General features: G+C 45.1%; 1 protein-coding gene across 1 annotated transcript; it reads left to right on the top strand.

Annotated features, from left to right (window-relative positions):
- The first annotated feature begins 70,465 nt into the window (after positions 1–70,465).
- Positions 70,466–251,235, top strand: DDRGK1 (DDRGK domain containing 1). The gene is made up of 9 exons (XM_069632243.1): positions 70,466–70,630; positions 110,161–110,313; positions 156,005–156,111; positions 169,924–170,025; positions 189,902–190,024; positions 192,060–192,098; positions 220,465–220,521; positions 245,579–245,627; positions 250,212–251,235. Exons 1-9 carry the CDS (start codon positions 70,543–70,545, stop codon positions 250,382–250,384), a joined length of 891 nt encoding a protein of 296 aa, XP_069488344.1. The 5' UTR covers positions 70,466–70,542; the 3' UTR covers positions 250,385–251,235.
- Positions 251,236–288,358: the final 37,123 nt, after the last annotated feature.

Genomic DNA, 288,358 nt, shown 5'->3' with positions numbered 1-288,358 from the left:
GTTGGCATTAGCTCACACCGATTGCACGTGCACCAGGTGGAGAGGCCGTCCATGCGACATGGTCCAGGCTCTTCATCCGTTGACTGGTCCTCCCAACTGCCGTCCGAATCCCCATCGTTTTCGCGTGCTTGCCTTTCCAGTAGTTCCTCCTCGGTGTACTCGGGCTCGTACATATACGGCATTATTGTAGCCATTGTGTGGTAAAGAAAGTAAAATAATTTACAGAGATGGTACAGGTGTTCACAAGGCCTAGAAGTGGCGAAGGTAGCTGACCAGAGCACAGAAACGAGTCACAGAATACTCAAAGTAACACAGAGAGAGTAATGGAATCGAAAATCTGCTGCTGTGTGTTGTGAAACGGTGTGTTTATACTTATAGAGGAAAGAGGCGTCCTGCCATTTCCATGGCGACACTTCATTAGCTGAGGCGCAGCGATTGTTGACACGAAACGTGCTTTGGCGTTGGGAAATGGGCAGTACGCGTCTGCTGATGTCAGGCTCAGGGGCGGGGGATTTGATTTAGTGCCGCAAAAGCAGGTGAGCCAGGGCGATGGGGGGAAATGATAGGATTATCAGAAAATGGCGGCTGATTTCGAGTGCGTTAATGGACGAAAAGTCGGGTAAGGTCCATAGGAAAGTTTTCTACGATCTACCGATTTATGCTTAAAAACACATGGCCGAACCATAGGAACAATAAAAAAAAAGTCCCGGAACTTTCCTTTAAGAGGTCGTAAATCTTGTATAAAACTCCATGACCCCCCATTCGCTTTGCGTACAGGGTACACCGCAGTGTTACATGGAAACTCTAATGGTACCAGGATGCCTCTCTCAATGAGGGCATTGATTGTTTCATACATGGCCTTACATGCTTCATTGGTCAAGGGGTATTGTTTCACTCGTGGCAGTATCACTCCAGGTTTTAATTTAATCTTCACTCCCCCTATGCTTTTTATGCACCCTACATTACATGGATTCGTGGTCCATAAACTGTTGGGTACTTTTGGCAAATTTTCCTCCCAGAATGGCGGCATCGCTTTTAAAGCCCTTGCCATTTTCTGTACAACCTCTCTGTACGTAATCTGTAACCAGAACCTCACACTCATTTCCAACATCATCTCTGTCACCACTCTTTCTTCCGAGAACAACTCCTCGTCTGTTACTGTGGTCAGCCGGCATCCTTCTGCCACTGTCTCTGGTCTGAACAGGTACTCACCTGGCATCCTCCATACTTTCCCTGCTATTCCTGGCATCCATGCAAGTGCAACGTCTCTCCCGTACTGGAACATCTCTGGGTCTGGTTGCACCTAGTGTAGAACATACTAGGCCCTTGTCTGTGAACAAAATGGTCATGTTTAGTCTGCTCATTATGTCACGCCCCAATATGTTTACAGGTGCTTGTAAGTAGTAGAGCAAGGGTAAGGATAGGTTGTGATCTCCTATAGATAAGGAGATGTTATCAGTAAAAGGAACTACTTCTTGAGCCCCAGAGAATCCTTGAGTGTTCATGGCATCGCCTGACAATGCAAATGTTCCTTCCCGAATACATGACCTGGTCGCCCCAGTTTCAACAAGAAAGGAAAATGTTTTGTCACCTATCACCACCTTTATGTGAGGTTCCTCCGCAGGATTAGGTGTGACCGACAGGATGGGACACAGTAAGTACGTCTGTGGGCTGTTCTATTGGGGAAACATAGACAATCCGTTCCCCGTGAAGGGGTTGTTCCCAACCATGGTGACCCCTCCCAACCTTCTGACTGGTACCGTTGCCTCTGTGTCCATGGGTTCTGGAGAGTGGCGGTCCTGTATTTGCGCTACCCATTGTGCTGCTTGCAAATATTGGGGTAGTGGTGCTGTCATTTTTGGCGCTGTTGTTTGGGGTGCCTGAGGTTAGGTCTGTACTGGATGTGGTACTTGTTGTTGGATGTTCTGCACTTGTCCTTGTTGCTGTACGTCTTGGGCATAATAATTGTCCTGTCCTCCTTGGTAGCCCTGCTGCCCCTGATCTCCCCACCCTTGATGCACCCCCCTATTTCTGCATGCTCTGGAAATATGTCCTAGCTTCCCACAGGTCCAGCACTGGGGTGGTTCCCTCAGCTGCCCTGGGAACCCTCCTGTAAAGTCTCCTGGTCCCTGTGGCATCTGTTGGTTGTATCCCTGGAATCCTGCTGGTTGTTGATGGGACTGGGGGCCAAAGCATGCCCTGGTTGGAATCCTCCCCTCCCTTGGTAAACCTGTCGGTACCCACCCTTCCACATGTATCCTCCTCCCTTGGGCGGTGCATATTGTTGCATGGGGTGGTACGGTAGCTGTGGTTGGTATTGTGGCTGTGGTGTCTGTGTTTCTGTCTGTTGTTTGGGGCTTGTTATTACTGCCCCTTTCAGGGCATATTTTGACAGTTTCTTTTGAGCTAACTTTGCCTCATCTGCTATTCTTTCTTCTGCCTTTTGTTTAGCTTTCTCCTGCCATAGCCTGCAATGATGCACTATGGTGAGTTGTATTTCTGGCCATCCCTTTGCTTCCATCTGCACCAATTTTTTTCATACTTTTCTGTACAGGTTCTGGTAACCACTGCACCGAGATGTGATAAAAGATTGTTATCGCCTTGTCCCACGTTTCTCGGGTTTTAAGGCGCCAAAGCTCTTGAATCTCCTGAATGTAATTAACAGGATCTTCATCGTCATGCATCTTGCGTGACCTAATAGCCCCTATGTCTGACATGTCAGGATACTGTGTCCATAATGCTTGCCATACTGCGGCTCTACAGTTTGCAAATGGTGACCCGTCATGGCCAGTGTTTTGGATGGTCACCCCTGGGAACCACGCCCTCTTCCAAATGTCGTCAGCTGCGTCACCCACTATGGAGACCAGCAGTCCCTTGACATCTCCCACTGCTAGCCTGTGCCCTGCTGTCAACTTCTCCATCTCGTATATCCATTTCCCAGCTCCCGCACTTAATGAGGGCAGTCTGCATTTAACATTTTCTTTGTATGTGTGCTTCCATGGTACTTACTGAGGTTGTGCCCCGCCCTTCTCCAATAGGGGCATCTCTGAATATGCTTCCCTCACTTCTGGCATTCTTCTGTATTGTCTTATTTGAATAGGTCCCTGTTCGTGCTCCATGTCTGCACATATGTCTGTGGGTTCTAGCCTAGGTATTTGTTTTGTTTCATCATGTGATCTAGACAGTCGCCCTCTGGAGAGGGCCACCGCTGTCTCCTCCCTCCTGCGCCCTGGGAGATCCGTTAGTCTGTTGATTTACGTGTTTTGTGGGGTGCTCTTGTCTGTAGTGTGCTGCATTTGTTTGTCTGAGCCCAGTCCTCCTCTCCTTTGTCCCTGGGACCTGTGCTCCCATGATGTCCCTTCTCCTGTCCTCGTGAGATAGAGTTTGCTGTGCCCCTCTCTCGTCATCACTGTGGTTGTCGCCATCGTCAGACCCTTCGTCTATGCTGCTACGGAACCTTTCTGAAAAATTCAATTTTCACGTGGTTGGGCTGGAGTTATGCTCTACATTAAGGTCGATGTTTGTCAAATTACATTTGTTCTACCCTTCTCGTACCCCCAGGTGTGTGGAGCCGCTGTCATGATGCCTATCCCCGGGCATCCGGATCGAGTCCATCAGCCCAGGGAGCAGGCATCCAGATACTCATTAAAACCCCAACAGCCCCGGCTGGGGACTGTTTGGATTCAGTCCTGGCGCCTTAGGCGCCAGGCTCATCATAGAAATCAGTCCTGGCGCCATAGGCGCCAGGCTCATAGACTTTACTTACCTTATGCAGATCATGCTGCAAATGAGTCCAAGCCAACGTGAGGCCTGGATGGGACTACTTTATTACAGGGACTATTTTTCACTCGTTTGTGGTTCTGGGGAACTTCTTACCTGGGACTACTTTGCAGGCTATTTAAACCACACCCGAACAGCAGCCCATGCTTTGCGTTATTCTGCATCCAGCAGCGTGACGCTCACCGTGTCTGCCAGTCAGCATCCAGTCTTCTGCCACGCCTGCCTCGAATCCGGAGCTCCTAGACAAAAGGCAAAGAAAGGAGAAAAGGTTAGATCACAGACATTATTTGATTCCTTACCTGATTCCGGACCCAGCACATCTCCGAGCCTGGAAAGGACATTATTTCAGCACGCGTGGCTTCGCCAGCTGCAGCGCCGCGTTATACTCATCAGTCCACCGCATCTTTCGACTCGGCGATGCCTCCATCATTTTCTTCGTCGAAACCCAGCACCTGGGGGGAAAACAAAAAGAATAACAAGGTGAGCCGAGAAAACCAACAAGGACAATCTCTTTGCCACCATAGGCTTACCTGCTTTACCACCGGAGGTATTATTCTTTAATTCGCCGCATCTTCCTATGCCGCACCTATAAAGGGAGAGAAAACAGCAAGTTAAACTCATGAAACTTTTACCGGACAGTGCTTGGTAATACAGACTCTTACCTGAACGCCATCAGCTGCCTCCAGGCAATATTCTTTTGGACCCAGCTGCAACCTAACGAGGGAATGGAACAAGAGTGAACATTGGACATATTGAACTCTTTGAACTTTATAGACACTGGAGTCAATATTCCTCCGGAACTCCTCCAGTACCTTCAACCCAGTGAAGTAACTGGTATCTACGCGCCCCTGCATGCCATGCAGGATGGAGAGCTCATCATTTAAAAACATAAGGTGATGTTACCAAAAGGGAATATCGGAGGTGATTAGTGGGGAGAACCACAACTGTTGGGGGGCCATCACTAAAGTCCACAGGTGGCTAAATCCCTTTCTCCACTTGCAGGAGAATACTTCTACGAGTCCAGCAGACAAGATTAGGCGGGCCAGTCCAGACTGTCATCTCTTCACTACGCATCATGTTGGTGGAGACCACAGCTGTCCGGGTCCGATCGACGCCCCTGTGGGAACCAGGTGAGTGTAACAGAACGCAAAGCATATCTACAAATCCCCACCCGGGCGTAATGGAGACCTCAGAAACCGACCAACTATCCCAATTGTTAGGAGAACTTAGGGCAGAAGTGCACTCCGCGCGCCAAGAAATTAATGCCCTCAGGAGAGAACTGATTGTGTCAAAGGAGCGCACTGGTGATCTTGCCAGACAACTGCTGCAAAACCAAGCCGGGCAAACACTACTACCTGGACTTGGGGGGAATTCAACCCCCGTTTTATCGAGAAGCCCTGTGCAAGTGGTTCTACCAGGGAGCATTCCTTTAGCTCCACCCGAACGCTTTGCTGGGGACCCGAAAAGGTTCGCTGTGTTCATGAACCAATGCCGCTTGCACGTTTTATGCAGACCATCAGCTTTTCCAAACGACCAAGCCAAAGTAGCCTTTGTACTGTCATACCTTAGTGGCAGCGCAGCGGATTGGTCAATTCCATTAGTCAACCAGGATGACCCTCTTCTTTGGGATTTTCAGGGTTTTCAATTGAGCATGGAAAGATTATTCGCCAGACATTCACAGGGACAGGCCCTGGATAACGAACTTCTATCCCTATGACAAGGAAACCAGGACCTGCTAATTTATATCGCAACCTTCAATAGGTTGGTGGTGGAAACCAGATGGCCAGAGGTAAAGCGAATTACATTATTTCATTGTGGACTTCGGGGTGAACTCAAAGATGTTTTGGCCCAAGTTGTGAACCCACCTCAGGATTGCGCAGAATATATAGACTTAGTGGTCCAGCTAGACCACCGACTTCAGAATAGAAAAGCTGATCGAGCTAAGTTCGAGAATCGGGTATTGGTTAAACCCAATGTTACTCCCAAAGGAACATATGCATCAGAACCAATGCAGATCGGGGGGGTTAAGGGACCCTTAACTCAAAAAGAAAGAGAAAGGAGACGACAGATGCAGTTGTGTCTGTACTGTGGGGTCTCAGGACATTTTCTACGGGATTGCCCTATAAAACCATCCAAGAAAGTAGTCGGAGTTGCTGATAGAAATCAAACAGAGCCTGATTCGGGAAACGACCACGCCCGACAAGCGTAGAGGTCCACTTGCCGAGCTTAAAGAAGGACACTCAGACCTCGCACCTAATCATACCAATGGTCCTTATTGATCCAAGGTAGCCATCACGCATGCACGGAGTTAGGGCATACATTGATAGCGGGGCCGTAGGAAACTATGTGGACCACAAATTGGCTTCTAGGGTGAATCTACCTCTCTGCAAAAAGACCACTTTGGATGTTATCACCACAGTCGATGGAATTGAAATTGCCTCTGGGCCTGTAACTCATTCCACTACAGAGATGACACTGTTGGCTCAAGATGGGCATCGAGAGACTATTATGTTTGACTTAATCAAAGCCCCACAGTTCCAAATAATACTGTGGATACCTTGGTTGGAAACACATAATCCTTGTATTGATTGGCGAGAGAAGAGAGTAACCTTCCCGGAGTGTGCACACACCTGTTACCCGGAAAAAACCTTGAACAAAAGCCTGGCCACAGTCGCTAATCCAGTCATGCAGTTACCTCAGGAATATCAAGAATTTCAGGATGTTTTCCAAAAAGAACAGGCAAACACCTTACCACCTCGTAGATCATACGATTGTCAAATCGACCTCATACCCGGGCACAACCTCGATGCAGTAGAATCTACGCCCTTACGGAACCCGAAAACCGTCACCTACGACAATATTTGGACCAATACCTTGCTAATGGCTTCATTCGTCCATCTAAGTCCCCTGCATCTTCAGCTTTATTTTTCGTGCCCAAAAAAGGAAGGTGACCTCAGAACGTGCATAGACTACCGCGCATTAAACCAGATCACGGTGAAGAACCGATATCCATTGCCTCTGATCCCCGAACTACTATCCCAAGTAAAGGATGCTTGCATCTACACTAAATCAGATCTCCGAGGGGTATATCATCTGCTACGTGTAAAGAAGGGCGACGAATGGAAGACTGCTTTTCGCACCAAGTACGATTATTCGAATATCAGGTGATGCCCTTCGGGTTGTGCAATGCACCAGCAGCCTTCCAGTATTTTATGAATGATGTCCTTCGTGAACTCATTGACGTCTGTGTTGTCATATACATAGACGATATTCTAGTGTACTCCGCCTCAGAATCAGACCATGTTAAGCACGTTCGTGCAGTCCTTGAGAAACTACGCCAGTACAAGTTATATGCAAAATTGGAAAAATGTGTTTTTCATGCTACAGAAGTTGAATTCCTTGGATTTATCCTGACTCCAAAAGGAGTCCGAATGGACTCTCGAAAGGTGGACACAATTCTCAAGTGGCCATCGCCCAGTTCAGTTAAAAGGGTGCAAAGCATGCTTGGATTTGCTAATTTCTACTGCAGATTTATTCCTGACTTCTCATATGTTGTACACCCCATCACAGCACTTTTGCAAAAAAACAAACGCTTCTTGTGGACCGAAGAGGCTGAAAAAGCCTTCCAAGAACTGAAATTGAAATTCGCGTCGGCACCTGTCTTAAAGCATCCACGCCCTGAGCTCCCATACATAGTTGAAACCGATGCATCCAGTTTAGCCATGGGGGCTGTCCTGTCCCAGAAGGATACAGAAACCGGTCAACTTCATCCAGTAGCATTTTGGTCCAGAAAATTCTCGGCCCCCGAATTAAACTATGCGGTTACCGATAAAGAGTTGTTAGCCATCAAATCCGCCTTCAAGGCTTGGCGCCATTGTCTTCTCGGTGCCAGGCATACCATTACTGTAATCACCGATCACAGGAACTTGCAGTATTTAAAAACAGCCAAGGCCCAATCATCGCGTGAACTTCGATGGGCCTTATTCCTTGCCGAATTCAATTTCGTGATCACTTACCGACCAGGTTGTAAGAATGGTAAGGCAGACGCTTTATCCCGAATCGTGATGAGAGAAGCATATTCGAACCCGGAACCGGTGCCTATAATTCCTGAACAAAGAATTCTTGGGATAACTACTCTACAGACCTTAGAAGATATTCATTTAAAAATCCAACACCTTTTCGATTCAGCAGCCCTGCAGGACTAGGTTAAAAACGGCCAAGATTATTCAGTTGTCAATGACCTACCTTACTATAAAGGGCGTCTATTTCTACCACACAAGGAACTACAAGAACAAGTCATCTCCAATTACCATGAAGCTCTGATGGAAGGGCACCCAGGTATTGCAAAAACTGAATTCTGGTGGCCCACCTGGCGAAAAGTTGTAAAGTCATTTGTACTGTCTTGTGGCATCTGCGCCCAGAACAAAAGCCAAAAGAAGAAACCAGCTGGTCTTTTACAACCTTTAGATATTCCACCCACACCATGGCACACTTTGTCTTTAGACTTTATTACAGATCTACCGCCATGTAATGGATTCAACTCCATTCTAGTTATTGTGGATCTTTTTTCCAAGATGGCCCACTTTATTCCTTTAAAAGGATTACCTTCTGCTTCAATTTTGGCCAAGGAATTTCTCGAAAATATTGTTCGAATACATGGATTTCCTTCCGTATTGATCTCTGACCAAGGTAGTCAGTTCATTTCACAATTTTGGCAGAAGTGTTGTCAATTGGCACAAATCGACGTAAGGTTATCAACCAGTCACCATCCCCAAACCGGTGGTTAGACGGAGAGAACCAACCAGAGTCTTGAACAATACCTACGTTGTATGCTCCACCAAACCGAAGGTAATTGGAAGGACATTTTATGGATTTCTGAATACGCATACAATAACTCTGTACGTTCAGGAACCGGACAAAGCCCTTTTTATACCATATATGGACATCATCCTCGAACCTCAGAACTCGATTCGCCCCAGCATTTAGAAATGCCGCCAGTAACTGATCTGCATTCTACTATTACACAAGCCTTTAAAGAGGCAACAAAACATTTGAAACAAGCAAAAGAGAAATACAAGAAAAATGCTGATCAACATAGAAGTGAGACCCCACCATATCGAATCGGAGACCAAGTTTGGCTGGCTACAAGACATATTCCTCTGAAAGGAACTCAGACTTTTAATCCTAGATATTTGGGACCTTACACCATTAAGGCCATTATCAACCCGGTGGCCGTCAAATTAGAATTACCCTCTAATATGCGGATTCATCCTGTCTTTCATGTTTCACTTTTAAAACCAGTTCAACCCGGGACAAGATTAAAGGCATGGTTTAGTAAACATTTTTATTGTCCCTACGGGTCGGCCATGTTTTTTTAAGCCTAAGTGGCTCATTTTAGAAAACTTTCCTATGGACCTTACCTGAGTTTTCGTCCATTAAACGCACGTGAAAACAGGCACCAGGGAGCCGCCATTTTGTGATAATCCTATCACTTGCCGCATCGCCCTGGCTGACCTGCTTCTGCGGCACTAAATCAATTCCCCCGCCCCTGAGCCTGTCATCAGCAGACTCGTAACGCCCATTTCCCAATGCCAAAGCACGTCTTGTGTCAACATTCGCTGCACTTCAGCTAATGACGTGTCGCCATGGAAATGGCAGGACGCCTCTTTCCTCAATAAGTATAAACCGACCATTTCACAACACACAGCAGCAGATTTTAGATTCCATTCCTCTCTCTATGTTACTTAGAGTATTTTGTGACTCGTTTCTGTGCTCTGGTCAGCTACCTTCGCCGCTTGTAGCCCGTGTGAACACCTGTACCATCTCGGTAAATTATTTTACTTTGTTTACCACACAATGGCTACAATAATGCCCTACATGTACGAGCCCAAGTATACCGAGGAGGAACTACTGGAAAGGGAAGCACGCGAAAACGATGGGGATTCGGACGGCAGTTGGCAGGACGAATCAACAGATGAAGAGCCTGGGCCTAGTCGCATGGACGGCGTCTCCACCTGGTGCACATGCAATTGGTGCGAGCTAATGCCAACCGAGGAGGAGAACTGCTGCTGCCGAGAAAACTCGGGATGCCTGGCCTACATTTCGGAAGGCGAGCCACGACCGCAATGCATCACCGAGCTGCCAGACTTCAGGGCAGCCTGCCTCACACGGGCCGTGTTGAGAATAATGATGGTGCTTATGCACGAACTTCGCACAACTGTTCGTCCTCGTAATCCGAGTAACGAGTAAGTATACTCTGCTTGTCATGCCACTCCTATTTCATGTTCTTCTACTATATCCAAAATTACATCTACATATCATTGTAACGCATGTACGTTGTTCAATAGTATGCATTGTCTAGATAACATTTGTCCGTGCAGAATGCCATTAGTTACAAGAATTGTCATTCACAACAAACGTTTATTAAACTTATCTTGGTCATTTAAAAACAGTTTGTTTCATTCCTTTTCACAGGTGGTACAGGCTGGTGGCCTATCGTTCCTTTATATGGTGGCTCCACGGGAGGCTTGGACACCGCGTTCGAAGAGTGATATCCGCCTGTGCCGTTCATGCCATATGAGAAACGTTCCCGAGTGACAGCGGTCAGTACAGGGGATTTTCTCTCGCTGTGCTGCAACCTGACCTGTATAATCTTTAAAGTCTTGTATTTTTGTGTCATGAAAATAAGATACAAAATAAAACACCACATATATTTTAACAACGGTTGTTTCGATTTTTTTAAATTAATCAAGTGTGTCTCCATTCAAGGATGGACGTCAGACATCTGTGCTCCGAATGGGTGAAGGTCTGGTCGCTGTGAAGCAGGGTGGTCACTATCTAAGCTAACATAAAATATTCTCGATAATGCATGCACTAAATAACACTTGTTCAAAGTCTTTCAGTAGGTTATGTCTCTATAAAAGTCACACATATATCTATACTAACAATTAACATTGGATTATACAGGCCTTAGGTTAAGGGTCTTGACCACTGTAATACACCGGTTGAAGTGTGGGTCTGTGCTCACAAGAATTTCTGGTATGTGGCATTTGTTATTGATAAGCAACAATATACTGCAGTAGGGGTCTAATGTTAATTTGGGATCTGCTAGGTGGGCATCATGTCGTGGTCAGTGGTCTGGCACTTGAAGAGAATACCTTGCAGGTACACAGGGTCACAATGGCAGTAAGTTTCCACTAGCGAGTGTGTGTGGGCAAGGACACGTTTATGGAGGTGAACGAGCGATGTGCTTAGTTCAGGCTGGTTCACATGCAGGACAGTGATCTCAGAGGAAGAGTCATGTTCAGTGGTCCCATCTACGCAATTGTCAACCAAAGTTATCACATCAGGGCAAGGGGTGAACCCACTACTGGAGGCACTTGGTCCGAGTTTCTACTGAGAAGTAAAGCATAAGAGGGGCCATCGAGAGGGGCCTGATGGCCCCTCGTTCCCACACACTTATCTGCACGCCCACCGGCCCATCCATCCACCCCCCCTATCAAAGGCAGTTCACACCCGTGGATGAGCGCTGGCATGTGGGGCTGTCTGGGGCGCGAACGGCCGAGTTGCCAAACAACATGTACACTTCAAAAGGTATCTTGCGCCCAGGGGCCATCGTTCACATGGTCTCCTCAGACCCTGTGTCTCCAGGCAGGCCTCCCCCAAGGCAGGCCGCCCCCCTGCAATCCACATAAGTGTGTCTCCATTCAGCAGTCTTCCTGTGCCTTATCTGCACGCCCCAGGCCCATCCAGCCCACCCCCCTCTATCAAAGGCGGTTCGCGCCAGTGGATGCGCGCTGTCAGGGGCGCGAAAGGCCAAGGTGCCAAACAACATGTACACTTCAAAAGGTATCTTACGCCCAGGGGCCATTGGTCACATGGCCTCCTCAGACCCTGTGTCTCCAGCCAGGCCTCCCCTTGAAGCAGGCCTGCCCCCTAATACCACGACATACATACGTCATTCATTAACAAACACACCTCTGTTTCTAATACTTTATAAACCACTTGATATGTCTCATGAGAACATCTTTGTGCTTTGCAAGCCAACTCCTGAACGTGCTACCTGGCAACCACTGAGATCTACGCTAATCTACTCGTCGTCGTGCTATCCGTGAACTTCTGTGACCACTTAGAGCAAACCCATCAGTGTGCTACCTGTGGCCACCCACCTATTCTCCTGCAACATACGGCTCTGCTTGCTGAATCCAACTGTTTGTTGGTCAAGGTAAGGCCATGTATCCTAGTCATATTTTGCAGATTTTTAAATTTCTATATATTTGCGAGTAGAGTACACAATAGTGCTATGTTCATTGGTCTCATTGCTATTGACTTGAGTTTCCATTGCTATGCTATCAATAGATTTATTTATTTTCATCTTTGTCTATTGTAATCGAATTGCATCCTTCGGGGGTCCAGTCTATAATGTAAGCATGTTTCCTTCTCGTGCAAGACAGAACATCCAAGGGACGAGTCACATGTTCAGATTTTAGTCGCATTATTTATACATTTCTGCAATTTATGCAAATACTTAGCCGCACATAATGAACTGGTATAGTTCCTGCGACCAAACAAACCTTGCATTGATCATTGTGTGATTCATTTACTTTTGTATCAAATCTTTATTCATGAAGATTCTATAATAATGTTGATATTTACTTTTCAGATTTATCAACGATGCCTGCCTGTTCGATTAGCGGTTGCCCTTCGAAGACCCATGCGAAATCTGAAGGCACTACAATGCATGTATTCCCAAAAACTGTTGATCGAATAAGAGAATGGGTCAGACATTGCGGATATCCACTGGATGAGCTGGAAAGTAGAGTCCAACAAGTCTTACAGGACAAGAGGGGTGATCGATACCGCATCTGCAGCCGGCACTTTTCCTTGGACATGTACACAACATCTTGGGTAACAAAGAAGAATAAACGGCGAACGACACGGAAATTGAACGAAAACGCTATTCCCACTCTATTCGTCCACATTCCGCCACTGGTGAGTCAAGTGTCCGGATTTAGCTTTAGGCCTTGAGGTAGTGTGTAGGTAGCCGAATGGATTAATTGATATTGTAGGTGTTCTATCCCTTGTAATAATTTCGATATTGATATGAGTGTATAGTTTTTTGAATAATGAAATTTATCATATATTCTTTTTTGATTTCATAACCCACAAACGCAATGTATATATATATGGGAACAGGGAACTGTGCTGTATTGAGCATTTTTCCAAGTATTCTGTTGCCTTACATGGCTATTTTTAATATTGGCATTGTATTATCAATCATTAATTTACCTTTACAACTTCTTGACTATCCCTTGAATCTGAAGCAAGAACATTCTACATCCTTGACGTGGTCGCAGTTATCAACCACTTCTAGCGCGTATCAGGTAATCTTACTAGGCTAATCCGCTACATACTTGTTTTATGCATGTCAAGTAATAGTTTTATTCTATCGTGTAATTATTTTACCGAATGTTTGGTTAGTGCTTTCCAATTGATATACACCTTAGTTATCGTCCACTGGTGTTTGTTTTCAGTTATAATTAGTGTTATCCGTACTAATGCAAGTACTGTCTTTCAGGGAGATGCTGAAGCGTCCGCCACATCTACAACATTTCTAGATGTTCTTCACCAGCAGGAGGTATGGATACTGACAGCTCCATCGAGCGTCATCATCAGAGCTGGAATTATTGTTGTTTGATTGTTCTACGCAATGTTTCATTCGTGGTTAGCCGTTGATATGTACCTGTGCTGTCGACCCCAGGTGTGTGTTATGTTTTCACTATTGTAATCCTCACTAATGCAAGTACTATGTTTCAGGCAGTTGATGGAGCGTCAACCACTGCACTTGATGCAGAGCCTGACATTCAAGTAATTCCAGGGGAAGTGGAAGCGGGACCATGCGTATACGAATCGGCACAACAGCTTTCGGAAGTGCGCACTACATTTGCAACATCCATAGATATTCTTCAGCAGCACGAGGTATGGATACTGACAGCTCCATCATGCGTGATCATATTACGTGATTCCATTTGCTATACTTTCTTCCCTATTAACGCAAGCGCTGTGTTTCAGGGAGACGACAAAGCTTCCACTACAATCACAACATCCAATTTAGATGATGCAGATGTAAATAAATCGGAGAAATAAGTCGATGAAATGTGATCATATTTAGATTTTCCTTCATTCTTTTAGACAATGCATCATTTGTGGTTATCTCTTTATATGTACCTGTGCGTTCGACCCCAAGTGTGTGTTATGTTTCCAATATTGAAAACCATACTAATGCAAGTACTGTGTTTCAGGGAGACGACGGAGCTTCCACTACAATCACAACATCCCATTTTGATGATGCAGATGTAAAGGAATCGGAGAAATAAGTCGATGAAATCTGCCTACTTATATTTTCCTTGATTGTTTTAGACAATGCATCATTTGTGGTTATCTCTTTATATGTACCTGTGCCGTCGACCCCAAGTGTGTGTTATGTTTCCAATATTGAAAACCATACTAATGCAAGTACTGTGTTTCAGGGAGATGCGGATGCCTCCTCTCCAATACAACCATTCATGGCAGTCCATGCAGAGCCAGAGGTATGGATACTGACAGCTCCATCGAAATAGATCATCACTGGTCGAATACTTGTCATTTGATTGTTGCACACAATGTTTAAATCGTGTTTGGCTATTGAGATGTACCTGTGTGTTCGTCCTCACGTGTGTTTTATGCTAACAATATTTTGATACATAGTAATGAAAGTACTATGTTTCAGGGAGACGATGGAGCCTCATTCCATGCTGTCTATGCGGATAAAGAAAATATAGTCGTCGCAGCACAAGAGGAAGGGAGGACATGCGGAAACGAATCGGAGCTACAGCGTGCAGATGTTGAAGGTCGAGTCAAAAAAGTTGCAAAGAAAAAAAAACAAAAAAAGGTTAGTTACAAACAGTTCATAATTTTAAAAAAATATTTGTGCTGGGGACTATTTTATGTTTTTTTCCAGTCAATTGGACTACACTTTATCTTGTGCTTAAACTGAACATCCTTTTCCAATCTCTCCTCCAGTTACCCGTGGGTGTCAGAACTATACATACACAGACAGTGAAGCGAATGAGAGATGTTGCTTGCCAGACCATGTACACTATGGAGGAACTATTAATTGAGGCGAGGCGTGTTCAGGCTCGAGATGCTCATGTCCAATAGCCAGAACATGAATTAACTGTGTTTGGAGAATACAGCAAAGTTGCATTGGACCATTGCTACAGTGCGACCACACCACTACAAGAAGATGTTATTGAATGTATTGAAGATAGCTCTAAAGTAGTTGCAGATCAATTCACACAATCTACACCCGCCAAACATTTTCCACCCAAAAACCTGTCGACATTGTTGTGTTCTCCCATCAATGTTGAAGTAATAGATGTCGAAATGACAGAGAATGAACCAGCCGCAGCATCCATAGACGCATCAGAACTTGATATCAGCGACATGACTTTCCAATGTGTTGAAATCTCCACAACATCACAGGCCGAAACAACGTTGACGCAGGATGACAGTCTAATGAAAGAGAGCAAATACATTTTATTCGACAGTTGTTTGATGGAAATTATGAGTATGCTGAAATGTGTGCATTCCATTAGAGGGAAACGTATGTGGGAAGCCATTGATTAATGTGACTCGTCAAATAAAAGGCAGTAACGTCAAAATAAATGCCGCCTGTAGATTAAATCATAGGTTCTCATGGTCTGCACAACCGATGCTGGGGAAACTGCCAGCAGGCAATCTACTGTGCGCAGCTGCATCACTTTTTAGTGGCTCCCGTTTTAGAAAGTTAGAGGCTTTCTTTCAGTTTGTGGGACTCCATTTCATTTCTAAAGCGCTGTACTACATATACCAACGTGATTATCTGTTTCCGGCCATTAGTGATGCTTGGAAAATTGAACAATTCTCTCTAGCAAGTACATTCGAAGGCAAACGATTCAGGCTAGCCGGCAATGGACAGTGCGACAGCCCTGGATTTTCTGCCAAGTACTGCACCTACCACTTTCAGGACATGGATAGTAAGAAAATTGTGAGTTCGGTGGTCGTGCAGGTAACACAATGTACATCGTCAGTGGCCATAGAGAAACTAGGATTTATAAAATCAGTGGAATATCTACAATCAAGGGGAATGCACATCGACCTCATAGCCACGGACAGACACGTTTTAATTGCCAAGACAATGAGAGAGCAGTTCCCACATATTAATCATCAATTTGACATATGGCATCTTGCTAAATCTCGGCTGCAGGAAAAAAAAAGGTTTTGAAAGTATTTTGCAGTGGTCCCATTCTATCACCAGCCATCTTTGGTGGAGCTCAAAAACTTGTGAAGGGTCAGTGGAAATACTACTTGAAAAATGGCGGTCACTGATGCACCACTGTACCAACGTTCACTGTTGGACCGCAAATCAACATTTCCACCAATGTGAGCATGGCCCTTTGTCCCCAGAGGAGGCACGGAAGAAGAAGTGGTTGATTCCATCTTCACCGTCACAAAAAAGCCATTGAGAAGATTGTTTTCGACAAAACTCTATCAAGAGATTTGAGAGGACTGATAGAATTCTGTCACACAGGAGATTTGGAGGTGTTCCACAATATGTGCCTAAAGTACAGGCCAAAGCGCTTGCATTTTAGCTTTCGGGGCATGAAACATCGCACTCTACTAGCGGTCTTGGCCCATAACAGCAATGTCGGACGTGAACAATCTAGGACTAGCGGTAAAGTAAGGATGCCTCGCTACACTAAGGTGTTTTCAAAACGAAGTAAGCAATGGGTGATCAAACCAGTCTATGATGAAATGCAGTTCGACTTTGTGAAAGGCCTTATTGTTGCTATGTTAGAGAAGCACAGATATAGAATTTTGGACGTTTCTGTGCAGAGCAGTGATCCATTGCCACCGAACATTGCGACTGTGCCATGCCCACCCGAAGCACAGCTGGTTGTGAAGTACAAATTCCGGTTTAAATAATTGCAATATGATTGTCTTTTTGTAAATAAATGTTATTGTACAGTACCTGTAACCCTAACCCATACCTTCACCATCCTGGGTGGCGAACAAGCTGAGTGTCATCTTTGAATTCTCTCTACTCACCTCATATATGTGTATGTATATATTTTTCTCATGTCTCATCTCATGTAAACGTAAATGTTACGCACTGTTGCGCACTGTTAACGGAGGGGAGGCTTGCGTATTGCAAATAATAAAACAAACAAATAAACAATAAATCTCACTTTTAACTCAACTCCTATGGTACTTTATACTTTCCCTGACCTTCCGCCAAAAATTCAATGTATCAATTTGGGCTGCAAAGCTCGCAGACAACGGGGACAAAATTGGGGCACTTAGAACGCGCCAAGTGGGCCGTGGCATTTGGGAGAGAAGCCAGTTTGCATTTGCACATTGAGGCGCACTACATAGAGGGATTCTAAACTTCAAGTTCTCACAGATGCCTTTACTACGTGATGTTGCAAATAAAGAATGCGAAGGATTAGCGGCTTTGATTTTCAGCTCGCGCCCAGATGAGGCCCACAAGTCGCATTGGAAGTATAAGGGTCTATTGTTTTTTGACCTTGAGACAGGGACCATGCCGAAAGAACTACATTTGAAGGGGGTGCGCAATAACGTTAGAGACGATAAGGCAGAAAATTCAGAAACTAGACCGAGTTTCATTTTAGTTCAGTATACGAAAAATCGTTGTCAAGAGCACTGTCCGTTTTACAGACTGCAATACGAAGAGACACAATGGAAATTTCAAATATAATGTGAGTAAATCTTTACACGCTTTTATACCGGAATGAAGATTTAATGAATGGATGCATGAATAAATGAATGAATGAAGAGCTAGGAAAAGCAAGGAAAACGTGTTCGTAGTGGGCACATGGGCATGCAGGTCCACTGGCCTCACCGATCTCGGTCCTTGGCCCAGCCACTTTTCCCTGCACTGCCTACCTGCACTACGGGACTGTCTCTGTATCCTTCAGCCCCTTCTCCCGGCATTTACCTTGCACTTGCCACCAGCTGGCCCTATTATTTAATTTGTATTCAACTAACCATGTACAGCACTTTTACCCCTCTACCCCCTTCCCCATGCGCGATCAGAAAGACACCTGGCCTAGTAGGATCGTTGTCTGTCTGCCCTTGTTCCCCACCTGCCTCGTCGCGCCTTGAAACACTTGAGTATAGGCGCGTTACAAATGCCATATCATATATCATATCATTCCTCACGCATGTAGACTAACTGTCGTTTATCATTGTGTGTTGGCCTCGATTTATTTCGTTACTTTTCGCATTGATTTTAGAGCCGAACATACTCCATTGAACTATCCTTGCAAGCAAATATTTTCTGATCGGCTGTAATAAATAAAATTAGTAATATTAATGAAGATCGGCTGGCGAGACTAATTATAATTTTTTTGTTTTCATAACAGGTATTTGCTCCCCTTCTGCTACTGCCATCGGTTTGAGACACCAGCAGACGGTTTCTTCGTGAGACACCTGCAGCTTCGTGTGAACAACTGGAGCACACTGACAATCTTATGGGACGATCGCCAAGGGCCCACATGCCCTTACGCTGTACTAGTGGCTAGAAGCAACATATCAACCTTTACGATGGACTAGTGCCTAGTTGATGGAACAGCCTTGCGGTTCACCGTGCTTCCAAAGTGCTTCTTTTAACGAAAAGCAACACCCTGTGTACCATTGCGGATACAGATAAAAGAAAATAAATGGCTTTCGGAGTTCATATGGCAATTGCTGAATATTCTCTAAACATTTAATGTCAAATAAATGTACTTTACCAAATGTACCGTGTTGCTGTTTGATTTTAAAGTACAGTTTCATATTTCGAATTGTGGCGCGCTGTGTTGTGAGATGGTCTGTGTTGGTTTCCGGGTTCTGTGTGAAGTCGCGTAGAAGACGACTGGGCGCGTTTGCCTACGCAGCACAGTAACGTCACGGAGAGAGGCGGGGAATATGAATGTTTGGATAATGTCAGGCTCAGGGGCGGGGGTATTGATTTAGTGCCGCAGAAGCAGGTCAGCCAGGGCGATGAGGCAGTGATAGGATTATCACAAAATGGCGGCTCCCTGGTGCCTGTTTTCACGTGCGTTTAATGGACGAAAACTCGGGTAAGGTCCATAGGAAAGTTTTCTAAAATCTAGCCACTTAGGCTTAAAAAAACATGGCCGACCCGTAGGGACAATAACATTTTTTACTAGACCATGCCTTTAACCAAACCACCTGACCCCATCCTAATAGATGGAGAACCTGAATTCGAGGTAAAAAACATCCTGGACTCTAAAATGGTTAAATCAAGACTTTTTTATTTAATCGACTGGAAGGGTTACGGACCACAAGAAAGGCCATGGGAACCTAGTGACCACGTTCATGCTCCTCGATTGGTGAAAAAATTCCATCGGGACTTCCCAGACAAGCCAGGGCCAAGGGGAAGAACAACTTTAGGAGGGGCCTTGGGGGGGAGTGCTGTCATGATGCCTATCCCCGGGCATGCGGATCGAGTCCATCAGCCCCGGGAGCAGGCATCCAGATACTCATTAAAACCCCAACAGCCCCGGCTGAGGGCTGTTTGGATTCAGTCCCGGCGCCCTACGCGCCAGGCTCATCATAGAAATCAGTCTTGGCGCCATAGGCGCCAGGCTCATAGACTTTACTTACCTTATGCAGACCATGCTGCAAATGAGTCCGAGCCAACGTGAGGCCTGGATGGGACTATTTTATTACAGGGACTATTTTTCACTCGGGTGTGGTTCTGGGGAACTTCTTACCTGGGACTACTTTGCAGGCTATTTAAACCACGCCCGAACACCAGCCCATGCTTTGCGTTATTCTGCATCCAGCAGCGTGACGCTCACCGTGTCTGCAAGTCAGCATCCAGTCTTCTGCCATGCCCGCCTCGAATCCGGAGCTCCTAGACAAAAGGCAAAGAAAGAAGAAGAGGTTAGATCACAGACATTATTTGATTCCTTACCTGATTCCAGACCCAGCACATCTCCGAGCCTGGAAAGGACATTATTTCAGCATGCGTCGCTTCGCCAGCTGCAGCACCGCGTTATACTCACTCGCATCTTTCGACTCGGCGCTGCCTCCATCATTTTCTTCGTCGAAACCCAGCACCTGGGGGGAAAACAAAAGGAATAACAAGGTGAGCCAAGAAAACCAACAAGGGCAATCTCTTTGCCACCATAGGCTTACCTGCTTTACCACCGGAAGTATTATTCTTTAATTCGCTGCATCTTCCTATGCCGCACCTATTAAGGGAGAGAAAACAGCAAGTTAAACGCATGCAACTTTTACCGGACAGTGTTTGGTAATACAGACTCTTACCTGAACGCCATCAGCTGCCTCCAGGCAATATTCTTTTGGACCCAGCTGCAACCTAACAAGGGAATGGAACAAGAGTGAACATCGGACATATTGAACTCTTTGAACTTTATAGACACTGGAGTCAATATTCCTCCGGAACTCCTCCAGTACCTTCAACCCAGTGAAGTAACTGGTATCTACGCGCCCCTGCATGCCATGCAGGATGGAGAGCTCATCATTTAAAAACATAAGGTGAGGTTACCAAAAGGGAATATCGGAGGTGATTAGTGGGGAGAACCACAACTGTTGGGGGGCCATCACTAAAGTCCACGGGTGGCTAAATCCCTTTCTCCACTTGCAGGAGAATACTTCTACGAGTCCAGCAGACAAGATTAGGCGGGCCAGTCCAGACTGTCATCTCTTCACTATGCATCACGTTGGTGGAGACCACAGCTGTCTGGGTCCAATCGACGCCCCTGTGGGAACCAGGTGAGCGTAACAGCCACTTCCCGCCAAACCTTCCCTATGTATATCTATGCAGTCTGGTTCTCTTCGCTTTTCCTGATCCTGTCTTTTCCTGTCCAACTCGAGTGCAATCTGTTCACTTATATTGCTCGTGCATCCTCCTCCTCCTGTGCCCTTTACCTTGCCAGCCTCTCCAACTGTAACTTCCTCAACCTTATCTCCTTATACTTTCGTGTTTCCTGCACTAATATTTTCCTCTTCCATTCTGCCATCTCTGCCTCTTTCTCATCCTTCCCATTCTTCTCCCACTCTTCCCTCTCCTTTTTATTCCGCTCCCTTTCTATCTTCTCCTTTCGATCCTCTTCATTATCTCCAACTCCCTCTCCCTTCTCCGCTCTTCCTGTTCCAATTATTTTTCCCTTCTCCGTTCCCTGTCCTCACGTTATAGCCTCTCTTCCTTGTCCCTTTGTTGCTGCTCCTCCCCCTCGACCTATGCTGTCCAGTCACACCTTCCCTGTTCCAATTCCAAACCCTCTATTGCTTTTGTTGCCCCTTAAACTACTCATGTTGTCTTCCCCTTTAATTTCAGGAGTATCTGTGTGGCTATCCATTCCTCCGCCCCTATTCCCTTGAATTCTGTTTTCATAATGCTGCAGCCCCTCCTCATTTTGGTCGGTGCTGCTGGTGGCTTGCCCTGTACCTCACTGTTGTTCGTCTTTGGTATATGGTGGTGGTTTATACGTTGGGTTCCTATACCCCTCTGCTGCCCTTAGTTCCCTCAATGGATATATTCCCTGTTGATCATCTGCGTCATCGGATATTACACTAGGCGGGGCTGGAGGAGAACCCTCCGCTCCTGCCTCCTGCTGGTTCATCTTTCATACCCCATGGGTTACTGCTTTTTCCCTCAGTGTCCTTTGACCACTGTATACTATATTTGACAGTTTTATTCTTGTATGGTGGCAGGGTTTTGCACAGATGTTGTATTGGCGTTACTCCCCCCACCATCCCGCTATACATCGGATACATCATTAATTTTGTACCTATGCTCTAATCGAGGCTTCAATACTCTGCTGCCAATGGAGAAATGTTACAATGCAATGGTTATCACCTCCTATTGCTATGAGCCCCAGTGGCTCTGCACCATACACAGCATGCTCCGCGTACAGCCCCTCCTTCACCAGCACTGCCATTCTCCGGCACACAACCTCAATCCTGCGCATGCGCCATCTGAGCACCACCACTCGTTCACCTCTCTACCAATCCTAAGTCCACAATGCTAGCTCCTCACCGTTACAACACTTCGTCCTATGCACCGACCAATGGGTGACGTCATCAAGCTAAAGTTCGAACAGGTAGGTAGACAAGTTGTGCACACATAGAACAATGACCCATTGCTTCAATCCCACACAAGACCCCACAAAAGAACCACAAAAACCCCACAGCTGTCTTCCCGCCTCTCCAGGGTAGAGTATACTTTTATTTCTTGTGACTAACTGCTCCCGCTGCATCGCCTAACGTGTGAAACGTCTCTCTCCAGGAGACTTACCAGCTAGCTCACCTTCTGCAATCTAGGATAGTTCCAGCTAACCCTTACAGGGATACCTTCATCTATGTTCCGAACCAAAACGCCCAATTCATAGGAATACTTTATTTACATACTTCTATAATCCAAGCCTGTGAAGTCTATAGTCCCAGTTTACCACCGGAACCTTTTACCTCGAAGACCAAAGGTTCCCTAGACATAGAAAAGGGACTTCTACCTCCGCTCCGGTCCCTACTTAACACACACTTTCTACCAATACTCTTTATTTAAATACTTCACAATACTATATATTACAATCAACACCTCCCTCCTCCAGCACATATAATGCCCACTCTCACCCCTTTCGTAGCTGATTGTCTGGAGCAATACTTACGTTCCATGTTCCTGGTCACTGCTCGGCTGCTGGCTTCCCGTCAACCGCTTGCCTCACCCTTGTGGTCAGCCTTTGTACCTTGAACCCTACGTTGATCGCGGGCAGGATCATTTCCAAAACAGCTCCTGACGACCTTTCTCCAGTTGCGCTTTTCTGGTTTTTCTCGTAATACCTGTGTGGGTCTCACAGCCATTAAGGTCTGGCGGTGAAGGAGGCAGCTTCTTGCCGAGCTGGTTCTATGAACCATCACCTCTGCTACCAACTTGTTAGGATGGTCTCCTAGGCAAGCAGGGTGGGTTGTTAGGAGTCCGCGGATGTCGAACTCATGGAAAGCCTAACTCCTTCCCAATCCCGAAAGGACCGCAAGTCCAGACAAGGAGCAAGTTCAACTGAGGTTTATTATAGTTAACAAACCAACAGGGATCAAATGCATGTAGGCAAATCCAGGCACAGCTCGAAGAACTCTGGCTCGCAGGCCAGATTTGATGGAATCAGGGGTCGTACTGTAGGCCCCTCTCCAGAAACCTATTTCCACTACGGGTTGGCTATTGAGTGGTTGTTCCCCTATAGTAGCCCCTATAGAGGTTAGTGGATAGGATGTTAGTATGTCAGGTGCCAGACCTGGACCATCCCCGAAAACTGTTACTTACTAATTGTTACAGTATGTCGACCTAATGATTGGTCGGTGGCCACAGCTACCCACCCTAGGGCCATAAATTGTAATTGGCTGAGCTGTGAGCCCTCAGGCCTGGGCCAAAATGAATTCCCAGCTCGGACTGTACCTGTTCACGGTGCTATGTGCAACTACGTGTCTGTGTTATAACCGTGTGTAGACCATTATTGCTGTGAGAGTGTGCCTTTCCCAGCGCATAACTGTAGCTCGAGTGTAACAACTTTTTTGCGACCACTGTCTGGTCCGTGAGATGGTTTCTTCTTCCCAGCTGCCAATTCTTGGCCCACTATCAACTTGGCTGGGTCACGTGTCGAGAGACCATGTTTGTGAGCTCTGGAGCTCTGAATTATTCTGCATTTAAGAATTATGCTTCCCTGCTGCCGGTGTTACTTCGGTTCAGGGTAAAGAATGTCACTTTGCCACATTGCAACCTTGGCAGTGGCCTCGTTCCCCACACGGTAGTTCTGCTTGTACAGCACTTAGCGTGGCTTTCTGAGATGGTTGTGGCCTACTATGATTTCCTAAGCCATGGTCTGGTTTATCCTGTGCGCCTTCTTTATAGCATCCGTAGGTTAGTGCGTTATGGCTTTGTCAGGTCCCTTGAGTGCTCCTGCCATTCCATAGGGTTATTTGCAGATAAGCATCTGCAAGCATGTACACGTGATCTTCTTGCTACTGGCGGTTTCTGCGTTGCTGCAATAAGCTAATGGCAAAATAATAAACGTGCAGACAGTATGTGCATGTCAATGTCTTCTATCTCATAGAAGTGTACACATGTGTTCTTCGTGTATTTGGGTGTGTGGGTGTCCCGAATGTGCAGACGGCATGTGTGCTTTGTGTCTGGCGCAGCTATGTTGTGTGGTCTCTAACGACTTCAGGCATGGCTTCTCAGCACTTTAGTCAATTCTGTCCATATAGTTGTCTCTGGTTCCGTCTTGTGCATCTTTATCCACTTTGGGTAATGTTCGCACTGCTCTGGAGTTGTAGGATCTACTGAGAGAGTATTTCTCGTGGTACTTGTCTATCGTGGGTGCAGTGAGGATTGGTGCAAGCTTGTACGATCGGCTGCCATATTGTCTTTGATTCTTCTTTCGGTTGGGATGTCAAAGCCCCCCATTCTTGCTGATCCAAAGTCCCCAGAGCCAGGAGGCTGAGGAGGCTGAGACAGATTCAGAGGCACGCTCATTGCCTCCAGAGAGTCAACACAGGGGCACACAGACCTCTTGACCTGGGGCACGACGCACAGACAGCAATCAAGATGGGCAAATACCAAAAAGCGCATAAATCCGCAGATATAGCCACACTGCTACAACCACATGACGACAAAGGGAAGAAAGCAGAAGGGGGTCACCCCCAGACTCAGTCACCCAAAGACCACCAGGCCAATGGGCCACAAAAGATGACATCCAATCACTTCCAGTCGACATAAAATCAGAATTTCGAAACTGCGTGTCAGATATTGTCTAAAGGGTGGACAGTCTAGACAACCAGATTGGGGAGCTGGAACACAGGGTCAGTGAGACAGAATTTCATGCCCTAGATCAAACAACGTAAATAAGAGAGTTGCGCAGGAAAGTCTAGATTTTGGAAGAAAAAAATGAATATTACGCTCAAGCAGGAAGATATTGAAAACAGGGCTCGAAGGAACAACGTGAGAATCAGAGGGATTCCCGCCTTGATGGCGGATCAAACTTTACAGGAATATGTGAGCAACCTGTTCCATTCCCTCACTGTGATAAAGCAATGCTGCTATTAGACCGAACCCACAGGATACGCAGTTGTAGAGGCGCTCCCACAGAATACCCCCCGGATGGAATTACCTGCATCAACTTCTTCTCCACTAAACAAGATCTCATTGCCACCTACCGGTCTGAGCTGACCTTTCAAGGAGCACTGATACAGATCTACCAAGATCTGGCAGTTGCGACAGTGCAGAGGCACAGAGCCCTTACAACCTTCCTTCAGGATCGGAAAATCAGATATCGCTGGCTCTTTCCCGCAACCCTCCAATTCACATACGAGGATCTGACGCGGACTATTGGTGAGTTGGAAGAAGCGAGAGTATCCTAACAGGGGGGCCATCGACCACGGATGTGGACCTTACAGCACCATCGCCTGCAGGGGGAAAAGAGGGAGACCCTAAGCAGAGACATGCTTGGGTGAGGGTAGCGAGGGGTCGGAACCCAGGAAGCTCTCAGCAACAGACATGATCTATACCTCCAGTCTTCCCAATCTGTTTTCAGAAGTGAAACTTCAAATGCGGCTCCCTAAAACAGGACTACGAAGGATCCCGGGCTCCACGTGGTGTACGGTAGCCTAGAAGAGTGCAGCCTCTATGCCCAGTTTTGTTTTTGTTTGGGTTTCGCAGTTCAGTTATGATGTTTGTTTGAGAAAAGTTAAAAAGCTGGTTGCGGATACTCAATAGATGGATAATGGAACCTGATGGCATTGGCACATCACTCGGACTCTCTCCCCCCACCCTGAATAACTTGACAGATCTACAGGAAGCCCCCCCCCACACCAGAAGCTGTGGTTTGTATCCCTCAACATACAAGGCCTGAATTCTCCTAATAAACAGAGTTCTGCGCTGTGATGCTTAAATGACTTGGGGAACTCTCTAGCATTTCGTCAAGAAACTCACCTGATTGAGGCAGACTTCCCACGGCTCCGTTGAAGAGCCTTTCCAAAGCTAATGGCTCTAAAAAAGAAAAGGGGGCACAGCAATCCTTTTGGCGAGCAGAGTCCCATTTACAGAACTGGAAGTACTACACGGTCCCGAGGGGCGATACATGGGCACCAAAGGTAAGCTGTTTGGCCTTTAATATACCCTGCACTCAGTACATGCACCCAATGAAAGACAAGAGGGCTTCTTAGCAGACAGAGTCTAACCTACTACAGTTCCTTGAAGGGCAAGTGGTCATAGGGGGAGACTTCAATGGAGTACCAGACCCCCATGCTGATAAATTCCACCAAACAGCTGTGAGAGACTTTAAAATTGCCCTGAACCTGCTTCACCTCTTGGAATCCCTGGGTATGGTTGACTCAGGGAGGGTTTTATACCCGGAGACAAAAGACTTTTCCTTTTTCTCACATGTGCACCGCTCCTTTTCTCGCACTGACTTGCTGTTAGTTAGTCCCCAGCTCATGCCATTATGCCATACACTGAGGAGGTGTCTATTGGAACTAAGGTGATCTCGGACCCCTCACCAGTGATCCTCACAGCCCAAATCCACGAGCCTGACCCCCCCGCCCCGAGGCCCAGATGGAATCTCTATGACCCAATGCTGAATGACTTGACACTCAGGGAGTATCTAACTAAAGCCTTTCAAAACTACTTCAAGGAAAACCCCATTGGACTCACATCGATAGCCACTAGATAGGAGGCGATGAATGCGGTCATCAGGGGCGAACTGATGGCCCACGCAGCGGCCTATAAAAACACCAAGTCAAGACCAAAGAGTGTTTGGAAAGTGAAGTGGCCGCGGCTGAACAGAAACACAAGAAAGGGTGGTTACCTAAGGCTTGCCGAGCTTAACATATTGCCCAGAATAAACTGGAGGCCCATTACGCAGAACAAAAACAAGGATATTACACTAAGGGCAATGAAGCAAAGAGAGTATGGTAGGGGATTAATTAACCCAATCCGCACCATTACGAGGTCCACTCGCGGGACTCGCTAAGGACGCCTGGTTTTACCAGACGTTCTTAGCGGGTGCCGCGAGTGGACCAGGATGCTAACAACAAGCCCGTCATTAACGGGCCTGTTGTTAGCATCCTCCCTATACCCATTGAGCCCTATGGGGGCTCAAATGGGAATGGGGATGTACCGGGTCTGGGTTCCTGGAAAGGGAATTACCGAGCCCTCCAAGCTTGGAATGGCCCGGTAATTCCTCATTCCAGGAACCCGGACTCGGTACCCGGTACCCGGTATGGGGTTAGCCATGCCGCTGAAAGCGGCATGGCTACCTCCATATTCGAAATGAGGCCCTATGTCTTCCACCCTAGGCTCGCTGGCCCAACAGGAACGTTATATCGCAGGAGCCTTCCTTCCTAGCCTACTGGAAACGTACAGGGAAGCCTTGGAATCATCTATAAACATAGAGAAGGTTGAGTCAGTGATGAAATTCTTAAAACCTAGAGCCCCTGGCCCCAATGTATTCTCCCCAAAGTTCTATAAACTATTTAGGTCACTCCTCACGGGTAATCTCACTGAGCTCTTTAACTCCTTCGGGGAGACAGGCACTACAACCCCATCTATGCAGGAATCCACAACCATTTTATCATTAAAACCTGGTATAGACCTGAGTGAATGCCAGTCATACAGACCGATCTCCTTGCTTAATATTGATGCGAACATTTATGCTAAAATTCTGGCAAAAAGGCTAGCAAATGTTCTCCCTGAGATTATTGATGCGGATCAGACAGGCTTTGTTTTGGGAAGGAGCACCAGAGACATTATACTGAGGGCTCTCAATTTAGTGGAAGTAGCAAAGTCAGAACACTGCAATCTAGCTTTACTAAAATTGGACACAATTAAGGCCTTTGACAGAGTAGATTGGGCATTTACGTGACTAGCCCTTGAAGCGTTTAATTTTGGCCCTCTATTTTGTAAACTGCTTTTAGTAAACTGTAGTTCGCCAAGAACTGTCCTTAGGGTGAACAAGAAATTCTCGGCCCCCATATCCCTTTCATGCAGAACTCGACAGGGGTGTTAATTTTCGCCCTCATCATAGAACCCCTTGCTAAACGAATTCCGCATGAACATCTCTATCTGTAAGTGATTTCAATCCGGCATTTCACCTAAGTCAATGCCTAGCGTGTAATGCACAACTGAAATCCTTATTTATTTATTTGTGTCTAAAAGTTATTTTATTCTGAACGATGTACCACTTATATCACGCCCCTATCTTGGAACACCCCCCCGGTCACACTGAACCAGGAATCAGGCTGGTTTGCAAAGTTAAAATATTTATTTATATACTCACAATATAATCACACGATGTTGAATGGGTATACAATAATACACCAATGGGGTGATGTCACGCTAAGCAATCTCTTTAATCACAAGGAGTAATAATGAGCAAAAACAATGCTGCACAGAATAATACTTTTGTGGGTGTGTTCAAATCAAATAGCAATGTGGTTACTATTTCCCTCTGCACACCCTTCAACCCCCCAAAATGCAATGTAGAGAGATAGGAGGAGAGAGAACAGGTTTCAGGAATGCAGAATTCAAATGCAATGTCGATCCCAATTTCCCCCAGCAAACACAAGAGAGAAACAGAATTGATAACTGTCAAAATGGTTTTAAAGCTTTGAATGGAATGGGTAAAACACTAAATATGGCTTAAATCACTGAAATAGTTTAAATTCTAACGGGTGCCGCTTTATATGATTGCAGACAAACACTAGCAATGATTTGACACTAATAAGCAATGTGCAAACTTAAATTTGAGGTCGGGTGCAATCAAAAGCTATTTTACACGTGTAATATTTTACCAAATCAGAAAATTCACGGCAAACTTTTCCACGCGCCGTAATCGCGATCGCAAGAGAACTATAAAGATTTGAGATGCAGTTTGGTTCTATGGAAAGCTGTGGATGTTAGTTACAAGCAGACATTTAAATTTAGTTTCTAGCATAGAATTTGAAGAAGTTACGGACGTTTTCGTGGAGGTCATTTTTCTGAGATAGGTGCAACAATGAGAAAACAGGGATGCGCTTTTAAAATACAAACAGGATTTCTTTACCCTAGGGGTGACTATTAAGAAGTAAATACCACACGGGAGCACAGCCACTAGACCAGGGCGCCTCTGGATCAGGTTTTTGCCTGCCGAGGAGCTTGCCTTCTTCAAAGGAAATATATCAGCGCAAGGATATGTTTAACAATACTAGGAGAGGAGAAAGATAGTATGGATGAGATAAAGAGTTCAGGCAATTCAAAAGTATTTCTACCAATGCAGTTCTGAGGACAAGATAGGATGGATTTGGATAGGGATTGCTATGGACAGTACATAGGCGAGTGAGAGTCCTATACTATGGATACTCACTATACAGGTTTGAACAGACCCATCAGGAATTCTGGTCTGTCAAGATCAGGGATTCTGCTCAGAAATTCTGCTGGGCACACCGGACTGGACTGCAAGGCGCTCTGGTCTGCACGGTACAGCACAACTGGACTGGGTCTGCAATGGCTCTCTGGTCACAGCACAGCACGGCACAACTGGATGGGATCTTTTGGTTCTGGTAAGGATTCTTTTAGCAGGAAAGCAGTTGCAGCACAGCCTGGCTGTTCCTTTTGTTCCCCTTAGATGTCTGGGGTGAGTTCTGGTTTCTGGAATGTTATGGCCTAGCTGAGAATGGTTCAGCTTTAGAAGGGGCGTTTCTGCTTGCCAAGTTTCTGGAGTCTGGAGCAAGGAAGGTGTCTGGTGCTCTCGCAGGGTGCTCCGCCAGCAATCGGTTGGTGGGTGAATCTGCGTTTCTTTCTAAGCCCTCAGCTGTCCCTTTTTATGCATTTGGTAAAGGGGTGTGTATGCTGGATTTTCCTATGCGTGCCCCCTAGGCTGGCTATAGGCTAGAGTCTCCCCTCTCCCTTGATTGGAGGAGAAAACAGGATGTCACCATGATGATGTGGTTTTAGGAGTCAGAGAATCCTCCCCTTGCCTTTTGAACCTAAAATCTACTTGTAGTACTATACATATTCACATGTGGGCAATCTTTATAGCAATAACATATCTAGATCACATATTTTGTGGAGCAAATGCTCCTCCAAGCCCCGTCATTGTAGGATCTTGTGTCGGCTTTTGACAGAATTCTGCCCTTTTTGGCCGGAACACAATATATAGTTTATCCAAAAATGTGTACAACTGTGCGCATTGCATATGGGAATAAGCGTGTGAAGTTTCATGCTTTTGACATAATTACATTTGCTGCAAAACCCTAATTTCTACAGTTACTTCCCAGAACATAGCACAGAGTTCTGGTTCCTCTTAAAATGTGCAGCCAAAAATTAGGTTCAGAGGTCCGGGGGTTTACATATTTTTTACAATTGTACACAGTAAATTATCAGTCTTTTTAGAAATGTGCTTTTTGTCCATTGTGAATCAACAAAAGGTTGTCTGTCCCCGCCTCCTTCTCCTTCTTGCAGCTCAGAAGCAATCTCCGCCCCCTTCCTCCTGGCAGAGGCGATTTACGATCCTTCCTGATTAGCATCTCCTTGCCTTGGAGGAAGTCCATTGTGCTCTTCCTATTGCAGCCACAGTTTTCCTTCCCTCTTACTCATCACAAGGGTGTGAGTTCCTGGTCTAGAGAACAGAAGGGAGGTGCCTGGCCCTGTGGGGGAAGTTGTTTGTGGTTTGGCTTGTAGTCAGGCTTAAATTTAAATGTCATTTTGTTGCAATTTTCTTTGTTTAAATAAACTTGTAATTTTAAAACAAGCAGCTAGAACACTGATTCCAGACTCTAAACCATGAAGTTTTAATAGTTACAACCTGGGCTACTCTTGATAACAGGTCACTTAGATTTTAGACATTAGATTTCAATGGTACAAGTTTACAGTTTTAATGCAGGCTTTTGAAACAGTCATTCAGGCAGCCGCTGGTACTGCGCCCAGATTTTGACAGATCCCACAGGCAGGCAATCTGGCTGTGGATGTTTTCATGACAAATTCAGCTTTTCAGGATACTGCAATTTCACAAGTATTTCTTGAATTCAGTAAAATGTGACACTCAGCAAGAAGATCGGATGTTTGTGGGTGTTTTGGATCAGCATTTTGTATTTGCAGCAACCAAGAAAAGATTTAAATGCAAGATTTCGGATTTCTTTCAGCAAGCACTGCTTTTTATGAAGTCTCCATTTTTACTTGTCGGGCATCCCAGTGACATGTTTCAGGAGGGCGGGCCCCGTTCCACCACTGACAACATACATTGTAGATTTGGCAGCCATCTTTTTGTGATTTGTAGAGCGCGATTTCCATAGGTTTTAGCACGCATAGGGGTTTTGCGGCCATTTTGATGATTCTGGCACCACCAAGACACAGGGATGCCGCAGGGCAGAAGTGGGTTAATACATCCAACAAAGTCCCCCCTCACGACTTGACTTTTGACCGCCCGTCAAGTGGAAGTCGGGAGATTGGGATCTTCAGTTTTTCTTTTTGGTCCAAGTGGGAAAGATTTGTCTGTTTCTCCCATCAGTGGTGGATCGACAGGTTCTCCTCGCCGGTTCCGGATGAGAGTACGGAGCGATACCCCAGGCCCCTTGGGTCTTTCCTTCCGGTCCCTGAGTGGTCCTCCTTGGTGCTTAGTGTCCATGGTTTCAGTCCTATGATGACAAAACAGAGCATATTTGTGCACATTTCCCCACCACTATTCATGTAGTGGGGCAGACGCATACATTTGACATATAAATGACAATCTTTCCTGCTTATAATTATTACTGATTATAACAGATGGAATGGTTTTTACAGTCGGAAATTTCTAGGGAGCTGGAATGTCCCCCTCTGGGTTTCCAGATGAATCCTCTATTGGCTGCAGAGTATGCCTAGGATGGCAACACTTCAGCTGGTTGATGTGGACCCACTTATCTTCCCCTTCTGCCAAACTGCCTTTGGGGAAACGGATTTTGTAGGCGACTGGTGAGATTCTGTCTACAATTTCAAAAGGACCCTGCCAGCTAGGAAGAAATGTGCGCTGTTTGGCCTGGTTCCTTTGGAAATGATACAAGTAGACCTGGTCTCCTACTTGGTATTCTTTTCTAGTTGTCTTAAGGTCATAGTGGGTCTTCATACTGTCTGCAGATCTTTCTAGATTCCGCTGAGCATAGGCAAAAGCATGTTGAAGGTGTTTTCTCAGATTCTCAACATACTCATGAGTTGTGGACACATTTATCAATGTCTGCTCTTTGGTTCTGTAGAGCAGATGCTGGGGAAGCACCATCCTTCGTCCAGTCATCAGCTCAAACAGTGACATTTTAGTTGCAGAAGAAGGGGTAGATCTGATGGCCATCAGGACAAGAGGTAATCGAATGTCCCAACTTGGCCCAGAATCTGCCACAAACTTGTTTAATATGCTCACAATTGTCTGCTTGTATCTCTCAACTCCACCACTAGAGGCTTGCCGGCAGGCAATGTGTAGTTTCCTTTTGACCCCAAGTATCTCCCACATCTTTGTCATCACTTCGCTAGTGAAGTGATTACCTCGGTCTGACTCGATCCTTTGGGGTAGTTCAAAACGCAAGAAGATGTGGTTGATCATCAGGGCAGCTGCTGTTTCTGCCATGCAATTTGGGGTCGGGAGACATTCCACCCATTTAGTGAACAAGCATGTCACGGTCAGCATGTACTTGTTCCCCCTAGAGGAGCGTATCACGGGCCCGATAAAATCAACTTGTAAATCTGACAAAGGCAGTGTCATCCCTGTCTTTTGGAGGGGAGCACAGTGTGTGAGTGATGTTGGCTGAAATTGTGCACGCATAAGACACCCCTTCAAGTATTAGTTGAGGTCATGCCCCATGTGTGGCAGTATGCAACCTCTCCCAAGATTTCTAGTGTTGTATGAAACCCCTGATGACCGGCTGTGGCCGCATCATGGGTGTGACTTAGCATCTTAGGCTTCGGAATGAGGTAGGGAACACCCACTGGTCATGGCCAGCTATGGATCTCCTCACCAACAAACCGTCTTGAATTAGGAACATTTTTGGACATTTCATCAACACTCTGAGGTCCTCTTTCCCTATGTAATCGGTATTCGTCAGGGGAAGGTTCTCAGGGTCCTCAATGTGTTGATAAAACTTACCAATTATTGGATCCCCTTTTTGAGTCGTAATCAAATCAGCATCTGGAGTCTCCTTACCCCGTTGTACAGTTGAGAGTTCATTGTGAGCATTTGTCTGGGACCTAGTGACAACAGTGCCCTGGATTTCCCCCAACAGGGACTCGATCTCAAGTAGATCCCCTTGGATGGCTCTGGTTTTGGCCAGCTGATCAGCTAGTTTGTCTGGTCCCTCTACTTTAGAATGAGCCTTGATCTTTTTCCAGTAGATTGTCATCCCATTCGAGGTGACCAGATCATCAATATTTTGGATTAATTTCCCATGTTTCAATGGTTTGTTATTAGCACATACCAGTTAACCAGGTGCTCCACGAACCCGTTCCGTACATAATCCAAATCAGTGATTATGACCAGTTCACAGAGTTGGTGTTGGACAGCAGTGAGGTTGGCTTGATGCACAGCCATCAACTCTGCCACTTGACTACTTCAGGGACCAATTTTGTACTCAGCAGAAGGTTCTGGGGCATCAGTCACCCATGCATTCCCTATGCCGGACACAAGTTCTTTTCCCCCTTTGTTGTGAACATGGTAGGAGCATCCATCCACATAGACAGTGGGCATTCCCTCACACTGGTCTTCTTCATAGACTTTGTGTGGGGAATTAAGGTATGCCTCCATGTTGTCCTTGATTTTAAGACTTTCGTCCTCAAGACACTTTTCTCTGGCACAATCATGCAAGTCAGCCAGACCTTGCGCGAGGGGACTCTTCTTGTTTTGGCCATGTCTGACCTCCACAGGAAAGCCTTGCATTGACAGAATCCAGGAAGTAATTTGGGAATTACTCACACTTCCGACCCGGATTCTGTTACTTTGGAGATATTGCAAAGGCTGGCATGGAGTCTCCAATATGATGTGTTCACCCTGGATAAACGGACGGTAATTCTTCAATGCCCACACCACACCGTTGCCAGGTGTGCCTTCTCACAATCGTTGAATTTCTCCTCCACAGAGGATAAAGTCTTACTCGCATAGGAGATTACTTTATCGACCTTGTCATGCTTTTGATATAATACTGCAGTCAAGCATGTATTTGAGAACACTGTCTACACGAAGAACTCCATGTTTTTGACAGGGTAAGCTAGGCAAGGCGCTTATGAGAGGCTTATTTTGAGTTGTCTTACTGCCTCTGTTTGTTCTGGACCCCACTCCCACTTGACCCCCCCCTTCAAAAGATGGATCAGGGGTCTTGTGATCTCTGCGTAATCCTCAATGAACTTTCTGCTGTAATTAGTTAGTCCAAGGAGACTCCTTAGTTCCCGCAGAGTTGTGGGGTCTTTTCATTTCTGGAGTGCTTCCACTTTCTTTTCCTGGGGGCAGAGACCCTGAGGAGTAATCTCATGCCCCAAGAAATTGACGCGGGTTCTACACCACTGTGCCTTCTGAAAGGAGAGTTTTGCTCCGGCAGCCCTCAACTGTATCAGAACATAACAGATCTCTGCTATGGGTTCCTCCACAGTTGAGCTTTTGACTAAAACATCATCTACATAGGCCAGGTTACCCCTTTCAACCAGGTCGGGCATTGCCATGTGTAGAAAAATATGAAATTCATTTCCGGAGTTGATGTATCTGAACGGAGTCCGGTTCCATGTGTACTGCTGCCTCCGAAGCTGAAAGTCAGCTTGTATTGGTCCTCCCTACTGACAGGTACAGTCCAGTAACCATTGGTCAGCTCTATTGCAATGAATACCTGCGACCCCTGGATCTGGGCCAGCCCTTGGTCAATGAAGGGAAGAGGCCATCGGGAAGTATGGACCCGTTTGTTGAGCTCCCTAAGGTCGGCACAGAGTCTCCACTGGCCGTTTGGCTTCAAAATCCCCAGCACCAGATTATTGAAGGTGCTGTGGACTGGACGAATTATCCCACGGGACTCAAGGTTCTTAATTATTTGAGTAAGGGACTCCATTGATGCGAGAGGCAAGCGATATTGCTTCACAAACACTGGAGTCATGCCAGGGTCCATGGGAATTGTTGTTGTGTGGATGTCGGTGCAACCACAGTCATATGAGTCCACCGCAAAGAGATCTTGAAAATCTAAGAAAACTTTTTTCAATTTTTGCTTTTGCTCCAGAGTCTCACAGGCATCAGCTAGGTTGACTCTCTCTTCAACCATCTGCCTGAAGCCTGGAAAGACTTCTGGTTTGGCTATCTCAGCGGCCTCCTCCAGCTGGGTGGAGAAGTGCCTGGTCAAAGTGCTGATTTGGACTGATGGCTTCAGGTGGGGAAGGCAGTCCTCGTGGACTTGAAAGAACACCTCATCCCTCCTGAAGTCACAGGTCACATCCTCCTTATCATAAGGGCAGGAAGAGTACACCAGGAAATTCCCCCCATGCCGGGAGAAGATCTTGTCTGGTATTGCGTCATCGTCGCTATCACTGTCAAAACAGTCCTTGGGCATTAGTCCTAAAAGTTCGTTACCTAAGTCTATGGAAAAATGTCAGTCATCAACCACCATTCCAATAATGGTGCCTTCGCCCAGATTGATACTCTTTAGGTGGCTGTTATCCACCTCTATTGGAATGGTGTTGTGTTCTATGTTGACTAATGGTGTGGGGTTTACCCCCAACCCTTGCTGTTGCAAATGAGCATTAAGATGAACATAGGCGTCAGGACTTTTCAGTTTCTGTCCTCTTTCAATTTTTACTTTCAGTGAGAATTGTCAGGTCCGTTCTGGATGGTGACTTCCTCTCCAAGCTGAATTTCAACTGCATATGGAAGCACCTGAGCTGACCGAAATGCTTTCTCTGGTTCATGGGATTACCCGCTAATCGGGACCAAGCTTTGAAGTTCATTAGGTCCAAACTAATGGCAAAGCGATTGAGAATGTCACTGCCTAAGTAAAATGCAGAAGGGACATCTCGCAAGACCCAACAATTATGGACTGTGCTCTTTTTGCCTATGGAAATTGTGGGCATACACCAGGCAAGAGATCTTTGGAATTGGGTGTTTCCAGGTCCATTTCCCATTTGTCTAACAGTTTAGAGGTGGGAATGGCTGGGTCTTTTGGGAGTTTGCGGAACATGGCCACGCTGATGAAGCTCTTACGGTTGTTCACACATACACGGGCGAGAACAGAGGGCTTCCCCTCATTTAACTGAATAGGGATGAACAACTGCTCTCCAATTTTCTGAATATCAGCCAAGCTTTGAGCTGATTTCTCATCTTTCTGGACTATAGGAGTGGGATTTTCTGATTGTGAATTTGTAAAGAATTTCAGTTTGTGTCATTCCAGTGTGGAATGCCACCTTAGACTGGAAGGAAGGTTGATTTTCAGAATTAGAAGACTCACCATCACCAGTTTGTTGTCCTACTGCAATTACTGTCACGTCTGGGATTTGATTATTCTGGAAGTGAAATTCTATTTGGTCAGATTTTTGTTCAACCATGTGTCATGTGCCGTTTAAACTAACATGGTTGACACTATGTTTCAATTTTATTGGTCGGTTAGCCTGAGTCCAGAGGACCTTGTTTACACAATCTATGAGGGGTGACAATCTACGCAGGATATCATTCCCTAGTAAACAAGGGGTGCCCTCTGGAGTCACAACTATGACCGGGTGCTTCACCTTGTGGCAACCAATTTTAATGTACAAATCCGCAGTCCCCTCGACGGGAATTTCCTTCCTGTAGAAGTTCTGAAGTTCTCCAGAATAAGGGGTGAGAGGAATTTAGTATTTCTCCCCCCTTCCCGAATTCAGTTGATCAAAGGCCCTTTTGACAGAAGGGTAGCTTGGGATCCAGTGTCCACCAGTGCCAAAATTGTACATTGCCTCTGTATTTGGACCGGGGCATAGAATCTTCCCTCCTTCTCCTCAAGATGGCAAAGATAATGTACATTTTTGGACAACTGGTGGGTTAGTTTCTTGGTTTTGGATACTGACAGAAAGGTGATTTGGGCAGGAATCTGTTTGGGGTCTTGGGAATCTGGAAGAAAAAGGTGACAGCTAGATATCGGGGAAGTTTTGGTTTCCCCTGGTTCGGATTCTGGGCTGCCCCCCCTCCTTTTTGGAGGCAGTCGCCAGGATGGGTTTGAACCAGGGGATTTTCGTGCTGGTGATTGTGGGGTTTGATGTTGGGCAGTGCTAACTCAGTCCCCACATCTACACAGTCTGGATTTGGATCCTTTGGGACCCATTTTTCTTTGGGAGGAGTTCCCCCATCCCTGAAGGAGAAGATCCTTTTCCCAGAATCCTCTGTGGATCCCTCTCCTTCAAACTGGAAGACTTGTACCTCCTCCACAAAATGGTTCTTTTTGGGCTCTTTATTTCTCCTACCCCCCCTCTGCTCCTTGGGTGGCAGACTTTCGGGGGCAGGAGATTTTGGTTCCGTTCCTGGGTTTGCAGTGGGGAAGGAAGCTTCCTCCGAGGCTTTACACCCCCCTTGCTCTTGTGCCTCCTCCCTGTGAACCGGTGGGTTGTTGGGGTTCTTTGCCCATCATTGCTCTGGAGCACTAGATCCTAGGTTTGAGGCATTCTGCGCCGCCATGCTCATTTGAGGGATCTGTTGAGCCCTCAGCATGTGACCCAGATCCTGTGCCATGTTCTGGACCTGGCGCTCTAGTTGGGACACCCGCTCTGGCTGGTACGGGGTCCTCATGTCTTCCCTGGGCTGATCCCAAGAAGGGTAGCTATCCATTCTCCCAAAGTACCCTGGGTTAGGACAGTTTGGGTACCCCTCCACCCTAGGCCTCCCCTCTCCCGGATTGGGCTGTCTGGGCTCAGGAAAGTGGAGAAAGAAGGATTGATTGTTTTGGGGGTTAAAATTTGGCGGGTACCTAAGAAGGACATTTTGTACAGTATTTGGGGGATTACTGCCCTCCTGGGGGAAGTGAGGAGGGAAGTTTCCTGGGTTTATCTGCTGTCTGGTTGGATCCCTCCCCCCCTTGGGCTGTAGGAGGCCATACATAACCCAGGATGGGTGTATTGCCATTGTAGCGTGGGCTGATGTAGTCAGGGGAGTTAGGGGTCCCATTTGTGGGGTTGCCTCTCTGGCTCCTTGTTTGTGATTGGCCCGAGGGCCTTCTGGGTTTGGGGTTGCTTTGATTCTGTGTGGGCCGGTTTTTAGGCCCACCCATCTGTAAATCTAAAATGGGGGCAACCTTCACCTCGTCACTTTAGCAGCAGCAGGTGTGTTGGTTGTTTTGAGGCTTTTCTCACTATTTCTATTTTCCACTGGCTTTTGCACCTCATAAATGCGCGTGGCTTGTTCAATGACACAGTCTAGTGATCTTTTCTCATGAAAGTCCCTCACTAGCTGGGTCATAATATACTTAAGGAGAGCATGAAAGAAAGTGTTTACAAATTCTTTGCTGTCAGTGTGCACCCTTCTAGTGGTCTGTGCAAAGGCACATTTTAACTCTTGAACAAATTCTTGTGGGGCCTGGTCTTCCCCACATTGTAAGTTATAGGCTGCCGTGCGAGCCTCTTGAGGATTGCTGTGAACGGAAAAGTGTTTCAGGATGGCCGCCCTACAGGTGGACCATCTGGAATGATTCTGATCCTCCAGCCCCGCAAAGAAGCTGGAGTACTCGGGAGAAAATGTCCACTTTACATATTGAACACAGCTTTGGCTGTCCTTCAAATGGAAAGTTTCCATCATTTGTTCAAATAGCTCAAGGTGCTCCCAAACCGAATATTTTGCATTCACGTGATAGGGCGTGATGACGCTCCTAATGGCTGTTTTGTTTTATTTGTTTCAGGGGATCCTTGAGCAAGGACCTCTTGACCTTATTGGCTTTCTTAGTTTGGGTCCCCCTGGTCCACTCAACCTCTGACTCAGAGGCATTGCTACCAGAGCTGCCTGTCTGGTCTTCTTGTCTCTCCCAGATTCTGCAAGCTTGGGAATGGCTGGCAGAATGTGGGGGCCTCGTTTCTCGTGTCCTATGGTGCTCAGAAGAGTCTTCTGACTCTTCCTTGCTCCCAGGATTGGCTGAGTTCCCCCTCCCACCCCCACTGTCCTAGCTGGGAAGAGGTTTTCAGGATGCCCATAGTGGGCCTACTCTCATGGAGTTACCCACCAAATTTTATCATCTGATCTCTGGGTAAGTTATACTTTGGAGGATCCATTTCTCTGATCCTCTCATCATTGGAGTCTCCCTTAACAGAGAAGATGGCTCTAGCACTTGGGAACCCATACATAGATGCCCCCCATCCATTCCTGGGAGGCACTGATCTATGAGCCCCATATTTCACATTGGGTTGAAGTCTGACATCCTCGTGGCCCTTGGCTCATGTGAGCCAGTGGACATTGTGTTGGCAGAGTCCATGGAACTGAAGAGATGAAAGTCTCTGGTACTAGGGTTCCTGAGGTTATGCTCAGGTGTTTCCCTCTCCCAGCAGACCTCATCTCTCTCAGCCCCTGCTCCCTGTTGCCCTGCAAGAACCTGGCCCTTTTGTTCTTCTATCAAGGCCTTACTAGTCTCTATTAGTTGTTCCTGCATAGCTACCTGTCTGTCATTTTTTCTCACAGAGAGCCTCATTGTCTCTCTGTGCTTCCTGTGAAATTTTGGAGTATTGGGCCAATTTTTGCTGCAGGAGGGTTACCTCCTGAGTCCTGTCCTTACTGGCCTGGTCCTTCTTTGCTTGCGCCTCTTCCACCCTCCTGGTGTGCTCTAACAGTTTTTCATAGTCTTTTTGGAGCTCACCCAGTCCCTGGTGGGCCAAGTGATTCTCTTCTATCTTGGTTTTTAAATAACTGACCTCCTGGCCTAAGGTGTCCCTTTCCTTAGTTAGAGTACCCCTCTGTGCAGCCAGGTCGTCCCTTTGTTTTTTGAGTGCACCAGCTTTCTGGCGCTCTTCATCAAATTCTGACTGGGTGTCAAGGTCTTTGATGATTAATTTATTATTTTCTTCTTTTACTTGGTCTAGGCGGTTTTGCAGGGTGACTACCTGCTCTGCGCAGGCTCTATTAAAATGTAATCGCTGTTCCAGCTTTTGTTGTCTCTGTAGTAGAACTTTCTTGCCACTCTTTTTGCAGCGCCAGTACTTTGGTATCCTGCTCTAGCTTCTCCTGCTGCAGGATATCCAGATCTCCTTTTACTTTTATTAGGAACTGTCTGGTTTCATTTCATGATTCTTGGCTCTTTTGTAGCCTTTGCTCTGCAGAGTCCAAATCAGTTTGGGTTTTTTCTAATGATTGTAGTTGCCTACTTGCCAGATCTAGGTTTTCAGCATATTTTTCCTGTATTGCGCCAATGTGGAGGTACAGATATGCCGCTATTTTGGCACTTTTACTTTGCTCTTCTTTTACCTTAGGGGCCATGTACAGTTCACTAAGTGCCCTGTGTAATGGACCCTGATCCTGCCATGTATGTAATCCGGTGGCAGTGGCTTGTTCTTTGATTTCCTGCAACCAAACATTCTGATCCTGCTCTGTCCATTCACCCCTAACAAATAGTTTGTGCAGTATGTTTTCTTTTGCCATATTAATTTCTACTAGGGTTGCCCTTCCGGGAATATTAATTTTTCTTTCTGATTTACAGGAGTTATTTTATTTTTGCAAAACAGACCAAATTCCTTAGAGTGTTTCTATTGAAGGGTGCTTTTCACAGTGTAGCACAGTGTGGTAGCTCAACAAGGTTTATGTACCCCGTCAGTTAGCACGCTGTATTAGACTGTCACAAGTGGTATGTCTAATTCAGAAATCTCGTGATGAGCCCCCAATCTGTAAGTGATTTCAATCCGGCACTTCACCTAAGTCAATGCCTAGCGTGTAATGTACAACTGAAATCCTTATTTATTTATTTGTGTCTAAAAGTTATTTTATTCTGAACGATGTACCACTTATATCACGCCCCTCTCTTGGAACCCCCACCCCCCCCGGTCACACTGAACCAGGAATCAGGCTGGTTTGAAAAGTTAAAATATGTATTTATATATTCACAATACAATCACACTATGTTGAATGGGTATACAATAATCATCAATGGGGTGATGTCACACTAAGCAATCTCTTTAATCACAAGGAGTAATAATGAGCAAAAACAATGCTGCACAGAATAATACTTTTGTGGGTGTGTTCAAATCAAATAGCAATGTGGTTACTATTTACCCCTGCACACCCCTGAACCCCCCCAATATACAATGTAGAGAGATAGGAGGAGAGAGAACAGGTTTCAGGAATGCAGAATTCAAATACAATGTCAATCCCAATTTCCCCCAGAAAACACAAGAGAGAAACAGAATTGATTGGCAAACTGTCAAAATGGTTTTAAAGCTTTGAATGGAATGGGTAAAACACTAAATATGGCTTAAATCACTGAAATTGTTTAAATTCTAATGGGAGCCGCTTTATATGGTTGCAGACAAACACTAGCAATGATTTGACATTAATAAGCAATGTGCAAACTTAAATTTGAGGTCGGGTGCAATCAGAAGTTATTTTACACGTGTAATATTTTGTCAAAACGAAAATTTGAGGCAAACTTTTCCACACGCGGTAATCGCGATCGCGGGAGACCTATGAGGATTTGAGATGTGCTTTTGGTTCTTTGGAAAGCTGTGGATGTTAGTTACAAGAAGACGTTTAAATATTGTTTCTAGCATAAACTTTGAGGAAGTTATGGACGTTTTCACAGAGGTCATTTTTCTGAGATAGGTGCGACAATGAGAAAACAGGGATGCGCTTTTAAAAAGACAAACAGGATTTCTTTACACTAGGGGTGACTATGAAGAACAAATACCACACAGGAGCACAGCCACTAGACCAGGGCGCCTCTGGATCAGGTTTTTGCCTGCCGAGGAGCTTGCCTTCTTCAGATGAAATATATCAGCGCAAGGATATGTTTAACAATACTAGGACAGAAGGAAGATAGTAGGGATGAGATAAAGAGTTCAGGCAATTCAAAAGTATTTCTAACAATGCAGTTCTGAAGACAAGATAGGATGGGTTTGGATAGGGATTGCTATGGACAGTACATAGGCGAGTGAGAGTCCTATACTATGGATACTCACTATATAGGTTTGAACAGAACCGTCAGGAATTCTGGTCTGTCAAGATCAGGGATTCTGCTCAGAAATTCTTCTGGGCACACCAGACTGGACTGCAAGGCGCTCTGGTCTGCACGGTACAGCACGACTGGACTGGGTCTGCAATGGCTCTCTGGTCACAGCACAGCACGGCACAACTGGATGAGATATTTTGGTTCTGGTAAGGATTCTTCTAGCAGGAAAGCAGTTACAACACAGCCTGGCTGTTCCTTTTGTTCCCCTTAGATGTCTGTGGTGAATTCTGGTTTGTGGAATTTTAAGGCCTAGCTGAGAATGGTTCAGCTTTAGAAGGGGCCTTTCTGCTTGCCAAGTTTCTGGACTCCGGAGCAAGGAAGGTGTCTGGTCCTCTCGCAGGGTGCTCCGCCAGCAATCAGTTGGTGGGTGAATCTGTGTGTCTTTCTGAGTCCTCAGCTATCTCTTTTTATGCATTTAGTAAAGGGGTGTGTATGCTGGATTTTCCTAAGCACGCCCCCTAGGCTGGCTATAGGCTACAGTCTCCCCTTACCTTTGATTGGAGGAGAAAACAGGTTGTCACCATGATGATGTGGTTTTATGAGTCAGAGAATCCTCCCCTTGTCTTTTGAACCTAAAATCTACTTTTAGTACTATACATATTTAAATGTGGGCAATCTTTATAACAATAACATATCCAGATCACATATTTTGTGGAGCAAATGCTCCTCCAAGCCCCAAGACAGAATTCTGCCCTTTTTGGCCGGAACACAATGGGCCTCATTACAAATCGCCTGGTATGGAAACAACGGTGGCGGTAAACCCGCTGCCACCGTTGTTTCCATGCCGGGCGATCACAACTCCTGCAGGCGGGAGGTGATGTTCCCGCCAGGTCTGACCTGGCGGGTTTAACACCGCGCGCCTGCAGGCGGACGAGGAAACACCAGCAGCATTACGAGATGCTGCAGGTGTTTCCATGTTCCACATTCCCATCGAGTCCTATAGGACTCGATGGGAATGGGGATTAACACCATTCCGCCTCCGTGATTCCCGGAAAACCGGGGTTGTAATGCCCCGGTAATTCCGGGAATCACGGAGGCTGAATGGTAATACGAGTCCGGCGGTAATCAGGCAGTTTTACCGCTGCGGTTACCGCCAGACTCGTAATGAGGCCCAATATCTAGTTTAACCAAAAATGTGTACAACTGTGCGCATTGCATATGGGCATATGCGTGTGAAGTTTCATGCTTTTGAAATAATTACATTTGCTGAAAAACCCTAATTTCTACAGTTACTTTCCAGAAAATAGCACAGAGTTCTAGCTCCTCTTAAAATGTGCAGCCAATAATTAGGTTCAGAAGTCCAGGCTTTACATATTTTTTACAATTGTACACAGTAAATTATCAGTCTTTTTAGAAATGTGCTTTTTGTCCATTGTGAATCAACAAAAGGTTGCCTGTCGCCCCTCCTTCTCCTTCTTGCACCTCAGAAGCAATCTCCTCCCCCTTCCTTCTGGCAGAGGCCATTTACGATCCTTCCTGATTAGCATCTCCTTGCCTTAGAGGAAGTCCATTGTGCTCTTCCTATAGCAGCCCCAGTTCTCCTCCCCTGTTAATCATCATAAGGGTGTGTGTTCCTGGTCTAGAGAACAGAAGGGAGGTGCCTGGCCCTGTGAGGGAAGTTGTTTGTGGTTTGGATTGGAGTCAGGCTTAAATTTAAAAGTAATTTTTTTTGCAATTTTCTTTGTTTAAAGAAACTTGTAATTTTAAAATAAGCAGCTAGAACACTGATTCCAGACTCTAAACCATGAAGTTTAAATAGTTACAACCTAGGTTACTCTTGATAAAAGGTCACTTAGATTTTAGACTTTAGATTTCAATGGTACAAGTTTACAGTTTTAATGCAAGCTTTTGAAACAGTCATTCAGACGGCCGCTGGTACTGCACCCAGATTTTGACAGATCCCTCAGGCAGGCACTCTGGCTGTGGATGTTTTCATGACAAATTCAGCTTTTCAGGATACTGCAATTTCACAAGGATTTCTTGAATTCAGTGAAATGTGACTGTTAGGCAGAAACCTGTGCAGTTCCCTTAGGGACCACTGCAAAAAGTTTAAGTCTACAGGAGTTAGCAGTAAACCCAATTGGTAGCAGTCTGCACCACCCAGATTTACCTGGTAGCTGTGGCTGAGCAGTCAGACTTCTCTCAAGAAGAGTTAGGCAGTATATAGAGTATACACAATAGGGCTAAAAATACAGTAGCACAAGCAACCACTGACCAGACCTTTGGTATAAAAGTATATAATTATTTATTTAAAAACACACTTGTAAAAATACACTGGCACTAAAATGTCAAGCAAGTTCAAACACAGTCACTAGAAGTATATACACCTCCCTAGTTAATTATTTGACAAGTCTAGGTTAAGACACCACTTATTTAGCAAAACAGAGGTGAGCGCGTAACCATAGATGGCACTCAATAATTAGTTTTAAAAATGGAGAGAAAAGGCAGAATTGGAAAATCACACAGTACCAACACTTTTAAGAAACCACAGCAAGTCAATAAAGGCAGGGTCTATTGTAGAGCAAAAAGTTCATAGGCCAGGCTCACTCTTGGAGAGAGCAGAGGGAATGTGCCCAAGATCACACAGTGGAAATGCACTCAAAGTCTTTGCAGAAAAGTCAAAAGAGGTTGGATCAAGTTAGAAAGGTAATGTTAACAGGTCTGAGGTCACCCCAGGGTAGAGAGTCAAGGATTTACGGTACACCTTGGACAGTCTGTTGCAAGGGAGACCAGGCGGGACACAGTACCTGAAACGGTGAGAAAGTTCCAGAGGGGGCAGTTGTTCCTGGCAGCGGTTGCAAGTCGGTGCTTCGTCCAGGGGAAGAGATGATCTCGACGTGGAGGAAAGCTGGAGGTCGTTGCACTGCCAGGGAAGAAACCAGCCGCGGAGTTTCTCGGTTAAAAGGTACTACCCTTTTATTCGCGGTCGTGGTGAGGCGTGGCTATCCGGCCGCCGGGGTGCTTGGCACGGGCGATTCGACCATGAGACGATCCAGGAAGGCGAAAAAGGCGAACTGGTTGGTTCCACCAGCTCAAAGGGAAGAAGACTCTCCTGGAAGAAGATCTCCTCTGTCGTCGGCAAAGTGGTGAGTTTCTTACAGCAGGGCTCCACCGGTGGTGTCGTTGTTGCAGATGGCTCAGCTTCTCCCCTCTTCAGATTCTTTAGGTCCTGTGGCGACTTCTGAAGTTCCAGTCCCCAAAGCCCTGCTTTTATGCAGCAAAACCCCCATTCATCAGCTTAGCTGTCACTCAAACATGCTAAGTGGTGAGCCGGGCGTCTCACCACTGGGCCAATCACACAAGAGTGCAACTTGAGTTGCCAAGGCAACTCAGTCCAGGGTGCCTAATCCCCCTCCCACTGGGCCAATCACACAAGAGTGCAACTTGAGTTGCCAAGGCAACTCAGTCCAGGGTGCCTAATCCCCCTCCCACAATCCTGTTGACCCCAGACAGAGTGGCACCTTTTGGAGGACTTCTGTGGAGAAGCCCGCCAAAAAGTGGAACAAAGGGCTCGACTTGGGTTAGAGTTTCAGAGGCGAACACAAATGTCATTTTAAAACCGAGTCCTGGCAAAAAGACCCAACCGGGGAATAAATATTAAATAAATAACCCAGCGGTATCTTTAACATTGCACCAAAAAGTGGTGCGTTTAAAATGAATGGGAAAATCCCATAGGAAATATTCCGGTGGAATATTCTGCGTGGTATCCACTGCCACCAGCCAGAAACTCGACAAGGGGGGACTGGACAGTGCCCCCTTGGAAAACAGACCCAAGGGCAATCGAATTACCCCTACCAGTACTTCCACAATATGATGGTTTGTACTGGTTCTGTTCACAATGTGAGACTAGTAAAGCCAATGGTGACTTTACATACCCTGGGAGACAGTAGTCAGTCCCAGGGTATGGAGTCTATGTTTGGGGGCCACTATGACACCCCTGTGTTACTGCACTGAGGGTGCTGTGTAACACACATACCAAAAGCACATGAAGCCCTATGGAGTAAAAGACCCCATAGCCCATAAAACACATTGCATAGTCAAAGGACATTCTCAAATCATGTCTAAGAGTGGGAGAAAAAGTCTCACTCTTAGCAGGAGAAAAGAATAAACCCCAAAAAATCCAGCAAAGCTGCTGGGGGACTCACTAGGTTTGGGAAATTAGCCTTTACAGAGAATTCTCCCTAACAGTGACACTCAGCAAGAAGATCGGATGTTTGTGGGTGTTTTGGACCGGCATTTTGTATTTTCAGCAACCAAGAAAAGATTTAAATGCAAGATTTCGGATTTCTTTCAGCAAGCACTGCTTTTCATGCAGTCTCCATTTTTACTTGTCGGGCAGCCCAGTGACATGTTTCAGGAGTACGGGCTCCGTTCCACCACTGACAACATGCACAGTAGATTTGGCAGCCATCTTTTTGTGCTTTGTAGAGCGCGATTGCCATAGGTTTTGGCGCGCATAGGGGTTTTTGGCCATTTTGATGATTCTGGCACAACCAAGACACAGGGATGCTGCAGGGCAGAGCAAAGGTGGGCTAATACATCCCACATATAACAGGGATGGCAGTAAAGGGCGACCACTATAAAATATCTCTCTGTGCTCTCGCTTACCAACTGCCATTCCTCTCTACCGAATGCCTTAACGGAATTGGAATGCTTTGGGAAAGCGGCATGCTTCGACATTAACTATGCTAAATCAGGGGACCTGGGGGTTGGACTAACTCCAGAAGAGATACATTCTCTTCAAAAAGCCTGTCCATTTGAGTGAAGCACCAAATCAATTAAATACCTAGCGGTCCACGTAGTAGCAAACCCAAAAGATCGTTATGCAGCTAATTTCCCCTGTCTCTTCAGTGACCTGGAATCCGATCTGAAGAAATGGACTCAAGAGAGCTCACTCATGGGCAGAATCATGGCATGTAAATTGAATCTGCTTCCCACTTGTACCTTTGTTCGGCATTACCAGTGGAAATCCCCCGGAAATCACTCATCCAATTACAAAGACAGATCTCTCGATTTATTTGGAAGTGAGGGAAGCCGTGCTTAGCAAATACAGTGAAGATGGGTGATGCCAAATGGTGAGGGATGGGAGTCCCTAACCTCCGTAACTATTAGTTCGCAGCACAATTGGCAAACATGCTGGCTTGGTGCACTCCCGCAAACCCCCCAAAATGGGTGACCATCGAACAATCTAGGCTCTCTCCCCCTCTCAGCTCTCTGCCACATATTACACAGTCAGCGAGTAGAGGCTGGACGAACATCCTCTCTTTCACCAAAGCCACTTTGAAAACTTGGCACTGGGCATTAAAAAGAAAAGGGACCCCCAAGGGAAGAGGCCCTCTCTCCCCAGTCTTTTACAATCCAGACTTTACCCCAGGTCTAAGTTTGGCAAGTTTTAGGAATTGGATCCGGGAAAGGTTGCACACGGTCTCCCAACTCTTTGAGGATGGCTCAGCTTTCACCTTTGAAAAATGAAAAGAAAGCTTCTTCCTGTTAGAATCAGACAGATTTGCTTACACACAAATCCGTCACTGAATTACCCATCCGCTTATCAAGCAAGGGGCCACACTTGGACTTAATGCCCTAGAACGTACAGTGCAGGTGGGCCCTCAAGGAGGAGACATCTCAAGGTTTTATGAGCTTCTGCAAGAGGATATGCTGTCCTTCCGTCCTAATTGCATGGCCCTCTGGGAAGCCGATCTGGGTCACCCCATAGAAGACAAAATATGGTTGGATATTTGGTCAGGTTTGGCGTCACCATCTTCTAGGGGCCAGTCACCCAACCATTGTTTACACCAACCACTGTAATCTCCAGGATCTGGCGTCCCTAAAATGTGCCAACAGTAGACAAGTAAGATGGCATTTGTTTTTCTCAGCCTATGATTTTACGGTGCAATACAGACCCGGTAGATCACATGGAAAAGTCGATGCTCTCTCCCGTTCCCCGGGTGGGGTTACTCTTCCCCTGTATCCTGAAACGCTTCTAGACAAGAAACATGTAATATGTCTATGTACACCTCCCGCTGACCTACTTAGTACCCTTCGGCAATGGGTGTCCTTGCATCCTGAGTCGGACTCAGAATGGGACTTGGTGCTATGGGGAGGACTACCATATTACCAGAACAAACTGTTCATGCCCACGCCAGATACACGGAGTCAGGCCCTGGAGTGGTCTCACGATGCTCACATCAATGGTCATCCTGGACAAAAACGCACATATGGTCTACCGCAGTGGTGGTGTTGGTGGCCTACGATGCAGGCAGATGCCAAAACTTATGTTAACACCTGTTCAGTATGTGCGCAGTGTAAAAACCGAAAAGGGCGTCCACTCGGACTACTCCACCCGCTACCCATACCACCTCGACCATGGCTTACCCGATCTATGGATTTCGTTACAGATTTACCTTGGGTAAAGGGTTACAACACTATCTGGGTGGTGGTCGACTCATTTACAAAAATGGCCTGGTTTATCCCTTGTTCCGGCATACCCACAGCACCAAAGCTAGCTGGCTTGTTCTTTCGGGAGATCTTTTGTTTTTTTGGATTACCTACGATTCTCATAACTGACAGGAGGTCTCAGTTTACATCTAAATTCTGGAAAGCACTCACCAGGTTGATGGGCATAGATGCCAGGTATTTCTCCTCCTATCACCCAGAAACAGATGGGCAAACGGAGCGGGTGAATCAAGTAATGGAACAATACCTACGATGCCTGTCCCTCCAAAACCAGAAATCATGGTATCAGTTTTTGCATCTGGCAGAATTTGTGTATAAAAACGCACCTCATTCTTCTATTGGTTGTTCACCCTGTGGGCAGAACCCACGTACCTTGCCTGTTCCTGACCTTTCTTCGTCCCACATCCCCGCCACATCCGCTTGTGTTGGAGATATGAACACCATCCATAGCCAAACACTAACACATCTCCAGGAGGCACAGAAAACCATGCAGATCGCCGCTGACAAGAAGCGTTCTCTTGCCCCACCATATGTGACGGGGGACCGAGTCTGGTTGTCCACTCGCCATTTGCGATTGCGGGGCTCTCGTAAATTGCTACCTCGTTTTGTTGGTCCATTTAAGATCACCAGAGTGGTTAATCCGGTGGCTTTACAATTGGCCCTCCCTTCGGCTTGGCACTTACACCCAGTTTTCCATGCCTCATTACTTAAGCCCTGTCCCGCCTCCACTAGGTTGGTGTTGCCACCCTCTCAGGTGGTAGACACGGCTCCTCTGAATATGAGGTTAGTGCCATCCTGGGTACCCGATTCACTCGGGCCGCTTATACTACCTAGTCGACTGGTTAGACTATGGTCCTGAGGAGAGGTCATGGGAACTTGCTGCAGATGTCCATGCCCCCGTCTTGTGGCTCGTTTCCATCATGCCAATCCTTCTAGCCCACGAGGGCCCTTGGGGGGGGTTCTGTCACGCATGCACCATCAGGCCTGTCAACCGTCCCAACTAGATTCACACACACAAGAGACACAAGGCCCATACACACTACTAACACTCTTGTTACGCCAGCCCCATCACGTTTGGTCACTACTCCAAGATTACACCAATGGTCTGTCCTCAGGAGTAAATATCCTGTTAACTTACAAAAACGGCATTTGCTGTATAATAAGTGGCGCTTGCCTTGGCATTTGGTCAGACGTGGTGGCCATACCATCTCAGCAAGAAAATACTGCCTGAGGACACGAGTGGCCCAGCCACTGTCACTTGTCAACGGGGCATCACAGTTCGTTCGCTGTTCTTCACCACCGTGATTAGAGGTTGTGCTTGTTTCCGGGTCATGTGACACCCGATGCAGAACGTGGTATGATGCTTACAGCCAATCAAGTAACACGGCTCCCAAAACGTGACAAAAACATTTAACTTTACGTGTCCTGACGTCGTAGCGGGACTCTTAAATCAGCTGAGCGTTCCGGATTCAGTGCTTCTCAGCTTTTTACAGCGTTTGGCGTCTTGACTTTCTCGTATCCTGTTTTGTATCTTTCAACCTCGGACTCCGTTTCATGGACTGTTCTTGCTTCTACCTTACCGGCAACGCATTGGATTGTGCTTTTCTCCTGCTGACCTCAGATTTTGTTTTGCGGACCGCTCTGGGTTTACCTTCTTGGTCTCAGGCGCTGACCTCGGATTGTTTTACGGACTGCTCTGGTTTTCCCTTTTTGGTTTTGGCGCTAGTGTTTCCTGAACGCTCCAACCCTTGGATTCAAGCACATCAAGTATCCGCCTTCCTGTTTCAAGTCCAGGTGCCGCCAGCTGGGTCCTCCTACTAGCCCTTTGACATCCACCTGACAGTTACTTAGGACCCTCCTGAGGGAACAGGCTTTACTCCTGATTTCACACCAGACCCCCCATATGCATTCAGGCTTACTGTATCCAAGATCCTGGTAGGATCTTGGATACAGATCCTACCAGGCCTGTATTTCACATTAGGAATCCACTGTACTTAACATAACCTGCATTCTCTTTCAGCAGCCATTTGGAGGTCCTGGTGTTCCCGTTCCTACCATCTGTGGCCGTAATCCTTGAAAAGCAAGTATACATTGTATCTTGCTGTTCGTTGCTTAGGGACAGAGGTATTCATACTCCTCGCAAGCTTCAAGTCTCCTCGAAGCAATATGAAGGAATATGCAGAAGAGAAAAAGAGAGGCTGGTGACATCAGAAGAAATGAGTGTGATGCACTGAGAAGAGTGGCTGATGAAGAGAATGTATGGACCTTATAGAATCTGATGAAGAAATAACTAATCGAGTAAGCTTTCATATGCGGAATGAAAATTGCACGTGTGAAGAGCACTGCAAGCCGTTTTATAACAGTACAGATGCAGCAACGCAAGTAGACTAATGATCTTAAAGGCTCGCTATAGGTAGTGAATGGACTGCAGGCGGTGCCACCATTATATAGAATCTGGACATCGGTGTCACATATTTAGTAAGCTCAGACCCACTGAGAAAGAAGGATCAGAGGTCTGTGTCACAGCAAGAAAGCAGCTGAAGATCGAGGAAAGGCCTGGAATAGCTGTCTGGCCTGGTGTCAAAGGATGGAGCGGCCAAGAACCGGTTATCTATCCTTAAAGAACAGTGAACTTGAGAACCTCAAGCAGCCGTTGTTAAGGTGCAACAAAAAACACCATGAGTGCCAAGTTTATTAATTCAAGACAATTAAATGCTGCAAAACAGGCTGAAATACTGAGTCAAGGATTGAATTGAATTGATTGTTTATTTGTATAGTGCCTATACGCAATGTGTTTCAAAGCGCTTCAAGGAGGGAGGGAAGATGGGAGAATACAGTTAGATTCTTACAAGTCCTTGAAACAATTCAGAATGTGAAAAATAACTTAACCAGCCTGACGACATTTCAGATAGTGCAAGGAACAATAAAGGAGAGGGGGTGAGGAGGAAAAATTAGACAAAACAAGCGGTTACATTACTATGCCTGACGACAATTGATGTGGTGCCAGAAAATTTAAAAGAGAACGGGGAGGAGGGAAGTGGGCGTATGGAGTGAGGGAGAAGGAGAGGAACAACACAAGCAACTAACATATTAGGTCTGAGGACGATTTGGAATAGTGCTGGCGGGGGAAGTGTGAGGAGAAGACAAGATGGTAGGGGGCGAGACAAACAAGCTGCTAGCACAAAGTCACAAGAAAAATGACAGACTAAGTGCAAATGAACAGTAACAGGAAGGGGAGGAGGAAGGGGCAGGTGGATTGGAAAAACTGGTGACTACAATTACTATGCCTGACGGCAGTTGAGGTACTACCGGAATTTAACAAGAGGAGGGGAGGGGATGAGGAATAAGAGGAGAGGGATGAAAAGAAGGATAAAGGGGAGGCACACAATCCATAACGAGGGGCAGGAGAGTAGGGGCAGCGTGGCTGCGTACCGTGGGAGACAGGGTCTTTGTTGTGGGCTTTAGTTAGTGAGAGTCGGGTTGCGCCTCCCGGTTGTGCAGATTGGGCTACCAGGCCCCAGCCAACCAATGAGGAGAGGGAGTACAGGCCAGGAAGGAGCCTTTCCACATCACAGAAAGAAACGGCCATCTTGGAAGGACCGAGATGCAGTGGAATCCAATTTGAACACAAAGGCTGAAAGGCGTACAGCCTTTGTTTGTGTGAGAGACATAAAAAGGAATGCTTTTAGGGAATCAGCAGCCCGCCATTAGTGCAAAATCAAAGGATGGAAATAGGATTTGGGCATGCAGACCTGAACTATGATATGAGTGTGCCTATACTCCCTTTTATTCTCAGGAGCGAGGATACTTTGCAAGGACAAGTTCAAAGACTATCTGAATGGCAGATGGCATGAGCGATGAGAGATGTTGGGCTAATTGGGTGGGGAGACACAGTCAAGTCCACCCACTGACACTTGGGGTACCAGCTTATGTGCTGCTAGTGAGCTGAAAGTTCCAGAAGGGTACAAGCGTGCCAAACAATTGTAGATGGCCATATATTGAAGGGCCTTATAGTTTGAGAGCAAATGATATACTATTTACTTCATAATTGATGAAGATGATTTGCACTAGGGGTGGGCATACATTGTCCACCTGACTGTAGAGACCCAATCAAAACCCGTCCCTATATAGAAAGTATACTTAGATGTTCCCCTTATAATTGTACACAGTAAATTATCAGTCTTTTTAGAAATGTGCTTTTTGTCCATTGTGAATCAACAAAAGGTTGCCTGTCGCCCCTCCTTCTCCTTCTTGCACCTCAGAAGCAATCTCCTCCCCCTTCCTTCTGGCAGAGGCCATTTACGATCCTTCCTGATTAGCATCTCCTTGCCTTAGAGGAAGTCCATTGTGCTCTTCCTATAGCAGCCCCAGTTCTCCTCCCCTGTTAATCATCATAAGGGTGTGTGTTCCTGGTCTAGAGAACAGAAGGGAGGTGCCTGGCCCTGTGAGGGAAGTTGTTTGTGGTTTGGATTGGAGTCAGGCTTAAATTTAAAAGTCATTTTTTTTGCAATTTTCTTTGTTTAAAGAAACTTGTAATTTTAAAATAAGCAGCTAGAACACTGATTCCAGACTCTAAACCATGAAGTTTAAATAGTTACAACCTAGATTACTCTTGATAAAAGGTCACTTAGATTTTAGACTTTAGATTTCAATGGTACAAGTTTACAGTTTTAATGCAAGCTTTTGAAACAGTCATTCAGACGGCCGCTGGTACTGCACCCAGATTTTGACAGATCCCACAGGCAGGCACTCTGGCTGTGGATGTTTTCATGACAAATTCAGCTTTTCAGGATACTGCAATTTCACAAGGATTTCTTGAATTCAGTGAAATGTGACTGTTAGGCAGAAACCTGTGCAGTTCCCTTAGGGACCACTGCAAAAAGTTTAAGTCTACAGGAGTTAGCAGTAAACCCAATTGGTAGCAGTCTGCACCACCCAGATTTACCTGGTAGCTGTGGCTGAGCAGTCAGACTTCTCTCAAGAAGAGTTAGGCAGTATATAGAGTATACACAATAGGGCTAAAAATACAGTAGCACAAGCAACCACTGACCAGACCTTTGGTATAAAAGTATATAATTATTTATTTAAAAACACACTTGTAAAAATACACTGGCACTAAAATGTCAAGCAAGTTCAAACACAGTCACTAGAAGTATATACACCTCCCTAGTTAATTATTTGACAAGTCTAGGTTAAGACACCACTTATTTAGCAAAACAGAGGTGAGCGCGTAACCATAGATGGCACTCAATAATTAGTTTTAAAAATGGAGAGAAAAGGCAGAATTGGAAAATCACACAGTACCAACACTTTTAAGAAACCACAGCAAGTCAATAAAGGCAGGGTCTATTGTAGAGCAAAAAGTTCATAGGCCAGGCTCATTCTTGGAGAGAGCAGAGGGAATGTGCCCAAGATCACACAGTGGAAATGCACTCAAAGTCTTTGCAGAAAAGTCAAAAGAGGTTGGATCAAGTTAGAAAGGTAATGTTAACAGGTCTGAGGTCACCCCAGGGTAGAGAGTCAAGGATTTACGGTACACCTTGGACAGTCTGTTGCAAGGGAGACCAGGCGGGACACAGTACCTGAAACGGTGAGAAAGTTCCAGAGGGGGCAGTTGTTCCTGGCAGCGGTTGCAAGTCGGTGCTTCGTCCAGGGGAAGAGATGATCTCGACGTGGAGGAAAGCTGGAGGTCGTTGCACTGCCAGGGAAGAAACCAGCCGCGGAGTTTCTCGGTTAAAAGGTACTACCCTTTTATTCGCGGTCGTGGTGAGGCGTGGCTATCCGGCCGCCGGGGTGCTTGGCACGGGCGATTCGACCATGAGACGATCCAGGAAGGCGAAAAAGGCGAACTGGTTGGTTCCACCAGCTCAAAGGGAAGAAGACTCTCCTGGAAGAAGATCTCCTCTGTCGTCGGCAAAGTGGTGAGTTTCTTACAGCAGGGCTCCACCGGTGGTGTCGTTGTTGCAGATGGCTCAGCTTCTCCCCTCTTCAGATTCTTTAGGTCCTGTGGCGACTTCTGAAGTTCCAGTCCCCAAAGCCCTGCTTTTATGCAGCAAAACCCCCATTCATCAGCTTAGCTGTCACTCAAACATGCTAAGTGGTGAGCCGGGCGTCTCACCACTGGGCCAATCACACAAGAGTGCAACTTGAGTTGCCAAGGCAACTCAGTCCAGGGTGCCTAATCCCCCTCCCACACATCCTGTTGACCCCAGACAGAGTGGCACCATTTGGAGGACTTCTGTGGAGAAGCCCGCCAAAAAGTGGAACAAAGGGCTCGACTTGGGTTAGAGTTTCAGAGGCGAACACAAATGTCATTTTAAAACCGAGTCCTGGCAAAAAGACCCAACCGGGGAATAAATATTAAATAAATAACCCAGCGGTATCTTTAACATTGCACCAAAAAGTGGTGCGTTTAAAATGAATGGGAAAATCCCATAGGAAATATTCCGGTGGAATATTCTGCGTGGTATCCACTGCCACCAGCCAGAAACTCGACAAGGGGGGACTGGACAGTGCCCCCTTGGAAAACAGACCCAAGGGCAATCGAATTACCCCTACCAGTACTTCCACAATATGATGGTTTGTACTGGTTCTGTTCACAATGTGAGACTAGTAAAGCCAATGGTGACTTTACATGCCCTGGGAGACAGTAGTCAGTCCCAGGGTATGGAGTCTATGTTTGGGGGCCACTATGACACCCCTGTGTTACTGCACTGAGGGTGCTGTGTAACACACATACCAAAAGCACATGAAGCCCTATGGAGTAAAAGACCCCATAGCCCATAAAACACATTGCATAGTCAAAGGACATTCTCAAATCATGTCTAAGAGTGGGAGAAAAAGTCTCACTCTTAGCAGGAGAAAAGAATAAACCCCAAAAAATCCAGCAAAGCTGCTGGGGGACTCACTAGGTTTGGGAAATTAGCCTTTACAAAGAATTCTCCCTAACAGTGACACTCAGCAAGAAGATCGGATGTTTGTGGGTGTTTTGGACCGGCATTTTGTATTTTCAGCAACCAAGAAAAGATTTAAATGCAAGATTTCGGATTTCTTTCAGCAAGCACTGCTTTTCATGCAGTCTCCATTTTTACTTGTCGGGCAGCCCAGTGACATGTTTCAGGAGTACGGGCTCCGTTCCACCACTGACAACATGCACAGTAGATTTGGCAGCCATCTTTTTGTGCTTTGTAGAGCGCGATTGCCATAGGTTTTGGCGCGCATAGGGGTTTTTGGCCATTTTGATGATTCTGGCACAACCAAGACACAGGGATGCTGCAGGGCAGAGCAAAGGTGGGCTAATACATCCCACATATAACAGGGATGGCAGTAAAGGGCGACCACTATAAAATATCTCTCTGTGCTCTCGCTTACCAACTGCCATTCCTCTCTACCGAATGCCTTAACGGAATTGGAATGCTTTGGGAAAGCGGCATGCTTCGACATTAACTATGCTAAATCAGGGGCCTGGGGGTTGGACTAACTCCAGAAGAGATACATTCTCTTCAAAAAGCCTGTCCATTTGAGTGAAGCACCAAATCAATTAAATACCTAGCGGTCCACGTAGTAGCAAACCCAAAAGATCGTTATGCAGCTAATTTCCCCTGTCTCTTCAGTGACCTGGAATCCGATCTGAAGAGATGGACTCAAGAGAGCTCACTCATGGGCAGAATCATGGCATGTAAAATGAATCTGCTTCCCACTTGTACCTTTGTTCGGCATTACCAGTGGAAATCCCCCGGAAATCACTCATCCAATTACAAAGACAGATCTCTCGATTTATTTGGAAGTGAGGGAAGCCGTGCTTAGCAAATACAGTGAAGATGGGTGATGCCAAATGGTGAGGGATGGGAGTCCCTAATCTCCGTAACTATTAGTTCGCAGCACAATTGGCAAACATGCTGGCTTGGTGCACTCCCGCAAACCCCCCAAAATGGGTGACCATCGAACAATCTAGGCTCTCTCCCCCTCTCAGCTCTCTGCCACATATTACACAGTCAGCGAGTAGAGGCTGGACGAACATCCTCTCTTTCACCAAAGCCACTTTGAAAACTTGGCACTGGGCATTAAAAAGAAAAGGGACCCCCAAGGGAAGAGGCCCTCTCTCCCCAGTCTTTTACAATCCAGACTTTACCCCAGGTCTAAGTTTGACAAATTTTAGGAATTGGATCCGGGAAAGGTTGCACACGGTCTCCCAACTCTTTGAGGATGGCTCAGCTTTCACCTTTGAAAAATGAAAAGAAAGCTTCTTCCTGTTAGAATCAGACAGATTTGCTTACACACAAATCCGTCACTGAATTACCCATCCGCTTATCAAGCAAGGGGCCACACTTGGACTTAATGCCCTAGAACGTACAGTGCAGGTGGGCCCTCAAGGAGGAGACATCTCAAGGTTTTATGAGCTTCTGCAAGAGGATATGCTGTCCTTCCGTCCTAATTGCATGGCCCTCTGGGAAGCCGATCTGGGTCACCCCATAGAAGACAAAATATGGTTGGATATTTGGTCAGGTTTGGCGTCACCATCTTCTAGGGGCCAGTCACCCAACCATTGTTTACACCAACCACTGTAATCTCCAGGATCTGGCGTCCCTAAAATGTGCCAACAGTAGACAAGTAAGATGGCATTTGTTTTTCTCAGCCTATGATTTTACGGTGCAATACAGACCCGGTAGATCACATGGAAAAGTCGATGCTCTCTCCCGTTCCCCGGGTGGGGTTACTCTTCCCCTGTATCCTGAAACGCTTCTAGACAAGAAACATGTAATATGTCTATGTACACCTCCCGCTGACCTACTTAGTACCCTTCGGCAATGGGTGTCCTTGCATCCTGAGTCGGACTCAGAATGGGACTTGGTGCTATGGGGAGGACTACCATATTACCAGAACAAACTGTTCATGCCCACGCCAGATACACGGAGTCAGGCCCTGGAGTGGTCTCACGATGCTCACATCAATGGTCATCCTGGACAAAAACGCACATATGGTCTACCGCAGTGGTGGTGTTGGTGGCCTACGATGCAGGCAGATGCCAAAACTTATGTTAACACCTGTTCAGTATGTGCGCAGTGTAAAAACCGAAAAGGGCGTCCACTCGGACTACTCCACCCGCTACCCATACCACCTCGACCATGGCTTACCCGATCTATGGATTTCGTTACAGATTTACCTTGGGTAAAGGGTTACAACACTATCTGGGTGGTGGTCGACTCATTTACAAAAATGGCCTGGTTTATCCCTTGTTCCGGCATACCCACAGCACCAAAGCTAGCTGGCTTGTTCTTTCGGGAGATCTTTTGTTTTTTTGGATTACCTACGATTCTCATAACTGACAGGAGGTCTCAGTTTACATCTAAATTCTGGAAAGCACTCACCAGGTTGATGGGCATAGATGCCAGGTATTTCTCCTCCTATCACCCAGAAACAGATGGGCAAACGGAGCGGGTGAATCAAGTAATGGAACAATACCTACGATGCCTGTCCCTCCAAAACCAGAAATCCTGGTATCAGTTGTTGCATCTGGCAGAATTTGTGTATAAAAACGCACCTCATTCTTCTATTGGTTGTTCACCCTTTTTTGCATTGTATGGGCAGAACCCACGTACCTTGCCTGTTCCTGACCTTTCTTCGTCCCACATCCCCGCCACATCCGCTTGTGTTGGAGATATGAACACCATCCATAGCCAAACACTAACACATCTCCAGGAGGCACAGAAAACCATGCAGATCGCCGCTGACAAGAAGCGTTCTCTTGCCCCACCATATGTGACGGGGGACCGAGTCTGGTTGTCCACTCGCCATTTGCGATTGCGGGGCTCTCGTAAATTGCTACCTCGTTTTGTTGGTCCATTTAAGATCACCAGAGTGGTTAATCCGGTGGCTTTACAATTGGCCCTCCCTTCGGCTTGGCACTTACACCCAGTTTTCCATGCCTCATTACTTAAGCCCTGTCCCGCCTCCACTAGGTTGGTGTTGCCACCCTCTCAGGTGGTAGACACGGCTCCTCTGAATATGAGGTTAGTGCCATCCTGGGTACCCGATTCACTCGGGCCGCTTATACTACCTAGTCGACTGGTTAGACTATGGTCCTGAGGAGAGGTCATGGGAACTTGCTGCAGATGTCCATGCCCCCGTCTTGTGGCTCGTTTCCATCATGCCAATCCTTCTAGCCCACGAGGGCCCTTGGGGGGGGTTCTGTCACGCATGCACCATCAGGCCTGTCAACCGTCCCAACTAGATTCACACACACAAGAGACACAAGGCCCATACACACTACTAACACTCTTGTTATGCCAGCCCCATCACGTTTGGTCACTACTCCAAGATTACACCAATGGTCTGTCCTCAGGAGTAAATATCCTGTTAACTTACAAAAACGGCATTTGCTGTATAATAAGTGGCGCTTGCCTTGGCATTTGGTCAGACGTGGTGGCCATACCATCTCAGCAAGAAAATACTGCCTGAGGACACGAGTGGCCCAGCCACTGTCACTTGTCAACGGGGCATCACAGTTCGTTCGCTGTTCTTCACCACCGTGATTAGAGGTTGTGCTTGTTTCCGGGTCATTTGACACCCGATGCAGAACGTGGTATGATGCTTACAGCCAATCAAGTAACACGGCTCCCAAAACGTGACAAAAACATTTAACTTTACGTGTCCTGACGTCGTAGCGGGACTCTTAAATCAGCTGAGCGTTCCGGATTCAGTGCTTCTCAGCTGTTTACAGCATTTGGCGTCTTGACTTTCTCGTATCCTGTTTTGTATCTTTCAACCTCGGACTCCGTTTCATGGACTGTTCTTGCTTCTACCTTACCGGCAACGCATTGGATTGTGCTTTTCTCCTGCTGACCTCGGATTTTGTTTTGCGGACCGCTCTGGGTTTACCTTCTTGGTCTCAGGCGCTGACCTCGGATTGTTTTACGGACTGCTCTGGTTTTCCCTTTTTGGTTTTGGCGCTAGTGTTTCCTGAACGCTCCAACCCTTGGATTCAAGCACATCAAGTATCCGCCTTCCTGTTTCAAGTCCAGGTGCCGCCAGCTGGGTCCTCCTACTAGCCCTTTGACATCCACCTGCCACTTACTTAGGACCCTCCTGAGGGAACAGGCTTTACTCCTGATTTCACACCAGACCCCCCATATGCATTCAGGCTTACTGTATCCAAGATCCTGGTAGGATCTTGGATACAGATCCTACCAGGCCTGTATTTCACATTAGGAATCCACTGTACTTAACATAACCTGCATTCTCTTTCAGCAGCCATTTGGAGGTCCTGGTGTTCCCGTTCCTACCATCTGTGGCCGTAATCCTTGAAAAGCAAGTATACATTGTATCTTGCTGTTCGTTGCTTAGGGACAGAGGTATTCATACTCCTCGCAAGCTTCAAGTCTCCTCGAAGCAATATGAAGGAATATGCAGAAGAGAAAAAGAGAGGCTGGTGACATCAGAAGAAATGAGTGTGATGCACTGAGAAGAGTGGCTGATGAAGAGAATGTATGGACCTAATAGAATCTGATGAAGAAATAACTAATCGAGTAAGCTTTCATATGCGGAATGAAAATTGCACGTGTGAAGAGCACTGCAAGCCGTTTTATAACAGTACAGATGCAGCAACGCAAGTAGACTAATGATCTTAAAGGCTCGCTATAGGTAGTGAATGGACTGCAGGCGGTGCCACCATTATATAGAATCTGGACATCGGTGTCACATATTTAGTAAGCTCAGACCCACTGAGAAAGAAGGATCAGAGGTCTGTGTCACAGCAAGAAAGCAGCTGAAGATCGAGGAAAGGCCTGGAATAGCTGTCTGGCCTGGTGTCAAAGGATGGAGCGGCCAAGAACCGGTTATCTATCCTTAAAGAACAGTGAACTTGAGAACCTCAAGCAGCCGTTGTTAAGGTGCAACAAAAAACACCATGAGTGCCAAGTTTATTAATTCAAGACAATTAAATGCTGCAAAACAGGCTGAAATACTGAGTCAAGGATTGAATTGAATTGATTGTTTATTTGTATAGTGCCTATACGCAATGTGTTTCAAAGCGCTTCAAGGAGGGAGGGAAGATGGGAGAATACAGTTAGATTCTTACAAGTCCTTGAAACAATTCAGAATGTGAAAAATAACTTAACCAGCCTGACGACATTTCAGATAGTGCAAGGAACAATAAAGGAGAGGGGGTGAGGAGGAAAAATTAGACAAAACAAGCGGTTACATTACTATGCCTGACGACAATTGATGTGGTGCCAGAAAATTTAAAAGAGAACGGGGAGGAGGGAAGTGGGCGTATGGAGTGAGGGAGAAGGAGAGGAACAACACAAGCAACTAACATATTAGGTCTGAGGACGATTTGGAATAGTGCTGGCGGGGGAAGTGTGAGGAGAAGACAAGATGGTAGGGGGCGAGACAAACAAGCTGCTAGCACAGGGTCACAAGAAAAATGACAGACTAAGTGCAAATGAACAGTAACAGGAAGGGGAGGAGGAAGGGGCAGGTGGATTGGAAAAACTGGTGACTACAATTACTATGCCTGACGGCAGTTGAGGTACTACCGGAATTTAACAAGAGGAGGGGAGGGGATGAGGAATAAGAGGAGAGGGATGAAAAGAAGTATAAAGGGGAGGCACACAATCCATAACGAGGGGCAGGAGAGTAGGGGCAGCGTGGCTGCGTACCGTGGGAGACAGGGTCTTTGTTGTGGGCTTTAGTTAGTGAGAGTCGGGTTGCGCCTCCCGGTTGTGCAGATTGGGCTACCAGGCCCCAGCCAACCAATGAGGAGAGGGAGTACAGGCCAGGAAGGAGCCTTTCCACATCACAGAAAGAAACGGCCATCTTGGAAGGACCGAGATGCAGTGGAATCCAATTTGAACACAAAGGCTGAAAGGCGTACAGCCTTTGTTTGTGTGAGAGACATAAAAAGGAATGCTTTTAGGGAATCAGCAGCCCGCCATTAGTGCAAAATCAAAGGATGGAAATAGGATTTGGGCATGCAGACCTGAACTATGATATGAGTGTGCCTATACTCCCTTTTATTCTCAGGAGCGAGGATACTTTGCAAGGACAAGTTCAAAGACTATCTGAATGGCAGATGGCATGAGCGATGAGAGATGTTGGGCTAATTGGGTGGGGAGACACAGTCAAGTCCACCCACTGACACTTGGGGTACCAGCTTATGTGCTGCTAGTGAGCTGAAAGTTCCAGAAGGGTACAAGCGTGCCAAACAATTGTAGATGGCCATATATTGAAGGGCCTTATAGTTTGAGAGCAAATGATATACTATTTACTTCATAATTGATGAAGATGATTTGCACTAGGGGTGGGCATACATTGTCCACCTGACTGTAGAGACCCAATCAAAACCCGTCCCTATATAGAAAGTATACTTAGATGTTCCCCTTTAGCCAACCACAACCCCACATAGGTTTTTCTTAGTTCGCCATGTAGTATGACATCACGTATGACAATTTTTTGCTATAAAAGTATACTTTTTTTATGAAATGCGTTGAGAGATAATGCTGTGCGACGTCCATTGATACTCCCTGTTTTAAACAATTGACAATAAAACAGTTGGGAGAGACGTTTTGCAAACTTCCTCAGTTGGTCTTATTTGGTGTAAGAGTTATTCTGCATCCCATCCTAAGTATGACGTGGTACTGATTTAAGGACCCCACGGGTACAGAAGGGGCAAGCGAAGCAAGCCCTACTGGTCCACCCACAAGTGAGAGACAGCCACAACGCGAGAGGTGAATGCCGGCGAAATACAGGTAAATACAGAGACTTCGAAATGGAGTTGAACCACACTGCTCAGCAAAGGGAGGTATGTGGTGGCGTGGCCTCGCTGTCAGGTTCTGTTACCCTGGTTGAAGGTGAGCTGTGGGAATGTGTGTTTCTTATATGTTTTGGTTTGGGCCTTAACTTTTTTGTTCAGTGTGGAGAGCTTCCCAGGCTAGGATGGAGGTTCTCTGCAAGCTCCCCGATTGGTTTGGAGTAAGAGAAAGGCAGATTTCTGGACATTCTAAACTGCCTTTCATTGTCAGCAGCCCAGTAGGAAGGACCTTTGTCAAGGGCTTCAGTGTAAAAGTATTAAGGGCTGGGCCTTCTGGGTAACTTTGGACTTTAGGAGGTGTAGGAGTTTTTTCAGGAATACCGGGAAACGGAACCAGAGACTGCCAAGTGAAGAAATAAGCTAAGTGAAAAACATGTATTACTTAAAACTTGGACAGAAGCAGAATTTCAGATCTGATTTATCTGTTAAAGTGTTTCTTATACATAGTTTGGAATGCCAGAAGTTGAGTACTGAACGAAACTCTTGGTTTAACTGTCAGAGATTTGTTTTATTCTGTAAAAAGAAACTGTGTGAGTGGCCGTTCGTCAGAAAGGTGATTTCCTGTGTTGCTAGGCAACAATGAACCATCGACTGGGCTCGAGGCCACGATCTGAAGAGAAACTTCCCTTCGGTCGAGTTCTCCGACATGAGTCTTAGAGGGCTTTATTTATTAAAAAGTGCTTGCCCGTTTGGCACAGTGTGTTTGTCCGCTTTAGCAATCTTCCTTAGGCTGCGCAAATGCCAAGGGTTACAGGAGAGGTACAGGTGGGTGCTGCGTTACGTCATCAGCGAGAAGGTTTGGAGGAACGAGACAGTTAGACTCGTCTCTTGGAGTCAGGTTCTTTCCAGGGTTAATCGCGGTTCGCTGGGTGCGCACTTCAGGAGTCTGGGACTAATTTGTGCACGTGAACTAATCCAGTGTTACTGATCACTTCGCGCATGCGCGGTTTGCCAAGTTCTCCCCATTCCGCCCAAACTTTGTTCAAGCCGACGCAGAACACAACAAAGCCTCTCTAATTACTCTGTGCGCATGCGCATTACGAAGTGGAGCAAGACAGAGCAAGTGCAAGGCCATTCATTTATTTCCTCTAAGCAATTTAATCTCTAACTCAATGCATATGCGCTACCAAACTACTAAAATAGTGCAGAACTACTGATTAGTCTTTCTACACCGCAATCCAGGAAAGGTAACTGATTCTTTTGGAAAAAGTTGACAAGCTCAACTTACTAGTGGAAAACTGAGTGTTGTCATAGCTCTCAACTCACACGCTTTTGGCGGGTGTCACCCGCCTTGTAAACAGCTGACTCAACCGCCAAGCCGCCTGCACGCCCACTTGTTTCAATGGGCCTCTCACCCGCCAAAAATAAAATCGGGTGTTTTCACCCGCCTTTGCGACATAAATGGTTGAGAGCTATGGTGTTGTAGAACTCTTTGAAACCTGGAGGACAGTAAAGCAGATTCAAGAAGTGTTCACTCACAACTAGTTGTAAATATTTCTGCTCAGTCCAGGAGAGTCTCAGCTTGTGGCACTGACGTTTACTGATTTTCAACCCTCAAATAAAAACTCCTCTAAGCCCTTCTAGAGGAGAGCTAGGTATGATTTCTTATACTTATAGTTATGGATTTGGCAAAGTCTTTTTAACAACACAAGGTTAGTAATCCAGGATGTTATGTCCTTTTATCTCCGTAGGTTACAAGGTGTCAGAATTCAAGACCTGGTGTTTGTTATTTTGTCCCATTTCCCCTTTTCCCTTGGAGATACACCCAGTTTAGCCGTCTTCACCCAGTTCAGAGGGTTGCATTTCTGGGTGACTATGGGGGGTTCAGCAGCTTCCGCGGACAAGGCGCGGAAGCAAGAACTGAGAGTAGGACGCTGAGCAGAGCCATAGCTCTCAACTCACACGCTTTTGGCGGGTGTCACCCGCCTTGTAAAGGGCTGACTCACCCGCCAAGCCTCCTGCACGCCCATTCATTTCAATGGGCGTCTCACCCGCCAAAAACAAAATCGGGTGATTTCACCCGCTTTTGCAACACAAATGGTTGAGAGCTATGGCAGAGCAGATGTCCTCCGCTGCAGCTCCCACACAAGGGGCCTCTATTATAAATATGTTTATACCTGCACAGCAGCAGTGACTTTACGCTCCTTACCCTAAAGATACTCAAGCACTTGGGCTATAGCTCCCAACCTTTTCTGTCACCAACATACATGCCAACCCTCCCGATTCAGGTGGGAGACTCCCGATTTTTAGTTGGAAAATATTGCTGTTTTTCACAGTCTCCTGCCTAAAATAACTGTAGCCCTGTTGTGGCCTAAATAGATGACAGGACGCTGTAGGGTTTCTAACAGTCTTTATTGACTGACAACAGGGAGAAAGGCTCTAAGGTGGCCTGGTGATTCTGGGCGCTTACTTACAGTTCATTGCGATCAAGTCCTGTGCTTTCCCAGTTGATTCACTGTGGAAAGGTTGTGCTCACCGGTGGCACGCTGTAAACTTCTAGGGCCCCCATGAAGCCTCCTGTGGCTGTGGTGTTGCGCCCTAGAAGCTGTGGTGTGAGTTCTGTGGCTCACTGCTTCTTATCCTGTAATCAGGAGCAGCGCTCCTCTGTGACCGCTTCAGCTGGCCGGGCGCCAACTCTGAAGCGGGAACGTTTTCCCGCGGAGCGTGGGCTTGCGAGATCCCGTCCCGCAAGATCTCGCGAGAACACGCTCCCGCGATCATGTGATGTCCCCACACACCTCCTTTGCTGGGAAAAAGGATAGGTGGTCACTCCATGATGAAGTCCGCATATTTCCTGGGTTTCCTTCTCTCTCTCTGGGGCCTGTCAGGATCGGGGTATGGAGCAGGATCGATGAAGTGTCTTTGGGAGGGTGCTGGTGATTCAGGTTCTCTTTGTCCAGCTCTTTGCTGTGATTCCCTGGGTGTTGTTGGGGGAATGGGGCTTGCGAAGTCGTTGTGATGGTGCGGCTCTATGGTATCTCTACTTGGGAGGTGATGGTTCTCGTATGACTCTTGGCAGACTTGATCTCCTCCAGTGTCTCCTTGCGAGTGTACAGTGTCTTCTTTCCTGCAGTACATGGCTACCCTTTCTAGATTCCATCTCCTGCCATCGCTGGTGCAGATGTGGTTTGTCCCTCTCTCCATGACTTCTATGGGACTGCTGTATCTGGAACCAGTAGAGGTGTCCTTGTGGGGAAGTTGTATCTTCACCAGATCCCCTTTGTTGACTTGTGTGTGTCGAGCAGCTCGGCGCAAATCCCCCTGTGCTTTCATTGCTTCTTTGTTGCGCTGCATGCGGCACGTTATGTCATCCATGTCAACGTCTTCGTCAGCCCTCACTTGCTGGAGCCATGGTGGTACCAGTGAGGATGCTGCCCTTCTCCCCCTCAGCAGATGGAAAGGTGAAACACCTGTGACCGTGTTGGGGGTGAGACGGTGGGCCGCTACGGCTTCTTTGACTGTCTTGTATGGGTCTAGGCCCAAGGCGTGAGCCAGTTGTAGCGCCCCCTTGATGAAGCAGTTTGCCCGCTCGACTAGGCCATTTGCCTGTGGGTGGTAAAGACTTGCTTTTCGCTGTTTGATGTTGTTGAGCCTGAGATGAGAAATTTTTCCATTTCTCTGGAGACCAGCTGGACTCCGTTGTCCGTGACGAGTTCTTCGGACAGGCCCTCCCGCTGGAATATGGCGGTGAGTGTTTCAATGACTGTTCCTGTGGTGATGTCTGGGGTGAAGTCAGCTTCCACCCATTTGGAAAAATAGTCGACCACGACTATCCCGTACCTGTGCTCTGGGGGCATGTTGTCCAGCGGCCCTATGAAATCCAGCCCCAGTTTTCGCCACACCCCTTTGGGGACTTGGTGGGCAGCATGGGGGCTTGCCTCACGGCTCGGCGCTTGTCGCTGTTTGAGCATTCATGGCACCTATCGACCATCTGCCGTACGTCCTGGTCCATGCCTGGCCACCAGTATGCGTCGCATATCCTTCGTCTGGTCATGTTGCACCCTAAATGGCCCGAGTGTGCTCTGCACAGTATGACTTTGCGGATTCCGCTGGGTGGGATGATTTGATCACCTCTGAGAATGAGACCGTTCATGGCGGTGATTTCCTCGTTCACCTTCCAGTAGGGATGAAGGCCTTCGGGGATCGCTCTCTCGTTGGGCCATCCATTTCGAACCCAGGTGCTTACGTGCCTTAGGGCGTAGTCCTGCTCGAACTCTTCCTGCCAGTGGCGCTCGCTAATTTCCATGTACTCGACGTTCCTCAAGTCGCCGATGGAAGCAACGACACATTCGTCTTCCAGGAATGTGGTGCCGGGGGCGCTTTGGTTCAGGAGCCTGGACATGCAGTCCGCTTGTGCGTTTTTCCAGCCCGCAATGTGTTGTATCTCATAGGTATACTCTTGGAGCTTTGCAGTGATCCTGGCCAGTCTCGGGGTGGCCGTCTTGGTGCCGCCCGGGCTCAACATGTGAATTAGGGGTTTGTGATCGGTGATCAACTTGAATCTTGTCCCCCATACGTATGATCTGAAATAGTCGACGGCCCAGGCGCATACCAACATCTCTTTCTCTACCGTAGAGTAATTCTTCTCGGATGAGGATAGTGCCTTGGATGCAAACGCCACAATGTTCTCAGTGTCGGCCTTCTTCTGGGTCAAGGTGGCCCCTAGGCCGTATGCGCTGGCGTCAGTGGTGATGTAGGTGTCCCATTCAGGGTTGTATGGTTTAAGACACGGCGCGTGTAGAATCCTTTTCTTGATTTCGCCGAAAGCCTCATCCTGTTATGGGCCCCAAGAGTACGCTGCCCCCTTCTTCATGAGCTCCCTCATGGGAGACGTGGTCTGAGAGAACCTGGGGACGAATTTGGCATAGTACTCGGCTAGGCCCAAGAATGAGCGTAGTTCCTCTTTGGACATCGGCGCCGGTGCTTCTGTAATGGCCTCCATGAGGTTCTTCTTGGGGCTTACCCCATCACTCGAGATGCAGTACCCAAGATATTCTACCTTGTTCACCCCGAAGACACACTTTTCATGGCGTAGGTGAATGCCTTCCTCCTGAAGTCTGCTCAGGACTGACTTGAGTGCCTTGTCATGGGTCTCGTTGTCTTTGGCGTACACCAGGATGTCATCTTGGAAGAATGAGACATTGGTGAGGCCTTTAAGCAGGGAGTTCATCATCCTCTGGAATGCGGATGCTGCGGACGATAACCCGAAAGGCATGCGGGTGTATTGGAAGGTGCCAAAAGGAGTGATGAACGCCGTCAGGGGGCGGGAGGACTTGTGTAGAGGAATCTGGTGATAGGCATCACGCATGTCCAGCTTCGAGAAAATTGCTGCCTCCTTCATCATGAGGACAATCTCATTGATGCTGGGGAGTGGGAAGCTATCTGTGATCACCTCCAAGTTCAGGCTTCTCAGGTCGATGCAGATCCTGAGGTCGTTGCTGGACTTTTTCTTTACTAATACTACCGGACTCAGCCACTCTGAGGATTCTACGGTTTCAATGGTTACTTCTTCGACCATCTTCCTCAGGTGGGCGTCCAAAGCTGGTCTTGCGGTGGCAGGTACTGCCCTTACTTTGTGCTTGACTGGGGTGGCGTTGGGTTTCAGCCGAATCTTGTGGACAAAGTTTTTCACTTTTCCCGGTTTCTCGGAAAACAGGTTTGGAAAGATCTCCTTTTAGTTTTGCGCTGCTCCTGATGAGATAATGAGCACCTGTTCCGGAGTGCTGGGATCTAGTTTCATGCTGAGTTTGTGTTGGTCATCCCACCCCAGCACGGCTGGACCTTTGGGTGAAAAATACACTTTGGTGGTGGTAGACCTCCCTTTAAAATCGATCCGGCCTTGATGTAGCCCAACAGGTCGACCGTTGCCCCTTCAAACACGGTCGGTTTTTGCCTGGTTGATCTAATCTCCACTTTTTCTTGTCCCATCATCTCCTTGTACGTGTTGATGGGCAGAATGGTGAGGTTGGATCCCGAATCAGCCATGACGCGCGTTTCCATTCCGTCCACTTTAATGGTGCAGTGGGGCTTTTCTCTTCTGGCATGGGGGGCATTGACCATGACAACCATGGGTCTGTCCTGTAGTTCATCATCATCAGTTGAGGTGCAGTCACCGTCAACACGGGAAACAGTTTTCTCCCGCCACATGCATGCCGGAGCCACGTGGCCAATGCGTCCGCACTTGGAGCACTCCTTATTCCTGGCGGGGCGGTCGCGGTCGTTCGCCATGTGCTTGGAGCTGGCGCATCTGTAACATTTCGGTGCCTCCTTTTTCCTGGGACTTTTGTCTTTGGGGCTGTCGCGGGAATGCTTGTCTCTGCGACCTCTCCATTGTATCGCCGCCATTTCGGGCACAGGCAGGTGACTTCCCGCCTCCTTGCGTCTGCTGGAGGTTTCTTCCTCCGCCCTGGCAATCTGGATGGCTTTATCGAGGGTGACCTCCTTTTCTTGGATGAGTTTGTCCTGTACTTTCCTAGAGTTGGTGTGGACAACGAGCATGTCGCAGATAACCTGTTCTGCATTTTCTCCAAAGGCGCAAAGAGAAGCGAGTTCCCTCATCCTGGTGATGTAGTCATCCACGGGCTCGCTCCCTTCCTGCTTGCGAGTGTAGAATCTCAGCCTGTGCAGTACAATGTTCTCCTTATTGGTGAATCTCTTCATGATGCGACGAGTCGCTTCTTTGTAAACATCGTCGTCTTCGACATCATCGTCCGCCGCAGGTATTTCTTTAAGGCCGGCAAAGATGCGCTGACCTTCAACCCCTAACGCATTTAATAGCATCGCCCTCTTCCTGATGGGGGCATATCGCGTGCCGCCCACTGCTTCCAAGTAGGTGGAAAAAAGGGGTTCCCATTGCATCCAAGGAATTGCCGGTGTCCCTGGCAAGGGGAGAAACGCAGGGGGTGGTGTGGCGCCTTGCATGGTGGGTCCGTGGGACTTCTGGTATCCTCGTCGCCAGTTATGTTGTGGCCTAAATTGATGACAGGACGCTGTAGGGTTTCTAACAGTCTTTATTGACTGACAACAGGGAGAAAGGCTCTAAGGTGGCCTGGTGATTCTGGGCGTTTACTTACAGTTCATTGCGATCAAGTCCTGTGCTTTCCCAGTTGATTCACTGTGGAAAGGTTGTGCTCACTGGTGGCACGCTGTAAACTTCTAGGGCCCCCATGAAGCCTCCTGTGGCTGTGGTGTTGCGCCCTAGAAGCTGTGGTGTGAGTTCTGTGGCTCACTGCTTCTTATCCTGTAATCAGGAGCAGCGCTCCTCTGTGACCGCTTCAGCTGGCCGGGCGCCAACTCTGAAGCAGGAACGTTTTCCCGCGGAGTGTGGGCTCGCGATATCCCGTCCCGCGAGATCTCGCGAGAACACGCTCCCGCGATCATGTGATGTCCCCACAAGCCCCAATGCATTAAAATGAGGAAATATGCATCTTCCGATTTCCCTCTTTAAATCTCCCTCCCAGTGCATCTGAATGTTGGCATGTATGCACCAAGGTGGGTGAAAACACCCGATTTTCTTTTTGGCGGTGAGAGCCCATAGAAGTGAATGGGTGTATGAGGGACCTGGTGGATGATTCAGCTGCTTGCAAGGCTGGTGACACCCGCCAAAAGCGGGTGAGTTGAGAGCTATGACTTGGGCACCTCAGCCCCCGTGTTACCTGCTTAAGATATTGTTCCACAGAGATGGTTTCATGCCTGGCTAGGCATATGTATAATTTGGGCACTGTTAATCTGCAGCATTAAAGCATTTCTAACCGTTAACTGCACAGTGTCTTATTGAGAGGCCACAACAGTTAGTTAAAAGATTAATGGATTCTTGATATGGTGGTTGGAAACCTCAAAAGTACTGGGACGAGGAAGTGTGAAGTTAATATAATATCCCTTATCTGCTAAATTACCATTCCTATGTAAAGCTAAGGTTTTTCTTCATTTTAATGTTATCTTACATTGCAATCATTAAAGTGCTATTATACTTTCTTATTGCAAAAGTCTAATCTTATATTTGTTAACTCTTCCATAACAGTCATTAAAACTATTTGAAGTGAAATAATTAAGTAAATACTGTTAATGCCCATCACTCATATTTGTGGTCGCCTTTATTGTACGGATATGGTTTTAACTCAGTAGTCCTTCTTTTGTATTTACTGTCCTATTGCGTGCTTTACTGTGGGATTAACTCAGCAAGTCCTATTTCTATCTATTTGGTCAGCCCGGTTGTGGTAGTACAGCGGGTGTGACAGCCGTGACGTTTAATAACAGTTATGGACCCAGTGCTGTATGTCCTTGCGGCACTGATCCTAGCAGCGCTGCTCTTCTTCGTTACCCGATTTCGTGGCCAGGGTCATTCAGGTGAGAGACCTACTATACTATGTTTTTGTCTCTGTATGCACCAGCGCACGTATACCCTCCGCGAAGCGTTACGATAGGCTTCGTCACCAGTCATTCTCGTCCCGCCCCGTGTTAGACACGTCAACTTAGTGCAGTGAAATAAAAAGAGGGCTAGCGAAAAATGAAAAATTCAAAGAGGCGGCCATATTGGAACGGTGAATCAGTCTGATTTCAAAGTCACAAACTGGTGAATCCCGGTGTGTTCTTTGAGTACTGTAAGAATGTAATAATCCATGATCCATACTAATGTATAGACACAAATTAGAAACACGCTTCCATGTTGGTGAAGGGAAGTTACTTGCGTGCTGCGCGAGCGTGTTATGTTGTTGGGCGAACCTCATTGTTATTGAGTGGCGTCTCATTGTTATTGATGCGCAAACCTGGGGCCACAATCTCATAGTGCTAAACGGTCAAAGTGGTTTAAGTAAACATATATTTTTTTACCAAGCTCGCTGGTTGAATTTATTATGCAAGTGAAATAAATTCAAGCTTAGAATAGCTTTAATACTTTTAAAGGTTTGCATTAAGTTAATGGACGACCTAAAAAGTAATTTGTTCAACGGCTTCTAAAAGGCCTAAAAGAATAAGACATTTGGCCGTAGGATTTTTATTTGTATACATTTCCATACGTGCCAACTGTTACGTCGTACGTTTTGTAACTCAATGAAGGCTGCATGGTATCCGAAATTGATAGGTTCTTTAATGTAATAGAAAGTCAACCACAGATAAGTAAATCACCAGTTCAAGTTGTAAGTAATGAGGGAGGAAGAGAGAAAGACATCCACTGGTATGACCATCCAGAGAGTTCGCCCCAACTGACAATATGAGAATGCTCCCTTAGACCTAAGCATAAACATTCTAACCTAGCGTTCCATAATGATAGGCACTCACCTGGATGCCACTGAATGACTTCAGTCAAACATAACACATCTTCCCCCTCACAATATTACAATAAAATCAACACATAGCAGTGTATGTAAAATCACTATACTACACACTGGATAAAGCCATCTAACCTCACCACAATTTCCAAATACTCACCAAAAAGATATACTAAACCACTCAAAACCATCACAACCGTGGCAGGCCAATACCACACATACAACATCACCGGGAACCAGCCCCCCAACAAAATCCAACCCAAAACAACCACCATCACAGCACTGTATTCCAACCTTTAAAATGGAATTTACCTAAGACAATTCACCACTGAATATTATTCTAGGCACATGTCCAAAATAATTCATGCACATTTAACCCTTAGAATGGGAAAATATCCCAGATGATGGTGCTACGGTAGCAACACCAAAATGTATGCAAACTCAATAACCCTAGGCCACTATTTAACATTGGTGCCACAATGGTAATATCAACTTTATGCAACACCAAACCATTGAGCAATAGAAATAACCCCGAGAAACCATCCCAGAAATTGATGCAAATATTGCATACCAGCATTCATACTACCAATCCAAAGGTTGCAATCCTTATATCCAAGCAATGCCATGTACTCCACTCAATACACCTTGAACCCCAAACACATACTTACAGACTGCACACGTTACAACTAATTCAGCATGAACATGGTAATAAAATCAGAACATAAACGCCCACACAAGAGTCCATTGTTCAAACTTGCAGGATTGTTCACGGTGAAACTGTGGAAGTAAGTGTAAGGTTAGGTATAATGGCAATATATCTTATACAATAATACCTTAGATCATCAAACATAGCCAACCTCGCAAAACATTCATGCATGCGCTCACAAACACCAACCAAAAATAAATGCCATAAACTCAGGCATTATAAACTTGGAGCAACCTTGCTCCAACCTAACCACTGTGCCTAAACACGACCAGCATCAAGAAGACACTTCCATTGAAACTCCTCTTATAATTTATCCAATGAAAAAAAAAAAACTTCTCAAACATTGGTTCCAACATCACAGCTGCGCAGTAACCAGGCCAGCTAAATAAGGACCACCTCAGCCGAAGCTCCTATTACCATTATGCAATTAGGACAAACTCCTCCTTTTTTTTTCCCCGTTTTGCCAAAGAGGAAAAAAATGAACACATAGCAATTGCCTCACCAAGTTCCAACGCACACAAAACCTGAATACGAATCGTGCATAAGTATCAAATAAAAGGAATACATAAACACGCCTCACCATATCACACATAAAACACGCAGAGTATTGTTGTAAAGTGACTTCCAGGCTTCTTGGGATTACTTATATGTTTATTTCAAGTACTTAAGTCACAGTTACATTAAGTTATATACATAAGTGGACAGGACATAACACTGGCTCCCATCACCAAGGCTGGGGAGCTCTAACTGGCTGGGTGTGGAATCCTTGGGTAAACATTCCGACATTCACAAGGCAACACTCCACATGACATCACCAGCTTTCACATACAGAGACAAGCACATCACAACACATCTCCTTCCTTTACTGATAAACATTACAAACACACTCAGGAACGATATAACACATCTCCTTCCTTTACTGATTCACACTGCACCCACACAGATACATCAAATAGACACAACATATCTCCCTTCTTCTCAAACGTCAACACACACGGACAAACACACCACAGCATATTCCCCTCCTCTCCACATCCATCACCAGCATGGGGAATATCAATTCTGAGGGACACTCTCCCTACTTCTGTAGGCCACTAACCCTACACACCCACCTACACCTTCAAGCATCTGGGGTGATATCTCCAATCGCACTGGTGGATACGCTACCTCAATATACTCTAGCAGATTTGCTACACGCTACCTCAAAATACTCTTGCGGAGGCGCTACCTCCAATCAAACTGGTGGTGGCGCTACCTCCAATTACTCAGGCGGAGGCGCTACCTTCAAGTATTCTGGCAGAAGCGCTACCTCCAAATACTCTGGCAAAGCTCAAAAGGGCACATACCCGTTGTTGAATGTGGCGCCAACCTCCGGGCCCAGATCCTATTCTGTATCATGGCCAACTTATCCAATCCGCACTCCTCTCCCATACGAATACTCTCCATCACACACCTATTTATCCTTTCAACCACTCCATTGGACTCGGGATGGTACAGTGAGGTTCTTTTGTGATCAACTCCAAATTTCCTTAAATAGCTAGTGAAATTGCCCCCTATAAACTGGGGACCATTGTCCGTCAATAAACTCTCCGGTAGACCTTTACACTGGTGGTGGCGCTACCAAGAGGGGAATATGCTTTGATTGGTGAATGGAAACATCACTGCAGAGCTTTCTTCTTCACCCCTCAGTACTTCACACTTGCAATGCAACCTCTGACAGGCGACCTCTTCACCCAGCACGCCATACCCCAGGAACACCTTCCTATCACAAAGAGTTGCTGCTGGTTATGACATCAGCTGTCTTCTCTTGCCCGCAGCTCCTTAGTTCCTCCCTCTCTCATGGGAGTCATCTTCACTACGAGCTTTGTTTAATCTACAGGTTTCTTAAACTAATGGGGCGAGATTCCTTCTTCAGTTTAAGGGCCCAGGTGTAATTTTAAGCTTCCTTTTAACAACACTTCTGGTTTTACTTTAACAGGCTTGACTTCTTCACACAGATTTCTTCATCTTAAAGGCCTAGCTCCCTTCTTGAGCTTCCCTTCAAGGCCCTGCTCCTCTCTTCAGCCCCAGGACCCAGCTCTCCCTTCACCTTATGGACAGCTTATCCTTCAGTATGGTGCTTCCTTCCTCCCTTTTTGTGCCCTGGGTGATGGGTCTTACTTGTGTTTTGGGGCAGTGTTGTCCTTTTCCAACTTCTTCCTGCACCCCCAGCAGCAGGCTTCTTCCACTTTCTTCAGTTACTTGCTCGCATGTTCTTCTTTTTAAGACCAACTCGTCGCCAATGTTGTAAAGTGACTTCCAGGCTTCTTGGGATTACTTATATGTTTATTACAAGTACTTAAGTCACAGTTACATTAAGTTATATACATAAGTGGACAGGACATAACACTGGCTCCCATCACCCAGGCTGGAGAGCTCTAACTGGCTGGGTGTGGAATCCTTGGGTAAACATTCCGACGTTCACAAGGCAACACTCCACATGACATCACCAGCTTTCACATACAGAGACAAGCACATCACAACACATCTCCTTCCTTTACTGATAAACATTACAAACACACTCAGGCATGATATAACAAGTATTTGTGGTCAAGCTGTGTAAAAAAAAAAAATATGGTTAAGAACATGACTATTGCACAAAACTCTCTGACTGACTTTCCCATAGCCCACGATACATCTCATAAACCAAAACGTAAGACATTGCCAGAATACCAGTAACATTTTCTAAGAATAAATCACTGCTATAACAATAATCCCCTGGAGGGCTCTCTGAAGTAACCAAAATAAAGATCTAACCAAGTTAAATCAGAGCCGTTACAGTTCTGTCCCTTATCAGGACATATCTGAACATTCTCAAACATGCTGTCGTCTTTCCTGGTAGGCAGTTCCTGAAAATTCCCAAAAATGTTATCAAACCAGTCCAAATTGGTCAGACCGTCGTCCAGCCGCCTCCTTGCTGGCTCTTCTGCCTTAATAGGATTAATTATAGGCACACAACAGTCATTTGCAGTACTTACAATCTTCTCAAAGTTCTCGGTTGTTACCTGCCGCACATTTGCGCACTGTACCGCTGTAATGTTTGGCTAATTCATTCGAAATGTGTCTGAAAACGCCTCCGCTCCTTCCACTCGAGATGTAAACACCAGCATGGACATCATTGTTGGTTGTAAACAATTCATTTTTACAGTAGCGCCGCAACTCTCCAACGCCACTGCTCTTTCCTACTTCCTCATGCGTAACTGGCACGTTTGCTCTTCTCTTACTTTCATTCTCAATGAAACACGCGCAACCTGCCATGGAAACAGACCGCGGAACCTCACTCGAATTCATGAGAGGCAGTGAAGATTCGTTGGCACAACCGTTGCTCTCCATGGTGTAAGACACTGCCCCTCCTAGCAGTGACGTCACCATAAGTTTCGATGCTCCCAACAGCTGCAGAGTTCACCTCTGATCCGACCGACAATCAGCACGAACAGCATATGACACAGACTGTGTCACCCATTTTTGTTGGACAATGCCCCAAAGTCCGCTCACTGCTTTGGTGCTCCCCCACACACCAGATGGGACACGGAACACCAGTAACTCCCCTTGAACCAATTCCGTGTGCTGTAATCCCTCTCCAGCAGCATAGCTCATCATACCACCAGTTCTTGGGCAGTGAGGAGCTCCGTTCACCCTCTACAGAGCGGGCTCAACAATTGGGGGCATGTCACAGACCCAGTGGATGTCTTTCTGCGGTACCGGCTGCTTTACTTGACCGCACGTAGCGTCACACAGCACCTCTTCATTCCGTTGTTCATAGTGCTGCATCTCCCTTGCCGTGCCCGACGAACGCTCTCCTCCTGAAGCTTCACGACATTTTCCATTCTCCTTGAACACAGATTCGTGGTACGACACAGCCCTTGAGGTGAGTCACAGTCAACATCCTCAGTTAATCCCATCATCGTCGCCAATGTTACGTGGTATGTTTTGTAACTCAATGAAGGCTGCATGGTATCCGAAATTGATAGGTTCTTTAATGTAATAGAAAGTCAACCACAGATAAGTAAATCACCAGTTCAAGTTGTAAGTAATGAGGGAGGAAGAGAGAAAGACATCCACCTGTCTGACCATACAGAGAGTTCGCCCCAACTGACAATATTAGAATGCTCCCTTAGACCTAAGCATAAACATTCTAACCTAGCGTTCCATAATGATACGCACTCACCTGGATGTCACTGAATGACTTCAGTCAAAGCACCAACGTTTTGCAGCACCTGAGAGGGAGATTATCTCCGAGAACGCAGGTAAATCGATTTTCCCCATTCTATTGTATTGGGGTTATCGTAGCGCTCAACCTTTAGTGTCGCCAGGGCGGCAGAAAACACCCAATTTCGGGTTTGGCAGTGGTGGGCCCATGGAGGTGTGTAGACATGCAGGCGCTTTGGCGAGTGATTCAGCTGATTTGCAAGGTAGTTGACACCCTCAAAAGCGTGCGAATTGAGAGGTATAGGTTAGAATGGAGACAGCAAAAAATGGCAAGGTTTATGTAATAAGTCGTCTCCGGCCAAAATGAGAGGGTTAGAATGTATGCATTTCCATGGCTCTCAACCATTTGTGTTGCAAAGGCGGATGAAAACACCCAATTTTGTTTTTGGCGGGTGAGAGCCCATTGAAATGAATGGGCTGCAGGAGGCTTGCCGGGTGAGTCAACTCTTTTCCAAGGCGGGTGACACCCGCCGAAAGCTTGTGAGTGGAGAGCTATGTATTTCATCCATTACCTCCACACCACACCCCTCACTTTGTTGTCCCAGTCCATTACTCTTTGAAGGAGTCCGCCTTCACCCTAAACCCCTATAGCTACACATTTCTTTTCTTCTTTTCTTGCCAGGGTACCAATATGATGCCTCATCTGCACGCCTCCTGTTTTTACAGCTGCATTGCAGCTTCATTTCCTATAGTGTGTGGGTGGGGTCCTGCCGGGCAGTGTCTCCATGTCCTGAACGTTCCCGGGGCTCATATTGTCAGTGGAGCGGATCCTTTCAGCGGCCCTGGGTGAGGAATGGCCAGACTAGCCCAAGCAGGGCACGTGGGAAATCACAGCTGGGTGAGCGCCCCCTCTCTTATCCACTTTGGAAATCCTCATCAGGGTAGGGATAGTGAGATTTTTATCAAACCCTTTTTGAGTTTAATATGATGGGATCTTTTGAAAAACCTTCTTGTCTGCATCACATTTCTGACCCCTCCATAGATTGTGTCAGAAGTGGGATCGGAATCAATTGATACAAATTGGGGAACCCTTAAGTTTGAGAAAGTAAGCAAAAGAGCCTCCACTCCTACGATAGCTACCACAGTCTCTAGGCACCTATAGTAGCAGAGGGGATCTAATTAAACCCAGAGATAGGGTCTTAATTGCTACCGACTTAATCCTCTCCCCCGGATCCCTAAAGGTACCTATATATACCCCCAAAGGTACCTATATTAGACTTGCCTCTAAGTCAGAACCTATTGTAAAACCCAATATTGAGGCAGAGGAAGAGAGCTTTCCTGACTTGGCTTTCATACAACAGAAATGACCCATTATAAGCTGAATCTTTTTATCCGGTAATAACCAAAGAAGGAATGGCCCAGTCCATTTCTTTTTTCATCTTAAAAGTGGATTACTGTATAGAGGGGATATAAACCCATCTGGTACACGCCAAACACAAATAGTAAGACCCAAAAGCCTCAAAAATATTGTGTTAGAAATGGCATATTCCCATCTAATAGGGTCTTTTAGGAACAGCAAAAAACCAAGCCCAAGTTCTGAATACATTTTACTGGCCAGGAATTTAGGCTGATATAAAGAATGTTGTCAGCATGTGTGCCATATGTCTGAAAACCAGTACTCAAATATCTCCTCTAGTTCCATTACAACCCCTACCTATTACTGACATTCCCCTTTCTTAGGATAGGAATGGATATACTTGGCCCAATGGAAATTTCAATACTAGGTAATAAATATATGCTAGTCATTTTGGACTATGCAACTCGTTTCCCTGAAGCATTTCCATTAAGGAACCATAGCTCACAACAAATGATAAAACTGTTACTTTCCTTCTTTTCTAAGATAGGGTTCCCAAAAGAAATTTTGACGGATAACAATCTACATTAATGAGTACACTTAAGGCTGAAGTTAAGAAGATTTATTTATTTAAATTATTATAGAGTGCTGCATGCCTGAAGGCATCAGAGCGCATGAAAAACAAGACTAAAGACAGACAACAAGTAGGAGCATCAGGAGATTCTTCAGTTTAAGACCCTACGCACCTCCATTTACCATTGCCAGATGGATGGATTAGTGAAAAGGTACAACCAAACATTATAACACATCTTAAAGAAGTTAGTAGAAGTGGATGGGAAAATTGGGACATTATGATACCGTTGGTCCTGTTTGCCATTAAAAAAACTCGTCCGTCATCAACTGGAGTTTCTCCCTTTGAATTATTATATGTGAGAGAACTCTGAGATGCATTAGATAAGCTTTGCGAGACTTGGAAAGAAATGAAAGGGGCCCCTAGGGGTCCCTCGTGATATGGAAACAAGGCAATAACCATACACGAAAAGATGCGCCAGACACGAGGTTCAAATTCCCAATGCTAGGGTTTATTGCAAGCAAAAATAGTCCCAATTGGCCAATTCTGGTCTCATGCCCCGCGACGTGAGTTTCCTAGACCTCGAGGGATGCAAGAGAGCAAATTACGTACATCGGTTACATATATACAAAATGCATATCATACAAATCAGCTATGTCATGTTTAACGCCCTCCTTTATTAAGTTTCTTTGAACTCGGGATGACGATGGACATTTCTGACGGGTATGACAATTATGACACTTTCGATGTCTATTCTAGTAACAATGTGCAATTTAGAAAGTGCGGAGGCATCTTTTAATTGTTGAACAGAACACAGTGGTTCTGTTCTTGGAAGCAAGCTGCACACGGGGGAAGAGCCACATTCCATGCTTTGCTATCTATGAGGTACTATTCGTGTCCTGGGAGCCTGGGTTTTGCGAAGGGGGGCCGTAGGAAGAGCATAATTCAAGCCTTTAGCTGTTTTATTCTAACATATTCTACCATCGTACGAGACTGGCTGGCAGCTGTGAAGTGATTAAATGCCCTGCAGCTCTCCCTCAAGGCTACAGAGAGGGAGCATGGGCATTCCTTTCTGGGTTACTCATGAGGAGTTTTCAACAAACTCCTCAGTCCCGCGACCTTGCCCTTTCATATTCAGACAACAATGTTAACAGTTGAGCAGAGTAAGCAGAATCCGCAAGAATTGCAAGCTGCAAAGCAGTTTTAGACAGAAAGCAATGAGCAATGGTTAACAAGCAAAATGGCGATTCTGCTACGTTTAAAATGGCCGCTTGTTGGTCAAGCATGACAGTCTATATTTCTATAATTCGGTGCATAAGACGGGTGGCCTACGGCCATCAAGTTACGTCTGTCATTCAAATGAAGGGTATTCACTTTTCCAGATTGACAAACCCTCCTTTTGGCCGTATGCCAAACGTCTTATTCATTCATTGTATCCTCCTCCGATGAGGATAAGTCTGGGGTATCTATGTCTGAACCTTTCATGCTATTATGAGCATCATCTTCATCATTAATGTCTATAGCCATGAATTGTTTTACTGTTTTTGTTTCATCAGTGTCTCTGTTATTTTGGCCATGCGTTTGTTTTCCTCTCGACACCATGTGCATACATCCCTTACTACATCCATCAGTTATTTTGGTGCAAACTATTGGTAAGCATTGTATGCAACAGCAACATGTTATGAATATCACAAGTACCACCATTAGTATCGAAATTAACTTCCATCCCCAAGACCGCAATAATCCCCAAAACTAGGATCCTATCCCCCAATCCCCTTCTTCAGTAGAGAGTGTGGAATTTAGGACATGTAATTTCCGGATTGCTTTAAATATTGTAGGGGAGTAATCATCTATATACACACAGCATGCAGTTTTTATGAGTTTGCAAACTCCCCCACAATCAACTAATATTATATCGAGAGCCATCCTGTTTTGGAGTGCCATTAGTCTTATTCCTTTTTCTTCTAACGTCATATTCAATAAAATATCCGTTGTTGAATCTATTGTATTGTTTAATATTCTAGACAGTTTTCTTATATTGTAGGAATTTTCTATTTGGGACAAGAATGGTATAAATGATTTGGCTATATCTAGTGCTATCATTCCATCCTCGCTACTCCTTTGAGTTCTACCTTTTGTTCGTCTGGCTACTTCTGCTGTCTCCAAGAGGAACACTCCTGGAAACAGTAGACCTAGGTAGCATGTACCTCCCCAGTTCCTAGGTAACCATGGATATGCTTTTTTCCCACATATAAAGTAAACAGGGTCCCCTATGTACACGGGTTCTATTTCGTGCTTTAAAACCACTGTGTTCAGGCAGTTGCTAAACGTTCCTACTTCATAGGAACCCTTTTTCTGTAAACATAGGGGAGCAGTTTCGGGGCAGTGATCCACTGTATAGGCAGGGGGCACAGCATCTTTATTCCATTCATCCCTCATTCGAAATGTCATTACTGATGTTTCTTCTGCTGGCGGGTTGGTGTATTCTGCCTATGTAATCTATCTAGTCTTGTTGTCTTTCGTGTATTCTTCCTCATGGGATCTGGTGAAAACATGCGAGCTTTGTGGAATATGGAACAACCCACAGGTCTCATGATCACTTCCTCAAATTCATTCATATTGGTCTCATCTAGCTGACCCGTATTACTCTTGTTCCATTTTCCAAAGAACATTGCACTCAATGATACTTCACATGAATAAACCAATGGTAATGGTTGTACATACCAGCCTATCCCTTTCCCACTGTGCTGTGGTAAATGGGCGCAAACCCAGCAATCTTTTTTCTTTAAAACCGCATGGGTCATGTTCATGATGAGCAACAATGTATTGTTGCCGTATCGTTCTCTATGTCTTTCTTCCATTGGGGGCAAAGTACCAGTGATTACATGAACCGGGCTTTCAGTAGCTGCTTTTGGCAAAAATGTTTCTAATGGGTGCACGGACTCCAGGAACCATAGTGTAATAGCTGTTATTGTTGGTACTACCATACTTAAGAAACACAGGACCAATGTCCAAATCAGTACCTTATTCCTTTTACCATGCTTTTTCCCTAAATTTACAGTCTCTAAATCTATCATCTTTTCTGCAGGGGTGCAGGAGGAGGCTGAAACCGGTCTTGATTTGTTCTTCATCGTCCTTCTTCTTGCTGGCAAAGTTTGTCACAAATGTCTCTCGTTCTTGATGCCAGAAAAGTTCAACGAAAAATGTCACAGTTCAATTCTGCCAGCCCTTTAACAGCCTAGATCACCTATCCACTCCGAGCAAGATTAGTTGTTCTTCCTCCCACTGCTCAGACTATTTCTGAACAGTTTTTTTATTGATAGATTACTATGTGCATCCAGCTTGTCCCGCTCTGGCTTAGGACACATGCACTCTATCAGTCTTAGTACTTATGTGCGTCCAGCTTGTCCTGCTCTGGCTCCTGACACATGTACTTTTTATAAGCGCACTGAGGAGCCGTGAGTCTTGAATTGTCCGACTTGCACAACTCTCACACTTCTTTCCTCTACGCCCCTGGCTCCTATTCCGTCCGTGAGTGGAACCAAAGGCAAAAGAAAAGCACCAAAGATCTGTGGATCACTTTGCCTGTCGAGGCCGCAAATTATACTGTTTCACTCATGGTATTGTATGATCCGTGAATAGTGCCGTTGCACTTCCAGTATCAGGCTCAGTGTCAGCCTGTGGCACAATGATGGGTAGCGATGAGCGCCGTGGCAATGATGTAGTTTCTTTCTTTGGCTTTGGTGCATTTGCAGAAACTGGTGGGCGCCAAAGGGGTACACGCGTTGTTTCTGCTCGTGTTTGCAATGCAGGGTTTGTGTCGCTCGGCAGTGATGTTGTTTCTGCTGAGCAACGTTGGGGCACTTTTCGCCCTCTCCCCTTACTGGCAGCCCCTCAGGCTCTGTTTCGAGTTTCACTTCTCGCTTGGGCTTTGTTTCAACTTTCACTTCTCGCTCAGGCTGATGCTGTGTTACGCTCACCTGATTCCCACGGGGATCTGGACTGGCCCGCTGTTGCTTTCACCAGAGCCGAGATGACAGACTGGACAGACCCACTTAGCTTCGTTTGTTGGACTCGTACGAATATCTTTCTGCAATGGAGAAAGGGAATTAACCTCCTGTAATCTGAGCGTTAACCCGCCTTCCCACTCCCCTTGTCTGCCCACAGAACACTCCTGAAGTTCCCTCTTAATCTCACCTGAAGATTTGGAAAGATGAGCTCTCCATCCTGCGTCGAGCGCAGGGGCGCGTAGACGACCAGTTACTTCACTGGCGTGGAGGAATTGGTGAGTTCCAGTATTGACTCTAAGTCCAATTGTTTGTAAGAGTTCAAAAGTCTGATCTTCACTCTGCCAGATTCCTTGCAGGTTGCGGATTTAAACCACCAGAAGAGTTCCAAGTGGCAATTGGTAAGATCCTGGTAAGTCTATTGTGGTTCTCCCCTTTGGGGCCGGGGTACAGCGATGATGCAGAATTAACTGCGCCGACCCGAAATGAGGTGAGTACCCCCTGTGGTAAATCAGGTAAGTCTTTGGGGTTAGGTTGTATTGTCCTTGTTTTTTCCCCTTAGGGGCCGGGCTGCGGCAGTGATGCGGAATTGACTACGCCGACTCGAGATGAGGTGAGCACCCCCCTGTGGTAATCAGGTAAGTCTTTGGGGTTAGGTTGTATTGTCCTTGTTTTTTCCCCTTAGGGGCCGGGGTGCGGCGGTGATGCGGAATTGACTACGCCGACCCGAGATGAGGTGAGTACCCCCCTGTGGTAATCAGGTCAGTCTTTGGGGGTGATTTGTATTGTCCTTGTTTCCCCTTAGCGGCCGGGATGTGGCAGTGATGCAGAATTGACTACGCCGACCCGAGATGAGGTGAGTACCCCCCTGTGGTAAATCAGGTAAGTCTTTGGGGGTGGTTTGTATTGCCCTTGCTCACCTATCTGTTCTTGTCTCCCCCAGGTGTTGAAGAATGGCCTGGAGATGCTGGATTCGTGATGGAGTAAAGGAATGCAGCCCCGGTTGGTGAGTTCAGCGCGGCTCTGCGAGGTGCGTGGCAATGCACCTGAGAAGGCTTCTCTTTTCCAGATCGACGATGTGCTGGATCAAGGATTCAGGTAAGGGTTTTGTTCTGACCTCTTCTCCTTCTCCTTTTCTTGTTCCAGGTTTTCCAGGGCTGAAGCGGGCGTGGCTGAAGACTGGAGCTGCTGAAGACACGGTGAGCGTTACGCTGCAGCAAGCAGAATAGCGCGAAGCACGTGTGGCTGTCCGGGTGTGGCTTAAATAGCCTTGGAAGAAGTCCCAGGTAAGTATTCTTCCACAGCCCCACCGAGGAGGAAAGGAGACCCTGAGGTAAAGTAGTCCCTTTAAGCCTCATTTGGCTTGTGGCTTCGTGCAGCATGGTCTGCATCAGGTAGGTATGCAGCATGGTCTGCAACAGGTAAGATTTCTGTAATGAGCCTGGCGCTCATAGCGCCAGGACTGACTTTATTCTTATGAGCCTGACGCCGTAGGCGTCAGGTCTGTAGCCAAAGAGCCTCTAACTGGGGTTTTTGGGCATGCTTCAAGTGGCATGATGCCTGCTTCCGGGGTTGCTGGGCCTGGTCTGGCTTTCCGGGGGCAGGCATCGTGACAGCACTCCCCCTCAAGGCCCTTCCTAAAGCTGTTCTCCCTCTCGGCCTTGGTTTGTCTGGAAATTCTTGGTGGAACCTTTTCACTAATTGAGCTGCATGCACATGGTCACTAGGCTCCCAAGATCTTTCAGGAGGACCATAACCTTTCCAATCAATGAGATAGAAGAGTTTTGATCTCACCCTTTTAGAGTCCAAAATATTTTTGACTTCGAATTCGGGTTCCCCGTCTATGAGGATAGGTTCAGGTGGGGTGGTTAATCTAGTTCCTGGTTGCACAGGCTTCAAAAGAGAGACGTGAAAAACAGGATGAACACGCATATGACCAGGCAGGTCCAACTTGACGGCCACTGGGTTAATAATAGCCTTAATAGAATAAGGTCCCAAGTACCTGGGGTTAAAAGTCTGTGTTCCCTTGAGTGGTAAGTACTTGGTGGCTAACCATACTTGGTCCCCTACTTGGTATTGCGGTGCTTCACTCCTGTGTTGATCAGCATCCTTCTTGTATTTATCCTTAGCCTTTTGTAAATGTGCAGTCGCCTCTTTAAAGGCTTGTGTGATAACAGCGTGGAGATGGTCCACCGCAGGCATCTCTAAATGCTGGGGAGAATCTAAGTCTGAGGTTCGAGGATGGTGACCATATATGGTAAAAAAAGGGCTTTGTTTAGTTCCTGAGTGTACAGAATTATTGTATGCATACTCGGCGATCCAAAGAATGTCTTTCCAATCCTCCTCAGATTGATGTAGCATATAACGTAGGTATTGCTCAAGAGTCTGGTTGTTTCTCTCAGTTTGACTGTTGGTCTGGGGATGGTGGCTGGTTGAAAGCCTAACATCAATTTGTGCCAGCTGGCAGCACTTCCTCCAAAAATGTGAAATAAATTGACTTCCCCGGTCTGAAATTAACACGGAAGGAAAGCCATGTAGACGGACAACATTTTCAAGGAACTCCTTGGCCAGGATTGAAGCTGAAGGTATTCCTTTTAATGGAATGAAATGGGCCATTTTAGAAAAAAGATCTACAATAACTAGAATGGTGTTATAACCTTTGCACGGGGGTAAATCCATGATAAAGTCTAATGACAAGGTATGCCAAGGAGTAGGTGGTATGCCTAACGGTTGTAATAATCCAGCAGGTTTTTTCTTTTCCCCTTTATTTTGAGCGCAAATGCCACAAGACATGACAAACAACTTGACATCTTTTCGCCAGGTGGGCCACCAAAACTGTTTCTTGATTTTGGCTTCAGTTTAGCAATGCCAGGATGTCCTTCCATCAAGGTGTCGTGGTAATGAGAAATGACAAGTTTCATTAGTTCCTCTAGTGGCAAAAATAGCCGGCCTTGGTAATAAGGTAGATTGTCGGTGACAGAATACTCTGGGCCTATCCTTGCCCAGCCATGTAAGGCATTGGAATCAAAGAGTTGAAGGACCTTTTCTTGAATGTCCTCCAGAGAGTGTATGGATGTCAGACCAAGGATCCTTTGTTCAGGAATTATGGGTACAGGTTCTAAAGCTCTTTCTGTTTCTCCCATTCCTATTCGGGACAGGGCGTCAGCTTTTCCGTTTTTACAACCTGGTCGATAGGTTATTACAAAATCAAACTCGCCGAAGAACAATGCCCAACGGAGTTGGCGTGAAGACTGGGCCTTGGCTACCTTTAGGTATTGTAAGTTGCGGTGATCAGTGATGACCGTAATGGTATGCCTGGCGCCCAGCAGATAGTGCCGCCAAGCCTTGAAGGCGGACTTGATGGCCAACAGTTCCTTGTCGGTTATAGCATAATTTAATTCGGGAGTCGAAAACTTTCTTGACCAAAACGCCACTGGGTGCAGCTGGTTAGTTTCGGGATCCTTTTGGGAGAGCACTGCTCCCATAGCTGAACTGGATGCATCTGTTTCCACTATGTAGGGAAGCTCTGGGCGCGGGTGTCGCAATACAGGAGCGGATGTGAATTTCTTTTTTAACTCTTGGAAGGCGTTCTCGGCTTCTTCTGTCCATGTAAAGCGTTTATTCTTTCGCAATAGTGTTGTAATGGGATGTACAATGTGTGAGAAGTCCGGGATAAACCTGCGGTAGAAATTGGCAAAGCCGAGCAAGCTTTGAACTCCTTTGACTGAGCTTGGCGAAGGCCAATTAAGAATTGCGTCCACCTTCCGTGTATCCATCCGGATTCCTTTCGGGGTCAGAATAAATCCAAGAAACTCTACTTCCGTAGTGTGAAAGATGCACTTTTCCAGTTTAGCGTATAACTTATACTGGCGTAACTTTTCTAGGACTGCTCGGACGTGCTTTACATGATCGGATTATGATAGGGAGTATACTAAGATATCGTCGATGTAAACGACTACACAAACATCGATGAGCTCTCGGAAGACATCGTTCATGAAGAACTGGAAGGCTGCTGGTGCGTTACACAGTCCGAAAGGCATCACCTGGTACTCAAATAATCCGTACTTTGTGCGAAAAGCAGTCTTCCATTCGTCACCCTCTTTGACGCGTACCAGATGATATGTCCCCCGAAGGTCTAGTTTTGTGTATATACAAGAGTTCTTTACCTGGTCTAGTAGTTCAGGGATCGAAGGCAATGGGTACCGATTCTTGATAGTTATCTGATTCAGCGCGCGGTAGTCAATGCATGTTCTAAGGTTGCCTTCCTTTTTTGGCACGAAGAACAAAGCAGAAGATGCAGGGGACTTGGACGGGCGGATGAAGCCATTAGCAAGATACTGGTCTAGGTACTGGCGCAAGTGGAGATTTTCAGGTTCCGTGAGGGCATAGATTCTGCTGCAAGGTGGTTGTGCTCCTGGTATGAGATCTATTTGACAATCATACGATCTGTGCGGTGGTAAGGTGTTTGCCTGCTCCTTTTGAAAGACATCCTGAAAGTCTTGGTATTCAGCAGGTAATTGTATGGCAGCTTGGATTATTGGGGCCAGTACTGAATTTAGAGTTCTCTTTGGGTAACAGGTGTTAGCACATTCTGGGAAGGTTAGTCTCTTCTCTCGCCAATCAATACAGGGATTGTGTTTTTCCAACCAAGGGATTCCCAGTATCAGTTGAAACTGTGGAGCCTTGATTAAATCAAACACAATAACCTCTCGGTGTCCATCCTGACCCAGCAAAGTCATCTCTGCAGTGGAATGAGTTACGGGCCCAGAGGCAATTTCAGTTCCATCAACAGTGGTGACGACATCGGTAGTGGTCTTTCGGGTGAGAGGTAGATTCATCCTGGAAGCCAATCCGTAGTCCAAATAGTTTCCTATGGCTCCACTATCTACGTACGCCTTTACCGCGTGCATGCGTGATGGCTGCTCTGGATCTAAAAGGACCATGGGTATGGTGAAATGCGAGGTCAGAGTGTCCTTCTTTAAGCTTGGCAAGCTGACCTCTACGCTTGCCGGGCGTGATCGTTTCCCGAGTCAGGTTTCAATTGGTTTTCGTCTGCTGCTCCTATACTTTTCTTGGGCGGTTTTACAGGGCAGTTCCGAAGGAAATTACCAGTAGCTGCGCAATATAGACATAATTGCTGTTGCCGTCTTCTTTCCCTTTCCTTCTGGGTTAAGGGTCCTCTAACCCCCCCATTTGCATGGGTTCTGTGGCATCTACCCCCTTCGAGGGTACGTAGGTTTTAACCAAGACCTTGTTTTCAAACTTGGTTCGATCAGCCTTTCTGGTTTGAAGTCTGTGATCTAACTGGACCACAAAATCTATATATTCAGCACAGTCTAAAGGCAGGTTCATGACTTGGGCTAAAACATCCTTGAGTTCTCCCCGAAGCCCTCGATGGAATAATGTAATTCGCTTGGCTTCAGGCCATTCGGTTTCCACAACTAATCTATTGAAGGTTGCAATGTAAGATAAAAGATCCTGATTACCTTGCCGTAAGGATAAAAGTTTGTTATCCAAAGCCTGTCCATGGGAATGTCGGGCGAACAGTCTTTCCATGCTAGTTCGAAAACCTTGGAAATCTCGAAGAATCGGGTCATCCTGATTTACCTGACCAGTCCCCTGCACAGCCGCTGAGATATGACAGTACAAAAGCTACCTTGGCTTGATCGTTTGGGAAAGCTCCAGGTCTACATAAAAAGTGTAAGCGACATTAATTCATGAATATAGCAAACCTTTTAGGGTCTCCGGCAAAGCGTTCAGGCAGAGCCAAGAAAACGGCTCCAGGAAGGTTTATCTGCACCGGGTTACTCGGTGGCACCGGAGCTGGGCTGGCCCCGAGTCCAGGTAGAGGTGTTTGTCCAGCCTGGCTTTGTAATAGCTGTCTGGCCAAATCATCAGTTCGTTCGTTTGATACTATCAATTCCCTCCTGAGGGCATTGGTTTCCTGGCGGGCGGAATGCACTTCGGCCCTTAGTTCCCGTAATAATTGGGCCAACTGATCGGTTTCCGAGGTCTCCATGACGCCCAGGTGGGTATTTGTGGGTAGGCTTCGCGTTCTGTTACACTCACCTGATTCCCACGGGGGCGTCGATCTGGACTGGCCCGCTGTTGCTTCCACCAGAGTAACACGTAGAGCCGAGATGACAGTCTGGAAAGACCCACTTAGCTTCGTTTGTTGGACTCGTATGAATATCTTTCTGCAATGGAGAAAGGGAATTAACCTCCCGTAATCTGAGCGTTAACCCGCCTTCCCACTCCCCTTGTCTGCCCACAGAACACTCCTGAAGTTCCCTCTTAATCTCACCTGAAGATTTGGAAAGATGAGCTCTCCATCCTGCTTCGAGCGCAGGGGCGCGTAGACGACCAGTTACTTCACTGGCGTGGAGGAATTGGTAAGTTCCAGTATTGACTCTAAGTCCAATTGTTCGTAAGAGTTCAAAAGTCTGATCTTCACTCTGCCAGATTTCTTGCAGGTTGCAGATTTAAACCACCAGAAGAGTTCCAAGTGGTAATTGGTAAGATCCTGGTAAGTCTATTGTGGTTCTCCCCTTTGGGGCCGGGGTACAGCGATGATGCAGAATTAACTGCGCCGACCCGAAATGAGGTGAGTACCCCTCTGTGGTAAATCAGGTAAGTCCTGAAGAAATACTCCTTCAACATTACTTTTGCCGTTGACATGGCAGTACAGTCTTTTAAAGGATATGCCTCCACCCACTTGCTGAATGCACAAATCACCACTAACACATATTTGTAGTTCTGGCACCTTTCCATTTCTATGAAATCAAAATGGATCACCCCAAATGGCATAGAGGATGGGCCAAAACTACCTACTGGAGTCATGGTTCCTTTCCCTACATTGTGTTGCAGGCACGTAATACAATTCTGCACTAGCCTTTCTGCATTCTTTTTTATGTGCTAATTTTTCCATACTGTGGATAAATGCTGTACCATCTTCTTCGCGCAAATGTGGGTAGGGCTATGCGCCATTGTAACCATTGCGGTTACGTAACAATTTGGCAACATCCAGTTCTTGGTCTCTTTGTCCACCCAACATCCCTCCAAATCTAACTCAGCAGAGCCCTCAGCCCACCCCTGAATCTCTTCGGTCGTGGCCTCAGCCTGCATTTCTTTGACTGTGGCAACTCCATTCTCCATCATACAAGATACTTCCTCAGTCTGTACTGTCATCATTTTATTTCCCAAATCTGTGGCTGTTTGCTTCGCAATCCTGTCTGCAAATGCGTTTCCCTCTCCCACTTTACATGTTACTTTTTTATGCGCCTCGCATTTCACTATAGCTAGGCGCTTTGGAAACGCGAGTGCAGACAACAATCGCACAATCAAAGGGCCATGCTGAATCCTGGCCCCATGTGATGTCAAGACACCCCTCTCAGCCCAAAGTCGGCCAAAGTTATGAACCACGCCAAAGGCGTACTAGCTGTCAGTATAAATATTCACGTTCAAATTCTCAGAGAGTTCACAAGCTCGGGTCAGAGCTATTATTTCTGCGGCTTGTGCCGAATTGTAGGGGATTCTTCTGCTTTCTACAACATTCTCTAGGGTAGTTATTGCATATGCGGCCGTTGATGTGCCATCAGGTAATTTAAAACAAGAGCCGTCACAAAATAACTCTCCATCTGGCTCTTTCTGTGGGATGTCGCTCAAGTCAATTCTTCCCTTTGTTTCTTCTTCAGTGACCATTAAACAATCATGGGGTGGTGATTCGTTGTCACCAATTTCTGCTATGGGCAGTGGCATTAATTCTGCAGGATTCAATGCGCTACACCTCATAATCTGGATGTGGGGTGCAAACACGATGAGCTCATATCTTGTTAGTCTAGCTGAGGTGAGGTGTTGCGTCTGTGTCCTATTTAATAGAACGTCTATAGCATGTGGCACCATCAGAATTAAAGTGTGCCCCAATACCATTCCTTCCGTTTGTCTCACTGATGCAGCAGCCGCTGCGACGGATCGCAAACATCGTGGTAGTGCGCGCGCTACAGGGTCCAGCGCGGAAGAATAATAGCCGCACAGCCTATTTCTTCCACCTTGTTCCTGTGTCAAAACCGCCAATGCACATCCTTCACTCTCACTCACAAATATTCTAAAGATCTTTTTATAGTTAGGAGTGCCTAAAACTGGCGCAGCACACAATGCAGCTTTCAATTGCTCAAACGCTTTCTGACATTCCTCATCCCACTGTAAAGGCATCACTGCATCCTTTTTAGTTAACTTTATCATCGGCTTCACAATCAATGCAAAATTACTGATCCACTGCCGACAATAAGAGGCCATGCCTATTACAGCTCTCACTCCTTTTTGAGTCTTTGGAATAGGCATACTAGAAATACTTTCTATGCATTCTGGTGTTAATCTTCTCCCTTCTTTCGAAAGTAGGTAACCCAAATAAAACACCTCCTTCTGATTATACTGGAATTTCTTCAAACTTGCCTTGTGACCATTGGTCGCTAAGTGTGTCAATAGTAATATAGTACTTTCTTTGCAGATCTCTTTCGTGTCAGCAGCTATTAACAAGTCATCTATGTACTGCAAGAGTACGCAACCTTCGCGTAATTCTAGCATGTCTAGCTGTTCTTTTAGCGCTCTGCTGTAAATGCTCGGGCTTTCTGTGTATCTTGTGGAATGCGTGTGAATGTGAATGATCGACCTAGAGTGACCGCAAACAGATATCTAGTGCTTTTATCCACTGGAATGCTAAAGAACGCGTTCTTCAGATCAACTACACTAAAATATTCTGCAGTGGCCGGCATCATTGTTAGTATGGTTGTGACATCTGGGACCAAAGGGAATTGTGGGTCTACCACTTTGTTTAATGCGCGCAGATCAATTATGAAACGATAGGGTACTTCATTGCCTCCTTTCTTGTAAACTGGAAGAATCGGGCTGTTACACGTGCTACCTGCAATTTCTTCAACCACCCCCAATCTCACCAGGTCAGTAACGATACTTTTTAATCCCTTCTCACCTTCAACAGAAATTTTATACTGGGGAATTCATGGTAGTGTAACACCTTCTTTCAAAGTTATTTTTGCTGGCTTTATTTTCAAGCATCCTACATCGTTATCATGCATTGCCCACAGGCAGGTTGGTACTCTACTTAGCTCTTCTGGTAACGCTTTTGACATAAATTCCGTCACCGGTGCATCGTGAGGCCACATCGTGAGGAACACCCCATCTGCCGTACAATGTATGACTGCCCCCAATTTTCTCAACAAATTTAATCCTAGCAAGTTCTCTCCACAATTTTCTGTCAAAAGAAATGGACACTGCTCCGTAAATGGTCCTATTGTAATTGGGACAGCTTCGGACATGGGGTTAATTACTGGTGTACCTGCGAACCCTACAGAAACATTATTTTGCCCTGACAGTGGGATCTCCGGAACCAAGTGGTGGTCTATCGAACACTTCTGTGCCCCTGTATCTACAAGGAAACGGTGCTCCTTATTCCCGACTCTCATTTCTACGTAGGGTCCTCTCTGATTCACGGGAATAGACACTGGTTCCGACCCCTGCCGTGGCTGTTAAATCGCGAAAATAACAATCATCCGATGTGTAGTCACCCCTGCTGCTATAATACGTGTTTGTCTGTGTATCAAAAATATTCCCATTTCCCCCTTGGTGTCCTCCACTCTGATCATTTCTCTGTTGGCCCTGCCCGCCCTGATTTTGGTTCGGAACACTTTGGTTCAATGCCTGGTTCTGTTGCGCTTGGTTTTGAGTACCTCCATTGGTATATCCCTGCTGCTGCTGCTGCATGCTATTTCTGCTTGGGCCGTTTGACCCCTGATGTCCTCTATGAGGCCTTCTCTGACCAAACCCACCTCTATTCTGTAGGTGCGGGCATTGCGCTCGCCAGTGTCCTTCCTCCTTACAGTACGCACATTGATTTACACCCCGTGCATATTATTCATATTTCCTCTGCCTTGTACATTTCCTCAACCTCTATTGTATCCAAGGACCTGCTGCAGTAACACTCCTACTATCGTTCGCATCGCTTCTTTTCTCATCTCCAATGGGGACCCATTACATATCTCACTTACTTTCTTCACTGACGTTCTTTTGTTCGACACCCATCGCATTGTTTCCCCCACCCATACCTGCAATCTTTGTTTATCACCTATTTGTCCCGGTACCGGCAAATGCTTTGTACCACCTGAAAAAACTCTCGGGCACGATTTTTGCATATACAACCTCGACGCCTCCTTCCTACCTTTCTTAATACACTCACTACTATATTCAGATGTAGCAAACATTTCAGCATATCTGTCTTCCATTTCATTTTTCAGTTCAATGAGTTTGTGCACATGTTTTCTTACATCCTCATCTCTTTGCTCACTGCGTGCTAACTTATTCAAATCTAACAATCGCTGTGGCGGTAAATTCCCAAGTATCTTTTTCCATTCTCCCACCAGAATTTCCCCCATGCATTCCAACACTACCTGTCTCTCGTCGCTTCTTCGATATCCATACAATGAGGCCAATGCTGCCGTCCCATCGTTTCCTTCTATGTACATTTTTGCCTCTTGCCGTAATTCAATCTTTCTTTCTTTGCTGATCGCGCTTCGAGTTACCCATCCAAATCCTGTTCCTTCAGCCCCGCCTCTCGCCTCCCCGGTCTCAATTTCAACTTCGGGAGGAGCGGATGGTGCTGAATTTGTCTCTGGAGCGGGAGGTGCGGATGGCACAAGTGACACAGGTGGAATCTGTGAAGGGCCTTCCTGGGTGCTGGGAAATTGTGTGTCTGCGGTCTGCGCTTGTGGGAGGGCTCGATCTGTGGTTGGGGCTTGGGTTAATGCTTGCGTGAGGGGAAGTGCTTGGGCTACGGGAGGGGGTACGAGAGCTACTGGTTGGGCCTGCGCAGTCACTACTGGCGTGTTTGGTTTCGATTCTGGTTTTGGGCCTCGACCTGTATTAGTTAACAAATGTTCCATTAATTCGTCTGCTATGTGTAGTTCCCGCTGCGGGTATCCTCCTCTATATTCCATTGCTCACGTCTCCCTTCCCGTCTTAGACTTGCCGTCCACTCCTCCTCCTCCTTTTCTGCTACCTCAAGCTTCGTTTTGTGCCTACGCGCATGCTTCTCTCTACTCCTAAGTCGGAGCATTGCTTCCCTCTTCCAATCTTTGACAGTCTCAAAAGCTGCGGGTCGTGCTTTTTTCCTAATCAACATCCTTTCTAGGTTATCTATCCTCGCAATCTCAAAGCTACCATTAATCGGCCACTGATGGTCGGGTTGCTTTCTAGTTTGCCTATGCCAAATTTCACAAAATATTATCGCACCCACACCATATTTTGCATACATGTCATAAGCCGGCGTTCCCCCAGGCGGTGCACTTTGGCCATATTCCAAGGACTGTCTACCGCAGCTGAAAAGCCCCGCTAAAGTGGACAGTACTCCAGGCATGTTTCTTTAACCTTCCTCTTTGGTTAGCTAACCTTTACCTGGACGTTTGAATTTGCAAAATCAACACTCTACCAAAAATCAGGTTTTTATTTGAATCGGGGAATGACTCACCTGATAAAACAAGTCGCCTGTCCTAACGCAACCTCTCCCAAAGTCGTGTCTGCGCTTCTCTGGCTTCTGCCTCGTCTCAGGACCCTCGCCTCCTTTGCCCTCTGGCCCGGTACGTCGATCAGGGATCAGATGTGTGCAGATCTGCGGAAGGAATCTCTCCTCACTTCTACAAGGCGCCCCGTACACCTCTTGATCCCGGCTCGATCGTCCCGTCCTTGCCGTTCTTCCGCCTTTACTCCGTTACAACGTATACGATGGGGCAAGTGGGGGAGGGTCCCTGTTCGGGCGCCATCTTGAAAGGGGCCTTTCGGGGTCCCTCGTGATATGGAAACAAGGCAATAACCATACACGAAAAGATGCGCCAGACACGAGGTTCAAATTCCCAATGCTAGGGTTTATTGCAAGCAAAAATAGTCCCAATTGGTCAATTCTGGTCTCACGCCCCGCAACGTGAGTTTCCTAGACCTCGAGGGACGCAAGAGAGCGAATTACGTACATCAGTTACATATATACAAAATGCATATCATACAAATCAGCTATGTCATGTTTAACACCCTCCTTTATTAGGTTTCTTTGAACTCGGGATGACGATGGATATTTCCGACGGGTATGACAATTATGACATTTTCGATGTCTATTCTAGTAACAATGTGCAATTTAGAAAGTGCGGAGGCATCTTTTAGTTGTTGAACAGAACACGGTGGTTCTGTTCTTGGAAGCAAGTTGCACACGGGGGAAGAGCCACATTCCATGCTTTGCTATCTATGAGGTACTATTCGTGTCCTGGGAGCCGACACGCTCTTAAGGGTTTTGTGAAGGGGGGCCGTTGGAAGAGCATAATTCAAGCCTTTAGCTGTTTTATTCTAACATATTCTACCATCGTACGAGACTGGCTGGCAGCTGTGAAGTGATTAAATGCCCTGCAGCTCTCCCTCAAGGCTACAGAGAGGGAGCGTGGGCATTCCTTTCTGGGTTACTCATGAGGAGTTTTCAACGAACTCCTCAGTCCCGCGACCTTGCCCTTTCATATTCAGACAACAATGTTAACAGTTGAGCAGAGTAAGCAGAATCCGCAAGAATTGCAAGCTGCAAAGCAGTTTTAGACAGAAAGCAATGAGCAATGGTTAACAAGCAAAATGGCGATTCTTGCTACGTTTAAAATGGCCGCTTGTTGGTCAAGCATGACAGTCTATATTTCTATAATTCGGTGCATAAGACGGTTGGCCTACGGCCATCAAGTTACGTCTGTCATTCAAATGAAGGGTATTCACTTTTCCAGATTGACAGAAAGAGAAAGAGCTACTATACCATTATCCCAAACTGCCCAGAGACTAAAAGAACATATGACGGCAGTTTGAAATATAGTACAAGCTAAAATGGCTCAAGCACAAGAACATCAAAAGGAAGGTTTCAACAAGAGGCAGTAATGAGGTCCTTTTCTGTAGGCCAGAAAGTGTTGGTTGTACTTCCATCCTCTGAAAACAAAATGCTTTCATGGTGACATGGACCCTATGAAAATTTAGACAAAATGGGACCTTATAACTATAAAGTTTCTCAACCGGACTGGAAAATAAAAACTCATATAAATCATATTAATTAACTTAAAGAATAGAAGAGAAGACCCTATGGAAAAACATCAGTCATATTACCGAGTTTGTTGTGTGAAGACAGCGAAACTAGCCAGATGATTTCTTTGATTTAACACAGAATCATAAACAAGAATTGATAGGTGATCAATCAGAAACCTTACAGGATTCCTGAGAGTAGGAAACAAATTATTCAAGACGAAATAGGGGCCATGATAAAAGCAAATATTATTGAACTATCCCATAGTCCTTCATCGTCCCCTATTTTATTAGTGGCTAAACCCGATAACTCTTGGAGGTTTTGCATTGACTTTAGTAAAGTCAATGAAGTATCAGTTTGAAAGCTACCCAATGACTAGGATAGATGACTTGATTGACAGATTGAGCAATGTAGTATATACCGTTCTACCCTTGACCTCCTAAAAGTTTATTGGCAGGTACCAGTGAATCCTGTAGACACGCCAAAGACCTCCTTTTCTACTCCACTAGTGCTTTTCCAATTCAAGGTTTTGCCTTTCGGGTTGCGCAGGGCCCCTACCACCTTTCTACGACTAATGGACAAGGTACTTAGACCATACTCTTCATTCTCTGGTGCCTACATTGATGACATTATCATCCATAGCAAGACCTGGCCCGAACATATGTCTCATTTATATGAGGTCACTAGGGCTTTACGGAAAGCAGGATTAACAGCAAACCCTAAAAAATGTCATCTAGCTAGATCTGCAGTAAAGTATTTGGGGTTCTTTGTAGGAAATGGACTGGTTCAGCCTCAAACTGAAACGGTTCGAACTGTGAAGGAAACTCAAGCTCTCAGAACTAAAAATGAATTACAAGTCTTCTTGGGTTTAGTTGGTTGCACATTTTTCTTCCATTACTGCCATGCTTACCGATGAGCTTAAAAACGCATAGCCTCAAAAACTGAGATGGTGTCCGGAAGACCAAAAATGTTTGACCAGTTAAAAGGTATTCAATGTAATTAACCCGTCTTGAAGGTGGCATACTACAATAGACCATTTATATTGCAAACAGACACATCACATGCTGGTCTTGGGACTGTATTATCACACAATCATGACGGTATAGAACTCCCTATTCTTTACATTAGCCGAAAGTTATTTCCCAGAGAAAAGAATTATGCTACTCTGGAATTGGAAGCCCTCGCCATCAAGTGGGCTATAACATACTTGAAGCATTATCTGACGGATCGAAAGTTTACACTTGTTACTGTTCATGCTCCCCTTAAATGGCTGTGCCTAAGAAAAGATACTATTGCTGGAGTCATGCGCTGGTTTTTGTGTTGAATATGGTAAAGGAAAAGAACAAGGTAAGTTTCATTTCCTTTCTCTATTCCCATTGGAGGCTGTAGAAACCAGTGACGTTGGGAGACGGGTATGTGATGAATCGGAGATGATTCATCCAGAAAACCTGGCCTGGGACCCCTCTCATGGGGCCAGTGGAAGGCAGATTTCTGATGCTGTCCCTGGGGGTGGTGTTCTGCGGGAGTATCACATGGTGGGGTGAGGGGAGCAGGTCAGGACGAAGGGGAAAAAACCTTTAATTACTTTCCTCAAGAACCATCAAATCTAATGGCTTATTGTACGATTGAAACTGTGGGAAATTTGACTTGAACACTGGGGACATCCAAGTCCCATAATGCTAATGGGACAGTGAAGAGAGATGCAGAGGCCCTAGTTTGTAAGTTGCAGGTTAATGGGGTTAATGATCTACACCTGAGGGAAACTGGGAGGCATAAAAGGCCCCCTTAGGTGCAGGCTGAAGAAGAGAAGAGTAGCAGTGGAAGGTGGAGTGGAGGCAGTAGCTCCACATCGCAGTTGAAGGACAGTAGAGATGTCGGTACCGCAGTGGTTTGCAGTACGGATTTCGGTTCTAGAGACCTGAGGTGCAGAGATCATGTAGCGGGAAGCATTAATTGTACAAGCGGTCCATCTGAAGATCGTAGTTGTGGAGGTTGTGCAGCTGGAAGCGTTACTTTTATAGGCTTCCCCTTTGAAGATCATAGTTTCAGAGTTAGCACTGTGGGCAGCCTGAAGCTAAGAAGCCTTCTGCCCCAACAAGGCAGACACTGGTGGCAGGCGAGCACCAAAAAGCATTTGGAGCATGGACCGCCCCTACATTTCTCAACAAAGGCCCAGGAAAACCGAGCCCGGCTGTTGTCCATGCCCGCCAGAGCCAAAGAATCCAGGAACCTGAAGCCACGAGGCGACCAGATGCGCACAGCAAACCCAGTGAGTTCAATTGTTTGTTGTGACCCCGGAGCTTGTAGAAGTAGTAGTAGTTTTGCTAGCCCTTGCAGGGGTGTACACCAGGAAAAGGGACCTTGTAGTATACGCCTGACAGGCGAGTGGACCAGGCAGAAGTCTTTTTTCTTTTCTTTTTTTTTAAAGACATTTATTTACAAGTTAACAAAATACAGAATAATACACAGTTATGCTACCAAATGGTCAGAATAATATCATATGGATCAAATAACCAATACAACTATTTACATTGAAGGATACAACTACTACATCATCTCACAACTGATTCTGCACCACTTCCCTAATCAACCCACCCAAACACCCACCCCTTTTAGATACACTTCCTATTAATACACAATTTAGTACACTGAAAGAAATGTTCCCCAGATTTTTTCAAACAATCCTTTTTTTCCCTCTCTCTTGTATAGTACCTTCTCCACTTCTGCTAATGCATGCATGTCCGTTGTCCAAGCCTCGATTTTCAGGTTCAAAGCAGATTTCCAATTGCTTAAAATGACTTTCTTTCCAATCATAGCTCCTCTGAACAACCACTTTTTCTGACATTGAGTAAGATCATCCAAAGTTTCATCGCTCCCCAACACCACTATTTTAAAGTCTAGAACAGGCATCCCCTCAATCACCTTTTCTCAAACTACACCTATCTCTCTCCAAAACACTCTTACCTTCCTGCAATCCCACAACATGTGTTCCAGGGTATCTGATTCATGTGTACATGTCCAACAATCTGAATTCTCCAACATACCTCACTTCCACATTCTTTCGGATGTCCAATAAACCCGATTTAGGATCTTAATCTGTTGTGATCTCTCTGTAAGTCCTAAAGAGCATAGCCGGACATTCACACACATTTGCTTACATAACTCCTCTGAGATATCCAAACCAATTCTTCTACTCCATACTTCTCTTAATGAGTCGTTACTCTTGTATTCAGATACAATCAAGTTGTAAACACGGCTGGCTAGACCACCTTCCCCTCCAGTTGCCTTCCTTGTAAACAAGTCTCCTTTTCTCCAAATCAACATCACCATTCTCACTTCTGAGTTTTCTGTAGTCAGATACTTTGAAATTGTCAATGTTCTAGCTCGTCTGCAGTTCTCTCGCTGTCATCCAGAGCCCACACTTAAATAGACCAGCTATCCATTGAACACCACCTAGCAACCAATCAGCCCACAATACCACTCTGTCCTCTATTTAAATAGATGGATTCACCCAGACTGACGCTCCAGGATCTTTAAACGCATCCATTCCCAACAAGTCACACATTTTCTTCCACATGCTTCTCAAACAAGCAATCAGTGGGTCTTTCCCACAACTTTGTCCCGGCGTCAGAGGACCATTGTACTGGTTTCTGCCAGCACCCAATCATCACTTGAATCCTCCAAAAAGGGAACAAAGAAATTAGAAATATATGCCAAATGGTAGGCCCTGAAATTAGGTACATCTAATCCACCTTTTACCAGGGGCAATTGCAACTTCCATAACTTTAACCTTGGGAGTTTCTTATCTCATAAGAATTCTTGAAGTAGTCCATTCAATTCTTTCCAATACAAGGAAGTTATTGTCAAAGAAATCATACTCAGGACATAGTTAACCTTCGGGGCAGAAACCATCTTCAAGGCATTCACCTTGCCCCAGAGTGACAGCTTCAACAGACTCCATCTTTCTAGATCATCCCTTAATTTACAACAAACTATTTTCAAGTTTTCATGTACCATTTCTGAGATTTTGGGTGGCAGCCAAATCCTTAAATATAACAACCTGCCTGTACACCACCTGAATCCTAATTCCGTTACAATTTTTTTATCACAAAAATGCACCAGCGGCAGTACCTCAGACTTTGTCCAATTTATTTTGTAACCGGAACACAAATGAAACTCTTGACAAGATGTCCACGAGTGCCGGGATTGAATGTTACAAGTCCCTGGGGACTAAAAGCATATCATCAGCAAATAACCACAATTTTTGCTGTAATACCCAGCATGTCAAACCCATTAGCCTATTCTCGTCCATGATGGCAGCCGCTAATGGTTCAATGGCAATAACAAATAATAATAGCGACAAAGGGCATCCTTGCCTAGTTACTCTTTTAAGCTTGAAACTGTCTGATCGTATTCCATTGGTGTTTACCTCGGCTGTTGGTTCATTATAAAGTAATCTAATCTATGACACAAATTTTCCTCAAGCACAGAGAAGAGAAAATCCCAATTAACTCTGTCAAAAGCCTTCTCGGCGTCGAGGGATAGAACAGCAACGTCTTCCTGCTTTTCATTTGCCTTGGAAATCGTATGTAATAGCTTCCTGATGTTTGCTCAAGGATTTCCTCCCTTTCACAAAACCAGATTGGTTTCTGTGAATTAATGATGGAAGTAGATTTTCCAATCTTAATGCCAAAAGTTTTGCCAGGATCTTGTTGTCTGTATTGATAGACTTATTGGCCTATACATTGTGGGAAGGGTATTATCCTTTCCTTTTTTTGGGAAGACAGTAATCATTGCATGTCTCATAGTATCTGGCAACATACCATTCGCCAATGATGCCGTATACATGTCCTTCAACAGGTGTAGGGCAGAATTCGGTAACAACCTATAAAATTCCACAGGTAATCCATCAGGGCCAGGGGATTTCCCTGTATTCAGTTTACTAAATCCCCTTTTAATTTCATCAACCGTTATGTCATCTTCTAATAGTTGTGAATCACCCCCAGTGATCATTGTAAGATTTGACTTTTCCAGAAATTCATTCTCTTTGTCCGTCTCACCTAACTCATTTTGGTACAAATCCCCATAAAAATCCCGAAAGATGTTGTTAATTTCTTTCGGGTGATATGTCATTTTATCACTCTTGTCTTGAATAGATGTTATGGACCGTTCAGCCTCCCTCTTCTGCAATCTATAAGCCAACCACCTGTCGCACTTTTCTCCTTTCTCAAAGTATGCACATTTTAGATAAAAAAAGCACGTTCATCTAACAGCTTTTTAAAATCTTTCTTCATTCGCCAAAGCTCAGATATTGAGTCTACACTTGTTGGATTAGCCATTACTCTTTTTGATAATTCATTTATTTTCTCCACCAGTTCAGCTTCTTTATTATTGTATTGCTTTCTTTGTCCACTAATTACACTAATTAGATGTCCACAAGTCTCTCAACCTCATCATCGTTTTGTAGAATAGAGGTATTCATCCTCCAGAAATACTGTTTATGTAGCGCAAAATTTCAAGCGCAAGTGCATAAGTACATGAGCATGATCAGCTAAAAGAATGTTTCCTATTTCACATGTTGTATAATTCTCTGTCATTTTCCCAGCTGTTAAAAACATATCAAGCCTTGAATAAACTGTGCGCCAGAAAAGAAACTGTATTCCCTATTAGAAGGGTGTTCCAGCCTCCAAATAATCTTTTAAGTTATGTTCAAAAAGTAGATTGTTCAATATCATTATGTCTACTAGTCGCCGGATTACTTCCGTCCATATTTTTGTCAAGCACAATATTGAAATCACCTTCTAGGATAATATCATTAGATCCTAAATCTTGTATTGTCAGTGCCACATTCCTGAAAAAGGACCCGTCATCCACCAATGGTGCATAAATATTAGAAAGACCCGGAATATCCACTAACAGTGCAATTATTTGTCCCTCTTTGTCCGAAATGTCTTTTAGTACCTCAATTGGAGTGTTCTTCCTAATCAGGATTGCTACCACTGTAGACTGTGAATTGAAAGATGAACCATAAACTTTCTCCACCCAACTATTCCTCAGTTTCTCAATATCTCCTTTCTCGAGGTCCGTTTCCTATATGTTCATTCTCTTATTTACATTATTCTATCCGTTGACATTCCAAGTTACCACACGTAAGTCTTCAACCATCTTTTCCACACCATTCACCTCCAATCGTACAACAGAAAATAAATCAATCAACGGTACTAAATTCAGTAATATAGTCAAACACACAATAAGGTACCCAAACCCACCACCTCTGAAACAGAAGCAGTTCACTAACCACAGTCTAATGTAATAAGTTAAATAAAAAATTCCAAAATTCCAAACTTTCTAGTGTCCCGGCCACCCCTCCTAAATAAACTCAAACTCTCTATATGTATAATTTAATTTCAGAAAACCCCATCCCCAACTGACTACCCACATATAAATCATCCGTCCAAGCCCAACATTTCGTAGTATTTATATTAAAACAAAGGCCTGCAAATTGTAATATCCCCCTCCTCCTTCATAAAACTTGTTAAGGTCACCCACAGCCTCTCACCAACAATATCAATTCCATATTGCTTCAATATGTGGTAAATTTAGGGTTCCCCAACTAGGTCCACTCTGCCATGTATGTAATAATAGTAGATGTCCCAAATGCAGCAGAACGTATTCTCCTCTTCAAACACAAAAGGTATTAACCCTTTCCGAATTCAACCTGCACAAGCCCCTAGCTATCCAACCCATCCCCTGGCTTAAATAATGAAGGGATACATTTAACTCTCTTATAAACTCCATCCCTGAATGAAAATAAATAATGAGAGATCCCTTCACAGTTCATTGAGTAATTCCTGCATACTCTGTATATGTTTTAGGATCAAGGCAAGAATAAAGTATAATATCCTCTATCTTCCTTATAGTCATTGTCGGATACCTGTAACAATAACCTACTATAGCTTGACTCTATATACTATCAGTAGGTTTACACCTATTTCATTTCTAGTAAAATTTCAAGATCTATACGAATGCTATGCTCATAATGAATGCATATGTCTGTTATAGGTCCCGCCTCTCATATTCATCTACAACCTACTGCAAATATTAATAGAGCGATCAACCAATATATTGTATACCATCTAAATGCCCATAAAAAATATTCTCATGTGATTAGCCTAACATGAGGTAAGGTTACAAAAAAGGCCAGTAAATACTAAAACCATTACCTATAGAAAAGCAAAAAATAAATATCCAGGTTACAAATTCCTAGGTATAATAAACTATTTCAAACCGTGTTATGCAAAAAATGACTAATGAGCTACATCGGAATACAGTCATATCAAATTGTTCTGTTAACATGTACCTGATACTGTGCATCATATTAATTTCTAACATGCCGAAGCCCATAAATCTGAATGAAAAACATAGACTGGAACGCACCCATATAGCATGCTATGAACAGTAAAGGGGGATAGGAGCAAATTAAGTATAAGAAACTGGAAGACATTACAGTACAGCATAGAAATAATGTGAAAATCGATCTGGATGTTTAGAGTTTATAGCGGCATTCATTTCATGCCAGTCTTAAGTGATATTTGCATCTGACGTGATGATAGGGGCATCATTGGCAATCTTGGAAAAAATAACTGTTAATGAAACAATCATCCTCCGCCATAGTAAATTAGTCAGTATCACAAATCCAACTCCGGCCATCAAAGTTCCGCCCCTGCCTCAGACCTCAGATTGCAGTCTCCATCTGACCAGCCTGCCAGCTGCATCTCCCTCACATCCCTGTGTACCACCATCAGACCAGCAGAGCAGGAATACACAGAGCGACCGACACAATCCAATCACCCACATCCCTTTCCCCGTGCAGACATACATTTCGAAGCAGAAATTGGGAGCGTAATCGGTGTAATCGGGAGCCGCGGCCACACCAAGTGACCGGAAAGTAAAAGCCTGAGCCAGATAGCTACAAAAATAAATAAAAGGAAGTCTCTACCTTTTAATATCCGGCCATCTGCAGCATTGGGACTCGAACAGGCTGTGGGTTACGTTCTTCAACACCCTCTGCTAGCTCTGTCCGATTTCGTTTCAGGGACCTATTCCTCCATATCCTGCTTCATCTACGCAGCCATTCATACTTACAGATCTCATGAACGTGCATACGATCTTCCTGAGTCAGCTAACCTACGCTCAGGGCACGTTGCAGGTCTATTTTTCTAAACTCTGTTTCCTTCTGAAGATAGAATCATGATCGCAGTAAGTGATCTTTTAAAAATAGATCGTTTAACTGTACAATGTATCGGCGCCATTTTCCATCAAATGAAAATTAATTATTTCTGAGTTATGGACAAAAAACACAGATGCAGGGAGTGAGTCAAGATAAGTTAATCATGCCTTTCAGTTACCCTTGTTTTGTAAGGGCTCCAGCCAGCTTATAGCTTCTTTTGGATCCATGGTGTTTTTCTCACCTCCAGGAAGAGCCAGAGTCAGCAGATTTGCTCTATTGAGAAACACTTTCACCCCCACTAGTCTGGCCAAATCCTTGGCTTCTTTAAAGGACTTTCTGATTGCCAGTGTTTCCTTACGGTAATCAGGGTAAATAAAAATCTGTTTCCCCTTGTAAAAAGCATTCCCTTATTTTCTTGCATTTCTCAGGATTTTCTCTTTGATCCTTGTATTCATAAATGAGATGAGAATTTGTCTAGCCTTTGGACCGGTCTTCCTGCCAACTCTGTATGCATTGTCAATGTCACCTTGACCACTATGTTCAATAACTGAAGCACTTTCTCAGCATATCCAAAATCATAAGTAACACGTTTTCCTTTATCCCTACCAGCCTCAGGTTCTTGTTCCTGATCTTTAAATCCAATTCTAAGCTACTCTCTCTCCCTTTCTGAAAGTCATCTTTCAAGTTGTTGTAAGCCCTGAAGCTTCCTGCAATCTCTGTAGAAATCGATGATGAACCACTTTCCAGAGCTGAAACCCGGCTATCCAATTGAGAGACCTTCAGGGGAATATCTTGCATAGAGTATTTAACACCCCCCACATCCTGTACCACTTTTCCCAGATTTTGAGCCATTTTCAGTAGTAAGGAATAAATATCTTGTGTATTTGGCACCTCACTCATCTCTGAAGCTGGTTTAGGTTTCTTAGGGATAGGGTTCTCTGCAGTATCAATACTTTTTTTTTTTAGTTCATAATCTGATATAATCAAGAAAAGGAGCTATAGGATTATGCTGCTGCCTCTGCAGACGTCATTGAAATACTGTTGTGTGGTTAAAAGTGTTAACGAAGAAGAGGCAAGGCCTCAAAAGCACATTGTGATCATTTGTGGAATCATCGGGACAAATCAATATTCCTGATTCAAGTACTTTGCGAACTGTTGCAGGGTTATCCTGATGGAAGTATTTTTGTTGATACTGATAACCTGTGGTAGTACATTTATTTATTTTCTGAGAAGCAGTTATGTGGAACTCTCTACCACCAGTGGAGAATTTTGAACTGTTGGTCAAGTCTAATTGAGAGACTTATTGGAACTTTGTTGCAAGACGGGATTTCCTTATTATTTTGAACTGTCAAAATCCTCATTGAATCTGGGGAAGGGAGACTCACCCAGGTTACAAGGAGAAACAATTACTTGATCTGAATACAGCTATTGATTTTGTTGCATCTGATTTGCCATATGTTACCTTATTGAGTTTTTTGTATGTACAAGTGTGAGGGACAGACTGCTTTTGTTACAATGTTTCCTTTAGTTTATTTTAGGCAGGGAAATCCTCATCAGGGTAAATATTGTGAGGCGTTTATCAAACCCTTTATGAGTTTAAAATATTTTATCTTTTGAAAAACCTTCACAAAGTTGTCCGCTCACAGGCCATCGTAATGGGATAAAGGCGCTATATAAATAACTACTACTACTACTGGGTAGTACTACGCTGTGAGTTTTGCCATCCCCAGCATAGTCTACAATTTATCCATGTGTAGATGCTTTGAGGGGAGCCTCTGTGTTCCTCCATAACCAGAGGATTACCAATTTCGCTGCCAGAAGTAATCAGTATTTTCTGCTCAGAGGCTGAACTTGTCTGAGACCTGGGGCAAAAAAGACCCAGGATACAACCCACTGGATCATCTGGTGCATCAACCTTAAGAATATCCTTTATTTTAGAGCTCACCTCCAGCCATTAATGTTCGATCAATGGGCGGCCCCAGAACGCATTCTATAGTATTTCCTCCCGCTTACAACCACTCGAGCAAAATTTGGAGTTACTGGGGTAGCTGCGATGCAGGCGAGCAAGGGTATGTAATACCTTGTTAAGATGTTAGCCTGAGTTTCGACTAGGGGGGGGGGCTAGTGCTGTTGTTGTTAATCTATAAATGGTTTCCCACTCTTCCCCAGTTAGTGGTTGACCAACTCTCGTTCCCAGCCCTCACAGTAGGATCTACAGGCAGGCCTGGGAAATGTATTAATACATTTATAAAGACAAGAGATAAGTGCCTTGGAATCTGCCGCTGACTGGAATACCAGTTCAAAGTCAGTCAACAGTCTGGTCGCTCCCGCCACATTCAATGGATGTAAAGCCCATCGTCTGGCCTGTAGGTACTTAAACGTGTTCTCCTCCCCCAAACACAGGGCGGAATTGCAGTCCTCAAAACTATGGATCTTCACATTACAGAAGAGGTCTCCAATTTTCCCTACATCCTTTTCCATTCACTGGGTGAATCCCCTGTCTATTTGCCCCAGTGTGAGCTCCTCATTATGAATAAGGGGGGTTAACGCAGATGGAAAAGTGGTGGGCCCTTCCACCCTGCTTACGCTGTCCCATGCCTCTAGGGATCACCGTGTGACCGGGTTGACATACAAACTCTGCGCTCTCGCCTGTCGATGGACCGAGGGTTGAGTCTATATGACGTCCCGCCACAGCCAGCTCCACGCTAACACAGACCTTGTTGAATCCGGTTGGACCCAATCGATGATGGGCCTGATTTGCAAGGTCCTTATAGTAGTCCCATAGTCTGGGGAACGCCAGAACCCCTTTATCCTTGCCGGCGTATGGGAGATCCCCCCCTTCCGTCAGAACTGTACTAGAGTCCCATGCCTGCAGGGTCTGCTTGGAATGAGGCATGGGGAGAGTCTGAAAGAAATACAGCATTCTAGGTAGGTTAATTTTTATGACTGCTATTTTGGCAAACCAAGACAACCGAAGATCAGCCCATCGTAAGGTCACCCCATTGTTCTAGGTCCCTCTTAATATCTCTAATTAATGCTGGATAATTCACCCCAAAGAGTTCCCCTAATTTGGCAACAGTATGTGAAGGATTGCTCCAGAGCGGACATCAGCAATGCTGGAATATTGAGCCCCAATATCTCTGATTTAGATGCTTTGCCTTTAAACCCTGAAACCAGGCCATATCTGCGTATTTCCTTTGCTAACAATTGTAGGCAGGTCATAGGGTCTGTAACCGAAAGGATAACCTCGCCCGCACAAAGGTTGATATGCTGGACACCACCAAATGTGATAACCACTATTCCATCATTCGCCTGGATCCTGGCTGCAAAGTGCTTCACTGCCATCGTGAAATAGCAGTGACAAGGTACATCCCTGCTACTATCCCCTGCCAACTTTTATAGGTTCTGAAAGTGCCCCATTGTCAAGCAAGTGGGTGGTTGGCGCCACATAGTTGGACATAATCATGTAACGCATCAGAGGATCAAGGTTACGTTTACAGAGTACCTCCCTTAAAAAGCCCCACTCGACCTAGTCAAGGCTTTTTCGGCACCCATTGACAATAGAAGAGTGTGTAGCATTCCGACCAGACTTGTAGACGAGGTGGAACCCTTCAAATGTTATCTACTGTGCCCCTGCCCCACACAAATCCTCATTGATCCCGGTTAATCAGACTAGGGAGAAGCTTCTCCAACCCGGTAGCCAACATTTTGGTGAAGTTTGGCATCTAAATTCAACAGAGCAATCGGTCTATATGAGGAGCAAAGAGTGGGGTTGTTCCCTAACTTAGGTATCTGTGTCACCTGGACTCCCCACATGGACTGAGGTAGTACTCCCACCCCATCTCTTATGGAGTTAAACACATCGCTGAGGTGCTGTGCCAGGACCTGAATCAATGATAGGTAGAATTTGGGCATTAGGCTGTCTGGGCATGGGGCTTTGTTGGGCTCGAGCATTCTGCTAGCTCAGAGGACTTCTTGTGGGTCTATGGGAGCCTCTACAAGCTCCCTGTCATATTGAGACAGTCGGTTCAGCTCTACCCCGTTTAAATAAGCAACCTGGTCTTCTCATGCGGGAGAGCTTGACGGGATTAGTTGAACGCCTGAAACATTTCCCTTTTCTTGTCCTCCTCCCCAATTCTATGCCTCCCTCATCCCTCACTGAATGAATGAACAGCTTGTTTGTTGTCTGAGGTGGTGAGCTAACAACTTGCCTCCCAGCAATACCGGCTCTGTCCTCTGAACACTCAGTAGTTTCAACTGCTGATTAGCCGCACCGAGTCGCTTAAAATAGTGGTGGGTCAGGTCTGTGGCATATTAACTAAATGGGGAGGGGATTTTGAGCACTAATAGGTCTGTACATTTTGTCATCCTTTGCCGTGTTGGCCATAAGTTATATGGTTGCCCAGACTATTCAGACCTTCACTAAAGGGGAGTTTGTCATGTAATGGAAATGGAATCTGGTACTTAAAGATTTTAGCGCCTGGAAAGGAGAAGATGGAATTTAAGATTTCCTTAAAGTCTTAAATTTGTATTTCTTCTGGGTCCCTTGGAGGTTGGGCAACGTTACTTTTTCAATATGAAGTGATTGCTAAATGAAAGAAAACGATTGTATTCTCTATATAGCATGTAAGGCATTGAAGAAGCAGTGTTGCGGAGCAATTTGCTATGCAATTCTGTAGGTCTGCTATTTGAATTGGCACTTGTGTAGCAAAGATAGCTATTTAAGTTACCCTGTTCAATGAAAGCACATCTCACCTGCATTCCTCTCTCTCTCTGCCCTCTTTTCTCTGTTCACTGCAGGTTCAAAGGGGCTAATGGAGATGGTGCAACAGTAATTATCCCCTGCGTGGGAGTGATACGCACATTACATTTTTTATGATTCAAATAATTGCTAACCAGAAATAATTGAGATAACACTGTTATTAAGCTAACTGTTTCCTGCCAAAGACCAGTATGTTATTTTTTTTTAAAGCTTTCAATTTCTTTTCTAAAAATGTAATGGGTTACATAGTGCATAGTTACATTATTGCTACTGTAAAACACTGCATTGTCTCCATGCTTGACAGTGAAATGTATCCTCATCTCTGTCAACTAGATTTCATTTTGTTGGGGAAGATGCATCATATTGACGAGTGGACCCCTTTGAAAATGTACATGACCATGCAACCAAATGCTTTGATGGTAAACCTAGTCCTGTGGCCTGCTGGTTACATACATCTTGCAACTGGTGCTCAACCCATGAGCTGATCCCATACTACTTGACATTCTATCTTACCATGTTGGTTTATACCCGCTACCCTGAAAGTGAGATTGCTGCAAACTACAATATTCTGCCTAGTGTGCCCAGTTCTCTGCCTGCTATGCCATCCACACTGCTTAGTTTTTTACATAATGAATACACAAAGCTAACTTGATATTTACTTAAAGTAGCGATCAATAGTTTCATCCAGTCTGTACAACTAGAGACCCACTGCAAAACTGTACATTGTAGTTGGCCTCCAGAGCTCACTTTGCTCTGTGATTATGAATGCATCCTATATTTGCACCTGCAGTAGAGAGAGCTGGCCAAACTGTAAGAGCCTTTTTTTATCATACCTATTTTTTTGTGTCCGTTCATGCAGCTAACCTTTTTACAGACACGCATATAGGGCTCGCAAAGTATTTTCACCCACTCGCATAGTCGAGTAGATTTTAAGAAGGGTCAGTACCATTTGTAGGGTATGTGGAAACATTTATTTAAATCTCACTTTGTTTGCAGTAAATGTCAAATACAGGTTTCACTGTGCATGGCTGGCCTCTGGGTGGCAGCAGTGTGCCAAACTAAAGTGGCTTTGTGGTGACATGCACGATTTTGCAGAAAGAAAATGTCTCACTTCAGCGGTATACAAAACTGCTGTATTGTTGCTCATTTTATATCTTGGGTACAAGTATCTTCTGGTGGCATTAAAAACATTAGTACAACATTACTAATCAAATGGGTTTGTTTGCTAATCAAGAAAAATGTAATTAGCAAACTCTGCTAATCAATTTGTGAAAACTAATTTATGTCTTGAGCGTGAGATAAAGATAGATTAGTATAGATTATATGTGTTCTATTATTTTCGATAGAACCATTTTATTGCGTGTCCTGTTTTTGTCATATGTTTTTATAAACCTGAAAGTTAGTCAGTAGAGTGTTAATGTTCAGTTAAGGGAGTGGAGAAGAAATGTGGCCTGACCAAATCCCTATTGGGAGGGCAATGGCTGACTATTAGCCAAATATCTTTAGAAAGTGATTGGATGGCTCCAGCTGCTACAAACAACATTAGCATCTGCTCTTGGCACCTCCATTTACCTACAATGGTGGAGAAGATGCACAATTTTTACAATTTCCTGGGCATTATCTGCCTAGTTTGGTACTGTTATAATACTCAACTAAATGTTTAACAGTCACCCTTTTCTGTATATTCTAGATATTCAAGAACATCAGCAAAATGTGGCACCAGCTGTGGCAAGGCCTCGACCCCAACTTGAGGAACGGGGCGAAGGGATGCCCAGGCGGCGGAGAAACCTGAACAGAGTGATGGCGCAGCGACGCGCACAGCAGGTAGAGGAAGATGTCGAAGGTAAAAGCGTTTTACATATTTAGTCTAAAATAATCTAATGACTCTGATTACTTCACTGATCTAAAATGTTTTGCATCTTTTGGTGCAAATATTCATCAAGTCTCTGGACACATTTTTCTTTTTTTATGATTGTGTTTTACTGCATGAAAAAAATGGGGCGAAACCCTCTTTTTTTGTGAGGGGGCCTGACTGTAGACGGTTGAAGAGGAATATCAGAGGAGAGTTAGAGTCAAAGCCTACCCTAGTCATTGACGTCAGGGGAGGTCACCAATGTGGTGGCAGTGGAGCTAGATAAATGCAGCTCAAAAAGGATCACCGGGAGCCAGAAATTGTTATTATAAAATGTTACTGCAAAAAACCTGCTTTTTATAGTACATGTTTATGGAGTAAGTTTCTCCTTGAAGTGTGGATTTGGAAGAGATGACTTGATACATGTCCAAATCTACATACTAGGACCTGCTATTGTGGCAATAAGACCCGAGGCAGCGGGCCAATACCGCCCCAGGTAATGCCTGGGGCCGTAGTTATAGGATCGAGCGTAGCGAGGGCCTTAACGAAGTCCCGGGCATTACCTGAACAAGTGTTCCCAGTGCGTCCGCTCCCGAAAAAGGATTAAAAAAAAAGGTAAGTGGGGTTGGGAGGGCGTGAGAAGGAAAAAAAAAAGTACCTGTGTCCCCGTCGGAGGACGAGGGAAGCCCACAGCCGTGTGGAGGCGCAGAGCGGGGATGGCCCCGTTCCGAGTCTCCACATGGCTGGAGGCTTCCCTCGTTCCCCGTTGGGGACGCAGGAACAAGAAGGTAAGTTGGGGGGGGGGCGGTGGGAGGGAAGGGAATAAAAAAAAAAAAACTTACCCGGGTCCCCGGCGGGGAATAGAGTAGCCGGCACGCACGGCGTAACTGGGAATACCATGTGGTATGCCTCGCAAATGAGCCAATCACCACACAGTATTCCCTTTGCGCCGCGTGTGCCGGGTACTAATGATAAATAATCTACGCATAGCTGGAGATTCAACTTTGTTTACAAGTGGGAAATGTTCCATTGGAGTTTACAAATGATCTTTCACAGGTTGGGGGGGGGGTGTATTCTTTTAAGAGATTCACATAAAGTTTGTTTTACACATATGCAAACCTAGCAAACCTAGCCGAGTGGGAGCACAGCATAGGTGGGGGTAAAAGTTTTTATCACTCTCAAACAAGTATTTAATGCATAGTGCCCTGATGTACATTGGTATGTTTTCCAGAGCTTTCTCCTTGCATGTTTTGTTTTCCTGTCGGGCTTTGCCACAAAGTCTTGTTTTGTGTGGACCTTGTGAGATTAAGAATTTGTTCGGCCACATAGGATTGTGCCTTGGTTATTATGGGCTTGTATGTGATTCAGGCTTTCCTTAAGGTGATTTGGAGGGATAACAGATGCAGCTCCTGGAAGATAGGTGCAATGTTGTGGATTTCTTTGCCCGTTTGTTGAGAGGCGCTGCTGAATGCTGGATGATTCTCCGCTGTATCAAGGTAAATACTGGAAGGCCCAGGTGCTGATTGGGTTGGAGACGCCCAGGACCCCTATGACGGATCGGAAGTCTGAGGCTGGAATGAAGGGCTTGATCTTTTTACAGACGAATGAGCTGGTACTAGGCTGCAGTGGCTTTTTTGGCGTTCTGTGCCTTGAAGGTGATTTGGGAGCTTGAGTGCAGTTGGTGTCATTTCTGAGGAGTGAAATCCATAATTGTGGGGTCAAGCTCTAAGTATGCCAGTAGCATCCAGGCCTGAGACAGAAGCAGATATATTGCAACATACATTACAGCCTTCCTCTCCAGGGTTCATGTCTGCTTTTAAACCTAGACAGTCAAGGAATTAGTAAATTGGGACGGTTGTGTCTGCATGCTAAATGGACATACTTCTCATATGTGATTAAACCTGCATCCAAAACGTAATTCCTAATTATAAACTCACTTAAAAGTCCTACAGTTGAACCCTTACGTACTTCTGAAAACATAAGCGAAATTCAGTAGAAACTTTGATATACAGCAATTATTTGTTGGAATGCTCTATTGTCCAGCATCTCCCCTTACCAGTAATGGTACCACTGTAGTTAAGGAAATGCAGGATAACAATATCTTGAAGCCAGATAACTGAGGGCATGCATGACAGGTTGATGATAAACTGAGCAATGGGCCAGGAAACTTTGTTACCTTTGAAATGTTTCGTTTTCTTTTCCTGCTCTCTTAACCGACATTTGATTATTGGGTTCCCATTGGTGCTGGATAGTTGCACCTTTACTATAAGATTAAAAACATTTGTACTCCTTATTTTAACAGTTTATTTCTTCTGCAGTCCTTGGAATACTATCCCATACTGGAAGTCCGTCAGTGTTATTAGTTTACTTAAGATGGAGTCTCAAAAACATGTCTTGACCGAGTGCCCTATAATGGGCGTTAGCGACACAAAATATCTAGGTGAACACAACCACTGCCCTGACACTAAGACGCCTGACTTCTGGTGACGATGCTGTAATAACCAGAGAAAAAGCTTGCAGCTTGATCTCTATAGATAATGGATAACATCTGTAGTGGAATTTGTAATAGTGCTAAGGCCGTGTGTGGATATGCGCATAAAAATGGCCTGAAAATAAATCTTAAACTCAATTCATGGCGATAGGACAGAAGCAGTTTAAGAAGATCATTATGTAACAAAAACGACTACTACAACCCAGTCAGACAAAGGAAGTAATAAGGTCAATCTGGCACCCACTCCCATGCAATGTGCACTGTTTAATGCTAGATCCCTTCCAGCACATGCCACGGAAATACATGTTCTCATCACCAAACTTGACCTAGATGCCATAGCCATTACAGAAACATGGCTCCACGAAGCCTCGGGACCATCCCTCGCTCTAGCGCTACCACTAGGATATACCATTTTCCAACAAGATAGACCAAGTGCTAAATGTGGTGGGGTAGCCCTCGTAGCTAAGGAGTCCCTATCAATAAGACAAACCTCCTCACTTCTTGGAGAGAATATCGACTCTCTTTCAGTCAAGATTGCTATATCCCCCAACACCATCATTACTATGCACATGGTATTGTACAAAAGGACCGAATACCAAAAGTTCGACGCCCAAAAGTCCGACCCCTAATTTTCTGTATATATATATATATATATATATATATAAAAAAATTCAAATTTTTGGGAGTCGAACCGTGGGTTCGGTAAAATCATGCAGATCCTATGCACATAGCCTATCGTCTGCAAGGCCCGATAGCTGACTTCCAAGATAACCTAATCCACCTCCTGGGTGAAAATCTGAAAACCACCACAAAGTCACTTCGCTCAGGGGACTTTAATCTAGGTTTTAATGACCACAAAGAAAACCCCTCAAAGCACCTAGCTAAAGGAACTTGGCTTCCACCAAAAAATCTTCAACTCCACCCACTGCAAAGGGCGCTCCCTAGACTGGGTAGTGGACCATAACTGTCACGTGGATATCCACTCCAACACTGATCCACTTCTTCATCCCAACTAGCCCCAACACATCCATACCTATCCAACCTGCTCTAGCTAGAAGTGCACGGAACCTTACCAAAGAAATGATCCTTCCCTACCTAGATACGCCAGCGCTCAAGCACCCTCTCACCAGACCCTTCCGTGCTGGCTGAAATTTACAATACCACGCTCAAAACATCCATTGACGCCATTGCACCGCTAGAGAACAAAAAAAAGCTAAACAAATGAACCTTTCTAACTACTGGTTGTCAAACGAACTGAAAGAACTACGTGCTCTCAAGCGTAAAGCCCTGAGCAAATGGCAAGGATCCCCACAGGGCTCCACGCTGACCGCCTGCAGAACACTAGCTACTCAATACAAGAAAGCTATAAACCTAGCAAAAGCCTCCTCCTTCAATAACAGGATTACTAACACTACCTCTGAATCCATAGAACTCTTTGCCCTCTTCAAAGAATTGTGTATGCCAGTCACTAAAACACAATATAATTAAAGACGAAGCCTGGTGCGCCAGTGTGCAAACAGCACTGTTTAGCAAAATTGAACTCTTACAAAGATCAATGAACATCACAAGGACCACTCCAAATACAACGTTAAGGCACCTCCGACAGCAGGAGAAATGACAGTCTTCTCGTTTAGGGAAGTAACTGAGGCCGAAGTACTGGACACCTTACGTAAAATCATACCACCCAATTACAAAGGCGATGCCTGCCCTGAAAAGCTGGTCAAAGAATGTGTAGACGAAGTAGCCCCCTTCATTAAAACCTTCATTAATGCCTCATTCAAAGCTAAGTCCCTTCATGCCTAAAAGAGGCATGGGTCCGCCCCCTTCTAAAGAAAACCTTCACTAGACCCTGAGATAGCAAGCAACTATAGACCTATAACCACCGTCCCATTTCTGCTTAAAATACTGGATACAATGGCCTACATCCAAATATAGCAGTTTCTGGAAGACAACAATATCCTGGGCAAGAGGCAATCTGGCTTCCGACTAGGCAATGGGACAGAATCTGCCCTACTTGCCAGCACTTCTCCTTCTTCTAGATCTATGAGCCGCATTTGATCTCGTTGACCATGACATCCTTTGTAAACAACTCAAAAATGGAGCTCATTTCTCCCCTGAAGCCACAGCCTGGATCTCGTCTTTTCTAAATGGGAGACTTATGAGGGTCTTCTCTGAAACGGCCTGTGCAACTCCCACTACCATAAAATGTGGAGTCCCGCAGGGTTCCTGCACTGCACCAACTCTATATTGTTAAGGATTTCAATCAGCAGAAGCGCACCTTTAGTCTCGGCCTATTATGCAGGGCACGATTGAAATGCTTATGTTTTATATTAGATTCAATATTGAGATGGTACACCACTCATATCACACTCCCTTTTCAAATGCCCCCGGTCACAATGGACCATGAACCAGGCTGGTTGGTAAAATACAATATTTATTTAAAATTAAAAGAAATCATACACTTTTTAATATGGGGCAGCAATCAGCAATTGGGTGATAATGACCATAGAAATGTAAGCAATGCATTTAGTTTAACCTTCTATTAACACATCTACAAAACCAGGGAATAGGAACACTTTTTGATTTTAGGTAAGATAGCTCATGAGTTAGAATTTCCCCCTGCAATGTTTCCTCAATCCACAAATAATCAATTCTGAATGGATAAACAGAATCAGAAGGTAATCAGCAATGACAAACAAGAAATAGAATTGAAATCCGACCTTCCCTGCCCAAACGAGAGAAAAACGGATTTCAACCCCTGGCAAATGACACTCGGATATGGATGAATAATATGATGAATGTGTGCAAAAATTTTTGAAACAAATACAATTCTTCACTAAAGCAACAATGTAAAGGTACTAAAAATCACAAGCAATGGATTTAGCAAGAGCATATAGTTCGAAAAGTGAGTGGAAGATTTAAAACAGTTGACAATCAAAATGACACGTTGAAAACTTTGCCAATTTTCCCGTGTAAATTTACTAAAACGGTTTCTTTGGAAAACAGGGGAAATAGTGTAGATCATGTTTGTGTTGGGGTGTAGCTACAGATCATAGGTACAATATGGAAGTGAGTTATGCAAGATCTAGAAAGGTGCGTTTTGAGGAAAATGGAGCAGTGAAATAGGAAAGGAAATCCGTTTTGACAAGAACAGTTTTACTGTACATTAGAGAATGCAGGCTAGGATACCAAAGAAGGACACAGTAAGCTCCGGGGTTGATTGGGATTTCAACCCCAGTTCCCCAGCGCCCGCCCTGGCGGTACCAGTCCGATCACTCGAAATAGGATTAATAGTTTAGGATTTCACAAGACAAAATTACCAAAGAGATGGCGCTAGCACTAGCCATAGAAATCAATGGCAGGGTTACAAGAATGCTGACAATTTTAACAAGATATTGCGGTCAGGATAGGATAGCTTATGGATGGTATGAGAACAAAGACAAGATAGGCTATGGGTTTAGATGTAATATGGATTTCTACGGATTTCTATTGATTCTCACAGTTCACTTTAGGTTAGGATTTTGGACAGTCAGCGTTCTGGTCACCACACAGATCTGGTCCAACAAAGGACAGCCGGACAAAATCAGTGGGACAGGATCAGCTGGGCAGGGACTGGATACCAAAGGATAGTTCTGGAGAAGCCCTGGTGCAATAAGGGCTGATGGTGCTGTTTGGCTGTTAGGAAGGAAGGACTTGCTGATATCTTTCCAACTTAAATCGGAACTTATTTCACATTTTCCACGGCGGCCATGGCTGTAGTGCGCAGCTCTTCTAAAGACCTAAGAAACCTCCCTGGATCAGCTGCCTGATCAGCTGTTTGAGCACGTCTGCAGCATGCTACTTCTTAAGGAGCAGCCCACAGCCCTTGCAGCGAGAAGCCCTGGTGCGATAAAGGCTGATGGTACTGTTTGGCTGTTTGGGTGGATGGGGAATGGTAGCCTGTACTACAATCGAGGACGAGAAACGGGCCGGTCCACCGGCTGAACCCTGTGGCAATTTGCACGAGTATGGAGGAGGAAGGGCGTCTGCTCCGGAGTAACAGGCCAAGGGTGAAAGACCTGACGTTGAAGAGGCCTGCTTCAGCCTCTGACTGTGATTCGCTAGAACCAGGTAAGCGTACCCTCCTATTCCCTGCGTTACAACGTCCAGGGCGATCTGACCCGACTGCAACACAACTTCAAAAAATTCCAACTATCGGAAGGAAATCCACGAGTGGCATTGCATTTATAAGAACTAAAGCACATGACTTAGAGACCCAAAGGTTACACAATCCTTGCCTGTTTGACCTGGAGGAACCTGCCAATATAATGACCTCCTTAGCGGTCCCTACGGGGGCCCTCGTGGTCTCTCCACTCACCCCTTATAAGCCACCAATGGCAAACTCTGCAGTAACCACGGAGGAGAAAGCGTTACAGCTGGTTAATCGGACGGTTCACGCTATCGAGTGCCCCATGTACAGAGACAGTATGCCGTCTCAGTTAACGATTACAGCAGCCAATGGGCTAATGAACCCCCTATCACGGCCAAAAGCATGTCCCATCGACCTGGATGTTACATCCCTCCAAGAGGGCCAGGACGCCTGTCTTAGCCAAACAAGACCCAACGAGGAAAACTCATACATCCCAGCAACTCCTGGCAAAAAAGACAAGGGTGTGGGGAGATGGGGCATGTAGATCAGAAGCAAAGGGTAGTACAGTTCAAAGTCCACCCCCTGCAAATTGAAGTTCATGCTGCTCAGGACTCTCCTGCACTGGAAGATTTAATAGGCCTTCCCTTCTGCTCCCTGTCACTGGTACTGCAGGCCAACAAAAAGCATAATGATGAGCTGGCACCGGCTTTGCCCGAACCGACAAATCTGGACATCCTCCCGGATGATCAGAGTGAGGAGGTTGCTGGAGACCCACTGGACCAAAACACAAGCCACTCCAGATGCTTTGACATGGAGAGCCCATTGCAGGAAAATAAATGATCACCTACACCGACAAGTGAAGGTGGCGTTTCTAATCTCGTTGAAGACGCCGGAAGCGAAAAACCCCACACGGAGCCACAGGTCCAGCCTAAGCCACAAGACATGAAGGGAAGCGCAGTAAAAGGCAACATCCCTACAAAAAAGCAACAGAGTAATAAGACGACGAGACGTGGGACTGTAGGCAGATTCACAAATCGCAACAACAACCAACATCGTGAAACAACAGCTGCGAACAAAGGAGTTTGAAGCTTTCTTTAAAAGGAAATTTGACTCATACTCCGAAAAACAAATGGAACTCTCTGACGCTGAAATTGTAGAAGTGGCAGAGGGCCCAACAAATCGAGAATTTGAACACTAGGGCCCAGTACCCCCGACAAGCAGGACCACCGACAGACGGAACTTGACCTATCGAATCCACCAAATCAGGGGCATAAACCACCTCTAGCCTCAAATCAACTAAGATGGCACATCACTCCTAAAGCCTCAACTTCTGCGTCGGCTCCTCAAACTAACATAATTCCGCAAGATCTGCACCTGGAAGGGAAAGGACTTTCTTGTGGAGGGACACACAAAAGTAAGGCCCTACAAACGGCGCTCATTCCAATTAGTACAGGAGACAACAGGGGAAGCCAGACAGATTTGGGAGCCGAGATTGGGGTCCTTAACAAGGATCTAATCCAGCAGTCACCAGAAGATACCAATCATGTGATCCCCACAAACCTCCGCCTAGAGGATCACGTACGCAAGTGGGCCATAAATCGTAGCATAACAACCTTAGAGTCTGAGCCTATGTGTCGATCCATAAATGAGCAGAGACACTGTGACAGAATCTGCGATCAACCAGCTTACTGTGATCCAGGACGCAAACATAGGCGCTTGAGCGAAATTCCTCGCACACCAGCTAGAGAGTCTCCGGTAAAGAAAATAGACCGGATGTCAATCATATCAACAATCACCATTGCCTTAAATCCCTTTTGCAAATTGTATGAGGCATTGAACGAGACACAGAAGGACTATACTACGTTGCTAGCTATTCTGAGCACAAAATTAGCCTTTTTGGAAGGGTACATATCAGCAAATTTAAGAGAAAAAAGCTAACCTGCCCTATAACCCCCAAATCCACAACATCGACTCCTGCCTACGGAGACTTCGAGAGAACCGAGCAATTCACAGGCGGGCCCTTTCAATCTACAAGTTCGGGCCTGTTCAACGCAGATCCTGGAAAAACACACATGGACTCCACTCCGGTCTCAACGGAGTCCTCAAAAACAAGAAAGGAGACGGGGGCCAAGAGTCTGTCAACCCCTCCAGAAGTATGGAAGTCTCCACTAACGTTGACTCTGGCGACTCAGGCCACCAGCTTGCATTGAGTTTAGCGACCCAAAATGTAAGCAGTGATTCAAGACCGAAAGGAATCGGCCACAAAAACTCGATTAAGAGTAAAGTTACAAGCACATTGCAAGACACTCGGAAAGAAACACTGTGAGTGTCATTTGGGATTTTTTCCCAAAAAGCACTGACAATTGAATCGTCCGCCTCGGGATCAACAAACATATTTAGTCTAAAAAGCCAAGTAGAAACTTCAAAAGCATTGTTGAATAATCATCTAAAAAAACTGGAACTGCACAAAAAAAAGACAACCTTAGAGTCTCAAGGTGCAAAGTATCAGGACACAAACCAAGAGAGCGACGGAGTGAACAAAGATACGGCATCGGAAGCTGACTACGAGTTTCTATCAATTGATCTTATGAACATGAGTACTTACTCAGTAGAAGACTCGGACTCTGAATTGCCAGCTGATCAGCCATTAAAGAGAAAAATTGACCACACAAAAGCAGAGACTGTCACTCAAGAACCCCCAGCGAAGCTACCATTCACTGAAGGTAGAATACCAACTGCTAAGAAGCCCGCAAATGATTGTAACGCCACAGAAGGGCATGGACAATCACCGGAGCGGATTACAAAGCGTCCCAAGCAATCCAAAGGGACAAATGAAAAGAGCAAAACTACCCACAGGGAAAGTGGCAATGACACCAATCGGAGAATGAGAACAGAACCCGCTAAACAAATCAGGAGAATATCCCCCTCAATCTGGGGGACTCGCGCCGTTCATCACCGACAAATTGGTCATGGAAAGCAACTAAGGAAAATAGAAATCTAAGATGTTAGCCACCAGAGAGGAAGGAAAAGGCAGCCAGGATTGGTTTTCTCTCGACCCAGCTCCAAAAACCACCAGATACAACACTCAATCTAGGCACTTGGAACACAAGAGGTTTTAGCCACCTAACTTCCAATAACGGTGTCAATCTGGGAAGCTTTGACCTTTTTTGTTTCCAGGAGACCTGGCTTTGTGCACAACTAACTCTCGAGGGATATGATATCTCTATCTCCTGCGCAAAAAAAGGACTAAAGGGGCGTCCCCGATCGGGACTTTGTTGTAAAGTGTCTTTTGCTCTTGAGTGGAATTCTACCTCGTAGAATTCCACTCTTTCTGTGATGTCATGTTTACTTCTGTTCAGAGGGGAGATTCCACGAAGAGTCGTTAGAAGCTATAGTGAAGAGGTGCTGTGTAGGCTGAGTACTGCTGGCTCAGGCTGGTTACCAATAAAAGATCTTCACTCACCTGCATTGTATGCCTCCTTATTACACTGGCGACGAGAGTAAGTAGGAAGGTCCATGACCAAGAGGAGGCTCAGAGAAGAATATTGGTGGCCCCGAATGGACGCTGATGTGGAGGATGTAGTGAAGGATTGTGCGGCCTGCTCCATTAGCGACAAGAGCAAAGTTCAAACTCCCCAACCCATTTATCCTGTGGCAGTGCCCCGTGAAGTATGATCCAAGGTGGCGCTTGACATAATGGGCCCCATAGATTCATTGGGTGGGGGGTCTAAGATTTATTGTGGTCTTGGTGGATTACACGTCCCGATGGGTTGAAGCCACAGCTTTGGCTACTGTTACTGCCCAGAAAGTGGTGGAGTTCCTCTCTGCGGTGTTCGACAGGGAAGGCGTGCCTGCGGGGCTGGTGACTGATAATGGCGCCCAGTTTGTGTCGGAGTACATGCAAAGGTTTTTGCATGATCTTGGTATACGTCATCATAGGGTTGCATTGTATAACCCACGGGCTAATGGTCTGGTAGAACGCATTAATCGTTTGGTCAAGGGTGCAGTTCAGTTGGCCCTTGCCAATGGTCTTCCCTGGGGGAGAGTGGTATCAGAGTCACTGAAAGCATACAGGCTTACTCCTTCCGTTTACACTGGTCCTTACCCTTCGAGTTGATCCGAGGGAGGAAACCTGGCTCCAAATTGAGAGTTCCTGCCCTGGGTGGTGGGGTTCAATCACAAGTGGATATGCAAGGAGTCTTAGATCGAATACGGTGCAGGCAGCAGCGGTTTCTGCAGGAACAACTGGCCCGCAGGAAGCCCTTGCCGGGCAAGGTGGGTGATTGGGGCCAGATTAAGAATCCAGGTTTGCAGCGAAGCGACTTAGCAAGTATATGAAACCACATTTAGTTGTCAAGTGTGGTCGTGGTTACGTCAAGCTTGAAGATGGCTCCAGATGGAGTCTCAGGCGTGTGGTTGTGGTGTACATGTTCAAAATCGATTCTGCTGGTGGTGCGTGGGGGGAGCCTGATTGCGCTGCAGGCGATGCTGGGGCGATGGTTGAGTGTCCCTTGCCATGCCCTTCTACATATGGGGAGGCTGCTGATAAGGTGCCTCCTATGCTGGCCCCTTCCCACAATTGTGAGAATGCTCTTGTTCCGGTGTGTCAACGTGATGAGGAGGCATCCTCCCTTACTGGGCCGTCTGTCTCTGCCCAGGGTCATTCTCATCCTGTCAGGGTGAGGAAGGTTCCTTCTAAGTACAATGATTATGTTTTGGGTGCCAAAGTTCGTTAGCACTTTTCTAGTTCATAGGTTTTCCCTCCTTTGAGCTACATTAAGGTCCTTGTTCTGGTCCTCATCTTTCTTTCCCTCCTCTAGCTGCATTCTGGCTCTCATTATGTGTTGTGTTGAATGTGTGTGTTGGCTGTTGTGTGTGTTGCGGTAGCGTGATTAGCTGTGTGTGTGTAGTTGTTTTGCCGTCAGTTGTGGGTAAAGGGGGGAGAAGTGTTGTAAAGTGTCTTTTGCTCTTGAGTGGAATTCTACTTTGTAGAATTCCACTCTTTCTCTGATGTCATGTTTACTTCTGTTCAGAGGGGAAATTCCATGAAGAGTCGTTAGAAGCTGTAGTGAAGAGGTGCTGTGTAAGTTGAGTACTGCTGGCTCAGGCTGGTTACCAATAAAGGATCTTCACTCACCTGCAGTGTATGCCTCCTTATTACAGACTTCTCACCGCAGTACACAGAGGATGCGGCCTCTCAGTTAAGACCTGTCTTCAAGCCACGGAATTTACGTTAGCAACCATCTTAGAGTGACAGCAACCGCGGACCACTGAGGGGCCGGCCAAAATTGAACTTATTCTCCTGAACCCGTAAACCCGTATTGGAATCCTATTGCAATAACCACCAAATCCTTTAAAGAGAGTATGGCAACGCTAATAGAAGATGCACGGGATAACTTTGATAATTAAGTCCCCAGTCGACTATCAACCACTGTTACAGGTTTATAAGAAAGCCACAAACTCAGGGAAACCAAAAGCTCAATCTCACCTCCACAAATTCAACAGTTAGTGGAGCAACGCAGGCTGGTAAGGAAAGCAAAAAGACTGGCCTCCAAGTATAAGACAGTAGAATGATATGCAGAAGCTTTGGAGGAGGTCAAAAGGTACAAAGCATGGCTGAGACAACATTGTGCAAGTTTATACTAACATGACTCAGAATTAATGCGTAGAACATTGAGTGGCAAGTCATCTTCAGCCTTTTGGTCACTGATTAAGAACCCAATGACCACCTCAATAAATCAACTCCAGAATAACGTGGAGGAAACAAAGTGGACTGATCATTTTGCCATTCTATACAGAAAGCCACCAAACAAACCTAGTTCCACACCAGCGTCGGTACCCTTGCGGGTCCACTGGGACCTATAAGACGACCCGGAAACCATCGTGGACAATATAAAAAAGTTAAATAATTCAAGAGCATGGGGCCCTGATGGGATCTCCAACCTGGACCAAAAACAAAACCCAGAGGCGTGGGCTGAGTTTATAAGTAGGGTTTTTGATAATTGCAAGAGGGCAAGACAAATCCCTTCCTCTTGGAAAAAAGCTCATATTGTCCCGATTTTTAAGAAAGGTGCTAGAGACAACCCCAGGCACTACAGGCCAATTGCTTTTCTCAACACTATAGGCAAAATGTTTGGATCATTGGCTTTGGACAAGTTTCAAGAGTGGGTTCAAGAAAGTAACACGGCAGACCCAATGCAAGTGGGTTTTGTAAAAGGACTGGGGACCTCGGCAAACATCCTTCCAATGTATATCCTCAAGACGAGATGCAAGGAAAATAAACCACCAATTTTCTTGGCATTTGTTGACCTGGTCCAGGCGTTTGACCAGGTCAGCAGGGAAGCGTTATGGGGTAAATTGAAGGCAAACAACTGTCCAGAAACTATCTTGGAACGAATTCAAGCCTTGTACACAGATACATCTATCCAAGTGAGGTTGAACAATGTAGGTCTCTTATCAACTGAAATAAGGACAAAAAGAGGCGTGAAGCAGGGGTGCCCTTTGGCCCCAGCACTATATAACTCTTACACCAGCGATTATAAAGATCACGAAAGCGAAGTCAGAATGTTTCCTCCCCTCTTGGGTGATGACAAAATCTTGAGAACCATATATGCAGATTATATCATTCTGATGGATATGACCATGATCGGCCTACAGCGACAGTTGACAAATCGGCAAAAATATCTGAATCATAACAACTTAGAACTTAACAAGGACAAAACAAAAATGATGTCCGTTGATAAAAAAATTAGAACAAAGGAAAAAATGAAGATCTGGCTCGATGGGGACCTGTTGGAAAAGGTGGACCACTTTCGGTACCTGGGAGTAATAATTAGTAACAATGGAAAGGAAACCCCCATGCAGGAGCACCTTTACGGGAAGACAAAAGCCCTTATACCTCAAGCAATAACTATCAATAAGAAATACGGTTGCTTCACATTGATCCCTACCATTAAATTCTATAAGGCAAAGGTGGTTCCTAGCCTGACCTACGGGGTGGAAGCCATGCCATCGCTACCGGACGACCTTTGGCCCAAACTGGAAGGGCTCTTTTGGCACCATGTTTCGCATCTTCCAAACTCAACCCCCGTGGCAGCGATTCGTAAGGAATTGAGCCTTACGTCGTTAAAATCTACAGTAGCCATAAATAAGTTGCTGCTCTACAGAAAATTACTTCTACCCAATCCACTGAAGATCCTGAAGGAGATACGTAACGAACTAACAAAAGGAACATGCAAAATACTATCAATCTGGGGAGAAACCAACTGTGCTCTTCTGAGGGATATAGGCAGCTCAGAGGAAGAGCTGATAAGCAACCCCACCAAGGTTTGCAGGCGTCTGCTTCAGGCAGATTGGATTACAATCTTGGAGGAAACAGTAAAACGGAAACTGGCATCATTCTTACCACACATTCTGATCAATCTCAATGAAGTAAGGACTTACCTGGCAATTTCTCCCAATCGTTCAATCCGGCAGAGTTTCTTGAGGATCCGGATGAATCTGTTATTGACTAATGAAATTCTGTCAGCCAGAAGCCAATCAAGCGTAAACCACTGCAGATTTTGTAACACGGAAGTGGTGGAGAGCATCAAACATCTTCTTCTGAATGCTTAGGCATGTACCAGGCAAGTACAGCACACCTGAGCCCCTTATTCCAAGACTTACGTTGTTTTGATCAAGATGAATGGTGGGCCAGGCTAATGAGCGGGGAGAAAGTCAGGTGGGTGGTGGCGACTGTCCCCGGAAGGGCAGACCTAGAAGAGTTGAAGGTGTTTATCCACTGCCCATCTTGATCGAGACAATTGTGATGGACCTTGGTGGTAAATGGGAACAGGAATTTGGAACGAAAGTGCAATCAAATTGAAGGTGAATTGACAAACACGTAAGTCACACGCAAACTTGAAATCACCTAATTTCAAAGTGGAAGTTCTTGTTCTGTTTTGTTAAGAAGCAGGAAAAACGAAAGGAGGACTAACAACAAATTTGGTACATTTTGTAAAAATTGAAAAGTCAATTAAATCAAATTAAAATAAATTAAAATAAATATTTCTGGTCACCGGATGGCACAGGTTTGCTGGATGGCAGGATTGCAGCAAGCAGTGTGTGGCAGCAGCATGCATTGAGTGGGATCAGGATGCTTCCCCAAAAACACCACAGCTTTTCCCTTGGTTTATTTGGGAATTTTAGTCATTTTCAGATTTGAGGCCTTACTGTGAATGGGACCAGCAATGCCTTGGTTTTGCAGTGGACCCTGGAGCAGGATCGGCAATGTTTTTGCCTTGTAGTTGGAGTCTGGATCTGGAAGATGACGGGTACAGGAACGCAGCGCAGGAAATCAAGAAGAGTGTGTGTCTGGAGTCCTGTCAGGGACCCTTTATATAGAACAAAGTGACACCATTGACTATATTGCTGGGCGGGTTTAGCTAAGCGTGCCCTTAAACAACTGTATTGGACAATCAATGTTGGTTGCCTCCCCTGGGTTGTACCCGGTTTATGAGGTTGTATTTTATGATAGAAAAAGACTTCCCACAGACCTTTTTGCCAAAAACTGTCATATCAGTATTTACACTTTTGTACAATGGTGACACCTTAATAAATTGCATAATCAGGTCACATATGTTATGTAAAGGACAGCCGTCCAATCCTGCAATCTGTGAGACATTAATTTGGACGGTTACTACTTTTTGATCATTTTAAGCGTGAAAAGTTCAGCCTAAAATTCCATAACTTTATACATATGTGGGGTTGATCATAAGGTATGTAAGTATAAAAAGGTACATTTGCAACATGGATGCTTTCCCTGTAATCTGTCATATTTTGTAACTTCTGTTCCCCATGCGGCAATGAGTTCTACCAAGTCTTACAAGAAAGCCCATCACATTTAATTTGAAAATGCAAACTTTTTACATTTGACTAATGCTTGCTGCAGAGATAAAATGTCTTTAAAGTTTATTTATAAAATAGTCTTTAGAAGCTAATGGCAGTTTTTGTTCCTGTGTCCATTTGTTTTCTTTAACTTCAACTGCTGCCAACTGTCACTTCCTTCAGCATTGAGGGGGTTTCTCAGCTTAATTGAAGTTTTTATTGCCCCTTCACACTTCATTGGTTAGTGTCCCAGGACTTCCATTGTCCCAGCATGGAACACAGACAAATGTCTGACAAGCGTGTGAACTTTCTTTGTCCTGGCCCATTCAAGGTTTTTCAAGCTGGCATTTCTCACTTACATGTCCTGGAAGTTTATGGTGTGCCTCCCTCGCTAGGGGGAAGTTTCAGGGCTGGCACTTGAATAACTGTTATTTTTTTTGGAGCTTGCAAACTCAGCCCATGTATTTTAATCTTTCTTTTCTTATTTTGAGTCTTGGATTAAAACAAACCTGTGGAATAAAAATAGCCTATGTGTCTATTATCACCAGCCACACACCCCTTCACATTGGTAGGTAATGGCAGGCTTTTCTTCAACACTTTAATTTTTAAATAGGCCACTTTTCTTCTTAAATTCGGTTTGGCATCTGTCTTTCCAATATGGTTTACACGCAGTCTGGACAAGGCAAAGGTCTCCATAATATTGACATGTGTACATACAGCTCTGATTCCTTTTCAAACTGTGATTTGACGCTTTTTAGCCAAAGTTAAGCACTTTTCCATGTTTGATGCATTACAGCTTTTGTTGGTTTTCAGGTTTTGGCTGGCACAGCCTGTCATTCTGGAATAAGGCTTGGTTTTGCTGAGTGACAGTGGGGATATGCATGGGCATGGCAGGGCCTTATTAATCACAGTGGTTGGAGGAAGAACAGATGGAAATATTGTCAGAGCAGCATTTTTAAAGGTGAAAAAGTGTTTCTTCTCAATGGATAGTTTGGCTTTTGCCGCAAAGCAGTGCTGCCTTTTTCACTTGATTCCATTTCTATGTTTCAGAACACACAGGCATACTTTTTCAGTGTGTCCCCTTGTTCCATGTTGCCTGAAGTGTGCTGGTAGGATGGTGCAGCCATCTATTTGTTGCTGCCAAAATGCAGTTTTGAGGTCCTGGTGCGCACAGGAGCCAGCGCAGCCAGATTGTGGTTGTTTCTGCCCAAATGCAGCTTAGTGATGTGGGGCAATGCCGTTGAGTGGTTCAATATATCCCACTCATTCCCCCCCCGACTTCTCCTGGGCTTTCAAGTCGAGGGAGAGTCGGGCAAGTGGGATTTCTTCCTTGGACAAGGCAGTATCAGGCACGTATGAGTCCTTCTTTCTTCAGAGAACGGTGCGTCCTGCTCCTCTTGTTGTCTCTGGTCGGAACGTGGCACGACACCCCAGCTTCCTCTTGGATCTTCCTCTCATGGTGTGGAGAGACACTTCCAGATCTCCTTTGGTTCCTCCCTTCAAGGTTGCCGGGGAGGTCCTCCTTGGTCTTTAGACAGGCGCACCCAGTACGAATCTATGAAAGAGAACATAAACCGGTTACGACAATTTCCCACTAACTGCCCACCAATTTGGGTTGGCAGCAGTGGTATACGAAAGCATTTAATAATAACAAATGATAATGAAGAAAATACTCCCTGTTACATGATCATATTTATAAATCCTATCGGCTCCCTTCTGGTTTTTCTTTTCCTTATACTCATATTTCCGATGTCTCCTCTGTTTGTTTCTCTCTGGGTTCCTCAATTTGTTGCAAAGTGTGCCTAGCGTGACAACTCTTTAGCTGGTTAATATGGACCCATTTCTCTTCTGTCAATTCGCCTTTGGGGATGTGGATTCTGTAGGCGACAAGTGAGATTTTTTCTACAATTTCAAAAGGTCTTCGCCAGCTAGGCAAAAATATGCGCTCTTTGGTCTGGTTCGTTTGGAAATTGTACAAGTAGACCCTGTCTCCTACTTGGTATTCCTTTTTTGGTTGTTTTTAGATCATACTGAGTTTTCATTCTCTCTGCCAATCTTTCTAGATTCTGCTGAGCATACGCAAAACCATGTTGAAGGTATTTTTTTAGGTTCTCAATATACTCATGAGTTATGGAGGCGTTAATCAGTGTCTGCTCCTGTGTTCTATAGAGCAGATGTGTCATGATCTCTGCTTCCAAAAGGTCAGGATTTTCCCAACTCCCTTGGAAGCAGATCCATAACCCAGGTTCCGAGTGCCAACCAGTCCCAATTGGGACCTTTTGGACCCAGTCCTGGCGCCAGTGGCACCAGGCTCATAAATATGCCCAGTCCCAGCGCTGGAAGCGCCGGGCTCATAATGCTTGGGTGGACTTACCTGCAGCAGACCATGCTGCTTACTTGCCTGCCAGTTGAGCCTCTGATCCTCTTCTGTTTGGAACTACTTTTCCTGTTGGGTGGGGCAGGAGCCACTCCCTAGATTCAGAACACTGGAACTCTTCTGGAAAGCAGGAACTCTTTTCTTACCTAGGCGTGGCTGTGGAAGGAGACACCTAAGCACTACAGGAGGCTATTTAAACCACACCCGATGGATGAATCTTGCTTTGCGTTATTCTGCATCCTCTGCAGCAGAACGCTCATCGTGTCTTCTGCATCTGATCCTGGGCCTAAGGAAAAAGGCTTACCATCCTGAATCCAGTCTTCAGCAACACCTATAAAGACAAGAAAGAACAGGTTAGCATTACGGTCTTTAGTGACAGCTCTTCACTTACCTGGTCCATCGGCTGTCACCAACGCCTCGCGCTGCATCCCGCATCTGAAAGACAAAACAAGGAGCGTTTAAAGACATTGGGGAACTTTAATACTCACGTGCCATTACTCCTTTCCACATCTAACCAAGTGGGTATTCCGGCACCCTGCAGCCGCTCCGAACTTGTACCTGCAAAATAAAAAGACAGTTAGAGCGCATCGTGAAGCAGGCAACAAGCGCTTACTTACGTGATTCCAGGCGCTTCTATTCATCACACGGGCTCCATCTTCAACTCACTTCAGCCCGTCATCCGCCATCGCCGGAACCCTGCAAAACAAGAGACATCATTACTAAAGACTTTAAAGACATTAGAATTACTCGAAACTTACCGTTCGTGCAGTAAACGACGGACAGCAGTCCTCTGAGGTCAAGAGGCCTGCTCAGTGAAGAAACTGGTTACAGCACCCTGCCCCGAAGCAGATGGAGAGCACAGCGTTCACTTACCTAAGGTGAGAGCGTTAACCTTTGGGGTTCTACAGGAGAAGAGAAAGGGAAGAAGAGAGAGACATTCAATAACCCAGTTCCTTAATCCCATATTTTCTATCTGCAGACATCTTACCCTTCGAGTCAGACATACAGTGCACAGAGGTCCAGCCCAAAGAGCCAGCCGTGTGTCACACATCACCTTTGAAGATACGGTATACGCCCAGTCAAGACCGGCGCCTCTACGGGAATCAGGTGAGCGTTACAAGATGCTGAGGTAGCACCATCCTTCGTCCAGTCATCAGCTCAAATGGAGACATCTTAGTTGCAGAAGAAGGTGTAGAACTGATGGCCATCAGGACAAGCGGTAATCGGATGTCCCAACTTGGCCCAGAGTCTGCCACATTTTTTAAAATGCTCACAATGGTTTTATTGTACCTCTCAACTCCACCACTAGAGGGCCGCCGGTATGCAATGTGAAGTTTCCTTTTTACCATAACTATCTCCCACATCTTTGTCATCAGTTCGCTGGTGAAGTGACTACCTCGGTCTGACTCAATCCTTTGGGGTAGGCCAAAACGCGAGAAGATATGATTGATCATCAGAGCAGCTGCTGTTTCTGCCTTACAATTTGGGGCCGGGAGACATTCCACCCATTTGGTAAACAAGCATGTTACGGTTAGTTCTGGAGGGGAGCTCGGTGTGTGAGTGAAGTTGGCTGAAATTGTGCACACACAAGACACTCCTTCAAGTATTGATCAAGGTCCTGCCCCATGTGTGGCCAGTATGCAACCTCTCGCAAGATTATAAAGTGTGGAACCCCCGATGACCGGCTGTGGCTGCATCATGGGCGTGACTTAGCATCAGGCTTCGGAATGATGTAGGGACCACCAACTGGTCACAGCCAGATATGGATCTCCTTACCAACAACTGTCTTGGATTCTGAACATTTTTGGACATTTGATCAACACCCCGAGGTCCTCTTTCCAATGTAATCGGTATCCGTCTTGGAAAAGTTCTCAGGGTCCTCAATGTGTTGATACAACTTCACAATCCCCTTTCTTGTGCCGTGATTAAATCCGCATCTGGGGTCTCCTTACTCCATTGGGCAGTTGAGGGTTCATTGTGAGCATTTGTCTGGGACCTAGTGATAGCAGTGACCTGGATTTCCCCCAACAGGGACTCGATCGCAAGGAGCACCCCCTGGATGGCTCTGGTTTTGGCCAGCTGATCACCTATGTCGTTTCCAGTTTTGTCTAGCCCCTCTATTCTGGAATGACCCTTGATCTTCTTCCAATAGATGGTCATCCCACTAGAGGTGACCAGATCATCAATATTTTGGATGTGTTTGCCATGTTTAAGCGGTTTATTATTCGCACATAGCATGCCTCTGGTTTTCCAATTAACCAGATGCGCCACAAACCTGTTCCGGACATAATCTGAATCAGTGATTATGACCAGTTCATGGAGTTGGTGTTGGATGGCATTGAGGATGCATCAATTCTGCCACCTGACTACTACGGGGACCGATTTTTTTTTTTTCTTTTTTTTTTACCCAGCAGAGGGTTCCGGGGCATCATTCACGCACGCATTCCCAACGCCGCCCACTAGTTCCTTTTCCCCCGTTGTTGTCAACATGGTAGGAGCACCCGCCCACATAAACTGTGGGCATTCCCTCGCACTTGTCTTCTTCATAGACTTTGTGCAGGGAATTCAGGTACGCCTCCATGTTGTCCTGGATTTTAAGACTTTCGTCCTCGAGACAGTTTTCTCTGACACAATCATGCAAGTCAGCCAGACCTTGCGCGAGGGCCCTCTTCTTGTTTTGGCCATATCTGACCTCCACAGGAAAGCCTTGCATTGACAGAATCCAGGAAGTAATTCTGGAATTACTCACATTGCCGGCCAGAATTCTGTCACTTTCGAGATATTGCAAAGGCTGGTGGGGAGTCTCCACTATGATGTGTTCCCCCTGGATGAACGGGCGGTAATTTTTCAATGCCCACGCCGTTTCCAGGAGTGCCTTCTCACAATCGTTGAATTTTTCCTCCACAGAGGATAAAGTCTTCCTTGCATAGGAGATTACTTTATTGACCTAGTCATGCTTTTGATATAATACTGCTGTCAAGCATGTATTCGAGAACCCTGTCTCCAAGAAGAACTCCTTGTTTTTGACAGGGTAAGCTAGACAAGGCGCTTGTGAGAGGCTTCTTCTGAATTGCTTTACTTCCTCGGCTTGCTCTGGACCCCACTCCCACTTGACCCCCCTTCAACAGATGGATCAGGGGTCTTGTGATCTCTGCGTAATCCTCAATGAACTTCCTACTTTAGTTAGTCAGTCCAAGGAGGCTTCTTAGCTCACGCAGAGTTGTGGGGTCTCTCAGTTTTCTTCTCCTGAGGACATAGACCCTCAGGAGTTATCTCATGCCCCAAGAAGTTGACACGGGTCCTGCACCACTGTGCCTTTTGAAAGGAGAGTTTTGCTCCAGCAACCCTCAACTGTGTCAGAACATAACGGATTTCCGCTATGTGTTCCTCCACAGTTGAGCTTTTTATCAAGACATCATCCACATAGGCCAGGTTACCCCTTTCACCCAAATCGGGCATGGTCTTATGAAGGAAGATGTTGAATTTGTTGCCAGAGTTGATGTATCCGAACGGAGTCCGGGTCCATGTGTATTGCTACCCCCCCGAAGGTAAAGGCCAGCTTGTATTGGTCCTCCCTACCGACAGGCACGGTCCAGTACCCATTGATCAGGTCAATGGCAGTGTATACCTTTGACTCCTGGATCTGGGCCAGCCCCTGGTCAATGTAGGGGAGACGCCATCGGGACGTAGGGACTCGTTTATTCAGCTCCCTAAGGTCGGCACAGAGTCTCCACTGGCCGTTAGGTTTTAAGATCTCCAGCACCGGATTGTTAAAGGTGCTGTGGACTGGACGAATTATCCCACGGGACTCAAGGTTTTTGATTATTTCTGTCAAGGACTCCATGGATTCGAGAGGCAAGCGGTATTGCTTCACACACACTGGAGTCATTCCAGAGCCCGTGGCAATTGTTGTTTGTATGGATTTCGGGGCGACCACAGTCATACGAGTCCACCGCAAAGAGATCTTGAAAATCTAAGAAAACTTGTTTCAACTTTTGCTTTTGCTCCGGCGTCTCACAGGCATCAGCTAGTCTGACTTGCTCTTTAACCATTTGCCTGAAGCCTGGAAAGACTTCCGGTTTGGATATCTCAGTGGCCTCCTCCAGATGGGTGGAGAGGTCCCTGGTGAGAGTATTGACCTGGACAGAGGGTTTCAAGCAGGCGAGGCTGTCATTGGGTACCTGGAAGGGTACCTGGAAGATCACCTCATCCTGCCTGATGTCAAAAGTCACCTCTTCCTCCCCGTAAAGGCAGCAAGAGTACACCAGGAAATTCCCCCCTTGTCGGGTGAAGATCCTGTCTGGTGGTAAGTCATTGTCACTATCACGGTCAAAACAGTCATTGGGGATTGGTCAGTTCATTACCTAGATTCATGGAAAGATGTCGGTCATCAACCGCCATTCCAATAATGATGCCTGCGCCCAGAGTGATACTCCTAAGGCCGCTGTTATCCATCAATATTGGAATGGTGTTGTGTTCTATGTTGACTAATAGTGTTGGGTTTAACCCCAACCCCTGCTGTTGGAGATGGGCATTGAGGTGTACATATGCATCAGGATTCTTTTGCAGTTTCTGTTCTCTTTTAAATTTTTTATTCAAGTGTCTATCCTGGGATGGTGACCTCCTCTCCAATTTGAACTTCAACTGCATACGGCAGCAATTGGGCTGACCGAAATGCTTTTTCTGAATCATCAAAGTCCATGGGATTACCCCCTAGTCAGGACCAGGCTTTAAAGTTCATCAGGTCCATATTAATGGCAAAACGATTGAGAATGTCACTGCCTAAATAGAATGCAGCAGGGACATCTCGCACGACCCAACAATTATGTACTATGCTTTTGTTTCTGAGAGAGATTTTGAGCATACACCTGCTAGGCAGGAGATGTTTGGTATTGGGAGTTTCCAGGCCCATTTCCCACTTATTTATCAATTTAAATGTGGGAATGGCTGGATCTTTTGGGAGCTGACGGAACATGGCTTCGCTGATGAACCTCTTACCGTTGTTCACGCACACTCGGGCGAGAACAGATTCCTTCCCCTTATTTAACAGAATAGGGATGAATAACTGTTCACTAATTTTCTGAATGTCAGCTAAACTCTGAGCTGGTTTCTCATCACTTTCTGCTATGGAATTGGGATTTTCAGATTGCGAATTGGTGTAAAATGTCCAAGTATTTCCTTCCAGTGTGGAATGCCACTTGAGACTGGAAGGAAGGTTGATTTTCAGGAATGGAGAGGAGTTCCCATCACCAGTTTGTTGTCCCACAGCAATTATTGTAACATCGGGTATTTCATTATTTTGAAGATGAAACGTAATTTGATCTGGTTTTTGTTCAACCATGTGGCATGTGCTGTTTAGACTAACATGGGTGACACTCTGTTTAATTTTATTGGCCTGTGAGTCTGGGTCCAGAGTACCTTATTCTCACAGTCTATTAAGTGGGACAACCTTTGCAAGATGTCATTCCCTAGTAGAAAGGGTGTGCCCTCTGGAGTCACGACGATGACGGGGTGTTTCACCTTATGTCGCCCAATTTTTATTTCCAAATCCACAGTCCCCTCAGCAGGAATTACATTCCCATCGAAGTTCTGGAGTTGTTCAGGAAGAGGGATCTGGTATCTCTCCACCCCCCCCCCCTTCCTGAATTTATCTGATCAAAGGCCCTTTTTGACAGAAGAGTGGCTTGGGATCCAGTATCCACCAGTGTCAAAAATGTACATTTCCCTTGCACCTGGACCGGGGTGTAAAATCTACCCTCCTTCTCCTCCAGGGGGCAAAGATAATGTGCATTTTGGGCAAGTTGGGTGGCAAATTTCCTTATTTTGGACTCTGACACAGGGGTAGTTTGGGCATAAGTCTGTGTTGGAGTTTAGGAATCTGAAAGAAAATCTTTGCACTCTGAGATTCGAGGAGTTTTGTGGACCTCCTTTTCTGATTCTGGGCTGCCCCCCCTTTTTAGAGACAGTCACCAGAATTGCTTTGGAGAGTTTGGGAATCCTCTTTCAAAATTATTTGTTCCTGATGCTCATTCTGGGGTTCTAGGATGTGCGATTCAGAGTCAGTGCCCACACCCAGCCAGTCTTCATTTAAATCCCTTGGGACCCATTTTTCTTTGGGAGGAGTACCTGCTTCCCTGAAGGAGAAGATCTTTTTCTCAGGATCCTCTAAGGGTTCTTCCCCTTCAAATTGTAGGACACTAACCTCCTCCACAAACGGGGTCTTTTTGAGTTCTTTATTTCTCCTACCCCCCCCGCCCCTCCCTCTGTTCCTTGGTTGGCAGGTTTCGGGGGCAGGAGAATTTGGTTCTGGTTCCTGGATGTCCAGGGGCTTTTCACGAGTGAGGAAGGAAGCTTCCTCTAGGGCTTTACGCACCTCCTTCCCCCTGTGCCTCCTCCTCTGGAACCGGTGAGTTGTCAGGGTTCTCGCCTCACAAGCACTCTGGAGAGCCTCTAAGCTCATCCAAGTCAATTTACCATTCACAATAGATTCCATTGCTTGTTATGCAGTTATCTTGTACTCAACTAAACTTCAATTTAACAAAGTGCAGATATCCTATCCTTGTAAGTAGAACGGTTATACACTGATTCTTAAAACCATAAGCATCCCCCCGTAGCCACCAGTGTAAAGACCGGAGGGGGGGGGTCTGTACTTCCCCTCTCTATATCGTAGAGGAGAGGCTCAGAGGACCCCAGCCAAGATTCTCTATTATTGGTACGTGGTCGAGCAATCAAGGCATAGCTTCTCAAGAGGTGATGCAGGCTGGTTCAGTGTAGTTCCCAAGCACCCACAAAGGAATGTCCGCAAACTGTATTAGTTAAAACACAGTCTTTATATAATTAATTTTCAATGTTATGTACAATATCACGATAACTCACTTTGTACTCAGTTATCTATAATGGCAAATATACAGTTCTACGTGGTACCAGAATTACTATTCGATCTCTTTAAAGTGCATCAACTGTATGGTTAAATGTCACACAAATCAGTTCCTAAGGGAAACCAACAATAGATATAAGAGGAAAATAGGGGGTTAGAACAATTGGCAGAATACTGGCCCTGCTACCGAGACACAGTTCTGTGTGGAGATCCCCCAACCTGGGCAACCTGTAGAATAAAGATATATCACCAGCCCAGTCCATATATTGTTCACACGAGACTTTCCAATAGTTCTGCAATCCCAAAGTGCCTGGCGTTGTAGCGGTACTTGTCGGGGAATCAACAGCCTTTCTTGAGTGCCCTACCTTTAAGGCAGGAGTCACGGGTCGTCGAACGTCTGATGGAGAACAGGATGAACTACGGCGGTGAAGTGGCTGCTTCATTCCTAGCGGAAGTGTAAACGTCCTGCCAGGAAGAGGCGTGCGGGGCACCTCGTTGTCGATAGTCTGGACCACAAAGAGTTTGAAGAACTGTGGCCCAGCAAGGGCATCGAGTCGTCGATGTCTCTGTGGTCTTTGGGTAACAGGAAATCCACCAGCGGATGCTCCGCGACGCGTCGACGGCCTGGCCTTCTCCAGCGGGATAAGACGGGCGGCGATGCAGACGAGAGCATCCTTGAATCAAGAGTTCTTAGGCAACGGGAGCACAGCGGCTCCGGTCGGCGACGGTGCCGGACAACAGTCCGGGTGAAAGCGTCAGTTTCACTCCAGTTACTCTTCGTAGTTTGGAATTCAGCTCTGAACACTTCTGAACACAATTCCTAGCAGTGAGAGGACCCCAGATATACTGTTGATCTCCCATTCATTCCGCTGGGTCACACTTAAGCATCCAATCCCTACGAAGGGCAACAAGTTATGTGTATTGGGACAAGTACCCAGCTATTCAACACTCCACACTGCATTCATACCAGTTTCGGGCAGGGCTGTCTCAGTCATTGTGCCAAATACCAGACATCCACAACACAGAATGCGTATTCGTCACACACTCCATTCACCCAGGTCCCACCCACATGCGTACCCACAACATAAGGCCGTTGGGAAGACTCCAACTAGTCTGGTCAGCACTTCCCCACACTACCATATATGGAACTTCCAACCAACAGCCAGTCAGGGGGAAGGGACAGAGTCAGGGCTTCCCGGGACTTCGGGAAGATCAAGGTAACAGGCGATGGAAGGCAAGAGGCCACGGGGGCCATCTTGTCTCCATCAGGAATCTACCGATTCCAATAACAGGGGCTGGGCATCCCAAAATGGAGGACGCTCAGGGCACCAGTCAATTCAGCACAGAGCTGCCACCAGCCCGTACCCTGCTCTGTGGGCTACATACAGGTGCCCAAAAACTTACACTAGGGGCACAGGGTTGTACCCCCACCCATGGGTGCCTTAAGGGTATCCCATGGGTCCGTTCACCAAAACCAAAAGAGAGAGCTGCACCGCCAGGAGTCCCACATGAACTCCGGCGTGGAAAACACAACAGAACACAAGATAAAAAGCAATAAAGGACAAGGATACGGAGGCCCTGTCCCTCCGATGCATTTCCAGCATCACAACCAGATTCATCTGTTGGATAAGATAAGCGCTACCCCAAAGCCTTTGCCACAAAGTCGATCTTTCCTAAGGATGCTATAACCCTCTGGGACTGCTAGTGCGAGGGGCCTGCTGCTGCATGAAGCCATGATTTAGACAGGGCACAGATATCAATATTCTCCCCTATAATATAGTCCGTGACTTCGAAGGCGTGCTTTACTAGCGATCTAGTATTAAGAAGTAGACATTTTAAAGGGGTCATACATCTAGTGTTATCAGAGGAAGCTTGTAGCCCAGCAACATGATTTTCTACTGCCATTCGGGCTTTGGTTTCACTCCTGTTAAGGTTAATAAGCGCTTTTGACTGTTGTGCATTTATACGATTTGCATTCTCAGCCTTGGTTTCACTAATTTCAACAAATTATGAACAATTGAAAGCTTTCAGTTCATTACTGTTTGTTGTTTTTCATTAAGTTTACTTTTGGCCATGTAGTGCTGCTACTCTACAGTTTAGGAAAATACCATTTAAACAAATGAAATATTTTTTGTAGATAAACAGAGTTTACTGTGGGTTATCCAAAATAATGTGTTCCCACCACTCGAAAAATCCTATTTCTGTACTAGCTGTTGATGGAAGAAGGTACACAATTCAGGATCCCCAATCCACAAAGTAAGGTACGAACTTTTGATCTGTCCAGCAGACCCTTCAAGAGGAAAGGTATGCAAGCAGCTGCTCGCCATATATTTTGGACTACAGTTCCCATGATTCCTTGTCATTGATTATGCTGCCTAGGGCGGATTGGAGTTGTGGATGAAAACATCTGGAAAGCCAAAGGTTGTAAACTTGTGCAGATAACCAATACAGGAAGTAATCTATAGTGTGGGGAGATTCTATGTCAAGACTCGGAGGCTCAGATCATGCTCTCTCACTTCTTTACTTATACTTGAGCAGCATCAAAGAACAACAACAATATACAAAAAACTACAAATCCCAAGAAGAACTACATATTTGTAGTCCATTTTTGATAGGGTATTACAAACACGTGACTTCATTTCCCCAATCATGATCACTTCTCCTCTATAACACGCTGCAATCCGCTAGTCCTTCCTCTTTCTTTGCTGCTCGAGCAGCTGAGATAAGTGTCTTTATTTACTATATATATTTTACGGATGATTTGTACTGTAATGGTATGTTGTGATAACGCTTGTCAGCGCACGCGCAGGGACGTTGCTACACTTAGCGCGCAGGGTTTATTGGCGGAATATATCCGCGGGTGAAGGACGCGACAGGACTTTCGTTCCGGCGTCAGTTCCCCTCGTCAAGGGGGCACTGCAATCACAGAAGTTTGCAACGGGCGCGACGGGACTCCTGGGGTCCCGGCGCCGCTGCAAACTTGCGTACTGAGCGGAGAGGTGCATTTATGACCACGGGAGGGGTTCCTTCAATATTCGAATCTTCAAAGCTCCCAAACATCATTGTTCTGAGCCTTGTGACTATTATTACGGCAGGGAGGCACCAGCTTAATTCTGTGAGCCGCGGGCGCCATCTAGTGGCGTAAACAGGTACAGCAGGCAAGAAGATTTGATTGGAAGCCTGAAAACTGGGCAGACCAGGTAAAATTACATTGACCCCTCATCATTCTGCCTGCTGGGGAGGAGGTTTTAAGAGATTGTGGAATCTTATTGACGGGCCCAGTCCCAGGCAAAACTGCTATTTCATAGAGACTCTCCTAGCTACAATAAATACATACACTGTGACGGGGGCAGCCCAAGTAAACTGCATATAAGGCACTAATACGGCATTGAGAAGCCATTGTTAATATGAGTAGTTACTCAGACGATTCTGAAGGTCCTCACATCAGTGGGCTACGTATGAGTGAGGAAGTCCAGAGAATGGAAAGTGCCGAGAGGCCCCGTGGGCAGAGGGGCATTCTGCGAAGCCTAGCTGCCTGGTCGCAAGACAAGAAGCATAGGCAGAAAGGGGGAAGAAAGCATAAAACCTGCAGGGACCGTAGCGCCCAGACACCCCCGGGTTCACCCCGTAGATCCAGCTCGGGGAAAAGAAAGGCGAGATCATGCGAAAGGCGAATCGCTAGCTCAAGCGAGTTGGACGACGACTATTGCAAGAGCAGCTCTAGATCTGAGGGATTCACGTCCTCAGAATCCCAGACCTCCCCAGAAGAGGACGAAAGTCAACCTAAGAGTAAGAAAGGCAGGAGGGAAGTAGAAGATCCTCTCAAGGACGAGTTTGATCCTGATGATCTCGTTCACCCCAGGTCTAATGAGTGGGACCCTCCGGAAAAGATCCTCAGAAGATGCTTGAGGGCACCTCTGAGCAAACAGGCAAGATCTAAGCTCATAGCGGAGTGTCCACGCCAAAGGGTCCCAGACAGGGTGGCAGAGACCCCTGAAATTGATGATAGAATTCTTACGTTCCTGGGCAGGTATGGCAGGGACATAAAGAGGGGCATCCATAGGTCCTGGAGGTCCTGCCAGCATAAGTTGCAAATTTGGCAGCTGGCGGAAGAGGCTAAGGCCAAGAAGAGTCCATGGACCCGGACATAGTTGCTGGCTGGGCTCAGAGAACCATTTGTCTGCTTGGGAACGTCAATATGGCATTGTCCACCGAAAGAAGAAGGTCCATCCTAATGAAGCTGGATTCCAGACTAGGGGAGATGGCGACCTCTGAGCAGGCTATGGCAGCAAAGGGCAAGCTGTTCGGGGACCTATTCATTAAGGACATGGCGAAATCCGCCAGTACATACGTCTCAATGGATAGGGCCCAATCTTCTCTCAAGAAAATATTCGGTCGGAAGGTTTTCGACAGGGCTGGAGGAGGAAAGGGCTGCTTGTCCAGCCGTGGCCAATACAGAGGCCCCTACAGAGACAGATCTTCTTGGAAGCAGGAAGACCGGAGATCCAGCCCCGTCTTCCTTTCCAGGGGAAGAGGCAGGGGTAGAGGTTGGAGGAACAATGGCAAGACAGCAGCACCAGAATAATTCAGGTGAGAGATGTGCAATTCGTAAAAAGGCTGGATGTGCGTATTCCTTCAGTAGGAGGGAGAGTGAAATTGCATGTACGAAAATGGGTTGTCCTCAGACGCATGGGTAAGACAGACCGTACAAGGTTTTCAGTTGGAATTTCGGCACGAGCCATATTGGGACGTGTTGCCGAGACAGATAAAGTTCAGCAGAGAAGACGAGGTTCTTCTAGACAAGGAGGTAGAGTTACTCAGGGCAAAGAAAGCAATGGGTCCAGCCTCAGAAGGTCCAGGAGGTTTCGTAAGCAACCTGTTCTTAGTGAAAAGGAAAAGCAAGGTAAGGCCAGTGATAAACCTGAGGGGTTTTAATTACTTCCTAGTGTACAGGCACTTCAAGATGGAAGGGATGCATCTTTTAAGAGATGTTCTCCAACAGGGGGACTGGTTGGCAAGGATAGATCTCAGAGATGCATACTTGACGATTCCAATTCAGCCAGAGCAGACAAAACTTTTACAGTTTATATGGAAAGGAAGGAGATGGGAGTTCAAATGCCTTCCCTTTGGGCTGGCTTCAGCGCCATGGTGTTTCACCAAGTTATTGAGACCAGTGGTAGCATTCCTGAGAGAGCAGGAGATCAGGCTGATTATTTATCTGGACGATATCTGTCTAATGTGCCAGGACAAGGGAGTTCTAGTGCAGCAGGTTCAGGTAGCTACCGGTTTACTGCAGCAGCTAGGGTTTCTGATAAACTGGGAGAAGTCGGAATTGGAGCCAGCACAGGAAATGGAGCTTCTAGCGTTCAGCTTAGAGACGACACAGGGAGTTCTCAAGCTCCCGTTGGACAAAGTGAACTCAGTGAAGAAAGAGATCAAGAGTGTGATGACGAAACAGGAGGTTTCTTTGAGGGAAATAGCGAGGCTGGTAGGCCGTCTGTCATCTTCAGTTCAAGCAATATTCCCAGGACCCCAGCATTACAGAGCGTTGCTGAGGCTGAAGATAGATCATCTCAGGAGAGGTCTATCTTACGAGCAGAAAGTGAGAGTATTGCGGGAAGCAACATTGGAAATGGAATGGTGGTACTATCACAGGGAAGCATTGAATGGCAGGGCAATATTTGGCTCACTCCCGCACCTGGTGATAGAGTCTGATGCCAGCCGATGGGGATGGGGAGCCAGATGTGGAGACCAATCGACAGGAGGGAGATGGTCGAGCGAAGAGCTTGGTCTCCACATCTATTTTCTGGAACTTCTGGCGGGCTCCTTCGCTGTCAGGTGTTGGACCCGGGAAGCAGTGAAAGCTGCCATTCTGTAGAAGATGGACAATGTTTTGACGGTCCGATATAAAAATCGACTGGGCGGAACGAGGTCGAAAAGGCTGATGGAGATGGCCAAAGAGTTCTGGCAGATATGTCTCCAGAAAGGAATAAGCGTGAGAGTGGAACATCTGCCTGGGGATCTCAGTCTGGTAGCAGATTGGAATTTGAGATACCTGAGGGACTCCAGCGATTGGCAGCTGGACGACTCAGTATTTCAGGAGATAATGTGACGCAGGGGTCCATGTCAGACAGATCTGTTTACCTCCAGATTGAACAGGAAGATCTCCAGTTTTTACAACTGGAGACCGGATCTGGAAGCGACAGTGACAAATGCATTTCTCCAGGCCTGGGGACCAAAGTCAGGCGACAGCAAGCCACAGTGGTTCTGATAACGCCAGATTGGCGAGGTCAGGCTTGGTTCCCGGATCTTCTTGGGTTATCGTACAAAGCTTCAATTCATTTGCCAGACAGAGAGGATATATTGTTAAATCCAGCAGGAGAAGTTCATCGACTGGTCAGGTCAGAGAACTTGAGTCTCGTAGCTTGGGCGATTTCAGGAAAAGTTGGGCTAGGCCAGGACCTTCAGGCACAGCTCAAGAATTTATCAGGGAATCATGGGCTCCAGCCACAGGGAAGGCCTATAGAGTGGCATGGAACAGATGGAGTGATTGATATCAGGATAGGCAAGTTGATCCCGTAGGTACAGATGTAGTGCACATAGTGAATTTCTTGGCAGCGCAAGCGGCGCAAGCGAAGGCTTACAGGACCATTAATAATTATAGGTCAGTGATCTCGGTAGGTCATACGTACATTGAGAATAAGCCAGTAGACAAACATCCCCTACTATGTAGGCTTCTGAAGGGCATCGGATGCATGAGACCACCTGCGTCTAGATATTCTCGTTTATGGGATGTGAGTATAGTATTGAGAATGTTTGAGGCTTGGCCAGATAATGAGTTTTTGTCTAGGAAAGCGTTGTGGGTTAAGCTAACTACCCTTTTGTGTCTGATTTCTTGTAAGAGAGTATCCAACGTGAAAGCTTTAGAAGTAAATAGGAAATCCTTTTCACCTGCGGGGGTAGTATTTTACATAGAGAAGAGAACAAAGACGAACATTAGATCAGTTGAGTACATGGCTTTTCCGGGTAAACCCAAATTGTGTCCAGTTAGATGCTTGAAAGCGTATGAAGAGAAAACAAATAAGGTGAGACCAGTGGGAGAGAGTCAATTGCTGATAGCTATCAGGAAACTTTCAGGGCAGTAGCATCAGCCACCTTGTCTAGATGGGTCAGGTGGTGCATGGCTGAAGCAGGAGTAGACGCAAGTCAGTTCGGAGCACATGGCACAAGAGGGGCTATAACGTCATCTGCTTTTTTGGCAGGAGCCCGTCTGGAAGATATTTTAAAGGCGGCAGACTGGTCTAATGAGGAGACGTTTAAGAACTTTTATTTTAGACCAGTGGAGCAAGTAGCGAAGCTGGTGGTAGGTAAGCTTTAAACAAGCATAATCTGAGCCTCCGAGTCTTGAATACAGATTTTCCATACATTCGTTACAAAAAGTCATGATTCTATTAAAGACTCGGACGCGAAAGATTATTCCACCCAATTTCAATTGCTGCTATATAAGTAAATAATGTGATGTTGTAATAATGCAAATTGCTATTGGCATGTTAATGATGATATGCGATTGCCCACCCGTTCATAATGAGATTGGTTGTTATAGGAACGAAGCAGAAAACAGCGCAGTGAGGAGATTATCTAGGAAGTTAGGTCGTCTACCGGTTGGGATGCAAGTTTGAATTAGTTCAGCGAAAGAAAGAGGAAGGACTAAAGGATTGCAGCGTTTTATAGAGGAGAAGTGATTGTGATTGGGGAAATTAAGTCACGTGTTTGTAATACCCTATCAAAAATTGTCTACAAATATGTTGGTTATTCTTGGGATTTGCAGTTTTTTGATATTGCTGTTGTTCTTTGATGCTGCTCAGGTATAAGTAAAGAAGTGAGAGAGCATAATCTTTCGCCTCCAAGTCTTTAATAGAATCATGACTTTCTGTAGCAAATGTATGGAAAATCTGTATTGTCCTCAATGGAGGGTCGCAAATTCTTGATTAACTCCCTATTATTTTAGAGCAAAGTCTTATCCTCTGTGAGTCTGGTAATGCAAGCAGATTCTTGGTATTTGTTTTTAATTTTCAGAGTTAATTGACCAACTAGGGAATACATTGAAATGAACGCTGATTCAAGCAATGAACATGAAGGCTGTACATATTCTTCATAGCTGGTTGATCACACACAGATTGTAGCATAACTACAAATGAAAATTCGTTTCAAGAGACGACCATGCCTAAGAGAATAGTGCATTGTGATCCCATGGCTCCACTATGTGAATTGGGAGCCTGTAGGTTAAAGCTCCCTTTGGGTAAATCTGTTTAAAAGTATTTCTACTTTAACATATTTAAAATAAATGTTTGGAAAACGTTGTTGGGATGATGGCGCTAAACCTAGAGAAGGTGTATGTGGGACGCTGATGTAATTATAAACAATTGGCAATCGATACAGTGGCTGGAAAGCCGAAAACACTGCAAGCTGTGTGTAGGCTTACCATGTTTCAAAAAGATGAAAATAAATCCCCAAAGCTGTTGGGGCCAGTGAAGTAACCAAGATAGTGTGTAGGCGTATAGAATTGTGTGGCTTCTTTGACCATGTACATTTTATGTTTTTTAACGAATCTATGTTGCACGGTTAAAAGCAGCCTCAACGCGTGTTGATCAAAGTGAAAGCACCTGGAGTGCTTTGGTGTAGGTTGAGAAATTGCTAATGAATGATATCATTAAAACCCCGTTTTTTGGGTGATGCCAAGAAGGACCGTAAAAACCTGTTAAATATAATCAGTATATACATATACTCCTCTTCTACCATATCCCCCAACGTTTGTTTGTAAACTAGCCTCGTCTTCTGCTCCCGTTTACTTTGCCAATTATTTGTAAAATGTTTGTGGGGGAAAAATGAGTCAGCTACCTGCACGTTTCAAATTATTTATTTAGATATCAAAATGTAGTGTCAGCCACTGTAGATGTCCGAGGGTTATGAGCACATGGGTTATATACACTTCATATATGTGTCTTGTCTCAGCCAAGTCAGTCTACATGTTGCTGTGTTCGCTGCAAAGCTGTCTGTTGGAAATGCTGGTGTTTTTCATGTTATTGACATTTCTAGATATACCTTCAGATTGATATTTACTTAGAGGCGAGGGAACAGTTCAGAACCTGGGCATGGCCTACGAAAGGAAAAGCAAACCATGGCATAAGGTCCACCATGCTGGACCGTTCTCTTCTTCCCCAGCAATCTTCCCGCTGCTATACGTTACAGAACATAAACCTATCCTTTTGTGTTCCGGACTAAAACATTCTTAGCAATAATTCCATTTAGATAGGACTACTGTCCAGCTAGCTTTCATGTGAACGCTTAATGTGGCACAGTAGGGTATTGTGTGTAACCTTTCCACTAGCCCATACACAATTTATATTTACGTGTGTCTTCAAGTGTGATGCAGTTACTTGCCCCTCCCGGGGTCTATAGGTCTATTGGCACATAACGGTAGTAGCAATCCACGTTTTGGAGCTTTGCTCGCAAAGTGACATTTTTAGTTTTATAATGAGAAAGTAAATCGACAAACTGAATATGAGAATTAAATGTGGTTATATTTTGTAGTATTTAAATAACAAGCTTGCCTTCACCCGTTTAAGGAGGTAGTGGGGTGCAGTGGAATAGTGGAAGGAGGAGTAACATGAAGTTTGCATGGAGGAGTGAGGCAGGTGATTAAGAAGAAAGAGTCTAAGAGGGAGAGGCAAGAGTGATGGTGCTAGACTGGAGACTGAATCCACCAGGGTGGCTGTATGGCACGAATCCCACTTCCAGACAGGAGACGAACAGCTGAATATAGAGTCGGTGGCGGTAGCAAGGAGATGTACATAGCTTACAAGTTTCACAGTTGAATGGGGTGTTCATTGTCCCGTTAATAGTTCTGTAAATGGTCATATTTTATTTGCTTTTAGTAACCACAGTTAACACACAGGTACCTAACACTCTTGTTATTCTTAATCGTGTAGAGTTGTTTGGTCATGAACACCAGCCTACATTTGTTTTTAGTCAATAATTAATGAGATCGTTTGTCATTGGTTGGGATTTCATCCCTCCAGATTTATAGTTGTTCACATTGAGGCCTTTTCTGCTGGGTTGGGGTGGATTTCACCATCAGTGGTGATTGTCTGGCACATGTGTTAAACTGAAACTATATATTTAAATGGATGCACATATGTTTTGGTGTTACATTTCGGAATATCTTCCAGTAAAATTAGTTAGATCATTTCTGTAACTGTATTAGATTGGTAGCAACACAGTTCTGTATTAAAACAACTGCATGACTGTAATTTTTGGGCTTTTTAAGACATCGCAGGTTATGTCGGTTGCCTAATAGTTTACGTACTGTAGTCGTGAGCAGGGTGCATTCTAGTGGTGTGTGTTTGATGTTCTCTCAGGGGTGGCTTCTCTGCTTGCTGTGGCGTGTTGTATATTTAGGTCCTGGTAATGATTTGCAAAATTGTTAGTTGAAAATGTATTTTACTGTGTGCCCTGTTGAGGCCAATATACCACCTGTTGCAAAGTGTGTGCAATTGGCAGTGCACGTTGGGTGTTTTTGTTTGTTGTAGGGATTCATATATGGTAGTACTGCTAACTCCGGTTTTACATAATTGATAGCCCCGGTTTTTCTTTGGAGAACTTCATATACTTGAGTTTATTGACAATTAAATGTTCAGTTTACTTACTCTGGTCGTGGCGATGATTGTTTTTCTTATGATGTTGCCGGTGTTTTCTTTCGATGATATTACTGCAAATAAATATGAAATCTTTATTTTCCAGTTGTAATAATGTTGGTTTTGTAAATGGGCCCCTTTCCGGAAACATTGGTGTTATTCTATGCAGTCTTTTGGGGCTGGGTAGTTATAATATCTTTAGGCTGGCCATATGTGCTGTTTTCTTCGTGGTGCAAATCAGATGTTTCTGTTAATAACTTCATTTTTTTAAAATGTATTTTTTAGCACACCATTATCTGTGTATTGTGTGTTTAACGTGCATTTTTATTTTCTTGTTGGCTTGCATGTGAGCCGAACAGTTTATTATTTGTTCATCACCCTGATTCCGGTTAATACATCAATGTTGTCTCTTGGTTTATGATGCAATAGTTGGCAAATCCTTTATGATGGGAGTGTGTTTTATTTTGGGTGTTTGCAATATTTATTTGTTCACTTGGAAGTATCGTATGGTTTGAGGGCATTGTTCGATGTAATTTGCCTGTTTATAGTTCCAATGGCATTATTTACGGGCATGAACGTCTTTTACACCGTAATGTCAACGGTGGTCTAAACATGCTATCCGTGTCATGGTCCTTTTTTTGTCACAGGATTATGAGAATTGTGTGTGATGTAGGAGAGTGTGCTAGGTTATGGATATTTTTTTTCTGCAATGTATTTGTCGGGTTGTGCTTGCATTCTGGGGCAAGTCCCTTTGCATCATTTGACGGCCTTAATTATTCGGTTTTGGGACTGTGTTTCTCAGAGGAGTGTGTGAGTTCTAGGGGGAGCCCCTTTTTTCCTTTGACTGCACGATATGTTTAGCTGTTTTTTGCACAGTATGTTTCTCGAGTTGGCATGCATGCTGAGGGAGTCTGCTTCATTTCAAATATATTTTGATTCGTATTGGGTGAGCCACTTTCCCATGTCATACAGTACTTTTTTTTTCAACCAGATATTTTATTAAAATTTAAAACATAGTAAAGACATCAGCACATGCACAAAGAAGTATGACACAATACATTGTTAATATGGGTATCCTCAAATAGTTCAGAAGCTGGAGAAAGGACCTCGCGCCCCGGGGGGTGGGGGGGAACCCTGCTTGGTGATAGTTCTCAAATGTATGGGTTAGTCCAGCCAACGAGTTAGTGGAGGCCTACGTGTGAGTCTGCAGAAGCGCTCCGCATTGTCCATGAAAGGGGCCAGACATTTCGAAAGAGGTTTAAATTGCCCAGGCAAAGTGCTGTAATTTTTTTCGCTACTACAATGTCCCAGCAATTGGACTACCACAGTGGAATTGAGGGACTCTCGGGGTGTTTCCAGAGTCTTGCGAGGGCGATCTTGGCTGCCGTTATTAGGTGAGTACATAAGCGAGCCAGGTGGCCCGATAATGGCAGGTCCCCGTCCCTAGTGTCCTAGGATCCCAAGGAATAGAGAGGCCTGTAATCGAGTGAATGTGGTCCAGTACGCCCCATCAGTAGCTTGTCGCTTTCGGGCAATCCCACAATAGGTGGAACAGTGATCCCTCTGAGGGGCAGCCTCTCCAGCAGTTCGGGGAAGGGATGGAGCCAGATTTATGCAGTTGCATCGGAGTAATGTAATATCTGTAGCACACCTTATACCCTCCCTCCCTGTTGATGATGCAGCAGGTGCTTTTGTGCAATCTTGACCAGATTTTATTCCATGTTGAGGAGTCCAGTGTACGCCCTAGGTCTCTTTCCCATTTGGTCATATAGTTCTCCTTGGAATCAGGGTTTGACTTCTCTAGGAGTCGGTACAAAGTGGAGATTTTCCCTTTGGGCGGGGCTACTGTCAATGTGAGCTCTAAGGGTGTTAGATTCCTGGAGCCCCTCTCCTTGATGATCCGCTGGGAGATCCAATGACAGATCTGTGAATATTGAAATCTTTCCCCTTCAGAGACCTTGAATTTTACCTTGCAGTCTTCCAATGTATGGGGATGACTCCCCTCAGGAAAATCAGAGATCTTCCGAAGGCCTCCGGTCATCCAGGCTGAGAAGCTTGGGGGCAGAGTCCCGGCGAGAAACCGGGATTACTGCATATTGGTGTTAGAGGGCCCAACGATCCCAGATCTCCCCATTTCTTGGCTGCCCCCTTCCTGCTCTCTACGGTATTACATGTTGCAGGGAGCAGGTTTAGGTTGGGTTGGGCGTTCCAAGTCTGCATGTGTGGAAGGTCGGATAATAGGGGCTTGCACCACGCCTCCTCTATCTGTAGCCAGTATGGCCAGTCTGTAGCCCGGGACCAGGCAAAAGTATGCAACATTCGTGCTGCGCGCCTATACCTGGATACATTTGGAGCGCCCAGGCCCCCCGGGTTGCGGCTGCGTGCATTGAATGTAGTCCCAATTCACTAGATCGAACGCTTTGTGCGCGTCCAGGGAGATGACCAATAATCCCTCCTCCCTTCTATTGGCGGATTCGGTAAGTTTTAGCATTCTTCTGATATTATCGTGTGTCCCTCTGCCTGGTATAAAACCTGTCTGGTCCCTGGATACAAACCCGGGGAGGACCCCACACAACCTGGATGCTAAAACTTTAGAGTAGATCTTCCCGTCCGTATTCATTAGTGTTATGGGTCTATATGAGGCCGCTTGTTCGGGGTCTTTCCCTGGTTTATGAACTTGTATGGTATCGATTCCGCCATGGATTTTGTGACCCTGCCAGAGCTTAGGAAGGAGTTAAATAAGAGTGTTAGTTGGGGGGCTAAGACATGTCCAAACGTTTTGTAAAATTTAGTCATCAGCCCATCTGGGCCTGGGGCTGTGTGTTTCAGGGATTAAATGGCATCTGAGACCTCTTCCACGGTGATTAAGGCCTCCAGAGATGGGGAGTAGTGGCAGCGGGCAATTTAAAGGTCTGTAGGTATTGGTGGTGCAGGACACAGTCTTCCCGGGGAGGTGGGTGGACCTGTCATAATTGACCTGTGATGAGCTGCTAGGATCGCCATCTTGTCGGCATTGGCATATTTAGCAATACCGTCCTCCCCAATGAGCCGAGTTATGTTATTCTGGTATGTCCATTCAGCAGTTTATACGCAAGTATACGGTTCGCTTTATTACTTTTGTGGCACTAAAACTATTTAGTATAAGCGAGAGCCTTAGCGGAGCGATCAGCCCAGTGCATCTCTAGGGCGCTTCTAGCTTTTTTCAGCTCCCTTTCTGCCTTCCTCGTGCAGTGCGTTTTCAAGTCCTTCTCCAGGGCCGTGACTCTAGATTCCAGGGCTGATGTTTGGATCTTGGAGATCCGATACTTCTCGGCGGCTGTGCTGATGAGTACCCCTTTTATAACTGGCTTCATAGCCTCCCATACTATCTCTACCGGTGTGTTAGGGGAAGAATTCTCTTTGAAGTAATTGGTTAGTGATTCAGCCACTTCTCCCTTAATTAACTCATCTAGTAGGAGTGAGTTCAGCTACCAGTACCTTGGCAAGGGAGTCGGGGCACCAGATATTGAGAGGTCGGCTGATACTGGGGCATGATCATATATCATGCGAGCGTGAATTTCTACTTTGCGCAAGCAGGGAAATAGTACTCCCGTGATCAAAAAAAGGTCGATCCGGGAATGTTCTCCGTGCACATTGGAGTAGAAGGTATAATCTCTGCCCTCTAAGTTTGCTAACCTCCAGGATTCTACTGTTCCTGTTTCCCTCAGTAACTTGGCTAAGGCTAAGGCTCGGGTGAAGTCTGGATTGGACGGTGGGAGAGTCTTATCTTTCATTTTGTCAGGGACTGTTTTAAAGTCTCCCCCGATGATAAGGTGCCCTAAAGCAAAGGTTAATAGTGTTGGGAGTAACTCTGTTAGGAACTTATCCTGGCCTGTATTAGGGGCATAAATCCCGGCTATTGTGATTGGTTGTTCTACAATTTTACCTTTCAGTAGCAGGTACCTACCTGCCGGGTCCTTTTTTACTGATAGCTTGTTTAATGGGAATTTTCTTGCTAAGTAAGACAGCCACCCCCCTCCTTTTTCTCGCCTGAGGTGGCGAAGTAAGCATTTCTAAACCGCTTCAATCTAATGCAGTTTCGTCCGCTGCCAGCAGGTGCATTTCTTGGAGTATTGCTATATCTCCACCTAAGACAATGAGTCTGCTCTGTGCTGATTTAGTCTTCCTGGGGGAATTAAGACCCTGGATGTTCCATGTCACGATGCAGATATCCCCGCTATCATCCGACCCCATGAAGTTCAAGAGTAGTTTCAGCTGGAAGCGCCTTTGCGATATGTCTAGCACTGGGCTTCTGAGGTGCCCCTTCGAGTAAATGTGTATGTGTCATGTCTGGAGATGTCTGAGTTGTGAACTGAATTATTAACTGGGAGATCAGGTACTCTAAACTGGTCCTGGCTCCCTTAACCACCCTCCAACCCCCCCCTCACCATTCCCCCCGAACTGTGACGAGGATCTCCTCACCCATGGGGTTACTAACCAACTCTGCCGTCGGATAACTACAGCCGGTGGGCTGGGGCTGATCGGCGTTATATCGGTAACTGATGAGTTGAGCATCGGGCTGGACCTAGGCTCTTTTGAAGCAGTGGTGTTGTAGGTGCGAATTGGAGTGCGTAAGTGCGCCCTGGTGGGTGATAAGGGACCTCTGCAGAGATTTGCACTCACCCCTCTCTAGATGGGTCGAGAACACAGGTGCAGGTGAGTGTCCAATGCAACTGAGCTGCAGGTGGGTTATGCTAGGAATGATGGCACAAATCTTCCATGAGGTAGGTGCGGTGAGGCAGCAACGGTACCAGCTGGTGGAGGACCAGTGAGGAAAATTCATCACCCGCTTCCCAGGGAGTGACAGACTATGGGTTGCTCTGGTGTCAGTTCACAGTCGCGCCGGGTTCCCACCCGGTATAATAACCTTGGTTCTGCAACAGGAGCGGAGGGATCCTCGAGCGCGCCATCCAGGCAGAGAACACTTCCCATTCGATGGCTGCACCGGCGCGCCCTTGAGCCCCCTCCGGAGTCAGTCGTGGGGGGGAAAGGCCACACTCTGGCGGAGGCGAAGTGCCACAGAGGGAATGCTGGAGATGCTGCGTAGATCGAAGGGGTCCACGGGCGTATCGGCAGGCGACTCTCGGGCTGCGCGCCTTCCGTCCGGAATATCAGGCGCCTGCGGAACGGTAAGGTGACCTCCACTCCCGTCTCAATGGGGCTCGCTTGGGACTACGAGCTCGAGGTCGGGCTGCGGCAGGCGGTACGGGAACCTCAGGGCAGTCCGGGTGGGTCCTACAGCCCCTCCAGGGCGCTTGCTTTGGATATGAGAGAGCGGTAGGTCCAGCCGCTTTATTTTTCAGACCGCCATTAATGTAGTTATTTTAGTAGGAGTTCGGCCCATCCCCCTTCGCGGACTTGAACGCCCGAATCGGCCGATCGCCACCTAGGTCTCTCCTCCTCAAGCTGGTGACTGATCTTTCTTTGGGAATATCAGCACAGAGACCAGGTTTCGGCGCCCCGGTCCCAGGGAGTTAGAGGTGGCAGGTGTTCATACCCACCAGGGGAAGTTTGCAGGATTGTTCGGTGGCTCCAGCCTGTAGAGATTTGTTCCGAGGACAGGGCTGGTCAGGAGCATTCACGGAGCCATGCTTGCAGTCGGCTCCCTGCCACGCCCCCGTCTTACAGTACTTTTAAAGTGCATGCATTGAGTTAACTTCTATCAAAGTTCAAAGAGTTGGAATATGGAGTGTCAGCATCTGTTTCACAGTAATCCTATGAATCAAACATAGATAACAGCCCAAGTTGAAATGTTTGTCTTTTATTTTTCAACAAAACATTTTATTAGGTGTTTTCAAGAAAATATACATCAACATCAGCGAAACAAAAGAGCATTGTTACAATAACATTTTTGCATTAGGAGGGTGTATGAATACAAAAGTAAAACATATGAATATGATTGGAAAGGTTCAGAATTCATGGGCACCTCCACTCGCATACATCTGGTTGTGCCTTGTGATGGTTATGCTCCGGCATTACCACACCCTTTTATCTGTGAATGTGCACAGGAAGGGATAGCCTTCTATTTTCGGCTGGCACAAAAGAGGCATCAAATTGGAAATGGCCACTTTTTATAATGGCCCAGTTTTTGGGAACTGAAAGATTTACTCTGTGCTGATAAATGGATTCACAGCTACTTTTTTGTTTTTGTTTACCAAGGCCAGTCAGTCCCTTTATCTCTACCTGCCAACTCTGGCCTGCCTGGAATCTGCTGCTCACCAAGAAATCCCGAAAGCTCTCTACCTACCCCCCTTTGGAGCTTGCTTTATTGGGTGAACTCAGCCTTTTCTAAACCCACATTCCGTTCAGTCTGGCCTGCAGTGTCATTTGTCTAATCCTAATTCTGAACTTTTTTGCCAGCGGCTACATTTCTTTCCACATTTTAGCAATTTTTTTTTATGAAAAGGGTATAAGTTATTGATATGATGATGTCATGTCCTGTATTCTGCATCTCCACCCACAACAAAATGTAGTCATCTCACGACAAAACTGGCTTCACTGTTTTCTATAGCTGACTTTTGTTTTCTATGAAAAAACGCATTTTGGCAGAAGATAAATGCAAAAGGGACTGCCTTGAATTCTAAAAGTGTCAGTCTAGTGTTTTTCTCGGTCTGTAATCGACTGTTTAAAATGTCTGAAAAGCCAATAATACTGCTGATAACCAATCTACGTTAAAAAATGTTTTTGCTCTGATTAAGGGCACACACTTAATTATCATTTCTGACAATATTTAGTGAAGGTGTGATAATGATATCACATTAGTCCTATTATATTGATGTATAACTTCTTAGATATCAGCTATTGCTAGATATTGCTGTGAAGTATAAGTACCTATATGATATTATGAACAAAGCACCATGTTAGATTTCAAGCATTTTATTATTCATGTTTATCACTTTGAAAGCTTTATTATTAGTTGGGTAATAGCAACCACTCTTTGACATTACGCCAGTATTCACTACATTGTCCTTGCATTGCTCCAGTTTTGCATAGGAGAATGGCCCGATCGCTTTCTATCTAATCAGGATCTTCAACCTTTGAGTAGCTCTTTATTTTCGAATCAAAATAGGGTCATATTATTTGACGTCACTAAGTCATCTATTGTTTGTGTTTCAGGGGTTTGTGGTTCACACAAAAAATACCACTGGCTGTCCAATGTACTAAGTGCTCAACAAATCTATTTCTAACATAATCTGAATCTGTTATAATTACTAGGTCCTTGCTAGGTCTGGAAAAGATCCAGGTCTATGCTAATTTTGGGACTGTCAGGACTGGGGGCTAGCTAGCCATTTTGGTTGTAACCCATGAGCTTTTATGCGGGGCTACAACCAAAAGACTATGGTGAGAGCCCCCTCAAGCCCCCCTCGTAATGCCTCTGGTTCCTTGAGTTTATGATTTACAGAAATAGTGACAGCTTCATATTTGGCTAACAATTTTGCCACCCGACTACTACGGGGACCAATTTTATATATAGCTGGCTGAGAATTCAGGGGTGTCATTCAACCAAGTATTTCCAGCGACCGGTACCAATTCCTTATCATTTGTTTTTATTGTGGTAGGAACATCAATCTACATAAACTATGGGCATTCCCTGATCTGTGTTTTCATCGTACACCGGTTGAGTAGAAGCCAGATAGTCCAATATATTATTGGTTGTTTTGAATTCTTCGTCATCCGGACACAACCATGTAGATCGGCCAATACCTTGTGCCATCTGGCTCTTTATTTTGACCATATCTGCTTTCTACAGGATACCCCTCCACTTCGCGTCTTGAAACACTTGTGTATAGGCGCGTTATAAATGCCATATCATATCATAACGACTACAAGAAGTAATCCTGGTGTTAAAGACATTCTCAGTAAGTATCCAGCTATTGTGCAAATATTGTAGAGGCTTGTTGGAGAGCTCTACTATTCTACATTCCGTGCGGATATACAGACAGTAATTTTTTCCATGGCATTCTCGCATTCGTAGAACGATTAGAAACACTGTACAAAAATCAATACCCAAAAGAAAAACAGAGAAGATGTGACAGACTGGAGAAAGTAGCAATTTGAACGTAGTTTCAGGGGTGGTAGGTAAGATACTGCCATAAAAACAAATTCTTGGTAGATAACAGTGAACAATTGTGACCTAACCAGTCTCTGCGGACCAAGTGGCTAATTCAGATTCAACAGTACCTGGACTGTGTTCTTGGTGGGCTGATGCAATCAGACCCAGGGTGGAATGTAGATGTGAGCTGATCAGGCTCAGTTCAGGCCCATAGGATCGTTGAGGACCCGGTAGTAAGCGCGGGAGTCGGGTAGGGACAAATATGGATGCTCTGTGCGGTAGAACAGTGACTCTTCGAGGATGCACATTGGGTGGTCCCAGGAATGCTTTGCAGTTGCCCAGGCTGTGTCTAGCTTTCGCCAGTGGGAGGGGTAGATGAGGGGCGTTTCAGTGGTTCAGGTTGGCAGGTGATGGTGGTTGAAGGGGGTGATCTTGAGTGCGTCGATGTGTGGTCTATGATGCAGCAGTTCAAGGGCTTGCTGGGCTGAGCCGTGGTTGTTACCCCCAGTTAGAGTCTGTGTGCGACTCTCCTGTTATTCGGTTTGGGTTCCGTTATTTACCAGTCACCCTGGGTGACGACCATATGATGATATTTGGCTGGGACATGATGCTAACACAATGCTGTGCCGAGTTAGTCGACGGTGCAAGCAAATGTTCGTTTGGTGGAGGAGCACAGCAATTAGTGCTGCAGGCTTCCCTCTTGTTCCAGGTGCAGTGAACACAGTGGCAACCTTATCGGTGGACAGGGAGCTTTGGCTGGTCTGGTTCTCCAGTTGCTGTGAGGCCCTTTCAGGGGGACTCGAGGATAGGATTGATTCCCTTCAGGGGCTGCTCTCCCAGCTCAGGAGATTCCAGTACAGAGTGGCAGGTCCTGATCCACAGCAGAGGTTGCTCCTGATGTGTCCTGGGAGTTGTAGGGGACAGATCTTCCTTCTGTCCCAAGGAGATTAAAGCTAGCCTGGCTTAGTGGTCCAATCCCGGCAACGGGACAAAGTGGACTTTGCTTTTTTGATGTCATACCCAAAGTGCTTTGCTCCAGAGGAAGTGGAGGGGATAGGAAAGAGGGAGGAACAGTGAAAATCTTCTCCCATTGCCCAGATCCCTTCTGCCTATCCTAATGTGCCCCCTTAACTTCTTACTGAGAATAAAGACCTTTAGAGATGCAGCACCCTGGTGTGAGGCTACTCCTTTTCAAAGGGTGTGCTCTCTAGATGCCCGGCCCCCCCGACAGCTGCCTGCTGTGCGACTGTCTCGGATGGAGGATGTTGCCTGCTTTTACAAAGAAATCAAAGAGGAGGCCAGTTTTCCAGGTTCTTTTTCTGCCATTTGGTGGGCTACAAACAGCTGACCAGACTATACATCAACTTCCATAGTGGAGCCTGGTCACAGGAGCTGACATATGTGCAATATCAATTGGAATGTGGTGGTGGTGATCATGAGTAGCACCATGCACTATGCCCAAACGTAGGCATAGCTTGAGTTTTCCCTGCCACCAGCATGGGCGACTCATTATCATCATGGCTTTGGATACAGTGGGGCATATCTTATATGCCACTTCTGCGCTGCAGGGACTTGGCTGTCTCTGCAGCTGTCATTTGGGCACCTCCTGACCTTCAAACTCGCTCTGTACCGCGAGTATAGTGGGCGCCGCGAATCAGGGTAGTAATATGCATGAGTGTACTATGCTTTTAGAATGGAGTCGACAGGAAAGGGTAATCTGGTTGGAAGATTACCCTTTTTTGAGAAGGAATTACCCTCCTCATTCTGATTGTTAGTAAAAATGTAAAATGCCAGGGCTTTGCACCCTTGTCGGATGGCAATTCCTCCTCACATACCTTTAGTCTCTTTCCTTCCACCTGTGTCTCTCCTGTCCACCCTCGTCTGCCATTGTACCGTGACCCTGATACAGAAAGGCTCTAGGGCCGGGATGCTAATGGCGATGGTATTCAATTAGCAGATGAAGGCTCTGCAGTCCCTGTTTAAGGATGCTCAGTTTGCTATGGCGTGTTAACGTGGGGTTGGGGCACATTACTTGCTGAATTGGGTATTATCACCTAAACATAAATGTTCACATTAGCAATCTACCATAAAACTCAGATAAATCATGGAAACAAAATCATTTGAAAATGGTTTCTCTTTGTAATTCCATGTTTGCAGACCAAGAGGAAAGAGATGAGAGTGCTGAGACTCAGGCCTCGGGGAAAATCGGAGCCAAAAAGCAGAAGAAACTAGAGGATAAACAAGCCAGAAAAGCACAGCGAGAGGTAAAAACGGTGTCTTATGTGTCATGTGTTCATTCCGTCCCTGCGCTAAGTGGAACTGTGGAGTACAGTACAACATTTCTACACCAATATGGATATATAAACTAGCCTGCCTAATGGAAACTCAGATCGAACAGTCTTTGTCATTGTTTTTGTCATTTTATCTGTCTGGGGAGAGGAAATAACTTTCCATTATTCCACAAAGCTGCATGACTTTTTTTGTTGTGTTTTTACAACACACAAACATTTTGTCAATAGGGAAGGGTGGTGTGAACGGATCCACAGTATGCCCATGTGGCTGTTATTGAAAAAAGTAGTCTCGGTTTGCATGTTTTAATGTTTTAGTTCCACAAAGCAAGCAACTACACACATTTTGAAAACCTGGCTAGCCAATGAATATTTGATAAGCTTGGGGATTCCAGTAACCAGTATGGTGAGTGGTTGTTCAATAACTCTGTAACACCTAGAGCGTCAACCTAATCTTGTGCTATTCCCAACACCATAAATAATAGGTATGCAGGTGATCAATGTTATGTAGTTGTCACAATACTTTAGTTTCCGCTGATTTGCGTGCCGGGCAGTGTCACAGAAAATGCACATCATTGTTTTCGGCAATACGTGCCGGCTTGGGGCCTGACTATGCACAGGATGATTTGCCTGCAGCCATGCACCCACTAAATCCATCTATACAATGCCACGTGCCAAGTATTGAATCCTCTGATTCTGTGCTGCACACCCACTGCAAGAGCTCCGAACCACATCTGGCAAGCAGTAGGTCCACGCTTGGAGTTGGAGTGACATGTGCATGATTTCTTCTTAGTTCTTGTTATTACGTATGAAGATATCAGGTTTGTTTGACTAGGAACAACCCACTGTTGGGCAGAATCCTGTGCAGTTCCCTTGGGGAACACTGCAAGAAGATTAAGACTACAGGAGTAAGCAGTAAACCCAATTGGTAGCAGTCCCCACCACCCAGATTTACCTAGTAGCTGTGGCTGAGCAGTCAGACTTCTCTCAAGATGAGTAGGGCAGTATACAGAGGATACACAATAGGGCCAAAAACACAGTAGAGCAAACAAAAACTGACCAGAGCTTGGTATCAAAAGTATATAATTATTTATTTAAAACACACTTTAGGAAGTACACTAAGCACTATAAATCAAAGCAAGTTCAAACACAATCAGACAAAGTATACACACCTCCCTTAATAATTATTAGACAAGTCTAGGTCAAAACACCACGATTTGTAAACACAGATGTGAGCGCGTAACTTAGATGGCACTCCAATAATTAAGTTAAAGGGAGAGAAAAAGGCAGGTCATGAAAATAAAACAGTTTTATTCATAGGCCAGGCCTACTTTAAATGGAGCAAGGCAAAATGTGCCCAAGATCACACAGTTTAAAAAGCACTCAAGTCTTTGCAGAAATGTTCAAAGGAGGTTGGTTTGATGCGAAAGATAAAGTTAGAAGGTCTGGGGGCCGACCCAGTTGGAAAGCCAAGGATTTAAGGGTCAACTTTAGCAATCCGCAGAAAGGGAGGCCAGGCGGAACACAGTACTTTAAAGAGTGAGGTTGCTCCAGCGGTGGCAGTTGTTCCAGGCAGCGGGTGCAGTTCATGGTTTCGACCAGGGAAGGGGAAGATCTCGTCGGGGAGGAAAAATGGAGTCGTTGCACTGCCCAGGGATGAAACCACAGCAGAGTTTGTTCGGTTAAAAGGTGCGTTCCTTTTATCCGCGGTCCAGCTGGACTGAAGCTTGGCTATCCGGCCGCCGGGTGCTTGGCACTGGCGATTCGACCAAAGGGCGTCCTGGAAGGCGAATGTCGTCTGGTTGTCCCCACCAGCTCAAAGGGAGAAGACTCTTACAGCAGAAGATCTTCTCTTGTCGTCGGGAAGTGGTGAGGTTGCTGCAGCAGGGCCCCACCGGTGGTGTCGTTGTTGCAGATGGCTCAGCTTCTCCCCTCTTCGGATTTCTTATGTCCAGTGGTGACTTCTGAAGTTCCAGTCCCAAAAGCCCTGCTTTTATGCAGAAAAACCTCCATTCAACAGAATAGCTGTCACTCATACACAATCAGAACAGAGTGCGACTTGTGTTGCCAAGGCAACGCAGTCCAGGGTGCCAATTCCCCCACCCACACATCCTGTGGAACCCAGACAGAGTGGCACCAGTTGGAGGGCTTCTGTGGAGAAGCTCGCCAAAAAGTGGAACAAAGGGCCCGACCTGGTTGGAGTTACAGAGACGGACACGTACGCCATTTTGTAGAAGAGTTCTGGCGAAAAGACCCAACCGGTGATTTTATATTAAATAAATAAACCGGCGGTATCTTTAACATTGCACCAAAAAAGTGGTGCTTTTAAAATGAATGGGAAAATCCCATAGGAAATATTCCGGTGGAATATTTCACGTGGTAACCACTGCCACCAGCCAGAAACTCAACAAGGGGGGCTGGGCAGTGCCCCCTTGGAAAACAGACCCAGGGGCAATCTAATTAACCCCTTCCAGTACTTCCACAATATGATGGTTTGTACTGGTTCTGTTCACAATTTCGGACTAGTAAAGCCAATGGTGACTTTACATGCCCTCGGAGACAGTAGTCAGTTCCAGGGTATGGAGTCTATGTTTGGGGGTCACTATGATACCCCTGTGTTACTGCACGGAGGGTGCTGTGTTACACATACACTAAAACAGATGATACCCTATGGAGTAAAAGACCCCATAGCCCATAAGTACACAATAAGTCAAAGACATACCTCAAATCATGCCTAAGAGTGGGAGGAAAAGAGTCTCACTCTTAGCAGGAGAAAAAAAAAAGAAAAATACAGCAAAGCTGCTGGGGGACTCACTAGGTTTGGGAAATTAGCCTTATAAGAGAATTCTCCCTAACACCCACTACCCAGAAGCTCCAGGTCCCAGCTGTCACATTCAGAACATTCACACTTTGCGCGCAGTGTACAAACGTTACCCAGAAGCTCACAGCCATCTTGTAAGTCAGGTTTTAATTAACGTCTAGCTAAAAATGATGAAATGGAGCGTAAGGTGATCAACTCAAATCCACGTGGGCAACAAAAACCAGAAGCAAGTGAAATACCCACAGAAATGGTATGCCCCAGATGAATAAGTAGGCATTGGCTCCCTGGCAAAAGGGACGGTAGATACCCACTACACAAACATCAAGAAATGCATTTATTTATTTATTTGGATTTGTATACCGCACATCTGCCCAGGGGCGTTGTGGCGCTGGTCAAGAATTTTCACTTAGTACATATCATTTCAAGATGCATAATTTTCAACAGGTAGAAGGTTTGAACGGGTTACATACAATAGTTACAAGTGTAATTGATACATACTGTTGTCACAAAAACAAATATGCACGTTGTTATACACAGATGTCACATACAATCAATAGTGAGAGAGAGTTAGTTGAAGAGGGTAGTTTTTATTAGTTTGCGGAAAGCTTGATATGATTTTTCTTTCCTGAATGCCATGGGAAGGGCATTCCAGTTTTTTGGAGCTATGTGCTGGAAGCTGGAACCTCCAGCTTTACTTCTTTTGAAGGTTGGTACATAGGTCTGGTTAGACAAGTGTGATCTGGTGGGTCTGGAGGACGCGATGGGGTGATCCTTTCGGCAAGATAGGGTGGGGCATAAGCGGAGAGGCATCGGTGGTTAATGGCCATGGATGTGAAGAGGATACGTTCTTTTAGAGGTAGCCAGTGGGCCTCTTTTCTGGCATGGGAGATGTGTTCCCTTTTTGGAATACTCAGGGCTGCTCTTAAATCGTTGTTCTGAGTGACTTGCATTGTTTTAATGTTTTTTGTCGAAGTGCCTAGCAAGAGGGCATTGCAATAGTCCAACTTGGTACCTACTGTGGCTCTGGCTATTGACTAGCAGTTTTTTGCGGAGTGTAAAGGTTTGACCACATTAATTACCTTGGTGGTGAGTGCAGCGGAAGACGCTATGGCATTTACCTGCCGTGACATGGATAGTGTTGAGTCAAGGTATACTCCTAGGGTTTTTACAGCCGATGAGACTGTGGTGGTGAAGTTATCAATTTTAAAGGTGTTGTATTGTGGTTGGAGTTTATTTAAGGTTTCTTTAGTGGCAACTATGAGGATCTCTGTTTTGTCTCCGTTTAGGCATAGGCCATTGGTTGCCATCCAGGTTTGGATGGCTCTATAGATCTTGGTTAGTGCAGCAGCTTCTTGTTCATAGATGCCAGTGAGGGGAGTAGAACTTGCGTATTGTCGCCATAGTTGGTGTAGGCTATGTCTCAACGATCTAAGTCATTGAAGAGTGGGAGGGTGAAGATATTGTAGAGTGTGGGGCAGTGCAGGATCCTTGTGGGACACCACAGTGGATGGTGGTAGGGGTGGCGCAGGCAGAGTATGAGAAGACTTTCATGAGTCGACCTTCGAGGAAGGATGGGACCCATGAGATGACTTGCGGAGAGAAGGGAGCTTCATTTTTGAGTTGCGTGCCTAAGATGTCATGGTTGCAGAAGCAGGAGTGCTGGATTACATTTGTCCATGATATCATTAAGTTGTATTTTAAGATCGAGTTGGGCCGACTCGGTTCTGTATCTTTGGCGGAAGCCCTATTGTCTTTTCCCTAGGATTTGGTTTTCTTCCAGGTATTGTTGGATTTGTGTGTATGCCACCTTGTCCAAGATCTTAAGCAAGAAGGGGACAGTGGTGATGGGTCTATAATTGTTACCGTTTTCGGGATCTAGGGTGGGTTTTTTGAGAAGTGGGCGCACCCATGCTTCTTTAAGGCTGTCTAAAACTGAGTTAGTGTTGAAGGCATTGATGAAGGATTTGAGAAACGGTGCCAGTGTTTCTACGCAGTCTTTGACTAGTTTGGCGGGGTAGGCATCGCCTTTGCAGTTAGAAGGCTTGATTTACTTCACAATTTCTGTTATCTCTGGTTCGGAGACTTCTCTGAATTTGAATGGTGTGATGGTTTTTTTTCTTTGACCTCAGACATTATTTCCCTGTGGGCGGTTGATAGGAGGTGCTGAGTGAGGTTTTTGTGGTGGACTAGAATTTTATTCTGGAGGAGCTCAATTTTGTTAAGGAGGGCGGACTGTATGGTGTTGCACCAGGCTTGATCTTTAACGATCTCTTGAGACTTAGTGGTAGGTGTGGATAGTTCCTTGATCGTGGCCAAGAGCTCTTTAGATTCTGAGCTGGCCATGGAGAGTCTGTCGTTATAGGAGGTGGACTTAGCTGTAATGAGAGTTTTATTATATTGGGTGGCCACTGATTTATAGGAAGATAGTGAGGATGCGCTAGGAGAACTTTGCCAAGAGTTCAGTGCTTTGCGTTTTTTTGTGCATAGTTCTTTTAATTCTGCTGAGAGCCAAGTAGTGTTTGATATTTTTGGATTTTTTTCTTTTGGAGCGGGGAGATGATGTCTATAGCTGTACTGATAGTGGATTTGTAGATGTCCGCTAGTGCTGCTGGGTCTAGCGTGGTTGAGAGGTTGTTAGTAAGAGTGTCTAGATAGGGTAGGATCCTTTCTTTGGTAAGGTTCCTGGCGCTTCTTGCCCTGGCTGGTAGTGTGGGGCCGAGTTTTTTTCTCTGCTTGCGAGGGTGGGGATGAAGAAGTGAATAAGCAGGTGGTCCGACCAAGGGGTGGGTGTGATGGAGCTGATATCGATGCTGCAGTTATGGTCCGCTACCCAATCCAGTGTGCATTCTTTGCAGTGCGTAGGAGCGAGGATTTTTTGTTCAAAGCCTAGTTCTTGTAGTGCTAGAGATAGGGCTGTGGACGGTCTGTCCTTCCTGTCGTTGAATCCCAGGTTGAAATCGCATAGGAGGATATTTTTGGTGGTAGTTTTTAGGTTTTCCGCTAGGAGGTGGGTAAGGTTTTCATGGAAATCAGATATGGGGCCCGCAGGGCGGTATATTAGGTTGATGGTTATGGTGGAGTTAGCTGATAGTGAGATCTTAGCGGTGATGGAGTCAATAGTCTCTGAGTTCCGATGAAGATTGTCTTATTTCTAAGTGTTCTTTTACTATGAGGGCTAATCCACCGCTTGTAGTTAATGGTCTGTCCTGTCTGATGATGGTGTAACCTGGTGGGATAGCTAATGAGAGGGCAGGGCCAGCGGCACTGTGAAGCCAAGTTTCCGTATTGGCTAAGATGTCGAGGTCGAGGTTGGTTAGGAGGTCATGGATTTCTGTGGCGTGGGCGGGAAGGGAGCAGGCATTGATCAGAGCACATTGCAAGTTGGAGGGTGACATGGCGGTTGACTTTCCTTTTTTGCTTGTGGGTGCCTCCGTAGTCGTGGCTGGAGGTGACCGCTTGCGTGTACTATGTACGGCTAGGATTGGTGTCATTTTTAGGGTGGTCTGAGGCCAGGTGGTTGCGAAGGTTGGCTGGTAGGGTTTCCGGTGGGTGTCTGGAGCAGAGACCTAGTGTTTGGTTTCTAGAGCTGGTGTTTCTCATCGTGTTGTGTAGGTGGGGTTAAGTTTCACCTGGTTCACATGGGGGTTAGGCTTGGTGAAGAAGGATGGGAGGAAGGGGGTCGGAGGGATGAGTGCTGAAGGGGGTGCAATGTTGGCCATGTTAAGACGAGGGGTGTGCATGGATCAACAGTGATTTATACGGGTTTGGAGACGGTAGCAACCTAGTTGTGGTCAGTAGTGCGGGGGCAGCACATCCAGCAGCAATACATTTGGGCGTAGGGCAGCAATCAATGTAGTAACAATCAATTTGGGTGTAAGGCAGCAGTCAATTTGGCCATAATGCAGCAATCAATGCAGTAGCAATCAATTTGGGCGTGAGGCAGCAATCAGTGCAGTAGCAATCAATGCAATCAATTTGGGCGTAAGGCAGCAAACAATTTGGGCGCAAGGCAGCAATTAATGCAGTGGCAATCAATTTGGGCGTAATGCAGCAGTTAATGCAGTGGCAGTCAATTTGGGCGTAAGGCATTAAACATTAGCTAGTACTGGCAACCAGCCTCATAAGCACAGTCAAGCAGGAAATCATTGGTAAGAATCATGGTGTGTTAAAATTAGCTGAGAAGAGCACCCGGACACATGTTATTGGCAAGATACAGTACTGGAAGTAGAACAGTGAGCCGCGTAGAATGCAATAACTTTAGTTGGCAGTATCACTAACAATGACCCCTAAAAGGAGTATAGGCTACATGGGATAGTGTGCCGTTAGGTGTTAGGGTTAGAGTCAACTTTAGTGTTAGTGGCGAATCTCAGACGTAGTGCAACCAGGCCACTTTAGCTGTGATGAGTGATGAGTTCCCAGGAGAATACCCCAGAAAACATTCTGCTTACCTTTTAAACTTCCAAAGTGGTTATTCTGGACTTTGTCCAGACTGTTTGCTTTGGCAAAGCTTGTTCTAAGGAGTCGTTTAAGACTTCCTGCCACAGGTATGTACTTGGAACTTTCACTTGGTTGAGATACCAGGCCTACTTACCTGGTAGGGAAGAACTGCTTAGGCCACATGGGCATCATAATTATAAGGAAGATAATATGGTTATTGGTTTTCTCACTTTACTGCTTACAGATTTCCTGCTTCGTTGATTTGTACTGTTTTACTGTATACAGTGTGGGTGACCTCAGTTAGAGGGTATCAACTGTGTATATATATTTGTCCGTTTTGTCTTAGTAGTAATTGCATGACTTCTACTTTAACTGCTTATAGTTTCACACAGCGTATGTACTCCTGTGTTTTTGATCTTATTTGAGTGCACTATGTTGTGTCATCTGTGATAGACGGAGCTCCTGAAGTCTGCCTTACTGCTCAGTCTACATTATCTAGATAGTTTGACTAGCCCAAAGGTTCAATTAGCCTGTTAATCAATTAGGGTGACCTCTCAGAACCTACCGCAGGGCTGATTCTGTAAATCCCTCTTAACAGGCATGCTCTACATACCGCTTATAGGGGAACAGAACCTCCTTGCGTTCTAGCTCAGGATGAACACCACTCATTTGTTGCTATAGAACACATCTTGACACATAACAATCAGTGCGGTAGTCTAAGCGTGCGACTAGCACTACCGGCTGCAATGCCAACCAAATACTGCTTCTCAACATTCCTCCCGCTCTCCGCTCTGTTACTTTGGTTTGGCCAAAGATTGGCACTAAAGCACCACCATGTGCACCAAAAATGAATCTGAAAATAGTAATAAAATCCAAAAATGCGAAGTACTATTAAAAAAGAAATGGGAAGCAAAGATCAGTTAGTAAATATTAGGTGAGCAGTTGGAATGAATGCTTTAACAGATTGTAATAAGAGAGGAAAAAAAAGAAAGAAATCTGAGCGTATGCTATAGGATATTCTCGCCCCACTTTCTCCCTCATATTCTCAGGCCCCCTAATTTTATCTATTGTATGAAGAACGGAAAAAGAAGTAATCAAGGCCCTATATCAGTCAGACAAGAGAGACTCTGGTTAATGAAACAGGGCCAGATTCATCAACTACCATTCTTATCACGCCACAGATCAGCAATTCAAAGGAGGTTAAGGCCTGAATGTCCAGTAGCTGCAATTCAGTTAAATCCTGCAGGAGTAATTATCACTGAGTGCACTGAGTTGGGACTCCCCATGGGACAAGTTGATGAGGATAAACCATGTGCCTCATTACGACTTTGGAGGTAGCACCATGGCTGCCTCCAAAATCGGATCTGGGACCGGGTTCCCTGAATGGGAAATTACCGGGCCATTCCGAATTCGGAAGGCCCGGTAATTCCTCCTATTGGGAACATGGGCCCGGACCTTCCCCATTCCCATTTGAGCCCCCATAGGGCTCAATGGGAATGGGTGTGTGAGCTAACAATGGGCCAATTATGACCGGCCCGTTGTTAGCTCCCTGGGCCCCTCGCGGGACCCGCTATGGACGTCTGGTAAGACCAGACATCCACATCTGGTCCCGCGAGGGGACCTCGTAATAATGCGGAATGGTGTTAACGGGTCCGCCTCCATTAGCGGCACCCATTAACCCATTCTGCAATTCTTATAATGAGGCCCCATGTCTTTTAGTGAAATTACAGGGAATAGTGCGAGGCAGGTAGGTGTGGGTATTTGAAATAACTATAATTAGTGGGCATGAGAATATGTAAAGTAGGCTAAAGTTCAGCAGAATCAATGTCTCTTTGGGTGTTCACAACTTCACCCACAGACAAGGAAAATAGTCCTACAGAGAAGAGGTACTATTCCAAAAGAGAAATAGGTTGTGTCCAAAACAGGGAGTCCTGATCAAAGAAAACAGTTCTCTTACAAAGTTCTTGGTTCTTCTCTCCACCCCCTTAAGACTACTATGATTTTTACCTCCTCCTTCTCTTTCTCTCCTTTACTCAGTGCCATCCGCCCCTTCACATGTCTGCACTTCTCCTTTCTTTAAATCTTTTCCACCTTTTTTCCACCTTCCTTTCTCCTCTTGACTCTGCATTTCTGATCTTTTTCCAAATTCCCTAGTCCCCCCCTCTCCCTGTGCCTGCCCCTTTATTTATCTGGGCTAATGAGGGAATAAGGGCTAGAATATTTTAAATGCGGTATCCTGGGCCTCTCTGTCGATGGGACTGGATGAATGATGTGATGAGATTCATTCCTCTGGATCATGTGTGCCTGATATGTCTGTGATTATGTGTCGTGTCTCTGGAATCACACTCTTAAATATTTATATATGCTGGCAGGGTGAGCATCGCAGAGAGGGTGGCCCTCAAGAGTCTTTGCCACCATCTTTCACTGCTGGCCCCATATTACATTGTCACAAGAGTCAGGATAATCAAGTAGGTTGACATATATGGGCCCTAGTGTGTCTAAAGGGAAACCTCCCTTACAACGGCAAATGCACCAGATTTGACAAAACTGAACTTCATTGATTGCGCTTAGCTTTAATGCGTAGGAGGTTGTGTAATGCAGGCATGGTATCACAAGTTAAGACAGACACAAGAGATGCAATGTTCATGGGTGTTTATTGAGCAAAAGCATAAAATAAACCACTGTCTGGCCCTATCTCTAAAGATGGGAGCATGCTCGACCATCAAATAATAAATAACGCAGTGCTCGTAGTGTCTGTCAAATCAAAATGGCCTACACTAACAAAACCTATTATCTGCCCTTATACTATTACAAAAAGTGTGTACAGGGGGACGATATATGCAAAGGAAAATAACTGTTCTAATATAACCTAAAGGATCAAAGTGGCTGAATCGGCTCTCTTCCCCACGTTGGACAGCACAGAGTAAGGCAGCCCCCGTAGACAGGATGACACGCCCTGGCTCAGGTTCTCAAAACAAAGGCAGTTCAAAACGTGGATCTATGCCCGCTTGGCCTTCCACTTTAAAGTAATTTTTAATGTTACAGAAGTTCTTTCAAAGTTCAACAAAATGTTCAGGTAGGTCTCCCTTCCTCGGGCTCGGATCTCTCAAAGCTTTAACAGTTCACATAGGTCTCCCTCAGCTGAGCTCGGACCTCTCAATCAACAAGTACTTGATTCAACACAGATCTCCTTCCATCAGGCTCAGACCTTGCAATCACAGCACTTGCAGGGGTTCCCTTCCTCAAGCTTAATTCACATTTGTTAGGGGTTTCCTTCCCCTAACTTATCACACTTCGGTCTCCCTCAGTCGGGCTCAGACCTTTCACTGATGTCTGATGTTTTACTATAGACCTCCGCAGGACCACTTCAACTTTCTCTTCAGCTCACACTCTTATGTTTGCCCCAGTATCTCTTGGTCTTGATGGTTCACGATTACGAGCCCGAGAGTTTGACGTTCCAGATGGACGACCGTGCACATCGAGCATACGGATTTGACTCCTCGGGAAAGTGCACCTTCTTTGTGTTGACGACCGATGCCTAGAACCATCAGTCAACATTATCAGCTATCACCTCCTATGAGAAGGCGAGTTGCTGCAAGGCACGCACGTCTGACCTAAAGGGAAACAGTAGTAATCCCCTAAACTGTGAACCTGCCATATCTTTCTCGCCGTTGAGACCTGATAGATAAGCATACACAGCACAACTTTCGGTCAGTCTGGAAGAACCACAGGCGATCAGACGTCGCCAAGATACCTGACGGACAATAAGCAGAAAGATCTCCTATGAAATCCCATTAATAGTGAGATCTGATACCGCAATAACGCAAGTTAGTACAACCCGTGCATCTCCCGAGTCAATGACTTTTCACCGATAAGAGCTACTGGTCAGGCACAAACTCTTTATCTCTGACATTCGGGACCACTGGCAAGGGGAAGATACCTCCTGTAGTCCTTTCTTCACATCTTCCAGGAATAGAAGATCTGAACTATCGCAATTTCAACAAATCACCTGTACAAATTTACTATACTAAGCTAGTAGAATAGCACCAAGATATTGGCTGTTTGTAACAGCTTCAATTGTACGTTTCCCCTGATGAATTTCCAAGGATTAAACCCCTGAAAAGATTAGGAAAGAAACATGTTGGGCTTTTTAACCATGTTTGAATTTTTATATGTCTGAATGAATATGAATACATGTGAATTTGAATGGAAAGAATGAGAGTGAAGTGGAAGAGTGATGAACTAAGGTATGTCCAAGTGATTCTGCATGACACAAACAACGTTAACATATACGCCATCTTTTAGGCTTTGATTTTGAAGTTGTTTCACACACACCACCACAGTGAATTACTGTTTAACACCACACCAGTCCCTTGCTCATACCTTTATGAACAAGTTTTGAACTTTAAATCGTTGTTATATGATATTTATTGTATATATTGGTGTATAATGCAAATTAAAATATGTATATTTTTTCTACACATAGTAGTTATGCCTAATTCATTATCGAGTGTTGGCTGCATTTTGAGGACATGAGTTAGCTTCTCCTGTCTTCAAAAGAAAACGGTAGTCTGGAGTCATAAGCTATACTGTCTATTTTCAAGGGTCAATCCCCTTACATCAGGGTCTGCTTTAGACCCTGTATAACCACCCTCTACCTTCTTGTGTATTGTCTTGATGGTTCAGTACCATAAACACAAAAGTTCAAAGAGAACTTTCTCTTCAAGCATTCACTACCCCTTTTGCCCGGGTTAATCTTAACAATTATGCATTTCAGAGTTCGTTCACTTTGCTGCTTCATAACCAAACATTTCCCATTTCGCTGAGACTTTCGAGTTGGCTACTTCATATCGCCGGACCACTCCGCTACTCTGTATCACTGGCTTCATAGTTATCAGCCACTTAAGAACTAATCACTGGTTACCTTTCTTACGCGTCTCATCAGCATGTCCGCAACCTTCACTTGTGAGATATACTGTTGCGACTTCAATCTTTCCTTGACACAAACCGGCCTTTCATGTCTTTCACTAACTTGCCTGGTGTGCACGTTCCCTTCTTGTCTCTGAGGCTTTGATTCGGTTGTATATGAATTGTTCGTTTTACAACTGTTCAAATTACAATTGAACTTTTCACAATTGACCGAATTGTGAAGGTCAATTGTAACATATATGTGGGGGGGAAACCCCCCACTCAATGCCAAACCCCCCAAAACCCATATATATATATATATATATATATATACACATATATATATATATATTGTGACCCTTTAAATTTGGTTAATTGTTCATTCGAACAATTGTAAACAAACAATTTGGGTAATACCTTTGATTCACAAGTCAGGTTTAATGCCACAGGCTTGGCCTTGCCTCCCCAACTCTCTCGTTCACCCGTGAGGGTCGCTGGCGTCCTTGAAACACAATGCAGGTTTCTTCTTGTCTGCGATTTGGCTTTCGCTGCATCTCTGTCACGGTTTCCTGGAAGCAACAACCTTCTACAGGGATCTTCAGGGTTTCCATGCTGTTTGCTCTCGCTCTAGTCCCTCGATCGGTCGTCCTACTCTAGTAGGTTTGCCTTCGCCCCGGAAGTTCTGATCCTTCTCGTGCTCCACCTTGCTCAGAGTGTGTCTCTGTTCTGCCTTTTATCTGTGTTGGGAGAGCGTATGGGTATTAGATGTATGTGATTAAAGTCAAGTGCCTGACTTTACCTGACCCGATTTAGCGGTAAATGTCCAATGAGATATGTTAGGGTTAGCCTCTTTACTCTCAGTAGCCCTCTTCCTCGGCACAGTGTTCATGTAGAAGGTAGGGGGGGGAGTTGGGACGTTGAAGAATCCTATAAAAGAGGATGGGTCATAGGTACGGGAAAAGGGGGAATACCGCGTCTCACCATCGGTTGTCTCAACCCCACTCCGGAAGATAGGTGATCCTCTCGCACTGGTTCACCCCAAGGGTGTGGATGCAAAGGCAATGGCCGTGCCCTGGCCACCTGAGAGAGAGATCCCCGGGGACTAGCAGGTGAGACACCCTTTTGGTTCCTCACAGTTGTAACCTGCAAAAGTGTTCTCGGTAGAACACTGGTGACAGCGCATGCATACTTTGCATTATACACAAAGGGATGTCTTCAAAAGGCTCTGACGTTTCAAAATGATCTTTTAGGGAATTATCAATGCTTCCTTTTTAAAAAGTTGCATAATTGCTGAAATATCCAGAACCTCCATATTATGTAAGACTACATACAAGGAACACCAAGTGAGGAGGGTGATAGCTTTGCCCACTTTCAAGGGGCTTGGGAGGTACCATTTTCTGACACAGTTCATTTATCTAGTCCATAGCAAATTTGATGAAGCCCAATAGAACTGACAAACCAGTGGATCTGGATCCATTGTCAATTGTTGCTTTGTTTTTTGCTGTTTTGAGGTCATTATTTATATCCATACAATATTGGAATGCCTTACACATGTTGCTGCTTGGAAAGCATGTGGTTTTTAAAATGTGTCAAGTGTTTTTGTTTGTTCTTTTTGGTACTAGGCTGAAGAAGCAGAGCGTGAAGAACGGAAAAAAATGGAGTCCAAGAGAGAAGAGGAAAGGCGGAAAGAAGAAGAACTAATGCGCCAAGAAGAGGAGAGGCAGGTAGGTTTTGATGTGTGGCTCCTGTTGGATTTTCCATGGTTGGTAATATTGCATAAAGTCCAATCTTCTAAATGGACAGAACAATAGACAGCCCTCATAGAATTGAACAACATTTAAAATGTATATATCTTTCCTCCACATCTGTATTTAATTAAAAGTGTCTTTGTTTTGCACATTTGACATTACACTTGTGAAGAATATTTAAGGACCACAAAATAAGCGTGCGGTTGGAGTACACCTTGTGCCTGTCCGCCTACACAGATTGGAAGATTGAAATGCAGAGCTGCTAAAGGTTATTTAACCAACACTTAGTCATTCAGTGAATGTTGGGGTTTGCAAAACAAGAAGGGGAAGCAAGGAAAGAGGTATGGCTTTTATCTTGAGGTGCGAGAGAGACAGAGTCCAACGTTTATTTACGGATTTCAGAGAAGCTGCTCAAGTTCTAAACCTATTTTTGAAAATAACTTTAAAACTGCTTAGGAGTTAAGATGCTTCCTTGAATATAGCCCGGCCAAAAAAATGTTTAACAAACACAGGCTTGTTTAAAAGATCTTAAGCGCAGTTAACACGTCTACAAAACCCTAACAATTTCAATAACGCTAGTAGCATGTAGCAAGTCCAAATTCTTAACAAATCCCCATTTCTTTTCTAATTCCAATACAAAAAATCATGAATATATGTATTACAGCATTTTACACGCCTATTACAGTTGTGTTGTAACAGATTTAGCATATTGAAAAAACGGGTGCCTGACTTATAAAGAGGTTCTGTTACAGTAAGTTTAGTGCTTGCTATTTAAATAATGATCACTTTAAAAAAATTCAAGTATGCCAAACATTGAAAAAACATATTTTAGAATGGTTTACTCGGCTGCCTCCAACTTAAATAAATCCTAAAACACCTATACTAAATGATATGCCAAACGGCACATTACTCTGTCATGTTTTAAACCTTCTTCAAATAAAAACCTTAATAAATTGAACGAACTGTTTTGTTAAACGCAATTTACAAATTTGTAGTCCATTTAATCCAATTCTATGAAAGGAAACCCAACTAAAGAAATGTATCATTTAGTGACACAGTTGAGCTGTTAAGTTCTACAAAGGCTTGAATGATGCGAGAAAGGTAAACTGGAAGTAATGTAAAAGACAAGAAGCATTACTTAAGATATATAGTAAAAAATACTTTAAAACCTAGAAAAATAAATGTAGGTTAGTGAAAACAAATGACTAATGCTTCCAGAAGTACTGAAATGGGTAGTGGTTTTTAAACTTCCAGTCAGCCCTACACTACAACTAAATCAGGAGTGATCCCATTAATAAAGGTAAAATGGGAACAGCCTGACGAGTACACTGCATTACCTTGTGTGTTAACATGGGCCCAGGGCAGGCTATAGTCTTCAGGAAGGATGTGAGCTAGCAAAGACGCATTCAAATAACAGTACTGCTGTGATACCAAAATAAGGGAAATGTCCAATCAAGGTTTTATTAAAATGGGAGTAATTAAATAACATAAAAATACAAACACACCAATTAAACACTAATACTCTCCCCCCTGTAAAGAAAGACACAGAATAGTCAGACCTTTAGATGAAAGGGACACACTCAGGGTTTGAAGAAAGGTGTAGACAGGCAGTAGATTCTGCTGCAATATTCAAGTTCATTGATCATCTTTAAAAAGTAAGGAGGTGCATATTAAATTGTCACTATGGCCCTTTATACTAGCCTATGGTGACAGAATCACTGTGAATACCTTATCTTCTTCTTGGGTGGTTTGATGTATCGCGCTGAGCTCGTCCACACTTTCTAATGGGGCTGGTTGACATCGAGACGATAGTTGAGTGCTCTCAATTTATAGATTATGCATTGAGACGGTTAAGTTGGTTTTTCGCAGTACTGCAGCGATGATCCGCTCAAACGGCTGGAGCGCAGGCATGCGATGGTCGAGTTGAAATTGCGAATGGTCGAGACAGTTATATACTAATTGACCTTTTCACAATTGACCTCGGGAGAATTGACCTTGGGATAATTGACCTAATTTTGAAGGTCAATTAGGACATATATGCAGGGGGAAACCCCCCGCAACCTCCACCCAATCCAAAAAACCCTGCAACCCCCGCCCAATCCCCTTATATTATTTGTAATCCAAAACCAACCCAATACATATATAAAATAACTAAAATAATATAAAGGTCAATTGTGCAGAAGGTTAATTAGGAGCACTATAATTAGGTCAATTTGGGTAATACCGTCGAGACAGTTGAATGAGGGCAAGTAACGCGATGGGGCCTGCAGTAGTGATCAGCTCAAAAGGCTAGAGTGCAGGCAGGTATTCATTGAGTCGAATGCTCAGTCATTAAATCGGTTCCACTAATTCGATGGAGTTCGGCAGCAGTGATCAGCTCAAATGGGGCAGCGCAGGAAGTTGAGGTTCTTGCGGAGCAGGCTCCCCTCCCTAGCCTCAAAAGGGGAGGCTCCCCCTTTGGGGAGAAGGGATGAATACCTTTTGATTCGTTACAGTACATACAGAGTACAATGTGAGCAAAGACTGATAAGGAGCAGTGATGTGTGTTGCTGTGGAACAATCTTAGATGTGTATGGAAAGGGAAATAAAGTGGACAAACTTGGGACTTATATTTTTTCAGAACGACACACACACTTCCACTAGCTACTTTTCTTGTAGTTAATATGGTCCTTTATTCAGTGTTCCACAACAGTAAGATGAATAATGCAGAGGGAGAAATTGAAGTTGCAAGCTACTAGCCAACCATAAGAGTCACTCTCCAGCCCAATTCAATGCATACACACAGTACACCATTTCTCACTCGCCAAGAGTGAAATATCACTAGCCAATGGCTAGTGGAGAGTGCACATTTTGCACCGTGAGTAACGTTTGAGAATTAGATATTCATTTTGTAAATTGGGTAAGACTTGCCACAAGCTAAGACTCTGGGCCTCATTACGAGCCAGGCGCTAATGGGTTAACGGCGCCGTAAAAGGCTGCGGCGCCGTTAACCTATTAGCGCTTAATTATGAGGTGCCTTTGCGGGACCCGACCTTAACGGCTGGTTTTACCAGCCGTTAAAGTAGGGACCCGCAAAGGGACCTTGGTGCTAAGTACGGTGCCGCAATTTGCGGCACCGTAATTAGCGCCTTCCCCATTCCCATTGAGCCCTATGGGGCAAAAATGGGAATGGGGAAGGGCCATGGCGGCATGGGGAATTACCGCCCTGCCAACCTTGGAATGGGGTGGTAATTCCCCATTCCGCCATGGCGGACACCGGCATGGACCGTCCTCCGCCAGGGTCGTAATGAGGCCCCCTGTGTGTAGATTTAAGTGCAGCTGGTAAGATAGCTCAGCAAGTTAAGCAGTCCGTTCGGATCTGTTTGGAACTTGCAGTTACAGTCCAAATACAGGCATGGCTGCCTCAGTCCTTCATCCTTTAGTGGTCGATAACTTGAATACTATTGAGTTTAATTGAGGCACTTAGAAGTAGGAGGATTTTGGTAAGAAGTGCTACATTCAAATTTTATTTTCACAGTACAAAGTGATTTATTGTAACTAACTTTAGGCTATTACCAAAGGAACATAATGTAGATGTTTTGGTAAAGAGAGCACAACCGTCTCCCCATTCCACTAACCTTAATCCTTTCCTTGCATCAGTGGCAGACATCACAAAACGGGCGTTGGGGCTCAGCCCCCCCTAATGCACCAGTCGTCAATGCAGGGGCATAATGCATAATGCATAATCTGTTAATTGGCCCTAACAAATAGCTTGGGTTAAGGAGACGGAACCCTTCTGACTTTGGAGGTAAAATGGAGGAAAATTCATCCAAACCCTAGAGTCCTATAGGAATCCAAAATCCAAAATGGAGAATGATACCACTTTGGAATGTAGATGATTTACCTCCACATCCAGTACTGAGGTGCTATCCCAGCGATAACAGTAATTCTGCTTGGCGGTTAACTCGGAATGAGGCCTTTTTTTCTTTGATTTACTGGGGCTGAGCAAGCTTGTCTTCATCCATGTTTCAGGGAGATCAAATGCTTTTTGGATATTTTTCAGGTTACCTGCAGGCTCACCTGCGAGTTTTGCACGATTTATTTTTCATCCTCAACCTTTGAAAATGTGTGAAAGAAGCAAAAGGCCTCAGTAAAAAAAAAAGATATAATAGTTGGCCAACTTCACAAAAGCATTCATGTGAAGGAGAGAAGAATGGGGTCGATCCAGCATTGACTCCCTAATGTTTTTATCACATGAAAGGTCAACAAAAACAAAGGGGCAGCATCAGGAAGAGAAGCCTCAGCAAACAATGAAGAACAGACACTTAGGGATTAGAGTTGTGCAAAGACAAGGTGTTCAGTTGTCCCAGTGTTTATAATTTGAAGTCGTCCAACTGTTGATTTCCTGAAAGCCGTCCTTCATAAAATGACAGGTGTAGGTACAGCGTGGTGTCATTGGCGTACTGATGCATGGGTATTCCAAGGAAAGCCACCAGATCTCCTGGTGACTAATAGAAAAACCTGTCCGTTATTGCTAGCATAAAGTCTACGCAGGTTTACAAAAATACCTGTTTAATGGTATGAGCAGCTGAGCCTCGAGGAAAAAAAAAATACCTGTATTTTCAGTAACCACTTTTCGTATATATATATATATATATATATATATATATATATATATATTATCAAGGGCCAGATTGGGTACCGTTGCAATTGCAAACTGTTGATGCAAATCTTTTTGTCACTGATCAGTCTTTGCAGAATGGCCTACAATTTCTGGAGTCCATGTACTATATTTAAACATATCTCATATTATGTAAAGGCAGTGGAATTGTCTTGCCCCTGAGTCTGACGGCATAGGTTTTCTTTTTGCTTATGCGGGGATTCTTAAGTGGGGATTCTTTCAAACAGTTTTATGATAAACGAACGCGATTGTGTGCACGGACATGCTTTATTATTTTCCTATGGTGAAGGCACAGTATCCTGATCTGGGGTTACCTAGGAAGCACTTCTGGAACTTTGAAATAAAAGAAAGCCCGTTATGTGTCTGGCTGGAAAATCTCGGTCCCCTCCACAGTGGATGACTTAACTATAGCAAAGCTAGCAGACCCACATGCGATCGTGTGAAGTGCTCCGTTTCGAAAAATAACAGGAAGTTGGCTCTCGCTGATAGCGTGTGGGTTGGTAAACCATTTCCCCAGGGCAAAACTCCAAGAGCACAGGGGAAATCCCCAGACTACTGCAATGAAAAGAGGAGCACCAATCAAAATGGGCCCCTCGGAGGGTGTTTATTTCTGAAGCAGACCAGCCCATGCCTAGCCCCTTGACGTGTCTGTAACATGTAGTATCGCATCAGCCAAAACTAGGCTGCAGGGCGAGCTCCAGAGAAATAACTGCTGCCAATTCAATTGGATGTATGTTCAGTGGTGTTAGTATTATTACACATGCTACTAGGACATGCGCACCACAGGGCCTTTGCATTGCAAGGCTAGAGAAGGGCAGAGCACAAGGCTTGCTTTCCTCCAATCCCATCTTTCATTGTGCCTATGAAAGGGGGCGGAGGGGGTCTCCCACCCATTCTTTGATTCACGTTGGGCCATCCAGGATGTTAGCAATAATTCATTGGGTCCTCTTTTGAGAGAGTGGATCTTTCCAAAGCTCTCGTCCATTGAGGTGAAGGAGTGCTCTGATCACTACCCTCTTGGTATCTTTGTTTATTTATTTATTTATATTGCGCTGGTAGCTCGCTAGCCTTGGGGCGCAGAAACATGGACACGTGTACAGACAAGAATTCAGGCATAGACACGAGACAAGACGCACGGGTGTGGAATAAGGACCAAAGGGGTCAGGTTATTATTTAAAGATGTGGGTTTTCACAAGTTTTCGGAAGCGTAGGTAGTTTGCTTCCATTCTTATGTGGGCAGGGAGGATGTTGCATAGGCCAGCCACTAGAACTGGGAAGGATTTGCCTGCACCAGATTTGCGCTTGTGCGGCGCGACTGCATTTTGCCTTGGTCAGAGGATCTGAGTAGTCTACCAGGTACGAACAGGTAGATTTTAGCTTTTAGATAGGCGGGGGCTTTCCTGTAAATGCACCGATGCACCAACGTCAAGGCCTTGAATTGAGTCCTATCCTCAATCTTTAGCCAGTGTAACTCTCTTCTGGAATTACTAATATGTTCTGATTTGGTCATGTTCTTGATGATCCCCACAGCGTTGTTCTGGATGACTTGGTAGCTATGGATGCATTGTTTGGATGCATTGTTTGTTGGACCCTAGCAGAAGTGCATTGCCGTAGTCTAGGCGCGACACGATTGTGGCCCTTGCTATAGTGGCACAATTATTTTCAGATAGATAAGGCCTAATAGCTTTTAGCAGTCTAATGTAGTATGCACAGGTTTTCTTTTTGTATTGAGCTTGGGCTTCCGTCCTTAGTGAGGCTTCAAGCATCATGCCCAATGTTTTGACTTTGCTCAAAACTTGTACTTGGGTATCTTTGTATAGCCTCTTGCTCCTAGTGCTTGGACTTCTTTATAATCCATGAGGGAGCCAAGCACGCTATTTAGAAATATATTCTGTGATTGGAACGAGCCACTGGAGACCTACTTGAATTGATTGGAGTAAGCAGTGCGTGACATCCTTGTTTCTTCAAGTAAGTATAGAACCTCCTCTCCATCCACGTAAAACATTATGTTGGTCCTACCCTAGTGGTTGTATCAAATCTGGCAAATGAATCTATTTCACCTATTATGAAACTGGCATGCTCTTTCACAGTGGTTCTACGCGTTTCCATAGACTATTTTTTTTGTTAAGTTTATTGAGATGAGACTGGGGAGTTCCACCCCACCATTACAAGTTGCCCTTTTGTCGTGAAGTTTTTTTAATGTATTTATTTAATAGGGTACCACCAGCCCACAGCCCCTACTTCCATACCCTCACATATAAATGTATATTAATTGGTCGATTTTGACCAAAAGTACATGATGAAAATGTAGACTTTCAAAACGCGTATTACATTTCAGATCCGGGTCTATCTGCTGGCGTGATGATACAGACCATTCTGTTGGCAGAATCGTGCTGCCCTTTCTTTCTTTGTGTCCAAAGCATGATGTGCTTTTTTGGCTGGATCTGGGATCCTCACCTTCCTTTGTGGAGCCCTTCCCACATCCTATTTCCCCTTTACCCACTTTCAGCGTACCTGTCTGCAGGCGATTCTGTCCGGGCAGCATGCTGGGTGCCAGTGGGAATACACCCTGACATCCAGACCTGGTTATTTCTAACATATGAGAGGCGAACGCTGTACTTAACATGGGTGTACTGCAACATCCTGTCTTCTAGTCTCAGGACGTCCATAACTTTCTTCTTACAAAGCTATATAATTAGACATACATTTCAAACAATATCTCCTTTTTTAAATGTATGAACTGGGGACCGCATAATTGATTAAAGTACATTCGGCAGATTTTCCCCCGGTGTGAAAAGTTCTGTCCAATTTGTATTCAGTTAGACCACATGAGATCCCTGCAGCGGTTCATCAGAGACTTTCTATAACAAAGATATTGCTCTTGTAGTATTCAGACAGAAAAATTATTTCGGATGAATAACTCATAAATACATGAAAAAATGTAATGACATAGTTCATACACTGGAAAAACATTTATATTCAACATCTATTTCAATTAATCTTAAAATTGCATGAAACGACATACATATTTGCATAGTGTACTTTTCACTTATTCGCTTATGCCATGAGCACCACCACTGCATGCCAGGTGGTGCACAGAGTGTGTTTACAAAGTGCCGGTGCAATCCTGAATGATAAGAACATTAAAACATGTACAGGGGTTACCGTAACTGGGAAGGAGCAAATGCAATGTATTTTCCCAGTAAATTCGAGTTGACTCCAAATGCAGTAATGCAAAACTGAAGAGGGGACTTAAATGTATGCACAGCCAGTGGGTGTGTTCTCATTATGATGAATAGGGTCAACACCTGACGTTGATTTTTTTACAAATTCCAAAAAACACCAAGGCTAACTTTTTAATCATGTTTCAGAATTTCACATAGTTTATAAATGTAATTAAGATGCATATGTGTGTGCGAAGCGTTGGATTCCGCTTTCACAGGCGTGCAGGGATGAGTAGGGGTAAAATGGCCCACTCAGCCCTCAGACTTCTACAAATCACAAAACCATTGGTCAAGTCCTAAAAAGTAAAAGCGGGGGTTGATCATTAACATATGTAATGGGGTGAGCTGTCATCAGAAATTAGCATATTGAGGTGAAATATGCAAATTCCATTCAGTTGGCGTTGCATAACCAATCAGATTTCAGGGGACTGATGGGCATTTGCTTTTCATAAAATCAACACACACACAAAAATAACGAAGAGAGGATATTTTCTTCTAATAGTGTTGAACGTTTTTAAAAGGTGCATGTTTTAAATGTGAGATATCACCTGAAGTTGTTCCTTATTTTTTACCTGATTATATGGTGCCGACCTGTGACTCTGACGACTGTGATTCGAATCCCCAGGACGAGGCAGTACATTTGGAAAAGGCAGGTCAAAGTTGCTTGTTTTACCAAAGCCTCTAAAATACACAAGGGACAGTGTCCGCTCTCTGAAGAAAGTGGACGGACGTCGTCCACCCGTGTGTACCCTCGACTTGAGCCGTTTTTCTAAAGTCCTACCAAGACTTCATAAAAACCATACATCTGAGGCAGTGCATAAGCTCTACTCTTAGTATAAGGCTGTATCACCTGAGAATGATGTAGCATGGACAGAGCACCCAGGCTTATTTTAGGAGGGAGACAGGGCTGTAGAATCAGTACAAAGAAATTGTAGCATACATATGTTCCAAAGAAACACTATGTATTGTAAAAATAAATGGTTTATTTAAATACAAGTAGGCCAAGATGATTCTTGGGTAAGTATGATCACAATATATATATATAAGCACAATTCTAAAAACCAACTCCATACTTGAGGGATACAACACCAAAATATAACCTTATTAAGAATAGCAATCAGCAGTTCAAGGTCAGTCAAACGTATAACACATTCAGAATGCATTTCGCTGTTCTTGGGGAGTAAAGGCCTATAACATATACTTTTTGAATACAGTCACTAATTCAAGGGTAGTAGACCCTGTCAGTCATGCAGTTACACTAGTTAATAAACCTACCCTTTTACAAGTATTCTCCTTGCAACATTACCTTTTAGAGCTCAGTTCAGAGTTAGTAAAAACAACTTGTATACTTTCTGGAGAGGCCTAAGCTACAGATGCAAGTATTACCCCCAAGGACTGTTTTATGTCTTTATAAAGCAGATCAGGGAAAATAGCACCCTATGGTACACTTTGGTATGGTATAGTATTGTTTATTTATATAACGCCTAGACACAGGTAAGGGTTTCAAAGCGCTCAAGAAGAACACAAGGTTATTCAAGGTAGGTAAACCCTATTGGTAAGCTTGTACACTCATTCAGTTAAGCAATGATGAAACAGTACCAACACATATTACTCTTCAGAAGGGGGGAACACCATTCAAAGTTAGTAAAGCAACATATACACTTTTTAGAGAAGCAGAGTGCAACTCAAAGGTAAGCATAAACTTAAGGATACTTTGTAACTTCTTCTTTCACAGAGATACTGTTACCACACTAATTCTTTAAGCAAGTAAGTACTTTTAAACTGGTTATACTTTTCAAGACAGAAGGCTTTTCTTATCCAGTCCTCCCCTAGTCTGTTAAATGAGTTCTCAGAGGCAGCAGGTTGAGATAGGTTTCAATTGCAGGAAAGTCAAAGTTCCAGAGGAGATCGTCTTTAACAAGTAAGCCTTACTTTCAGAGTTAGTTAAGTGTTCAGGGACTTCTGAGAAGCCGTCTATAGGTGTTCCAGCAATAGGCCTGGGCAAGTGGTATGGGCAAACTCCCAACCACATGAATCACCCACTCAGCCTCACAGGATGCACACCAGACTTAAGGTAAGTATTACCGAAGCCCACACAGTACTTTAGGAGAAAAGAAGAGCTTTGAAGGGGATGCCTTCAGAATGCAGCAGCACAGGACCCGGTCCCTGGATTCTTGGTCTAGAGATGAAAGAACTGGTCACTGGATGGGAACTTGCAGCAGCAGTCATCAGAGGAGGCTTCCGGCAATGGATACTTCATGGATTCTTGCGGCTCTGTGGTCTTGGCGCCTTTGTACAGCAGACCGATGAAGAACGAATATCGCTGGTCGGATTCTCTTCACTCTCACGGCCCTGCAATCAGTTGAGAAGACTTCAGGGATTCAAATTGTGTCTCTGGAGAGCCAGGAGGAGGCCACGAAAGTTTCGGATGGATTCGGACTTCAGAAGACCATGCACCGCACAGTGGCTCAAGGTCCCAGGGTATTGGGGTATTGCAGCCCAGCAAGGTCGCAGCACGTTGTGGTATGGTGAAAATTCCGGTCTTCTTGAGACTAGTGGCTCTCATTAGCCTCCTGGTAAGAGTCGTCTCGTTCGAGACCCCTGAGGTTGATTGGAAGGAAAGATTTCATAAGGCTTTGGTTACACAGCAGGCTCTCTGGTCGTTGGAAATTGCTAGAGAAGTCCTTTCTTCAACTTCCTCTTTGGTTTCAGTTCCAGTGGTCGACTTGCCGGCAGCTTCCAGGTTACTCCCTAGTTCACCAGAAATCTCTTTTTCCTCCTCTTCTTCTTGGCCTCAACACTTGCACAAACAACATATCATAAACCTATACACAGCTATCATTTTTTGTGTTCGGGTATACTCGTGTTCTGAGATTTCCGAGGTCCCCCGATGTCGAACCTCCCTCAACTTCCTGCATGTTCCCTGGCCTAGCATGCAGCCCGCATGTATTTACGGTCTTGACAGATCCACAACACTGTCCAACGGGTGCGGCTAGGAGACTTTGACCTCCCGAGGACGCTGGAGATGTCGCTGGGGCCTCCACTTTGTAAATGAGCTCTCAATCGTCCACACCAACAAAAATGAGATGCCCGAAGAAACCATCTTTATTTACTCCATTCAGACGGCAGAAGGTCCACAGATGTTCTTAATTACTTACTGGTAGCTGAGGGGTTGTAAACTAAAAAAGATGACGTTGACAAGTTCATAAAAAACAATATTCACAAGCTGCTGCTATTGGTTGTTAAAATAAAATCTCCTATGTTAGTATATATATTTCTTCTTCTTCTAATTGGATAATCATTATCTTTGAACCTGCCCAAAGTCCCTCCTACTAAATAAGACGTCATGTCCGTGCATCAGACCGTGCTTTTATTGGTTGGCACCACAACATGCTGACATTGTTACAATACTGGTGCCTGTTACTGATGTGGCCTTGGGCGTTACACTTATCCACAACATGCCGGGCCCCATCTCCCAGACAGTTTGCTCAACCTTGGAAAGCTTGTCCTGTACTCCCTTCTGATACATATTGCTGCTTGCAGGTGTTGATCCAATTGGGTCATGATGTGCATTGCTTATTCATTGTAGTGTGTGGCCAGTTTATAAGACCTTTTGCCTTTATTTACTCAACCTGTTAATGTGTTCTTCGTGCGTGCCATTGGAGGCACTGTGGGTATATCTTGCTAGTGTGTTATTGGCAACGTTACTGCATGCACCTGGCAATTAAACTTTGGGTATTTCTATGTGCTAGCAACAAAACAAACTCAATTGTTGCTTATCTAAACTGGAACCACAGGAAAGGCCTAAACTGGAACCACAGGAAAGGCCTATTTGTGCAGTTTAAGCTATCCTCCCTTTCTCTCAGCCTTGGTACTTTCAGTCGTCTGAACACCAGTGTGAACCAACGAAAATCCTTATTGAGCTATTTAAAGGGTAATGCTGTGCTTTTTAGCTATGTAGTGTGCAGGGCCTTGTAAAGGGAAAAAGTGGAGCTTCTCTTGCCGTTTGTAATGCTGCTGTATATAAGTGTATATATGTGCACCCTACCTAAGTGTGCATACCACCATTTACTACATTCCCTCTGTGTATTCAGCAACCTAATCCTCCCTATAATGTGGCAGCTAGCTCCCTACAGTGTGGCAAAACAAACTATATCCTGCTTGGTTCTACACGGCGGTGGCATACACAAAATGACACCTTATTCTAGTTTTCTCATTCTGTATGTGCGCTCTCGTTTTGGAAAAGGCAGGGGGCGTGGCCTTATACGTCACTGGTCTTGTCTGCACTATCACATACATACTATGCTTTTTGTCATGGAGCTTATAAAAGAGGAATCTGTTTGACAGATCAGCCTTTCAGAGATGGAATTACTTGCATCACTTTATTATTTAATGGATATCAAATAATCCAGAGCTTTCACACCCTTGACAAACGGAAATCCATAAGTGTGTTAATCTCAAATGACCAATGCCTAAATGAATATGTTTATATTTGTTTATTTATTTATTTGTATTGCGCACCTGGCCCAAAGGCATCTGGGTGCATTTCTTAGGGAGGGGTAACAAGGGAGGTACATACAGTAACAATGAATTAACAATATTGGCAAATACAGAGGTGAAAGACAGATGTACAATTATACAGCGAGGCAGTGTATCCAAGTCGGCAGACATATATACACGCGAGGCACAGTTACTCGCATATTGCAGAGTGTTTGCACACGATGAAGGAGATGATAGTGGGGATACGGCAGATTACATGGTTGATGTAATGAGGTCCTGCTGGGTGAGCCATGATTTGGTGTTATTCTTAAAAGCCAGGTAAGATGGTTCGGCTCTCAGTGTGCCTAGAAGTGTGTTCCAGAGTTTGGCGGCGAGCACAGGGAAGCTGGACCCACCCGCTTTCTGGAGCTTGAATCTCGGTATTACCAGTAAGTGGTCTTGTGCAAATCTTAGCGATCTGTTAGGACTGTAGGTGGTGAAGCGGTTAGCAAGATAAATATATCTTATTAAATAAATAAATACTAGATAAATATATGCCACCAGTTGTCATGGAGTGCAAGATAGCTCGAGATAATAGGGTTCTAAGCTACAAATAGGAGCCAAATAAAACAGCTGCCAGTTATTTCGATCTCTGTGAAGGCTCACCGCTGCTAGACAGCAGTAGATTGAGTAACCATTAGTAGGTGTTGGATCCTACCCACACCTACATCAGCAGTCGCCAGAGTCTTGACCTTTGATTCTAGGTTGGAAAGATCACGAACAAGGCATACAATGAATCTGTCTTCTAACACCTCCCCCGTCAATCTTAGTCAACTGTTCCGCAGCTGGTTAAACTAACCCCACCGTGGTTGGTGGCCACAGGGTGACAGCATAAAGTCTGTATGCTTAGTGGTATTTTGAACAAAGATCCTTTTTATTTTATTTATTGCAGTTCACCTCCTACTATGATATGTTTACAGTTATTTTACTCTCGTCTACATATGTGCTTCTGCACAATTAAGTAATTGCATACCTCATTGTTTTAAAAACTTCTAAAAGTCTTCCTTATGAAAAAATCTAAATGTTTTTGTTTTTTAATTTAGTTATAGTTTTTTTCAATGTGTCCCTTGTCTTATGAATCACTCTAAATTCTTTATAAAATAATTTAAAGTTCTTTCTTAGATTTTACTTAGGGTTTATTTTCCCCAAGTCGCATATTTTGCAAAACGTATGGCAGAAAGATTCTTAATGTGTTCACTGTTGGTTGAAATTGTGATATTAATTCGGTTCTGTGTCATGGTCATTTCGACAACGTCTGCAGCTTGTGGAATTCAGCATGTTGTGACTAGTGCTATGAATTGCTTCTTTATTAAGGGAAATTTAAGCACCCATGCCCATTGTGTACACATCGACATTATAGATGTTTGTGTATATGTTTAAAGCAGTAGTTCATTTGTTTGACCATGTGGTTATACTTCAAGGAAGAAAGCGCAGAATGGAAGTCTCACTATTATTACAATTTGTAAATCTGTACTGTAAATGCATTTTTCATTATTGGGGCTGGGTGGCAGCAATCCTCTTGAATAGCTTATGAAATTGGCATTTTGAAATAGTGGGGCTGCTTTCATTCCCATTTGAGACCAGTCTGCAGTTTGGGTACGTAACCACATTTCTTCCTTACTCCATTTGGTAGAAATTTGTGTTTGGCTTTTAAATATATATCCTGCAGCCAAGATCTCTGCATACTCCCTCCTGATGCACTGTAGCCATTAGGGCTGAATTCAAAACCATCATCTATATTGTTGGAACTCACTGTGGCGATCGTGACTAAAATTGACATATTTAAAAATTAGCAAAAAGCTGTAAATGGTCAAACTCGTGTACATTGACAAGAAAAACCACACTGATATTGCACTCCTGGATAGGTTGTATATAATGTAGATTAGGTTGGGTTTAGCTAAACTTGGGGTGCAGCGGAGGGTAATGCCACCCTGGTACAAGGTGGAGAGTAAACAACAAAAAGAGAAAAGAGTCCCAAAACATGAGGTCCCTCACGTCCCCTGCACACCACTATACTGCATTGCAGTCAGAATTCATCAAAGTGTAAGTATTATTATAACCAACAATTCAAAGTGGGAAAGAGTTTAAGAATAAACACATCATTCTTTTAATAATACAATATGTATATTAGAGCGCTACACGTTGCGGGATTCCCCCTTCGTCGGGAGTCAAAATTATATCATCATCATTCCAGAGAATTTCAATGTTCCTTTTCCAAAATACATGTAAAGAATAGTCATATGTCATTCTCAAGTTAGAGTACATTCTTAGTCACAAATATATAGATAACATTCTCCCATGATTAGGAGTCCTTATTCAAACTCGTGTAAATGCCAGTCATTAATGACCTGCGTTTACATTTCAAAACTTGACAGCTAGCATGTATCGTTCTGGTCAGGGCTTCGTCTGGCAGGTACTATGCCACATGAGATTACATGATTAACTGTAATCTGATTCTTATATTCTCAGAGCATCCATGCCTTATTCATGCCTTGTGACCATACATGTTTAAGCTGGTAAGAGCTCTTACATTCAGGTCATTCTCTTAACTTCAAACCAGTTAAGTCCTGGGTGTTTCTTTTTTTTAATATATTTCAATCTCAATACATGGTTGGAGTGCAGGCATATAACATCCAAATCCCTGTTGGAAGCTATGCAAGGGAGATTGATGAGGCCAGTAAAGGTGCTGTTTCCCCCTGGCAGGGCGCTACAAGCGCTTTGATTTAAGGCGCTATATAAATAACACATCATAATCATTACTTGTGTCTTTACTAGTTCATGTCTCATTGAGCAGAAGAGTGGTGGGAAAGGGATTTCCAAAGTCTATTGTTTTCATTCTCCATTTGGACAGAGACACTTTGATATCTCTTGGGCAGTCTGACATGGGAATCGCGGTGTTGCAATCATGTGGTAGTTTAAAAGTATTTGTGTCTGTATACATTTGGAGCGTGTACGTGGGTTTTCTTTGATATGTTGTTGAAGGGTGACGTGTTCCCTCGGTCTGGTAGGTACGGAGACCTGCTCTTCAGCACATTAATATAAGAAGCGTCACATATAGACATTTAAAAGCTGAAGGTGGGTACCCAACATGCGTCCTCACAATATACAAAAATAAGGATAACACACACCGACAGGGAATGAGACCAGGATATAAGTTGCAAGGATAACAAACTTTATATAAAATAAAGTATGCAAGCAAAGAACTCTGCTGCCCAAGAGCGCTCTACCAAAAAGTACACAGGCAGCACATTATAAGAGGTAAAATCGTCAGCAACTATGTCATCACATATAGTACAAAATCAGGGTGCAAATTGGAGGGGGCCATATGGCACAGCCTGCTCTATAGGGGATGTCAAGCTGCAATTGGCCGCTGCTTCCCAGTCGATCAGGTGGCACGTGGTTTAGCTGGGCTCATCTCCGCAGTGAAGGTCAGGACAAATATGAAAGGGCTTCATTGATACTGGGGTCCTGCTCCCAGGTGTCTCCTCCTGGGGGGAGGGTCGGGGACTGGTGGGCCCTGGCCTGGCCTGGCAGAGTGGGGGTTTAGAGGGGATGGGCAGTTTTGTGGAGATGGATGGGCACTTGTGCTGGGGCTTGCTTCGATCTCACACTCTGCGGAGAGCACATTCTGGGTAATTGATGCTGAGCGATTGCAACAATAACTGATTGGACTTCTGTGATACCAAGGCTTGCGCGGCGCAGGCAAAGAGGGGGGTGGCAGTGTCTTGGGCTCTCTGTCTGAGTTTTGCAGAGGGATGATTCTTGGGGCCTAGTAAAAAGATGGCGTCTGTGTCAATGTAAAATGACATCTATTTTTGGGCCTGTGAGCAGCGTTATTCAAATGTTGTATCATAAGGGGATGCGCCATGGGGGTGGGTGTGTCTCCCTCCTTGGCTTTCACGTCGTCTTTTTACTGTGGGGAGGGCTAGGGGGATGGGATTGGACCATCTCCTTCCCATCATAGCTAAGGGATTGATGGTACACCACACCAAATAAGTGTTCATTGGGATAGAAATTAGGCCACCTTCAACTGGCATGCCAGATTGGGGATGTGTATTAATCTACTTAAGTGCAAATCAGCCATCTGAGATTGGCCATTAGTTGGCCAATTCCTGGGGGTCAGTGTCTTGTTTCTTAATAGGGAGCGTGATGGTTGTCTCCTTGGGTTATCTGGGTACCAGACGTTGCAGATTTAGTTGATACAAGGTGCAAAGTTCTTCATCTGTCCCTTTTAAGCAATACATCTGAGTAAGGCAAGCTTTGCATCGAAGTAGCTTTTAATTTTGAACGTCTCCTGTTAAAATGGGGGGGTTGTAGTTTCCTGCCATCCCTTGTTTTTTGCCGCCGTCAAATGTATTCGATTTGGTTTTCTCTGTTCAACGGCAGGAGTTGAGTTTATCTGCTAATGTTTGATGTCTGTACTGGTTTGCGTGGGATTAGAGTTCTTTTAAAAGATCCCTGCTTTTATTCACGCCCCTTGGAATTTCTATGAGTCAAGAATTCTTTTTTTTATATTTTTTTTAATGCTGATGGGAAGTAACCCTTTGCATGGATTCTACATGCAAGGATGTAAAACATGGAATCCAAGAAATGGGTCGGACAGTCTATTTGCTGCCACTGCTTCCTGTACCCTGGTGAAGCTACTTGTGGTACACAATACTGGCACTGTGTGAGCATTAAAACCTCTGCCATCCTCGGTATTAACCAAATTGTTCGTTTACAATTGTTCGAATTAACAATTGACCGAATTTAAAGGGTCACAATTGACCTTTTCACAATTGACCGAATATATATATATATATATATATATATCGGTTTGGTAATATATATATATGGGTTTTGGGGGGTTTGGCGTTGGGTGGGGGATTGTGGGGGGTTTCCCCCCCACATATATGGTACAATTCATATATGGTACAATTGACCTTCACAATTCGGTCAATTGTGAAAAGGTCAATTGTTATTCGAACAGTTGTAAAACGAACAATTCGTATACAACCCCATCCTCCATGTCAATCTGTGCTGCACCTCTCATTGGGCCACTGCATAAGCACCCCATCCCATGAGTGCACCTGCACTTACACTGTTTCTCACACTGCAATGCACATACAGTACTCAGGCTGATTGCTCACACAGCACTCACTGCAGCACTTGCACTGAAATCGCATGGTCTCTGTTGCCTTATTTCGCATTGTGTTAACCTTGCTCGAGAGCAGAAGAGCGCAGTACAGTGTGTGGGCATGCAGCGTTTGGGCTGTCCTCCTTTTAACAGTAGGACAGCACTGTGAGTTGCGGTCTGGCCATTCATTGGGATTAGTCTTTGGTCAGGTGTTGAAAAAAAGATCTGAGAGCTTTGCGAAACTAGGGGATTTGGGGGACATTCCGAAGCGAAACACTGATCAAATTCTTAAGTGTGGGTGTGTGACAAGAGAAGGATTGTTTGCGTGTCCATGACAAGAGAAGGGTTGTTTGTGGGTCCTCTCTTTGCAGACAAGCCAGTTCATCGATTTTCAGTGCAAGAAGTGTGTGCCACCAGATAGGTGGAGCTTAGCCGACAGGAAGGCTTATGTGCTACTTGTGTTTTGTAGATTATGCATGCAGACTTGAACAGTATCCTGGCCTGTAGAGGAAGCCAATGTAGTATGCATAGAATGGGGGTGATTCAGTCAGAATCTGCACACTCGTAATAAGACTGTTGCCACTTGGTGGACTGATTTTAGGAGAACCAAGTGAGTGGCTGTAAGCCCCATCAGGAGTGTTGTCCACCGTATCGATGTGTGAGATCACATGTACCCGCACTATGGTCCAGGAGTTCTGCATATGGATGAAGGGTTTGATTTTGGTGATGGGAGGAGATTTGGAGCCAGGCCGTTGGGCCTTCTTGGCTATTTCTTTTTGGCAGGACAGGTTGCTGTCAGTGGTGAAGCCTAGTTTAGCTGATTCTGAGACCTGCAGATCAAATTCTCCCATTTACAACTGAGTATTGTCTGTTTAAAAAGGATTGTTGAGAGGGTGCATCCTTGGGGGTCTACGCGGGAGTCTGGGAGTTGGTTTGGAGAAACGTGTACATCTGGATGCCCTGGTGTCTGTCCGAGACTTAGTAGCTAAATCAATTCAGAACAGTACCAAAGAATACCATCCTGTCGGCGAGGAGGGAGAGGTGCAAACGCTGGTCGGCAGTGTTGAATGCAGCAGAGAGGTCAAGACAGACAAGGCGGCATGAGTCACCTTTATCTATGATTTGGATGGAGGCTCCACTTTGTGCAGAACCCTGACTGAACCCTGACTGATAGTCGTTTAGGAGGTGTAGTTAAATTCTGTTGAGTAGTTGTGTAGCCACTACTTTTTCCAAGATTTTGCCAATAAACTGGAGGTTTGTAATGTACCGGTAGTTCGCCAGGTCGTCTGGGTCTAGGGTTGGGTTTTATTGCTCAACATAGAAATGTTTTTTGTAATGCATGCAGAGGCCTTTTGCCTTTGTCAATGTTTGTTTTAAAGAGCCCTCTGTCTTTTTTGTATTGTCATCTTGAACTGAAAGTACAGATCTATCAAGCCCCAAGAGTCCATAGAGTGGGGTTTGAGGTGTTGGGCCATAAGTGAACATTTTAACAGATGTTATGCTTTGCAGTTGAGAAACTATATTGAAGATGAACGGGCTTTGGGGGGGTGGGGGGAAGTTTAAACTTGACACGACACGTGCTAAAACAAAAACATTGCAATTGCAGTGGTTAGCCAGAAAAGTTATTTCGTAGGAACAACACATACAAACTGTACAACAAAACATTTCATTACATACTCCATGCATTGGAATACAATTCTATGTAAGAGGTGCTTGCGAGTGTGCATATTTAGAAATTAATTTGCCTAATGTTGCCCCCGTAGCAGGAGCATATGGCCACGTCCACGGGGAATGCATGTTTCTGATGCTTGTGAATCTATAATGTAACACCGCCGTAACTGGCAGGTTTTGCGTGAACTTTTATTGGTTTTGTTTTTTACGGTAGGGCTGCACCATTTGACCATTTATTTAGCTCCTAAAAATGTCATCTGCGGGATAGTCGCGGCAGTCTCATCCAGAGACAGCACGATCCAGATCCCTGGGCTTGCTGCAAGCAGCGGCCCCTTAGAAAAAACACATGCATCTTTGGGTGAAACCTGCTGTGGTCAGGCGGAGGCAGCGGCGAAAGGGGCTTCCCACGGCGCGTGCACATGGACTTGGCTCTAAGCACGTCCTCATATAAGAGCGGGCCTCCGCCTGAACTGCTGAACTGCGCACGCCGCACTCTCTCTTACAGTTGGGCAAACGGAGGGGGTTCTACAAGACATCGAGTGTATCCTCTCGGCTTGTTCTCTGTAGCGCTCATATGCTGGCTTCTGTTCTATAATCCACCCCGTACGCAAAGAAATGACAGCGTGACTTTGTGCCCAACAGGAGGAGGATGAAAAGAAGGCCAGGGCGGAGGCCGCGCAGCGGGAGCACGAGGAGTACCTGAAGCTGAAGGAGAGCTTTGTTGTGGAAGAGGAGGGCCTCGAAGAGGCGCTGACGGAAGAAGAGGTAAGTCCCAGCGCCGCCTGGCCTGCTATTGCGAGCACAGCTCTCAACCTCTCCTGGGCGGGTGAGAGTCTCTTGAACTATATGGGTGAGTGAAACGATTGCATTGTGGGGTATGCATTTTTCGATCAGACCTGCCACTGTATCATTTTCCAGTTTCTCTGGGAGCACAGTGCTGTCTAGCTTTCTAATTGCACCGAGCAACTTGCTTTAGTGGGTTAGAGTCTGGGGCCTGGTGATATGCTGCACACAAGTCTGTACATCCATTTCTCGCACTGAATGTGGCCCATTTTAGTTCTGGATCCGGCACAATTTATTTTTAGCCCAATCAGACTGCGGTTATGACCATTCCAGATAAAGAGAGTAGGCCGCCGATGGGTGCACGTGAGCTTTTTGCGAAATGTTTTTGGATATGATCTTCCTGGTCCCTCATCATAAGAGCGTGAGGAGAAAGCGTGCTCGCACAGGCGACTACATTATAAAGATTCTCAAACGGTATGGTCCTCTTTACAGAATGGGCCTTAGGAATACAGCCGGCGGTAGATTTCAATTACCGCTCATTATAGAATGTGAAAAGGTGTTCCCCATTAATACTCACTCTTCCAGGCCTTCAATAAATACCATCGGGTGTGATTACTGCCGACATTAAGAATGCAACCAGAAAAATGATATTACTTACTGTCATTCCCATTATGAAAAAAAAAACATCTAAGCAAAAGCTATCCTTAAAAAAAGTGTACTTTATAAATAGCGGCTTTTGTATGGCGAATGAGTCTTGTATGAACAATGCACACACGTGATAATGGAAGAGTCGTTAGTGCATTAGGGATGACATGTCAACCCCAGAAATTGAAATGTGACTGCTGCGTTTTTACCTCGTCGGTTACTATACCTGGATGTATTTAGCCCAGCGGTATGTGTGTACGTGCAGGAAAAGTATTCCTGTTGGCAGTAATTACCATGATGGTATTTAGCCCAAGCTGTATTTACCCCCGGAGGTATTGACCTATGAAGTGTTATCTGATTCTGCTCGTTAGTTTGGACTACTAGGTGATGCGTGCGCCACTTATAAGCTGCGACTATTGCATTAGAGTACAGATAGGGCACATGCCATGTGAGGAGGGGCACACAGCTTCTAGGTGTTTGCCCACCCATTGCTGGCCATGTTAATTCCTATGGCCATTCCCACCCACTTCCTCCTCCTCCCAGCCCAAAATATCTCCTCATGGGAAACTCTTTGAGCTTGCTTTATTCAAGGCGTACCATCAAACTTTGCTATCAAAGTGTCTGTCAGTGTTTTTCAAAATCACTCTTCTGAGTTAATGGCTTAATTCGAGATGCAAACGTGCCACTGGTGTAATAAAAATGTCTTAACTAGGTCTGCCTTCAGTCACTCGATTTATAAGCATTATGCGTGTCCTTCACTGAAGGCTGTTAAAAACAAGTATTGGTAAAGCCAATGGTTTCCGCTTTTGTAGAAGTATTGGGCATTTGCCAGGCATTGCTATTAGACGCCCAGGTACTTGCACCATTTTGCAGCTGGTACCATCAATGGCCAGAATACCACTACTGCCTGTTAAGTGCCTTTTGTAGACCTACACAAAGCCTAAACTGTGGGCATTGCCAATGCTTGTATTTTTTTTAATGTAATGGGTCCCTAGATCTCTTACTTCAGAGACTAGACGTGGAGGCAAAATACAGGGTAACAGTGCCCTGAACCCTGCATCCTGGTGACCGGATTGGGTAAGTTCTGCTAGCAAGTCAATATGAATTTTTCATTGATGAATTTCCCAAAAACTGCTTGAACAGGTTCACGTTTCACAGCGTGCGTACATATATATTTTACTATTTCATATGATTCTTAAATCTCTAGGTTGATATGACTCCTATTTGGAAATTTCGATTGTATTTAGTTGATTAGTTGTGCTCTTTTTACTTGAGTGTGCTTGGTGTTATTTTTTAGATTAAGCTTAAGAAATGGATAGGTGAACTAAATTGCCTTTCTTTGTATTTTATTATTTTACTCCACTCTACCTAGTCTCGCAGCGTTCTGGCAGAATTTGTCAACTACATAAAGGTAAGAAATGTTGCATATTCAAACATGTACTTTATTTCTCAAGGCAAAGAATACACATGTTTCAAAATAATGACTTGATCAGTAAAATTGCTAGACCACTGTGCATACGTGGAGCTTACATTTGAGAGTTAAATTGAAAGATTCTTATTTTTGGAACAGAAATGTCACCTTTGTTGGCTCAAAAGTCTTGAGCTGCTTGCTTGTATTTACAATAAATATTAGTAATGCAGCGTTATTGGAATGTGTGTGTGTGCTGCAGGGCAATCTTGTAGGGATCACAATAGGTTCAATATATTTCCATCTGCTTGTGACCAATAAATGCCTAGTTAGCTTGACACCAAGAGCAATCTGAAGCCAGTTTATTAACTCTCCAGGCCACATCTTGCCATCGAAGAACACCTATGTATATTTAACTTTGTTTGATTTGGGAAGTGGTCCAAAAGCACTGTAGGGCACACCTAGAGGATGTTTAACGTCGGATGGGAGTGGCATAATGGTGAAAACATGTAAATTGGCATCTCATGTGGGAGTTTGGATCAGTGTCTCGCTATGTATTGCCTCAGTCACAGAGTCTGCTCACTGGGTCATCAGTGACAGCCAGGAACTCCTTTATACTCATGCTCATCAAATGTTTATTTCGATACCAGCGCATATCAGAAGTCTAGAAGCTGCAGCACCCAAGAACTCCCAGAGCCGAAGCCTCCACCTTAAATAATGCAGGGCCTTGCACAAGTTCACCTCTGTCCTCTTAAAAAAGCACCTCAGGGTGTGGGTCACCTAACCACAATGTCATGAAAAGATGGGCATCAGGCGCCATTAAAAACGCAATCACGGGTGGGATGGCCCCACTACCGCCCAGTGCATGTATGCGTGTGTATCTGCTGCACTATATGTAGTGTGACCCTCGTTGGCAATGCGGTGCCATACAGGAAGGAGATGCAGCAATAGGAACACGGATACAATAAGGGTACACTTCCAGAGGGGGTTCCAGGGTGACGGGTAGAGAATACAGGTTAGGGATATAAAAAACGGACTCGGTCTTGATTCGTGTGATGGTCAACCTGCACCTATGCTCCCCTTGACGCTATATTCCTGTGACCTTCACACAGTCTGACTGTCCTAACTGCACTTTTGAGACCCAGGGTGTTCATCAGTGATTCCCGCCTTTACCCTCTTCTGCAATGAGGGAGGAAGAAAAGTGGGTTTCCTTTTAATTTCATTCGCCATTTGCCTTTTTATCGGTGAGAACTGAATGTTTATTTCAAAAAGTTGTTTTTCTTAACATTTAATGTTTCTTGAACCTCTTGGCTGGCATGAGTAATTTGTGGAAATTTAGATTGCATTGGCTTCGTTGTTTGGTCTATTCTTGGGTCGCACAAGAGAACCTCAGATGGGAAGTTAAATATATTGGATTTTCCAACAGTAGTGGGTTTGTTGTACGACATCATTTCTATGCATTAGTTTCAGAGCACCTGGCCTGTCCCTGGAGCGGGGTTCTGTGCCACCAACCGGAGTAACCAGACCGTAGTATGAGGAAGGGGAAGATGGGGGATGGGAAAGCGGGAAATAGATGGTACGGATTCAGAAAAGAGTAATGTTTTGTGATTGCATGGGTGGACGTTTAGTCCTGTTTGGCGGACCATAGTTCTGTAGGAATGCAGCTATGTCCTAAAGTATTGTGATAAATGGTTTGTGTTTCCAAGGCAGATATGGAAAATGGTAAGTTAGCACACAATGCAATATCAGATGGATGTGGGGCTTGGGGGGCATGTTCGGGCAATCCTGGAAGTTTGGTGGCTTATTTGCTCAGGAGGCTATTTGTTTTGCCCCAGGTCCAGGTTCAGACTGGCCTAGAGGGCAATAGGGCAATGCCCAAACCAGAAAACGCACAATGCTAGTGTGGGCCCGTTTTTCTGGTCAAAGTGGCCCACTTTGATGAGTTCCTTATCAATGCGGCTAGCCGTTTTGACCATGGTTGCTGAATAAATATTCTTTACATTGAACAATTTGCTTACATTATAACAAAAAAACACCCCCTTGGGTAATATTCAAACTGTCTGTCACAAAAGGAGTGAATTACCATTTGCAACTATGGGCCACGTTTTCTTTGGTTCCCAAGATCATTTTATGCCCCTGTCCACCCAGGTCAAACACCAGACTGTTATTTCTGCTACTGCCAAGCCTGAGCCAAGAGGGCATAGTCAAGAATACACGTGTATAAAAGGTGAATGTTGTTGACAACAGAAGGTAAGGGAGTGGAGTGGTCAAACAAGTTTGATGAAATTGAAAGAGGCCGACACTTCAATATCAGACCTTTTCTTAAGAGTTTGTGTCCGGTAATTCTAGACTATTGGGCCACTTAAAGTCGTCACACCTGGGTATGTTGCCTTTTGTAGCACTGTAAAGAGATTGTGTCCCTGTTGTCCTACTAGAGGTATGTGCATTTATAAAGCGCAGAAGGATACACGGCTAAGTTGGCCCTTAGTCTGATTAATATTTTATGCTTCAGGTTAGAAGTTCGAAACAGGTGGCAGGAAAAGGGCAATGACACTTCTGGAGCTGTCCTACCTACTATAGATTTTATTTCCTAGTAGTAAGTCATGCAAACAAGGTATTTTTAGACCAAGTGGCAGTAGAGCATCACCTGTGTGAGAATTTCTAAGATTTTGGGATAGTAACACAAAGTGATGTGATACTGACTGACTGATCAGAAAAGCGTGGCTGGCGTTCTAGTCTGTCTGTGTAGCAACACGAATATAGTTTGTGCTGTACATGGCACATGTAATTCCCTATTTTGGTCCCTGGATCGTTTTTAACCCGCTTGTTCAGTTTTCTTATTAAAAATATTTTATGAATAATAATATTTATTTATATAGCACTTTAGGCTGGATCACACCTGTTTCTATGCGCTTTATTAATAGCCATTGTTACCCTGTTTGATGGTAAAGTAAAAAAGGATATACGAATATAAATGGACTTCTCGATGTCACAAACGGCAGACAGTCCTTGTGAAAACGTATTGTTTAGCTTCACGTCTATAGAGTTATAATAATACAATGAGATTTTATGTAGGGCTTCCTGTCTGATTCGTTCCGCTTCCAATTGGTGTAATAATTAATGTTATTAATCATGTAATGGTACTCCCGTAAAATGTGGTGGGCTGTCTTTTGAGGATTGGAACTTGCCAAGTACAAGTTGAACCCATGGCAGAGGCCAGCGTCCAACCCGTGAGCTATCTATCCATCGATAGTTCATCTTAGAACAATATTTCACCATCAGAATTACACCCACGAAACCAAACCATTCCAGAACGGTTGGGAGTGGTGCTCCTCCTCTTTTGAATTAAGTTCTATTGTTCCTATACTTTTATTTTAAAAAGAAACCGTTCGGTTTCGTTGTAAAATAGGGGTGTAGGAAGAAGTTGAAACTTGCACCACAGTGCACTGAACGTTCCCTTAAACGCCAGGCGCATGTGTTTAGGGGTTTATATGGCACGTGGGAGGGGGGATTTGTAGGGGGCGGGGAAAGGCCAGCAAGGAACGTAGTTCCACTATTTCTTTTCGTACACTTTGACAGCTGCATGTGAGGATCGTCCTTGAGCAACATTGTATATGGGTAAGCTTGTGTTTTGCATACACTATTGTTCTACGCTGTTTGATTAAACGGACAAAGCAGAGTAAACACACTGGCCGTTCAGAAACCTGCTTTTTAATTCCTTCGGTCTGTTTCCTTTTCCTCTTCGCTCCCCGTGAATCTGCTGGATGTAGGAGTTACTCGTGCACCCGCATGCCTTGTTCCTTTGTACTGTGCAATAGGAGTAGTACTGGTGCTACGCCGACTGTCTTAGATCCCAAATCATTGTGCACCAGTAAACCTAATAGGTGCTGCCAAAGTGTGAGTGGCTGGCTCTTCCATCACACCTTCCTGTTCCGAGTTGTGGCAAGCACACACTCGGCACATGCTTGGATGGTGGGAGGGTGGTCTTGAGGGAAATATGAGTAGTAGGCGACAGGCAATAGGCGTGCAGCCCCCTTCCTCACAGCTTTGTGTGGGCTCGCTGGTAGATGAGGGAGGTCACCAGACCTGAGTTTGCCCTTCCCAACGGATGCACTTAGTGTTACCATGAATAACGGTCATAGTTAGCAATCATGCACCACACCATGCTCTGCAAACCCACTGATGAAAGGTGGGCGTACGCTGTGTCGAGAGGCCGCTGACATTCTTGTCGTGGTGGCCAATAAGCATTGGGGGCTACCGGGTGTCTCTTACCAACCTCTGCATAGAAGGACATCATTTTAAGAGTCACCGTTCCATCTCTTCTGGCTGTTTTATGCTATGTATAAAAGGGGCTTCCTGCTTATCTCCAGGGCTGTCCTTGCTTTTTCCTCTATGTTTAACCTTTTTGTCTGTCAGGTGCAGAATTGTTTTCTTGTACGGCCTGAAAGAATATTGCAGATATCACCGCCTTTGATCCGTCTACACCCTTTCCTTGCTATAGTTCCGAACTATGACGCAATATCACATTTGTGAAGGAGGTTACCATGGACAAAGGTAACATGTAGAAAGGCACCTTCATTTCAGACCCAAACCACGGTTTCCGTCAATGACCGTGAGCCATTCAAGTCATTCAAATGGATACATATATTCTAAGCAGCCATAACTCGCGCCACCACCGTGCACTGCTAAGACTAACACCCAGGACATCAACACTAACACCGCAGGCCCTGTAATGTATTCAAGGAAAACACTTTAGTGGCAGGGATGTTTAGGGGAAAACTTAACGCAACAAAATCCCTGAAATTCACTTACATCCACCTTAACTTTGCTTCCCCTGTTGTGCATCACAGATCACATCACTGATGACATCACTTATTACATTATAACAGTAACTGCCATTAAGCCTGGCCTTCAGCCATGGTCAGTGTGCATGGCCAACTATATTTTTACACATGAATGGCTACTAGCCATGGCCTTCAGTTACGCAGTGGTCACAACCTTCACCCATGTGCACCGAATAACTTAAAACACTTACAGGCTACTAGTCATAGATACAGATTTTGTACTTTACCAGTGGATCCAGCTTTCAACCGTGTCCACTGTATATTATACAGACTGATCAGGCTCTAGCCATGGACTTTAGTAAAATACTGGCCAGTGGCGACAATCTTTGGCTGTGCCCACTATATATTCTAGCATGCAACCAGCCATGGCCTATGACCTTGAGCATTTTGTACATGTTTTGAGCATGTCCACTGTGGGATGTTTTTACCCATGCATCCAAGCCCTACCATAAAACTGTGCATTACTGGCATTGAAAACATCATGATGGCCAGAACTCCCTAGAGAGTGCACAGGGAAAACATGAAGAATAGGCTGCCACCCATTTTTGCCTATGTTGTGAGCACAGGAGGGCACTGCCTAAAACCACCATTGGGCTACACACAGTAGCCTGAAACCATTGGGAATGGCAATGCTGATTGCCAAAAGCAACCCAGAACTGTGTGGAATTCATTTTCTTAATGTCAAAATGGATGCAATACTGGTGTTCACCACTATCAGAAAGCCGGCGTTTTAATACCACCAGACTTTTGTGTAAAACTGAACAAATGAACCCAAACCAGGCCAAGGAAAGACTTGCTAAGAGGTGGATACAATGTAAAACTATATTCTGAAATGACTTGAAGGAAGTCATTATTTAATGTATATATAAAAATAGCTGGGGATGTCAGCAGCTTAAGTGAATTTGGGTTTAAAGCCACTAAAATCGAAATGTTTAGAATAAATGAGTGACCTACTTGTGAGTGTCACATAGGTTGCAACTGTTTAAATGTCATAGTTTTGAACTTAGAATCAGCATTCTAGCTGCATGTGCAAAAATTGTAAGTTGGATTTGAATGTAGAAAACTGGGAACTAAAGGTACATTTAGCTGAATTCTGCCTGACAACTACCCCCGACAGGAGTTGACTGGCTCAACAACTCTTCCCAGGCCTGGCTACATTCTGCTGCCCCTGCCAAAAGGGGATGACACCTCTCTGATTGAATTAGGGGAGTGGCACCTGGGGACTACAGGAAACTAAACAAAGCACTGTCCGGGACTCAGGCAAATGTTATATTGGGGGGGTCGTAAAATGGCTTCCTCTTGGGAGAAACTGGGAGGGGCAGTGCCTGTGAGAAGCAAGCTGAGCTTGGGGGAAGTGGATAAACCAGAAATTCCACCATGTGCTTTGGAAAACCACACCCCTTTGGGGCCAGAGCATGATTTTAAAAAGATGGATAATTCACAGTGCGGACTTGTCAAAATTATATAAATAACATCATCATTTTTGTGATTTTTCTGTGCACATTTTAAGAGGTGTTAGGACCCTGTGGTATGTTCTTGGGGATAGTAGCGGAAAAAAGGTTGTTACTCCAAATGTATGCATGTTAAAAATCTGACACTTTATCATCTGGAACCCATATCCCTGGTGCACATGTGTGTAAAATTTGGAAAGGGTTAGAGGTCGTTATCTGGATGAAAAGGGGGGAATTCTGTCATAAGTGGACACAACATCGTACAAAGACAGGGATCAGATGGTTTGGTGCTACAGAAAATATGTTAACTGGACCTATAATATTAGAAAAATGGTAGATAGATAAATATGTATTTGGGTCAGAAATAGATTTGTGTGCAATTTGACAAGGGGAGGTTCCTCTGACCATAAAACCTACAGCATCACTCTGACACTCCATTTCTTTCCCCCAATCAAGGGAGAGAGGAAAGCTTGGCCAACGATAAGTGAGAGGGGCAGGCTTAGCTAGGCCCAGGCACACACCCACTTTCTAAACACATAAAAAGAGCCACTGGAACCCAGGTAGAGACATTCACTTTCCACTTTCTTGCGGGACGCTTTGCAGGGAGACTTCAGACTTCACATCCAGAGATCCAGACTTCAAATCCATCAATCTCCAGAGACCAGAAATTAACTCCAGAATTTGTAGCAGAGAGGCCTGAATCCACAAGCTGAATCCTCTTCAGCAGGCCTCAAAACCAACCAACTATTCAACAGCCGGGCGAGCTGTTTGAATTCTTTGCCAAGAACTTTTGCAAGAACCTGTAGCAGTATCCAGAAAGCAGTGCTGTATCCGGAACCAGAGAGAACCACAAACCAGACCGTTGTGAGCAGAACCAGTGCTTGACAGACCCAGAGAGCAGAGCTGACCCTGATAGCCAGGATTTCAGAACCACCCGCCGAAAGTCCCGTCCAACCTGACCAGACCTTGACGGCTTATTTAATAAATATAGTGCGAGTACTCGCTGTGCAAAACCAATCTCTTAGTTTAAAATAATCTAATCCAAACTATTTTAGCCTATTAGAACTGCCTCCTAAAATCGTGTCATTCTGTCATTTTTAAAACTGAAAACTGTCATTCTAAGCTTTAAAATTTAAAATCCGAAAAACTACCTATACTAAATCGGCCGTATCTCCGGAACCGTCTGGGCTAGGAGCGGGTTTTAACTGTCATCTTAAAGCTAAGATTATAAGGTTTCCAAAGAGCCTAGAACCGACTTCCTACTCTTTATAGTGCCTCCGTAATTGCGCTCGACGCACGCGACTAAATTTGCCGCGATTTGACATTTTGCTTAATTTCAGCCACGTGTAAAAATATTTGTCCTTGCTTTCCTTGCTGAAATTCGTGTGCAACCTGACAATCATTCATAGAGCATTGCTAAAGTGATCCTGAATTAATTTAAGTATCTCTCACTCACCCTGAACCTCCTATAGGGAATTGAAAGCCTTTTTAGCATATTTTTCACTTAATTGCAACCACATCAAAGTATATTGCCTGTGTTTAAAACTCCTACCTGTTTTCCTGTAAGCTTGCTAAGGGGGAACTGAATTATATTTGATTGCATTCCTGAGAACTGTGTGCTTTCCTTTTCATCTCCTTACATTGCATAGGGGGGGAGTGAATTGTTCAAGAAAAAGTGATCATATTATCTTTTGGTTGAAATCATATCAAGGTTATTTCCGTGCTGCATTCTGTCTCACCTTGCCTTTCCTTGAACCATATAAAGCATTCTCTGCCACCTTATTCTTCTGTTCCTATTTATAAGTAACCAAGAACTGTGCTACTGTTGGATTACTTATTGCTGATTACTGCTCATATTCACAAGTGTGCTATCAAATATTAATTTATTATAAAAGTGTGATATATATATATATATATTGTTTAATTTTCAAAGAAACCTTTTAATTTGCAAAACAAACCTACTTCTTGGCTCAGCGGGGTCAGGGGGATTCTGAGAGAGGGGTGTTATATAAGGGTTGTTATCCAGAGTAAATGTACTGGACATAAAAATACATCAATAAGGGCTTCCATCAGCATCCCAGACTAGGCATTGACTTAGCTGTAGTGTTGAATTGAAGTCGCTTACACCACTGTATATTTTAAAATAATAAAATGCGATAAGAGATGGCCTTTGGCCATGCCTACTGTGTATTCTACAGCACTAATTGGCCACTAGCTATTGCCTTTGGCCGTGCCTGCTGTATATTATATACACTAACTAGCCATGGTCTTCAACACAATACCAGTCAGTGGCCACGACCTTTGGCTGTGCCGACTGTATATTAAAACATATTAATGCCCACTGTCCATTTTAAAATGCTACCAGACCACTAGCTGTTAGGGAGAATTCTCAGAAATGTGCTAATTCCCTCCGACCTTAGAGACCCCCAGTTCTTTTTGCTGGACTTTAGGACTTTTGGTTTCTAACCTGGAGAGAGTGAGACCTTTTTCCCACTCTCATGTATTTTTCTGTGATTTGACCTCTGCGTTTCTTTTGACTTTGGAGTCTGACAAAATCCATAGGCATCATATTTACATTGTGACACAGCAGTGGCACAGGGAAGTCTCTTAGATTTCCCAAAGGTTTAAGTACCTTCTCTTGGTGAAACTACTGTTTCCAAGAGCAGTCAAGTGAAATTGACTTTACTTACATTTGTAACTTTCTAGACCCAGCACATTACAATAGGGTGCTGGAGGGGTTACTTAGTATCCCCTTTGTCTAGCTTCTCGTGTAACAATTTTATGTTACCCTTTCCTCGATGAATGGCTGGTGGCAGTGGTTAACCTTTTACTACCGTTATGTGTTTTTACTGTGGGCTGTGTTTTGTCAAAATGGCTCCGGTCTTCTTTTTTCACCATTTCTTTGTGAAAAGGTCCTTCTTGAGATTTACTCTGCGCGCCAAACCATGTTTGGTCTCTTTGTTCATTTTGTCTTTGGCGGGATTCACGAGTGAAGCTCGTCTCTGGCTCCAGTATGTCTGACAGGGGCAGGAAGTGAGGGAGGTGCCCAAAACTCTCTGTGCTTAATCCCCGTGGTTACAGGAATACACCTAAAAGGTTATTGGATGGCTGGCTGTCCTTGGAGGACAGCCACCCTGCTGTGTGATTGACAGCTAGGCTGGAATTAATCGGAGAAACCTGCATAAAAGGCAAGGCTTTTTGGCTGGCTTGGAAGGCTGAGTCGACCACTGGACGAAGGAATCCAAAGAAGAACTTGGAAGAGATGCCTGCTGCAACTCCTGGACCGTTGGTTTGCCCGGTGAAGCCCTGCTGCATTGCTGAAGCTCCGAATTCGTTTAGACTAGAGAAGCCCTGCAAGGACGACTTCTCCCCTTGGGTTGCTGGGACCAATCAACCCAAAGTGAACTTGCCTGGACATCCTCTTGAAGCTAATTCCACTGTTGTTGAAATCGAAGTGCCAGGGAGAGGAACACCAGATAGAGTGCATCGCTTTTAAGTCAGACCCGAGCACCAGGAAGATCCTCCGGACTTCCCTGAAGCAGTACTGACCAAGCCTGAGCCACCTTAACAGAGTGCTGAACCCCAGACGCGAGGAAAGTCTGAAGTGGTATCCGAGAACCGCGGTGTTGCTATTTGCTATAGACGCGAGGAGCTGAAACCGCGAACTGCAGCAGAATTAAAATGTGCCCATTGCTGCTGCCGATCTTCCCCTTGTATTGCAGGAGTCCTCAGACGTCCTCCCTCTTCTCCCGAGGACAGAGGCCCAGGAACCACAGGATCTGCAAAGCCACACAGGAACAGCAGTTGGCTGGAACCATTTCTTCTAACCAAAGGTACTGTAAACATAAGAGGACTTACCTCTTGTTGTGTATCATTACTTGTTCTCAGTTGAGACTGCCTTAGTTGCCACTGCAGAGTTGCTTGCAGCTTTGCCCCTCACAAACCTCCCACCTTGTGGCCCCTCCTGTGAATCTTATTTCTACAAACCTTTCTAAAAACATTGTCCAAGATTTACTCACCTGCAAAGAAGATCTTCAGCTCCTCTAGACTGTGTTCAATTAACATTGACTGTCCTGGCTCCATGAGAGACCCTTCTACCTCTGACTTTGTGCTTTTGCCTTTCCCCCAGGAAAGGGTTAATTTCCTTTGCATTGGATGGTTTTAAAAGTACTTACCAGTTTATGAATTATTTGTTAACCTTTGTTTTATTCCCATATCTAATCCTTAACACTAAACTCAGTATTGCTCTAAATGTACCAGTGATCAATCAAGTCCACAGTGTCCTAACTATTTAAGTCACCTTAGGGTGTAGGAAGTGCCTGTGTGCCATCCCCAATGGGTATTGTCTGATTTAGAGAATCAGAGTGTGTTTTGAAGTGCACTTTAAATGTTAAATGTTTTGCTCCATTCTGAAGAAGGCTTATATAACTGACTTTTAAATAAATTAATAATTGTTTAATCAAGAAACCTTGAGTGTAAGTGTTTATTTGAATAACTGTCACTGTGAAACTCTGTGTTACAACCCTACTTCTCACATTGACCCCTTGTGAGATGAGCCTGGCTGCTCAGCCACACTACCAACCTGTGTAGTACAGACTTATACCAAAGGTTGGGTTCCCTATCGGCAGACGGTCAAGGTTGCTGTAGTCTTCCAAAGGATACTGTGCACAATCTTGCCTAACACCTGCCATGGCCTATATTTTAAAACACTCGCTCAAAGACGTTCATCATTCGCAAACTGATTTTGTTCTGTTTTGACAGTGGTATTGTTATGTAGAAAGATTGCAGGCCTTGAGGACTCACATGGTTTTAGGCAATGCGATGTGACATTCAATTATTTGCCATGGATCACACACTTTGGTTAAGCAGTATGCTCTAAGCCCCTTGTTTTATGACTTGTCTCTTGGTGACTTGGGATACATTGCACAACCCCCAACTAGCCACATTTAAGCAGCACGGAAACCGGAAAAAAATGACAGGCTTCAAGAATAACATATGCCCAGGTACTTTCTGCACCCATAGCGAAAAACAAAAGTGGGCACCCATGAATACAGGCACAGTAAATGAACATATATCTTAAAGTAAAATATACAAATGTACTTCATTTAACCTTCCCCTTAAAAGAAAGTTTGCAATACAAAATAGCATTGGATTTAAAAAAGAAAAAAATGAGCACCAGACAAAATATCTGAGCGAGGAAATGGTCTATAAATATGCTGGCAAAGTATGAAAGGTGAACACCTTTTAAACCTAGCAATCTGTCCTGAAAGATTCCCTGGTAAACAAGATCCCGATACGAAACAAGTGCTTGTGGTCTTGTGGGTAAGCATCTGCACTGGGAACATGACAACTGGAGTACAATCCTGGTAGCCAAATACTTGATCAAGCTTGCAAACCTCAAAACCCTTATCTGTTGTGTCTGCCTTCTGAAAAATAACAGCACCAGTGTCCAGGATTGCAAACTCTCTTGCCACAGCGTGGGCAAATACTCATGACTTAACTTGCCCTCTCATAATTTCCCCTCCTCACCCCTGCTAAAAGCAAGGAAATGGCGGGCCCGTTTCTCTAAATGGTCTGGTAACTTTTGCTGATTTATCAGGCAACATAGCCTGAGGAGACTGGCCCCTTCCTCACTTTGAAGCTAAGCACGGTCTTTCCTGGTTATTCCATGGATGGGAGACCTGGATGGCAATCGTGTCACTTTGGCCATGGCTATTGATTTTTTTTTGTTGTCCTCCCGACATCACTATCTTTAAAAACTGCGGGCACGGAACTACTCTTACCCGCTGCTATCCGTAGTCCTTTATAGCCCCGAATATAGCCACATATATCGGAAAAACAGCAGAAAACAAATGCTTTCCTGCCCCCCCTTCAGGCCCACACCAAGTGTTCCCCTCATCTGTGCCAGCTCCACCCACTACCCAGATGTCCTCCTCACCTTCCCTGCCCTCTCCCTTTCCCCCACAACACATGCTGTTTCTGTGGCGCATTTTGTTTTGAGATGTCGGCTATTCGAGGCTGTAGCCGAGGCTACAAAAAGCTTTGTGTTGAAATCTCAGTCTCTAGACCCCCTCCATCTCCCAGAAGGGGGCACCCCCTTCTCTGTCAAATAATGAAATAACTAGTGCACAGACAAACCCCAAATCATGCATGGACCGCGTGTCAATGTTCGTGCCCAAGTTGTTTCGGACCTGGTCCAAATCCATCCAGTGGTTTGGGCTGTGTGCTTTAGCAAAAATTGACCTGGTTTGTCTATGGAAAAATGGTTGGGAAGTAGGATGCACTTTTAGAAAACAATTTTTATGGGCTTCTTAATAACTTTTTTTCTTTTTTAACAAATCTTTACAAATATTTGCAGTCTGGGGGAGGGGCGCAAGTCTTTAATCACTTTCGAAATGTCGCTCAAATCTGTTACTCAGATCAAAAGTTATTAACAATAGAATTTTGAGGGGTTCCTATGGGAGTCCGACTCAACTTAATTATAGAGCAACCGCCGCCCTAGTATATATATACAAGGAAAAACCTTTAGTTGCAGGGACATTAATGTGAGATCTTAATGCAACAAAACCCTTGCAATTCAGCTAAATCCACCTTAACTTCTCTCCCCCTGTTGCACAGCCTATGACCACAATAATGACATCACTGATGTCACTAATAACATGTTGTATGACAAAACTAATGACATCATAGATACCATCATTGATGACAGCACTAATTACATTTTATATAACAGATTACATCAATAATGGTATTAGACATAACATCATTAATAGGTTTTCCCATAAAAACATTGATTATCTTAATAACAATTTAAGCCATGGACTTGGCAATAACGAAGGCTGTGGTCACTGGTCATCACCAAAGGACACAGCTACTGGTCCGTTAGTGTTGTAAACGATACAGTGGGCATGGCTGAAAGCCATACCTAGTGGCCCATTAATGTTTTAAAATACAGTGGGCAAGGTCGAACACTGTAGCCAGTGGTCATGGCTAAAGACCACGGCTAGTGCCCATTAATATGTTAGAATATACAGTGGGCAAGGCCAAATGCCATGGCTAATGACTGGTTAGTGTTGTAAAATATACAGTGGGCACAGCCAAAATCGATGCCCACTAGCCATGTCCAAAAAACCATGGCTTGTGGCCGCATTTTAAAATATAAAGTGGGGAAGGCCATGGCCATTGGCCAAGGCTAAAGGCCATCGCTAATGGTTAATTAGTGTTTTATAATATACAGTGGGTAAGGCCAAAGGTGATAGCTAGTGGCATGTTAGTATTTGAAAAAATACAGTTGACCTAGCCGTAGGCTGTAGCCACTGACCAACCATGGTCAAAGGCCATGGCTAGTGGCCCATTTTGTGTCCGAATATATAGTGGGCACAGCCAAAGGCTTTGACCCGTGGCCAGTATTGTGTTGCAGGCCATGGCCTTCAGGAGTGGACACTTCTGATAGCTGTAACCACTAGTGCAGGCCAAAGGTTATGATTGGCGGCCTGTTAGTGTTTTAAAATATACAGCAGTGGCCAGGGTCCATCGCCAAAGGCCATGACTAGTGGCCCATTAATATGTTAAATATATATTTGGCCATGCACACTGTCCATGGCTGAAGGCCATGCTTAATGCCGGTTAATTTTTTAATGTAATTAGTGATGTTATTGGTAGTGTCATCATTGTGGTCATAGGCTACGCAGCAGGGGGCGCAAAGTTAAGGTGGCTTTAGCTGAATTTCAGGGTTCTTGTTGCAATAAGGTCTCACCTTAATGTCTATGCAACTAACGTTTTTTTTCCTTGTATTTCAAGGGTTTTGTTATTCCATAGATTTATTCCACAAAACTAGCCATGGCCGTGCCCACTATTTATTTCAGAATACTACCAGACCATAGCCATAATATTTCTAAACAATATACAAACAAATACATGATCTACACAATGGCTTACCTAATTTCTTACATGGGTTTTCCATTTTCTCTGTTCCGTCACAATAACATCTCTGAAAGACAATGCAATACATTTCATGATAGAAATATAAAGAAGAGTGGGGAAGTTTTTTTTTTTCCTTGTCTCAATAGTAATGTATGAATACGGAATGTATTCCTAGTACTCCACCAATTAAGGTTGTACAAATTAATAATTTTGTAAAGGAGAAAACTTTGCATTGGAGAAAAAAAAAGAACTCTACTAACTTATCACGGACCAGAAAACAAGCCTTCTCTGCCTAAGCCCCAAGACTATGGAAACTCCTTCCTGTCAGCATCAGACGTGCCGCCTGTAAAGACCGGAGGGGGGGGGTCTGTACTTCCGCTCTCTTTATGGTAGAGGAGAGGCACAGATGACCCCAGACGAGATTTTCTATTATTGGTGCGTGGTCGAGCGATCAAGGCCTAGCTTCTCAGGAGGTGATGCGAGCTCGTTCTTAAGTACAGTGTAGTCCCCAAGCACCCACAAAGGAATGTCCACACACTGTATCGGTTAAAACAGTCTTTATATAATTAATATTCAAGGTCACGTACACTATCACGATAACTCACTTTGTACTCAGAAATCAACAATGGTAAATATATACAGTTTCTAAAGTGGTACCACTAACGTTATTAGATCTCATTAAAGTGCATACGGTCAGAATGACACACAGATCAAAATAAAGAGGAAACCAGCAGTAGAGCGAGGAAGGAAAGCAAGGTGTTTGAACTATTGGCAGAATACTGGTAACTACCGTTAAACACAGTTCTGTGTGGAGATCCCCCCACCTGGGCAACCTGTAGAAGAAAGATACAAGCCCAGTCCATATATTGTTCCCACTATACTTTCCAATAGTTCTGCAACCCCACAGTACCTGGCGTTGTAGCGTTCCTCGTCGGGGAATCAACGGCCCTTCTTGAGTGTCCACCCTTTCAGGTGGGAGTCACAGGTTGCCGAATGTCCGACAGAGAACAGGTTGACCTACGACAGTGAAGTGGCTGCATCGTTCCTAGCGGTGCTCATTGACGGGGAAGCGTAAACGTCCTGCAAGGAAGAGGCGTGCAGGGCACCTCGCTGTCGATAGTTGTGGACTGCAAAGAGTTGGAAGAACTGTGGCCCAGCAAGAGCGTCAAGTCGTCGGCGTCTCTGTGGTCTTTGGGTGGCGGGAAACCCACTGGTGGATGCTCCTCGGCACGTCCACAGTCAGCCCTTCTCCGGCAGGATAAAGCGGCGATGATGCGGACAAGAGCGTCCTTGGATCAATGAAGTTCTTAGGCAAACTGGAGCACGGCGGCTCCGGTCGGTGACGGCGGTCGTCGACAGTGGCGGACAACAGTCCGGGCGCTTCTCCTTGGGGTTCCGAAGCAGTCCCCGTATCGGGTCGGCAGCCTGTCAAAGGTCTGTCTACCAGGGAGCTTAGGCAAAGATCAGCTGTGCACGATGGTCCCCGGAGCTCAGGAAGAGGGCGCCTTACCATGTCCTCTCTGGGTCAGTTCTTGGAGGCACGACAGCTTTCAGATTGCGAAGGAGAGCAACAGCAATTCTTCTCATCCAGCCGGCCTTCAAGATCAAGCTTCAGTTACTCCAGTTACTGGTTGTAGTGGACTTCAGCTTCTGAACACGATGCCTAGCAGTGAGAGGTCCCCAGATATACTGTTGATCTCCCATTCATTCCGCTGGGTCACACTCAAGCATCCAATCACGACTAAGGGCATTCAGGCAGGCAGGCGGCCACTCAGGCACACGGTGCATTCAGGCCATTCACTTCTCTTCAGGCACGCACAACAAGTTATGTGTATTGGGACAAGTACCGAGCCATTCAACACTCCAAACTGCATTCATACCGGTTTCGGGCAGGGCTGTCTCAGCCATTGTGTCAAACACCAGATACTAGACACCCACAACATAGAATGCGTATTTGTCACACACTCCATTCACCCAGGTCCCACCCACAGGCGTACCCACAACATACGGTCGTTGAGAAGGCTCCAGCCAATCTAGTCGGCACTTCCCGACACTACCAAATATGGAACTTCCACCCAACAGCCAGTCAGGGGGAAGGGACAGCGTCAGGGCTTCCCGGGACTTCGAGAAGATCAAGGTAATAGGCGATGGAAGGCAAGAGGCCATGGGGGCCATTTTGTCTCCATCCGGAATCTACCGATTCCAATGACAGGGCCAGGGCATCCCAAAATAGAGGATACTTAGGGCACCAGTCATTTCAGCACAGAGCTACCACCAGCCCGTACCCTGCCCTGTGGGTCACACCCATAAGGGTATCCCATGAGTCTGTTCACCAAACCAAAGGAGAGAGCTGCACTGCCAGGAGTCCCACACAAACTCCTGCGCGGAAACCACGACTGAACACACGATATAAAGCAGTAAAGGACAAGGATAGGGAGGCCCTGTCCCTCCGATGCATTTCCAGCATCACAGTCGCCCCCCCCCCCCAAGACTGAGGTTAGGGTGCCTAATTTCCCACGAGATAGACACCCTCATCCAGACGGTCAACATACCTTCTGGAAAGGCCATCTGCATTATCGTGACTCTTCCCTGGTCTGTGCTCAATGGTAAAGTCTAGCCCTTGCAGGCTAATGGACCACCTGAGCAGTTTCGGGTTCTCACCCTTCATCTGCATAAGCCACTTAAGGGGTTTATGATCTGTTTGGACCTTGAAGGTAGACCCGGTAAGGTAGGGTCTAAAACGCCCAAGGCTCCAAACTGTACTAAAACATTCCTTTTAAACAGTAGCCCACCTAAATTCCCTACTCTTAAGTTGTCTACTGATGAATATGATCGGATGTTCTCTTCCTTTGTCATCTAACTGGGAGAAGACAGCTCCAAATCCGGTGTCGCAGGCGTCAGTTTGAACGATAAAGGGCTTGCTGTGATCAGGCGCACACAGCATGGGTGCCCTACACAGACTTTTTTTCAAGCCATCAAAGGCCCTCTGACATTCTTTTGTCCAATTAACCTTCCTAGGCTGCTTGGGTGAAGTCAGAGCTGTCAGGGGTGCAGCTATGGTTCCATAGTCTGCCATGAAATTGCAATAATACCCAGTGAGGCCCAAAAAGGCTCTCACCTGGGTTTGAGTAGTGGGAGTCTCCCAGTCATGTACTTTACTGGGGAGAGGTTGGATTTGACCCCCTCCTACCTCTAGTGCTCTAAGTATCGATGACCAAAAGGCCTTCAATATGGTCTCATGGGAATACCTACGGGTGGTGCTTGAGAAGATGGGTATAGGCCCAATGATACTCGGCTATATCAAGCTGTTTTATATATGCTCATCGGCCAGATTGCTGGTTAATTCATGTGTGTTTGATCCCTTGGTTCTGGGGAGGGGGACCCACCAGGGCTGCCCACTTTCTCCAGTCCTGTTTGCCCTAGTTATCGAACCAATGGCAGACATGATCCGTGCCCGCCATGGACACCGTGGGATTTGCTTCAGGAGATCGCTTTAGATAGTTTCACTTTATGCAGACGACGTGCTATTGTATGTTAGAGACCCTCAAGTAAACCCAGACCCTGTCCTCCGAGACATAATTCAGCTGGGCGGCTTCTCCAGATTCACTATCAATTAAAATCAGAGAAGTTCCCGCTGACTAGTGGCAATAAAAAGCCACAGGGCGAATACCCTCTCTGTTGGTCCCCAAAATGGGATTAAATATCTGGGTGTGGTGGTTTCAGGGGCAAAGTCCACCGTACTGAAAAACAACTACCTAGAGGCCAAGGGTTATGTGACAAGCAGGCTAAACAGATGGAGGGCACTCCCCCTCATGATGGCTGGAAAATTGTCTCTGATGAAAATGATACTAGTACCTAAACTGTTATATATATTTGCTAATTTCCAAGTTTGGCCTGGCAAGTCCTTTTTCACTAGACCCTACGGGAACTTCGCACAATTCCTATGGCACTCCAGGGTGGTCCGGAAGATGTGGACTGATATGACCCCCTCCTATGACAGGGTAGCGGTACAGGCCCAGTTCACCACTGATATGGTGAGAAGCTACAATCCCCACATGTCAAACGCATAGCAGCAGGCAGATCTGATCTAAAGACACTGATAATGGGCCGCAAATAAAAAGACGACTGCCTGTTCGACCCGATGGCCTCCACGGTACTAGCTTGGCGCTCAATTTTTTGCTGCGCATGGTACTGTACATTCATACTATAAATGGCTCAGACTATGGAGATTCCATGGGCTCGGACCGAGCTGGGATACCGCTTGGGTTATAAGGTGATGGCCGATTTATTCCCGGATGGTAAATTTATCTCCCCGTTAACCTGGGGCGGGGGCATACAGGCACACGGGTGGAACACATGCAGTATTTTAGAATACGGAAGCATTAGTATACATTGCAAGCTCGAGTGGTAGTCGGCGTCTACTCTCAACACTATACAAAATCCTGCTGAATAAACATCCAATGCCGACCTCCAAGGTGAGGAGTAGCTGGTTTTAGGATGTGGGGATAGAATTATCTGCTGTGTGATGGAAGCGAATGTGTGCTCATACCAAAAATGTGTCTTTAAACTTCAGATTTAGTTGTATGCAATATAAACTACTGTACAAACTGTACTATACCCCCATGAAGATTAGCAGAATGTACCAAACTACTGAACATTGTTGCTCTAAATGCCACTGTACCCAAGCTGATCACATGCACATGTTCTGGTGCCTGCAACCGGTTGCAGGGGTTTTGTAACTCTGTTTTGGACACTCTATCCGAAATTGTGGACACCCTTAGCACACTCCCCAATGGGAGCTTTGTTCGGGGAGTGGGAGAACCTACCAAACAAGAGACTCCGGTCCTTTGTAAATACAGGCTGCATGATGTCTAAGAGATGTATACTACAGAAATGGAATGATGTCTTCCCCACCCAATGACAAGGCTTGGTTAGAGGCTCTTACCTGGACCCAGAACTCGTAGGATCTGCACATTGCCTTGCTGCCCCCTATGTCTCGCCACAGAGATGTATGGGCCGAATTTAAATCCTACCTGTCCAGCCTGTCCCCCAATATCTGAATGCCCATTATAACTGTGTATATCCGCGATATACAATAGAGAACAACCTTATCTGCCCGTTTCATACCTATTTAAATATGTCCTGAATAGAACTGTTATGCCTATGAAGCTCTGTATGTCATCTGACTGATTGTAACCCAGTGGGCCTCATTCCGAGTACGGCGCTAACCAATGGCGCTATTAACGCCTTGGTTGACGCCGTACCCGGAACGGCAGCGCCTTGGTGGATGGCGGAATTACCGCCCCATTCCAAGGTTGGCGGGGCGGTAATTCCCCATTCACCAAGGCTCTTCCCCATTCCCAAATGAGCCCCCATAGGGCTCAATGGGAATGGGGAAGATGCAAATAACGGTGACCGTTCATTACGGTCACCGTTATTGGCTGGAGGCCCCTTTGCGCCCTCGACTTTAACACCTGCTCAAAGCAGGCGTTAAGGGCGAGGGCGCAAAGGGAACCTCGGAGTATGGCGGTAAGGGATTACCGCCACCGGTCTCGTTAGCGGTGGCCGCTATCCCTTACCGCCATACTCGGAATGAGGCCCATTGTATTCTTATTATGCTGCCAATAAATAAATAAACAAACGTTTTAAAAAAAGTAATTGAAAGAAGCTTCCAAAGTTCTGCCGCACAGTTGTGCATCACTTTGCTCGATGATCTGACGACACGCGCTGTTGCCGCAAAAACAGTTGTCAACGAATCCAAGTAATACTGTGCCAGTGGTATCAAAGATGCAATCTATGCTGACAATAATAGCACTATTAGTGTGATGAGCTTTATTTTCAACGGATAAAGAAAAAGGGACTCCACTGACCCAGCTTTAATTTTGCGTAAAAATAAGGTCTCTAATGTGAAAATTCTGTAAAACACGCACGTGTTTAAATGACAGCTTTGCTGCAGGCGTAGTATCTTTAGCATGAAACCAGGAAGGATGTTTACACATTGGTTAGTTGCCACATGACCTGGCGGTGATTAGTTGAGGAACAGTGACAGATGATGAACAGGACGTGAAGTGAATATCTGAACAAATGATATCAATAGATGCCAAATAGTGTGAGGCCTGTGAATCGGATGGCCAAACCTGGCAGTTAGTAAGAGTAGCTTTTATCGTCTAGCAAAACCCAGTAAATGAGTCTGTGCAAACAATGAGACAAAACCATGTCTGGAGTTGCTTGTGGTCCCGTGCAGAAGCGATGTGACCAAGCAGTTCGGGCTGGACTGCCCTTTTGGGATGGGACCAAGCATGATTTGCATATGGTCTTTAAAACGTCCAGCCATCACCTCTTTTGTTTTACAGTAGCTTGTAAACTATGTTGGTTATCTAGGCTAATAATTGCAAATTGTGAGAATACTCGCGTGTTTAATATCAATACATCACCATGCAAAAATATAGCAATGCCTGCTAACTTGTTTCATTATCTGGGTATTTGATGTCAAACACCTTCTATATACTGTGCATGCCTACACATTTTGTGGAAAAAGAAAAAAATATAGTATATTGTGTGTGTACAGCTGAACAGTTGACAAAGAATAGGTAAATGCTGGTAAAGTCTTAACATCTGTGAATATGATAACCGTCTCTGGAAAATACCTGAGTTTATGTTGGAAGTTCCTGACGAATGGCTTGATATGGCATGTGATTGCAATACATACAATAATGTGTGTGAACGAGCATATTATGGCAGTACCTGCAAAATGCACTGAGGTCTTTGGTAGATGACCATGCCATACAACATGTGCTTGATACCTGGTCGAGCGCTTAGAAAGTGGGGGGGGGGTGCGGGAGTCTGTCATGAAGCGCTTTATTAATCACCAGTAACAATGGAATACATGATGGCAAAAGCTGGCGATTTTCATTATACAAAAGAAAAAAACACACTCTGCCCTTTTACACTTAATCATTGTAAAGGTTGTGGTGGTAAAAAAGCGTAAAATATTCAAATTGCAAACTACTAGCAAGGCATAAAATGTCACTTGCCTCCACAATTGCCTGGGTATGCACCCAGTACACCATTTCTTACTCTGCAAGCATCAGTTATCACCAGCCATTTAAGACCTGCCTGATGACATAACGTGTACCAACTAAGTTACCACAGTCCATTATTCTCTGAATGTTCTTCTGTGATGGTTGATGTATGCTGCTTCGGTATCAAGCGGTCTGTGGAGGTGAGCAGAAATGTTTCCTTTCTGCCTGTTTCTCAAGGTATAGTGTGGTAAATGATGGTTGTTGAGTGTTAGAGCAAGCATGCATCTTAACTTTCACTTGCTTTACTGATGGCAACACTGGATCTTAATTCCTGCTCTGCATTATCGTTCTTTGATAGGAAAAAATGCATGTTATTTGATTTAGCCTATGCACTCTGGTTTAATTTTCTCATATTTCTTGCTTTCTAGCTTCGATATCCGGGTTCTGCTCATAGTGTTTGCAAATTGAGTTTTGTGGGGAAGGAAAGATCCTCTACTGACCTTTGTGTGTTTTTTGTTTGTTGTGTTCTGGCAATATTGAAGCCATTTTACAGGACATATATACTGAAGCTTTTTAAATGGACTTGTCATGCAGGCAAACGTTGGTGTAGCAAAAGAGGGGGACAAAATGACACAAAATCCTTAGTAGCAAGAACCTGGTAGCGGTCAATAATGGCAAGAACAATGTCCAGAAGAGAATACACATAACTAACAAGGTGTACAAATCCCATATAAGCAGCCATCTACAGGAAGCAGATCTTGCAACAAAAAAAATCTTACTGCATCTGAAACCGAACCAAAAACCTCGGCCATGACAACAAAAGACGAAGTGTAGAGAGCATCAAAACATGACAAAACGTTTAAGAAGCACAAGAAAAAAACAAATTCAGACAGTCATCTGGCATTCAAGGAACAAAAATACGGAATTAAACACTTGAGCATGTTACATTGAAATATCCCACCTCAGGAATGAAAATGCCAAGTAAGTCTGCTCATAGTTTTATTGAGATATAAGTTATGAAGCCCTCCTCCACAATGGCTCCAGATGCTGCCTTCTCAGTCAATGGGCAGAGCGCTTTATCCCCAAGCTTGGAACTTGGATTCTGGAGCCATCACCTGAGCAACCAGGTAAATGTTCTTAGGCTGCTGGAGTAACCAGATAAACCAGATGTAGGAAAGTAAACACATTTGAACACAAACAATGCCCCAGTAATATTACATAAACTGTTATAAACAATATGTACACAATAAATGAGTGCGCCATAAGCAACACGTAACATGCCTCATATTTCACAAAATTCAAAGGTGGGTCAGAGACTTCCAAATGATCATTTAACTTAATCCCTATTCTGAGTTTAACAGTTATTATAAACTGTAGTTTCAGTTCAAACGGCCAATGGATGGTTGCCGAGCCTTCTTCAGGACCAGCAGTGTTTTGAAGAATGTCTACCATGAGAATAATCTTTTTAAGTGGTAGGACCAGTTCAACTTGATTCATTCTTGGTCCACAACAATTAAGTTCCTTTTAGAAGATTGTTATTGGAACGAGAGTATGCTCTGTATGACTGCACAGTGATGGTGACCTCAGTCAATAAGTGTTAGTGAGTTTCCTTCTTGTTAGATGACAGCTAAATCTTCCAGAAGCGAAAAAGTAAGGTTTGGTGCAAACTGTACTTTATTTTATGATTAACACATGGATCTAACAGTTTTTTCCCCATTTACGTTAAAGGTTGTGCGTCATGTTGTCATGCTTTACATCAACTTTGCTTGTGCCAAAGAATCCCTGACTATTAGCAGTTCCCAGCTCTGAGAACTGAATTCCATGGACTGGTCCTTTTTAATTAGCTTTGGTCCATAGTGTTGAGTTCTCCAGTTTGGCTGCCTCTGTCGTCGCAACGGGCCGTTGGGTGACCATCACAGTGAAATAGAACATCCATCCAGGGTTCAACGTTGTTTCTTTATGAACTCATTTGACTTGGTTTGTGAGAGTGATCAGGCTACCTGGTTTACAGTTCACTTCACTTTTTGCAAATCTACTATTACTACTTTACTTGAGAACTATTTAATTGTGTTCTTTTATGGGATTTTCAGACACCAATATTCTTGCCGAAATGTCATTCAGCGGTTCTAAAGTTAAAAGGTTCTACTTAACAAGGAATGTTGCATTAATGTCCTTAAACAAAAAATTAATGCCTGTGAAGGTATAGATCAGTGGACTGAATCCCTTGCTCCAGGTCACAGATTTCAATAGGGGCAAGACTGACTTAGCCTTTCATTCTTTAAAGGTTGATGAGCGATGCCCCATTGAATTGGGCAATGAGTGATCTGCTGTCTTACATTTTGCAATGCCCAAATTGTGAACATAAGGTCAAGAGTTAGATATCGCATTACTCATGGAGACTGTTTGGTTTCTATTTACAGTTATATTTTCATATTTTTGTTGTTGGTATTTTTTCATAGACTTTTTGTAATTGTACCGTTCTGCTCAGATAAAGAAACACTATATAAATGAACGCAATTAAAACCTTTTCTAAAACTGCTCAAAATAATACAACCTGTGCATTTCATAAAAAAGTTGCAAAGGCTTTTTTGTATCTCTAGCTGCAGATTTTCAATATTTATTTGTACTTGCTTTTTTGTATTTTGTGTTTATTGACGATCTGGGTGTCATTACAAAAAAACGACTTACAAAATAGGCAACAACAGAAGGCTGAGGCAGTCCTAGGGTGATCTCCTTTTTACATAAGAGTGTTGTTGGATTGAATGACATATACTGGGTGGTAAAACGCTAAGATTTTGAAAATGCATTCCAGGGTCAGGGACCCCGAAGGACATAATCATATTTTTTAACAGTGACAGCTTGCGGTTAGAATTTGATCAGTTATACATTACAGAGAGTGGTTCTGAACCCATATTGCAGGAGAGGCAGATTTGGAGGTTAGTTAGGATAGGAGGGTGAAGGGGTTAGGGGGCTAAATGCATCAAAAGAAGATAGAGTATGAGCCAAGTTCCACTGCACATGTGGCGTTGCTGATTGAGGGATGGCATTCCCGTGGAGTGGGGCAAGTAGGCTAAAGGAGCGAAAGCAGGTGGAGGCATGAGGATGAGTGAGTGTGGGAGACCAATAGGATGTGAAGAGACGAGGAATGAAGAGTTTGAGAAGAACAGTACATTGAGATGCAGTCACTGAGGTAGTGGAGGGAAAGACCATTGATGGATATATAAACAAGTAGCAGGAATTAAAGATAGAGTGATTCTTGCATGGAAAGCCATGGTAGGTAGTGGTGGAGGAGCATCCAGGAATGGGTTCATGTCACAGAGGGCCTTGTTGAAGGGAGCTTTAGAGTAGATGGGTAGGCTGCTTGGGCAGAAGACCAGTCTTCTGAGAACAAGAGTAGATCTAAATGTTTTAGTTGCGGGATGCGTCAGGTATGGCAATCCAGAGATAGGAGACAGACCAGAGGACATGTTCTAACATGGAATCGTATTGAAGAAAAATAGAAATTCCTCTTCTATGCCTACCAACTGTGGTGATGAGGTTGTTCCCTATGCTAAAAAGAAAATAATAAATAGTGCTTGTCCATATGCAGTCCTCCGTCCCAAAACTGATCTGTCGTTTACTCTTCCTGCCCGATAGTTCAATGATCTGAAAAAGTTCTTGAAAAATCCAGTGTGTCCAAAAAACGCGCCGTTCGTATCCTTCACAAACTTCTGATCCCTCTATGAAAATGTATTGTTTGAAGTTCTCAAATTCTTCAACTCGCTAAAAACTGTATGGCCCTCCACCACTTGTATGATATTCTCTAATCGAGCCCCCTGTGGGATTCTCGGTCCTCCAGGCCTTATGAATCTTTCCTGTGGTTCACTACTCTGTAGGATAATATCTGGTTTATCTCCTCAGGGTTTACCCAGCCTTCTAGTCTTTAGAATTCACAAGTTTGTTTCACCTTTCCGTTCAGTATTCTCTGTTTTTTCGACTTTAGGGTTATTTAACCCTCCAGGCCTACTGGTTCTTTGGTGCAGTTTACCTCTCTTCAGGGTCATTTCCAGCTCAACCCCTTTTTGGTTGTTCAGCCATCAGGGCTTTATGCCTTGCTGGTTTGCGTTGCCCCTTCCTTCGGTGTTCTCTAGATTCACCCCTCTTGGGATATTCAGTCCTTCCCTGTAACTCTCAGTTGCAGTTCACTACTTTGTCGGGTGTTCCCAGGGGATGTCTCTCCAGGGTTTCTTAGACACCTCGCCACCTTCTTGCCGCTTCACGCCTCAGCCACACACCTCCATACCCACATACCTTTGTGGCACAAATGGGGAAGCAGCTTCCTTTTATGTCTCCGGTCCGCGGTTCCATCATCCTCACGGTCAAGTCTTGTGTGTGAGTTTTTCCCCACAGTTGCTCGACCGAACCTCCGAGTGGCTGGACGCCACTGTGCATCTGCAACGGGAGCCTGCACCCTTTGAGTGGTGGATTTGCATCTCTTGGTCTCCTTGCCGATTTGAGATTGGCAATGTACTGCAGGCGTGGGATTCTCTCTGCCCACCACCTTCGGCACATGGCCCTGCCTCCAGGTTCCTTGCTGAAGGGAGGCTTTCATTCCATTGTTTGCTCACACAGGTTTCTCACCCTCGGGCGGGTTGACTCTCCCTTCGCCACTGTGTTAGCTTCCTAATAGTCCTCCCTGGAACAGGAGAAAGCAGACCAGTCAGGTAAAGGTGCCCCCAAGGAGGTCACCTCCATTGAGATTCCTCTTGCCTTGTCAGCTAGGGAGTCTGTTGCATAGCAGGTTCACCTCCGTAGTTCCAAAGAGGATTGCTCCCCCTTGGGGAGAAGGGTCGAACTCCTTGGATTCGTCACAACAGATTATTCGGTTGTCTATGATGTTGAGTCTGGCTGCAGTGGCTGAAAGAGTTTAAGACCGCTGTTCAAAAGAAACCCCAAGGCTGCAATCTATGGGTGAAGGCATGGCAAACAGGGGGGAGAGGGCTGCCATTGGTGGCAGAGCGGAAAAGGACTTTAGTCTTTGAACAGTTCAGCATGAGGCTGTGTCAAGCCATCCAGTGGTGGATGGTGCTTTGGCAGTTGGTTATGTGTTCTGGAATTGCAGGGGTAAATCAGAGAGGGGGAGGATAGGATCAGGGTATCAGCAAAGAGGTGATGGGTAAAGCCAAAGGATAAATTGAGTTTGCAGAGGGCGAAGGTGTTATAGAGTGAAGAGAAGCAGGATTAAGACTGATCTTTGATGAAGGCCCACTTATCGGTTGTTGTGAAGGAGGTTCTGGAGTCATATGAGATAGAAAAGGATCCGTCAGTGATAGAGGACACCCAGTTGAGTACATTGGCTTTGGAGCTACGGAGGGGAAAAGTTTGAAGGAAGGTGAGCCGATCCAGTGTTATATACAATGGACAGGTCTAGAAGGATTAGAATGGAGGAAAGGTTAGAGTGGTGGGCAGGGCTAAGAGAACTGTTGATGTGGATGAGAGCAGCCCCAATGGAATGTTGGGACAAGAATCTAGATTGGAGGGTGTTAAGTGAGTGCACTTCAAGACAGTTGATTTTGCAGTTGAAAATGACCTTCTCAAGGATTTTCAGGTGGTAGGGATCAGCACTTGATTTCCTTAGGAGAGGTATTAGTGTGGTAGTTTTGTAAAATGCTGGAAAGAGTTGAAAAAGGAAGACTAAATGAGGCAGAGAGGTGAATGCAGGGGACAGGTGCATGTTGCTTACAATGTGTGGTTGAAGGGGGCAATTCGAGTGAAGGATGGATTGCCAAAGCAAACGATTGGTAGAAGTTCAGTGGTGAAAGGTTGGATAGAGAGGAAAGTGTGGGGAAGATGGGAGAAGGAGAAAATCGGGAGGGATGTGAGGTAGAGGGATGGACAGTATACCCCATTTTAAAGAAGTTTAATTTGAAAAGGAAATTATAACAAGTAGTTGACACTGCTAGTCTCAAACAATTGTTTGACTCTGATAAACTCATGTATCGAGTGGAAATAGTAGCACTCTTAACCGTTCATTCAACTAATGATTTACATTCTCCTTCTCTGCTATTTTGTGCGCTTTACGTACAACATGCAGGCCTACAGAAATACAGCTTTGCAGGACTTTCGTACATAACTAGCCATTCCTGGCGTGACATATGGCGTTCTACCATATCTTAAAGGTCAATACCATTCCTATTTAAAATATTGGACAGAGCAGCCTATCTGCAGATCCAACACCATCAGGAATCCAATAACCTCCTATGCTTGCGTCAATCTGGCTTCAGACCAGGCCATGGGACCGAAACAGCCCTACTTGACATGAGAAATCAACTCAACGAATCTAAAGACGCAGGCAAACTTGCCCTCCTCCTATTGCTTGATCTCTCAGCTGCCTTTGATCTGATGGATCACCAAATACTATACCATCACCTTCACACTTCAGCCCATTTCTCTACAAAAGCCACCACTTGGATCTCGTCCTTTTTATCAAACAGAACAAAGTGAATCTTCTCCTATACTGCTGCAGCCTCCCCCATCCCATCACCTGTGGTGTCCCACAACGTGTATCACCTACTCTGTACAATATCTTTAGAAGCAAAGCAAGGAGGAATGCATCACATTCAAAACTTTATCCATCGCCCAAAAATGCCTCTCCAACATAGCCCACCATGCCTCTCTCAAAGTGTTGCCAAAGGCTACTCCTCAAGACCCACAATGACTCCCTACACTGACTGCCTGATCTTAAGCCGGAAGCTCAAATTACTCTTACCTAGCAGCTAAACATTGGAACTCCCGCCCCCCGCCTGCTCCCTCCCAACCCCCCTCTAAGGGCTGTAAAGTCCTACTTGCTGTTCTACAAAGCGTTCAAAACCTAGCTCTTCTCCTAACTCAAAACACCCTGGCACCTGATCCTTCTGACCCCGCTATGTACCTTGCCACAAAGCCAGATCTTGCGACTATTGTATTCTTGCTATACTATTCTATTTCAACATGATAACCTGTACCTGTGCTACCCTATTGTATTGTTGATGAAACCATTGTCAGAACATTTACCGGTAACAGTGCCTCAATGCTTTCGGGTTGCATGCGTGCTATACAAATGAAATAAATAAATAAATGTATTAATCTCATTATGTTTCCATTTTCGTAGAGCACAAAAGTGGTTCTCTTGGAGGACTTGGGCTCCCATTTTGGCCTAAGGGCACAGGTAAGCATTTTATACCAAGACTTCACCGTATAAGCAATGAGTTTTGGTTCTAGAATATTTTGCTATTCTATTAATTGTTTTTTCTTTCCACCATGTTTCTGTTACTATGCTCAATATTTGGGCACTTACTTTTCACCCTAATGCCATCTCTATGACACATTATTATCTCTTTCCGTTTTATTTTCATGCTTTTACTGACGCTTTTGCCTTTGTCCTTATCAGTCGGCCATGTTGGTTTCTCTCATGAAAGTCATCTAAAATTGAAATCCTTATTAAAAATATATTGTGTTTGGGTTTGCACATCATTTGTAGATGGGATCTTGTGTTATCTGGCCATGCTGGTCATCTGCAGATGCTAGTCGTGTGCTTGCAGAGTGAGTGACAGGGGTTTAGGAGACTCTTGAATGTTTGTTAGTGTTCTGGGAATGTTGGTTGGGCCTGGGCTGGAATGAGGGAATGACAGGTGCGTGTCGACCTGTGTACCAACTGTAACTTTAAGAGTAACTGGATTCTCTATAATGACTGTACAATAAAGCTGCATTGGTGTTCTACATTAGGCATCTGAATCTTCTCATCCAAATTAGAAAAGTGGCGATGACTGAAAAAGAAAAGAGATATACAACCCAAAAAAGGCTTTTGAGAGCTTGAAATAGAAATTAAACACAAGTGTTTTGTGGCCGGTGGCACGTCTCAAGGAAGGAGACACCCACCCCCAAAGAATCTAGCATATTCACGTTAGTGGCCACAGCGCTACATTGTCCAGAAAGAAGATGCCATGATTGCATTATTAGTAGTGCTGGGCTACTGGTTGATCATTGGCTTCTAGAGTAAAAGAGATGGTGCTGCTCAGGATAATAAGGGAGTGTTGATGTCTGTACCTGGTGAAAGGCATGGCACCAATTCATTGTTCTGTTACAGAGACTTTCCAGGCATATGAACTGTGATGAATCTCACAATTCCGTCCCTCTTCTTGCCCAGACACATTTTTGAGTCTTGGAGAAAATAGGGTATCATTATGAAGATCCCATAGTTTGTTTCTGTTCTTACCCAAATTAAATGGAGCCCGTTATCAATAGGGACTCCACCGTGACGAGGAAGAGTAAGGAGGATGGTATGCAGAGCAGTGAAAGACTAACTGAGATGAGGAGGCCCTGTGTGGGGGAGGGAAAACACAAACGGGAAAACCATCATCTGTCGTCTAGTTGCTCTCATACTGTAAAGGGGTAGAAGATTGAAAAGGGAGAAAGGACTAGACAACAGGAGTCATAGTACTAGTCAAAGTAGTAGCCGGAGTAAGAAATACTGCAGCAACAGAGAAACCGAAGAAAAAAGAAAGAAAGAAATGGTTGCAAACAGCACGTTATGTGTCCAACTGTTAGGCAGCCTTTCGGAAAGGAGAAAGTACAAGGAGCGTGCCAGAAAGTGGTTTGCCACAGAATGTTTGTGGAGTGGTGCCAACACAGGCGTAAGGAATGGCACAGCTCAATATGGACTGCTGAAAGAAACCAATATAAGCAGACCGAGAAAGGTTTTACAACACGAGTATGCTGTCACCATAATGAAGGGAACAGGGAAGTGCTAGTTGGAGAACGGTGGAGTGAGCGGACCGAAACAGCAGCCAGGCCAAGGACCAACAAGAAGGCCTATAAGGAATTCACCAATGCAAGCTGCTTCACGAAGGTCAGCATGGATACAGGATAGCACAATGGAGCTCCAGACAATCCGGAGTCCCAAAAAACCCTTGGAGAGTAGACCGGAGAGGCTAGATCAGCCAAGAAAAGTATGTGTCATGGAAAGGGGGCTCTGGGGACCAAAATATGGCAGTGGCACAGCACCACAAATAAAGAAAGAGAATCTAGTAAATATAAAGGGACTTAAAGCATTAATATTGAGAACCAAGTGGTAAGGTGGGCAGGAGAGTAATTAACCACCTTTATCAGAGTAGCATAAATAAACAGGCAAATCTATACAGCTATACCTTGTGAGAAAAATAGAACATAAGCGCTGTGCTTCCTTGTCCCAGTCAATTGAGAGAACAAATTATACTTGGCAGGCGAGTATACCGAGTGGATGGTTATCGAAAGACTGACAGGCCATCATGGTGGAAGTTTATCCTACTCTTCCTCATCCCAGTTGTTCTGGGAGACACAGCTGAAGAAACACTTAGGTTAAGAAACCAAGTATTCCGGGCTAAAACAAAAAGACACACAATCATTGGGAGGAGAGTAAATCAAGGCTGGGACTTAAACTAAAGCCCAATAGAAAATGACTCCAAAGGAAAGGGCAGCCACGCCTTTGGATTAATATAGTATTTTAATGGTGGAAAAGAGTGTTTGCTGCAGGAACTGTTTTATTTTGGCTCAGTTATTTGTTGATGCACATCTAGGATAAAGAATGGAGTAAGAGTTTGTTTTTGGAACTTTGTTTGTGAATCATCAAAGGCTAATCTACAGGAGACTGGCGAAGAGACACTTTATTTTTTACCTTGTAGTATGTTTTGTGGTATTCAGAGTGTGAGGGTCAGATTAGGTTTTTGGACACAGGACGGAGAACACATTATTTTGACATCCTGACAACGATTGTTTCATTAGTTAGTTTTCAAGGCATAAAATAAACAGTGTTGCATAGCAATTTGCTATGCAGTTCTGTAGTGTTGCTAATCAAATGAACATTTGTGTAGCAAAGTTAGCTATTTAAGTTGCCCTCTTCAATGAAAGCACAGCTCACCCTGCATTCCTCTCTTGCTGTTGGTGCTCGCTTCACTCTCTTTTCTCTGTTCACTTCAAGTTCTAATGGAGGGAAGGTACACTAGTAATCTTATCCTCCATCCAGTCTTAAGTGCCAAATGCATGTGTAGGAGTGCAAGATTTTTTTTCCAAATTATTGCAAACCAGAAGCAATTGGGATGGTTTTTTTATTAATCTTTTTTATATCATATCTGGCAAAGACGAGTATGTGTCAACTTTATATCTTTTAAAAATACAGTCATGCAATTCCATTCCTAAAATGTAAGTTGTTAAATAATACATAATTACAGTATTGAGACTGTAAAACCTTGCAACGATCCATGCGTTACAGTAAAGTGTAAGTTAGTGTATCTGAATTTCATAGTGTCAACTATATTTCATTTTGTTGGGGAAGATGCATCAGGTTGACTAGTGAAGTTTTGAAAAGGTACATTATCACATGATCAAATGCTTTTGATGGCAAACCTAGTTCTGTAACCTGTTGCTTTAATCCAGGGTCCGTGAAAATGGATAACCACTAACTACAATATTCCACATAGTTTAGCCAGTTCTCTGCCTGTTACGCAATCCACTCTGCTTAGTCTCTTTCTTTCCTCCTACATAATACACAAAGCAAACTAAATGCTTGCGCAAAGTAGTGATCAATAGATCCATCCAATCTGTAGATCTACAGATCTACTGCAATACCAATCACTGTAGTTAGCCTCTAGAGCTCGCTTTGCTTTATGATTGTAATATATATTACCACCTGCAGGAGACAGCTGGGCCTTTCTTTAATCAAATCTATTTTTTGTGTCCATTCATGCAGCTACCTTTTTACATTTTACAGACACTCATGATTGGCTCGCAAAGTAGTTTCGCCTCCTCAGTCAAGTAGATTTTACGAAGGGCGAGGAGCATTTACACAAGATATTTGAAACTTGTATTTAACATCTACTTTGCAGAAAATGTCAAATAAAAGTTTCACTGTGCATGGCTGGACTCTGGGTGGCAGCGGTGTACCAAACATAAAGTGGGTTTGTACTGACATGCATCATTTTACAGAAATCACATTATACATTTGTAGTCCTCCGTTGCTATGGGTTGAGTGCATTTCTCTTAGGTTGAATGGGTAAACTCAGTTACCCGCCATGCAGGTCTATCTGAAGATTGTAGAATTTGCATGTCTTATTTCAGCTGTAAGCAAAACTGCTGTATTGTTGCTCATTTCATGTTATGGGTACAAATAACATCCAGTGACATTAACAATATTAGTACAAAATTGCTAATCAAATGGGTGTGTTTGCTAATCAAAAACATTTTCATTAGCAAACTCTGCCAATCAATTTTTGAAAACTAATGTATGCCTTGGTTTTGTTGAGGCAGGGAATCCCCCCATAGTGTTAGGGCTAGAGAGGCATTTATCCAAATCCCTATATTATTTAAGTAAAACCATTTGGACAAACTAAAAACACTGTCTGTCACCTATGTCCATCTCCTCTCAAAACAAAGCAGTGTTCATCCCATAGAATGGCTGGAAGGTCCTGCAGATATCATTGCAAAGAAACTAAGGGCTTTCTCGTCTCTGACCATTGTTGGGCACAAATCTGTTTATTCGCCAGTCCAGTCGGGGTGTGGAGAGCTGGCCAAGCTCCACTCTCTGTGTGGCACGAAAGTGCAAGCGGTTTCAATCCAGCACTCCAACTAAGTCAATGCCTAGTATGGGATGCCCAGTGGAAACCCTTATTTATATATTTGTATGTCAAAAGTTATTTTAATTCTGGATGATGTACCCTTATATAACACCCCTCTCTTTGAATCCTCCCGGCCTCACTAAGATTTATTTGAAGACTTGAACGATATATAGATTACACTTTTATGAATATGAATAATATCTGAATATCACACTTATGATTTTGAACAATGATCAGCCACGGGTAATATTACAATATCAACAATCTCTTTAATCAATTGGGAGTAGGAATAGGAAGATAATGTAGCAGAGAATACTTTGTATGGGTTCAAGGAAATGCAATGATATGAAATTAATGCAGCACAGATATGAAACTTGATATGAATTCAATCAAAACAATGCAATCCCTCTTTCCCCCTGATATGACTCAATCCCCCCTAATATGCAATATGGAGATATGGAATGAGGGCACACAGGTTTCTGGAATAACAATCAACAATGCAGTTCAAACCCAATTCCCCCAGCAAGGTTAGAGAGAACAGTAATGATTTTAAAACAGGTTGATTGCTTTTGAATGTAATATGAAGTGATGGAAAAATGCTAAAAATGATTTTAATTCGCTAACTAGGGTTCAGAAAAAGTGAAAGATTAGCAGATGGAAAACGAAATTCAGAAGTTGAATGCAAGAAATAGCTGTTTTTACATGGAGTGAAATTGAGGCAAATGCAAATTCGCAGCAACTTTTCTTCCTGCGAGAAACGTTATTATGCAAAAACCCGTTTGAAAGCTGAGGATGTCAGCTTCAATATAATATTTAAATTTTGTTTCTAGGACATACGGTTCAAAAGTTACAGAGGTTTTAGTGAAGGTAGATTTTTCTCAAAAGAGTCAAATTTAAAGATTAGGAACCAAGATGGACTTATACTAAGGGGCTATGAAAGTGCAAGATACCCAACGCGACAGCCACCAGAACAGGGCGCCTTCCGCTCTGACTTTTGTGCGCCAGGACACTTGACTTTCTTCAGAAAAATATCAGCGCACAGATGATTATCACTACAATTATCACAGACTGTATAATGAGAAGGATTCAGGATGGAAACAAGATTCTATAATGCAGTTCTGGATAGATTGCAAGTGATTGAATAGGATTACTTTAAACTAAGAGATGACTATGGACAGTTCTATACTAAATACTCACTACTATGGCTTTGGAATGGAATGGGCCTGTCAAAGATCTGGTCAAGGGTTTGGACTGGACTTCGCTCACCACCGGACAGGTCTCAGGCGCTTGGTTCTGCTCCCAGCAAGGCACTCTGGTCCGCACGGCCTCTTGGACTGGATCTGACGGGTTCTGGGTTACAGCGCTGCTGGACTGCACTGGATCTTAGGTTCTAGCAAGGGTTCTTGGCCAGAAACAGCAAATAGCTCTGCCAGGCTGTTGAATGGTTTAGGTTAGGCCCTGTGGAAGATTAGGGGTTAAAATCAGGTTGAAAAAGATTTTAAAGGCCACCTGAGAAGGGTTCAGCTTTTTGGATTGGGCCTTTCTGCTTCAGAGTTCTGGAGTCTGGATTCTGGGTTCTGGAGTTTGGATCTTCCTTCAGGGTGCTTTGTCAGTGGACCAGTTGATGAGTGAAGTGAATGTGTGTCTTTTCCTGGTTCTCAACAGTCCTCAACAGTCCCTATTTATCCATTTTCCAAAGTGGTTGGGGAGGCAGATTGTCTATGCCCAACCCTCTAAGGATCTGATAGGTCAGAGAATTTCCTGTCCCCTGATTTGAGAAGGAACAGAGTGTCATGATGTTTCATGATGTGTCATGTTTATGGCTTAGGGAGAAATCATCCCCTTTGTCTCTGTACAGTATATCTTATTTTTCATAAAAAAATATTTCCAATATCACAAACTTGTTGATAATGCATATACACATCACAGATTACCTAAGGTACGTTTCTGTCCAAATCTTATCTTCCTACGAGTTTTGGTTCATAAATGACAGTTTTTTGCGCTTTTGGTTGGTTACACATTTTCGGATCTGTACAATCTTTTTACACATGCATGGACATACCCTCTGAGCATACTCCTGTAATTCTTCATGTTCCCAGCATAATCACAATAGCTGCAATATTAAAAATGTCATGGTTCAGTCTCAGAAAATTGCACAGATTCCAGATTAGTTTAAACTGTGAGCGAAATTTTCATTTTAATACCCTATAAATCCCATATTTTTATCAGTTCCGTACAATTTGCTAGAAGTCTTTTTATAAAACATACAGTTACTGTAGTTTCAAATCCACATTTTCAGTCTGGCCCGCCTCCAATGCCTGGCTGAGTCAGAGAGTCACATGGGCTTCTTCCTGCCAGGGCAGCTGGTGTCAGTCACACCCGAATTAGCATTTTCATTCAGCTCAAGGGAGTCCTTTGTCTACGCTCAGAGCAACATGCCAGAGGGTCCCTCCCATTTCCTTTCACACCAGCCTGCCAGTTTCTTAGCAGAGAGCAGGGGGAAGATTCCTTTGTTGGGTAAAAGGGCGTGGAATGTCTTTGAAGCTCAGTGTGGGAAACCTCTTGGAAGTTTAGCTGAATCAGTTTAGCTTACAGTAAATTGTAACATTGTTCTTTTGTGGAAATTAAAGTTACAAATTTAAAATAAGCAAACATATCTTCAATTCCAGCCTTTTTCAACATGAAAATCAATGTGTGACACTCCATATTGCATTTGATGGAAGTCCCTTCTTTGGCATATTTAGATTTTAAGAAACAAGTTTCACCTGTCAGATTTAGAGATCACCAGCATCTGACGGAGGCGAGTAACGGTATTGCACCCATTTTCAACATAATTTTCTAAGCAAGCAGTCTTCAATATGGATTTTCTTCTGATAAGTGTACTTCTGTGGACATTGTATTTATGTGGATTCTTGAAGTAGAATGATTACCCAGCAAGGAAGTTGGGTCTTTTGGGTGGTTTGTGAGCCATGATTTTTGCAAATTTGATAACCAAGAAAAACGGATTTTCACACAGCTCTGTTTCTTTTGCCATCAGCCTTGCTCTGTGGGCAGCCAAATGATGGGTTTTGGCAGTGGTCTCCTGTGTTACCACTGAGATGGGCAAAAGTGGATGGCGGCCTATTTTTCAGATTTTTACTGTGTAATTTTGGGTGATTTTTAGCGAGCAGCATGCTTTCCGGCGGCCATTCTGATGTTCCTGATGCAAGCAATGCACAGTAATGTTGCAGGGCCTGGACTAGTGGGGGAAAACATCCCACAAAAGGATGATGAAGCATTCTGAACTCTATGGATCGGCTTTCATGGCCACTTGTGGTGCCTGACTGTATACTGTGTCAGGCAGCTAAGCTGTTCCCCAGATCAGTGACATGCAACATTTGTGCAGCAGACCTTACTCCGGAGGCTATGGTGTCAGTTCTAAAAGCATCCCAATGACCTTCTCTGACATGCTTCTGGGTATTCCCTATAATGTAAGTGCTAGTGTCCAGTGGTGCGTTTATGTTTGAGGCATTGTAGGACACCACGTATTTGGCTTTTTTCAAACGCTGAGTGCAGCAGTGAATTCTGACAATGTCTTCAGTTAGCCATAGGTTCTTCGATTGCTGCCCCTTCCGGTAGGGTAGAATTCCTGCATAGCTTCCCTTTTTATGACTGGATTGAAGCATGGTTTTTCACTTCTATTTTGAAAAGGGTCATCTCCATAATGGCTGTGATGCTTCTAGGTATTGGTGGCGGCACGTTATTTGGACTACTTAGTATCCATTGACTGTCTGTTGTTGAATTGTGATTTAAGAAAGCTAGTCAAGTTAGGGTTTTTTAGTTGGTAATCCTTATCAGGTTCTTAGGTTATGCAGGGCCAGAGTACTTGACTTGTGTGTGGCATGTATTAAAGGTACCCAAGCCCGACATTCAAGTTTAATGTTGTTAGTGTAGTTGTGCAATCCTATGTGTATGCCATTGTGTCTCAGCCGTTGTCCTGTTGTGTACATGCCTAAATGTTGTGTGCCTCTTGTATTTCCTAGGATTTACATGCATGTCCGAGTTGTCTACAGTCGTGCTTTTATCTTTCAGTTAGTTCTAGGTTGGACAGGTAGTTACTGCAGTGAAATATTTTCATATACCTCTCCTATTGGTGGTCAATGTGCGTATTCACTTGAAGTTCCTTCATGTTCTTGAGTATTTGTGTTATGTATGTGCATATTCAATGATGTGCTGCTTGTGTGTTGTATCGGGTCAAAATCTTTGTGTGGGCATTTGCCTTGTGTAGCAATGTGGTGTGACTTTGGTGTGAATTTGATCCATGTGTGTGACTGTGCACGTTTTGACAGTAGGTTTGATGGTTGTAGAGACTGCCAATGTTTAAAGGTGTGTTTAAAGGTGTTCTCTTTGGATCTGCAACTCTTGTGTAGTGTGTGCTAGTGCTGCTCAGACCCGTATGTGTGCGTGTGCATCACATTTCATTGGGTATGATCTTTTCTCTGATGTTTTGGGTGAATGTGCATTTTCTTTTTTGTCATACACGGTCTTCTTCCCTAAAGGTTTTGTCACTAGTTGGCTTGTGCAGGAAGTAAATATGGATCTATGGAAAAAAATCTTTTGGGTATTTTTAAACAAAATATATATGGAATGGGGAACTTAATCCTAATACACCGATTCAACACTGTTAGAAGTTGTGCATTTGCCAAAGAAAACAGATCTTTATAATGGAAAATATGCCCCCGCCAAGAGTTAGTGGAACCATTCTTTTTAATCTTTAAAAATTTAAAAGAGAAATGTAATGTGGGGCTAGAACAAAACATTTGGAAACTGGGAACACATATTTCTCTCCATGGCACATATTGACTACAGGCAAATCCGAGGAATTCATTTTCCATTGTTGGGGAGGACCCCCAGGTATGCCAGAGGGACACTGGAAGTCTGTGGACTTGGAGGGCCCATCTGCCTCCCCCAGGATACACTGAGGACTCAGTCAACAGCAAGTTCAAACTGCCGTTTATTAAAGGCAAAACGAACAGTGATCAGCACAGGAACAGGAGAAATCCATGCACATCTCGCTCTTCCTTGGCTCGCAGGTCCGTTTTACTTCCAAGTATGCCATCACAACCCGGGACCTTCTCCAGAAAACCTATTGGGCCAATTGATTGGGTATTGAGTATTCTACCACCTATAGTGGACATTATAGATGTTACTCTACTGGCCCTCGCATATCAGGTGTCTGGCCTGTTCCATCCCCAAGTCACTAACTAGATCATTGTTGCAGTGTTGTGAACTTACCATTGGTTCTTGACCGTTGCTACCCATCCCTAGGGTACTAAACTGTGATTGGCTAGAGCTAACATCCCCAGGCCTGGGTTCTGCAAAGTTTCTCAGCTTGCTGTGTACCTCTTTAAGGTAATGAGAACGACTATGTGCCTGCATTGTAACTTTTGTGTACCACCTTAGCTTATGGGAGTGCTCTCCTGTCCGGGTTTGATCTTTTCTCTGATGTTTTGGGTGAATGTGCATTTTCTTTTTTGTCATACACTATCCTCTACCCTAATGGTTTTGTCACTAGTTGGCTTGTGCAGGATGTAAAAATGGATCCGTGGCAAAAATATATATTTTTGGGTACCAGTCAATGTAGAGCATGTCTCCCCCCCCTCAAGTGCATCCTCCTCTACCTTGCGAGTGCCACTCAACATCTCTGTTTGCTGTACAGTCGTGTGCATAGTCTCCTACCTGTAGGACGTTTGCTAGAAATGTTGCTGAGTTAACAATTCTGCATCTCACTATCTTCAGCCCCACATTTCATAGTATCACCTTGTATCCTGATGCTCTTTCTGTGGTCAATGTGTTCTTTGGCTTCTGCAGTATTGCAAAGAGGCCGTGCTCCACGTAAAGAGTGGTGGTGCACGCCATGGTTATTGCTGCTGACTTCTCCACTGAAAATGCGCCTGCCAAAGCTTGTTCGCACTGATAGTGTCTTCTCATCACTGGTCGACTTGCCCACTGTAGTAAGCTATTGGCTCGTGGCCCATGCTTGTCTTTTGTGTCAGTACTGCCTTCATCACTACACCATCAGTATGTGAGAACAGTAAAAACATTCCTTTCTGTAATCTGGGTTCCCTAGCACTGGTGCCGTGCTTATTGCTTCCTTCAGTTCCTCAAATGCCTCAGTCATCTCAGAGGTCCATGTCAGTGTCTTGTTTCCTTTCTGTGCTTCCTTCAGTGCAGCCAATAGTGGCCTTGTGTATGTGCTGTAGTCCAATACCCATGCTCTGCAGTAGTTGCATAACTCCAAGAACTGTTGCATTTCCCCTCACTCTCGTGGGCTTAGTTGTCTTGCGTATTGTCTCTGCTCTCTCTGGGGTGATCTGTCAGCCATTTAGGGATCTCGTCTGTCCAATGTATAGCACCTCTTTCTGACAGTACTGTAACTTGGCCTTGTCCATCTTTATCCCTTGTCAGCTAACAGTCAGCATGTGCACTGAGTCCTTCCTACACTGATCTTCTGCCGTGCTGCAAATCAAAATGTTATCTACATATTGTAAAACTGTGCTTTCCATCAGTATGTCGCTTAAGTCCATTTGTATCACTCTGTTAAAGATAGATGGTGACTCGCAGTACCCTTGTTGTAAACGAGTATGTTTCCACTTCTGGTTTCTGTACATAAAGATGGTAAAATCTTGTGAGTCTGGGTGTAGTGGTACAGAGAAGAAGGCATTCTTCATATCAATGACCGTGAAGCAGGCAGCTTCTGTCGGAATGTTGAACAAAATTGTCACTGGATTTGCAACTAAAGGGTGTTCTGCTTCTACAATGTGGTTAAGAGGCCTTAATACCTGTATGAAATGCTATGACCCTCCCTCCGCCTTCCGCACTGGTACACCACGGTATTTCACGAGGATTCTGATGGTACAAGGATGCCTCTCAATCAGGGCGGTGATTGTCTCATAATTGCCCTCATCTGCTTCTTTAGTTAGGGGATACTGCTTTACTCTTGGTAAAATTGCCCCTGGCTTCAGCTTGATCTTCACTCCTCCTATGCTGTTTATGTGGCCCACGTCATAGGGACTTGTAGTCCATAGGGTGCTGGGTACCTTGGCCATATCCTCCTGCCAGAATGGTGGTTGCGCCTCCAGCGCCGTTACCATTCTCTGTGGTTCTTCCCTGTAGTGTATTTGTAACCAATAATTCACACTCATTTCGAACAACATCTCTATTTCTAGCCTCTTTTCCCTGAAAAGCTCTTTGTCTGTCACTGTGGTCAACCTACAGCCTTCTGCCACTGCGATTACTACTCTCCATGCCCGTCCAGTGTCATCCATCCCATGTACTGCTATCCAATCTTCTCTTGCAACCACTGCCTCTATTTTCATTGGCACTGTGGTTTCCTCTTCCTCATCCATTGGTAGCTCTAGCCTGAATAGGTACTCGTTTGGAACTCGCCACATTTTCCCTGCAATTCCTGGAAGCCATGCAATGGCAATGTCATTTCCATACTGGAACATTTCTGGGTCCACTGCCACTCCCCTCTTTGCCTTGCGTCCACAATATGCTTGAACAATCTGTCTTACATTGAGCATGTGTATTCCTGGTGTGGAGCACACTATTCCCATGTGTGTGAACGAGATGGTCATGTTCAGTCTGCTCATAATGTTTTGTCCCGGTATGTTTACAGGTGTCTGTCGAGAGTAAAGCAAAGGCAGAGATAGATTGTGATCTCCTATAGAAAGTGAGATGTTACTGTGAAAGGAACCACTTCCAAGCCCCAGAGAATCCTTGAGTGTTCATGGCATCGCCTGTCAATGTAAATGCTCCTTCCCTAATGCAGGACCTGGTCGCCCCTGTGTAAACAAAAAAATAAAAAAGTCTGGTCACCTATCGCCACCCCTAAGCGAGGTTCCTACGGAGGATTGGGTGTGATCGATAGGATGGGCCACATCATGTTCATCTATGTGCTCTCCTATTGAGGGTACAGCGACATCCCATTCCTTGTAAAGGTTTGTTCCCCACCATGGTAAATCCTCGCAGTTGTCTGATGGAAACTGTCACCACTGTGTCCACTTGTGTTCATGCGTCATTGTTCTGTACCAGTGCTAATTTCTGTGTTCCCTCGGATCTGTGGTGCTGGCCAATACTGTGGCACAGGTGCTGACATCTGTGGTACCTGCATTTGTGCTTGTGGGGCGTGTACTTGTGGCATCTGTTGATATGTGCCCTGCACCTATCATTGCTGTTGCTGGTCCTGTGCATAGTAATCGTCCTGGTCCCATTGATAGGGCTGCTGGCCCTGTGCCCCCCAATTCTGATCATCCCCCTGTACCTGCACACTCTTGAAATGTGTCCTGACTGGCCACAGGACCAGCACTGTGGTGGCTCCCTACCTTGCCCTTGGAACCCCCCCCAGAAAATCCCCTGGGCTCTGCTGCATCTGTTGCTCATATCCTCAAAACCCCCTTAGAAAGCCCCCTTGGTTGTGATGCATCTGTGGTCCGAAGCCACGCCCTCCTTCCTTGGAACCCTGCTTGGGGCCACCCCGCCCCATAAACCTTCCCCTCATGGGCGGTGCAAACTGCTGTGGCTGTGGTTGCTGCGGCTCCTGCTGTGCCTGTGGGGTGGGGCTGGTTATGACCGTCCCTTCCAATGCGTACTTGGAAATAAAATTCGGTACTGATTTCGCTTCACCTATCTTCCTGTCCTCTGCCTTCTTTTTAATCTTCTCCTACCATAAACTACAATGGAGAAGTATAGTGAGTATTTCGGGCCACCCCTTCGCCTCCATACCTACTATTTCCTGAAACACTTCTGAACATGTTCTGGTAGCCCCTGTACTAGTATGTGATCAAATATTGCTTCTGTTTTGTCCCAAGGCTCTCAAATTTGAATATCCTGAATGTACTGCACAGGGTCTTCATCTTCCCTCATCTTCCGTGACGTAATCGCCACAATGTCTGACGTGCCTTGGTATTGTGTCCTCAGTGCTTGCCGTACTACTACCCTACAGTTTGCAAACGACGAACATTCATGTGTTGTGTTTTGTGTCATCACCCCTGGGAACCCTGACCTTTTCCATACGTCATCAGGTGCATCTCCTAATATTGACACTAAGAGTCCCTTTACATCACCCACAGCTAACCTATGTCCCGTTGTCATCTTCTCCAACTCGTATATCCATTTCCCAGCCCTTGCACTCAACGATGGAAGCCTACGATGGGGGAGGAATCCTCAAAGTCCTCTTTGAGAAAAAAGAAAAGTTCTGTTGAGTCTAGTGGTAAACAATGTAAATTGAAGAAATCTAGGTCGAGGAGTCAGTCTCGTAAATTTTCGTCTTCTTCTAGGAAGGCGCGGAAAAGGTGTCACTGATCTTCTTCTTCTTCTTCTTCGCCGTCGTCCGATACAGGGGTTATCAAATGTACTTCAAAGCACGATTCCCGTAGGAAATGGGAGGCCTTCAGAGCCTGGATGATGAAAATCTTTGTGAATGCTGCCCAGACCCTCTCGAAGAAATTGCGTGAAGGCCATGCCCTGGCTCACTCGAAAAGTGACAGAGGGAGGTCAGAGACTAGATGCTCTAAATCCGGCGAAAAATCGTCGAGGGTGTCGTCAAGAGAAACCTCTCATACACTTCATAAAAAGTTGAAAGCACTGGTGCATAAATCGGGTGCAACAACAGACAAAATGGCATCAGGTACCAAACTGCCATTGAAGTCTGTGTTTAAGACCTACTCAATGCCAGTGTTGAGGACAGCGTTGACAGCTACCATCGACGGTGCTAACATCCAAAGCTCCTTCGACCGTGTGGAAGCCTGTGTCGATGACTTTGACGCCTTCAACGCTGATTCTGGTGCCAATATCAACACCTTTGTCAAAGCCAGGGTCTATGCCTCCACAGGCCAGGGGTAAAATCTTTCACCCTTTGCCTAGACAAGACTTTTTGAAGTCTATGGCTTCTATTTATGAAGAACAATCTTCTGAAGAGGATATTTTCCCTGTGCTGGGGTAAAATTTGGTACAAGGGATGTTCCTGAGGAACTAATTGATCCTCACTCCAAAATGGCTGACCTGTATGAATGCCTGCAAACAGCTAGTGGCCTAGACACATCTCCTGAATTGGAATTTAATAAACCCGACCCTGCTGACCATGCAGAACTGGGATATAGGAACCTTATGAATAGGGTGGTAGAATTCATGGGGTGGAATAGAAACTCCCCCGTTTATGAACAAGACGACATGATGGACCAGCGGTAAATAAAAAATGTGCAGGAAAATACAGACCCTCTTCTTCTGACCCTGAATACTTAACTAAACATTCTAAACCTGAGAGCTTATTAGTCCAGGCAGCCACATCCACTAGACAATTGGCATACCCTTCAATTACCCCAGATAGGGACAATAAAAGAATTGATGCCTGGTCTCACAAGATTTTCTGTTCAGGCAGCATGGCCTTAAAGTGAACAAGTGTGACTTGCACTTTTGCAAGATTCACTTACACCCTGTGGGATTGTATTACTGCAGCAGCTGAACATATTCCTCAGGGTGAGGAGCAATACGGTTTCCTTGCGATTGTGAAAGATGGAAAAGAGGCTATGGGGGAATGCCTTCAATCAGGACTGGACACTGCTGATAGCTTCAGCAGGCCCATGGCCTCTAGCACAGTGCTGCGCAGATTTGCGTGGCTGAGAAAGTCGGGTTTCGCACCGGATGTGCAGGCCAGACTTCTCAATATGCCATTTGACGGCTTGAGGTTGTGCGGGAGCAAGGCAGATAAAAGTTTGGAGAAGCTGCAGACCTCTAAGGCGGTGGCTAAGTCCCTTAGCGCCTCCATACGACAACTTCAGCAACACTCCTACTCAGGCTCATCTTCCTGGAGGGGTCGTCCTTTTCATTTTTATTCCTCATTTGGAAGAGGAAAAGGACAGGCCAGTCAAATAGTACAGCAAAGAAAATGTTCTTGTGGTGGACGAGGAAAGAGTTCTAGATCAGCCCCAGCAGCGGCCTCTGTCCCCTCAGCCGCTGCTACAGCCACCACAAAGCCACTCTGAGGCCTTGACCCACAAGACCCTAGTGGGAGGCAGTATCTCTCAGCATCTGAACGAATGGCGGGGCATTATTCAGATACTTGGACACTGGAAACAGTAGCCCAGGGTTACTGCCTTCCCTTTCAAAGAAGGCCTCAGGATCATCCACTGGGATACAACTCTGTCAAAATTCCAGATCCGCTCCTGTTGCAGGAAATTTTAACCCTGCTAGAGAAAGGTGCAATATAAGATATACCTGTAGTGGTGTGGACCAAGGGTTGGTATTCCACATACTTTCTCATCCCAAAAAAGGACAGAGGATTGAAACCCATCTTGGATTTAAGAAACTTGAACAAGTTCCTCAGGAAGGACAAGTTCAAGATGGTAACACTTTCTCAGATCCTTCAGGCTCTCCAACTCCAAGACTGGTTGGTATCATTGAACCTTCAGGATGCTTACTTTCATGTGCCGATCCTTCTCAAGCACAGGAAGTACCTGAGGTTCGCGATTGGCAATTCTCACTATCAGTTTCGAGTTCTGCCATTCATGTTGACCTCCGCCCCAAGGGTTTTCACCAAGCTGATGGCGGTAGCGTCAGCGAGTCTCAGGAGAGGTGGAATTCATGTCTACCCTACCTGGACGATTGGTTAATCAGGGCGCGTTCACCCAAACAAGCGCAGGAACATCTGAACATGACCTGACACTTCTTATACAGACTGAGCTTCTCCCTCAATTTCAAGAAAACAAATATGATACCATTCTAAAGACTCCAATTCATCGGAGCAGTCCTGGATACTTCCTCGGGCAAAGCCTCGCATCCCGAGGTGAGAGCTCATCACATTCTGCAGATGGTAACAAAGTTCCAGAATGCCCAGCATCTTCCGGCCTTTGATTTTCTGAGGTTGCTCGTCCTCATGGCATCCTGCATATTTCTGGTGCCAGAGGCCAGATTGAGAATGAGATCCCTTCAATGGGCCCTCAGGACTCAATGGTCCCAATTTTCGGGGGATGTGTCAGATCATTTGAAAGTTCCAGACAGAGTGGGGCAAGATCTTCTATGGTGGGTTTGCAAGGACAATATCCTCAAGGGAGAATGTTTTTGTCAACCATGGCCGGAGATAACAGTAGTGATGGACGCCTCACTCACGGGGTGGGTAGCCCACACCAACGATCTGACAATCAGCGGTCGTTGATCTCCATCGGAGTCCAAACTACACATCAATCTTTTGGAGCTGAGGGCAATCAGACTAGCGCTGAAGGCCTTTCTGCCCTCTGTACGAGGAAAGAATTGCCTGATAATGACGGAACGCACAGTGGCCATGTACTACCTTAACAAGAGAGGATGCGTAGGGTCACTACCACTGTGCAGAGAGGCAATGCAGCTCTAGTTATGGGCAATACAAGAAGGAATCTCTCTGTCGCAGTTCACCTAGCCGGAGAGCAGAACACGGCAGCGGATGCTCTGAGCAGGCAGAGCAGTGTCGTACGAGTGGGAACTAGCTCTGGAAGTCCTTCAAGAGATCTTCACCCTTTGGGGAACCACTCAGGTGGATCTCTTAGCGACCGTTGTCAACTGGAAGTGTGAACTGTACTGCTCAAGGGAATTTCCTCCAAGAGGAGCTCTAGGGGACGCCTTCGTAGTGGACTGGGAATTTCCAATCTTATACACATTCCCTCCAGTCCCCGTGATTCCTCATGTAATCAGGAGGTTGAGAAAGTTCAGGAAAACCATGATCCTAATTGCCCCGGATACGGCCAGGAAGACGTGGTACCCGGACCTTCTGGACATATCCATCTGCCCTCCAGTACGTCTTCCATAAAAAGAGGACCTTCTCTCGCAAGAGGAACGTCGGGTTCTCCAACCAGAGGTCAAGACACTCCGCCTTCACGCATGGTTTCTGAGAGGCTAAGATATAAGGATTGGGACCTCCCGGATGACGTAATGGAGATTTTGCTCTCAGCCAGAAGGCCAGCAAGAAAATCCTTGTATCGGTATTGTTGGAACAAGTTCAGTAACTGGTAAGGTAAGAATGTTGATCCATTCCTATGTAATACACCTATGGTACTTTCTTTCCTTTTACACTTGGCCAATCTGGGACTTCAGGTTGGCACAATAAAAGGATACCTGGCAGCGCTGTCTATTTTTAAGCGCTCCTCAGAGAAGTGTCTTACTTCAAGATGCCTTTGATTGTCCAGTTCCTGAAAGGTCTCACTAATGTGTACCCTCCAGTCCCTTTTCAGGTGCCCATGTGGAATTTAAATTTAGTTTCAAATTTCCTGGCATGCATTCCTTTTGAGCCCTTGTACTCTTGTCCGCTAAGGCTCCTTACTTTAAAGACAATCCTTCTAGTGGCAATTACATCAGCCTGCAGAGTGAATGAGTTGCAGGCTCTCTCTTGTAAGCCTCCTCACACCATCTTTCATAAGGATAAGGTTATTCTCAGAGTCAAACCCTCGTTTTTGCCTTAAGTAGTCTTTGACTTTCATCTGTTGTAAAAAATCACTCTGCCTTCTTTTTAGCCACCTCCTCATGTAAAGAGGAATTAAGATCACGCTACACTGTACAGGCAATATGGCCGAGGGGCTATGCCCTAGTACTGGCAATACGTCTGAGGGGGCACCTAAACGCAGCTCCTCAGACCCCCAGGTCAAGGGTGTCACACCTACCGGGCCGAGGCCCGAGGAGCAGGGTAGGCCTTGTAATCCACGCGCAAGAGTCTTGGAGGAGGCTGGGCCTAGCAAGCTGAGCAACACGTTGCTGGCATGTGGCAGTCAGCTCGACGAGATGGCCGCCGCGCCAGACAGAGGCACCCGTCCGACACCATTCCAGGAGTTTGGCGAAGAACGAGTGTCAAGGTGGGACTGGTCTCAACCAGGTACGTGGCCTACAGCCTATCTTTCTTATGTGCTGGGCAGTTTCCCACTGCGTCCATATGGACAGCTCCCGGCTACCCCGTCAGTACCCCTACCACCTCTCTGGCCAGTGAAGAGGGGTTCTTCGAGAGGTTCGTCTGGCTCATGAAGTCACCTCAGATGGGGGTTATCCTCAAGGACGCCATCAGGGAGGTCCTACTACGATGCTACCGGCACCACAAGCTCCTCTGCCGGCACCCCCGTCCCCGGCGCAGCTGCTGCCTCTGGCCCCCCAGCCGATTCCTCAGGCGGTTCTGTACCAGCCTTGCCTCCTCCTCAGCCGCGGTCACTGTTCCCACAGCATCCAGCTCCAGCTTCTCCTCCAACTCCACAGGATCCTCCTGATCCACAGCATATGGATGAGGAGGAGGATACGGACACGCCATCTTCAGCCAGGCCCTTCTACGAACGTCTTGCAAGGCTGACGAGTACCTGGGCCTACCCCAACCCGAGGTTGAGCAGCTGGCAGAGGGGGGTTCTGGCTGAAGTCCACACGCAACTCCCCTCTGCCAAAATGGGGATTCCACTGCAAACCGATGTAGTCTCCCTGGCCAAGAAGGGTTGGCTCAAGCCCCAGTCGGTCCAGCCGGTCAATCGACGTCTGGAAGCCAATTACAGGCAGATGGAGGGGGATACACTCTTGCTATCGGGCCATCCTCGGCCACACTCCTCGGTGATCGCTGTGGCATCACTATACTCCAAGCCTCACTCGTCATCGACCTCTACAGCAGCGACGCTACTAGGCAAGGAGGAGAAGATCTTGGAGGTGTACGGGAAGAAGTTGTATTCCAACGCATCCTTGCATCTTCGTCAGGCCAACGCCGATGCCATGCTGGCCGCTGCTAACCAAAGGTTATGGCAGGAAATAGCAGACTTCCTCCCGGAACTCCCTACGCAGAGCCAATCACGCTTTAAGGCGGGACTGGCTGAGGCCAAGCTGGTGGCGCAGGACATCATAGAATCCACTGTGGCCCATATTTACACCTCTGGCCGTACCATCTGTAGCTCCACGGACATGAAAAGGACAGCCTGGCTCAGGGCAACGAAATTCAACCTGGATGTCCAGGAACGCATATTAAGTCTACCGTTCGAGGGGGGGGACCTCTTTTACTCTACCACGGACGAAGAGCTGGAGAGGAAGAAAAACAGCTCACAAACAGCCAAGTCTTTATCCATCTTGACAATGACCATGCCCAAGTTGTATACCCAGTCACAGCAGCGCTCGACAGTGGGCGTACGTATGGAGGGTTCCACGGCTTCCAGGAACGGAGATCCAGGCAGCCGGACTGCTCGCCGTCTCACAACCGGTGCAAGTAACAAAAAGGGGGGGGGTAAGTGCTTTTCCCAGTACCCCTCTGCGACAGCCTTCGAGGGAAAGAAGGCATGACACGCCCCTTTGGGTCCACGTGTCTCCAGTAGGGGGCAGGCTTGCTCTCCATGCATATTTCTGGCGCCAGAATTTCGCGGACCCCTGGATCCTCTCTGTAGAATCTACGGGGTACTGCCGACCCATCCCAGCCTCTCCTCCCTCCTCCCCTCCACTCCCTCAAATTGGGATAGGAACTCTTCTGGCGGAGATCCGGTCGCTCATAGAGAGCCAGGCAGTGGAGGAAGTCCCAGCTTCCCAGCGAGGCTTTGGCTTTTACTCCAGGATTTTTGCCGTTCAGAAGAAGAACCAGGCAGGCCCGAGAGTTGTGCTGGACCTTTCCACCCTCAACCTCTCCTTACCCCTACATAAATTCAAGATGGTTATGCCAGCTCTTATAGCAGAGACATTGTGCAAGGGAGTCTGGATGTGCTCCCTGGATTTGAAAGACGCGTACCTACACGTCCCGATTTGGCAGTCCCATCGTTCTTTCCTATGGGTCAGGATCATGGGCTACCATTTTCAATACAAGGTCCTTCCTTTTGGCCTCAACTCGGGCTCCAGTGTCTTTACCAGGTTAATGAATACTGTGGCTGCCCTCCTAAGAGCGCAGGGCCTCCACACCTACCCATACCTAGATGACTGGCTCGTCAGGGCTATAACCCCGGAAGCGGTTCACCACTCTTCCCATGCCCTTATACATACACTACACGATCTGGGCTTCTTGCTCAATCTCAAGAAGTTGCAGCTGCAGCCCACACAAACTCTGACATTCTTGGGCCTCTTCTGGGACACATGCTCTGAGAAGGTATTTCCGTCGGAGGACAAGATCTCGGCCATCAAGAGGGCCACCACCCACTTCCTCAGCAGAGAGGTGGCCTCGGCATGGTGGTACCAGCATCTCCTGGGTGTCTTGGCACGGGCCTGCTAGCCGTTCCACACATGAGATTGTGGATGAGGAGGATTCAGCTGCACTTCGCAGCCTCATGGAACCAGGAGCGGGGCTCCCAATCCGAGATGATCAACGTCCCTCCATCCCGGACCTACCGCGGTGGTCCAGGGACTGCAACCCACGGAAGGGCAAGCCCTTTCGGCCGCCCACCCCGCAGGCCACCATCACCACAGACTCCTCGCTCGAGGGCTGGGGAGCCACCCTAGACGATCTCTCGGTCCACGGCACCTGGACTTGACAGGAGCAGGAATACCACATCAATTGGTTGGAGCTGAACCCCATCTGGCTAGTGCTCAGAGCATTCCTACCACTTCTCAGGGGCAAGGTTGTCCTCATCCAGACAGACAAATCGACCAGCATGTACTACGTCTACAAGCAGGGAGGCACCAGATTCCCTCCTCTGTGCAGACTGGCGATCAGCATGTGGGAGTGGGCCCTGGAAAACTACATCTACCTCACGGTAGTCCACCTCCCGGGGGAATCTAACCTGGAGGCGGACAGGCTCAGCAGGTTGGGAGCGGACAATTATGAGCGGCAGCTAAACGCCTTCGTTATTCAGGAGCTCTTCAGCTGGTGGGGTACTCCCCAGGTGGATCTCTTTGCCACCTGGCACAACAAGAAGTGCCCTCAGTTCGCCTCCTGGCAGGGACAGGGTCCCGGCTCCCTGGGTGACGCATTTCGGCTGTAGTGGAACAGCATGAAGGCTTACGCCTTACCGCCCATTCCGCTGATTCACAGAGTGATTTGCAAGATCAAGGAGTTTCGCCAACTCAGCATCATTCTAATAGCTCCATGGTGGCCGGCCAGGCCATGGGTTTCGGAGCTGCTCAGCCTCTCGGAGATGCCCCGATTTATCTCCCGACGGGCTCAGAACATCTTCTGGTGCAGCAGGAGGGCAGGGTCTTCCACACTGTGCCTCAGAAACTAGCCCTCACAGCGTGGTGCCTGAGCAGGTAACGCTGCGGCACCTCAGCCTCCCCCAGGCTAATCTGGAAATCATACAGGGTGCAAGGAGAAAGGCAACCAGGGCCCAGTATAAAGGTAAATGGACCAGGTTCTGCCATTGGGCAGACTCCCAAGGAAATCGACGCCTGGCATGTACTTTGGACAACGTGCTCTCCTTCTCAGCGCACCTCGCATACTCCGGTGTGCAGGTGGACACCTGCCGTACATACCTCGCAGCCATCAGGGTGTACAGGAACTTGAGGGAGGGGGTTTTCTCCTCCTCCAATCCTATCATCAAGAAACATTTGACGGGGCTCTCAAGGCTCTACCCGCCCATCAAGAGGCTGCACCCCGTGTGGGACCTTAATATAGTCTTCGGCGCACTCGCGCACAAACGTTTGAGCCAATGGAGTCCGCTGACATCAGGAAGGTCACCATCAAGACGGCCTTACTAGTCGGTAGTCGGCACATTTCTGCCCAAGGTGCTGTCTGCTTTCCACTTGAACGAGGAAATAGTCTTTCCTAGGTTCTTTTTCGACCCTAAGGATGAAGCACGGAGAGTGCTGCACTACCTGGATGTCAGGTGTGCCCTGAAATTCTACTTGGACAGAACCAAGGGCTTCTGAAAGATGGCGCCCTGTTTGTCACTTTCAGAGGCTCAAGATCAGGCTATCCGGCCTCCAAGGCCTCTATATCCCACCGGATGGTCTCGGCCATCAAAGAAGTGTATGAGGGCCAGCACAGGCTGCTTCCGGCCAACATGCATGCCCACGCAGTCCGGGCCAAGGCAACGGCCATCGCTTTCCAGCGCCATGTCCCTTGGCAAGTCATAAGCAGGTCGGCCACTTGGGCCACTCCCTCGGCTTCCTGCAAGCATTACTGTTTGGATGCCGGCTCTAGATCTGATGCGGTTTTCGGACAGGCGGTTCTCAGGAACCTATTTGCTTAAGGAGGGTCTCCTCTCCACCCTGGGGCTACATTCAGTTGTAATCACCCATGCAGTATGGAGGAATGGGGACGGGACATAACAGTAATTATAGGTTGCTCACCGTAGTGACTAACGTACTCTTAGTCCCCTTTCCTCCATACGTCCCACCACCCCCCCCCTAATAATACTGGTGTCATTAGGCAATGTTAAATCTATTGTCAACGCGTCAATGGGGACTGAGGTGTGGCGCCGTAGGGCAGTGCATGCTCCCAGGGCCGCACCCCCATGCACCTCTAAATTTGAAGGGGAAGAAGGATTTTTCTGGTGAAAAAGCTTCCGTCTCCCGTCCCTTGGAAGGGACGCCCATGCAGTATGGAGGAAAGGGGACTAAGGACTAAGAGTATGTTAGTCACTACGGTGAGTAACTTATAATTACTCGACGATACTAAACAATACTCCACAGTACTCAATACCCTCCCTCACACCCACAGTTGCCGTTAGACTGGGTCAATACTTATGCTCTGTGGTCTGCTGGCGCTGCTTGGCTGCCGACTCCTCCTCAAAACGCTCACCTCCCCGTCCTGGTCTGCCTGGACTATTCACTGACTTCGGGCAGGATGATTTCCAAGGGGCTCCTGAAGGCCTTTATGCGGGCACACGTTTTCCTGTCTTCTGGAAATATGCGAGGTTCCTGCAGCCGCTCAGGTTCAGCGGCGAAGGAGACGCACTGGTTCCGGGCGGCGCAGCCAACCATCACACTCTGCTACCAACTTGTTGGGGAAGACCCCCAGGTATGCCAGGGGGACACTGGAAGTCCGTGGACTTGGAGAGCCCAACTCCCTCCCCCAGGAAACACGAAGGACTTAGTCAATGCCAAGTTCAAGCTGTGGTTTATTACAGGCAAAACCAACAGGGATCAGCACAGAAACAGGAGAAATCCATGCACATCTTGCTCTTCCTCGGCTCGCAGGCCGGTTTTACTTCCAAATGTCATCAGCATGACGTCATAACCTGGGCACTTCTCCGGAAAACCTATCGGCCAAATGATTGGGTATTGAGTATTCTAACACCTATAGTGGACATAATAGATGTTACTCTACTAGCCCTCGCATGTCATGTGTCTGGCCTGTTCCATCACCAAGTCACTAACTATAACATTGTTGCAGTGTTGTGAACTTACCATTGGTTCTTGCCCGTTGCTACCCACCCCTAGGGTACTAAACTGTGATTGGCTACAGCTAACGTCCCCAGGCCTGGGATCTGCAAAGTTTCTCCGCTCGCTTTGTACCTCCTCAAGGTAATGAGAACGAGATATGTGCCTGCGTTGTAACTTGTGTGTACCACCTTAGCTTGTGGGAGTGCGCTCCTTTCCGGTGCAATACTTGTTGCATGCTGTTGCATACTTGTCGCTATCTGTGTCTGGCAACCTGGGACCAGCCCTCCTTTCCCACCACTGATCACTGTTCATTGTTTGCTTCAGCCGTGTCACGTGTTCAGCGACCACAAATTTGAGTTGTGCAGCCCTGAATTATGAGGATTTGTTAGTCTTTTCTGCAGCTGGTCCCTTTGCCATCTGGGTATAATGTCATCTGTATTTATTGACTGTGGCGCGGGTTCTGCCTGACACATCTTTCTCTCTTTCCAGCCTGAATCAGCTGTGCTCGCCACTTGCTCTGAGGCCTGCTGGAATTTTCCTAAACCTTATAATGCAGTTTCTACAGTGTCCATACACTACTATATTCCCATAGGTCAGTCACACTTGGCTGTCAGGTCCTTTAGGTGCTCCTGCTGTTACATAGGGTTAATCGCGTGTAAGCATCTGCAAGCTTTGCTCAGGATCTCTTGTCTTGCGGTTTCTGTGTTGCTGTGTTTGGCAAAATAATTTGGCAAAATAATAAACGCAATGACAGTATGTATGTGTGTCTGACCTCTAACTATAGAACTGTACGCTCGTGTTCTTCATGTATTCCAGTTTGTGATTATGTCCCTAAGTGCGGATGGCACGTGAGCGTCATGTCTAACGCTGCTATGTCGTGGTATCTCTAGCGACGTCAGCAACGTGGCATCTTGGTGTTTTTAGTCCAAGATGTCCATACAGGTGTCCTTAATCGTGGCCTGTGGCTCTTCATCCACACATGGATGGATCTGTATGTCCCCTGGTCGGGATGGCTGGCTGAGGGGATACCTCTCAACACACTTGTCAATCATGGGTTCATTGGCAATTCGTTCGAAATAGAAAGGGGGATTGCAGTGTTTTCTGGCCTTCTTCCTAGTCATGAATTTGGTAGGAGGGGGTAGTAGGCTTCCCCATCCCTCTTCAACATGGCCCATTATGGAACAACTACAAATATCAGCAAAATAAGGAGTTTGTTCTTAAATATGTCCTGAAGTGTGGGATCCTGAGAGGTAAATGAACACTAAAAAGAAGATTGAGTTTAATATTAGATATTACTATACATTCTGTTTGCACATGCTGTACTAAGCCCTTCTCTTTTTACCTGGCATTTCATCTGTAATCCTTTTATTTCAACAGGATGCTATCAACAGGATACAGGAGCTACTCGCTGATGGTACATTAACAGGTATTGTACACAAAACAGTGTTTAATGTCCTCGTTTGGGAGTAATTTTCAATGATTACTGCACGCAAAGGAATATTCCGTACTCCTTGTTTGAGATATTTTTTCAGGGGTTTTTTTTCAAAATATGTAGACCTTAGTTTCCAATGCAGAGTTGGAGTACAAATCCAGATTTACAAAATGGTGATGGCACCTCTACTGAAATAACTACGTTCAAATAAACTGTCCAATGATATGGTGCCTACTCAAGAGGGTCTGCAGTACCCATTTAGCCTGCTGTGCCCTGACAGGAGAAATATACATTTGCATATTAGTCTGATTTCACCTGAAGGACAGTCCAGCACCAAAATGATTGGCATTTATTCTGTCATGTACGTCAGTTATCAGTTAAATGTGTCTGCGAAGCAGCATCTTTTACTAGGTAAGGAGAGCAAGAGGTCCACATCAGTTTACCATTCCTACATTGGATGAAACATCTTTTTTAGATGTGACCCACATCACCTCTGGTCCTACAGTGACACATGCTCTGAAAACCATGAGAATGAATACAGCGTTTCGCTTAAAGAGACTCAGAGCATGTGACCATGTACCGCAACCATACCTTAGCCAAAACATGCTCTTCACCTCCCCTCTCTAGCCCTTTTATGTACACTCAAGGTATCTGTCATGTTCTGCGCAACTTTCCAGACTGTCTCCATGCCTACCTTTTCTCCTTTTTTGGGTGTTAACTTCTCTAGTTTTCAATTTCTTTTCTTTTTTTTTAACTTTATAGTCTCCTTTTTTGTGGACGTTATAGTTGTCAGACCTTACGCTGTGCTCCTCCTGCAAGCACAACCTTATTGCCTCAACTTTCAGTGTTGATGCCCCAATATTCGTAGACCAAACCGAACAGTGAGGAGTGGATGATTGGAAGGTTTTGACTGATCATAACCATTGGTCTTGCTCTGAGCAATCCTCTATGTACCATTATTTGCATGCCATTGCCATTACAGAAGCAGAAGCCATATGCTAATCAGGTTAGGTTCCACTCCATAAAGGGGCAGTTTAGTCTAAACTGCTTAGTCATATTGTAATGAAATCGATCTATGGTATGTATATCGATGTATTATAGAGATATGGTACTGATCTAATGCCCTCCACCATGACACTCTCACCCCAAAAGTTGGGACAAGAAACAGGCTGTTTTTAAGCTGAATATTCTGTTTTTATTTAAAATAATAAAATAAAGAAATTTAAGGCGGTCTCTTAACTTTCAATCTTTGAGGAAGTCACCAACAATATTACACATAAAAACGGGCAGCTAGCTTACAGAAAGAAAATGCAACCTGCCTTTTTTTGTCTCTGTCTTCATTCCAATTCCCATAAAAATCCATAGATATATAAACAAATGTAAACAAATAGTGCATACAAAAATGTGATCTTATGTGTGTGGATGCTTGAAACTAAATGCTTCAAATAAAAACAAATTTTACTGTGCACTTATCAGATTGTACCAGAAATCCACGGTGACTAATAAGAAGGGGACAAGTTGTATTGCAAGTATATGATATTCTAAGCAAATGGACAGCGCTGTGGACTGGTTTTTAGAATTGACTCGTTTCCCTGTTACCATTTCTGGAAATCACTACCAGGTAGCATTTCTTTTGTAGAGCAGAAACAGCCTAATGTCTTAAAATGTAATGTGAGTTTATAAATTTTAACTGGAAGAGGAAGAAGCAAACTAATGTTAATTGGTGTCCACTTAAGGCTGGATCCTTCTATTTATAGGCAATGCTATTTGGAAAACTGACAGTTATTTAAATTGACATTATTCTCTTGAGATGAAAGGGAGAAACTAACAGCCTTTCCTATTTTAGCCAGCATTTTTATTTTGTGTAAAATAACGTTTTCACAGGGCAACACGTTTCTCAAGCCCTGCAAATCTTTGTGATCTTGAACACACTCCCAAACCCAGATATAATTTGCTCCTCTGAAAATCGAGGGTGTAAATTGGTCATTTGCTACTGCCAGAGACAAATGTGCCATGCACAATTTCAGACTATACTATTATCTATTTTAAATATTTAATTTACAGGCACAGTCCCCTCTTCAATGGCTCGGGACAATTGTGTAATTGCTCTGGGATTATTGCGGCAAATTCTGGTTATCTTTTTAATGCCCACAAGAGGTAGGGACAACAATCAGCTTTGGACATCACCGCCGGGTAGGCTTTTCCTTTCAGTCTGTCAATCAGCTCCAAAAAAACCTCTAAGGTAATATCATTTTGTCTTTGGAAATACCTCTGCCTTTGGCCCCATCTAGAAAAGGTGATATATGGAGACTTTCCATCATTTATATCGAGTTGAAATCAAAATCTTCGTTTTTTCCTATCCGGCAGGCTTTTCCTATTCCACTTTCGCAAATCTCTGCTATTCTCCTATGTATGAATTTAAATACCAAGCAGGCTCTACCCATTTGATGCAGCAGTATTTTTGTGATGGTTTACCTTTGTTTACTCACACCCACTCATGTCCTGCAACCCGCTTCAGTCAAATTGACTTATCTTTGTCATAGGAGGATGAGTTAGCTATAAAGTTACTCTCCCGCTAGGAATGTATAATCAAAGTTGGACTGAAATATATATTACCCTTATCATTCCTGACGCACACATGTGATATTAATAAGAATTATACATTCAGATTTGCAAGAATGTTCAGATTCCAAAGACACCCTTTTTATTCTTGTGACTGCATGTAAGAGTTATTAAAATATGTGAATTAATAATTATCATGTGTTTTAATGCATCCTTTTGATATGTATGTACTCTTCCTTGTTCATCTGAATTCAGATCTATTTTTATTTTTCAATCAGGCAAACCATGCTAACGTGGGCCTCATTACAACTCAGGCGGTAAGGGGTTTACGGCGCCGTAAACAGCGCCGACCCTTACCGCCTGAGTACGAGGTCCCTTAGCGCCATGGCGGATTTAACACCTGCTTTTAGCAGGTGTTAAAATCCATGGCGCTAAGGGACCATGGAGTTAATTACGCCACCGTAATTTACGGTGGCGTAATTAACGCCTTCCCCACTCCCATTATGCCCTATGAGGCAAAAATGGGAATGGGGAAGGGTAAATGGGGATTGGGGATTTACCGCCCCGCCAAACTCGGAATGGGGCGGTAAGTCCGCCAACCACCATGGCGTAAACGTAGTTTACGCCATGGTGGTCGTAATGAGGCCCACAGATATGTTTTCCATTGTCACTTAAAATATATTTTTGTGTTTTTTTCATTTGAATGACATGAGTTGCTAGAGTTCTGGTATCGACTAAAACATCTATTGTTAAGAACAAAAGACTGTTTTAATAGACTATTTTAATAGAGCAGACACATTCTGGGGGGTGCCTCATTGCTCTGTTAGTGTCTGGAGGTCAGAGTCTGTTCAAGGTCTCTGCTATTAAATCTGTACTGGATTGATCCACAAGTTCCTGAATTTGTTAACCTTCCTATCATCTTCAAACTACAAGTCCATGGAGGTGAGTTGAATCCAAAATAAAGTTTGCATTTGGTGTCTGTTCTTTGTAATTTGCAAGTCCTTAGTTCCTCATGTAAACATAAATGGGCCATTAGCCTTTTTAATGCCTTTGTCACAGTGAATGTTATGGGGCCTAACCTGCCGATAGTTCTGCCCCTACAGGCAGATTTTTCATTGAAAGGCACCAGCGGGTTACCGGCAGACTTAGGCCCATGTGCCAAGTTCCTGCGATTTCCCATTAACCACCATCTCTTATTCCAAATGCATATTGCAAAGAAAACCCAGACAACATGGTTCCAACTAGCTTGCTTACTTCCACATAATATCTTGTGATCCACGGAACAGACCCTTATCCTTTCTCAGCTGGACTTTGACAAAACTCTACTGACCAGCCTAAACTAAGAAGTGTCCTCCATGCTGCAGTCCGAGGGCCTATTCAAATTTGACCATATTACGCCCACACTCGTTGAGCTACTTGGGCTGCCCCTACAAGCATGCATTACCTTCAAGGCCAGTGGTGCCACTTACGATACTGTCACTTGCACAATCCCTCCTACTTGACTGTCAAGGTCACCGACATTGTTGGCCAACACTCCACAAGCAGCCAGCATCTGGTCATATTAGAGCTGGAAAAGTGCAAATCTATAGGTATCAGGCTTCCTCGATCTACCTGTGGAACCTCATGCTGATCAATGTTGGACTTTGCACCCACTATCATGCAATTCAGAAAGGTGATTAAGATCCTTATCATCAAGGAGTCCCTTCTTCATGCCTTGTTACACCAACAACCCCATCCCCAGATTACTCACCTCACACCACTTATTGCTCCTGTTGCTCAACTATGATGTTAGACTGCCTTGTTGTAACCTTACCCACTGACATTTAATTCTATTAACCTCTGATGTACAGCATGACACTGCTTCTCAAAGCTTGGTTTCCTCTCAATATATACCAAAAATAATCAAAAATCACAAATGTAAACATTTTTTATGATTTTGCTTTTAAGTCCTTTTTATCTTCCTAAAACTTTGTTGTAGTTTTTAGATCCGTAATTGAGTAATACATGTCTTTGCAGGTGTGATAGATGACAGAGGAAAGTTCATCTACATCACTCCAGAGGAGCTGACAGCTGTGGCTCAGTTTATCCGTCAGAGAGGTCGCGTCTCCATTACAGAGCTGGCTCAAGCAAGCAACTGCCTGATCAACCTCAAACCTGAGACCAGAGCAGGAACCCAGTCAGTGGCATGAGTGCGGACTGCAGGACCCTGCAAGGGGGCCAGTACCAATCGGGGGAATCAGCCATGCCTGTTGAAACACAAATTAAATGACAATGATTTTTATTTTCAGACCAAAATGAAATGATGGAAATATGTATTGGCTTTAATATCTGTCACACATGAGCATTACTTGAAATGGGTCGATTTTTATGGAGACGTTAATAATAAAAGGAGGTCATTTTCTTCTTACTTAGTTCACCTCATATATAATATTGCTTTTTGATAAAGGTTGCATTGACAGATAAGTGTCTCAGTTTGCTAAAGGGCACCAGAATCGTCCCTATACGAACTGAGCTGACAAATGGGGTTAACAATATCAGATGTGGAATTACAGAGGGGCTTAAGTTGTCCACCAGCACACCTTTATTGGTGACTTCTCCACTTGCCTGAAATGTTTCATTCGGTGAAAATCACTTTTCTCTTAATTTGTTACCTTATATTCTAAAATTGGACTGAAAAGAAGTATGTTGTACATGGAAGTTTGTAGTCGTGTACAGAGTGCCTATTACTAAGCATAGTCCTGTTTATATATTGCTTTATAATTGTCTGGAATTGTACATGTACGAAAGGGCACGAAAGACCGATTTTTCCAATTTTCCTCTTAAACCTTTCCCCTTCCGAAGTCGTGCTCTTAATATGCAAAAGGTATTACAAACCTATGCAAAAGGTATCACAAACCCTAAGAAGGCAAACACATAGGTACATATTTCCATTCTCGGTTGTACTGTACAGTGTATTTTTATGGAATGTTATTTGAATAGTAAGCAAACCTATTTCTTTCTGACCATTTTCTCAAATAAAAGAAATTTGGAATTATGATAATCTTGGCATTATGATGGTCTTGGTTGTGTTGTATGACTTCTATGTTCTCTATATTAGGCAACTGGAATCATGACATTTTACATCCATGGAAATGAGACGGGTACAGTCCATTGGCAGATAATACAAAAGTGTTTAGAATTCAAGTTTAACAGGAAATGTTCCAACCAAATTCTTCATATGAAATGTCGATTGAGCTCCCGACACTCAGCAGAAGTTACCTGCCCATTTATTATCTAATGAATCCTGTACTTCAACAATATTGCTGGATCGTATTACCGCATTGCTTTGCGGCATCAGCCCACAACCACTCTACACCTCTTTGCACCCATATTAACCTTTTTCTATTTCAATGCTACACATGGTAACGCATCTTATGATGGTCGTAGAGTAACAGTGCAAGAGTGCTGCCCCTAATGACTTTACTTCAATAAGAAAATCGACTCACAATGGTTCCATTACTGCACTTTCTGCCGTGTGGCGTAGCACCATATGTGGGGATCCCCTCTACAAGCCTTGCTAAGGCCTTTCTGCCCCCAGGCTCGGCAACAAAGCACGGGCCACGCCACACTCCGGGCAGGCCTGGACCACTATGATTGCGCAATGTCCATGATGATCATGCTGCTGCAGGGACACACCATGCACTGCACTAGGTGAAAGATAGAAGTTTGTGTTAATTAAACCTTACATCTTTCACCTAGCATAGAAACAAGAGGGCTGCGTCTTGCTCCCAAGTCCTTACAACCAAATGTACCAGCCAACTCTGTGCGTGTCTAGTGATTTTATGCATAGTAGTGATACCACAAGAAATGTGCCAGTATCCCCATGTACACGCATTGTCTTGTTGGCTTTGCCCTTAATTCCAGTAAAATCCTCCTGTCACAAGAAGAAATCGTATTGCTGCTGCACAAATGCTTGGCCAACCCAAACTACACACCACCATGTAAGGTTACTCAGGTTGACTATCCCTCAATACCATTAAAACTAGCAATGCTAAAGTAAGGAATTATTTTGTTGTTTGGTTGCACGTATACCAACATGTAAGAATACTCTGACTAATGTGAAGGAACTTTTGGGTCGATATCACTTTATGCCTCTGCGACCTGGTTAATTGCAAAAATTTGCGCTGTCTCATTGGTGTGTCATAGAACGGAGACTTTGAGTTCCTCGACTCCGTTTGTTAAACTCAAAAAACAAGCTACTGTGACTGCACCATATTACTGCGCCAGAAGAAAATAAGGCTGAATCCAGGTAGGGTTATGTGATAGGAAGGTTTAATTAAATTGCCCTATAGATTACACGTGTTTCGGCAAGGTGCCTCTCAAATCAGGGCATATCCAGCATTATTTTACTCTACTTCGCCACACCACGGGACACGGAAACAACATTTTTCAGTTAGGATTGATCCCAGTTATTACATCTTCAGTAATGGTTACAAGAAACAATTCAAAAAGAGGGTTCAGAACATGCTTTATCAGATCCGTCAATATGTAGCCAGTCGGGAAGTGACAGTACGGAAGGCCATGTGCTTGCTCGGTATGATGACGTCATGCATTTACTTAGTTCCCCACACGCGGCTGCTCATGCGTCTCATGCAAGAGTGGCTCAACAGCCAGTGGTGTCAGGCCAGTGGACAATGGGAAGATCTGGTATTTGTCTCGCCAGCCCTCGTTCTCGCTCTGCAGTGGTGGTCGAAGGAAAACCTCTTGAAGGAGAATACTTTCACAACCCCCGCAGTAGAAGCCATGACAGACGCATCTCCCACGGGGTGGGGGGCTCACCTGCTTCAGCTGGCTGCGCATTGAATGTGGTACCCACAAGTAGCATCCAACCATATAAATCTGTTAGAGCTGCTAGCGGTGTTCAAAGCACTGAAAGCCTTTCAAACACAACTACAGGGGAAGACAGTCCTGGTCCTGACAGACAGCACCACAGCCATGTATTACCTAAACAAGCAGGGGGGGACACACTCTTCAGGGCTATCAAGCTGTCCCAGAACATTTGGATGTGGGCTCTCAAACACAAGATGTTCCTTCTGTCCCAACATGTTCCAGGAGGACTTCAATCTTCTAGTGGACGTGCTCAGCAGAGATTTCCCACTGCCCATAGAATACGAATGGCGTCTACACGAAGACATCGTCTCAAATGTCTTCGCAGAATGGGGCTTCCCAGAGATCGACCTGTTCGCAACTCAGGAGAACACCCAAGACTACACCTCCAGGTACCCCCAGAACCGCTCCAAGGGGAACGGTCTCTGGATAACATGGTCAGGGAAATGTGTCTACGCTTGTCCCTCCCCCCCGACTCCCCTACTCAACAAGATAGTGCACAAGATGCACCAGGAATCAGTTAGCATGATTCTAGTGGCCCCCATGTGGGCCAGCCAACCCTGGTTCGCTCATCTAATGGAAATGTCCCTCTCCCCCCCCCCTTGTGAGTCTACGCTGCCTGTACAACATGTTATCTCAGGACGGAGGGGAGACACTACACCTATGCCTGCAAACTCTGAACTTAGCGGCCTGGCTCCTGAGGTCATAGAGTTTGGACACCTTCAACTCCCTCAGAGATGCATGGACATACTCAGGGAGGCTAGAAAACCTAACATGCGTTATTGCTATTCCAGTAAGTGGAAACGCTTTGACATCTGGTGTAAAACCAAGGGCATCAATCCCATTGACTGCTCGCCTACACACATTGTGTTGTACCTAACTCATTTGTTTTAATTCCCTAAATGTTCATCTAGCTGCTCTATCAGCCTACACTACGTCATAATAGAAAGTGTTGTGGTGGAAAATACCTGTTATTAAGGCCTTTATGGAGGGGTTTAAAACAATTCACCCCCCTCATTTCTAACCCAGCTCCCGTATGGGATCTAAATGTGGGTTTGACCAGACTCATGGGGTCTCCCTTTGAACCAATGCATAAAGCAAGTCTAAAAGACCTTACTTCTAAGACGGCCTTCCTAGTGGCTACCACTTCCATTAGAAGGGTTAGCGAACTACAGGCCCTTTCGATTCTAGACCCTTTTATTACAGTCCACAAGGATAAGGTGATTCTGCGCACTCATCCCAGATTTGCACCTAAATTCATCTCGAAGTTCCATGTGAACCAATCAATCGAACTACCCACTTTCTTCCAGAATCCCACTAGCATGGCCGAAAAAAAGCCTACACACACTAGAGGTGTGCAGGGCAGTCATGTTTTACCTGGAAAGAACAAAACCACTGAGAAAAACTAACCAGTTTTTCTTTTCAGTGGCAGCTGGTAGAGAAGGGGACCCTGTCTCCAAATCAGCTATCTCAAGATGGATTGTCAAATGCATTACACTATGTTACACTCTGGCTAAGAGATAACTGCCCTTCAAGCCTAGAGCACACTGTACTCGGACACTGGGGCTTCCATAGCATTCATTGCAAATGTTCCTCTTGAATCCATTTGTAAAGCGGCAACCTGGAGTTCTGTACACACCTTTACAAAACACTATTGCCTAGACACTCATTCTAGATCTGATTCTCAGGTGGGACAAGCAGTATTAAGACATCTTTTCACTACTGTTGCTTCTCACAACCCACTTCCAACTCTGGGTACTGCTCGCTAGTCTATGCACAGATGTGATTTTAAGCAGAATAACAAGCATCAGAAGACCTGCATTACTCACCGTAATAGCATTTCTGATGATTGTATCTGCTTAGATTCACATGCGCCCACCCTTCCTCCCCGGTCAGATGGAAGGAACATAGACGTCTTACTACTTTCTCTCTTTATGTACTCACTCACAATAGCCTTGGGCTCCCTCATGGCAGAGAAAATACAATCAGAGGGACCTCGGCGCGTCAGGGATTTTGGGTACAATACACATTATGATAGGGATAGTGTTAAAGACACACCTATGCCGACGTCCCCATTCGGTCCCCGAAAGACAAGATGCAATACTCTGCGGTTACCACTGGATGTCGGACCATATGCACAGAATACTCGCCCGCTGCCATAAAGTAACATATGGAGAGTACTCCATTTAAATTCTGCCCCAAGTGCAACCGTAGGTTTCCTTGGGTAGATAAGCATAACACCTGTAATCTCTGTCTGCCTAGGGATCACCCCGAAGCTAATTGCAGAGCGTGTAAGGTCTTTAAAGCTAAAACACTAAAGGACCGCTCCACTAAACGTTGGGCCCATTACGCCAGGCAGCTCGAGGCCATGGAGGCGGTGGGTTACTTCAGTGATGGCCGCAACGCCGCCATTTTGGACGGCGAGGGCACAAGGGTGTCGATAGACACCCAAGCGCGAGTCCCCAGCCTCGGAGGATTGTCCGGCAGGGCAGTTATGGGGACTACACCCAGCGACATGAGCGCTACCCACACTGCTGCACCTTAACACACTAACCCCAGCCGAGACTCGACACGTGTGTCGAGTGATCAGAAGAAAGAGGCACAAAGAGAGTGGTTCACAGAATCAGTGTCCTCTGGGCGGTCCAGGACGGAATCACCTCACGACACACGGCAACCGTCCACGATTGCCAAAGGTGCCTCGCTCCCCAAAGTTAGGGAGGTATGGTCGTCAGAAGACGAATCCGACCTCTACCGCCAAGCAGCACGATTAAAGTCGGCTCCGGCAGTCCTTTCCACGTCTGCCTCTGAGTCTCAACGCACACCCTCTAAAGCTACAAAACCTAGCCAAACCACCCCTGAATCTCGGCTCCAGGTGTCGAAAGATTCAGAGAAGCCCAAAAACTCAAGGACACATGCCTCTACTCATGGTAAAGGGGAGAAGCAGCAGAAGAAGTCATCAGAGATAACCTATGTACCCCAGGTCCAGAAGGACAAACATAAATCTTCGGATAAAGATAAGACCCCTGACTCTATCACTAGGCCCAAAGTTGTCCCTACCACTCCACAGGATATGGGAATAGAAGAGGAACCTCAGCAAGTGGTGTACATTCCCAGTTCCAGGGAATGGAGCTCTGATGACATTGACAGGGTGATGAGAAGAATGTCTTTTATGGGTAATTTCTATGACAAAAACCCTGACTATTTTCTGAGCTATCAGAATACCCCTGACACCTCTACTCCTTCAGGATCCAAAGACCCTCAGCCTCCTAGTAAGAGACCTCGGAATGAGACTCCAGCTCAGGATCTGATTTCAGACCCACGCTCTATTCAACCTTACCATCAGTATGCTGAAGATCCAGACATACAAATACTGGACGACCAAGCAGGGGTCGATTATTACGGAGACGACGAGGACCAGGATGAGGAGGAGGGAGATGAGGCAGAGGCCTATAGTCTAGACTCACCTATCCCCAAAGATCCACCGGTCAATGACTCACCTGTGGATAATCAACCGCTAATGAATGAGGTCTTAGCTAAAGCTGCAGAGCACTTTCAGATAGACACTCAGGGGGCTCAAGAAGAGAGAGACTTTGCACAGGAAATCATGGGGTAAAAGAAGTCCATTGCCCAAGCCATACCAATTCTGAAGTCTATCCAATGCAGAATTGACCCCTCCCTCCTCACCCCTAATCTCACCCGGGCAGTCAACGCCAGAATTGAAAGATTATTCAGGGCCGCCCCTTCTGACCCACTTTACATAAGGGGTCAACTTAAGCCTGACTCATTGGTAGTTAACTACCACCAGGAAAAGAGCGGGGACACCTCTAGCATCATCTGAAGCTCCCCCAGACAAGGAGAGCAAGAGGATATATGGTCTAGGGAGGAAAGTGACTTCCGCTTACCAGGCAAGAATCGCGAATACCACCACTCTGCTGGCAAGTTGTAATTGTCACCAATGGGAGCAAGTAGCTGCCCTCATTGCCTCCGCACCAGAACCACTAAAGGGCCAGTTAGCCCAGATTGCGTCGGAGGGTAGATCGGTGTCCGGGTGCATTCTGAAAGCGACTTTTGACGCAGCAGACAATGCAGGCCAGCTCATTGCAGAGAGCACTGTCATCAAGAGACACACTTGGCTGAGACAGTCCGGGTTCAAACCCGAGACCCAGGCTGCTCTTATTGACATGCCGGTGGAACCAAATGTCTTGTTTGGGAAAGCGGTAGAGGAGGCACTCAAAACTGTCAAAGAAGAATAAAATACCCTAAGGTCCCTGGGACAAATAACTAACAAACCCATGAACCAAAGAGGGAATAATAATTTTCGTCACTCACGCGGCCAAAATTCCCAGAGGGGTTCTAATTACTCACAGGGGCAGGGTACATCGTGGGGTGGCAACCAACAGACTACCCAAAGTTATGCCAGAGGTAACAAGAGGGGCTGTGGTAGAGGGAGAGGCAGCCCAGGTAGAGGCGGTGACGCTCTGCTCAGGGTCCCTTCCCATGCATCCCCAGTAGGGGGGCACATTTCCTCCTTCACCCAGGCATGGGAAGGGATCACCTCAGACAGATGGGTGCTGTCCACAGTATCCGCGGGATACTGCATCGAACTGTTGGAGCGTCCCCACAACCACCCTCCAAGACAAAAAATACACTCCCTGGACCACCAAAAGATCCTCCTCGAGGAAATCGTCCATCTTCTTGCAAAGGACGTGATAGAACTCGTCCCGGGCAACCAGGTGAACAAGGGTATTTATTCAACTTACTTCCTTGTGCCAAAAAAAGATCTGACAATGCGCCCAGTATTAGACTTGCGTCCTGCAAACAACTATGTCAAGCCCCAAAAATTTCACATGACTACACTCCAAGAGGTAATCACCCTCCTAAAAAGAGGAGATTACATACCAACATTGGACATGAAAGATGCCTATTTTCATATTTCCATGTTCCCAGCGCACAGAAGATTCTTGCACTTCAAGGTGGACTGTCAGCACTACCAGTTCAAGGTGCTGCCCTTCGGTATAGCCTCGGCTCCAAGAGTATTCACCAAGGTACTGGCGGTGGTGGTGGTGCACCTACGCAGGGAGGCAATCCCAGTGTACCCTTACTTCGACGACTGGCTCATCATGGGGGAGACCCCAGTAATTTGCAGATCCAACATCCAAAAAACGATCAACCTCTTCGAATTGGGTTTCTCAATCAACGAGAAAAAATCAAGCCTGGTGCCAAGCACCTCAAAACAGTTCCTAGGAGCTGTCCTAAACACTCGAGAGGGGTTGGCCTTTCCATCAGAGGAAAGAATTTGGAATCTACTACTGCAAATTCCTCAATAGCAGTCCGATCGCCAGATAAGGGTGTGCAAAGCGATGTGTTTGCTAGGCATGATGGCGTCATGTATTTACCTGGTTCCCCACACGCACCTGCGCATGCGACTCGTGCATGAATGGTTGGCGAAACAGTGGTCTCAGGCAAGTGGTCAGTGGGACGACCTGGTGGTCGTTTCGCCAACACTGGTACAAAGTCTTCGCTGGTGGACAAGAGAGAACCTGTCAAAGGGGAAAACCTTTTATGATCCAGAGATACAGGAGGTAGTCACTACGGACGCGTCCCTGTCGGGGTGGGGTGCACACCTCCTTCACCACACAGCTCGGGCTCTCTGGTCTCACACAGTGGCTAAAAATCACATCAATCTGCTAGAACTTCTGGCGGTCTTCAGAGCGCTTCGAGCGTTCGAACCCCACCTGTTGAACCTGTCAGTGCAGATCTTAACAGACAGCATGATGGCAATGTTTTACATAAACAAACAAGGGGGCACTCGTTCACCAAATCTGTCCAGGCTTGCCCAGAGTATTTGGACATGGGCACTCAGATGGAACATTTACCTGTCATCTCAACATGATCCAGGGGATCTGAATTCACTAGCGGATGCCTTGAGCAGAGATCCCCTCTCGGAAGAACACGTATGATGTCTACACGAAGAAGTTGTGGGAGGCCTCTTCTCACAGTGGGTTTCCCCACTATAGACCTATTCGCCACAAGCGAAAACAGACAATGCCCAGGATTCGCATCAAGGTTCCCCCAGCCAGGCTCCATGGGGGAACGCTCTATGGATGAACTGGTCGGGGATGTTTGCCTACGCTTTTACACCAACCCCTCTGTTGAGGAAGGTGGTCAACAAGATGCACAGGGAATCGATGACGCTCATCCTAGTTGCTCCCATGTGGGCGAGACAACCCTGGTTCCCGCACCTGTGCAAACTGGCAGTGTGCGAACCCATCAGAATCCCTGTGCTGGCACAACCTACTATCCCAGCACAAAGGACAAACAGTGCATCCTCAACCCTGCTCGATGAACTTGGCAGCATGGCTCCTAAAGTCATACAGTTTGGCCATCTCAATATACCACAGAGATGCATGGATATCCTAAAAGAATCAAGGAAACCAAACACAAGACACTGTTACTTTGATAAATGGAAGAGATTTCTTATTTGGTGCCAGAATAAACAAATCAACCCAGTTGATTGTACTCCTTCCAATGTTGTCACCTAAATGCTTCACCTGCTGGACGCAGGGTTGGTATTTAATTCACTCAAGGTACACCTGGCAGCGCTGTCAGCCTACACCACCTCCCATAACAAAGTGTCGTGGTGGAAAGTACCAGTGGTTAAAGCCTTTATGGAAGGGGTAAAGAGACTCCACCCTCCAATTTCGAACCCACCACCAGGATGGGACCTTAATATGGTGCTTGCTAAACTCCTTTGAACCCATGCATAAAGCTAGTCCCAAACACCTGACCTATAAATCTGTCTTCTTAGTAGCCATTACATCCATAGGAAGGGTCAGCGAGATTCAAGCTCTGTCAGTGCAGTATCCTTTCTTCACTGTTCATAAGGATAAACTGGTTTACGAACTCACCCTAGGTTCTCACCTAAATTAATTTCAAAATTCCATGTTAACCAGTCCATTGAGCTACCAGCCGGTGTCCAGTCAACTGGTCGACTGCAATTTGGTCGACTGCAATTTGGTCGACGCAATTTGGTCGAATGCCAAATGGTCGAATTTTTTTTTTTTTATATATATATATATATGTGTTTTGTGGGTTTTCGTGTGGGGGAAAAAAAAAAAAAAGAAAAAAAAGGGGGTTGGGGGGGGGGACCCCCCCAAAAAAAACCAAAAAATGGGTAAAAAAAAAAAAAAAAAAAATTCGACCATTTGGCATTCGACCAAATGGTGTCGACCAAATTGTCTGTCGACCAAATGTTTTCGACCATTTGACTGGTAACCCTACCAGCCTTCTTCCAAGAACCCAAGAGCTCTGCTGAGGTGAAACTACACACACTAGATGTGCAAAGAGCGGTCCTCTACTACGTAGACAAGACCAGACCGCTAAGAAAGACAGATCAACTGTTCGTCTCCGTGTGTAAAGGCAGAGAAGGAGATCGCGTCTCTAAAGGTGCCATCTCAAAACGGAGTGTCAAATGTATCCAGCTGTGTTACTCCCTTTCAGATAAAACTCTGCCTTTTACTCCAAGGGCCCACTCTACAAGAGGCACTGGAGCCACTCTGGCTTTCATTGCAAATGTACCCCTTGACACCATTTGCAAAGCAGCTACATGGAGCTCTATTCACACCTTTACTCGGCACTACTGCATTGACACACATTCCAAGACAGATACTCAAGTGGGACAAGCGGTTCTAAGACTTTTATTTGCTCATGACCCTTCTCACATCCCACCTCCTTCTTCCAATACTGCTCGCTAATCTATGCAAAGCATGTGATCCAAGCAGATTCCACAAGCCTCAGAAGGGATACATTACTCACCGTAATCGTATTTCTGATGCTTGTATCTGCTTAGATTCACATGCGCCCGCCATTCCTCCCCTCTAAGAGAAGGCGCAAGGATGCTTGTAGTCTTATCTATCTATCTGCTTGGATAATCTGTACTCAGGCTACTCCTCATGCTACCTCATTTCAGAAACAATACAATCTGAGGGTCCTACACGCGTGAGGTATCATGGGTACAGTGGACGTCACACTAGGGATAGTATTACTGGCCCGCCCTAGGTCGATGCCCATTTTTGAGTTTCGAAAAACAAACTGTAATACTCCGCAGCTTCCACTAGGTGTCGGCCTATGCACAGCATGTGAATCTAAGCAGATACAAGCATCAGAAATACGATTACGGTGAGTAGTGTATCCCATATTGGCTGTCTGCCTAATCATAGTTTATTTATTTTGGTCAGTGCCTTAATATTTCTTGATATTCCTAGTTGCACTATCCTTCAGAATTCTCAGTGTCTACTGTGACAAAGTTCCCAGCCTGTCTTTATTGGTGGATGTTGGTCACCGAGAGGCCCGGTAGCTAGCACAAGCTTTGTGATGCTAGACTGCATGGAGGAATGGGGAGAATTGCTTGGATAACCCCATTATGCTATGCAAGGGTGGCATGGACGCGTCACATTGTCATATTAGAAGTACCCAACTCCATTATCCTTTTAAGGGAATTACCTCCTATAGTTTTTTAGTACCTAGCTAGAGGAATGTCTCAGCAAATCACGAGGCTCAAAATGGGGGCTTTACCACACAGTAATGCTCCCGCTCCATTTCCCCTTCCCCACACCCTCCTTTTCCACATATCCTATCCACCCACCTGTGCCCCACTTACCTGGCGCTTGCTTGTCCCTAGTGTTCTCGTCGCATCACCGTTGCAGCAATGGCTGCCATGGAAATGGAGAAAGTACTATGTGTAGGTCTCTTCTCCCTCTTCCAGGGCGGCCATCTTAGATTGTACTTTTTTCAAGCTGAGAAACAGCAAACACGCAGTTTCTCAACTTGGAAAACAAATGATTGGTTTCCCAGTACAAGGTGTCGGGATACTAACAGCGATACACCCCTCGCTGGGGGGTGGGGGCATTACCGGGTCAGGGTTCACATTCAAGCCCGAGCAAAGCGACGCAAGGGCTTTAACATTAGCCCTGGAGCAGATGTATTTCTTAATTATATGGGGATATCTGCACTCTTGTACTTAACTGTGCCCACACTGTTACTGGCCATCACTTATGCTAGGCACTGTCTTGAATCTACCTCCAAAGAATCCATGCAAGCTACTAATTACTACTGCAAATCACATGTTAGACAATGTCTCATCCATGAACATAAACCCACAAGGAAGCATATATGGGTGTGCAGCTAGGCACGCAAGGGAATCTTACCATATTATTATTATTATTATTATTATTATTAGGGTATTTTATGAGCGTGGAATTCGCTCTAGGAAGCAATGGAGCACTTTATTACAGCACTTTACAATCATAGGGGAACAACACAGTAAGGGAAGCAGAGCAAAAAGGAGCGGGGAGCTAATAGGGGAGGGTGGGCAATTGGATGCATGGGGGAAGACAGTGGGTAGCAGATCACTGAGTCTCGGGTAGGGTGGGGAGTGCAGGGTGTGTGGACCTATGTGTTAAGGAGGAGCCATTCCTTGGAAGAGAAAGGTCTTGAACTCTTTCCTGAACTGTAGAAGTGATATGGCAAGTCTGATGTTGATTGTGAGGAGGGTCCAGAGTCTTGGAACATGGACAGAGAAGGCCTGTATTCTGGTTCTCTTATATATTTTCACAGAGAGCTTCTCTTTGCCCGCGCATGAATGAAAGTCAAGGTGGTAGTCAGCCTCTTTGATGGTTTGGAGTGCAGTTTCACGACCCAGGGGACAGGATTCCTGAAGCAGCCCCAAACCAAATATTATTAATCACAAACACAAAACAGCACCAAACCTCACTCCATAATTGCGGTTAAGCATGGGAGGATAATTTTCAGTCAGTCTCCTTTACATAGGTAGACACACCAGAGTTCCCTTAGGCAAGAGAGATGTAGGTGGCACCAAGGCCTGACAAAAGGAAGTGATAACGGAAAAATTAGGTGGGCGGTTGTCTGAGGAATCTGAGGGTGTTTTCACTTCTTTTCCATATATATCCTCCCAGGTGGTCAGAAAAAGGCGGTTGCTATCAGATCCTGACCCTGGGGGTGGATATGTGAGGGATGATCACCTGGGTGGAGGAGACTTGGGGAGTGGGGATGCATCCTCCATTTCCCTTTTATAATGAGTCCAATATTCCCTGGGCCGTTGTGGGCTTTTACCAGTCCCTTACCCTATTTTTCTAGTAGATCCTCTCCCAGTAAACACCAGTTAAATGCTGGGACGAGGAAGAGACACACAGAGCCATACAATCCTCCCTTTATTGACTTTCACACACCCACCAGTTAGGTACTGGGACAAGGAGGAGGCAAACCTGAGCAATGCAGAACTCCCAAAACAGCAATGAGTGGTCTAGTCCTTTTTGGACCATTCAATCTGGCGGGAGTTTTAAAAGCAGGAAGAACGGTAAACATGCTTCAGCTGTGGAAGAGGTCTATGGACTGCTGGACGATGGAAGACCTCTGCCGGAAGGCGGTGTGGCAGTAGGATTACTCGAGGACCCCAGAAAGATGCAGAGTGTATGCAGCGGGTTCCAAGGCTAAAGAAAGCTGGAGGCATGTGGTGGAATACGAAACCGGTGTGACAAGACGACCTGTGGAGTGTGTCCCGAGCTGCGCGAGGAGACGGAGCGAGAAGCTGCACAAGCGAGAGAGACAGAGAGCATACGCTGCAAGCCTCGCTGGCATGCCGTAAGCACCACCCGTTGAGTCAGCATAGGAAAGGTTGACACCGGGACAGCAGGTGAGGATGTAAGACCTATAAGAATGTTTATGAAAGCAAAAGCAAGCATATTGAATACTAATCTGAATTAAAGCATAATGAATACCGATCTGAACGAGAGCTAGTATTTTGACTACTGATCTGAAATGAAAGCAGGTACGGCTGAATACAGTTATAAAAGAAAGCAGTTTTGCGAAATCACACACTATAAAGGAACTGTAGCTTGAGAGATCAAGCATTAGCATGAGTCATAAAGGAACTGTGTAACTTAAGTGAACCAGCATTGGCAAGAGCCAGGACAGCATGTGAAAGTGCAACAATTGAATGGTGGCAAAACAAGCAATACTAAAGCATCATGAGGATCTGAAATGAGAATGAAGCAAGCACCACTGTAAAACTGACGTAGTGGCAACGTGTATATGAAGAAGAAGCAAGTAAGATGTGTCGGTTGCGTGACCTGTAATGGATGGACCACATGGTCCAACAACTGCTCTAGACCAAATACATAGGAAAGCCATTAAAGCACTCACAAAGAAGCTTTTGAATTACTATAAGGAAATCTTGTGTGATCTGAAATTAAGGAACTGACCTCTATGAAATTGTTGAAAGGTAACCCAATCAGAAGAGCTAGGAAATATCCCAAGGAATTATGTTGTTGAAGTTGTTGAAAGACTTGAAAGCTTGGGGAAGGGAACCCATTTTTGCACTGTAAACTATTCATACCTTGGGGAAACTCTTTGAAAACCAAGAGCTGTAAGAATCTTTGAACTTTTATTTGAACACATTGTTGTATTACTGACATCCCTACACATTGTATACAAACAGATGTAAGGGCAAGTATAGGTTGTGGACACAGACAGTATGTGCTTTGGACTTCCTGACGCATACTATCTTTAGTTGTATTTAGATAGGGAAATCCCACCTTAGCATAGGGCAAGTTAGGCCTTTCTCAACCTCCTTTCTGTTAAAAATCAAGTTTATAACCCACACTTTTAATTCTGTTCTCTGTCTCTCCTTCATGATGCCTTCACAGTTGGAGTAAAATCCCATATGTTGACAGCTAGACAGTAGAAGACAGGAACTATGGCATGATGCCAGAGGCGAGACTAGAACAATACTTAAGAATGGACAGGCATTACCAATTTGTCCCTATATGCAGCAATGCTTGCTCATGTGGGGGGTAAAGGGGAGCAAAAGTACTCCTGAAGTGTCTTTTCGATACACTTGAAGTGTGCCCTTGTCAATTAATCCCAGCCGCTCAGAGCTATCTTCAAAACTGCCTCAAGTATGTGGAGTGGGGTGGGGCAGAGTGGTGCAGTCCCTGCAGTCTGAGCAGATGAAAGGCGCAATGGACACAGTACCCCAGAACCGCCCCCCAGCCAGCAAGCTTCATAGTGGTGAGTCAAGTAAAATTAAAGGAATGGTGCGGTCAGAAATATTATTGTCCCTATGGTTCGGCCATTTGTTTTTAACTATACGTTGATCGATCGTACAAACATTTCCTGTGCACCTTACCAGAGTTTTCGTCTTTTGAACACAAGCGGAATCAGACAGCAGGGCGCGGCCATCTTGTGATAATCTTATCACTTGCCGCATCGCCCTGAGTGAACTGCCTTTGCGGCACTAAATCATATCCCCCGCCCATGAGCCTGACATCACCAAATCATTGATATTCTCTGCCTCTCTTTGCGACGTTACTGCGCAGCGTAGCCAAACGCGCCCAGTCGTCACCTACGCAACTTGACGCAGAACCCGGAAAACAACACACATCTTCTCACAACACAGCACATCACAATTCGGAATATTAAACTGTACTTTAAAAGGTAACAGCAAGACTGTACAATTGGTAAAGTACATTTATTTCACATTAAATGTTTCTAGAACATTCGGCGATTGACATATTCAATCAAAATGGAACTTTTTCTCTTTGCTCTTGATCCGCAAATGTTTATCGTGAGTCACGCGCTGCTCCTTTTTGGTACACAGGGTGTTCGTTTTGGGTAAATGGAGCACTTTGATTGCACAGTGAATTGCAAGGCAGGTGCATCAACTTGGCACTAGACCAATGTAAAGGTTGTTATGTTGCTCCTAATCGATGGTACAGCGTAAGGGCATATTGGCCCTTGGCGATCGTCCCAAATAAATCCAGTGATTGACATGCAGCTGCAGCTGGCGGTTGAAGGAACCGTCGGTTGGGGTCTGGAATAGATGACAATCGCAGAATGGCAGGATGTACCTGTTTGCAAAATATAAAAATAGAAATGTGTCTCAGTAGCCGATCTTTATTAAAATTAATCATTTTAATTTATTACCGCATAGGTGACACAATGTGAACCGAGGGAACACAATGTGGAAATCAAAGTACTCCGCTATTTGCTTCCGAGGATAGTGCAATAGGGTATGTTGAACTCTAAACGTAATGCGTAAAATGAGGCAAAAATTCGAGGTGCACAATGTAATGATTTATTAGCGTTGAAACAAGGGGGAAACGAGTGGTGGTCTACATGCATGTCGATGCTGGACTGCACATGTGCCCGGTAGAAAGACCAGCACACAAAGGTTGTACTTGCACTTCATTGCAATATGCCGCACAGAATGAACAAGTACAATGTAACCCAGCAATAATGGTCAGCTATTCGTATATTTGGACTAGTTCTGGTATAAAATCGTCTAAAGAGAAACTTACATTATATTCAGCATTTCTATTCTCTTGGCGTAATGCAGACCGTAACGCAGACTCTGTTTGTGTCAACTATTTTTCATAAACTGAACTTGCATGTAACTAGGTCCAGTTTCGGAATGGACAACCTTGTCATATCTTATGTTATTACACCCCTCCTTCAATTCAATCCCTTTCGGAATGGTCCCTGTCTCTCAAGGTCAAAAACAATAGAACCTTATACTGTGTGTGCGACGCGTGGGCTTCCACAGCTCCCTAGCAAAAATTCAAAGCTGGTGACCTTCACTCACAATGAATATACATTCTTAGTTTGCAACATCCCGTGTCAACGCATCCATGAGAACTGGAAGTTTGAAGCACAGGCCCTGGAGGAAAAAATTGGGGGCTGTCACTACTTGCTGTGCGTGGCACTGCTGAGAGGTAGGGGAAACTTGCCAATGACAGAATGCTCCCTACTCCAAAATTGTAGTCAATGAAACACAAAAACTGAGTGAAAGTGTGTCTAGTAATAGCCCACTTCTGCTTATCTCACAGCCTCCTAACCCATGGCATGTTTTCACAGTCAGTACTTCTTGCGTGCCTATTATCTTATGTAGCCTAGGTCTCATCCCTTTTGTGTGACGAGCAGATATTCAGCTGTTTGGGGAATTGTATGGCAAGGCAACTGCCAAAACCCAAAGATTCTTACACACTGTTATCCATCGGGCACTAACACGATAAATGAAGGTCCCACAGTAGCTCGACTAAACTGTGAAATGTGAAAGCAGTGTTACATTGTATGTCAATCGGAATAATTGTACTATTTATTTTTTTAGAAACGACTAAGAGGATAGATTTGAAAAAAAAAATTGCATGCTTTATTTGGACACTTTATAAAAACATTTGTACCGGGATTTGAACTGTTCAACAAGCTCTGCTTTGAGTGGACATGGCATGTTGGCAATGTTTCTTGGCAATGTATGTGTGCTCTGAACAGATTTGTGCGCAATTCCTTGAGTATGCATCATACAACATTAATAATAAGATATTTAACAAAATCGAATTCCATTTCCTCATATACCTGTTTGACCACCCATTTTTTGCTTCTTTTCGTAAAGTCCATAGTGTAGCGAAACATCCCTAAGTTTCCTGCAGTCCTAGATTGTTCACGGCCTACATTCTCGTTATGCGCTAATACCGCTAGTAATGTGCTATATTTCATCCCTCCGATGCCGAAATGCAATCTCTTTGGTCTTTACTTTAGGCACATATTGTGGAACACCTCCAAATCGCCTGTGTGACAGAATTCTCTGAGTCCCTTCAGAACTCTTGATAGAGTTTTATCAAACACAATCTTCCCAAGGGCTTTGTGTGGCGGTGAAGATGGAATCAACCACTTCTTCTTCCGTGCCTTCTCTGGGGACAAAGGGACATGTTCACATTGGTGGAAATGTTGGTTTTCTGTCCAGTGGTGAACGTTGGAACAGTGGTGCATTAGTGACCGCCATTTTTCCAGTAGAATTTCCACAGACCCATCACATGTTTTGGAGCTCCACCATAGATGGTTGCTGATTGACTCGGACCACTGTGAAATACTTTCCAAACCTTTTTTTTTCCCTGCAGCAGATATTTTTTTATTGATTGATTTGGCAACATGCCATACATCAAATTGATGTTATATATTTGGAAACTGCTCTCTCATTGTCTTGGCTATTGAAACGTGTGTGTCCGTGGCTTTGAGGTCGATTTGCATTCCCCTTGATTGTAGATCTTCCAGTGATTTTATAAAACCAAGTTTCTCCATGGCCACTGAAGTTTTACATTCAGACACCTGCACGACCACCAAAACTTTTCTTACTTTCCATGTCTTAAAAGCGGTATGTGCAGTACTTAGCAGAAAACCCGGGGCTGTCACACTGTCCATCACCGGCTAGCCTGAACAGTTTGTCGGGGAATGTACTTTGAATAGACAATTGTTACATTTTCCAAGCTTCACTAATGGCAGGGAATAGATCATCACGGTGATATTTGTAGTACTGCGTTTTAGAAATGAAATGGAGTCCCACAAACCGACAGAAACTGGATAACTTCCTGAAACTAGAGCCACTAAAAAGTAAAGCTGCTGTACACAGTAGATTGCCTGCTGGCAGTTTCCCCAGCATCGGTTGAGCGGACCATGAAAATCTTTTATGTAACTTTTGACAGGTGGCATGTATTTTGAGGTTACTGCCTTGTGTTAGACGAGTCACATTCACCAATGACTTCCCACATACTTCCCCCTCTTACTGAATGCACACATTTCAGCATCTTTATCATCTCCATCAAGCTGCTGTTGAATACTATGTATTTGGCCTCCTTTATTAGACTGTCATCCTGCATCACTGTTGTTTCGGACTGAACCGTTGTGGACATATCAGCCAAACTGGACATACTGTAGTTGAGATCTTTCGTCAGTCAATTGTGTTGATGCTTCAGTCTCTGTCATTTCAACATCTGTTACTTAACCCTGGATAGGTGAAAACATCAATTTCGACTGCTTTTTGGGTGGCATTTGTGTCAAATGCTCTGCGTCTAATGTAAAACTATCTTCCATACATTCAGTTTCATCTTCATCTGGCGGAGCAGTCGCATTGTAGCAATGGTCCAAAAACACTTTGCTGGATTCGCCGGTCACATTAAATTCATTTTCTGGCCATTTGACAAAGGCACCTTGAGTCTGAACACACCGCGCCTCAATTTATAGTTCCTCCATGGTGAAAACAGTTTGGCAAGCAGCATCTCTCATTTGTGTAGCTGTCTTTGTCTGCATAGTCCGTACTCCATCGGGCAACTACAGGACAGATAGGAAAAAGGATATTCAGTGTAAATCCAACATACAGTATCGTAGAAATTACGTTCAAAAAAGCATATAATGAAGGCCTCAGCACAAAACAATTGCTAAAAATATAAACTGTTTATAAATAACCTTATTTTTCTTTCTTTTCCTTGAAACCTTCTTTACTCTAACGATCACCATCAGCAAGCAGGTGCACCGACTCGGATCCGCATGCCTCCTGTTCAATATACGGATCTTGTATACATCCCTAAAAAAAGAGTATCCATTTAAAATAAGCCATTTGCATTACACATAAAAGTAGACTGACTTTCTTTCATTAGAGGGTACTGTCAGCATGCATACCTCTGGCTCTGGATCGACTACAAGGTCTGGCTCCGGATCGACTACAAGGGATGATGTAATTGTAGAGGATGCTCCAGCAACTCCCTGAAACACAGTACTTGCATTAGTATGGATTGAAATATTGGAAAATTAACACACACTTTGGGACGACGACAAAGGTACATATCAATAGCAAACCACGAATGAACCATTGTGTAAAAGAATTACACGATATCTAAATATGATCAGATTATCTCAATCAATGGAACTGTCAACACCCGTACATCTGCATCAACTACAAGGGATGTTGTAATTGTAGAGGACGCTCCTACATATCCCCGAAACACAGTACTTGCATTAATAAGGATGAAAATATTGGAAATTGAACACACACTTGGTAAAGACGACAAAGGTACATATAAATAGCAAACCACAAATGAACCATAGTGTAAAAGAATTACACGATATCTAAATATGATCAGATTATCTCATTCGATGGAAGTGTCAGTACCCATACCTCTGGCTCCGGATCAACTACAAGGGATGTATTATAAGAGACATTTGCACCTAAAATACCAATCAGTCCATATGGTTACCTGCACACTACGGCAAGGCCTAAAGCTAAATCCGGAAGCGTGACTCACCTGTGGCGGCATGTGAACGAATAAAGTCGGAATAGCGTTTGGGAGCAATTTTCAAGTCGTTCTCAGTTGATTCTTCTTTGTGTACAAGGATGTGTCTTACATATTCGGGGTAAAGTGCAGGCTGCAGATGTGGTATCGATCACCTCTCTTGTCCTCCAAGACTTTTTTGACTCTACTTTCAAGGTCTGCCGGTGCATATCCGCAATATCTGACACATTCTCTAATTCGATCTACAGTCTTAGGGAATAAATGCATTGTAGGGCCTTCAGATTTGTCATGGGTCTTCGAAGGGCAACCGAAAATCAAACATGCAGGCATTGTTGTAAATTCTGCAAAAAAAGATCAACATTATTCGAAATTTACTTTGCATAAAAATGTGAGAAAGAAGGAATTGTACCGTAGATTCTTCAATGCAAGCTTTGCTTTGGTCACCACAGCAAAACCAGTGCAGCGTGGGCGGCTGTATTATAGGATTACTTTCGCAAACAATTAATTGATTTGACAAAAATCAGCACATGTTACTCGTCCATTGAATGTACTATCGTGCATGAAAAGGAAACATGCTTATATTATAGACACGGTCCGCGAAGGATGCAATTCGATGGCAATTGACACTGATGAAAATTGATATATCGATAACATAACAAATGAATCTCAAGTCAATAGCAATGAGACCAATGAACATAGCACTACTGAGTACGAAATAAATTTACAGATGAAGGAGATATGATTAGGATAGATGCCCTTACCTTGACCAACAAACAATTAGATTCAGCAAGCAGAGTAGTTAGTGGCAGGAGAACAGGCAGGAGAACAGGGAGATGTTCACAGGTACCACACTGACGAGTTGACTCGCAGAGGTCACCGAACTTCACAGATAGCACGACGATGAGCAGATTAGCATCGGTCACTGGGGTTCTCAGGTAGCACGTTCACGAGTTGACTTGCAGTGCTCAAAGATGTTCTCATGATAAATATCAAGTGGTTTATAAAGAATTACAAAAAGGGGTGTGTTTGTGAATGAATGACGTGTATATGTCATGGCATTATGTGGATTGCATGGGTGCAGCCTGCTTCAAGGGTAGCCTGCCTGGAGACACGGTGTCTGAGGAGGCCATGTGAACAATGACCCCTGCGCGAAAGATTGCATCGAAGTGTTCATGGTCTTTGGCACCTTGGCTGTTCGCTCCCCCGACAGCACTCCTTGGCAGCGCACATCCACTGGTGTGAACTGCCTTTGATAGTGGATGGGGAATGGATGGGCCTGGGGCGTGCATACAAGGCACCGGAACACTGCTGAATGGAGACACACTTATGTGGATTGCAGGGGCGTGGCCTGCTTCAAGGGCAGCCTGCCTGGAGACACGGGGTCTGAGGAGGCCATGTGAACAATGACCCCAGCGGGAAAGATAGCTTTGAAGTGTACATGGTCTTTGGCACCTTGGCCGTTCGCGCCCCTGACAGCACCCCTTGGCAGCGCACATCAACTGGTGCAAACTGCCTTTGATAGTGGAGGGGGGATGGATGGGCCTGGGGCATGCAGACAAGGCACTGGAACACTGCTGAATGGAGACACACTTGATTCACTTAAAAAATGAAACAACCATTGATAAAAAATATGTTGTGTTTTATTTTGTTTCTTATTTTGATGGCACAAAACTACTACACATTGTAAAGGTCTGGTTGCAGCAGAGCGAGGGAAAATCCTCTGTACTGACCGTTGTCACTGGAGAAAGTTTCTCTAATGGCACCAACAACACAGGCGGGTATTACTCGTCGAACGCGGTGTCCAAGCTTCCCATGAAGCCACCATGTAAAAGAACGATAGGCCACCAGCCGGTACCAACTGTGAAAGAGAAAGATACAAACTGTTTTTAAATGACCAAGATAAGTGTATTAAACCTAGTTGTCAATGACTATTCTTGTATCCAATGGCATTTTTGCCAGGACAAATGCTAACTAGATACTGCACAATATTGAACGACTTTTATATGACTATTACTAGAGAATTGCCAGACTAAATTAATATGACAATGATATATTGAAGTTATGAGAATATAGGAGACAACCATGAAATGGTAGTGGCCTAACTGACATCACAACCAGAGTATACTTACTCGTTACTTGGATTACGAGGGCGAACTGTTGTGCGAAGTTCGTGCATAAGCACCATCAAAATCCTCAACACGGACCGTGTGAGGCAGGCTGCCCTGAAGTCTGGCAGCTCGGTAACGCATTGCGGCCGTGGCTTGCCTTGTGATATGTAGGAGAAGCATCCAGAGTTTTTTTTTTTTTTGTGTGTTTAATTGTGTTACAATTTTTACAAAGTCTTTCCGTCCTGACAAGTTTCCTTTGGTTTGTTTATTTGTTTTGTCCTCCAATAATCTTCTATTGTATGCTCTTTCTTCTTAAGAGTCGACAACTTTTCTATTTGTTCTCGCTTGTCTTTTCTTCTAGCTTCAAGCTTTCCAGGAATTTTGCTGTTGCTAGAGTCAAGGTTGTGGAATCCCAACACATTAGTTTGTTCCACCAAACTTCTTCACTTGCGGTCAGATGCTTTAATCTGTGTGGACGAAAGTACGTTTTCCTAAGTTTGTCCGTTCCTGGGCAGTGGAGAAGTAGATGTCGTAAAGTTTCAATCTCCAAAGTCTTGCAGTAGCAACAGTTATTGTTCTTCGACTGCTTCCTGTGGAAAAGGATTTCATTTGTCTTCAATATGTTTAGACGTGCTCTCAGAAAAATTGTTCGCAGTCGTTTGTCTGGGAACTTTAAGTAATTTCTTACTTCGTCTAACTTTTGTGTGTTAACTGTGTGGTGAGTCAAGCTGTATGTTCTTCCGCTTTTTCCAGCGTCTCAATCCAGTCTTGTGTTTTTAGTTTTTTCTTTACTTTTCCAGGAATGCGTTCTATGTCCCATTCGGAACATCCAATTTTTTCTCCTTCTTCTCGTAGGCTGTTGTACCAAGTTGTTATCATAAGGTTTTTCTCGCTCTTCATTTCTTTAAAAATGATGTCTAAGATTTTTGGTCGAGGGTGTCTTAAGATTTTTCCTAGCAACAGTAGGCTGTTTCTCTCTACCACTGATTTTAGTGATTGCAGACTCAGTTCACGTCGGATGGTTGCTATGGGAGTGGAGTTCGGCAATCGTAACACCCTACACCAGAATGTACCTTCCAATTTTGCCCACAACATCTTCAGAAGATGTGGCATAGCCTCTGCCCCATAGGTCAAAGCTGGAGTGGCTTCTGCTTTATAGAATTTTATTATCAGTAAAATTGAAAATTTACCGAATTTTCTTTCCACAGACAGTGCTTGGGCTGCTAATGTTTTTGCTTTGGAGAAAGGATGCTCTTGCATCGTGATTTCAATTTTGCTACTAAATAATTTCACCCCTAAGTATGTAAAACTGTGTCCAGTTTTTCTGAGTTTGCAAACCACTGAGATCTTTTGCTTGGCTTTGATGATTTTTCCAAGATCATAATTTTGGTTTTTGAAGTGTTCAGTTCAAGATCGTTTTTCTTTAGGTAGGTAGTGAGACTATCTAGTTGTCTCTGAAGTCAGATAGCCGTTTGGTCCAGCAGTAGAATGTCATCCGCGTAGAGCAGACGTGTCACTTTCGACTCTCCTATCTGGGGAGGAAATGAACGGGTATCGTTTTCTGCATCCACCATATCTGCCATGTATGCCTTATACAATGCCGGGGTCCTGGGACAGCCTTGTTTGACCCCTCTGGCTGTCTTTATACTTTTTGACAAAAAGCCAGCTGCATTAAGCCGGACTCTGATTGAAGTGTCACTATACAGGGCCTTCACCGGTTCAAGGAGAAATGGTGGGCATTTTTGTTTTTCCAATTTTCTCCATAGTTTTCTCTGTTTACTCGGTCGAAAGCTTGGACCAAATCAATCGTGGCAATGAATAGTTTTCGAATCCTGATTGTAGCGGATCCGCTGTTTTTGCCTCCTTCTGCCATGTCTGCAGTTCATCCAACACCAAGGTGCCGAAGAGTTTACCGAGCACATCTAATAATGCGATCGGCCTGTAGTTTTTTGGATCGTCCCTCGGGCCCTTCTTATAAGTTGGGACGATATTTGCTGTTTTCCACGTGTCTGGAATAGATCTTGAGGTCCTACATCTTTGGAATATTTCCGTTATTATTGGTGCCCAGGTTTCTGTGTCCTGTTTAAGATGGGCATTGGAAATTCCATCTGGACCTGGGGCACAGGAGTTGTTTAACTTCTTGATCTTTTCCAGGATGGCCTGCTCAGAGCATACAATCCATTTGGATGTGTCTCGTTTGTCCATTTTGTTTTCTGTTGGTGTTGGTTCTTTGAATAGGTCAGTGAAATGTTCCGTCCATTTCTCTTCTGAAACACTATTGGTGATTGTCGTATCTGTGACAGGTAATTTGTTCTTTATTATCGTCCAGAAATCTTGCAAGTTCTTTTTGCACACCACTCTCAACATAGTCTCTGCATCTTCTTGATACAGTTCCCATCGGACTGATTGTAACCATGCTTTATAACCTTTTTTCTGTGTGTTTGTCACCTCTAGATTTTTTTGTGTTGGATTTGTTTGTGCTTGCCGTATAACTTTTTGTAAGTTGGATTTCTTCATTCTCAGTTCTTCGTTATGTTTGTGCAGGTGAGTTTTTTCCTGTCTCCTTGTGTGTCTTGGACATAGGTAAGGAATGAGAAGAGGGCGGTAATCCAATTTTTCTATATGGTCATTCAGACTCATTTGTCTGTTGTAAGTTGCTGTAATAGAAGTTAAGGTGTCTATTGTCATTTTCAGCCGGTTCCCTTGTAGGTTTGTTTCTATCTTTTGTGACATTGTCACCGGCAAGTGTTTTGTTGCAGACCATATTGCGGTTAGTAAGTTGTGATCGCTGCGGGTAGTTTTCACTACTTTAAAACTCTTGATTATTGAGTATAGTTCTTTGGAGGTGAAGATGTAATCAATTGTGCTTTCGTTTCCTTCACTTTCCCATGTTGGAATCCTGGGTTTGGCAATTTCTAAAGAATTTAGGTTGTGTAGGTCACGAGATTTCATCAGCTCGGACCATGCTTGGCCTCTTGCTATTGATTGCGATTATTTTGAGATGTCTTTTTCGCGTCAAAAACCGGACAAGTAGCGTTCAGGTCACCACATATTAAAATGTGGTCCACGTCATAAGTTTCAGCAACGTCTGTTAGTATTTTTTCCACGTTGTTCAGAAATGTTTTCGTTTTGGTTGCCGTTGGGTTCCAAAAAATTTTCAATAGGAGGATGAGATCAGGTCTGAGTTTTCTCTGTGATGTTTCATCTTTCTCCCATTCTAACAATGTTGCCTGGATTGGCAAGGTTGATGTCAGGTTTTGAGCTATGCGCAATGTTCCACCTGTTCGAACAGCTGTTAAAAGGCATGATGTAGGGCAACATCTTTCCCCTTTTTGAGCGGGAGAAAGTAGAACCTCAAAGCCATCCAGACTAGGCGGAAGAAGCAGCCAAGTCTCTTGCAAACTTATTCAATCGAATCGGCCAAGGTTTATCTCTCCTGGTTGTGTCAGGTGAGTGTGGCCTCTGGTGTTCCATGAGCCGATGGTGATGTTTTGCTCCGGCTTCTGTGCACAATGTTTCTCCTTAGATATGTCCTTTCGCAACTGGCTAAGGGACAGTTTGGTTGCTATTTCCTGACGTACCGTGTCAGCGCTGAAGGGATCCATGCCCATTTTTTGGTATCTTTTTTGGAGTTATCTGTGTGTTTCTGAGTCGAAAGCTTTTCTCGCTCCATGCGTGTTTCTTTTTCTCTTGCGGACTGCATAAGTAGCACTCCTTTTGGCTTTCTAGTTGACTTTCTTTCTGCATCCTCCTCGTTTGTCCAAAGGTTTTCTCTTGTTTTTACACTTTCTTTATCTTTTCTGGTGTATGAGGAATTTGAGCCTAAAATTCTCCGGGATGCTCGTCTTTCGTCTTCTTCTTTTCGCTCATCTTTCTCTGGTGTTTGATTATATTTTCTCTTCACTCTAAATGAGTCTTTCAATTTTGGCGTTCTCTGTATCAATTTCCGTCTTTCTTTGTCGTTGGTCTCATTGATACATTCTTGTTTTGTTGTGTTTAAGTTATCTCTCCTGTGACCTCTTTCTTCTGATGTTGTTTCTCTTAAGAGGTACCCTCTTTTTGACAGTTCTCCTGCCTCCAGGAGCAGAAGTTTTTTCACTGTTTGGGACGTAATGTGCAGGAAGATACTGTCAGTCCGAGCTTTATGTGCAAATTCCACTATGTTTATATCCACACTTCTAATTTGATCTCCTTTGTGGATTTTTTCTAAGAGCTTCATAGTGGCTCTTCTGTTTAGGACAGTTTTTTCTCCCGTACTCTCACGTCTTTCTAGTTTCAACGTACGTGATGCGTTACTCTTGTGAGGGAAGATTGACGATGTCCGGGTAGGGTTTTGCTGTAAGGACGAGTTAGAAAGTCTTCGGTTTGATCTGGTTGTCTTTTCTGAGGATTTATCTCTTCATCTGTTTTCTTCTGTCCGGTGGCTGGTTTTTCTGTGTACTGATGTAACAAACTTTTTTCGGTTTGCTCTTTGACTAGACAGATTGTTTTGTCTATAACGAGTTTCACTGTTTGGTGTCTCTTCGAGCCTTTCCACCTCAGGTTTTTTCTTAAAGCTCTTTGAACGATAGTCTTTGTTGCCTCCATGTTTAAATTCTGTTTTATTTATTCTTGCGTTGGCCAGTCGGAACAACGTTTTTCTCTCTGGAGTAATCCGAGATCTTCTGTCGCTTTCATCTTCTACTTTGCCTTTTTTTTTGTTTTTAAGTTTTTGTTTGGTTCTGCTGTTGTTGGTCCTTTGGGTCTTGCTATGGAGATTTATCCACAAAGCACACCTTTCTTTTTTTCACCATCGGTCGAGGTATTTCCGACTCCGAGTTTTCGATAGAGTAAACGCTTAAGTTGGATATATCGAGCGAAGTATCTTCCGAGACTTGACACGGCTCTCTTATTTCGTTGTTTTGTTGAGCGTCGTTCTCCATAGTTTTTGGTTTTTGATCAACCACAGTTATCCACTTTGTCATCAGCTTATTTGTGTTTCTTTCAGTTGTCGTTTTCTTCCGCATCTGTTGTCTTTTGTGTTTTGTTTTTCTTTCGGTGTTAAACAGTTTTTTGTCATCTTTTCTCTCGGTTGTTGTTGGTTCTTCTCGTTATTACACGGTTTAGACTGGACTTCTTCAATTTGACCTTTTGAGTTCTTTTCAGTTTCATGTAAGGTTCCATTTGTGCTCTTATGGCTTTTTGTCGTGCGTGGTTGTCGTGAATACTCCTCAAATTCTTCTTTATCTGAAGTAGGTGTCAATCTCGCACTAATTTTAGTTAGGGTCACAAATTGATCTTCTTCATTCTTTTTCTGGATGTTCTCCGTTTGATCAGTTTGAGAGCTGATGGTCACTGCTTTTTTTTTAAACTGGAACATCTCGGGTTTAGCAGTCATAGTACCTTGCTCTTTTGTATTTGCCTTCCATGCTTCTAAGGCTGTTATGTATCCCTCCAAATGGGTTAGCTTCAAGTTACACGCCGCTAATAATGAGGTATGATCCTTCAATGTGTCATTGATGGTTTCGTATAGCTTCCCAAATGGTGCGAGAGCGATGGTCACTGCTGACATGACAGGTAATATATCAATGTTTTTAACAGGTGAATTTTTTTCTTTTTTCTTTTGGGTTTCATTTTCCATTTTTACTTTGTGTGGAGTAGAGAGAAGTAATCATAGTGCATCCACTGAAGCATCCGCCTTTCTTTGCTGAGGAGTAAGTTTCCAACCAGGAATTGTCTCTCTATGTTTTAACATGTTTTTGTAGTTTAATATTGCCTCCGACAATTTAATTTCTTCCTGATTCCACTAATGGTTTTTGGTAGGTGCTTCGGTGAGCTGTCTTCCTTTTTTTTCTCCTTCACAATTTTAGTTTCATTAGGTAAGTCGTCTTTGTTCGTTTCTTCCGACAATTCTGGTAGTATGGGCAGTGGTTTTTGGTTTGAGGTAAGTTCTGCCATTTTTACCTCTTTGTAATTTCTTTCATCATTGGAGTCAGGCTTTAGTACAATTTCTTGTTTATTTCCTTCCCCATCTGAAGGTCTAACTATTTTTTCCAATGTGTTCTTTCCCTCTTCGTCGCAGCTCTCCAACCTTTGCTCTATGGTTCGAAGATCTGTAACAAATTTAGTTGTTTCCGTTTTCTGTGGAAGAATAAGTTGGTTAAAGTGCCAGCGTATTTGATGTGGAGGACCGCCACTTCCAGGTCGATATGCATGGACCGGTTGTTTGGATACGTTTCTTTGGGGAGACGATGGAATCCCTTCCAAAATTTCCAAATCAGAAAGTTCAAATCGGTTCACCATTGGAATCTTCCCTAGTTTTTCAAAGAACGTTCCAATCGGATTATTGGTCAGAAATGTCGGTTTGCCTGTTTTTTCATCTGTAGCTTTGGTGGCAGTCTGTTGTTAGGTGTCGATGAGCCAGTTGGATTAGATTTTTTAACTCCTTGTCTTTTTATGTTTTGGTTGAGTGAGATTTTTTCCGTTTTGAATAGGAATGTTTCCTTCTTCCTCGTCATCTTTTTGGTTGTTAAGTGGGTGGTTTAGTTCTGTTTTACACTGATCCCGACTTTGAGTTTCTGTTGTTGAATAGGTGTGTGTTTTGACCCAGTTGTGTTGTCTCACGATATTTAGTTCGTCTATTTCTCCTTCATCAGCTTCTTCCAGATATGATAGAGATCTGTTACAGCAGTTATTGTCTCTGATATCTGTTAGATTCAGGTCAGGGCTTGGTAAATCAGCTCTTACTGTCACTGGATGGGACTCACATTCAAATATCAACTTTTGGAGGGATACGTAGGTTTCTGCCCCGTTGTCTTTGTTTGGAAGAGTTTTATCTAAAAACTCCTTTAATCCTTTTGCAGTGGTTAAGTTTTTTTTCCTTGACTTTGTCTGTGTTAATCCTTTAGTGCGGCATCTCCATCGCGCCACCAGAGGGCGATCCACAGCCGCACTCTGTCTCAAGCTCGCCCTCTCTCCCTTTCTGTAACGCCGAGCTTTGCCCCGGATGCGCTCGGATGTGGCCATCCCACATCCCGCTCTCCTCCCCACCGGGGTCCTCGGTTCGAAGGCCGCCAGCCGCCCTGCTACCGTCCCCCTCAGAGGATTCAGAGGGCGGCGAGATCGAGCCTGTCCCCTCCAGGGTCCCTCGTCCTCCCCCACAATCAGCTCCGCGGCCTGGAGCCCGCGGTGAAACGCCGTCCCAGAAGGGCACAGAGAGCCGAGGCGCCCCGTCACCGGTGGACTCGAGATCCGACGGCGCAGCTTCCCTCCAAGGTAGGCCGTGCTGGTGGTGGGATCTAAGGGGGGAGATTGGGGGTGAGGATTTGAGAGATCCTGAGTATTGCGTGTCAATCGTCTTATTTTTACACGTGTTTTCTTGTTTTGTGCGCGCGTTGATTTCAGTTGGCATTTTTGCTGTAAGGAAGCCACTTCTTAACAGACGCCCAGTATCACGGCCGATTTCCTCAGAATTAATTGAACGAGGCTCTTCAGCCGGGAGGCAGCCCTCCATAAGTAGCAGATTAACAGTCGATATTGAAATGTTTGTATGTTGTGGTCGCCTTTGTTCTTAGTTTCCTTGAGTTTGATGGGCTTTGGTTAGCTTTGCAGTGGGAAGTCACCCAGTCACCCAGCACACCAGCATCCAGACTGCCAGACTGCACCTCCTCGCAGCTCTCCGTGGCCGCTCCGTGGCCAAAATAGGTTTTTAAACCCTATGCCTCAATGAAAGGCGAGAAAAGACTCCAGGTAGCAGGTAGGAAAAATTCAGGACTCTCTGCCAGACTGCACCTCCTCGCAGCTCTCCGCGGCCGCTGCGCATCCAAAATGGGTTTTTAAACCCTATCCCTCAATGAAAGATGAGAAAAGACTTCAGGTAGCAGGTAGGAAAAATTCAGGACTCTCTGCCAGACTGCACCTCCTCGCAGCTCTCCGCCCAGAGTTTTCTCAGCAGCAGTTCTCGTCCTTGGTTGGCATTAGCGCGCACCGATTGAGGGTACACCAGGTGGAAACACCGTCCATGCGACTAGGCCCAGGCTCTTCATCTCTTGAATGCTCCTCCCAACTGTCGTCCGAAGCCCCATCGTTTCTGCATCTTTCTCTTTCCAGTAATTCCTCCTCGGAATACTCGGGCTCGTACTGTTAGGGCATTATTGTTGCCATTGTGTGGTAAACAAACAAACGAAAATAAATTATAGCGGTGGTACTAGTTTTTGGTGGAGAGAAAAGGCTTGACTGTGTTGATCACCTTTGTGGTGAGCGCTGAGGAGGAGGCTATGGCGTTGACCTGGTGGGACATTGATAATGAGGCATCTAGGTGAACACCTAGTGTTTTGACAGTCTTGGAGACTGTGATGATGGAGTTATCGATGTTAAAGGATTTGTATTGCGGGGGGAGTTTGTTGAGAGTTTCGCTGGTCCCTACTATGAGGATCTCAGTTTTATCCCCGTTTAAGCAGAGGCCGTTGGCAGCTATCCAGGTTTGGATGGCTGTGTAAATTTTGGTTAGGGCTGTCACATCTTCTTCATAGGTCCCAGTTAGTGGGAGTAGTACCTGCGTGTTGTCCGCGTAGTTGGTGTACGCTATGTCGCGACTGTCGAGATCATTGAAGAGTGGAAGAGTAAATATGTTGGAGAGTGTAGGGGCGGTGCAGGAGCCCTGAAGGGACGCCGCAGTGGATGATAGTAGGGGTTTCCGAGGCAATGTCTGAAAAGACCTTCATGATTCTACCATTTAGAAACGAGGCGACCCAACCGATATCTTCTGGGGAGAAGTGCGCTTCATTTTTTAGGTGCATGCCTAGGATATCGTGGTTGACAAGGTCAAAGGCGGCGGACAGATCCAGTAGGAGAAGGAGTGCCGGTTTGCCTTTGTCCATGATGTCCCCAAGTTGTATTTTTAAGTCAAGTAGGGCTGACTCTGTCCCGTGACCTGGTTGGAATCCTGACTGTCTTTTACCTAGGATATGGTTAGTTTCAAGATAGTCCTGGATGTGCGTGTAGGCAACTATATCCAGGTTCTTGAGCAAGAAAGGCACAGTGGTGATAGGCCTATAGTTATTGGCAACTTCTGGGTCAAGAGTAGGTTTTTTTAGAAGGGGGCGCACCCAGGCTTCTTTTAGACTGCCTGGAACTGTGTTGGCGTTGAAGGAGGCGTTAATGAAGGATTTGAGAATGGGGGCGAGTGTTTCAGTGCAATCTTTGATGAGACTGGCTGGACAGGGGTCTCCTTTGCAGTTGGATGGTTTAATCTTGTTCATTATCTCAATGACTTCCTGTTCTGTCACTTCCCTGAATTTGAAAGGGGTTATGGGGGCTTTGGCGGGAGGGAGCACTGGTCTGGAGGTGGGCAGGTGGTCAGAAATGGTAGTGGAATCGAGGTGCTGTGATAGGTATTTGTGGTGCTCCTTGATTTTAACTTGTAGGAGTTTGATTTTGTTCAATAGGGCAGATTGTATGGAGTTACACCAGGTTTGGTCTTTAACAATATCTTGTGATTTGGTAGCTGGTGTGGTGAGTTCTTTGAAGATGGCGAAGAGTTCTTTGGATTCGGAGCTTGCATTAGCAATTCTTTCATTGTAGAAAGCTGACTTTGCTAAGATAGTGGCTTTTTTGTATTGAGAGGTGATTTTTTTGTAGTAGGATAGGGAGGCTGGGGAGGGTGATTTCTGCCATGTGTTCAGAGCTTTTCTTTTCTGAGAGCGGAGTTCTTGAAGTTCAGCAGAGAACCAGGAGTTTGAGTGTTTCACTGTTTTAGCTTTTTTGTTCTGTAATGGGGCAATAGTGTCTATGGCAGAGCTTAAGGTGCTCTTAAAGATATCTGCTAACACTGATGGTCGGAGGATTTAAGGTCTGTTGTGAGGGAGTTGAGGTGTGGAATGATCTTATCTTTGGCAAGATTTTTGGTGCTTCTTGCCAAGGCTGGTAGGGGGGGGTAGGGTTGTGCTTTTTGGTCTTAGATGCGGCTGGGATGAGGAAGTGAATGATGTGGTGGTCTGACCAAGGGTTAGGGGTGATGGAGCTAATGTCGATGTAGCAGTTGTGGTCAGCTACTGAATCAAGGATGCTGCCTTTGTTATGTGTGGGGGAGGTTATCTTTCAGACAAAGCCTAGTTCTTTTAGGGCTAATGAGAGAGATTTGGCTGACTTATCCTTTTTGTCTTTGTAGCCTAGGTTAAGGTCACCTAAAAGGATGCTTTAGGAGGTGAGTTTTAGGTTATCTGTTAAGCGATGTAGGAGGTTCTCATGGAACTCCAGTAGTGGACCAGGTGGGCGGTAAACAAGGTTGATGGTGATGGTGGAGTTGGGGGAGAGGGCGAATTTTATAGCGAGGGAATCTATGGTATCGCCCAGGTTGGATGGAATTTGTCTGGCCTATAAGTGATCTTTCAGGATGAGTGCTACCCCACCTCCTACTGAGGAAAGGCGGTCTTGCCTGATGATGGAGTAGCCCTGTGGGATGGCAAGGTTGAGGGCTGGCCCTTCGGCGCTATGAAGCCAAGTCTCCATGATGGCTAGGATGTCAAGGTCCAGGTTGATAAGGAGTTTGTGAATTTCAGTGGCTTGAGCGGGGATGGATCTAGCGTTAATAAGGGCAAACTGTAGGTTGTGTGAGGTTTGGGATGAGGAGGGGGTGGTGTTGTTTGGTGCGGTGAGGCGGGGTTGGTGTGCGCCCAGGACTGGTGTGGGTAAAGATGGTTTGGCCGTGAGGGTGGACGTTTCTGTGGTTTTGTGTGAGTTGGGTGGTGCTTGGTGGGTGATGTTTGGGTGTCTGGAGCGGAGTCCCAGGAGTTGGTTCCTGATGTTAGTGGGTCTGGTGTATGATGTTATGGTGGGTGGAGGATCGGTGGCTATGAAGTTGCTTTTAGTGAAGAAGGAGGGTAGAAAGTAGGTGGGGGGAATGTTAGAGGGGAAGGTGGGGGGGCGGCTGGTGAGCTGGTTGCTTGAGGGAGACACATGGTGAGCAAAGATAGAGGGCTGCGGTTAGATGGCAATGCAGCCAAGAGGGGTGCAGCTAGGTGCAGAGGGCAGCAATCAGAGGAAGTATAGGCAGTATAATGCAGCAAACAATGGCATTCAAGGAGGGGTGCAGCTAGATGCAGAGGGCAACACTCAGAGACAGTATAATAGGCAGTATAATGCAGCAAACAATGGCATTCAAGGAGGGGTGCAGCTAGATGCAGAGGGCAACACTCAGAGACAGTATAATAGGCAGTATAATGCAGCAAACAATGGCATTCAAGGAGGGGTGCAGCTAGATGCAGAGGGCAACACTCAGAGACAATATAATAGGCAGTATAATGCAGTAAACAATGGCATTCAAGGAGGGGTGCAGCTAGATGCAGAGGGCAGCAATCAGAGGCAGTATAGGCAGTATAATGCAGCTAGGTGCAAAACTCAGCAGTCAAAGGCTGTACAGGCAGGTTCAAAATGCAATTGTCACGCAGGGTTTGGGTGGCTACTGTAGGAATCGCCCCATGCGCTATAGGTGGTGCATATGGAGAATGAGACCATTTGGGGCAGTGGTTTGTGAACTTGTGTGTGCTCGCAGCACAATGCCGGTGCACTCGTGGGCCAGTGAGCCTGTAAGGTATGGGGTAGTGAGCAGGTAGGTAGGTCTTGTGCATGGAGCACAGAGCGGGGGGTAGGCAGCTTATTGGGCGGGGTGTGCGCACAGTGAGTTGAGTGGCTTACCCATTGACTTCAGGAGCTGGAGCTGAATGTTGATGTTGGGAGATCCCGGGACAGCGGCTCTTCCTTCCGGCGAGGTGAGTAGGCTGGATATGCAGGATGTGAGCCAGGTGTGACGGCCAGAGGGTCTGGCAGACGGTAGACCCGGCAAAGAACAGGCATGGAACAGGTCCTAGCTTGATTCCGTGGGCCTTGAGGGGAGTGGGCTGGCTTCGCCTGCCAGCAGGCAATCAGACGTGAAAAAGGCTGGGCGGCCCATCGGCAAGTGGTAATGGCTGCTGCGGTCCTGGTTAGGCTCTGGAGGCTGCCAGCAAAGAACCGGCACCCACCTTGGAGCGTATAGGGTACCTCATGTACCTTAATGGAGTAGAAGGTGCAGCAACAGCGTTATCAGCTGTATTTAGGCGGGCTGCCTATTCTTCTTCATGTATCAGCGTTGCTTCGAATTTAGGGGCTCCGGTGCTCTTAAGAAGCAATTTTTTTTTCAGATGCAATCGTGTCGAGCACAGCGCTTGCTGTAATTTCGGCACGGATCAGGCAATCTTCATGTAGGGTGCCCGCTGCTCCTGCAGGGGCTGATCCTGGTTGAGGAGCTCCTGCTCCTGGGCTTGGAAGGAGGGATTGGCTACGATACTGTAGCTCATGAAGTACGACAGAATATGCAATCCTTAAATGAAACAAGGTTACTTCTAATAAACAGAGTCTAGTACGGTTCATTGATCAATATTGAGAGGCCTACAACTCCAGGCTCGTCCGAATGGCTCATAAAATCACCTAACACCACTGGGCTCCCCAACAAGGACTCGGACGTGACCGCAGCTATGGATGGCGCACCACATGAAATTCCCGTTCTAGAAGAAACCTCAACGAAACAAAAATGAACAAAAACTCAACATAAAACGGAGAAAAATACAAAAAGGAAAAAAATATAAAAATTGGACACAAAACCTCAAAGTAGGGGTCACACAAGTTCCTGTGAAATATTTCATTTGCAGGGAAAAAAAGCAACCAAAGGAAGAGTACGGCCATTAGCGCGAGAGACATCATTTGCGTTAGCAATGAGAGTTAAAGTATTGAAGATGCAGTGGATAAGCGGGAATGTAGCACGACAACGGCTTTAGCCAGGCCCAGTCGTGCATCACCTCAAATATCAGCTTTAAATTCAGACAAGGACCCAACATCGACAACCTACTCTCATAACAAACGAGGGGGAATACCCCAAATAAACTTATTATGGTTCTCAGCAAGAAGGAAAGACTTATAGACTTAAGCAAAAAGAATCACTCACAAAAGGGAGCGTGCTACAATCAAGGCACTTACACTCATGATGATAGCGCAATAGGTCCAGCTGCGTTCCCAACGGCGAAACATTTTTAGAACTGACACAAATGTCGGCAGCCTGTTTCGGAAGGAGACTGACAATTTCTTTATTTTTTGATCTATACGTGAGGCTGATTAGGATATTCCATTAAATAGAAGAAGATTGCTTGCTCTTTTTACCACAATTCCGCAATTGGGTTCAATTATGTCAGCTGATATACAATATGTTCATTTATCCGATTACGACCAACCGGGAAAATGTGCGAAGATATTCGACTTCAGGGCTTCGAATGCACGTCAAGCTGACAACAGAGGAACAGCCCAAGTTAAATCGAGGATTAAAGTAAAGTGCCACTACGAAATGGACAACAAGCCAGAAGTCGATAAGAACCAAGAGGTGGTGAGTTGGGGGTTGGCTTTCCTCAGTCTTGCCAACAACAGTCCGAAGCAGACCGGGCTTCATTTAGCACTTGCCACATCTTAAGCTGGAATTCTCGAGGACACAATTCCTTCTTGAGCGATGATACAAATGTGTTGTGGGAAAAACCTAACATAATTTGTTTACAGGAAACTTGGCTGAGGTCAACTCCAGTGTGGGATGGCTTTGTAAATGTATCCAAAATGAGTAAAAAAAGGTCCTAGGGGTAGGCCAATGGGAGGAATCATAACAGCGCTAAGGGTAACAACAGGACTGAGTGTAACTGAAATCATCGCCAATTCAGATGCCATATGATCATGAAGATCATTGACACAAGGGTAATCCCAAGTGTTATCTTCGGCCTCATGATCAATGTTTATTTCAACCCACTGGGCACAACTAATGAGGCAGTCCAGAACGAGATTGAAGTCATCCTGGTTGGTTGATTGATTGACAACACCCAAGGATGCATTGTGATAGAAGGTGATTTCAATTGTCAGTGCCAAGTCAAAGATTATGATTGGGATGTATTGGACGGAGAAAGGAGAGTAGTACCAACAACGCACACAATGGGTAAAATCGACCAAGGAAAGACCTGGTCAAAGTTTCTATCTAGGGGGGCTTTTATTCAAACCAGTCTCCTAAAGGGAGGGGCCCTCAAAGAAGTACCCACGTGGGCCAATGCCTTTGCCGCCTCAGTTATTGATTATATATTCCTAAAAAACTTTGAGCATGAACAAATTGGACCCCTTGAAATCATGAACACCAAAACCAGCAACAACGCAATGTTGTAAATATCTCTGGCTATTGGAAGTTTCCAGGTACGAAGGAAACTGTTGGAAAAATCATTAGTGGATGCGGATGACACACAGGTACTTATCCCTGTCACGGGCGACTACCTAGCAGACACCAAAACTCTCACCACCATCTACTCTACCATCCAATCATGGATGGCAGAGAACTGGCTCTGCCTCAACAGTGAAATAACTGAACTACTTCTCATAGGGTCACCCTTCACACTGGGCAACCTCGGAGATCAGTACGCCTCCTTCACCATCGACAACATTCCCATCAAGGTTTCCAACCAAGTTAAGACACTCGGAGTCTACCTGGACTCTGATTTGTCCATGGACAGACAGGTCAATGCCATCGCCGCCTCCTCAGCCTACTATTCCAAAGTCCTCAATGCTGCCAGGCCCTTCCTGTTCCACCATAACTGGCTCACCATTGCCAGGGCAATTATCGGGTCAAGGCTAGACTACTGCAATGCCCTTCTCGTTGGGACCTCCAAGAAAATTATTGCCAAATTGCAGCTAGTCCAAAACAATGCACTGGGGGCAGCCACAGGTACCGCAAGAAGAGATCATATCTCCGAAATCAGAAGACAGGAACACTGGCTCCCTGTCAAAGAGAGAATTGTCTTCAAAACTCTCACCCTGATTGCCTCTCGCTAATATGAATATGCAAATGTCATTTCCTGCATCTGTGCTTGTTCCTGTGCAACCATGAGACCTTTGGTCACCTATCTGTAAATCATAAATCCTTCATTTTCTGTAACAGCGCCTCGATGCCTTATGAGCTGCAAGCACGCTTCACAAATGCAAATAAATAAATGAATAAATAAATAAATAAATAAATTTGTGGTTTCTAATACGGCAGACTGGGTTGCTGAATACTGGCACAACCCAAAGGAAATAAATTCAGAGTTGTCGGAGTGATGGAATAACTTGAGTAACAGCGAGAAAGGCACACAAACCCTCCCTGTAAACTTCCCCAAATGAATTGCCACACTTAAGAAACCGAGGGTGAAAAAGTTGTTTACTCAACTACACACACCTTTTCACCCCAAAAGGGAGAACTATGATGGAGAGATCCAAACACAAAGTGCAGAAAACCATAAGGCAACTACTCAAACACACTGACATTACTTGGGAATAAAAGGCAAAATTTAAAAAGAATATAACACAATGATTCAAGAATTGGTGTAAACTACATAACACACAAAAGTACATTGAGAACAATCAGAACTTGCTACACAAAATTATGAAAAAATATGCACAATTTGGTGGATATTGAACAGCAAAAACAAGTCACAAGCAGTCTACCAGGCTACTGGTGTAAGTGAAGGTGAGTGGCTTGAGCACTTTTCAAACAAGTATGATGGAGAAACAGTTTGCACTGCTCCACTAGTATACCATAGACCCGGCTCCAATTCTCAACCTCTTGCTTTTGATCGTCTTGATAGCAAGATGACAATTATCAAGTTGAAGAATTTTAGGGCGAGCGGCCCAGACGGAGTAACAAATGGAATATTTAAGGATCACCCTGCACTCTGGGCGGATATCCTAAATCACATATTTATGCATGTAACTCAGGAGTATAACTGCCCCACATCATTGTCTGAATCAATAATTGTCCCCATCTTAATAAAAGGGAATAGATCCCTCTAGCGATAGATTGTTCTCCTTATTAAACACCTCTTCAAAAGTCTTCGCCAATATAGTCCTGAAGGAATTATTGGGATGGCCAGAAAAAAGTCTTTTTTTTGGCCCGCTGCAGACCGGCTACCGAAAGGGTGTTGGCACAATAATGAGTGGTCTAGTATTGAGAGCCTGTTTATCCGATGTAGGATCAGACAGTGTG

The sequence above is a fragment of the Ambystoma mexicanum genome, chromosome 6q (genome assembly GCF_040938575.1).
Source record: "Ambystoma mexicanum isolate Mex_15411 chromosome 6q, UKY_AmexF1_1, whole genome shotgun sequence".
In the NCBI taxonomy this organism is placed as follows: domain Eukaryota; kingdom Metazoa; phylum Chordata; class Amphibia; order Caudata; family Ambystomatidae; genus Ambystoma; species Ambystoma mexicanum.
This window is presented reverse-complemented; position numbering and strand designations above follow the sequence as displayed.

Coding starts and splice junctions, on each gene's coding strand:
- DDRGK1 (XM_069632243.1), top strand. CDS start 70,543: ATGGACCCAGTGCTGTATGTCCTTGCGGCACTGATCCTAGCAGCGCTG. Junction 156,112..169,923: donor CCAGAAAAGCACAGCGAGAG/GTAAAAACGGTG, acceptor TTTTGGTACTAG/GCTGAAGAAGCAGAGCGTGA. Junction 245,628..250,211: donor CGCTGATGGTACATTAACAG/GTATTGTACACA, acceptor ATGTCTTTGCAG/GTGTGATAGATGACAGAGGA.